The sequence below is a fragment of the Platichthys flesus genome, chromosome 13, assembly GCF_949316205.1.
Source record: "Platichthys flesus chromosome 13, fPlaFle2.1, whole genome shotgun sequence".
NCBI lineage: Eukaryota > Metazoa > Chordata > Actinopteri > Pleuronectiformes > Pleuronectidae > Platichthys > Platichthys flesus.
The window spans coordinates 1,556,844-1,838,184 of NC_084957.1; the positions used below are offsets into that span (position 1 = coordinate 1,556,844).

At 45.7% G+C, this 281,341-nt stretch overlaps 13 protein-coding genes and 1 long non-coding RNA gene across 22 annotated transcripts in view; 7 read left to right on the forward strand and 7 right to left on the reverse strand.

The window, feature by feature from the left end:
• tnfsf11 (TNF superfamily member 11) overlaps nt 1-6,081 on the forward strand; it is an 8,073-nt gene extending 1,992 nt beyond the window's left edge. The window contains exons 3-4 of one of the 2 annotated variants that reach the window (XM_062403292.1): nt 2,287-2,413; nt 3,987-6,081. In XM_062403292.1, the coding sequence (XP_062259276.1) occupies nt 2,287-2,413; nt 3,987-4,429 (570 nt within the window). In that variant the 3' untranslated portion in view covers nt 4,430-6,081. The remainder of the gene's footprint in view (nt 1-2,286; nt 2,414-3,986) is intronic. The other variant, XM_062403293.1, reaches the window with a different exon arrangement.
• A 30,447-nt stretch (nt 6,082-36,528) lies between these two features.
• epsti1 (epithelial stromal interaction 1) lies at nt 36,529-49,957 on the reverse strand. The gene is made up of 10 exons (XM_062403029.1): nt 49,727-49,957; nt 48,493-48,551; nt 48,306-48,389; nt 48,131-48,204; nt 47,897-47,980; nt 45,697-45,770; nt 44,579-44,663; nt 40,480-40,529; nt 39,953-40,137; nt 36,529-37,763 (listed from the first exon to the last, which is right to left on the reverse strand). Exons 1-10 carry the CDS (start codon nt 49,873-49,875, stop codon nt 37,618-37,620), a joined length of 990 nt encoding a protein of 329 aa, XP_062259013.1. The 5' UTR covers nt 49,876-49,957; the 3' UTR covers nt 36,529-37,617.
• A 793-nt stretch (nt 49,958-50,750) lies between these two features.
• Nucleotides 50,751-57,957, reverse strand: idh1 (isocitrate dehydrogenase (NADP(+)) 1). Its single transcript, XM_062403028.1, has 9 exons — nt 57,762-57,957; nt 56,599-56,728; nt 54,241-54,532; nt 53,393-53,495; nt 52,819-52,996; nt 52,570-52,721; nt 52,336-52,476; nt 52,071-52,233; nt 50,751-51,667 (listed from the first exon to the last, which is right to left on the reverse strand). The coding sequence occupies exons 2-9, from the start codon at nt 56,718-56,720 to the stop codon at nt 51,574-51,576; spliced, it is 1,245 nt and encodes a 414-aa protein (XP_062259012.1). The 5' UTR covers nt 56,721-56,728; nt 57,762-57,957; the 3' UTR covers nt 50,751-51,573.
• LOC133967528 (uncharacterized) lies at nt 55,258-57,617 on the forward strand. The gene is made up of 2 exons (XR_009924042.1): nt 55,258-55,358; nt 56,568-57,617. It is a non-coding gene; the product is annotated as an uncharacterized LOC133967528 (long non-coding RNA).
• A 3,011-nt stretch (nt 57,958-60,968) lies between the features above and the next one.
• Nucleotides 60,969-137,199, forward strand: kcnh3 (potassium voltage-gated channel, subfamily H (eag-related), member 3). The gene is made up of 15 exons (XM_062403017.1): nt 60,969-61,337; nt 108,573-108,806; nt 111,683-111,817; nt 114,556-114,695; nt 115,326-115,596; nt 116,915-117,072; nt 117,541-117,742; nt 120,704-121,099; nt 122,867-123,066; nt 123,345-123,594; nt 129,095-129,309; nt 132,175-132,431; nt 133,886-133,986; nt 134,071-134,123; nt 134,676-137,199. The coding sequence occupies exons 1-15, from the start codon at nt 61,262-61,264 to the stop codon at nt 135,627-135,629; spliced, it is 3,642 nt and encodes a 1,213-aa protein (XP_062259001.1). The 5' UTR covers nt 60,969-61,261; the 3' UTR covers nt 135,630-137,199.
• A 215-nt stretch (nt 137,200-137,414) lies between these two features.
• Nucleotides 137,415-146,864, reverse strand: armc8 (armadillo repeat containing 8). Of its 4 annotated transcripts, none has more exons than XM_062403019.1 (23): nt 146,734-146,864; nt 145,137-145,213; nt 143,758-143,829; nt 143,473-143,615; nt 143,288-143,385; nt 142,886-142,978; nt 142,710-142,790; nt 142,544-142,619; nt 142,358-142,448; nt 142,206-142,266; nt 141,919-142,119; nt 141,770-141,811; nt 141,564-141,659; nt 141,388-141,470; nt 141,134-141,215; nt 140,896-140,982; nt 140,541-140,633; nt 140,288-140,437; nt 139,794-139,889; nt 139,575-139,670; nt 139,416-139,488; nt 139,146-139,239; nt 137,415-139,065 (listed from the first exon to the last, which is right to left on the reverse strand). In XM_062403019.1, exons 1-23 carry the CDS (start codon nt 146,776-146,778, stop codon nt 139,032-139,034), a joined length of 2,064 nt encoding a protein of 687 aa, XP_062259003.1. In that variant the 5' UTR covers nt 146,779-146,864; the 3' UTR covers nt 137,415-139,031. The 4 variants fall into 4 exon arrangements, with proteins under 4 accessions (XP_062259003.1, XP_062259002.1, XP_062259005.1 ...); XM_062403018.1 differs by having other exon boundaries at nt 139,395-139,488; XM_062403021.1 differs by lacking the exon at nt 141,770-141,811.
• On the forward strand, nt 146,747-152,266 carry dbr1 (debranching RNA lariats 1). 2 transcript variants are annotated; one of them, XM_062403024.1, is made up of 9 exons: nt 146,747-147,028; nt 148,607-148,821; nt 148,906-149,030; nt 149,107-149,187; nt 149,436-149,521; nt 149,618-149,842; nt 149,933-150,010; nt 150,094-150,239; nt 150,327-152,266. In XM_062403024.1, exons 1-9 carry the CDS (start codon nt 146,747-146,749, stop codon nt 151,078-151,080), a joined length of 1,992 nt encoding a protein of 663 aa, XP_062259008.1. In that variant the 3' UTR covers nt 151,081-152,266. The 2 variants fall into 2 exon arrangements, with proteins under 2 accessions (XP_062259008.1, XP_062259009.1); XM_062403025.1 differs by lacking the exon at nt 146,747-147,028 and adding an exon at nt 147,536-147,718.
• On the reverse strand, nt 151,941-157,938 carry rab5b (RAB5B, member RAS oncogene family). Its single transcript, XM_062403030.1, has 6 exons — nt 157,814-157,938; nt 156,258-156,559; nt 155,742-155,893; nt 155,222-155,344; nt 154,900-154,993; nt 151,941-154,551 (listed from the first exon to the last, which is right to left on the reverse strand). Exons 2-6 carry the CDS (start codon nt 156,421-156,423, stop codon nt 154,436-154,438), a joined length of 651 nt encoding a protein of 216 aa, XP_062259014.1. The 5' UTR covers nt 156,424-156,559; nt 157,814-157,938; the 3' UTR covers nt 151,941-154,435.
• A 490-nt stretch (nt 157,939-158,428) lies between these two features.
• lcmt2 (leucine carboxyl methyltransferase 2) lies at nt 158,429-164,171 on the forward strand. 2 transcript variants are annotated; one of them, XM_062403023.1, is made up of 14 exons: nt 158,429-158,626; nt 159,106-159,230; nt 159,451-159,532; nt 159,950-160,130; nt 160,227-160,383; nt 160,659-160,848; nt 160,916-161,023; nt 161,148-161,235; nt 161,507-161,725; nt 161,889-162,119; nt 162,263-162,360; nt 162,474-162,661; nt 162,748-162,883; nt 163,319-164,171. In XM_062403023.1, exons 1-14 carry the CDS (start codon nt 158,579-158,581, stop codon nt 163,481-163,483), a joined length of 2,016 nt encoding a protein of 671 aa, XP_062259007.1. In that variant the 5' UTR covers nt 158,429-158,578; the 3' UTR covers nt 163,484-164,171. The 2 variants fall into 2 exon arrangements, with proteins under 2 accessions (XP_062259007.1, XP_062259006.1); XM_062403022.1 differs by having other exon boundaries at nt 158,431-158,626; nt 161,498-161,725.
• On the reverse strand, nt 163,807-165,358 carry crygs2 (crystallin, gamma S2). The gene is made up of 3 exons (XM_062403035.1): nt 165,251-165,358; nt 164,810-165,052; nt 163,807-164,161 (listed from the first exon to the last, which is right to left on the reverse strand). Exons 1-3 carry the CDS (start codon nt 165,257-165,259, stop codon nt 163,889-163,891), a joined length of 525 nt encoding a protein of 174 aa, XP_062259019.1. The 5' UTR covers nt 165,260-165,358; the 3' UTR covers nt 163,807-163,888.
• Nucleotides 165,359-166,250: 892 nt separating this feature from the next.
• tbccd1 (TBCC domain containing 1) lies at nt 166,251-172,067 on the reverse strand. Its single transcript, XM_062403027.1, has 9 exons — nt 171,900-172,067; nt 171,197-171,261; nt 170,791-171,057; nt 170,416-170,574; nt 170,186-170,302; nt 169,804-170,053; nt 169,474-169,660; nt 168,859-169,389; nt 166,251-167,937 (listed from the first exon to the last, which is right to left on the reverse strand). The coding sequence occupies exons 2-9, from the start codon at nt 171,257-171,259 to the stop codon at nt 167,730-167,732; spliced, it is 1,782 nt and encodes a 593-aa protein (XP_062259011.1). The 5' UTR covers nt 171,260-171,261; nt 171,900-172,067; the 3' UTR covers nt 166,251-167,729.
• A 284-nt stretch (nt 172,068-172,351) lies between these two features.
• On the forward strand, nt 172,352-177,603 carry dnajb11 (DnaJ heat shock protein family (Hsp40) member B11). The gene is made up of 10 exons (XM_062402918.1): nt 172,352-172,532; nt 173,038-173,194; nt 174,469-174,566; nt 174,841-174,973; nt 175,131-175,273; nt 175,798-175,880; nt 175,956-176,013; nt 176,116-176,227; nt 176,322-176,481; nt 176,628-177,603. Exons 1-10 carry the CDS (start codon nt 172,459-172,461, stop codon nt 176,690-176,692), a joined length of 1,083 nt encoding a protein of 360 aa, XP_062258902.1. The 5' UTR covers nt 172,352-172,458; the 3' UTR covers nt 176,693-177,603.
• An 18,438-nt stretch (nt 177,604-196,041) lies between these two features.
• satb2 (SATB homeobox 2) lies at nt 196,042-233,070 on the forward strand. 3 transcript variants are annotated; one of them, XM_062403300.1, is made up of 14 exons: nt 196,042-196,363; nt 203,629-203,844; nt 207,663-207,848; nt 213,631-213,757; nt 214,991-215,114; nt 215,737-215,839; nt 217,395-217,445; nt 217,554-218,140; nt 219,407-219,619; nt 219,737-219,823; nt 220,502-220,654; nt 222,443-222,637; nt 230,401-230,601; nt 230,696-233,070. In XM_062403300.1, the coding sequence occupies exons 2-14, from the start codon at nt 203,673-203,675 to the stop codon at nt 231,182-231,184; spliced, it is 2,688 nt and encodes an 895-aa protein (XP_062259284.1). In that variant the 5' UTR covers nt 196,042-196,363; nt 203,629-203,672; the 3' UTR covers nt 231,185-233,070. The 3 variants fall into 3 exon arrangements, with proteins under 3 accessions (XP_062259284.1, XP_062259285.1, XP_062259283.1); XM_062403301.1 differs by having other exon boundaries at nt 230,422-230,601; XM_062403299.1 differs by lacking the exon at nt 196,042-196,363 and having other exon boundaries at nt 203,226-203,844; nt 217,554-218,068.
• Nucleotides 233,071-275,314: 42,244 nt separating this feature from the next.
• The window catches only part of plcl1 (phospholipase C like 1), a 60,955-nt gene continuing 54,928 nt past the window's right edge, over nt 275,315-281,341 (reverse strand). The window contains exon 12 of the mRNA XM_062402782.1: nt 275,315-280,732. Within this exon, the coding sequence (XP_062258766.1) occupies nt 280,520-280,732 (213 nt within the window). The 3' untranslated portion in view covers nt 275,315-280,519. The remainder of the gene's footprint in view (nt 280,733-281,341) is intronic.

Sequence of the window (281,341 nt, forward strand, 5' to 3'; positions counted from 1 at the left end):
CAACGCTCTGAGGCGCGGTGTCTGTACCGGAGCAGAAATAAATCAACCACTAGTGTTGCACTGACAGATGTTATGGTTTCCTCACGGGCGTGTTGCGTCAGTGCATTCCACAGCTTCTGTCGAGCAGGCATCGAACCCGCGGTGGTCACACGGGCCGGGAGGAGCTGGGGAAACTTTTCTGTCCTCCATCAAAGATCCAACGTGTTTCTCTCCTCACGGTGGATGAATCTTGACTCGGGGCAGAAAGTAGTTCCCTGTCAGTGATTCACCCGCTGGTGTCAGTGGGTTCCTGAGATGATCCCCAGAAGCTTGAGAACTTTAAACACCAGTTCAGAGTCATTGAAGAAGTTTCCTTTGATCTCGTCCTCTGTTTGATCTGCAGAACAAAAGTGAAATCCATCCAGGAAGTGAAATAAGAGAGAATAAAAGATCTGCTTTGCTCTGCTGGTGTTTGGTTTCTCATTATTCTCTCAGATCCTTCGAAACGCCGTGTTTGTGTTTCCCCCCCGGACTCTGTACACTACCCCCCCGGCCTGCGTGGGACTGAGGAGCTCATGTGGTGTTAGCCCCCGGCTGTTTCCCATGGAGCCCTGGAGACGTGCTGGGAGCTTTATGAGGTGTCAGGGTGACAGGTCCTCTTGGCCCACGTTGTGTTGTGTTAGGGTTCGATCCCGAGCCGCCGCAGCTCAGTGCAGACAGCTCGGGGGATTTACTGGAGAGCAGGCCTCAGTGGACAGCTCTGCAGATCCCAGCTCTCTGTGGCGAGGCAGGATGTGCCGGCACCGGGCCCGGCCTGCGGTCAGAGGGATCATAGGGTGTGGTGAGAGGACCAGGAATCAAACCCCGGCTCCTGATGCAGATGTTTGAAGCCGATCTGACGGATTCATGAAACACAAAGACACACTCTGCTCCGGTGGCCGAGTTGGGAGAGAGAGCAGCTTGTAGAGTCTCCTCTACCAAATGGAGATGAATGTTGAGTGCGGTGCGGAGGTGAGGGGCTGAGGTGCAGCCGGGATCCACTGTGGTGCAGAATCAAACGTGCACGTCAGCCGCAGTCTGGTGCACGGTGCTTTTCCAGGCAGGCACTTCTCCGTGAGCTCCGCCGGGTGCAGGGCGGTTTCACTCTGCCACTTTAACTCCAGATCTCAGTGTAGGTGAGGCGCTGCCAAGCTGCTGCTGCTGTGTTTAAATAATCTCTCCTCTTTCTCGGTTAAAGAGGCATGAGGCGGTCGCACCACTAATCAGGATGGATCCCACAGTGTGGGGCCGGCAGGGAGCGGGTTCATCATCATTCTGTAGCGTTGGCAAAACGGCGTTTACCTCGGCCTCGTTCCAGGACGCTGCGCCATAAACATGTTTGTGCAGCAAATAGCTTCTGGAGCACAGCACTGATCCTTTTGGGTTGGGAATGAAAAAACGAAAGCGACTCCAGGCAACTTACGCTTATTGAGCCGGGAGGGAAATCAGGAAACAAGTTCAAACACCTTCAGGAAGTGAAAAACACTTTCCCTGAAATGTAGATTTACAGGATTCCTTTGAATCTGCGGCTGACGTAACAGATCCACACCGTTGACACAGTGCTGATGATTCTTCTGTTAACGTCTTCCTCTCTGCAGAACACGTTGAACATGTGACTTCACTGGTTCCTGAGATCCCCCGTGTGAGCGTGAGACAGTAATCTGAGGCCCGACACTTACTGATGATTGGATCTTGTGTCAGATTTGGCAGAGAGTGTGCCGCGGGGGTGCAGTCAGTGTTTACTTGCTTGGAAACCATGTTTTTCTTCAGAGTATCTGCTCCGTCTTGCCTGAGGAGCGCGGCTCAGACGGCACATGGCGACATCGTGGGCTCGGAACAGAATTAGACCTCGGAGGCTGAACCCAGTCCAGGTCGTGTTTGTGCCAAATCCACCAGGAGCGTAATGGAGCTGAAAGGTTTCACTCACCAGGAGGCCTCAACCACACTCACCAGAGACCAGGGATGAGACACATAGACAAGCAGCTCATGTGGGCTCACACACTTTGTCATCAGATACACACACAGACACACACAGACACACACAGACCGTTATTGATAGAGACAGAGGAACCAAGCTGTGGTGAAACAAGTCTAAATATAAAATAGTGTTGCTTTAAGAAAAAGTGCCGGATATTTGTTGATGTCTCTAAACTGATGTGGGGGTGAAGTTTCAATCTGTACACACACACACACACACACACAGACACACACAGACCTGCCCTCTGTCAGTCAGTGTGTATTCAATGAGATTCCTGTGTCTTTGTGCAGGAGGTGCAGACGGAGCCGGTGCTGAACGCTCTGAAAGACACGAGGAAAAAAGGACGCTGCAAAACCCCCAAGGAGAGTCTCCCCTCGGCTCACCTGCCCATCAGGACGTACCAGGAGTACTCCAAGAGTGAGTCCACCTCCACCCGGCTCCTCACGAAACAGAGGAGGCTCCGGCTCGTTGTGACATGCACTGCACAGATTAGTTTCTAAGTATTATTCAGACAAAGGTTTGGCAGTTACATTCCTGATGTTGATGGACAGTTTGTTTACTTTAACATCCAGATGTTCCAGAGCAACACGAGTGTAAATCTGACTCGTGTCCAATATTCAAACTCCATTAATGTTCCCACTTTGTTGTTATCATGAAAGTATCACATTGTTATAAATAACATTCCTCATGTTCTGAAGCTGCAGCCGGATTCAGTACATCATGGGTTTGAATAAACTAAAGTTCTAAACCAGTGAAGGAGCAGAATGTTGTGAACCAGTGAAGGAGCAGAATGTTGTAAACCAGTGAAGGAGCAGAATGTTGTAAACCAGTGAAGGAGCAGAATGTTGTAAACCAGTGAAGGAGCAGAATGTTGTAAACCAGTGAAGGAGCTGAATGTTGTAAACCAGTGAAGGAGCAGAATGTTGTAAACCAGTGAAGGAGCTGAATGTTCTAAACCAGTGAAGGAGCTGAATGTTGTAAACCAGTGAAGGAGCTGAATGTTGTGAACCAGTGAAGGAGCTGAATGTTCTAAACCAGTGAAGGAGCTGAATGTTGTAAACCAGTGAAGGAGCAGAATGTTGTAAACCAGTGAAGGAGCTGAATGTTCTAAACCAGTGAAGGAGCAGAATGTTCTAAACCAGTGAAGGAGCAGAATGTTGTAAACCAGTGAAGGAGCAGAATGTTGTAAACCAGTGAAGGAGCAGAATGTTGTAAACCAGTGAAGGAGCTGAATGTTCTAAACCAGTGAAGGAGCTGAATGTTGTAAACCAGTGAAGGAGCAGAATGTTGTAAACCAGTGAAGGAGCAGAATGTTCTAAACCAGTGAAGGAGCTGAATGTTGTTAACCAGTGAAGGAGCTGAATGTTCTAAACCAGTGAATGTTGTAAACCAGTGAAGGAGCTGAATGTTGTAAACCAGTGAAGGAGCTGAATGTTGTAAACCAGTGAAGGAGCTGAATGTTCTAAACCAGTGAAGGAGCTGCATGTTGTAAGCCAGTGAAGGAGCTGAATGTTCTAAACCAGTGAATGAGCTGAATGTTGTAAACCAGTGAAGGAGCTGAATGTTCTAAACCAGTGAATGTTGTAAACCAGTGAAGGAGCTGAAGGTTCTAAACCAGTGAATGTTGTAAACCAGTGAAGGAGCTGAATGTTCTAAACCAGTGAATGTTGTAAACCAGTGAAGGAGCTGAAGGATCTAAACCAGTGAAGGAGCTGAATGTTGTGAACCAGTGAAGGAGCTGAATGTGGTAAACCAGTGAAGGAGCTGCATGTGGTAAACCAGTGAAGGAGCTGAATGTTCTAAACCAGTGAAGGAGCTGCATGTTGTAAACCAGTGAATGTTGTGAACCAGTGAATGTTGTAAACCAGTGAAGGAGCTGAAGGTTCTAAACCAGTGAATGTTGTAAACCAGTGAAGGAGCTGAATGTTGTAAACCAGTGAAGGAGCTGATGTTCTAACTGGGACCTGCTGGTCTTCTTCTTGTTGCCCAGCAGAGAGCGAACAGGCCATCACCATCGACTGGGACGAGGAGCACGGCTACTGCCACAAGATGAGCTACCAGAAGGGCAAGCTGCTGGTGAAGGAGCTGGGCTTCTACTACGTCTACGCCAAGACCTGCTTCCGCTACTACAAGCTGGCGCCCGAGGACAGCGGCGTCCCGCCCGGCGGCCCGGACGTCCGGAACACGCAGCTCATCCAGTACGTGTACCGCGAGAGCATCAAACAGAACAGCAAGGCCATCATGCTGATGAAGACGGGCAGCACGGTGCGCCTGAACAGCACGAGCTACAACATGTACTGCGCCCAGCAGGGCCGCGGCGTGCGGCTGGAGGAGGGCGACACCTTGTTTGTCAACGTGTCCAACGCGTGGATGCTGGACCTGGAGGGGGAGGGGACGTACTTTGGGGCCATCAAGCTGGGAAACTCCAACTGAAGAGGAGACGTGAGGGGCGGACATGCTACTGAACATTCCATATGCCAAAGAACCACTGTTAGTGATTTACAATGTACAAAGAGTGTGTGTGTGTTTTTTATTGTACATGTGTTATTGTTGTTTTACATTTGCTCTTCACCAATCAGCCTTGGACTCCTTCATGAGAACATCTAATGGAAACGTAATCACCTCTTAGAACCCGTCTTACCACCTAGCCCCCCCCACCCCCCCACCCAGCCCCACCCACCCTCCCAGAAACGAAGACCTTCGTCCCAAAATCACAGCACTGGACTTTTCTTTTCTCTTTATTGTTTTGAGAGTTTTTGTTTTTTTACAGTTGTGCGGTTTGTGTTGAGACATCTCAGTGCAGATTACAACATGTTTGTGCGCTAATTAAACAAACCACAGGGGAGCGAGCGAGGAAGTGAAGTGTGTTGGCAGGAGAAGTGCAGTGAGAAAGGATTTATCAGTGTTTATTGTTGGAAGAAGAACATTTGTAGCTGATGGAGCATCTGCTTGTACTTAGCAGATTATCACAGGATAAAAATAACACAAGGTTCTGTAAGTGTGAGCGAGGCAGGGAGGCGTGACTCAGCAGCTGTTAGATTCACCCGACGTCCAGGTGGGGGCGCTATACGCAGCCGGGTTTTAGTCTGGATGAGCAGAAACTGAGACGATGGTTATTTTCTGTCACGCTGAAGCCGTCGCTGATTCGCCAGGCTCCTGTCACATGACCATCACGTGTCCAACACAACATGGAGAATCAATCACAGGCGCTGCTGACCCTGTTGTCGTTGCTTACAGCTGTTGAATAGTGTATTCTACCATGATGCAACAGTTTTCAGGTGTTTCAGTGTGGACGCGGATTCAAACTGATTTAGAGACGAAGCGCTCGGGGAGAGGGAGACGCCGTCGTGTGGATGTAGCCTTCGACTCTGACATTTTTTTTTTTAAAGCAACACAATCAGTTTAACAAGAAGAAAGTTGTGTGTTAGTTTGTCTGTGTGTGTGTTTGTGCGTGTGCTCCGGAGAGTTTTCTGTCTCTAATGAAATCTAACGAGTGGCCTGTTCTTTTCAAGTCATTTTGAACTAAGGAGGAAATGACACGTGTGTGTTTGTGTTGTGTTGTGTTGTGTTTGTGACGATCACCACGCGATGCAGATAGCTGGCCTGTCTGACCACAGCTGACATGAATAGACTCTTCACTAGAGGAACCGAGTTGACTTTGGTTCATCGTTAACTTAAAATTCTGTTTTTCGTTTGGCTCTTCACGGAGGTAAACGGGAATATGCACTAAATATTTATTTATTAGCTCTAGAAGAACAGCGACGGGTCACTGGTACAGTGAGGCCGGGCTGCAGAAAATCATCTATATTTTATGACATCCATTACGCAGCACTTAGAGGAAATAGTAGACACGCTTTTTCTTATTAAAACACAGGGGCTTCATTTTAAATTCCATATTTATGTATCTTGATTTTGACAATTCTGTGTGCACTCGCCTAGCCAAAAGCAATATGTAAGGATATGTTGCTTCTTCTACGAGATTGTAGCAAACCTGTAAGACCTTCATCTGATTATTGTTTTCCATTCAGTGTTCATTTTTATTTATGTGTGTGTACGTTCTAATAAAAACAAAACTACTTTTGTAACGTTGTGTGTTTCCCGTGTGGTGACGTCGTCGGGTTCAGCTGCTGTTTGAGGAACACGACCTCAAACATGAGTCACCGACCTGCCGCCTGGTGGAGCCTCGGCCTCTCAGCCGCTCTGCCCCCCCGCTCAGAGCGAGTCGGGGTGCACCGCAACACACAGCGACCTGCACAACAAACACACAGTGAATGATGAGAACCACTTTCCTGAATCATGTGTGCGTCGTGCTGATCATTGTGGCGGTGGAGGATTCTCCCATGAAGCCCGGTGCCGTGTGAGAGGGAGAAACCATTTTGAACTTCGGACCCAGAACCAAACAACTCCTCTATTGTGTTTAGGTTTCTCAGCTCGCGGCTCGAGAGCGGCGGCGTTCACACGTTTGTTATGCGAGTCGAGACCTCACACGCCTTCCAGCTCATTGTTCAAACACTACTGAGGGTTAGAAATCCAATCTGAGGAGAACAGACTCGGCCGAGGAGCAGGAGGAGCTGATTAGTGTTGGAGTTCTGACGTCAGTGAAGTCGGACGTGACTGCAGAGTTTGAATCATCCCAATGAAACGTCTTTGAAAAGAATGAACTCCTCCGGACCTTCCGAGGTGTTTTTATCAGAACTGTTTTCTGCAAACAACAAACTACTTGAAACTGAAGCAGCTGAAGACTCGAGTGTAAACACCGGACCTCTCTAATGTGGCTCCATTTGAAAGTGACTCTTATTTCTCAATTCTTGGAACCGAGCAGAAACCATCAGAATGTGTTGTGTCAGTAAACAGTATGGAAAGCTTGAGGTCTATTGGACACACACACACACAGACACACACATGTATATAGTACCACTCCACACATGCATACACTCACACTCAGAGGTTTCACTTGCTCGCTGGAGTCATTGGTTCATAAAAAGCCTCATTTGGCAGAAGTAGAGAAGTTCAGCAGCTGGTTTTATTGCTCACATGTGTAAAAACAGGCGGCAGTGAAAGGCACAGGGCCGATCCGTGTCATAGCAGCTCAGGACTCCACTCACACTCCGGGACATTAAACGGTTTGCTGACTGGTGTTTTCACTCCTGCCTACGGCTCGTTAGACGTTCCACTCCGACCGGCTGCAGACCAGCTCCAGTGGAAAGTCGAGTCCTCTCTCTCTCCGTCAGACATGAGTTCAGATCCTCTCCCTGTGGCTCCGAGGTGGAGCTGTTGATTCAGGAAAACAAAGTCATGTGTTGGAAAAGGGATCAGGGTGTTTTTCCCCAGTAAGAAGCAGTGAAGGCTCTGGGAGCTAATGGTCTCACAGTGAGTGTGGGTGCTGGGCTTTATGAGCCTCTGTGGTTTGGAGGAGATGGAGCTCTGAGCAGCTGGAGGTCTTTGTTATTGTGGAGCCAGGTTGCTTAGCGTCCTGCACACTTTGAATGATCCACACTCATGCTGTCGATGTATGAATGTGTGCCCCAAACACACACACACACACCCACTAACACACACCCACACACACACTTACACTCCTCTGCTGAGTCAGCGTGGCCAGTTATTTTCACAAGCGGGGCCCTCGCCCTTTGTCTTCACCCCGATATAGCTCAGATGTTTCTGCTCTTTGATGTCTGACGTTCTTCACCTCTTGGCTAATGCTAACACGAGTGTTATTAAAACAATAACACAGAGAGATTTACAGGCTACGCTGCAGACGCATGGGCGTGAGATAGCAGGAGGCTTATTACTGTAACTGGGCCCTGTCATCTCCTGCATGAGTGTGTGTCTGTGTGTGTGTGTGTGTGTGGGTGTGTGTGCGTTCCAGACAGTTTATGTCTGTGTGAAAGTGTGAAGGTCGTAAGTCATTGCAGGGATCAGCTGACACACCCATTAGCAAAAAATAAAAAAGCTTGGGCGAAGGACTTGATGGTTAATATGTCACCACAACATTTTCAAATCCCTCTTTCTCTCTGTGAGTCTCTTTGTTTCTCTGTGTTCACTCGTTCAAATCTCATGGGTCCATGAAATCTTCAGTTTTTAGTGTAGCTGACCCTTTGACCCTTTGACCCTTTGACACGGCTTCATCACCATGGATAGCACATCCAACATCTGTGTGTCTGTGTTCATTGATTCCAGTAGATTCAGAGGACTGCATCACCACAAACTCTGTTCACATCTTCTTCTTCATGATGCCTCCTGAGATGTTTGTTTTAGAAACGTCCTCAACCCACCGGCTCCCGGTGAATCCACCAGAGAAACTCCTGCTCCTCACATCAGCTCCTCCTGAATCTCAGAGGACTTAATGCTCGTAGGGCCAGAAGGAGAACGTTCTCAGGAACTCTGGAGCCCTCACTTGGATGTCTGCGTTCACACATACAGATGTTGTGGATCAAGTCTGGAGGATCTCAGGTCTGAGTCCAGCTTTAGGGAGACCAGAAAGTGGAAGTTCTGTGACTTAACGTGAAATCTGACGTTTTATTAACATTCCTTCAATTTGAAGCTTTGAATCGTTTCACTGGTTCATTGAAGATTTGAGATTCTTTCCCACCCACGATTGTTTGGGGAACTTTTATTTCTCTGCTCATAATTAGGATCAGGCTATTTCCGCCTGTTCCAACAAGACCCAGTCGTGTGTGAACATTTTTGTTGGTCTTTGTGGACTGGAACGAGCTGAGATGCCCCTTCAGCAAGGAACTGAACCTTCAGCTGCTGGAGCTGCTCAGTGGCAGCGGATCAGTCTGTGGTTATTCTGGACTTCTCCCAATTGTGAATATTTGTAACTGTGTCTCCATGTGCAGCAGCGAACATCTATCAACCCTAAACAGGGAGAAACACATATCATTACACAGCTTGTCATAAACAGACCCATCATCATGTTGAGAAAAACACAGCAGCCGGTTGTTCTTCTGTTGGCGCAGTGGACGAGTGGACGAGCGGACGGAGTCTCAGCCGCGTGGAGCCAGCATCTGGCCGTCGGCGCTGAAACCGAAAACAAGAATGTCTAAATCTGCTGCGCTCTGACGAACTTCCATCGGAAAAGAAGGTTCCCCGCCCTGCTCCGGAGAGACGGCCGTGTCTGGTGACTGAAACAAGAGGCTGGGGAATTTCACTTAAACTCACAACAATCATCAAACTAAGCCGGAGGTTCTGTGAAGCCAAAACATCCACTGGGCTGCCAGCTGGGGACGAGGGAGCCAGAGAGAAGAGCTGCAAGGGTCGACTCCGAGAGTTCAGCTCAACAACCAGGAGAGGGACGGTGGTTTGAGTCCTCCAGACATCCCCCCCCATGTGAGCATCAAACCCCCTTGACCCTCAAAGGAGGAGTGGGATGATGGATGATGGATGATGGACGGATCATGGGATTGATGGATAAGTCTGGTTTTAATTTGTTATTTGAGGATATAAAAACATGCTGAAACAATATGATTGACAGCTGAGACTGACTCCTGATTGGTTGAGGGGGTGTATTAATGAGGCCTCTCTACGCGGCTCCACCCCCTCAATCACTACCACGAAAACAAATTCTGTGATGCAAGAGTTGAATCCTGAACGAGACCGACGGGATCCTGAAGGGTTTCTGTCACACTGAAAACAGAAACCTGTCAGGTTCTGGTCCAGCTTCTCTCGGGCTCGGACAGAAAACTGCGTCCAGAGCCAGAGTCCAACCTCAAAGTGGTGAAACCCCTTCAAGAACTGCAGAATCACCACTAAATGGTAAATAGATTAAACACTTGTAATTATCCATTTTGTTGTTTCTAAGAATCTGAGCTCAGGATCTACATTTTTACCAATGTTCCAGATCTGCTCCAACCCGCCGACTACTGGTTCTCCTTCTCCTGTCATGGGAATCAATACATTTCGGTGTGTTTCAGTGTTTTCCATTTAATTCCCAACACTTTGACCCGAGCCCGGCGGCGTTCAGGGTTCTGATCGCTGGTGAAGCCACAGATTGAATCATGAGACTTCACATTTCACCCAGAGCCACAGGGAGCATCAATAAAGTCAAAGACAGAGACGACTGTGGTGGAACTTCCACTGATGGACACAGAATAACACAGACAGACACACACACTCACACACACAGATGCATGCATCCATGCAACCGCACTGGAGTGTGTGCACGCACTCACACACAGATGTGCACACACAGAGGGAATCCCCGTCCGAGGGAAGCAGCAGCTCGGTGTAATCCCTGGATTAAATGTCTCAGATGATCTGAGGTGGTGACACCTGCTCAGAGACAGAGCCTCACGTCCTGAGGGGCGGATCCTCCTCAGACCACCTGCACCACACGGCCTGATCCTCCTCAGACCACCTGCACCACATGGCCTGATCCTCCTCAGACCACCTGCACCACACGGCCTCGGCCACACAGAACACGCTCTGTGACATGTGTCTGGTCCTTCAGATAATCTGTAGATTAATTGAGTGTATTTTTATCAGCCCAGCGTCGGTGAGTGAGTTCTGAGCGATGACTCAGAGCCGGGGGTTGTGCCAGGACAAATTCAACACATGAGACCGAAATCAGCCGAGGCTCCCAGACTTCCCAAACCACCGGCAACAACAAGCAACACACCCAGAATCCAGACGAGCTGGAATGTCATTCATATGGTCCTGATTTCACCCCCCCCCCCCCCTCTCCCCCCCGACCTCTCGAACATGGTCCGGCCCGTGTGCAGGGGATGACTCGGCTGTTTGGCAGATCTGCTGAACCCAGATTGTGATTTACTGAACGTCACTTTGTATTCTACAGGTTGTTGTTGAAGAGAAGAAGCTTTTTAACACTAAATATGTGAATATTACTTATAAAACAGATATTCTTGAGTATTTGACATGACGTGAGGTCACGTTCTGCCTGTTTGAGGTCAGGTGCGTAGCTGCCCCGCCCCCTTGTCATTCGGACCAATCAGATTTGACGTGATGTTATGACATTTATAAACATTTTGCCAATTACTGGAGGGAAAAATCCAAAAGTGTTTCCAGTAACCGGAATATTGCTTTTCTTTGTTTCCACCTTGGTCCGTGACATTTCTCTGGTTTTGTTTGTGTTGTGGTTTTGGTTCGAACCCGTCGTCCTTTGTTACGTTGACGTCGTCCACTTCGGATTCAAACCTCTTCAAACTGACACGTGACCGGCGTTCACTTCCTGATTGGTTCAGACCTCGGTCGTAGTATCTTCTGTGACTAAGCAACCGATGTTTACACCACATGACCAGTGTGTGTGAATGGTCACATGATGGTGTGTGGAGCTAAAGTGCGTCTTCTAGTTGGAGATTGTTTTTGTTATAAAACCACTTTTTATAACTCAAACTTTGAAAACTAGTTTAGAAGAAGCCTGCGAGTGTTTTCACAGCTGGTTCGGTTCGGACATTTCAACTTTTAAGTTTAGTCCAAATCACAATAGGAAAAGTTCAGACAAATGGAGAAATATATCTATATTTATTTAATTATATATATTATATATATCAGCTCCTGTCGGTAGAAGACTCAGTTTTTGGTTCCATAACGAATCGAAGCTTCCAGTCAGATTCAGAATCACAGGTTTTTATTATTGCTTCTGTTTGTCTTCCTCCTTTATCTGCTGACTCGTCAGTTTCTCAGCCCCTAGTTTGATTGGTCGGCTGCTAATTGGCCCATTAGCTCAGTGAGTGAGTCGTCGGCTGCTCCTTTGTTTGTCTCTGTGTGCGACTGGTTTGCTGATTGTTTGATTGACCTGCGGCTTGTGGTCAAACAGTCATGGCTGCCCCCCCAGCTGGTTGTTTGTGTAGATTCAAAATATTATAATCTTGACAACCAGTGCATTGTGCAACAAATTATGGAGACAGCCTAATTGTTGGTCATAATGTAGATTTCAGTTCTTGTATTTAGAAGAATGAAGAGTTTCTTGGAGCCAAACAAGTGACTGTCGATGGAGGACTGTATATCACACTGTGACCACAGGCCACAGGCACAGCACCAAGACGTCTTACTTTCCATAACTCAAATGACAAAACTTCCCCTTTACACTCAAATGAGAATCAATATCACGGCTGGCGATCTTTCTGACTCATTGTCAAACTAGGTCAGATTTGGCTCCGATGCACCGGATCAGATAAGATCTGCGTCTCAGCATGAGAACCAACAAACCGGGCTGCGATCCGAGCGGCAGGTTTCTACCAGGCTCGCCCTGGTGCCACCACACGGCACAGCCTCACCACAGAGACGTAGCTTTACCAGGAAGGGCCTCAGCCTTCTCTATCTGTCAGATCCACACGGCTCACATCTGAAACCTCATGTCATCAAACCTGCTCCCACTGGTTTTCCCCCAGTGCGCTGAGCGCTGTGAACTGGCAGGGTGTCGGTGGATATTTGAACGTTGGGCTGTCGTTGGCACATCAGGAGATGAAGGCTCGTGTTACACTGCGGACAATGAGGGGAAGGTGTCCTGCCAGAGATCTGTCTGTGGCGTGGTCGCCTCCTCAGAAAGAAGGTGTGATGCTGGAGGAATGTACACAAACTGCTCGACGGAACATTCAGGTTGAACAAAGGGGAAACACAAGTACAGGCAAATTGAAGTTGAGTGTTGGACGCGCGTACTTCTAAGTGAGTCGAGATCTTTGGCACAGATGAGATGTATTTTTTCCAAAGCACATGGATCATAACAGGTTAATCAGGTTTAGAAAAGAGAAAGCTGTGGTTGAAAATGGAACTTGGAACGAGATCAGGAATGATGAGCCATCGGGAAACATTAGGAGGTGAAGACAGAGTTCAGTGCAGGCACCTTCACGACCGACACTATACTGGTTTTGAGACAGTTCAGTTCCTCTGAAGTTGATTTGACCTGAAATAAACCATTAAAAAAATGTCACCACTGCATTATGCAACTGCAGAAATGACCCTGAAGATATTACAGCTGCAGGAAGCTTTTATTCTTTATGTTCCAAAGTGATTGAGTTCAATAAAACCTGTAAAATATTCTGGACAGTGGTGGAAAATGATTGGGTAGATTGAATCAGTCTGTTTCCTTCTCCAGTTTTATGTTGGATAAAGAAACAAGATGATTCTGAGTTGCACTGAATTTAATCTTCATTCAATGCAACAGCGCAATTAAACATTAAATCACATCTGTCAACATTCATTTGTGTTCATACACCAAAGACAATTAAAGTAGGAAATACTTAAATATGCATCATGATTGATTTATTTCCTGCAAGGACCAAATATTTCAAGTTGTTTGAGGTCACGTCACTTCCTGCTCCTCTTGTTTCATGCCCCGCCCCCTAATTACCTGCACATGTCCTAACATGTGAGCAGGAGCCAATCACTGGACACCAGTGCATCACCTGACCAACAAACCACCAATCCTGAGTCTCCAATCAACTGAGTCTGCACGTGGGGATTGGAACCAGGAACCTTCCTGCTGTGAGGCCACAGTGTCCATCACCACCAGTATGTCCCAGTGAGTTTCCCTCTGCTGAGTTTTACCTTCTCTGCTTCCTGTTGGTTTTTACTTTACCATTATTTAGACGTCTTTACTCACTGGACTGTGTGAGTCGTCTCCTCGGCTAGTTTTATTTACAATTCCCATTACGATGTTTAAATGATTTTGACACATGTAAACATTATGTTCACTTTGTCATTTGACCAATGTTTCGAAAAGAATAAAAAAACAACAACCTTGAAATGGTTTCATGATCAATTCTGTCTTTTCTCCTTTTGAGTTTTTCTTTTTAATTAAACTTCACATCCTCGTTATCAGTTTTTTTACACTCACAGTCAGGTCATGTTTCGTCAAACAGCAGGTCACTATGTCATATCTCAATTATTGTATGAATCAGGGTAATATCAGAATATGAATGTCCATATAAACATGTCTATTGATGTAAATGGATCAATGCTGCAAACTGCAGTGCATCAATCTGTATGAGCGTCTCCTGAGGGGACCTGTACCTAATAAACTGAACCTCTGCTGACGGAGGTGACCACGGAACTCAGGGTATGTGCCTCCTCAGATCAGTGAGTCTTCAGGGGGAAGATCTGCTGAGACAGACAGGAAGTGCTCGTCTCTGTTGTCGGTGCAGGTTCCTGGAAACTGGTCCTCAGTGTAAACGACATGAGGCTGGTTTACGTCTGTGGTGAAGTGAGATGACCGACGCATCTTCTTTCTCCTTCGTTTGCAAACAACCGGTGACGACATCACATGAGTCCACGGCGGGACTGCTGACGTGTTTACAATCATAACACAATAGACACATTTTGTGTTGTCGTGTTTGTGTGTCACTGAATCGTGGCTGTAAAGTCACAATGGGAAGCTCGACACAGCTTCCTCTGCACGTGTGTGTGTGTGTGTGTGTGTGTGTGTGTGTGTGTGTGTGTGTGTTGCTTCTCAGTCCTCTAGTTTCCTGCAGATACATTTGAGGAAAATGAAGCTTTGCTCAGTTTCCTGCTCAAACTCTGCAAACTCTCTTTGACTCGTCTCAGGTTTGACTTTCAGAACCTTGAGAGAAACAATAATCTGCACTTGAGTTTCTTTAGCTGAACAAGAATGAACAACCTGGATGTCTGAGGCAAGAAGTCGTCAGGTTCAAGGTGTGGAGCTGAATATTCATAGTGATAAAAGTACGATGAAGAAGAATCAGACAGTTTTTCCTGTTTCACTGTTTCAGACTCTGTGTTTCACTTTTAACTTCTCATGTGAAAACGCCTGTTTCCTGTGTCTCAGGTGTGAACGTCCTGGACTTCATCAGAGAGCAGGACGCTGCTGCTCATCACTCTGGACTTTAAGAATTTATTTGCACAGTGCCTAATCATACACAGAGGTCATATACCCTAACCCTAATCCTAACCCAAGTAAAAGCATAAAAAACAATAATCCTAATGATAAAATAACATATTATTCGAAGGGCGAGGCTCTGGAGTGCAGGATGAAGTGAAGGCAAAGAGTAAATAGATCAGTTTTGAACTTAAGGTTTTGTTTCATGCTGCCAGTCACTTTCCCTCGTCACAGACTTTATGAGTCAATCGGACCAAAGTCCTTCGGCAGAGAAAAGAATGAAGCGTCTGTCCTGTCAGCGTCGCCTGATTCAATCAGACACGATAAGAGACAACAGATAATAAACTGATTTGTTTTCACTTCTGTTGATGCACAGAGGAGACTTTTAGGATTTTGAGGTGTCGCGGTTAAGAGAAGTCTGTTTCCACGACTCAGACCTTCTGAGTTCCCACTTCCAGGTCCCTCCACCTTGGACGTGAGGCTCGTGACTGGAGGTAGAAAGTTGACCAGACAATCATTCTGTTATGACTTTGAGAAAACTCATCGACCAAGATGACCCCTTCACTTCCTGTGACATCTGAAACTTCCTCTTGCTGGAGGCAGCAGAGCAGCCCACACTCGTCCCCGAGCCGGAGATCTTTCCAATATGTCATAAACAATAGAGTAATGCTCCAAGACAAACTGCTGTACATCCACTGGCTTCATTACTTTATGTTTTTCCACTGCCGTGAATCATAGTAATCTGATTTCATCGTCTGTCATGAATCTTCTGGACCTGTGAGCAGATCTGTGGCTGATTGCAGGTGATTATGTGCAGCAGTTAGGAATCATCCTGAATTATGAAGCAGACTTTTGATCAGAGCCGCATGATGTGATTTTTTTCCTCCGAGTGCTCATCGTTCCTGACGCAATCGTTTCTCGTTCTCTTCCTCTCCAGCTTTCATTCACTCGCCCGACTTCCGTTCCTCTTTCCAGACGGCGTCATCTTCTGTCTCTCTCTCTACTACGAGTGTCTGTGAAGCCGAGCAGACGAATGAGAGGCTCTCCCTCGCTGGTGAAAACCCTCTGACATTTGTACAAAAGAGCAAGATGTTCGAAGAAGGAAACACAACCATATGCACACACACACAGAGTTATACAACAGGATGCACACAGAGAGCTAGTAAAAACCTCCACCCACAGAGTTATTGACATGAGTTCGTGCACCTCTGCCAAACATCCTTTTACCAGAATCCAGCCGACTTTGGGTCGAGATCAAACTGAAGTGCCGTCCTGATTCCTGGATTAACCAGCAGCAAAACCACATTTATGAGTTGTAGGCCGTGTGTGTACGTTGCGAGGGATGAGATGCATCACCTGAGAAGGAAGACACTATTTATTCTCAGCTAATCCTCGCGCTGATTGGAAATGAATATGTCATGTGGAGCCACTTCCCTGCAGCCATCCGTCAGCTCGCCGGCTGTAAACCACGGCAGCAGATTAGAGAGAGGAATCCAGGAATCAACAAGCGTCTGTCTGTGTGGTGTGTGGGGTTAACGTCAGTCTGGGAGGGGATGACACACACACAGAGACACACACAGACACACACACTTTGATATACACATAGGATTACATGCATGCATAGACACATTTAAACACACAGGCACTTACTCACACAAACAGCTGTTTAGAATTACATAGCCCGGGTGATGAACCCACTGACAGCACCGCAACTCATGCAACATTCAAAGACACACAAGGACGTGGGAAAACAATATTCATAGATTTCTTGTAATCTCTCTTTTGATGTCTGCATGTGGAGTGTGGACAGTTGGCGCAGCGTTAAGACCATTATCTCACAAACAGGTATCTGATTCCCCTGAACTCGCCCGAGGGTTATTCTTCAAGTTGCAAACTCAACAGAATCTGGGCACCGGGAGAGTTCAGTCCTCGTAGGGATTGTGGTTTCACGTATCATCTCAATCAGGTCTCCATCTACAACCGGAGCTTTCCAACAAAACTCAACACTAATTGCTTTGGTTCTTTTATGCCAAATCGTTATGTTAGACGCACCGAGTCGCTTTGATATGATGATGCAAAATCCTTTACGGAATACATTTGGGACAATGAATAATTGCTCGTAACTTTCTGATGGTGCGTTTTCTCCTGCTCGTCCAAGGTCGGGTTCACGGGGGCGGATTGTTCCAAACTCCTGGTGTTCTCCACGTCGACTCCAGGCCAGATGGATTACAGGATCCCACCTGCGAGTTCTGGGTCTACCCCGGGATCTCCTCCAGGTGGACACGTCCTGAAGGCGCCCAGGAGGGAGAAGAACTGCACCCAGTCAGAAAGACGGAGCCCAGATATCTATCTCGTTCTTGCGATCACTAGCTAGAATCGAGGCTTTGCGTGTCAGCGCAGCTCCTTCTCACCACAACAGTCTGTTCTTCTACTAAATATTTGTAGGACAACCTAGCACTTTCTACTTTTGAGTCTTTTCGGTTCTGCACAGAAGTGAGTTTGTTGATATGCGGTCATTCTTCATTTAATCTGTTTGTTGTGATGAGGTTTAAATCTCCTTTTCATGAGGGGCCTGATAATTAGAAAGATAAGCTAAACTAGAAAGCCTGGTTTGATGTTTCATCGTTGAGTCAACGTTGATTATGCACAACACTGCGGTCGAGCCAAATATTTAAGTGCTAGCGTGATTCAGAGGGAGATAGAGTTCCGGGATGTTCAGCAGCATATCATTTACATAAAAATTGAGGAAGCGCTACTGAATTTGGGTCAGGGTGGAAACTCCAAATGATTCTATCTCTGAGGTGAAGCCCAGGTTCCCCACAGAGGAAACTAGTTCTGTCCATTTGTATCTGCGATCTCATTGTTTCAGTCATTCGCTCGTGGTCGCAGGTGAAAGCTGGGATGTCGATTGACTTTTGAAGCTTTACGTTCTCACTCCTCTCCCTCCTCACCACAACAGTCGGCTCTTCCACTAAATATTTGTAGTACAACTTAGTACTTTCTACTTTGTGCCTTTTGATCATATTTTAAATCCTTGTTTGTTCTGCTCAGAAGTTATGAGCTTTGTTTCTTTCTTTATACGCTTTGTTGTCTTGAGGTCGAGATATCGTTTTGAAGAGAGACCCGATAAGAATATTCATTTCAAAACTAACAAGAAAGTCTAGTTTGATGTTTCATTTTAAATGTCTGCTGTCACAACATATATTAAAGTACTAGCTTGATTCAGATAGCGAGATTTGGTAACATTCACATTTCAATGACTAGATGCACAGTAGCGTATCATCTGCATACGAATGGAGATGGAACTACTGGATTCAGGTCAAGATGGAACAGGAGGGAGAACAGGAGGGAGAACAGGAGGTAGAACAGGAAGGAGAACAGGAAGGAGAATAGGAAGGAGAACAGGAAGGAGAACAGGAAGGAGAACAGGAAGGAGAACAGGAGGGAGAACAGGAAGGAGGACAGGAGGGAGAACAGGAGGGAGAACAGGAGGTAGAACAGGAAGGAGAACAGGAGGGAGAACAGGAAGGAAAACAGGAGGGAGACAAGGAGGTAGAACAGGAGGGAGAAGAGGAGGGAGACAAGGAGGGAGAACAGGAGGGAGAACAGGAGTTAGAACAGGAGGGAGAACAGGAGGTAGAACAGGAAGGAAAACAGGAGGGAGAACAGGAGGGAGAACAGGAGGGAGAACAGGAGGGAGAACAGGAAGGAACACAGGAGGGAGACAAGGAGGGAGAACAGGAGGGAGGACAGGAAGGAGGACAGGAGGGAGGACAGGAAGGAGAACAGGAGGGAGAACAGGAGGGAGAACAGGAGGGAGAACAGGAGGGAGAACAGGAAGGAAAACAGGAGGGAGACAAGGAGGTAGAACAGGAGGGAGAACAGGAAGGAAAACAGGAAGGAAAACAGGAGGGAGACAAGGAGGTAGAACAGGAGGGAGAACAGGAAGGAAAACAGGAAGGAAAACAGGAGGGAGACAAGGAGGTAGAACAGGAGGGAGAACAGGAAGGAGAACAGGAGGGAGAACAGGAGGGAGGACAGGAGGGAGAACAGGAAGGAGAACAGGAAGGAGGACAGGAGGGAGAACAGGAGGGAGGACAGGAGGGAGAACAGGAAGGAGAACAGGAAGGAGAACAGGAGGGAGAACAGGAGGGAGAACAGGAGGGAGAACAGGAAGGAAAACAGGAAGGAAAACAGGAGGGAGACAAGGAGGTAGAACAGGAGGGAGAACAGGAAGGAAAACAGGAAGGAAAACAGGAGGGAGACAAGGAGGTAGAACAGGAGGGAGAACAGGAAGGAGAACAGGAGGGAGAACAGGAGGGAGAACAGGAAGGAAAACAGGAGGGAGACAAGGAGGTAGAACAGGAGGGAGAACAGGAAGGAGGACAGGAGGGAGGACAGGAGGGAGAACAGGAAGGAGAACAGGAAGGAGAACAGGAGGGAGAACAGGAGGGAGAACAGGAGGGAGAACAGGAGGGAGAACAGGAAGGAAAACAGGAAGGAAAACAGGAGGGAGACAAGGAGGTAGAACAGGAGGGAGAACAGGAAGGAAAACAGGAAGGAAAACAGGAGGGAGACAAGGAGGTAGAACAGGAGGGAGAACAGGAAGGAGAACAGGAGGGAGAACAGGAGGGAGAACAGGAAGGAAAACAGGAGGGAGACAAGGAGGTAGAACAGGAGGGAGAACAGGAAGGAAAACAGGAGGGAGAACAGGAGGGAGAACAGGAGGGAGAACAGGAAGGAGAACAAGAGGGAGAACAGGAGGGAGGACAGGAAGGAGAACAGGAGGGAGAACAGGAAGGAGAACAGGAAGGAAAACAGGAGGGAGACAAGGAGGTAGAACAGGAGGGAGAACAGGAAGGAAAACAGGAGGGAGAACAGGAGGGAGAACAGGAGGGAGAACAGGAAGGAGAACAGGAAGGAGAACAGGAGGGAGAACAAGAGGGAGAACAGGAAGGAGAACAGGAAGGAGAACAGGAAGGAGAACAGGAGGGAGAACAGGAAGGAAAACAGGAGGGAGAACAGGAAGGAGAACAGGAGGTAGAACAGGAAGGAGAACAGGAAGGAGAACAGGAGGGAGAACAGGAAGGAGAACAGGAAGGAGAACAGGAGGGAGGACAGGAGGGAGAACAGGAAGGAGAACAGGAAGGAGGACAGGAGGGAGGACAGGAAGGAGAACAGGAGGGAGAACAGGAAGGAGAACAGGAAGGAAAACAGGAGGGAGACAAGGAGGTAGAACAGGAGGGAGAACAGGAAGGAAAACAGGAGGGAGAACAGGAGGGAGAACAGGAGGGAGAACAGGAAGGAGAACAGGAAGGAGAACAGGAGGGAGAACAAGAGGGAGAACAGGAAGGAGAACAGGAAGGAGAACAGGAAGGAGAACAGGAGGGAGAACAGGAAGGAAAACAGGAGGGAGAACAAGAAGGAGAACAGGAAGGAGAACAGGAAGGAGAACAGGAGGGAGAACAGGAGGGAGAACAGGAAGGAGAACAGGAAGGAGAACAGGAAGGAGAACAGGAGGGAGGACAGGAGGGAGAACAGGTTCTCCCCAGAGGAAGCTCATTCCTCTTGTATCTCTACCAACTATGATCTCATTCTGTTGATCAGTTCCTAGAGCCCGGGACCTTCAGTGAAAGTCCTAATGTAGATCGACAGATGAATCTAAAGCATTACGTCACAGCTCAGTTTTCTCTTCACCACAACAGTCTCGTCTTCTTCCAAACACTTGGAGGAGAAGCTGCTTCTTTCAGCCTCGGGCGTTTGGATCAGAGAATCGTGTACGATCTTGTAAAGTCCTTTTGATCTGCACACAAGTGAGTTTGTTGACGTTCTTTCATTCTTTATCTAATCTGTTCGTTGTGTTGAAAGTGAGATTTATTTTGAACCAAATAGGAGAATCACAAAAACTAGAAAGTCCACTTTGATATTTGAGTCTGGAGGAGAAATGGTCAACATACTCACAGCAGCATATCGTCTGCATAGAGACGAATGGGAGTAATTCTATTTAGTTAAATGTAGAAAATGTAAGATATTTGAATTACTCTTCTAATTGTGTATTATTCGTCTATTTTCATTTGGGCAAATGGTTAATAAACCATAAACTCTTCTGGCTCAAGGTGAATCGAAGGCTGGAGGTTTATCAAGATTTGTTAAATCTGAAGAGATTTAACAAATCTTCTGTACTTCTGTGGTTCTTATCTGAATCCACATGAAACTAGTCTGTGATGAAGAAGTGATGCAGAAAGATTCTGAGCAGTATAAACATGGACCGGGGTTTGGATGGTTCCTCGGGGCGTTTGTATCTGTTGAAACATGTCAGTACTAATTATGAATATTTTTGTGAATGTATAATTTGTATAGCAACAGAATGAGATTAAACCTGAGGAGAACTCTGTGTTTTCTCAGAACTCATGACTTTGTGAAGTGGACTCGTTCATGTTCTGCTTGGACACGCCCCCGTTTTTCATTAGGAATCAAATCTGTGTTTTACAGACAATTAGGTTCTTCTTTAAATCCTCGTCCACCTTTTAGAGCCTTTTTTTTAATAAATATTCAAATCTTTGCTCAGATCCGAAGCCAAACTGGAGGAGAGAGGGACACGACCTGTGTGGGCCCGGCGGGGGGGGGGGGGGGGGGGGGGGGGGGCGCTGGGCCTGGATCCTGTGGCGTCGCTCACATTTCAGGAACGAGGGCTCGAATTACTCATCGCAACAAAAAGCTAATTTCAACCTGACAACACGAGACGGTATTGATGTTGACGTTTTTCTCGATACCTGGAACCACACGGGGTTCGAATCCCACACTTCAGCACTTGGCCTCTGGTTTGATTCTGATCCAGTAAGTGTTTGTTCCACAGCCAGTGAAGAAGGAGGCAGTAGCTTTACTGTAAACACAATTATGCTAACTGCGGCAGGACTCAGTGACCACATGAAGGGAGATGGACTCTCACGCAAAACACACACTCGGGCTCTCACACACTATACTTACTCACACACTCGTAAACCAAAGCACGGCATGCATCCGCACCTGCAATCGCACAACACAGACCCACCGGCTGCACACAAGGACACACACCTACACAGAGTAAACAACTTCCTCTGTGGTCGCTCTGATTAGAAAGAGTCCAAGGAGTCCGGCCCCCTCACTGCACACACACAGACACACACACACACAGACACACACACACACACACACAGACACACTCACACAAACACACGCACACACACAGTTTGGAACCACAACAGACGAGGGGGGGTTTGCAGTCCAAACACTCCACAGGGGGCCTCACTGACGCTCTCCAGCACTAAATATCTGCAGAAGACACACAGGCTGTTTATAGACAACTGCTGCATGCAAGGCAATCACACAGAGACACACACATACACACACACACACACACAATGCCCAGTGTCTTACCTCAGACAAGCATTTGTTTGGTCAGTACTGTCATTTACAGAATAACACATCATTCTTTCCAGCGTGGGAGTGGGCGGGGCTCTTTGGTTTCACAGTCACTGTATTCCCTCTAGGCAACACACACACACACACACACAATCAGAGTCCTCGTCGCACACTTTTGCACAACACTAGTTCCCTTCCTCTAAATCGTGAATTCAAGGGAATCCTCAGCTTCATCTCTGTCAGTTTGCACGTGGTGCAGATCGATGCAGTCAGAAGGTGAAGGGTTCAGATCCCTGGCTGTGGGGTGAGTCTCCTCGTCTTGGCCCTTTGACGCTGAGCAGACATGGATCCAGAGCGTCCGGCTGTTTACAGAGCATCGTCTGCAGCCTCTACATGTCCCACAGAGCGGAGAGCGTCTGATTCCTCAGCTCAGAGTCCAGTGAGGCTGCGTTCAGGAACCGAGCCATCGTAGGATGCTCTGTTTGTCACAGAGCAACACTCTGGCTGCTCACGTCTCCGCTCTCCCAGAGGACTTCACTGCTCTTGGTAACTAATCAGGTTTCGTGAAACTCAGATCATTTTCAGTCTTATCGTGATGGATCTGCTGCAGAACCGTAGGCACCTGGTTTATTTGCAGTTTACAGAGCAGCGATGAAACTTCTGTGTGAGCTGATAGAGAGCTGCTGCCTGTTGAAGTGAAAGGTCACATCTGCATCTGCAGCTGAACCCCCCCCCCCCACAGATAACCAAGCAGTGTCCTCACATTTCCTCCCGGGCTTCCTGTGCCCCAACATGTGGTTCTATCGCTGAATGACAACGAGCTTCGCTGAATTTCAGATACTGTGAATTTGAGAGGCTTCAAGCTCTCGTGGAAATTCACCACACGGAACAAACGATTTGATTTGTGGACAAGTTGCAGATTTGGAAACAGTTTTTTTTTTTGTTTTTTTATTAATAAAAGAAACATGGTGCGTGTTTCTCTTTATCTGCTGTTTGGGCCTTTTGTTATAAAATCTAAAGTGAAATGAAGTAACATCTGCATTTCACATGTTCAGATCTTTGGTCTCACGTATGAAGTGATGTGAATGTAGAGGGGAAGATGATTTTCTGAATAAAACAAAAGCCAGAGAGTATAAGTGGCTTCGGTGTCCACTGCCTCCGTTACACACAAATGAATTCCTCCATTATTTTTAAAAGAGGCAAAAAGATAAATCTCATATGGATTAACAGAAACACGAAACCATTCAAAACCAACACACTTCCAGAGTTTCCATCTGTCACACGTGGGGAGCAGAATAAATCTAAAAGCTGAAGAACAAAGGAACATGGTCGTCTGAAAGGAGCGAACTGAAAAGACCTTGAAACCGAATATTCCCTCTGCACCAACGTCACAGCTTTATTGAATCTGGTGTTCACAGAGCGTCCAGGGGTTGATTTCCCTTCAAGCAAAGGTCGACAATTGGAGGAAAGTGTTTTAAGATACTTCTCAAACAAAAACGGTTTTGAAATCTGCCTTTGCACAAATCCTCGCTGTCATTTTCCTGCCGCCGCTCAGCGAGAGCCACCGGGTAATGACCCCGGAAACCCGACGGCAAATCAACCGGCTGAGTCAGAACCCATTTCTCAGCCCAAGTGGTTGTCACAGCGCGGCATGTCAGCAGGCGGCTGACTGGTACCCACACAGCCGGCCTCCCAGGACCAGCGGAGTCCTGGTAATTTGATTTGTCTTCCCAATAATTGCGACAATTACTCAGCATCAGTTGAGCCCGGCGGCCCGGCGGCCCGGCGGCCCGGCGGCCCGGCGGCCCGGCGGCCCGGCGGCCCGGCGGCCCGGCGGCCCGGCGGCCCGGCGGCCCGGCGGCCCGGCGGCCCGGCGGCCCGGCGGCCCGGCCTCGGGTTGATTCCACACGGAGCCGACGGCAGGAAATGACGGAGGAATCGAACTGTGAGACAAGAGTCGGTGGATCTGGGATAGACGTGAGAGACAGGCCAGGAAACACTCACTCATACGGTCATGATGTGTGTCTGTGTGTGTGTGTGTGTGTGTGTCTGTCTGTGCTAGGCTTTGGGAGTGTGGTTGTGGTATAGATCTCATTTCTGAGAACGACACTGGGCATCATCTACTTTTGAGGGTGTCACATTTTTCCCCCTGTGATGCTGCTGCAAACTTTTAGATTTTGAGTCCACACACACACACACACACACACACACACACACACACACACACACACACACACACACACACACACAAATGAGGGGTGTTTAGAGACAGCAGCATCTACTGTACATTCTTCAGCTGTACTTTTCCGAGGTGTGGCCTGTGCAGCAGCTCAGCGTCTGTGATTCATCGACCACACAGACGTCCAATCAGAAATCGGGACAGAAATAGAACGTGTGCAGTTCACGCCTGGTGCGTGGTCTCACTGATGATCGTCCTAATCGCTGCTTCTTAATCCTCACAGTGGGTCATGGTCCCTGTGTGGGCGGGTCCCGCGGCTGTTTGGGTTCTTCTAGGTTCTGTTTCCTTCATGTTCCACCGTGACCTGGTTAGAAGAGACAGAAGTTGGCGTCACGACTGAAGTTTCCTGGAAATCTCTTTTGGCAGTTTTGTCAGATGCGATCAGTTTGTGTGGTGTCGAGAGCAGAGGAGCTGATTCCACACGCCCACTGGGATCGATGGGTGAACTGGTTGTTCCAGAACGAAGCAGAACATCAGGAGGAACGTTTCTCAGACGTTGAGGCTTTAGGTCACAGGTCCTTCAGCCTCCAGGTGATTTCCTCATCATTTCATCTGGAGACGCAGGTATTGAGTTGCTCGGGAGTAACGATGAAGTTAAACTTGTAAAACTTCTTCTCTGAACCGAACTGGGCCTCAGCTCTTGTTCTGGTCCTGTGTGTCTGTCGCTGCGTGTCTGTGGTGAGAGGAGTCCGACCTGAAATGTTGAAAACACAACATTTGTGGCATCTGAGATTTATTGAAACAAATGAAAATGATTGTGCCTTTTTTTTTCGTATTATGATGGTGAAATGTGCATTCATGAGGTTTGGTCATGGTAACACACACACACACAGACACACACACAAAAGTGGGTCAGTAAACACAAGGTTTAACAGCCTCTGCTCGGAACCGACGGTCGTGTTTTGTGTTGATGTGACGGACACGATGTCGATCACTGAGAAAAGTGATTTAAACTGTGTTCAATCATCAGATTTTTTTTTAATTAAATAAAATTTAAATAATAAATGAAATATAAGAAGGTTTGATGTTTAAGATTCTGTGTTGGAGCTTTTAAATGAAACATCTAAACCTATTTATATTTTATAATCCTCCAATTACAAGTCATAAATAATAAGTCTTCATTATGATATTTAAGCTTTTATTTTATGTGTGAATCACTTTTTCACTTTGCTCTATAAAGGTAATAATCAAGTTATTACAATCATTATTTGTTTGTTAAGTTAAAAAGACGGATGCAGCCAAAGTCTACGTCTTCACTTGATGTGACGACAGCTGAGGAAAGCGTTAGGACCACATCAGGCATCGAACAGTGAGATCGAACCAACATTCATTTGCACGTGAACAATCCAATAATGAAACACGTCCTAAAAGTGAGACTTTCGATATAAACAATGTGAACAACTGCATTTAAATGACACTTTATGAAGAGACCATGCCTGTACTGAACTTTACTGACTTTCATTTATAATTAAGACGAGTGTGTCTCATCAGAAATCTCAGACGTCACAATAAAAGACCAAAAAACAAATAAAAACAAAGCAACTGAGGTGAAATTCAGACAAAGAACCAAACAGATCAAATTAGAAATCAGGATTTTCTTAAAGAACAAGAGAAGAAATGAAATCGTCTGCGTCAGTGAAGCACCGAGGGATTTACACAAGACTCTCCCTGTGTTGTTGTGCAGCAAAGTGTTTACACAAAGTGTAACTTAACTTGCTGGATGAACAAACACCAATGAAGACGCAGCGTCCAGACTGTAAACACGCTGTCAAAAGATATATCGTCCGATTTAGAAAATGCATTTAATCATCTTGATTTAAAAGGTTTTCTTGTGAAAGTGGTCGGAGCACGGAAAGTAAATAAAGACTGAGAATACAAAGCATTTATCATTCTTAAGAGTTTCTGAGGATGATTTCTAATGTTTATTCCAAGTTATTTTACAAACTTTGAATATTAATAATGTTCTCTAACCCCCGGAAAGGACATTTACAGTCTGTTCCTCTGACGGGCCGCTCTCCAAACCTCAAGGGGTCAGGGGGGGCGACACTCTGCAAAACACACACACACACACACACACACAGAGAGACAACAGTCTGTTTCCCTAAATGTCAGATTTAGAAAGACAATAACCACAAAGTAAACACAACAAAGACTCAGACGACGAACACACAATCTCAGCGCTCATCAACATTCTGGACAGAAAGGATTTGCATAATGAAACCGATGTAGTTCGGAGGGATGTGACCACGAGAACGTATACATCACCATGACCCTGTGAGAGCTGTGATTTATTGTGCGCGATGGGTCCAGGGGGACGAGCGGCTGGACGGACGCTGTCCTCAGAGACCTGTTTTGGTACCAAGACCATAATTGCCTTGAATTGGCTCTTACGCAAACGCAGCCGGCTCCAGAGCTGAGAAAGCATCGCAGTGTGCAGATGTGTGTGTCCTTCTGCAGCTGGGTGTTTCTGCACAGGCATGAGACGGAGGGTTACTGCGTGTGTGTTACTGTGTGTGTGTTGTTTTTCTGCAGTTCCCCGACTTGATGAAGTGGGGCCACCGAGGCAAAGCGCCGCTGAGAGTTCAGAGTCCTCAGTGAGGAGAGGGAGACAGCGAGCGACCGCGGCTCCGGTCGGGACACGGTGCAGCTCGGGTCAGGGCCGGGGCCGCGGGGAGCGGGCTATATTAAGTCACCGAGTTTGTTTCAGGGAATGTTTTTCAGGAAAGCAGCTGACCCGTGTGTTTGGGTTCATTGTGCTGTAGCTGTTTGTGTGTTTTCTTTGTGCCGCTCCTGAATCCAGAGTTTCCTGCCGTGATCTCGCCCGTCATCTTGATTTCAGCGTGAGCGATGTGGGCGCTGGGAAACGTTGGCGGGCTCCTGTAGGGGAGCGTTCGTGCAGTCCTGAATCTTTCTGAATCATTTACGTTTCACCACAGAGACTGGGCACATTGTTTTCCCACAGAGCGTTTTCATATTCCGTTGATCCCTCAGAATTTGCAGCCTGAATGTTTTTCCTGCGGCTGCACCGGAGACGACAGGAAGCTCGTTTGTCATCTGTGGACGGTGGAGCTGCAGACATGTTTCTGCTGAAGACGTTTTTCACACCTTGTTTCTTTTTCAGCTTCGGACTTTTCAAATCTGTCAGAATCTAATACCAGGTGTGAAAGGATCCGACCCCAAGTGGTGGTCTGGGTCTGGATCAAATATGAACCCTGGTTTGGTTTGGAGAGTTCGGACTGTGGAGCCAATCACAACAAGTGGAGACGTCATTAAACAATAGAAGGATTAAACAACTGAGGACGGCTCCTGTCCAATGGAGCCACAGGTTCTGGTTTCACCAGATTCTTCTGAGATGTTTCAGATTAAAGTTCCTTTTAATCATCTGCTCGCTGGAAGTGTTGAGTTCAGTAGTACTGTGGAGCACTCTGTAGTGGAGTACTCTGGTACTGTAGTACTGTGGAGTACTGTAGTACTGTGGAGCACTCTGTAGTGGAGTACTCTGGTACTGTAGTACTGTGGAGTACTGTAGTACTGTGGAGTACTGTGGAGTACTGTGGAGTACTGTGGAGTACTGTAGTACTGTGGAGCACTCTAGTACTGTAGTACTCTGCAGTGCTGTGGATTAGTATAGTACTGTGGAGTAGTGTAGTACTGTAGTACTGTGGAGTACTGTAGTACTGTGGAGCACTGTAGTACTGTGGCGTACGCTAGTAGTGGAGTAGTCTAGTACTGTAGTACTGTTGAGTACTGTGGACTAGTGTAGTACTGTGGAGTTCTGTAGTACTGTGGAGTACTCTAGTAGTGGAGTACTCTAGTACTGTAGTACTGTGGAGTACTGCGCATGAAGGTGCTGATGCTGCTAGTGATACCATCATGTTGGGCAACCAAATGTTTTATTCATTTTCTACTACCCCCCCCCCCCCCCCCAGGAGCCGTCTACAAACCAATCACAGTCAAGTACAGGTAGACTCCGCCCTCAGACTGTAGTGTAGAGTGAAGTGAAGCCGGCTCCTCGTGCACATCGGCCGGCCCGTGGGATTTTCCCGAAGTTCTTTCCCAGACCCGGCGACAGCTGGTGTGCGTCGCTCCCTCCATTCATGAGCAGGACCTCCAGTGCTGTCCCAACCTCCCAGTGCACACCATCAACCTCCCAGTACACACCATCAATCTGTCAGCGTCACTGTTACTGTAAGGTCTGTTCCACTTGAAACAAGCCTCTAATTACCCCGACAGTCGACTCCCACTGGACCACATACTGTACGCTGCGCCACCATGCCGCTGCACTGTGGGTCTGCATCCACACGGAGCCGTGGCCTCTCGCTGCCGCTCGCTGTGTCGCTGTCGCTCATTCAATTCCCAAACCTGCTCTCAGAATAGCCCGTACAAGAGGCCACAACACCGATTTACACCCGTGTCAACACGCTGCTGACACATGGAGACAAATCCGAGCACCGGTTTCTAAGTTTGGGGTCTGGGGTCTGGGGTCTGGGGCCCGGATATGAAGCTGAAACCTGGTTACACACAGCAAACAACTCTTTCTTTCTTTTTAGCTCTTCGTCAGTGAGTGGAGGGACGAGTGGGAATCGACACAGTGGCCCTGAAATGATTAGTGGTTTTCTTCCCACTGTGTGTGTGTGTGTGTGTGTGTGTGTCTGTGTGTGTGTGTGTTGGTGATGGAGTGTAAGCAGTAAAATAGAAACGGGGCACCGTGTAAACCATCCTGTGGGCGGAGGAAACTTTAGAACCAATCGGATGATGACATTGCCTTTGGTCGCGCTGTTGACAGTTGCTAAGCTGGAAAGCTGCTATTTTGGCTTTTTGCACGAGGGGCAAATTACAGGAACACGTGTTGCTCCTGTATCAGCAGAGTGTGTGTGTGTGTGTTTGTGTGTGTGTGTGAGAGTGTGTGTGTGCGTGAGTGAGTGTGTGTGTGTGTGTGTGTGTGGTGTGTGGTGTGTGTGTGTGTGTGAAACCAGAGACCTTTCACCTCAGTATCTGCATCTGAACTTGTAACCTGCAGACCGGTCCGGAGTCGGCCATGATAAACACGGTGAGTCACTTTCATTAGGAGTGGAATGATGGGTTCAGATCCCACTCCCTCGTCACAGGCCGTCATTTAACTGAGATTTTCTCTGGTTTGGATTAAATTAGATCCAGAGCAGCAGTTCTCCGTTCATTTCCTCCGGTCACATTTTATTTCCTCTGCGTTTTGCAGCGATGGTGTAAGAGGCAGTGGAGCTGCAGCGGAGAGCCAGAGGCGTTCAGCGTGTCTTCACCAGGATCTCACAGAGTTAGGAGTTAGACCATACATCATCATCACAGGGTGATATCCACGCTCCGACCCGCTGTTGTCCGTGTGATGGATGCTTTTAGAAACCGGGCTCGTGAAACAGGAGACGCAGAATGTGGACCACACAGGAAACGACTGAGGAAGAGGAGCCAACAACCTTCCCCTCTTCAGCGTCTCTCCAGACTCCAAACACTTCATTGTATTGTTTCACTTTGTATTTATTACACACACGCAATGAGACAGTGTTTCTGTTGATAATTAATTCATCACAACTCGATCATAAAACCTGATTTATTAAGATGTATAACCGTCCCATCACTGATTCTCTTACCGGGCCTCTGGATTCAGTAAACCAGATTTGGGTTCTTACATTTCTGATACAGGTCATGATGATAAAAGGAAATAAAAGATCCTCGTATATTAATACGATTAAAAAGAAACTGAGTAATAGGTGATTAAGATAAAGATTTTATATTACTTTTGTTATTGGTGCCCATATTTAAAAAAAGCTGTTATATAGTTAAGAGCTTTTTTAATGCTGTCTTAATGAGACAGCATTAAGATAAGAAGAAGCAGTGCAAAGGGAAAACAGGTTCTAAGATAAATAAGATAAAATAGAAAAACTGTGTACAATTTAAAAATAGGCTCTTTTTATATATGTGCAAAATAAAGGTAAAAGTTGTGTAACTGTGCAATTTGTCCAATTTCTTTGCAATATCAGGAAGTCATGAACACAGCAGCTCGTGGTGAATCCTGCAGATGTTTCCTGTCGTGTCTCACATCTGCTCTTCTGGACCTTCTCTGTACTTTCTACTGAGGCTGAAGAGACTCTGTAGAAAGTCCTGAGTGTAGGTTGTGGTCACGTCTCCCCAGGCTGAATGTCCCCTCTGATAACGTATGGACTTTTTGTGATGAGTAGGAAGTGTGTGCCAGCAGAGGGTTGTGAGTCTGTGGGAGTGCTGCACAGGACATGTGCTGCTGTCAGCGCCCTCGGCCACTTGAGGTGTTCCTCCTCTGCCCTTCTTGTGGAGCCAGTTTCCCTCAGGAAGTCCAGTTGTGGTTGGACATTGTTTCTGACTGCATATGGTGTGTGTGTGTGTGTGTGTGTCTGTGTGTGTGTGTGTGTGTGTGTGTGTGTGTGTGTGTGTGGTGGGGGGGGATATAAAGTAAAAGCAGGAATGTCTCTGTATGCACATTGCATGCTTGCATTCATCATGTGCATTTTGAAGTGATTTCCAGGAGCTAGCTGCTTCCCTCTGAGGTTAGCTGGGTTCTACCTCTGGTCCCTCGCTGCAGGACATGTTTTACGACACTCGCTGCCGACGTCTCACCACGACGCCCCGTAGGTAAAGTCTAAGAGGAGCGTGCAGGGTGCTGTCTAAACCCTGAAGCTCCCAGACGGCACAGTGTCCCTCTTGTCTCCTGGATGCAGAAATATCCTGAAGCTGAATGGACGTCAGGTCAAAGGCAGCCGAGCGCTTCACGTGTTGGAGGAAATTTAAAGGACCCGACAAGCGAATCACAGAAAGTCATGTTTCCTTCTCGCTGACCCGGCAGAATAGTTCTGGTTTCATGATGTGTTGAAGTTTGTGTCGTGTTGAACCTCCCCCCCGACGCGATGGAGGTTACTGTGATTCTGCCTGTGGTGTTCAACGGGTTGAAACATTAGAATTGTCAAATTTAAGATGTTCCTAGAAAGAATTTGTGTGAGTGTGTGTGTGTGTGTTTGTGTGTTTGTGTGTGTGGATGATCCATGGACTGGGAACAGTTTGCATTGGAGCTACATTCTAGAAGCTTCCCAGTGAACTCTGTGGTTTCCTCCAAACCAGGACATTGTTTTCTGATCATTTTCTCTTGAAACCAGAATGAAAGTGTGTTCAGGTCTCTGTGTTGTTGCTAATGTCTCCCACAGGGTGTTTGATATATCTACACATAAAACCTAATGACTTCAGCTCATAAAACATGAGGATGTATCTGCAGAGTGAAGCATCAGGTTCTGTTCTCCTCACAGCAGCAACAAACATCTCACCCACATTCCTTATCTACCTATGTGGCCCTGAAGTCTTTTGTTATTTATCTGTGTCGTACACAAAGTCTTCAACACATCTCAAACAACAGACACAGTCACAGACGAATCGATGCTGTAGCTTCACGGCTGATCAGGGGAAACTTGGCCGATCTCCTGAGGAGAAAACTGTGGAAACTTTTCTGCTAAATTCCAACGGATGGAAAGAATGCAGCGTTGTTGTCATTCTTAACATTCAGTGGAAAGCACCTTGAAGTACCCGGACATGAAGCAGAGTCTGGACCTGGTTTGGTTTATAGTGAAGATTAAAAAGGGCTTTAACATCAAACTACTTTCCTTTAACCACCATGTCGGGTGTGAAAGGTTCCTCGGACCTGATCTGGATCAAACTGGTTCGGTTCCTTTGCAGAGTGAACACACGTTCAATTCAGACTTTTGGACCAAACACAGGAAGTTCATATTATTGTTTCTTATCTTTATTTGTTGATAGATGTTTGATTGATCTTCCTTAGAGCTCATCATAAAACATCGATCCTTCTTTCTCCCTCTTCTAGTTCTTTGGATTCATATTCCTCTACAGGTCTTTTTACAGCGTCCGATAAGAATCAGTTGTAAACTGTGAAGCTGCTCAGATGTTATCTCCTGGCTCTGCTGCAGAACGCTGGTCCTCCTGCTCGTGTTACTTCATATCACCTCTCATGCACGAGCTCGCATCAGAACCGAATGCAGAATTCAAATAACTCATCTCCGGAGCTATAAAAAACAAATGGAGGTGATTTCCGACTAATCAAGATTTAGCTTGGTTCTTTTTCAAACCAGTGTTTAATAATCTCCAGAGCTGCGTGAGACAGGCGAGTGTTTCTGAAGCCGAGAAACTTCACTGCAATTTTCACCCAGAAGTTTTGGGGTGTGTGTGTGTATCACTACAGAATGAAGTGACCTCATTCTGACTCTGAACCACCCACTGGGAATCCCCCAACTCAACGCACAACTGTTTGTGGGCCTGTGTATGTCTGTGTCTGTGTGTGTGTCTCTGTGTGTGTCTGTGTGTTTGTGTGTGTGTGTGTCATATGCTGAGGTAATGGCCGTCCTCTAGAGGGACAGCTCATCCTCAGGAAAAAGAACGTTGGGTGGTCCTGTGACTTAAACATCAACAATTACACAAATGAAAGTCTGCAGTTGATGATGTTGCTGTAGTGAGAGTCTGAGGAATCAAACCACGGATTAACAACCAGAACCACGAGGCTCAAGGGCCGTGAGGTCAGGGAAGAGCTGGACCACAGCTTCTGTTTGAACTGAGTTATTATTTCTTGTTTCAAAATCAGAAAAGTCCACAAAAAGAGAACAAATGGACACAAAGCAACTATAAAGTCGCACAAAATGACCATAAGGAGAGACAACATTTAGAGAGACACAAAACAAACCTAAAGACACAAACTGACCACAAATCACCTTCACATTTTTTAAAAGACAAAAAAACACACAGAACCAACACAGACACATAACGTTGCCTTCAAGATGTAAAACAACGCAAAAAATGAACAAAAAACCCAAATGATCGTTAAATACAAACAAATGTAGATCAGAATGATGAAGACACACACAGACACACAATAACCGAAGCACACATGGAGGCACAATTTGATCACAAAGGCACATGAACCAACTACAAACGGACACAAATCAAACTGATGCAGAATCACAAAGAGATGCAGAACAACCCTGAAGAAACACAATGAGTGGACTGGACAGGATTTCCAGTCGTGCCCTGCAGAGCAGCAGACGCTCACCTGCCTGAGGCCCGGAGCCCGGTTTCAGAATCTGTCCGAGACTCAAACAAACTCCGTGAAGTGTGTAAAGTGTTTGTGTAGCCCGGAGGCCCCGAGACGCTGAGCTGTGAGGGTTGTTGCAGCTGTGAGGCCTGGCTGCACCGACTGGAGGTAATGAATACAAGCTCAAGCCTTCCAGTGGATTCAAACAAATCCCACTTTCATTTGATCTCACTGGAGTCCATCTTCCACACACACACACACACACGCACACACACACACACACACACACACACACACACACACACACACACACACACACACACACACACACACACACTCACCTAGTGGCCAGGAGGCGGAAACGGAAGGTCTGCATGGAGAGCATTAGCATGAGAGTGAAAGCGCTGCTCTTCCTGTTCGCTGTGACTCATCTCTGTTCAAGAATAATGTCGGTGAGCAGACAGGAAAAATATCAGTACCCCCCCGGGAGGGAGGTGGGTGTGTGTTTGCCCCTGAGTGTGTGTCAGTGTGGTACTTGTGTGTGTTTGTTTTGTGCAGTTTGGGTGTTAACCTCTCTACTTTGAGGCTCTGGGAAAGAAACGTTCTCCTCCTGCACCTGCCCCCTTCCTCTCCTCCTCCTGCTGGACCGAACCTCCTGGTTCCTCCTGCTGAACCGAACCTCCTGGTTCCCCCTTCCTCCTCTCCTCCTCCTGCTGAACCACACCTCCTGGTTCCTCCTGCTGGACCGAACCTCCTGGTTCCCCCTTCCTCCTCTCCTCCTCCTGCTGAACCACACCTCCTGGTTCCTCCTGCTGGACCGAACCTCCTGGTTCCCCCTTCCTCCTCTCCTCCTCCTGCTGAACCACACCTCCTGGTTCCTCCTGCTGGACCGAACCTCCTGGTTCCCCCTTCCTCCTCTCCTCCTCCTGCTGAACCACACCTCCTGGTTCCTCCTGCTGGACCGAACCTCCTGGTTCCTCCTGCTGGACTGAACCTACTGGTTCCCCCTGGTTCCTCCTGCTGGATCAAACCTCCTGGTTCCTCCTGCTGGACTGAACCTACTGGTTCCCCCTGGTTCCTCCTGCTGGATCAAACCTCCGGGTTCCTCCTGCTGGACTGAACCTCCTGGTTCCTCCTGCTGGACTGAACCTACTGGTTCCTCCTGGTCTTGGGTCCGTGTGCAGAAGCAACGTTAATGAAACAACCTACTGACCAAACAAATGATTCCAAAATGAGTAATACAGGTTTGGGGATTTGTTTTGGTCTGTGATGACTGTGGTTGAGGTATGAGTCGACTAAACCTCCCTCTGGTTAGAGTAAACGTTTGACTGATTGAAGGAGACGCTGTAGGACACGAGTTAGAACTTCAAAAGACACGTATTTTAATTTTAGTTTGAGTTATTATAAAATATTATTATAAAAAATTATTATAAAATATTTACAGTTCAATGTTTGCGGACAGAGTTTAAGAGAAACCAGCGACGAGCTGTAGCTCAGGTTTTATGATTTAACATCTTCTGATTTTAAGTTCTGCTTCATAAGTTTACAGCTGAAGGATGAAACCATTAAATGTTGCTCTGAGTTTGGTCTCCACCACCATGTGCTCCTCACGTAGGTTGTCTCCGGGTCTGGTGCAGGAAGCTGCATCCTGCCTGTGGCGTGGCAGGAAGTTCAATCTGAAGAACCATGTGGATGAGATGAGCAGCCCATGGAGAGGTGGGGGTGAAATACACCAGAGTTCTTCTGCAGGATAATCAGATAACTCTTCACTGTCTTTCTAAAGTTCTGCTTACAGCGAAATGCATTAAGAACAATAATATAAACAAACCAAACAACTTCATTAACTTTTTAATCTAAAATAGCTCTTTACAGACGTGTGCACTGTGTCAGGGAACCAGTTTTCAACCTTCAACCTGCCCGACCCGGCAGCTCTCAGACCAGTTCGGGGCTTTTTCCCAGAAGCAGGTTGACCGAGTTATGTGGTGAAGTAACACGAGTTCAGCCCATGTGAAGCATTCGAGGGGATTTCATGCTTTGGTCCAGATAACTGAGTAAAACCTGCTTCCTGGAACCGACTGCTCTCAGAGCAGTTTCCATCGATGAGGCCGAGCAGCCCTGTAAGAGATCCTCTCGCCCGAGGACAGGTCCAGTGAGGACACGTCCCGTGAGGACACGTCCCGTGAGGACACGTCCTGTGATTCCCACGCCAGCGTCTCGTTGTGTGTTTGTGAAATAGGCGACGGCGGCACGTCCCCACCTCTCAGTGCACCGCTGCCCACACTCATGAAAACACAACCAGGTCAGGTCGGGGTTTTCCTGTTTACTGTGTAGTCACGCACACAAAAGGTGAAAAACACACATTCTTACACAAACCCTGCAGATTAAGGCCTAATCTCAACATTTACTCTCAGCTAATCTTCCTTTTGATTTAGTTTAAGCAATACAATTAAATCTATTCCTCCCAAATCTATTCTTCCACAAACCGCGGCATGATATGACAACATCACATTATCACATTAGAGGTTTTTAAAATGAGTTTGACTGTGGCCACAATGTAATCTGATGTGATGTGGGATTAAGTCCTTTACAAACACAATATAGCAATTGTAGAATGTTTTATCCAAGGAAGGAGCCGGAGCCAGGCGGGGGTTAGCTTAGCATAAACACTGGAAGCAGGGGGAAACTATTAGCTTAGCTCTCTGCAAACTTCAAAAATATCTTTACCAGTAACTGCATCTAATAAATGAAGCCATGAGGGTAAGAACAGATTAATGTTGGTATTTCCAGGTCAAACTCGTAGCTCCTCGGTCTCTCTGAGGGAAAAGTGGGTTCACAAATCTTTCCTTTAATTTTTGAATGTCACGTTTTTCCCTAAAGGCTGTTGATGAGGAAATTACTTTAATGCTTAAATTTACACATCTGTGTTCTTCTGTATAATTTCTCCAGTCAATTCCTCTGGAGTGTCCTGGAAAGAAATCTTTAAAAACCTCAAAAAACCGAGACAAAGGTGCTGCACACAATCCAAAGTTTATTCAAAGAAAATCACAATTAACACGTAGGAGACGTTTTATTATCTAAAGTCCTCGCGTGTGCAGAGCCGAGTTCAGACGCTCTGGATGACATCAGCCCTGCATCGCTCCCTGAATGACTTCATGCTACAGAAGAAAAGGGGATTTTGTCGGTCCCCCGTGTGGAGAGCACCACCCTTTGTTCTCTGCTGCCTCGTCAGGTGATAACATCTCTGCTGCTCCACTCAGCCCAGTTACAAAGCTGCCATTTTTAGCTCTGACCGCAGCTCTGTGTTCCACCTGGAAACCCCACCCGGCTTTTATCAGCGCACCAGAGCGACTGAAACAGCAGGATTTCACAGACGGGTGTTTCGTGGACGTCCTCCGAGGCTTTTTACGACTCGATCTACATCCTCACCGAGACGTTTCCGTTTGGAAACTCATGAACTCAGCTGAGGAGACGTCCGGCGTCCACACGACATCAGAGTACGGAGACGCCGCTGGACCCGGTTCAGCCTGAAAACCCGTTGGCTGTGTTTGAGTCTGAAGGAGCTGAAACTGAGACACAACCTGGGAGATCGTTTTATTTTGAAAAGGTCGTCGTGTGCAGCCTTAACTGACTCTAATCTCTCAAGGTAAAATCTTATTTGACTCTGTGCCGGTCCTGAGAAGCTGGAGACGCTTCACATGTGACTCTGATTATAAAACAAACAAAAGACATCATGTGTTTGGGTCGAGCATTTTTCCATCTGCACACACTGATTTAATTAAGAGCCCAAAATATGATCTGAAGCTGATGAGTCACGGCGATGACCTTCAACTAAACTGGTGCAAACGCTCGTGGGCTCCATGTCAGGGCCGCGTCCCAACATGAGTCACTGGAGCAGACAGATACAACCACTCCGTGATTAATAGCATAATCAAGAACACATTACAGGACGCTCCTCTGTAGGCACACGTCCTCCATCCATCACCCGTTTCTACATTCCCTCTAACGTCACAACGCTGATTACACATTTTATTTACGTGCAACTCCCGAACCACCAAACCCAGTATGAATAGAGTCGTCCCATTGGAGGAGAATGGAACTCAAGACAAGGTGCAGACGAGCATCGTGACGGCCGACTCGAAGTCGCCGTGGCACTGGTGGAGGATGTCAGTCAGGAATTCTTTGGTGTAGTTTGGAAACATGTTCTCCAGCTTCAGCAGGTCCCAGTCGTAGTCTGGATACTGGTCTGGAAAACAAACAGGAAACAAAGCCCCTGTTTTAGAGCTCTGCCATGACTTTGCAATAAATATGACATTCTCTTCCTTTTTAAACTGATGATCAAAATCTCACAAAAGCTCAGTTCTCTTGGTGAAAATGTACGTTTGGATAAATGAACATTTCCCCCCCCCCCCACGTTTCCCCCATCAGAGCACAAACAAGAAACCTAAAGATGAGAAGTTAATAAAGATTGTGGTTTCATCAAAGTGTTTTCATGACCTCCAGCTACTTCTTTTTTGAGAAAGGTTTTACACCCAACAGGAAGTCGGACAGTTTCAAGTTAATGGTCCTTTTTGCTGATTCACAGCCACAGACTGATCTGAGAGCAGTGATCAGGATCTAGAGACGTTCACAATGAAAGGTCATTAAACAATTAAAGGTTTTCGTTGAGGGGCGTGTCCGTAGTGTCGCCTCATAAGGAAACAGGAAGTTCTTATACTTTGAAACTTCACGAGTCCCATCCTGACTCCTGACTATCTGCAGCAGCTGGACACAGGGAACGTTCTGGACCTTCATGATGTGCAGGTCTGATCATCGTCCACTTACAGCTTTAATGCTTCATCGTTCCCACAAGGACTCTGCTGCAGGACGGTTTGTCGTCATAGCACGGTGCACTTTCCTGTGAACTTTGTACAAGTTGTGCAAATAACACAAATTGTGCCGTCACCAGAGGATTAGAGGGAAATCCTCGAAACGCCCTGTCCTCAGCTCTTTGGATGAAAATGCACTAAAAGACGAGAAGGAGAAAAGTGGAAGTCTGCAGTCGTTCACCGCCCGGGATCAGACTCCCTGTCGTCCTCCCTCGTGGTTCACCCGGGTTCACCTCCGTGCACAGAGAGTCCGAGCCGGGCTGTCAGCCGAGCGGACAGGAGATTGGCTCGGACAGGTAATGACAGAACAGGAAGGACCTGATCTACAGACTGGGGCCTGCAGCCCAGCGTGGAGCCAGAGGGTTGTGGGATCCCGACCAGCCGAGCTCAGCCCACAGCGGCCGAGCCAGGACCGGAGTCTCAGGAGTATTTAAGGTCTGACCCTGCTCTGGTGAAATCTGGTGTTCCAGGGCAGTTATTTGATAATGAAAGGCTTCAGGAGAAGTAGGACAAAGGACGTCTCAGAAACTGAACTTCACGCAGGGAATGAAACAACTTTTTGGAATCTGACTCTTTCCTCTTCGACTACTAGTGTTTACTTTTCTTCCACCATTAAAGGAGAAGTGCTGTTTCCTCAGTGCTTCTTTCCTCTGCTGCTCTATCGGTTTCCTGAGAACGAGACGTCTGAGGAGAAGGAAGTATCTCTCCAACAGAGAAACACTGAAGCTCCTCAAACACCTCGTGAGTCGTCCAGTCGCTGCTGCTGCATCAACAGAAACAAGCCACCAGGTAAACAAAAGAGGGTTTCTGACTTTCACTCCTTTGTGTCCCTGTGAACTGGATCTTCTACAGTGAAAGTGATTGTTGGTCGCAGCCCTCCAGGGATTAATTGAAACCTCCTGGTCTGTTGCACAGAACAATGTCTGAGACGAGGGAGGAGTTTCTGAACGTGCACTCACATGCAGCCGCAGGAGAAGCTTCCACTCAGGAGGTCATGACGCTCTGTGTTTGTGTTTTCCCTCTCGCCTGGTGCATGGCAGGTATTCGTAGGTGCCTGGCAGCGGGTCAGGTATCTCACTCGGTGTCGGTGCAGGCCCGTTACATAAGAGGCCACGGTTTGTCAGTCCCAGCTACAGACTCAGAGTCTGTCAGTCGTTTCCTGGGTTCATCGCTGCTGCTGCTGAACTTTCCTCTTTGACCCTCAGGCCACATCGTGAAGCCGAGCTCTGCCTCGTCTTTACAAACTCACACTTCACTGTTTGATTTGTGCTCAGTGCAAAGGAAATGACTTCCTTACTCACGCTGACATTTCCCACAAACTGCAAGCAGCAGCAGGATTTAAACGCCGGCAGCTACAGTGTCACCTCGCACCACACACAACTTCCTGCCTGCACGTAAAGCTTTTGATTTAACACAGACTAAACAACACAATCACAGAGTTGTGAGAAAGGACGAGGCGGGCAGCTCTGTCATGTCTGATTTAAGTTCGGTTAACCAGCGCTTAGACGCACCAAACAGAAAACGGCGTGAGAAACAGGAGAGAGGGCGTTTCACGTTGTGGGCTCACCAGCTTCCTGTGTCCAGCTCTGGTCTGGATCTGGTTTCAGGTGAGCGGGGGGGGCTTGTTGTCCGGTCGGGTGTGTTAGATCGTTAGAGGCCGACCCGCGCCACTCGGCCCCCGGGACACCCCCCCTCTCTCCCTCGCTCCCGACGCCTCGACCCTGGAGATCGTCCAGAAAGGCCGAGTTCACCCTGTCAAAATAAAATGAATAAAAAGAAACAAGGTTCACATAAAAGGAGCTAACGTGGAACTTTAGAACCCGACGTGCTGACAGGCTGCACATGATCGTGAGCAGGATGTTTGAGAACATTCTAAACTTCTATATCCACCACGCCTGTTAAGTGCTCACAGACCTGAATGTTGACTTATTTTAGTTTTATTCCAACAGGATGAACAAAACAAACGATTAATCTCATTGGCTGGAGTTTACAGCTCCCACGTTTCAACGTTTCCATCAAACAGAGTCTCAGTTTCACGTTTGATGCTGAGCTGGAAACAGAACCTGATTTAATATTAAATATCAAAGTTCCTACCTCTTGTGTTCCAGGTGCACGTCTCTCCCACTTTTCACCGCAGCCTCACTCTGACAAAAACAGAACAGGAATCAAACCCACGGTAGAAAAGAAAGGACGTCTAGAATCTTATCAGTATAAACTTTACAGGTCATTATCAGGAGCAGTGTAAATACATAACTGAGAAGCTGTGAGAGCAGCTCTCGGTTTAATGGAGCCGGTCGTCTCTCTGCTCTTTGATGTGTATATTAAATATTAACTGACTTTTATCTGTCAATGAGCCGTGCATTAGTTTCACTGTTCTCATAATCGCTCTGTGTTTTACATGTGATGTTACGTACAGTATAACACAAATTGTGTGACAAGCTGCATTAATTGTGAAGATTAGTTTGTTTGAATCGTTGACTCCTCAGTCACGGAACAATAATGATTTATTTATATTGCTCACTGTGTGTTGAGCTTCCTGTAAAGACGCGCCCGGCACAAAGCGGTCATCTCCGACCCAAACTAAGAAGAACACCTGTTAACCTGTTGTGTTAGTATTTAACATTGTTGGTGCATGAGTTTGTGTCGCGCACGTAAACAAACTGTTCCTCTGGTCTGCAGTGAGCCGACAGAGGAGAGGACTTCAAGCGTATGAATAATCAACCTGATTCAAAAAAGACTTGATTCATCAGGTTGTTTGTCAGGATTCACACGACCTGTTTAAATGAGTAACACCGAACGTAAACAACCTCTGGACTTTGTGATGTGTTAAATTCCAACGTGAAGCTGGAGCGTGGAATTCAGAAAACAAGCATCAGGAGCACGAAGGACAAACAACAGAGCATCTGAGCAGGGAAGTGGAAAATATGATTTTCTCTCTTCCTGTATACAAGTTTGATTAGGTGAAAATAAGCATTTTAATATTTTACAGATCAGCCTGTAGTCACTCGATGAAAATGTTATTTTTTTTTCTCCTTTTCAGAATAAAGGCACTCTCCTGCACCTTCACCTCCACCAGCCTCCATCCTCAGACTGTGGTCCTGCCCTGAGAGAGCTCAACGGTCGGGAAGTGGTTATTTAAGATGGAAGAAGAGGAAGAAGGAACAAATACAACATCTGTACTGCTCCCATCAAAGCTTTAAGTCTCCCACTCACTCACACAAACACACACACACACACACACAGACACACACCACACACGCCCACAAATGGAGGAAATGAAGGAGAGATCAATCTCTCTCATGGAGCCACTGCTGGAAGAACAACAGATCCCAGGGTCCTGCTCTCCACCACATCAAGAAGTTTGACTTCTGCTGCTCTGTGGCCGCAAGCTTTCATCTCCTGATCTGTGACGTGTATCTGAGAGGAGAGGAGGAGGAGAGGAGGAGCAGAGGAGGAGGAGAAGAGGAGGATGAGGAGTGGAGGAAGAGAAGAGGAGAGGAGAGGAGAGGAGGAGGTGAAGAGGAAGAGAGGAGCAGGAGGAGAGGAGGAGGAGAGGAGAGGAGAGAAGAGGAGAGGAGGAGGAGAGGGAGAGAGAAGGAGGAGAGGAGGAGGAGAGGAGGAGCAGAGGAGGAGGAGAGGAGGAGAGAGGAGGAGGATGAGGAGAGAAGGAGCAGAGGAGGAGGAGAGGAGGAGAGACGAGAGGAGGAAGAGGAGGAGGATGAGGAGAGGAGGAAGAGGAGAGGAGAGGAGAGGAGGAGGTGAAGAGGAGAGGAGAGGAGGAGGAAGAGGAGGAGTAGAGACGAGAGGGGGAGAGGAGGAGAGGAGGAGGAGAGGAGAAGAGGAGGAGAGAAGAGGAGAAGAGGAGAGGAGGAGAGGAGAAGAGGAGGAGGGGAGGAGAGGAGAAGAGGAGGAGAGGAGGAGAGGAGGAGAGGAGAAGAGGAGGAGAGGAGGAGAGGAGAGGAGACAGAGGAGAGGAGGAGGAGGAGAGAGGAGGAGAGAGGAGAGGAGATGGAGAGGAGGAGGAGAGGTGGAGGGGAGAGGAGAGAAGAGGAGAGGAGGAGAGGAAGAGGAGAGGAGAGAAGAGGAGAGGAGGAGGAGAGGGAGAGAGAAGGAGGAGAGGAGGAGGAGACAGAGGAGAGGAGACAGAGGAGAGGAGGAGGAGAGGAGGAGGAGACAGAGGAGAGGAGACAGAGGAGAGGAGACAGAGGAGAGGAGACAGAGGAGAGGAGGAGGAGAGGAGGAGGAGACAGAGGAGAGGAGGAGGAGAGGAGGAGGAGACAGAGGAGAGGAGACAGAGGAGAGGAGACAGAGGAGAGGAGACAGAGAGAGGATGAGGAGACAGAGGAGAGGAGGAGGAGAGGAGGAGGAGACAGAGGAGAGGAGACAGAGGAGAGGATGAGGAGACAGAGGAGAGGAGACAGAAGAGAGGAGACAGAGGAGAGGAGACAGAGGAGAGGAGACAGAGGAGAGGATGAGGAGAGGAGGAGAGGAGACAAAAGGAGACGAGAGGAGATGAGAAGAGAAGAAGAAGGAGAGGAGATAAGAGAAGACGAGAGGAAAGGACGAAAAAAAGAGATGAAGCAGGAGAGAAGAAAAGGGGGGAAAGAAGCATAGGAGACAAGAGGAGAGGAAGCATGAGAGGAGATAAATGAGGCGAGATGAAACAAGACAGAACAGGAAAAGGAATTAAAGGAAAGGAAAAGAAAACATGAGACGAAAACAAGGGGAGACGAGTGAGGCCACTCTGGAGACGAGGAGATGAGACGAGGCGAGACGACGTGAAACGAAAAGGCGGCAGCGAGGGAGAGGACAGTCATTCATTTAGTGTGTGTGTGTGTCTGTCTGTAACCCATTCATTTAGTGTGTGTGTGTGTGTGTCTGTGTGTGTGTGTCTGTCTGTAACCCATTCATTTAGTGTGTGTGTGTGTGTGTCTGTGTGTGTGTGTGTGTCCCTCCATAAAACAGAGACTTCTTTATTACTGTAACTGTTTTCTCTTTCTTCCTGCACCACAGCTTGACCCTCGCTCTCTCTCTGTCTCCCCCCCCCCCCCCCACACTCCACTCTCCTGCTGAAAGATTTACATCAGGTCCATGTGAGAAAGAGAGAGAGAGAGAGTGAGGGCGAGAGAGAGAAGAAACGCACAACAATGAGAAAAGCCCCCGAAAGGAAACGTTTCCTCTGTCGGCCGGGGGGAGCTGCGTGTGCACTTTCACCAGCGCTGTCAGTCACCACGCACTGTGCCAGCAGCAGGACGTGATGAAGACCTGATGAAGACGTGATGAAGACCTGATGAAGACCTGATGAAGACCTGATGAAGGCGTGCACGCTCTCTGCTGCTGCACCACTGACAGGTCGGGGAGCAGCACAGACACCATTAGCACCGAGTCGCCGACAGAAGCTGTCAACGCTCTCTAATAAATGTTTTCTCAGCTAAAGATAGACGAGCCCTCTTCCCAGTGAAGAGCTGTCTGTCTCCCAGTTGATCAGGAGGAAGGTGATTTACAAACAGGGTCAGTGGACAGTGGAGTCATGTGACCCAGGAGCTTGGGCGTCCTCCAGGTACTTTTACTGGTAAAGGGTGTTCCACTGGGCTGCGTCCTCGGCCGTGCTGTGTCTCAGAGTGAACTCTGGGAAGTCCCTTGAACTCTGCGAGCCGTCCACTCGCTCCCTCCCAGGAAAGACAAACAGACGGAGAGGAAGAGCGGCTGAGAAAAGAGAAGAAGGAGGCAGAGAAAACAAAGGAGAGCGGGAGACAGACGCATTAAGAGGCAGGGGAGAGGGAAACGCAGAGGTCCACTCCTCTGTGTGTTTGTACTTCCTCTCCCTCCACTGTGAGCCGCCCCCCCGCCCTCGGCTCTGACCAGGGGACGAGGGGGGGGGGGGGTCGAGCTCCTTGCCCCACCCGGGGACCCTAGTCAATAGCAGCACGGCCCTGCATGATGAAAACTCCTCACCCGAGGGTATTTACTCAGAACACAGACGTGTCGGTGTGAAGAGCCACAGAGCTCCGACCACACAGCCACAGATATGAGGCTCGGCATCGAACCCTGGGAACAGTGTGTGTGCACGTGACGTGTCTACATGCAACGCACAGGGCGCAGCGTGTACAAGCAAAACATGTGAGAGCACATACAAGTGCACACAGACACACACAGACACACACAGACAGATATCATGCGGTTGCCGGCTCACCGTGGATGACGTGTGTGTGGCACCACCGGATGCCGGTGGATCCCGGGGTCCCCGTTCAAACCTCTGCAGAAACCTGTCCGTCCTCCTGCAGGAGACACACACAGGCACATTTCAGACATAATGACGGGGGGGGGGGGGTTCATTCACTCCACAGACACTCCGCGGACCCACAAGGTCGACCCAGTTTGTTTGTCCCTCGCTGACACCGCTCTCCCGGCTCCCCAGCGTGTCCCACTCCATCTCCTTTGTCCCGTCTCTAAATGTCTTCATTGTTTTCCTCAGGTTCACAAATTCTTGGGCTGTCTCCTTCTCGTGTTTATCTTGACGGGAAGCCAGGGATGCTACTTGACAAACATTTTCCCCCGGAGCCAGTCGCGCATAATAAAACACTGTTGGAGAATCTGGCATCGATAACTTGTGTAGACAGAAGTTAAAGGCGTTTTTCCACTGATTTGCACGTGAGAGTGAGTTGTGTAACGTTTCCTCTTTAGGAGTCGGGACTGAAGAGAGAAGTGAAATGTCTCCACTTTGACTTTCCAACAAAGTCTGTGTCAGAAGCAAAGATGCCTAATACAGTTTTTAATAAACTTTTGAAACACCCAACTTTCTTCCTTTTTCCATTACCTAATGTGGCGGAGGAGGTAGAGTGGGTTGTCCACTAACCAGAGGGTTGTATGTTTGATCCCAGTCTCACCCCATTCCACATGCTGAAGTGTCTTTGGGCAAGACACTCCACCCCCGGTCCCTGGCATTGTGCAGCAGCGTATGAAGGATGTGTGATTGAGAAAGTGCAGCAGAGTAGGAACGTATGAATCAAGCCTGGAGCAGTGCGGTACAAATATTAAACTATATAAAACTATTCACCATTAACAAACCAGTTAGACTGTTAAACTAAAGGTGAACTGGTTCATGTCACTGGTTGATAAACCCGGCTGGATGAAGTGATAATCACAGGTCGGCCGAGGAGCAGCTTCCTGTGCAAAGCACCAGCGGTGGTGTCACCTGATGCTGCGTCTGTGACTAAGATCCATTGCAGAGCAACAGAGAACAACACAAAAACAACACAATACCACAAAGTGACAGTGATGAGGCCCAGGTGAACCTGATCCCGGTCTGACCTGACGTGATCCTGCTGGAGCTGCTCCCTCCTCCTCTGCTCCTCCTGTCGCTCCTTCTCCTCATGGCGCTCGGCCTGCAAACGCATCACAGCACAGAACACGGGACACGTCACATGCAGCCATCACGCGTGTGCTGCTCCTCCCAACATGCAACATTCATCACGCGTGTCCTGGGAATAATAACGTTTAAAAGTCCACTACTTCACACACATTCATGCTCGTGCACGTCTGATGTGAAAGAACACGACTTATGATAACATGAGCTGAAGTGTATGAGCGTGTGAACAATTCCCACTTCAATAATTATATAATAACCATCTATTAATAAATTATAACAGTCAAACACATACAGACCTGTTCTAATCATCCTCTTTTCCTTTTGTACTGTTCAACATGTTGTTCACTAAATCATCTCCATTCCTCTGTCACTTCAGATATTTGATGAAAACATCTTTATATCTGAATCTAATTTTCATGATGAAGAAGTTTATGTTTCAGTGTTTATGGTTTAAACGTCTCTCTGTAGTGAGTCTATAGACGTGTAGTTGGATCACGTGTAGTTGGATCACGTGTAGTTGGATCACATGTAGTTGGATCACGTCTATAGACATGACCGACTGTCCGCTCCACATGCATCTGTCTACTCGCTGGATCACAGGACATTCCATTGGCTTCACAGAGGTCGTGGTGCAACAGGAGAGAGTCAACCGCTCTGGTCCTCGGCATCAATCACCCCCCCACATTAACAGTAGCAGCCCATTAACCGCTATTAGAGGACAAGCATGGTGGTGGGGGGGTGGGGGGGGGGGGACATGTCTGAGAGCGAAGTGAAGAGCTGAGTTTGGAACCTCAGGAGAACATGAAGCAGGTCGTCACTGTGGTGGGACAGACGCTTGTCTCTACTGACATCTAGAGGACAAACGTGATTCTGTTTGAGGGAATCATGTATTGTTTCTTTGTTTCATGGAGTTTTGTGTTGTTTTGTTTTGTTGCCACTTGCATTGTGCACCTGTTCTTTAACATGAACCAGACTTTGTGTGTTCCTCATGTACGGTGGCCCTGAGGTTCAAAACACAGCAGCATTGACCTGTGAAGGAAAAGGTCTGTGGCTGCGGTCGCACATTCAACAGGAAGGACATCCTGACAAAGAGTTGTCACTTCATGCACAGTCATGGAGTTCATGTGGCACGGTGGAACAGTGGCCTGCCCCCTCTCAGAAGAAGGTTTCCGGTTCGAATCCTACCACGTGAGCCAATGTTTCTCTGTTAGCTTGTGTTTTCTCCCACAGGGAAAAACAAGCAGATTGAGTTCAGGACCCACAGAACCAGTGAGAATTAGCTCCAGCTCACTTTAGATAACAGATGCATGGATCGAGTTCTGGCGGCACGGTGGTCCAGTGGCCGGCCTTCTGGGTTTGAACCTGACGGCTCACTGGGCCTTGTTGTGTGGAGTTTGAATGTATATTATTAGATTATAAACATTATCAGAGTAGTTATTGATTTTAGTCACTACTGAGTCAAATGCAAAATATTGAGACTTTAATTTCTATTTCGTTACCCATTATTTAGCGCGATGCCTTTTCTGACCTCATTGTCTTTGTGCAAACCTTTAACAGTTTCCCAGAATGCACTGCAGCCTCAGTGAGCGGTGCAACTCTTACTCTGTTTCCAGCGCCTCAGCCCTCGGGCCTGAGCGCTGCATTCCTGACGAGGGACTCTGGGCTTCGTCAGAAATCACTTTGGGAAACACAGGAAACTGACAGAAGCTGACAGAACAGGAAGACGCTCGAGGGGCGGCGGCCTAACCGAGCAGATTATCACCTCATCTCAGAGTGAGTCTATATGGAAATATGATTAGTGGGTGATTTTTATACAAGGGTTGAATTCTTTATTTTCATAGATGATAATGATCTTCATGAAACACTGCGTTTCTTTCACTCACATGAGGTCACTGTGACCTTTGACCTTGGACCTCCAGAGAAATGTCACACCTTGTAAATTCAGATTTCTGAATATGGGCTATAACCAAATTGAATTTAATTGATTGATTAACTTTTAAATTCTAATCTGGTCGTCCTAAAGTTCCCTTTGGGTGACATTGACCTTTGACCTCCAAACTCTAATCAGTTCATCTTTGAGTACAAGTCAACTTTCTCTTCAAATTTGAAGAAATTATAAAAATTAAGTTTTTTTTTTCTCACCTTCTTCCTCGCATCATCTTTCATCTTCTGTAGCTCCTCCTCCTCTTCTTGTCTCCTCCTCCTTTCCATCTCTTCCTGTTTCACCTGGAAACAACAACTTGTGTTAAAGTGACGACCTGACAACCTTCCCCCTCAGTTCTTGTTTCAGTGTACTCTATGTTTGTAATATTCTGGATTCATGGAAAATATGTATGCTTGATATATATATTTAAATGTATATAAATCTGATCGTACCCTCTTCTCCACTTTGGAGCGAAGTAGCGCCTCCTGCTGCCTCTGTCGGACCTCATCCAGTGTTGCCCTTCCACCTTTAGGAACAAACAGCAGGTCAGACCACATCAGGGTAAATATGATGCTCTGCTTGTGGTTGGATGCTCGTGTTGCTCGTTGTGTGAATCTGATCTTTTACCGAGCGTCGCTGGCACCTCGGACACATAAGAAACTCTGTGAGCCTCCCTCATCCTCTGAAACGTCTCTTCTCCTCTTTGAGCCACTGAAACAACAAAAAGCTTCATGACCTGAACAAAAGGATCAGAATGATAATGATAATGATCATGATGATAATGATAATCCAGGAGGGGGAGAGTCAGCCCTACCCGTTTCCATCTCGCTCCGCCGGGTTAGATTAGGTGGGATCATGGTGAATCCACTTGAGCTGAGACACACAGAGATTATTAGTGATTAAGAGCGTTTAGCTGATCTGTCAATCATCTTTTTGTTTCAATTAACTAGTCACGTACTAAAAGTTACTCACTCACTTTAAAGAACACATCTGTTTGAACAAGAAATGACCTAAATGGGCATTTTACTGGATCAGGAACTGGCTCCTCTGTTTCACATGGGGCCCCATTTTTGTGTATGTTTAAGTGATTTTTTAAATTTATAAGTATCAACATGAAGTATTTTTACTTTACTCAAGCCTTTTTAATTTACGATCCCACCGGAGCTCAGAGGGAAACATCCAGAGTTTCATGATTAACATGAAAATAACATATGATCAGTTTAAATGGTGCTGTGAGTTGAAATAGCCACCAGGTGTAAATCTGCATGACTGAACTTCACATTAAAATTCTTTCACGTTACATCACATGTAAACTGACAAAAAGGAATCCTTTGATTAATGAATCCTCTGAAATGTTCTTTTATATGTTTGAAATAAATGTGTTTTATTATTTAATATTCTAAGTATTCATTAAAAATCTTGTTTTTGATTAACACAAATCATTATTTTCCTTTCTTACTTTATGAACAAATATAAATGTTGTATATCTACATCACTTTGACACACATGGGTCAAAATGACAAACAGTGTGAATTCACTACAGAATATCTCATATTCATTTCACACATCTGATGCATGTAAGTCTTATTTTACAAACCACTACTAGTGAGAAATAGAAACCGACAGCTGGAGTATTCAATGCTCCATAGATAATATGATGCTGCGTTCAGGTGACATCTGACTCGTGTGATTCAGTTCAATTCAAACCGCAGCAGGAGAGAGAGAGGAGTTCATGGATAGACATGTGACTATCAACCTGTTTATTACTTAAGTGTTTTTCTAAGGGATTTATTTTGGGTTAAACCTCTGAAGACGTCAAGGAGACAAACTTCTAGAATTTACTGGAACCCGTGAAGGCAGCATTTCTCTTTCGAAACGCAGGAAACGAAAGTGAAAGTGAAGAAGAAGAAAAACCACAGAAATCTGTGCGAAATGTCAAATAGAAACAGAACAGTTATAGAATCAAAATATATGATTCAAAACCATCTAAAGCTGTTTCTGTAGCAAACCTCCTGATATTGTTGATTGGATAAAAAGAGCTCACTCACTATTGAGGCTGTCTGTCTGCTGCCGGAGGACCAGCTGCGTTCATCTGTGCGTTTCCAGATGTTTGGCTGTTTGCAGATGTTTCTTCTTCTCTCTCGGTCAGACGGTTGTTTCTGGAGTTCAGCTGAGGAGGACGAGGAGGATCCATCATGAAGACACTGTCAGTCCAGCAGCTGGTTCAGTCTTTGACTCATGACACATACATATTTTGCCACTGCAGCCAATAACAGATCAACGCAGCAGCGCCACCTGCTGGAGTAAAACCGTGGGAGCAGTTTCGTCACGATGGAAATTAAAGGAACAGTCACACAAATATAAAGATAAACCTTAATTTCCTGTAACTATACATGAAATATTAACCATGAAACTCACGTCACCTGTTATATTTATTGTTTTCCCATATTGCAAACTCAAAGCAGGTTGTTTTTGTTGTTGTTTCTGTAGTGGTTGTTGTTGTTGTTGTCATCTGTTGTCATCTCGCTCTGAACTCTCAGGGTTTCAGACTCAGTGTCTCAGGTGAACTGTGAAATTATCTCATGTAAAAACTCTACTTTGGCTTTTAATATTTATATTTGTGTGTTCAAATGATCTTGTGCTCATCATTGAGTCAAGATGTTTTTAGAACATTTTATTTTATTATTTATGTTATAATAATCAATATCCCATCACATGGGATAGATCCTGGTCTCTTTTCAAATACCAGAACTCACAGTTTTTTACATGACTTAAAATAAAAGGTTTTTTGTACTTTCAGCTCCAGGAAAATAAAAGAAGCAGTTTCCACTTAAAACACATTTACAAGTAGCACAGGCTAAGTGTGTTTTTATTGTACAGATTCAAATCGTCTTTGTGTTATTGCCTCCGTCCTCATCTCAGTGTTGTGATGTGTGTATGTGATCGGGCAGCAACTTGATTTGATAAAACTTTATAAAGAGACGTTATAATTTTCAAAAAGTATGTAAGACACTGTCTGGCAATAGTTTAACTAAAAAACCTTTTAAATATAAAAATCTAGGAGTTTAAGTAGGTTATTTAGTTTAAAATTTTAATGGCACGATTATTCCTAATGTTTCATATCTACAGGGAAGAAAGAGAAACACACTTTATTGTGAAATTCATTCATCATCATTTCATCTGACATGGTTTCACACAGGGAACCAACAAGTCAAGTGATGATTACAAACCGACGTGATGACAAAGTGGAGATTAACAGACTCACACACAACAGAAGTACAAAATAAATACACTTCATATACCAACTGTGACTGGTAAAGTTAATGCGAGTCTAAAATCTAAAAGCACGTCACGTGGTCTGAAGGGTCAGAGCCTCTGTGTGATTAGTACAAACCACAGCGTCAGTTCATATCTTATCTGCTTGAAGATGTTTAACAGTAAAGTGTGTTTGTGTGCGAGGACTCTACGCCTGAGGTCTAGATGGAACGTTACAAGACGTAGAGACGGGAATCAAACCTGTGACTCTGACAGGAATGAGGGTCGGACTCGGTCCCGTCTCGCACAGATCAACAGATAGACGCTCGCTGCAGGGACCTCGTGCGATTAGTGTAAACGAGGTCGTGTGTCCAGCTTCATTGGTGGACGGGACTAATGTTTGAGTTGTGGTGTCTTTGTCTACTAGTGTGTCATTAACAGGAAGTCGTCTTGCTTCAGGACGAGGCCCCCGGGTTAATTGGACCCTAAGTTAAGGAATGACTGGATGTCCTGGCGTCCTGCGCTCGCTGCTCCGGTGGTGACTGCAGCGGCTGCGTGTTGGTCTGTGTGCATGAGGATGTGTTTTATTTGATGTGTTTGTGTTTGTGTTTGAGCTGCAGAGTCGCAGGGGGTTGTGAGATCACAGTTTGGGTTGGTTGGTCATCTTCAGCTTCAGGTTTTCTGCCAGTTTGTCCAGGAACTCGAATGTGTTCATGTAGTCAGCGCGTTTCACACTGCAAACAGGAAGAGAGGAAAAACAAATTCATAATTGAATATTATATCATTTTACTTTGAAAAGATACTGAGTTTTACTGCAGGGTTTCCATTTCCTGTCCTCAAGCCGGGATCAGACTGCCGGGGTTTTAAAATCCGGAATGATTTTGAAACCGGACGCCTCAGGAACTAGAAGAGAATCTTTCATCTCTCTGATCTCAAACATTCTGACACAACATCTCACGACTCCTCGGTCGTGACCTCATGAGACAGAAGGTGCAAACAGAAAGACACAATGGACACTCGCTCTAAGCTAGAAGGACGTGTGTGAGAAATCAAATAACCATGATTTGAAATAGATTTAATGAAGAAGGGACAAAACGGAGAAACCTAAACCGAGGGGGAGTTTTCGAGGAGACTCACTTCGGGAGCCCTTTGATGCAGATCGCCAGGTCCTTGGTCATGAAGCCGGCCTCGATGGTCTCGATGCAGACGGCCTCCAGGGCCTCGGAGAACACGCGCAGCTCCGTGTTGTCGTCCAGCTTCGCTCGGTGGAGGAGCCCCCGGGTCCACGCGAAGATGGAGGCTGCAGCAGACACGAGCGTATGGAACATGAATCCAGGTTATCAGTTTAGGGGATTGGTTTGGCTTGCTGCTGAAAGCCCAGGTGTGTGCACCAGTCTCCTACCGATGGGATTGGTGGAGGTCTCTTTCCCCTGCTGGTGCTGCCGGTAGTGGCGGGTCACGGTGCCGTGGGCGGCCTCCGACTCCACCGTGCGTCCGTCGGGACAGATCAGCACGCTGGTCATCATGCCCAGGGAGCCGTAGCCTGGAACAGTCACCGAGAGAATCCACATTAGAGAAACGATTTAAACCGACAAACAAACTCCAGAGTTGTTCTCCAGCTCGGCACACGTCCCACCTTGTGCCACCGAGTCGGACTGCACGTCTCCATCGTAGTTCTTGCAGGCCCAGATGAAGCCTCCGTCGGACTTCATGACCTGAGCCACCATGTCGTCGATCAGACGGTGCTCGTACCAGATGCTCTGTGCCTCAAACTGAGCTCGATACTCCCTGTGACACAAAGAGGCGGGTTGAGCTCGGATCTATGGTGGAGTGTGTGTGTGTGTGTCTTGCAGTTGTGTGTTGAGAGACAGACGTCGGCCCTTACTTCTCGTAGATCTCCTGGAAGATGTCCTTGAAGCGCCCGTCGTACTTCTTCAGGATGGTGTTCTTGGTGCTGAGGTACAGAACCTGGCCTTTGGTCAGAGCCATCTGGAACGAGCTGTGAGCAAAGTCCTTGATGGATTTATCGGTGTTGTACATCGCCAGAGCCACGCCGCCGGTGCCTGGACACACACAAACACACACAAATGAGTTTCTCACAACCAAAGACGCACAAATAATCAATGATAAACTTAGTGTGTTCATTACATGATGTGCAGTCTGATATGTTGAAACTGTATTTCAGCTCAGTGTTTGGTTTCTAGTGATAAAACCAGAACAGGTTATTGGATACAATATTATAGAAACTAAAATAGATAAACTGGATCTTATATTCTCCTGTTTACTATATTTTAGAGAAAATGTTTTTGTAAAAGCTTTATCGATATCTATATCTACATTATGATCGTCTGCATCTTTGCTTTAAGATGATTTTCATTTGAGGCAGAACTAAGATGAATCCTGTCTGACCCACTTTGTAATTGACACGTGCTTGTGAAGAATGACCGAAAGTCTCTTACCCTCAAATTGATTAACCAGATATTTAACCGGCGCTCCGTCTGTGGGGGTGTAGGTGATCTCCACCTTCCCCGGGCTGGGCACCACGAAGTCTGTGGCTTTGTACTGTGGAGGAGCAGAGACAGGATTAATACTAGAAACCACAAGGCTGTTCACACCTCAGAGGAAACAGGAGTGTACCGGTCAACATGGAGCACACTCTTCATCCCACTCATTATAATAATGACACATTTTATTTGTATAGGACTTTAAAGGCTTAAAAGCAAAGTGGATTGACACTTGAATAAGAAAGAGCAGAAACTAAAACCAGAAATCTCAGTTGTTAGGAATAGACACCTTGAAAATTTACAGCACATCAGTAAATAGATGCAAAAGTATTATTTTGTTATAAATACAAATTAAATAAAAAGAGATTAAAATGTGGCTACAAGGAAAACATGCTCCAATCCAACAGATTTCTATTAAATCATAAAATCATAAAATCATAAAAAATGAATAGTGTGCAGCGAGCAGCCTGACGACTCTCCTCTGAGGGGAGGACTGTTGACTTTGGCACAGTGTGATGTCACAGCAGCTCGGACAGGCTGCACACTCTGTTCCACAGGACTCATGAGCAAACACAATTCTTAACGGAGTCTCTCCTGACGAACCCACAATGTGGGACATCAGTGGAAGTGGCTCATGGATGAGTTCACAGAGGTTTGAGGATGGACATCACTGTCCTCAGGGTGTTTCATTGATAACAGACAGAGTTGGTTCTGAGAATCTTCACACAGGAAGTTACTCTCTCATAACTTGTACAGCTATCGTCCTGCTTCCCTTTGGCAGCTCACACAGCAGGAGGACGCACCTGGTCTCCGTGGGCGTGTCTGCCGATGATGATGGGCTTGGTCCAGCCGGGCACCAGGCGGGGGATGTTCTTGCAGATGATGGCCTCTCGGAACACCGTGCCCCCCAGGATGTTACGGATGGTGCCGTTGGGCGAGCGCCACATCTGCTTGAGCTTGAACTCCTCCACCCGGTGCTCGTCTGGCGTGATGGTGGCACACTTGATGCCCACGCTGTAGCGCTGGACCGCCTCGGCAGCGTCCACCGTCACCTTGTCGTCGGTGGCGTCGCGGTTCTCCATGCCGAGGTCATAGCTTTGAAGAGAACACAGAGAGAACCCATTGAACCAGTGGCACCAGAGAGTCAGAGGCAAACAACCTGTTCTATATTCTGCAAACATATTTTGGTCGGTAAAAACAGTTTGATGTGGATGCACAAGTATGAAATATGAGAATAAACACAAAATCTAGTTCTAGTTTTAACAGCAGAGGCAGGAGACGCCATCTTCTACTCTGTAGCTCAGCAGCTCCAGGAGGAACTAACAGAGCTCGGTGGTGAACGTTAGAGCTCCGGCTGTGATCTGAACCATAATCACTTTGTTAAAGCACAGAACCTGCTGTCAGGGCTTTAGTCGTTCCATATCTTTACTAATCATATTCCTCTCAAGACAAGAAACCATGCTCCCATCAAGAACATCCATTAACCCCCTGCACCAGTTCCTCTGCCAGCTCCTGAAACTCAGATTCTTTTAGACCTGACTGCGACTCAGAGATCTGCAAAACACGGGCATTAGAGGAAGGGAAGGGAGACAGGGAATCAGGTGTGTGTGGGGGGGGGGGGGGGGTAGAGATCCACTGTTTCTCTGGAAGGAAGTAGTGAGAGAAGGAAGCACACTTCACCTAGATACTTATTATTCTTATCACGCCCTTCAGAGCCTGTGTGCTTTCTCGTGCACTCGCTGGCTTTGTTTAAGAGCGGCAATGACCTCTTACCCACTTTCTCTCTCTCTCCCCCCCCCCCCCCCCCCTCCCCCACACCCCAGAGGCTGACACCAAACCACAACAACACAACGCTGAATTACTGATGACTGGTGGATGAACCACAGAGGACAGAGAGGCGGACGCACACACAGGGATTAAAGTAAGTAAAGTGCGGGTGTCTCGGGGGGGCAGGGGTTGATCACATGTCCGGCACCCTGCTGTGTTAGTGCACGTTAACTAACTGGTTAAGTTAGTGGGCAACTGGCACAGATCAAGATCATGTGACCTGCAGGCTCTCGTAAGCAGGCTCTCGTAAGCAGGTTCTCAGACGGTCGGACAGGCTGGTAAAAACTTGATGGACTTTTCAACAGCCCTTCAATAAAAACCTGTTTTTTTAACCCAATAAAAAAGGGGTGTGTCTCTGGTCCCATTGCCAGTAGAGAAGATGATTCTCCGTTTTCAGAATGTTTACCTACACGTCACATTTCCCTCGCTGCCCATCAGAGCCGGAGCCTCTTGTTTCACATGCACTTAACAGAAAACCTGCTCGAGGCCTGTGAGACGGACACGCTTCACCCTTTGAGATGCGTGTTCACAAAGTTAATAGTTTTCTATTCTACAATATGTAGACCTGTGAACAGCAGGTGGATCATTGTTTGATTTTCAACCTCCTACTTTATTACGAAATACTCTTTCAACACCACGTGTGATTAAACTTGTTCTTACGAGACCTGTTGCACAATAAATCATCAACTTTGTACGTCAGTGCAAAAAAATACTGACAAAATCTATAAAATCTGACTAAAAGAGGAGGAAACCAAACTCTGAAAGATGACTCCTTGTGATCACTTCACAGGAATGACTGATTCATATAGAGGGATGTAACGTCGGTGAGTTGAACTTCATGTAATGGTTATGAAAGTAAAATACACCAGGCTCCGGACAAAGTCCACACAGGAGATAAGAAGAGACCTGAGGTTAAACGAGGAACTGGACCCTCCTGTCACCCGAGGGCTGTAAACGCACATAATGACAGATGAGCAGATGAGATAGCAACAACCTTAGAGCAAAACAGTCGTTAGAGTCAAGGCTCCAGATAAACCCCACCCGGGTTTCTAACAAACTCACAAACCTCTTCTTCAGGAGCCTATCAGATGTTCTCATTAGCGTCTCTGCCTTTCCTGCTTCCTGAACGAGTCAAACTAGAAATCCCAGCACTGCAGGATATGTCACTTTCAGTCGTCCCTGCTGGGAGCATGATAGTTTGCCCAGTGCACACGTCCCTCAAGCAAAACTTTAATAACACAACGTATATCTACTCAGGTATAATCTGCATAAGGGTCTTTACAAGTTTTGCATGTGTCTGCAGCACCACTGTAAAGACACCGGGGCGTCCTCACCTGTGCAGGTCGAGCTCCAGGTAGGGGAAGATGAGCTTCTCCTTGATGAGCTCCCAGATGACACGAGTCATCTCATCTCCCTGCATCTCCACCACGGAGCCGGACTTGATCTTCTGAGACATCTTAGAGGCTGGAGGGACACACGGGGACAGAAAGAGACGTCAGGAGACAACATGTCAGAGAGAGTGGATGAAGTATTCTATTAGTTTACACTGTGTGAAAATATATTAATCAGCAAATATTCAGATACTAATTAATCGTTTAGCTTGTTATCTCAGTTCCATGAGTTTGTGGAGGACGGTTTTTAGTTTCCCAACAGAACTTGATGAAAAAGTTAAAGTGTCTTTAAGGGACTGATGTTTGTGAGTGTGTGTCTTTCACTGCAGATCCAAATGAAAATCTGGATCTCGTGATTCTCCTGGTTTCATGAGGAGACTGTCTTTTATTGTTTTCAGCATTTCATGAAAAAGACGACTCATTAATTACTTTACAGAGAAAACCACTGGAAAACGAATCCATTATGAAAATAAGCCCAGAAACTGACACCACTGTGAAAAGTGTGACCCTGTGAATGACTCCACAGTTTCCTCAATGAATGAGCTCTTTGAATCTCTGCAGAAACAGTGACTCAGCACGAATTTGCTCCACAATCCTCTTAAGTGGGAGTTCCAGTGTGAAGCCCTGAGGCTCACGTTGCACCAGACATCTGAACGTCCACTGTCTTTTCTACAAGACAAGAACTGGACCCAGTGGGACATGTTGAAGTTACGTAAGTCTGCAGCCTGCAGGTGGTGGCCTGATGGGGAGGAGACACACACACCCAGCCAATCCAGAGCAACACACTCCATGCATCCCCTGTCTCTGCTGTTATCATTGATATTAAAGATGATTAATGTGTCGTTTTAAAGCAGAAACATGAAAACAGGAAGGAAGCTGAGGCCTCAGAGGATCGTCATGTTTCCTTCGGTCATGTCTAACACGTCGTTTTCAATAAAGATCAGTAGTTTGAATATTATTTACTCCAGCAAATAGAGGAATTTATTTGTACTTCCTGTATTTAGCTTGTTTGTGTTGTAGCCTCATTAGCATCACTGGATGGATTAGCCCGATGCTCTGAACGACGCGGTGGTTTCATCCGGAATAAGAAGGTTCGTGGATCTCACCTGGTTCCGGTCAGAGTTCAGCGACACGAGCAGAGACGAGCAGCGGAGGAGGGTGAAGGTCTGAGCGGTGCCAACCGGAGAACTGAGCCCGGAGAGGAGACGCCTTCATCCCTGTCCCACTCACTTCCGCCTCCAGGCTTCACCCACAAGGACACCGGCCAATCAGAGAGGAGGAGGACGTGTCTGCAGCCAATCAGAAAAAACCACGAAGTGGAGAGGGGGAGGAGTTTGGCTGGGCGGGGTCTGTGAAAACTGATCGTTTATTAAACTTTTAACAAATAAATTTTTCTTTTCTTCGTTACACTATTTAAAATCTGTGTTGGTTTTATTTTACACTTCTTTAAATATAATTTTTCCTTGGAGTGGAAATACTTTTTCAAAATGTTCTGTTCTTGTTTCTTTGGGATTTTTTCATAGTTTAAATCATCAAATGAAACTTGAATAAACATAAGAATTGAAAACTAAAATAGAGAGACATGAATGTAGAGTGAAATTAAATAACATGAAATAATAACATAAAAAAAAACTAATAATGGTCCATGATAAAAAAATGTATGAAATGTTAAATAAATAAATGACGGGGGGGGGGATTCAAATCAAATATGGTTATAACATGAAGTTTAATTCCTTTACGAATGACTTAATAAAAGCTCGAACTGTTTGACTGTTTCACATGAATGGTGGTAGTTTCCCTTAGATTACTAAAACAGCGCCCCCTAGAAATGCCTTCTGCAGTAAACTGGCAGCCCGTGTGGAGGAGGACGGTACTGCACTCCGGCAGAAGATAAGATAAGATCAGACTGTATTGATCCGCACACCGCGGAAAGGAAACACGTCAGAGGAAGAGCAGGTGGTGAACCGAGATGACGTCACTGCTGAAGTGAAGCGTCAGTGACGGTGAAGAGAAACAAATGATCATCAAGAGAAGTTTGTCTTCTGATCCGAGACAGAACAGAGTCAGTGTCAGGGTTCTAACTGAGGTGAGCTTCTGTGAGGAGCGAGTTCCTGGATGAGAAGCTTTGAACGAAAATGGAGATAGAACTGGAGAACCTGTGGACAGAAGAACCTATGAGCTGGAGAACATGTGGACAGAAGAACCTATGAGCTGGAGAACATGTGGACAGAAGAACCTATAACTAGAGAACATGTGGACAGAAGAGACTATGAGCTGGAGAACCTGTGGTCTGGAACCTCTTGGCCTCTGAGAAGTTCTGTGTCATGTCTCCATTGAAAAGTTGTGGACCTGACACCAGGTAAGTCAAACACAAAGGTCCTCTCTGCTCTGTGTTGTGTGTTGTTGGTCTTCCTGTCATCTTGTTTGTGGCTCTTGTTGTTGTTGTTGTTTGTGTTCAGATCGTGTGTTTGTTTGATGGTTCTGTTTCTTCTTTGCTCTGAGACTCAATAGCTTTAGCTTCATTTGGATTGCCATGGCACCTGATAGATGAGAGAAAGCACGTGGATCTAAGCTACACATCTGTCAGTTAGTATTGTGTAGTGTGTAATACTCAGCCTGTCACGTTTGGATGAGGTAACAGACTTTGCAGAGCTGCCTTCATAAGCTTTAATATTAAAAACATACACAAGAGGTTTGTCTCTGACACGTGATGTGTTTGATGTGTCGATGTGAAACTGTTGATGTTGTTGACTTCTCGAAGACAAAATGAAACTGCATAAAACCACATGTTTTACTATTTTAAAATATTCTGTTTCAAATCTAAAAGCATGAATATTTAATTATAACCAGAGTTGCATGTCACAGTTTGTGCTTTTTTAAAGGAGGAGGCAATAACCGTTTGTCTAAAGATCAAATTATCTTCTGCATCTTATCAACATGTTGTGACACCAGTTATAAAAATATAATCCTGTGAAGAATCTCTGCAGGGGAACATCAGAGCAGCAGAACTTAAACAAGTAATAAAAGACATAATAATGATGATGATAATGATACACAGCACAATAGAAAATGTATTAACGAAATGAATACAGCACTTAACTGAGATCGGTACAAAGTCATATATTATTAATAGAAGTTTATATATGCATGGTATTTATACAGATTGATGCACTTGAGGTGAAATCTATTTCCTCTCCTGATGGTGTGAGTCCGTTCATTAAATCATTTCATGTCCAAACCTGCTTCTGTTCTCAACCCATTCCCACTTCTTTCTTTTTATTAAAACACTGAATCTGTTTAGTCTTGTTAGACTTATTATTACAATTAGATGTGAGAAAATAAGAAATGATAATTCACTATGATTAGCAGGTCTCTTCTCACAAGCTGTAGATCATCCAGAACTTACTGCTGGACTAAAGCTGCACGGCCCCAGGGTTGTGTCTCTGTGGCCATTAGAAGGTTTTAGTTTATGAATATGATGGAATTGACACATCAAATTAACGACCTTATGTCCGCCCAGTTCAATTCAGTAAGATTATAGATCTTAAAACTAAACATCCTCAGCCCTGCAGCCTTCAGGAAAACATTAAAACAGAGACGATTTTCATATGAGCTCATTCATCTGCATGTGAAATTAAAAATATGCTCTTCATTTCAACCGAGAAGTCTAATATGTTAACAAACATGTACATCATATACTTTATAGTTTTTAACTTGAACTTGCAGTGTAACACCGATAGATGGCAGCATCTAGTTGCAGTGAGAAGCGAGTCTCCTGCTGCACGGAGCCATGTGGCCCCGAGGAAACACGAGAGGCAGCTCAGTGGTTTCCCATTTTATAATTTAACATAAAATAAAATAATTAAAGAAAGAAAAAACCTTCTATTGTTAATATATTGTCAAAATTATACGTTGAAATGGATGCATTGCATTGTAACTTGCAAACTTGCAGGAAAGTGAATTTTCTTTGTCCCCCCCACCCCCCGCCCCGTGTCATCAGGACCATAAACTGTAAACATCGTGTTTATTCTTTATTATCTCAGTGAGCAGCAGACACAGCTTCTCTTTGTCTCACACCTCCACTGTGAAGCAGGACCTCTGCTCGGGGTCATGTGACTGCATCTGCTCTCAGTTGTGGCAAGATAACCACGCAACGAGAGAGAGAGAGGTGGGGGGAGGGAGAGAGAGAGAGGGGTGGGGGGAGTGAGAGAGAGAAAGGGAGAGAGAGAGGGAGCTGAGGAGGAGCTTGCTGCTATAAGATTGACTCCACGCACCATCAGCACCAAACTTGCCTCCATCCATCCTCCCTGGCGCACTCGCTCTTTTCCACCGCGCTCCGTCCTTCTCAACCCCTGCTCTGGTTCTCTCCTCCGCCGGAAGGTGCCCAGGTGCATCCCGCGGGTTCACACGCGCTCTCCGCTGAGTTGATTATGGTCACAACCCCCGCGGTGCCAAGGTGGAGCCACCGCGCGTGTCTCGGATCGGTGCGCTCCTCCAGGGGCTGGGATGCGCACCGGGCACCTCTCGCTTCTTGCCGGGTTTCGGGTCTGACCAGGAGTCTGGCCCGGGGCGTCGCGCCAGGAGGAGCCAGTCCACCCGGAGCAGGATGCCGGTGATGAGAGGGCTGCTGGCCCCGCAGAACACCTTCCTGGACACCATCGCCACCCGCTTCGATGGCACCCGTGAGTACCCAGAGCTTTGTACCTGGTCCAGAACCTGCACCTCATCTGAACTTCAGACGGAGCCTGCACTGTGTTGAACATGTCCACCACATAGATCCATGTGTCAACTTGTGACATGAGGAGTTTTCTCTTGGGTCAAACTTTCAAAGTTGTTACTACTTCCACCTTTCCACTCTGATAGAAGGATTCAGTGATGTGAATCCCAGGCTGTGTTACCTGAGAAGATGTGATCTGCAGGTTTCACACATGCATTAGAACAAAGCACATTTTAATTTCACCAGTGTTCAACCTGAAAGTTTTAGGAATGCACATGGAAGCCTGCAGGTGCACGAACAGCCCTGTGTCAGTGTTGTGTTGTTTTCTTCCAGATGTTTGCAGCTGCATGCATTAAGGTTGTTCCAGCTCGTTGTGGTTCTATGATTCAGGCGACGGTCACTTCCATCATGTCTCTATCGTGTCTGCACGTGTCCAGGCTTCACTGTCCTCCAGCCTCCACGGCTCTGACTCAAACCCTGTTTATTCTGCTCACTATCATCACACAGCAGCTGAGATGACGCTGGACTGAGGGATGCATGTATTGACCCTTTATCTTTTCTTCTTCTTTGGCGAGGGAGTCTTGTGAACAGATGCGATGAGCAGCCCGTGTGTGTTCGGGCCCCTGCTGGTTAGGTGGGCGGGCGAGAAAGGCTTGTGTGGCGTGTTTGTGTTTCCTTCTGCGTGGATCACTCAGGTCGATGGGAGTTTGTGAGTCTGTCTTTGTGTGAGGCCCGAGCCAGTGTCGCCGCGAAACTGGTGACATGTAACAGCAGGATGGAAGAAACGATTATCTGACCACGCAGCAGGCAAGTCGCTCAAAGGCACATCAAGAGCTCCCTCCTCTCTCCTCTCTCCTCCTCCTCTTGTCTCCTCTCCTCTCTCCTCTCTCCTCTCTCCTCTCTCCTCCTCCTCTTGTCTCCTCTCCTCTCTCCTCTCTCCTCTCTCCTCCTCCTCTTGTCTCCTCTCCTCTCTCCTCTCTCCTCTCTCCTCTCTGCAAAGCACAGAAGTGAGTTGTGAGCTTTGTCTCTGAGGCTTCTGGGAATCTGCTGTGAGGATGAGAAGCAAAGAGAAAAGACCAGCGACTCCTCAGTGCTGTGTTGTCCTGAGTCTTCAGCCTCTCTGCTGCTCGGTGGCACATGACAGAGGCGCTGCAGCCACACATACTTCAGGTCTCAATCACTGTAATCATGGATTGTTCTGCATTATTCAGAGGAGACGCTGCGTGCGCACAAACACACACAACCTTCCTATAAGCTGACACACAAGTCAAACAATGAGATGGAGCTGATCCCCTTCTCCTCCACATGTTCTGTAGATTAGCCCTCGCAGCTCCATCACAGGACGAGGTGCAGATAATAACACGTCTCCAGCCGTGCATGTGCAGTCATTGTAATTAACTGGCATGGATGTCAAGAATTCATTGTGGCCTTTCTGCCTGTCAGAGGGGGGCGGGGGTGTTGAGATGAACGGCTGTGGGGGTGGGGAGGCTGGGAGTGCGAGATGCAAGAGTGTGTGTGTCACCGCCCTGGTGGGAGGAAAGGGTATTTCAGGACATCTAAATATAAATGGATTACAGGGCTCGCTCTGACAAACAAACGATGTGACTTCAGTTCCTCGTTTATTCAAAGAGGAGTCAGGAGAAGGACGGTGTCTTTGTGTTTCGTGTCGTGTGTGTCTGAGGTTCTTTGTTGTGTTGAGAATCGAATGGGAATCAGCATCACTTTAAAGAGCCACTCGTCTCTGGCAGGAGTCGACCTGAGAGCTCATTCAGTTTGTGCAGCTGCTCCATTGTTCACTCGTCTCAGCCGTTGGAAACGTCTCAGGTTTTAACTTTTACTAGACGAGGAAAAAAGCTGTTTTTAAAAAAACAACAGATGTTTGGAAACAATGGTGTCGTCTGGACGCCTCTTGCTGATTGGATCTTTTCTGTCCCTTTTCTAATCAGTCCTCTCTGATTCGTCAGCCGTCATTATTCTCAAGTGTTACCGACCCTGTAATTAACAATGATGCAACTGTTAACATGGAGGAGACGAGCTGTTATCTGTGTTATCTGTGAAATGTGTGAATGTGATATGAGCTCTGAGGTGTGTTGGTAGAATCTCTGATGAGAATAGTTGTTGGTTCGAGTCCTTAGCTTCCTTTATTGATTGGAACAGACCCAATCTGAAACATAACAAACACATCAAACGCACATCTGGTGTGACTGTGCAGCACAGTTGTGCGTCATGTGGATAATTTCTCTGCGTTTGACTCACAGGATGTTCTGCTGTCATTCAGACTGATACACATGGCACATGAGCACCAACGTTAAAGCCACAACACTTGACCTTGACCCACACACACACATACACACACACAGTCGCACACACCTTAATAAGTAGCTGAAGTGCTGCAACACACTGCAGTTATACATCGCAGCTTCTGAATCACACACTGGGAGGAAGGTTATTATTTATAGACCCCTCTCATGACGAATATCGTAGCCAACACCTCAGACGCTCATGAGGAAGGAGAACATGCACACGTGTACACACACACACACACACACACACACACACACACACACACACACACACACACACAAACACACACGTGTACCTTTTATAAACATGAGATCTGTCATGACAGAGCACCCTGTGAATTTGCGTTTATTTATTTTCATCCTGCAATCAGCAGGCTCCTGCAGAGTTCTCATTTGAACCATAATTTAGAATTTGTTCATATTTGGAACTGACAGTCTGGAGGAAGCTGTGGAGCGACTGAGTTCTCTGAAGACTCAGCGTCAACCTCCGTTCAATCAACGTTCATCTGCTGCTGCGCTCCCAGAGCAGCAGCAGCTGGGCGGGACAGCACCAGGCAATTGGCCCTATTAATTGAGTGGGTCTTGGCTTGGTCCTAATCAGGTTAGGGCCTGCGCCCTGCTCTTAACGAGGACATGTGCAGACCAGCGCCCTGCATGTGCTTCCACTGACTCTGAATCTGCCCCCCCCCCCCCCCCCCCTGTCCTGCTAACAGCTGAGATTTAGCTGCAACAAAAGGAGAATTAACATTGTTATGTATTTTAGGTGAGGTTGAGTTGTGTCTTTGAATAAAGCAACAAACTATACATGTTTAGATTTTACTTTTGTGTAAAATGCAAATACAATCCAGTTTTGCATGAACCTGGTTGTGTCAAACTATCACATCCTGTTTTCCAAATCAGAATCAAATCATATCTTCTGGGAAACTGATTCATTTGATCCTAATTAAACCACATTTGTTGAAGAATCCTCGTGTGTTGCACTAAATGAATCAGCAGCGAAGCAACAACCGTGTTGTTTGGACCGATAATGATCTTAATTCCATAAAACAAAATACGAAGATACAAGTCAGAGTGATTTTCTCCTTTTCACGATCTTTCATCTCCATCTTCGTCTTATCTCCTGATGCTGACTTCATCTCAAAGCCCATTTGCTCCAGTCGCAGAGAAATAGGCTTTGTGACACTGTGTCTCTCTAACGGTGAAATAACTGTCAAATTATCTGACATGTCTTCTCCTCCCTTCATCTGCCGCTTCCTGTCGTTCATTAGCCGCCTCCCACCTCTCCTCTTGTTATTCGCGTCATTCGCTGGATGTGTGTCGGTGGGAGAATCAGTGGACGTGGCCCCGAGCTGCAGCGAGGACGACTGTCACCACTTTCCTGTGCCCTGTGTTTGTGTGTCTGTGAGCGTGTGTGTATGTTTGACAGCACGGATAAGCGGTGCAGCATTGTGGCGTCTCGGTTGTGTGTGTCTCCAGAGGCGCTTTGTGTTGAAACTCCCTGGTGGCTCCTTGTCAGGCAGCAGCAGATGTAAAGATCGGCCTGATAATGAAGCCGGGCTCCGTCACCACGTTCATCATCCTCACTGAGCATCGAACCAAACACAAAGTGAAGCCGGGACTTTTACTTTCTCACAGTTGTGTCTCTATTGTTTTAGACAAAAGTGATGACACTGGTATCAGGTTGAGGAGCATATGCAAGTTTAAACATTGCATCCCTCACACGTCCATAGAACCAAACCTGAAGAACCTGAGAGTGTAATTCTTCTGTAGCGATTACGGAAAAGTCAGTGAATCATCCAAAAAGCATTTGGATTTATCCTCTGGAAACTATGAATCTATAAATATATGGCATTATTACAATCCATCCCACAGGGGAGATATTCCAGCTTGGACCAAAGTGGTGGACTGACAATAATAAGTTGTGTGAATGATCAGTATGAAACTGTCAACGCAGCTATCTCAAATTGATTTCACAAAAGGAGCAGAAAGTCTTCCACATGTTCTAATGTATAATTTATCATTCTGAGTCTTTTACATTCACGCGTCCTCGAGGAAAGATCAGTGGAGAGCTGCTGAGTTGACGCTGAAGGTCTCTGGTGTGAAGCCTCTGATACACGGAGGCCGAGGGAGGATGAGCTGTAGGAAGCACAAGACACTGGTCATTACAGATGAAGCACCTCGATGGCTCCTGTGAGATGAGCTGCAGGTGACGGAGGCAGAATCAGGAGTCAGCTGATTGAATGGGGACGGGGGGGCAGAGCGACCTGGATACCACAGCGTTGGAAATGAGGAGAAAAGGTAATTTTGAAGAAAGTGTAGGAAGATTCAAGATCTTCATTGTCATCATACCCTGATACAATGAGGCTTGTCTCTCCATCTATTTATAGGTGAAGTAATATATAGAAATAAAGCTTGAAAACAACTGTAGCAGCAGCTTTAGCAAATAAGCATATACAGAAGGTTCATAGTCATATTGATAGCAGGAGAAACTGTTTTATCAAGTGGTGCAAAACCAGAATGAATGATCTTCGTCACACCGGCAACATGTGGCCTCTGATGTAAATATATTCCATTAACGACTGGGATTCTTTCAGTGGAACAAAACAGCCTCTTAAAAATGGAATAATACATTTTGTTTCTAGGTCAACGATGATAAACAATCATGTGAATTTAAACAAAGGGTGAATTACAAAAGTTTGTCGTTAACCAGTGTAAAGTGTGTTATCACCAGTGAGGCAGAGCAGCAGAGAGACGGGGGAGGATTCCATGATGGGAAATGAGGAGGGGAAGGGCGGGTAATGGTTTGGGGGGGGGGGAGTAATGAGGGGGTGTGGTAACAGCAGATGTGATCAAAATGCAAAACCAGGAAGATGAAGAGGACGGATGGGTTTTATTCTTATAGCACAGAGAATTCAGAAAATACTCAGACGATCCCACCGGTTGTGATGCAGGTGTTCGGGCTGGACTCTGTTTTTTAACTTTGCATAACTTTTAACATTCACACAACAACCTTCACAACACACTGGAGGAGAGACAGCACCTCCTGCGTCTCCTGCTCAGCCTCCTCTTTGATGGAGGGAGGTTTCATGTTGGTTTCACTCTGTCTTCTCTGCAGTCGTGACCTTGTGGCCTCGTTCCTCTGCTGCTGGTTCACTCACTCCACTCTTCACCCTCTGTGACTCACACCCCCAGCTGCAGGACTGCACTGGAGACCCGCCCTGCTCGGCCTCGGATACACATCTCCTGCCGCTGATCCTGGTCGATGTGTAATGAGAGCTGGTCCGTTAGGTGTGTGGTGTTGGACCGGGGGGGAGAATCAACCACAGCGTTAATCAGACGAGCTCTGAAGCACATTCATCATCATGAGAGCTCCTGGGACCAGAGAGCTCGGCTTTGTGAAGAGCTCGCTTCATTAATTCTGAATTTCACAGAGTCCATTTTGCACTTACACTTTGCCCACAGTCACATGATGATGAAGATGATAATCAATGATGAGAGAACTCGCTTACTCAATTAGATTTTTAATAGATGGATAATTTCCACTATTCAGTGAAAAGCTCCCGGAACTGAGATCTACACAAAGATTTTACACACACACACACACACACACACACACACACACACACACATAGTCGGCTGCATTTTCTGACAGCAGTGAGTGACTTGAAATCAATATCTCCCCAACAACAGAACCCAACTCATCCATTATTTACAGCTGCTGTTGAAACTGGAAGTTTTCTCCGTCCAGATTCTTGTTGCTGCGGCTGAAGGTGAATCTATGAAACACTTCCTCCTTCAAGCTGTTTATACAAAAACTGAACGTCTACAGCAGATCTGTGATCAGCGGCTCGATCAGGTTCAGATGCAAAGTGATTTTAAATGGAGGAAACGCTGCGTTGGGAGTCTCCGACTGTGGTTCATGGCACAACGGCCCAGTTTGCATAAAGTAATGAGGCAACGTACAGAACTCCCGGTTCAGATCCAGTCAGGGTTTATAGTCTCTGAACAGTATTTGTTTCGGATGCATTATGTCCCAGAAACTTCCCTTACCCCAGAATCGATCTGTAAGTTTGAGTTTCTCTTGTTTTCACCGTCCAAGCAGACGGTGAAACCTCAGACTCTGCAGGAGGCGTCTTTAATTCTTAGTTTCTTCAGAGCACAATCTGAGCTGCTGGGTCGATCAGTACAGATCATTGATCAACTGCCTCCTTTAACAATATATATTCATCATTTATAATGTACATTTTGCATGTGCAGGTTCACGAGGAGGCAAACAGTCAACCTGGTTCAGCTGTCCTCAGCTTTCCTGCATTATCTCTCACAACCTGTTGCAACACATGGGTCAGATGAAGTCAAGATGCTCTGACTGTCGAGGAGCAGCAGAGAGAGGAGGTGGATCCAGATAACGTTTCTGCTGCCGATCAAAAGGACTGAGTGTCCGGGCTCTGCTGGCGAGCCTCTTGAAAAGCTCCAGAGGAGAAGGTGTCAACGTGTCAAGTTGAATCTTGTTCTCTTTTCTCCACCTCATTGAAGTTTGTGTGGTTTCTTCTTTAAGACCCAGAGACGAGTGTTGGAGCAGCCGTTCTTTTTACTTCAGCGATGTCAGAGTGTTATTGGAGCAGGTTTTGCGTTGTAGCCGTGTGGAGGTGAATCAGATCGGCTGAGGGAAGCAGAAAAAGGTTGAGGTGCAGACGGAGATAGAAATAGAATCCAAAGCAGGTGGTCAATGAAGATGTCCCCGTGTGTGAAGGAAATGATGGAGGCATAAGACATGAGTGTGCAGCAGGAGGAGGTGGAGGAGGACGGAGCCGGGGACTGTAATGGCAGTAAATGAAAGTGATGAAGCCAGAGTGACGGGGGGGCACATCAGAGCGCTCGCTCTGAACTAATACGTTCAAATAGGAAGCAGATGAATCCAGGCTGCGGCCTCATTAAGCCTCGGACTCACAGCGCCTCATGGAAAGGGCAGAATCATTTATGTGAACCAGGTCTCGACCGAAAACACAAATGAAAGAAATAGATGCAGAAACCTAAATGTCTTGTTTTGATCGTGGACACTCTGGTGGATTTCATGAAAATGTTTCCACAAGCATTCATTTAGCTAATTAGTAATTCTTATAATTTCATTAGAGTGAATCCGATCTCCCTGATTCTCGTTTCTTCAAACCACAAATTAAAAGCAAACGCTCATCCAGCATCTTCTGAACCTTACAGCGAACACTAAGCTCTGCCTCCAGCGACAGTGACTAATTCCTCCTTCCACCGTTATGTGCTCTTCACTCGACATATTCAGGCTTAAACTCTGGCCTCCATCCATATTGTAATCTCCTCATTTCAACCTCGGAGTCAAAGTGGCAGCATCAGGCGGGGGAGCAGATGCAGGCGGCTGCTTTGAACTCGATGCCAAACGCTGTATGATGTGTGAGTCACCAACCTGGACGGATCAGAGGGCGTCTTCTGATGAGCTGCAAACCCATGGCGTACAGTGGATGTGACGCGTGACACAGTGAGGAAGAGCGAGTCGTAAAGACACCAAAGACCGGAGATCGCTTTAGGTTTGTGAATCGTCTTGTTCGGGATCATTTCACTGGAAAGCACCAAAGTTCATGCTGCTCTGATGGGAGAGGCTGTGGATGTAAAGCAGCCTGAAGTCACCAGATGGAGCCTGATTTCCCCAAGGGCGCCCTCCTGTCGCTGGGTTTAAAGACGTCCTGCAGGCGAACACACAGAACACATATGGATGTACAGCTCTTATGAAGCCACGGGGTATTATTCTGTCAAAGATGCAAAAGAGCAGGGGAAGTCAAGAGGAGGCCGATGAAGGAAGAAGTGAGAGAATCAGGAATCTGACGCTCGCTCCTTCTCCCTCTGTGTGAGAAAACGGATGTTTCCTCCACAGCATCATTCGTCTGATATTATGTCACCAAGTAAATCACTGGTTCTGCAGCTGAGATCTGAAGACGTGGATTCACACGTCGGCTCAAACAGGCGCTTGTCAATGAAACTAGATATCAGATACTGACTCAGCAGAAAACAAACATTATTACGTGATCATCTCAGGATGAAATGTCGTTAAAAGAAAAAGAAAAGATGAGTTAATATAAAGAGAAAAAAATAAAAGAATAAATTAATAAATGCAAATTGAAATATAGTCATACAAAGTTTCTAAAAATGGTTATTTCAGCTATTTTGCATTTATTCATTTATTTCTATGTATAGTTTTAGATTCTCAAATTAAGTATTAACCTTTTCTTTATATTCTTAACTTTTAAAACGTATTCATTATTCATATCCCTGTTGTTTACCATATTGCTTTTGCTTTTCCTAATAAATTCTATTCTACGCACTGTTGAAACATTTAGTCTCGTGCCACCATGAGGTTGACATTTCAGTTTTTACAGTTTGACTGACGGTGAATTGAAACTTCAAGTTGTTCTTTGATTTTGAATATTGTAGATGTTCTATCTTTGCTCCCTCATGCAGTGAGACCTCAACCCTGTCCTCAGGCAGCATGTGTGTTCTGAACTCCTGAATCCAGATCTACATGCACAGACCGAGTCTGTCACTTTGAGATGAGGGGAATTAACGAAGTTTAGCATCTGTCTGTGAGGAGAGTGAAACCTCAGAGCAGCTTTTCACTCCCAGTAGGCTCCTCTCTGCAATATGCTCCTGCTCATTCACATTCATGTCTGTTTGTTTGTTTAGTGATTGGTAGATGACCATTATATTGCATCATAAGCCCGCGCCGCTCCTCGCCAGTTTGCCATCGCTTCCTGCTTTTGTTTAATTCTGGCAAATATTGACTGTGGGCAAAGCGCCGACTCTCGTTTCCAATATCAAAAGGCCAATAAAGAAAACCAGCGAGGTTTTCTAAGGCCGGGCTCCGGGAGAGGCAGCTGGGAGAAAAGCTCTGGATGCACCTGTTACCAGACAGATTGGTTCTACTGCGCTTTACTGGTGTTGGTGTTTATGAGCCCGGTTTAATTTCTTGTTTCATTTCTCTCTCTCTCTCTCTCTCTCTCTGAGGTTTTGTCGCTCAGGCTGCATCACATGTTCCCACGCTGTTCAATTATGAAAGACCAAACAACACGAGCGGCATCGTTAGCCTGCATATGTTCGCTTCCCTCTGAAGACGGAGAGGGATTAAAGCAGCAGATCAATAAACGGCTCTGCTCTGGTCAAACACGTTAATCCCTCAGCTGGGACGGGCTGCAGCCGTGACAGTCAAAGACACATTCACCCACTAACACACACATTCACCCACTAACACACACATTCACCCACTAACACACACATTCACACACTAACACACACATTCACCCACTAACACACACATTCACCCACTAACACACATCCACCCACTAACACACACATTCACCCACTAACACACACAATCACCCACTAACACACACATTCACCCACTAACACAAACATTCACCCACTTACACACACATTCACCCACTAACACACACATTCACCCACTAACACACACATTCACCCACTAACACACACATTCACCCACTAACACACACATTCACCCACTTACACACACATTCACCCACTAACACACACATTCACCCACTAACACACACATTCACCCATTAACACACACATTCACCCACTTACACACACATTCACCCACTAACACACACATTCACCCACTAACACACACATTCACCCACTAACACACACATTCACCCATTAACACACACATTCACCCACTAACACACAAATTCACCCACTAACACACACATTCACCCACTTACACACGCATTCACCCACTAATACACACATTCACCCACTAACACACACATTCACCCACTTACACACACATTCACCCACTTACACACACATTCACCCACTAACACACACACATTCACCCACTAACACACCCACTAACACACAAATTCACCCACTAACACACACATTCACCCACTAACACACACATTCACCCACTAACACACACATTCACCCACTAACACACACATTCACCCACTAACACACACATTCACCCACTTACACACACATTCACCCACTGACACACACATTCACCCACTGACACACACATTCACCCACTTACACACACATTCACCCACTTACACACACATCACCCACTAACACACACATTCACCCACTAACACACACATTCACCCACTAACAAACACATTCACCCACTAACACACACATTCACCCACTTACACACACATTCACCCACTAACACACACATTCATACACTAACACACACATTCACACACTAACACAAACATTCACCCACTTACACACACATTCACCCACTAACACACACATTCACCCACTAACAAACACATTCACCCACTTACACACACATTCACCCACTTACACACACATTCACCCACTGACACACACATTCACCCACTGACACACACATTCACCCACAGACACACACATTCACCCACTAACACACACATTCAGATATTCTAACGCTGTCACTTTAAACCCTGCGCTTGCACTCTAAAGTTCCCTCATTGTGTTTCCTTACCTCCAGCTTCAGCTCTTCTCTCTTTCAAGCTGCTTCTTTGCTTCTGGATTTCTATTGGCTGCAACAGGTTTGCAGCCAATAGAAAGTCAGGTGTTGTGTCCGTCTTCGTTTCCATTACTTTTGCTGTTGGTACTTTTCCATACATGTGCAGAAGCAGAAGAGCTGAAGCTTGAGTGCAAGAGCAAAGACCACGCTCCTGAATAAAATCTGCAAGAAATCCATATGAGTCAAGAATATGATTCCTATGTGTGAGCAGAATACTTTATTTAAATGTGTTTTAGTATGCAGAGCGGTTTGAGGATAGAACTGAGCAGATCTTTATTTCATTCCCTCGTCTGCTGCTCTGTCGGCTGCAGAGGAACCGTGACTGAGTGGCTTCTCAACTCTGCAGCTCTTCACTGTCAAACTAATTGGTTGTACGTGTGAATCCAGCCTCATTTGGGGGCCTTTCTGTGTGTGTGTCTGTGTGTGTGCAGGTGTGTGTATCGGATGTGTGGCTTCCAGCCCTTTGCATTATTACCACCTTTCTTAATATAGCCTGCGAGAGTCATGAGATTATACAATAACGGCAGCGTGTCCAATCGACGAGGGAGAGTGTCGTGCGTGATTCTCCCTCGACCGAATTGTTCGAGTGCCTGAGGCGTTGTGCTGCTTCACTCCATCTGATTATGGCCTGATAATTATTAAAATGCCAAACATGATGGTGTGTGAAGAATGTTGTTTTTCTTGTGGTTGGAAATGAGGAGGAAGAAGATCCCTGGCTCTCAGCGAGCTGGTGATGTCATTTCAGTTTCCTTTGGCCTCTTGTGCTGCGGATCTGAGGGAAACATCGTCATGGACAAATATATATAAATGTGACTGGTGCAGTCAGTGTACGGATCAATCTCTAGTTTCAAATCTCTGTATAAAGTCAATGAGATCATAAAGCACTGTGTACATTAGGGGCGGAGATACTGTGTGATTGATGGAGTCTCAGGAGTTGCCAGGCTTCTGACATGGCGTTGGACAAAATGTCAAACTCGAGGCTTCATAACAATAAAATCTACGTCTAAGAAAATCAGTAACAGCTTAAAATTTGATTACATAATTAGTTAAACTCCAGAAGAAATCACACCTCACTCAATGCCACCAATTCATCTTTAGTTTTCCTGCTGGTGACGACTCCATCAGAGGCGTGGAGTCCATGTTCTGCAGCATCAGTCTCATCCTGGACGCTGAGGACAAACTAACCTGAGGATTAAATGGTTTGAATGTCGTTTGAGGATGTTTCTCTGTGAGGGGGTGGGGGGGGGGGGGATGACTCCACCTGATGGATGTGATTAAAGAATCTGGAGTTCCTCGGAGAAGTGGGTCAGTTTGCTGAGGAGCAGCACAACATGACCTGGATGAGAAGAACGTCTTCATCAGAACATCCAGCTGCTCCTGGACGATAACGTCTGACTGGGAGTCAGACCCCCCCCCCCCCCCGCTGTTTAACAGTGTGTGTGGAGATACTTATCAATAACCAGTTATGATTTATTCTTTTTTCCAATATGAAGTTTACCGATGATAATATCTTGTAATATCAAAACTGTTTTTCAAACATGACTCTGAACTGATTCAGACGAACATGATGTCATCAGGTTAAAATAACCTGATGACATCATGAATCCAACAGTTTAAGGTTTGAATTGATGAATCCATGAACCATAGCTGGATATTATTGATGCCTCAATAACAAACATCTTCTCATTTCTCACACATTCTGCTTGAGAATCATTTTTTTATAGGAAAGTGTTTTATGAAGCAGAAAAACAAGACTCGAAGTTTTCACCTTCAACTAAGATTCACTTGTTACCGGCTGTGGTTCCCTCTTCATCGTGTGTGTGTATGTGTGTGTGTGTGTGTGTGTGCTGACCTGGGTTGTGTGTTACTCTTCAGATGTGAACGTTACGCTTGAGGAGGAGCGAGGTGAGGAGCACATGTTTGTTTGAGCTGCAGCGACTGAACGAAGGAAACGCTTCACGTACATCATGAACACATTCAGACTGCAGCTTCTCTCTTTCATCGCACACATCATATATATCGGCGTAAAGTGTGCATGTGTGTGTGTGTGTGTGTGTGTGTGTGTGTGGGGGGGGTAGGCTTCTTACTTACTGCTGCCTAGCCACAGCGACATATCTGTCAAATCTATCTTTCACTTTCACAGTTGTTTAATGCAAATGAACTATAACTATTAATAAATATCTAAAATTTGCATATTTTTGCAGCAGGAAGCTGGAAAAGTGTGAAATGTCTTTGAAAACATTCAGTTTGTCGCAGTGAGCCTGTGATTGAACTGTTACAGGCGAAATGATCTGTTAACAGAGTTTCTGACACAGAGAAGAAACCAACTGGTTGAAATCAAGCACATCAATTAAAATGGTTATAAAAGAGATAAAAGAACAATAATAACTTTGAAGTGAAAGTAAAATCACCAGCTGCTCAGAGGTGAAGGCTTTGAACAGATCAGAGATGGAGCCTGTGGCCTCAATAGAATATTAAAACTAACTGGGAGCCGATGGAATGTCAGTAAAAGTGAAATACCCCAAAAATATTTTTTTTAAACCCACTGAAATTCACACTATTGTGTTTCGTGCCTCCTCACTCCTCAAGCATCAAAGTCAAACTCTCGACCTGAGCTCTGTCTGAGCACGGCCTTTCTGAAGCTGTGGTTTAAATGTTGTTGTCTGGACTTGAGAGACAAGTTGTGTGAAATATTAAATCTTTCAGTTCTGCTGCTCACATTGATCACATGCGTTTCAACGCAATCAAACTCTCGACCTGCGTCCGAGAAAAACACACAAGTTCTTCAAAGCTCAACCAGTGAGACGGTCAAAGTCAAAATGCTTCAGACATCACACAAGATGGAAGAAGATGAGACGTCATCCGCTGACTTCTGGAAACTTTCTGTGCAGCCTTTGCTCTTTAGCTTCTTTCCTTTGTGGTGGAGAATGGAGAGGAGAGCAGGGGAAGGCTGACGGAGGGAGACGGATGGAGCAGACATCGCTCACCCAGACAAACCAGTGTACGCCGAGATGACAGATGGGTCTGGATGGCACCATGAAATATTTAGCGGAGGTAAATGGAGGAGGAGGCGTCGGTGGTGCTCCGTCAAGTCAGGACGGTCTGTACTGTTTTCATCTGCATGCATTAGCTCCGAGGCCTGATCGGTCACCGGGACACTCGTCTCTTTGTTCCTCTTTTGTCTCCTCCACGTCTCGGCCTTGAGCTTCACCTGTCGGAGCCGCTTTCTACTGGTCAGGGACCAGTGCTTATAGAAGTAAAAACCATTAATCATCCTATTTGTAGGTATGATAATTCCTAAGATGCTGTCATCAAACACTGACAGAGAAAAAATTCAATATTTGGAAAAACTTACTCTGTAAAATAGAAGATATTTTTATCCACAAACATAAACGTAGATGTAGATTCGTGTGTGAAAGGCTCATATCAACCATTCAGCTAATATTGAATCCATTGTCCTGTAATGTATAACTGTGCATGTTGGTTTCTTATACCTTGAGCGTTTATTAGATCTCAAATAAAAACAATAGCACATGAATTAAAAGCCGGCCTCTTGTAGTTCTTCTTCTGAAGTCACTTCCTTCCTCCGCCTTTCAATGTTTACAACCGACAAAGAAACATTTAAGTTCTTCATTTCTTTTTCAGAGGACAGTTTCCTGTGAGCAGAATGAAAAGTCTTCATGGTTTTGTTCAGTTTGTAGATGAGACTCTGATTATTGAACTTTCAGTTTCCCTCCTTCCTCTTCCACAAACCCAGATTCTCACGTGAACATGGTCCGTGAAACAGAGTCATGTGACGCTGAAGCATGATTGACACCTGTGTCCCCAGTGTGTGTTCATGTCTATCTATAGTCATGAGGACAAATACCATCGTTGTGAGGACATTTTGTGTGCGTGTGCTTGTGTGTACTGTTGCTGAGGGCTGCTGAAGCTTAGACAAATGAGCATCAAATAGCAATCTCTCAAGTGTTGGATGGCACTGACACACAAACACACACACACACACACACACACAGGTCTGTCCACTTGTCTATTTATACGTCTGTCTGTCCGTTTCTCCCTTCATGATCAGAGTCTGCCTCTCTGTCCGTCCATCTGTTCATCCATTCATCTGCGTGTCCATCCAAACCGTCTCTCTGTTTAACCACCTGTCTGTCCATCTGTCTGTCTCTAATCATTATATCTGTCAGTGGTTGTGATTGAGGACGTTCCTCAGGATCCTTCCGGGTCCACTTGTCTCAGCAGCAGGTGTGATGTCATGTCCCTGCTCTGTCTCACCTGTCCTCTGTCATCTGATGAGGGGATTTTAAAGCTCTGGGCACAGACAGCGATCATTTAGAAAATCGTTAGAGGACGATCGGCAACATTTAGTCTGATGATCAATGAGCTGATCAGTGAAGAATCAATCAGACGGACAGTTATTGTTTTTAAGATACATTTGTTTTTCATTGTGAGGACAAACTGATGTCTTCAGGTTCTGGGCTGTTGTTCTGTCAGTGTGAAATTATTTCAGTCATCATTTTATGGCATTTTATAGACAAACAGATGAATCCAATAATTAAAAGAACAACAACAACAGATTAGTCAATAATTAAAATGGTGGCAGCTGTAAAACAAATCCTGGGATTAAATAAGGTGTGACTAAAAAAATTAACATGCACGAGAATCTTCTTTTTAACATAAACAACAGTCCGATATTAATTTATTACTCACACCTCAAGCTGTTTATTTAGAGGGAAAATATCTTATGGTTATAATATTATTCTGCTTTGCTGCTTTATCTTTCACACTTAAATCTGCCACATGAAATAAAAGATTAATAATCAAAAAACAAAGACAAACATGATCAGGAAAGAGGTAGTCGAGTTTTGATACCAGAGTATTGTACAATGAGTGTTTGTCTCGTTAAATGAAAGTTTATGAAATATTGTTTACATTAAAAGAAGTTGTACAGTTGATAAATAATCAAAGAGCCTCTTCCTCATGTTTCTGTCGTCTCATGTCTGAAAGGCGACGTGTCGGTCATGAGACACTGTTGACCCGACAATTACACTGCGCCCTCTTCAGCAAGCAGGCAATTCAACACACACACATAGTGACACACACACACACACACACAGTGACACACACACACACAAGGACACAGCTCCATGCATTAGTTAAGCCCGACACTTTCTCCCTCTCCGCACTGGGAACGGTCGGTTGTGGGAATTTTCCCGATCAATGAGCAGAGTACTGAACAAACCTTCTGGAGCTCTAATGATCCAGTGGATCAATACGACACACATCTGGAGTCACTGTGGCCGAGGACGTTCTGAACACGCTGCCAGACGCACACAGTGTTTCAGATCTATGAAAACACACAAACACACAGGAAACATTTCCTCCTCTGGACCGACATCCATCAGAACTCTTGAGTTTATTATGAAGAACATGAAACACATTGATTTCCCTGTGGTGACGGAGTCTCTGAGTTACTGAGGGGGAGACTGGAGAGGAAGGAGGAAGACGAACAAACATCTTCATCTTCTACCACACGAGCAGGAAAGATCAGCAGCTTTCTCTGTGACGCTGTCGGGAAAAGAGCTGAGTCATTCATTTCACCACCTGTCCCTCAAAACTGAAGATAACTGCATGTTCATATATTCCTTTATTTGTCAGTGAGGGAGAAGCACTAGATGCGTTTCTGAGATTTCTAACAAGGTGTCAACCGTTGTGTTGACTATCTACCAGAGTCGTGCAGCAGGTTTGGAACCGAGTCAAATGTCTGACGTGTAAAATGAGCTGTCTCAATCGATATCGAATCGGCCAGTACATCAAAATGGTGAAAATGTTCCCAGTAGCAAGACACGTTGTCGTGGAGGAAACACACCGCACCCTGCAGGAGCACAGGTTTTTAGGATACACAACTCAAACACCAGGATGTCGTGTGTTAACGGCTTCGGTTCAAAACCCACAATCCTCCTCTGCACTAAGATCTCGTCTGCTCATTTGAAGCCAGAGCTCCATCTTCCACTGGAGCGGTTAGTAAAAAGGAACCAGGCCGTTAACCTCTCCAACTTGACCTCATTAAACTCACCATAAAAGCGACTGATGGAGGACGACTATCGCCCCTGCCCCCCCCTGCAGCTCTTGACACTGACCCTCTGGCTCAGGTCTAATTCGTCTTTTCTCCCTGAAGCTGTCAAACACACGAGCTGGTACAGGACACAAAGCTCTGTGTGCAGGGAGATGTTCTCAGTGTGGTTCTCTCATCAATGTGGAGACAGACGGAGCCGAGGCTTTGCTCATGAAATCCTTTAAGAACCTGTATCATAATCAGCTTTTTGTCATGAGCCATATGGACCCGGTGAATTAAATTACCTGCCAACGTCAGAAAAATCACGAGATTCCAGAATCAGACAAGATATGCTGTATTATTTGTTGATCATATTATATATATATATATATATATATATATATATATATATCAAACCTCCTTGGTGGCAGGTAATGAGCACCTGAACAAACATCACCGGGACGAGAGCTAACTAGATTGACTCTTTTACTTTTATTTATATTTATATTTGTGTCCATGTCCCATCAGCTAACATGGAGGAGGTGATGTTAAACACTGCAGCCAGGTACCTGCTGGAAATCATAATGTCAAAAACAGTCTATGGCCTTTTGTACTTGATGTATTTTATATAACATTTTAAAACCATGTTGTTTTTAGTGGTGTTAATATTCAGTGTCCCTCATGATGCGTGATGTGTGAGGAAGAGGACACACTGATCTCCCCCCCCACTCCTATGTAAGAAACCAGTTACTACCTGTTGTGTCAGAGTGAGAAGCTTCAGCTGCTGGATCCTTTCGGCTAAGAAGCACAAACTCTGAGCTCGTATTCATTATTAAAAACGACACCTCAGGGGTCCACAGCTCTGCTGGCTCAGCGCGTGGAGAGAGAGAGAGAGGGAATGAAACGTAAACCAGGTGGAGAGAGAGAGAGAGGGAATGAAACGTAAACCAGGTGGAGAGAGAGAGAGGGAATGAAACCTAAACCAGGTGGAGAGAGAGAGAGAGGGAATGAAACGTAAACCAGGTGGAGAGAGAGGGAGGGAATGAAACGTAAACCAGGTGGAGAGAGAGAGAGGGAATGAAACGTAAACCAGGTGGAGAGAGAGTAAACATCGGGAGGTAAAGAATAGAGAGTGAGAGCGAGACAGAATGGAATGAGGGCTCTGGCTGCAGAGGTGAAATGTTGTATTTCACAGACTTTGCTCTGTGAAATAAAAATTGCATTTCATACTGGAGGCTCCTTGTCCCCCTCTGGACGCTCTGCAGGACGGAGGCTGTGGACGGAGGACATTCTGCTCCACCTGAAACAAAGAGCACCTTCAGTTTGAGTCAATACGACACAGGACCCGAGCTGCAGACAGAAGATCAGAGAGAAGCCACATATTTAATGAATGAGGCTCCGGTTGAAACTTTCATCCAGTTATGATAACATGTGCTGCTTGAGGATCCGACTGACTGACCCCACCGGGTCACTGCACCTTCACTCTCCTCTACGTGATGACTTCAGCGTGTCAGTGAAGGAATAACGTGTAAAAGATTGATGGACACGTGTCGGACCCTTTGATAGATGACGACGGACCTGACACCTTCACACTGCAGAGTTTCACTTTCCTGTGTCAGAGGACACAATCAAACTTTCTGCTGGTATGAAGAGTTGTGTGGTTGAACACGTGGTCCACACACTCCCTCCGGAGCGTTCTGCTGCGACTACCCACGGAACTCCAGCTGCTGGTGGAACGCCGGCTGGAGAAGCTGCTGTGGGAGGAGATGTTCATTCAGCCGTTAAACCAGATCGTCAACAAGTGTGAAGTGAATTCCTCCAGCAGAGAACGGGTCAGGCTAATTAAAGGCCTCGTGTCGGTGATGTTAACGAGGCTGGGAGCTTCCAGGATACTGGCGCTGGGAGATTGAGGCTAATGGGAGACCGACCTGGAGGAGCTTTGGGTGACCAGTAGAGGAAAAGCACCATCTTGGTTTTTTAACTCAGAAGTAACCATATATGGAGGAGCAGGGGGAGGAGCCTGACTGGAGCACACCTGCGCCCATTGAACAGGACTAGCTGTCAATCACACTGTGGTATCCACCCCCCCCCCCCCCCCCCCCGATACATCCAGTGCTTTATGGTCTGTTTGAAGAAGACTTGAAACTAGAGACTGAGACATGAACTCCTGAGTGTTTACTGAGAGCCTCTTCCACGTTTGTTTATATGAACAATAAATATTTTGCAAAACATGACAAACTGCAGCACATCCAGTATCTGACCATGTGGAAGGCTGGAGTGTGGGGCAGCAGGTGCAGCCTGGGAGTTAATCCCGGCTGACGAAGGAAGACGTGCAGAGATAAACATGTGTCACTGCAAATGGGATAATTCTCAGAGAGAAGAGGGGGATGAGGATGATGATGATGATGTAAGGAATGCGAGGGAACGACATAAATGTTAAATATGATGTATATACCTTGGAGCAACAGGAGCCAAGCGGGGGGGACGAACCAAGATAGTCCGTGGTCGTGGGATGGGGGGGGTTTGAAGCTGATCCAAAGTGATGTGATGTGATGTGTGTGTGTGTGTGTGTGTTTGTGTGTGTGTGTGTGTGTGTGTGTGTGTGTGTGTGTGTGTTGCAGAGATGACATTCCCACCGCCTGACAACCACGAGGCTCGTGTGCTGCTGTCGCCCACACACATAATAATTAGAACAGTTGGGGTTCTTCCCCCCCCCCCCCCCCCCCTCTCTCCTTCTTCATGCCACTCCACATCCTCCTCACCCTCCCCTTCACTGCCTCCCCTCCATTATTATCCCTCCTCAGCCTCCTGTTCCTCTTCCTGGCCCGTGTCCCTCCCCTCGGTTCCCTTTGTTTGGAGCAGCGGTGGCGTTTCTCTGAGCTCTCAGGGGACGACCCATGAATCTTCCTCCTAGTGTGTGTCTGTGTGTGTGTGTGTGTGTCTGTGTGTGTGAGTGTGTGTTTGTGTGTCCCTCCTCCTGTTTGCACACAGTTTCAATACATGATCTTTGTAGAGAATGGACACATTGAATAAATGATGGGATGATTGGTTAATAGAAACCTCCATCGAGTCCCAATAAAGTCAATCACCTGCTTCTAGTTCTTTGTGTTTAGATCCAGCAGCTTGGGCCTAGTTCCACCATAAAGATCAGAAGCAACTAACTGCAAACAGTCCAATAGTCTCATTAGAAATATATAGAGCTGCAGCAAATCGCTCAACTCATTAATATCAGTTAATGATTGATTTCCTTCAAGATTCATAGAAATATGTTGAAATGTTGAAAATCGCCTCTTTTGCAATGTTGAAGAAAGTGAAAATAAATTCATGGAAATGGACACACACACACACACACACACACACACACACACACACACACACACACAGTCTGTCATCTGCACCTTTAACACTCACTGTGTTCTCCGGATACAAGAGAAGCAACATCTTCCCTCATTTCCCAAACTGCTGAGCTCCTGTTTCCTTCTGCCTCTGCACACACGTGTGACATGTTTCCTTCATGTATGATGATGTAACAGTCGTGTAGCTAAACCACACGTGTTGTGAGATCCCAGCCTCAGAGGGTCTCTTGGTTCTGTTCACTGTGGTCGAGTGTGGAGATCCAGATCTGGATGTGTGAGGTTGAGAAACTGGGACCTCATGAAGCAGATCCAATATTGATCCTCATCCAAACTGAAATAAATAGTTTCACTGTCATTATGAAAGATTTTAACCGTTTTATCAGGTTATTATATTAATTCTCTTTTGAGTGACACCTTACTTGACGTCATATACAACAAATGCACATTTCATTTACAGGTGTATTCACTGATCTTAAACACAAAGTACAACACAACACAACACAACACACACAACACAACACTGCACCTCCGACCAGAGACTGTGACAGGGGCTGAGCAACAAGGGATAACCATGGGAACAAACCACCAGGGGAATAAATATACTGTGTGTGTGTGTGTAAGTGTGTGTGTGTGTGTAAGTGTGTGTGTAAGTGTAAAGGACGAGTCGTTCCTCACGTGAGGGGAAAAGGAAATTGAGTTTTGAAATGTTTCCAGTGACGCTCACATGTCATAAACATGTTGAGGTCATTGTTCACCTGCTGTGAAGACTTTCATCTCACAGGATGATCCATTAAACTTATATTTTACTTAAAGAATAATTTTCTCACTTCAAGTTCAATATATTTGGTTGTATTTTGGATTTCTTTGTTATTGCTAGTCATCTGTAGAAAAGTCAACTTTATTGTTATTCTGCCACACGTAGAGGACATAGACAGGATGGAAATCCATCTCTCTCTGAGTACACAACATATTAAGTATTCAAACTATACCACATAGTACAACATATTACAGACCAAAAGGCACATGGTGGATATGATGAGACTAGTTTGAACTGGAATAGGCAAACAATGGATTGAGAAGCAGAATATACTAAATATGATATTTTACTCTAATCTCACTTTTTCGTGTTGATAACATTTTTGCGTTTTCTCTTTTATTTCATGATCGAATTTAACTTCAAGTACTTTCTTTATCATAGTTCATAAAACTGAAGTTGAATTATCAGCTGGTTTTACTTCATTTGAAGAGGGAATTTTCTTCTATAACTTTACTCTGATTTCAACAAGAGTCTTTGTTCTGCCTCATGCTCTGTAGAAATCAATATTAATACACGGTAGGTGGAACTGGTGCGTTGATGCTCGGGGTAGAAATGTACAAAGATAATTTTTCTCAACATTCTCTCCTTTGAATTTTTCCTTCACATTGATGTTGTTGAGTGAACGCAGCTTCGTCTCAGCCTCAGATAAAGAACTCCTGCAGAGAAGCTCCAGGTTTCTAACCTGTGATGTTTGTTTGTGGCCGATTCGCTCTGATCCTCGTCTGGAACGTTCACGTCACGTGAACCTGAGACAAACAGGACGTTTGAATTTCTGTGGACGAACCTTTCGTTCTGCTGCTGCTGATATATCTCTCTATTCTCACTTTAAATGTTTCCCCCCCCTTTGCTCATCAGACAAGAAAAACAACACCAGCACATTGTCACATCCAAAGGGAATTTAAACGGTTTAAAACTGTGATGTGTCACTAACAGCAGGAGAGAACAGGGGATGATGAGTGGTTGTGTATATAAGTGTGTGTATGTTTGTGTGTGTGTTTGAACGCCAAAGGAAATACATTATCATGATAATTACAACATGTTGGGGCATTTTACTAGACGGATCAAAATAAAGGACTGTACATGGACAACGTGACGGCTCCCTGAAAGTGAAGCCGGATCATCTCGGTCGCCTCCTGGTGGCTGGTTTCGGTATGGATCGTTAACCCTTCATGATTGGTCCAGCCTGTATATGGGCGGGTCCTTGATGCCCTGGCTCCACACAATGATCACCACCAGACTCTCGCTCCGAATGTGAGTCTCCTGAATACGTCACAGACAGAAACAGAATCACAGACGGAGACGCTGCAGAACTGACATCTGATGAGGATAAATACTAAATTGTGTGTGATTGTCAGTGTGAAGATGTTTTAGTGTTTGTGAGTTCACTGGGTTCATGATCTGATCTGAAGTGGTTTTGTTTAGTGGTTTGAGAAACACTTGAACGTTATGAGACATGTTGAGCTTCTGATTCTACCTGATCCTCTGTTTCCCCTGGTTCAGTTATAACGTGTTACAGATTGTTGTGGGTGGATGGTGTTGCATGGTGTGAAAGTATTTTCAAATAGGCATACATTTGTCTCTGTGTGTAATTGTGTCTGTGTGTGTGTCAGTCCAGAGCTTCTGAAGGGGGTTGTATGGAGACCATCTTCACTGGGAGCAGGTGGATGACACAAGCTGGTTGATAACAAGCTCTTCCCACTGGTGGGAACTTTGCTTTGGAAAATTTTCAGAGCACGAACCTGTTGAAGTCAAACCGACTGTTTATCTATTTGTATTTGTTTTTGACTTGTGTACTTATTTTATCCTGAATATCTCCAACGAGGTTCAAACTCTGTGAAATCCACAGATTCAAGGTAACTGGACTTTTCTTTTAGTCGTCTTTTAATTTCATCATATCCTCTTCAGCTGTGGCTTCTAATTCATTCTTATGATGAATGAGTAGTAAATTATTTAAGAGTCACCTGACTTCATTTTCCTGAATAAGCACAATGACAAGCAAATCATGACATATGCATAATTTATGCAGAAAGTGGATTCGTTGCTTTATAATAGCTTTTGAATTTTTTAATGTATTAACCATTTATTGTTCAGTGAAGAGAAGCTGTGCTGCTCAGACTCCTCTCAGTTACACTGAAGACTCTTCTATATTCAAAACAGCTCCTGTAATCTGAATATTACCAAAACACTTTCATCTGCTCCTCTTCTTCGGGGATTGAGATTTGACCGAAGCGAAGAAAGAGAGAGAGGAGAAATAGCTTTGAGGCATTTTGAAAGACGTGTTTCTGAATCTGAACCTTCTCATGGCCGGACCTCTGAGACACTGATGATGAAGATGAAGGTCGATCGAGGGAAACTGGATTCAGATCATTTAACAGATAATTATCTGCTCTGCTGTGTTTGACACACGAGTCTCATCACATGATGAAAGTGAAAGTAGCTCAAAGGAAGTGAAGCATAAAAAAGATTAGTTGAGATCATTGACTAAAAATGAACGAGCTCCCAAATCCTCTTGATGGCCCCCTGGTGGCTGGCTGCAGTAACGGTCATAAACCCCGCCTCCTCAGTGTTAGTGGATGGAACATGATCCAAACTCAGAAGAACACTTTAATGTGATTCCTTGTGTTTTCTGTCTAATGAATGAATCTTACTTGCATAAAAAAGTTGGTCATGGAGAACCACAAGGTCCTGTACTGGAACCCATACCTTTCACTTTACATTGGCAATATTGATCAAATCTAGTCAATCTTCCTATAACACAACTTTACCTTTTACTACCTCAGTGTCCCTGCAGCCGACCGTCAGACATTCAGACGTCTCTTTAAACGTCTTCACAGAAGCACGAAGGACACGTTTGCCTTCGAGGCTTTTCTGACAGAAATCCTCACGACCCTTGAGTTTACTGTGAAACCGTCAGCGTTGACAGAACATGTATTAAACATGATTCAGCTTCAGCAGCGAACAAAGCTTCTGGTCTGTTTGAGAGTCGGTTCAGCATCGTCTCTCATCTCTCCAAACCCCAAAAAGCAGGTTTCCACAGAAACAAGTGAGAGGAGCAGAAAGGAGGAAGCAGTGCAGAGGGAAGGATTCATCAGTTCAGGACAGATCTGTGACTCTAACAGTGAGTTTCAAGCCTTTACAACACTCAGGGCTCCTTTGCTCTAAATGCAGGTTCTGCCCTTTGCATCCAATTATAATTATATTATCGTCCTGTAAATAAACCTCTGGCTGCTCCAAGGCAAGGTCAACTTCCCTCACTTATTCATTCTGTAGAATAAATACCAACCTGAGAAGCTACAGGCCTTTTCTTGTGTAAATGTAGACTCAGTTTTCTTTATTTATAATAAAACTTAATATTTACTATTAATTTATCCAAAAGGAATGAGGTCTGACTGTCTGCATGGATGGTAAATGCTTTATGGGTGCCACTGAGCTGGTTTAAGGAGCATTTCCTGTCCGTGTCACCGGTGATGAATATCGATCCATGTTTTTCTTTTCAGTTTCCTCCACTGAGGCTCCGTTCATGACAGGTTAATGAAACTCAGAGGTTGCACATGTGCCTGCAGCTCGTTCGACTCCGAGCAGTTTCCAGAATTCAGTCACTTTCATTGATTTACTGTCTTTTCAGAAGCTGCTGGTTTCACACGTTCATCTCGACACGTGGAGAGTAGTACAAAAACACAATGGACCAGAAAAGCCTGTAGAGACACGCGGCGTAAAATCTAAATAAACAAGAGGAAAGAAATCAATGTTGTTTATATTGTGTTGACACGTTGAGCTTCACTGTTGGACGAAAGTCTGATCCATCGATTGAATGTCAGAGTCTCTATTCCCACGTTTATTGGTTAATGAATCAGAGAAGATCACAATACACTTTGTGTTGCTACAGGAATCTTTTTTCACTTTCTTTAATATTGTGTTTTAGGGCGTTTAACATCATTCTCACCATTTTCTCAGAAAATAAATCATGGATCCTGAGCACAAGTAAAACCGGCCACCGTGACAAATGCACGAGTCCCAAAGTGGCTACGGCGCCATTACCAAAATGACACGATAAATGCTCGGCCACTGAAATTGTTTCTCAGGAGATTTGATATTATCCTCTCGTCGTCCAGCCTCAGAGGAAACAAGGAAACATCAGAGTTCTGTTCCTCTCCTCTCACAGAGAAAGTTTAACTCCAGAATCTGAGAAGTGACTCTGAGCTGACTTTTTTAATTCCAGCTGAAAACACAGTTTAACAGATATCTATCACATGACCCTTCTTTATAGAGATGCACCTAATGTGAGTTTCACATTATTACTACATTTATAGGTAAACATGGCTCATTGGGGCCAATTTACGTAGATTTAAACGTATTTATTAATTTTTATACGCCTCAGATAAACTGCATCATGAATGAAGGGCTGAAGTTGTCCTGAGAATCCGAGTGGTACCAAGCTGGACTCATCCGAGAGCCACTGGTCCACTCAGCCTTTCTACACTAGTCCACCATCTTCTCTCTCCTTCTATTGATTTCAACTCTACCTGAAGTAATCAAGTGGAGTGACAGTTTGTGTTGTTGTTCAAAGGTTGAGTCCTCAGCGTGAAGGGGAATCGACCTCACGCTGCAGAGATCCACCTCAAGCCTTCTCCTCACACATGCACGTGGTGGAAGAAGGTTCTGCCTCTTTATGAAGAACATGAGAGAAGCTGCTTCGTTCAATCGGCTCGATGAAGCAAACAGACCTGTTATTATCTCTGGTTTTTAATTTCTCCTCCTAACAGATGTAGTGTTTTAGAAGAATAAGAGTCTGAGGAGCCCTTTAGAGCCCATTTGGCTGAAGGTCCAGTGCAGACAGTTCTGTGGGAACGAATCATCCTGAAGATTAGGGACATTAGATTCTTCCTCCCAGTGCGTACGGTGCATCTCCAGTCAGCTCATGGAAACTGGTTGAGGGGATTGGATGATGGCAACCAGAACATTCTCAGAGTCAGTCAAGTGAGGCCGAGCAAATCCACACGACAGACCACAGAACAGAGAATTCTTCTCTGAGTTTGATTCTGTGTTTCAAACGATATTTCCCCAACTGGAGCTTTATTCTTTTTGATATCAGCAGTTTATCCAGAGGTTCCTCTCGTTGACTCCTCTACAATGAAAGATACCACAGAGTTTTATCTGCTCCCCTCTGATTCGATCAGGTAATTATGAGCTTCAGGAAGCGTTGGATTCACTCCAGGCAGATTGTGAACGTAACCTCAATGTGAATGATTCAAACAATCAACCATGAAACGGCTGAAATTGAATAACGTCCAGCGGCTGTGTCAGGGGGTTGTGTGTTCTCAGCCAGTGAATGTGAGTCAGTAACACAAGTAGCACAACGTATGTCTATAGATGATTGATTTTCATAATTCAGATCAAGATGTTTCTCCCGGTTTAATAGAATCACGTGTATCAGGAGTTATTTTTTTATTTAATAAATTACACTCCAGATGATTCAGCTCCAGGTGATTGATTTGTAGAAGTTTGGTTCCATAGCAGCAGCTGTGACCGCGTTCCCTCCTCATGTCGACTTCTTCTCCACCTCGACCCCCAGTGTTGTTCTTCTGAACCAGGGTTCTTCACGGTGGCCTCCTGAGCTGCTTCCTGTTCTGCAGCTCTGACGAGCCTCTGCTCCTCCACTCCTCACTGCCTCCTGCAGGAGACCAGGTTCTACTGGAGCCGCTCTCAGCAGAATTGAATGTGTCCTGGAAATCAGTCGTTTAGTAGAGTCGCTCCCAGGAGCTAGACACTGCTCGCTCTCTCACTCTTTCTCCGTTTGGTTTAATCTCTCCGTGTCTTCCTCTTCCTCCACGCTTCACATCCTTCTTTTGTGTCCTGATCTCTTTCTTCCTCTGTCCCCCCCCCCCACCCATCCAATTTCTACTGTCCATTTTCTGCATCCTCATTTTGGTGTAAGTGTTCCTCCCTGATTGCTTTCCATCACCTACACCTCTTATTTTCCTCCAGATTCTCCTCCACCCACTCACCACTCAGCATTTATGTGCCTGTGCCTTTTTGTTTTTCCAAGAATCTTCTCCATATTTTCCATCAGACGGATTTCAACTCTCTGCTCCGGCTCTGCTGCTGCTGCCGTCTTTGTTCGGTTCCTATTAGCTGCCTGCAGCTCCATGCAAACGTTCAGAGAGGTCATGAATCAGTATTCATCCCCATGACCAGCTTGTCCATTAGCACAGTGCGCCGACTTCAACACGGCTGTAGGATGCTCTCACTTGCAAATGAGGCCAAACGGTGAAATGTACTGCATATGGTTTGGAGCGTCTTAGACATTGGGTCTGTGCAGTGGCTGGATTTAACCTGCAGGGTGTAAGTAAAGACCTTCAAGCTCTTTATCCAGGAACCATAGGCCAAAATATCTGTGAGTATTTGGAACATTTTGATAAGAATGACCTAAAATGACAGAAAACATCTTGTTTTTTTACTTTTAGTGTGATGCATTAAACTGGAGGAGGAGGAGTTAAAACCTAAGTCAACCTTGGCTTTGTCATGTCGTCCATCTTTATTCAGAGTCTCTGCTTTTACCTGCTGGTCACAGAGTTGATTTTGAGTTTCACTGGACCTTCTGACTTCCTGACATCCTTTGACCGTAACGCTGGTCCCATCACATTCACGTCCGCCGGGTAGGAGCCATGTTTCCCTGCTGTCGACCAGTGGAGCTCCAACGATCTCCTGGTGGTTCCCAGTGGAGCATCTGAGTACGTTGAGTGCAAAACAGGCTCTGAGGCCTAATATCTGAGAGGCTCTCCAAAGGAAAGTGATTGAGCTGTATTGCATCATCACAGTGAGCTCACTCATCGTCTTGACGTCTGTTTTCTCTTTGAGCAACAATGGAGCTTTGGATCCGTCTTCTCTGATTCCTCTGGGACAAGATTTATTTCATCAACAGAAGCAGGAGAACATCAGACCTCTGCTTTCCTCAGCTGCTCCGTCCTGATGTGTCATCAGCTCCATCAGCTCCATCAGTCCACGTTCATTTGTTCCATCGCCTGTCGAGAGGCGACGATTTAAAGTGGAGACAAGTACTCGATTACATGGTGGATTACAGTAATCAGCCTCACGCTGTGTACTTTCCTGCTGATGGTGTCCTGATGGTTTCTGTTCACCTCTTGAATCGCTGCTCGGCCGCTCGACGCATCGATCAGTTTGACTCGGGACCTTTTCACAGACGAGGTCGATTTCAACAGATGATTTGTGCAGTCGCTCACTGGACGTTCAACATGACCTGTTGATGAGAGCACAGCAGGGGTCCACTCGGGGGAATCTACAGGTTCTCTCCCCACTTACCTTCCTCCTCACTTTCAGTAAAGCCAGTAAATATGGTCTCAGGCCTTGAGCTCAGAAAATCCACCTCCTTGTGTCAGACTGTTGCTCTTAAAGGAACATGACCTTCATTAATTAACTTTCAAGTAATCGATTTAAAGAATGTTTGTAATGTATGTTCCATGAGTAACATACATTACTGGACACCCCCCCCCCCCCCCCCCGCCCATAAGTGTTATTTTTGTTTACTGAAAATGTAAGAGTGGAGTTAAAATACCACTTGTTGGAAACCTCAATAGTTTTATATGTAAATCACATAAAGTTTATAACAAATTGTGTAAAAACCGTTGCAATTTATTTAAAAAGCATTAAACTAAAGAGTAAATACACTAAAACCAAATCACTGTTTTCACTGCTGGGAAGATGGACTTTGAGTGAACGTTAAGTATTATGCAGTAGACAGGTTCAAATGTGATTCCACGTGGCCATTCACACATTTACACTCAAACATCTGGAACATCTGGTCACAATTTATCACCTGTGAAAGGGAAACGACCTCTCAGGGTTAACCACCGTTTAAATGTTCGAGGCCAGAGAGTAAAACACACACAGCAGGTCTACAGGTGATGAATCCTCAGTAAACGATGATGAGGACGATGTCCATGATGTCGTGACTGGTGCTTCATCACCGGGACGCACATGTAGGAGGAGGACACGTCCGGGGGGAGGAGCTTCATCTGCAGGAAATTCTTCCAGGTTCATTCTTCTCTGTTTGCGCCGAGGAATTAAGAACAATTAAGATTTAGAGGAGAATTCTGGAAATAGTCCAGATCAAATAATCCTGAGGACACATCGGTTGTGCACCATGTGTTTATGGACACGTGTGTATTTGTGTGTGTCGTTGGAAGCTCTATAGCTCAGTGTTTAGCTCCATCGCCTCATGGCCACAAGGGTCCATGAATATTGTTTTACCTCCGGCTCACTCATGAGTTGTTGATGGATGGGCACTCCAGGGTGCCCCCCCCCCCTCCCCCCCAGCCTCTCAACCAATTTCAGCGACCCTCTGAGGATCAGCAGTGTGGATAATGGATGGGGGGGGGGGTGTTATTAGAAACTCAGCCACTTGTTCCTTATAAATGGCAGCGAGAGTGAGAGAGGAAAGAAGAGTGAGAGGAAAGAGTGAGAGAGGACGAGGAGTGAGAGAGGAAAGAGTGATAGAGGAATGAGGAGTGAGAGAGGAAAGAAGAGTGAGAGAGGAACGAGTACTGAGAGAGGAAAGAAGAGTGAGAGAGGAAAAAAGAGTGATAGAGGAAAGAAGAGTGAGAGAGGAAAGAAGAGTGAGAGAGGAAAGAAGAGTGAGAGGAAAGAGTGAGAGAGGACGAGGAGTGAGAGAGGAAAGAGTGATAGAGGAATGAGGAGTGAGAGAGGAACGAGGACTGAGAGAGGAAAGAAAAGTGAGAGAGGAAAGAAGAGTGAGAGAGGAACAAGGAGTGAGAGAAGAAAGCAGAGTGAGAGAGGAATGAGTGAGAGAGGAATGAGGAGTGAGAGAGGACCTCTGGGATCAGTGAGACGATGAGTCACATTCTGATGATGTCTCTTTTCAAACGATTGCCACTTGGCTCCATTTCCAGTTTCCTTTTATCATTTCTTTATTCCTTTATTCAAAGTCCAGCTCTCGTCTCTTTCTCTTCATTCGTCCTCTTGTAGATTCTCAAAGTGACTCGTCCATATTTCACCATTTCCTTCCTCCTCTAATCTCCTTATGTTCACTGTCTTCCCTTTTTCTTTCCATGCTTCTCCATCTTCCATCCAGGACTTTGTTGGTGTCAGGACTTTGTTGTTAGTTCTTTTCCATTTCTCACTCCTCTCTCTTCTCTAATTGAATTACCCACCGTGCATGGACAGTGCTGATCTGTGCACGGTGGGATGAAACTCTAAACCCGTCACTTCCCTCCCTCAATCTGCCCGGTGCTGCTCCTCACTGGCAGATCCTGGGTCTGTTTTCCTCCACCACACTTTCTCTCTCTGAGTGTTTCTTCTTCACATGAAGCAGGTGATTCTCACACCGAACACTTTCCAGGTTGCTCTTTATTATTATCTGTTGAGAAACTAAATGTGGACAAACCATAATAATAATGAAAGCAAACAGGAGCTAAATCAGATGTGATTCTGGCTCCAACGCCTGTCATTCTATTTTACCTTTACAATAACAAATATCATCGTTTCATCAAGGTCCAGCAGGTTGTGAGAACCTCTTCATGCTGAACATGTGTGTGTTGTATGCTGCTCACGTCACGTCTCCTGTGTTCTGTCCAAACTGAATATTTAATGCCGTGTTGAACGTATGTAGCTCAGCTGCTGCTCGGCCGCGGTTCTCTTTTCCTTACATCAGAAATGCAGACGTGTAAGACGTGCCTGATTCAACTTCAGTGTTTTCATTCAAGCTCCAGCACCAGTTCAGTTTCCTCACATGAGCTGATTAGGAGCTGACCAGTATCGTCCAATCAGATTTGTGGATTTTCCCCTCGTGCACGTTAAGTACCTCCACCAGCTTCAGAAGAAGAAGATCACTCAAACTTCTCAAGTGATCTCCATGAGTTTTTATGGAGACAGAGGTTAGACCCTGGAGGGAAACTCTTTGAAGAAATCTGGATCAATCGGTGGATCCATGATTTTCTTTTTTCTCTTTTTAGGCACTCGACAGAACCAGAAGTAAAGTTCTGTTTAACTCCATTCACCGGTTAGTGCCTGAGGCCTGTGGACCTTCACTCAAATGCACAGACTCAGAACAATACAAGAAAAATTCTTCTTCTCATATTTCATGTTACCTTGTTCCTCCTCTCTGCTGGTCTGACGAGTGCTTGGTGAAGAGTTTCATTTTCAGATAACAAAAGCCATATATCCAGTTATGTATATATATATATAAATATATATAACTGGATATGCACTTGTGAATCACATGTGGCTCCTCATGCATCTCACCAGGCGTCCACTCACTTTAAGAACTGCTGATTAGAAAAGAGGCTCGTTATTTTCTGTACAATCTGAGCCAGAGCGATAATTAGCTCACAATTATAAAATCGACAGACGTTCAGTTTTTCCGTCTCCGCCCCCACAGACTGTGAAAGAACCTGCACCAGAACATCAACTCAGAAGCTTTGCCTGGTCCCAGCTGCAGGTCCTGTCCTGGCTCACATGAAGGTGTTTAGTCTAATGCAGCTTTAAGAACGTGTTCAGGCCGGAGGAGCTGGTGGTTTGTCAGAGGCTGAATATGAAGCTGCTCAGGTGCTCAGGTGTTTTTCAGAGCAACTCCCGTCTGCATCAGGATTTCAGATATCGAAGAACATTTGAATAATTTGCCTTCAGCTATAACGTTACCAACAAGACCTGGACGAGATTAGACTTGTGTATTTTTGTTAGAGATCTCAAATCGGCTTCTCATCCTTTTCCTACAGACTTCTGACTTCTCATCCCCTGTTTGTTTTCATCACTTTAGATGTTATCCCTCCATAAATAATAATCCTCCACCTTTATTAGTCAGCTTGTAGTTAATGTGTGTGATTCTCATTGTACCTGCTGCTCTGTGTTATAGTGTGTCTGTCAGATCAGGCTGCTATTTCCTCTCTCCCTCAGTGGACCACAATCATCTACAGACATTGATGCAAAGGTCACTGTGTTCCACCTCTCCCCCCCCCCCCCCCCCCTTCCATAGTGTGACCTTTCTTTGATTGTCCACCAGAACAAAGCACAGGGCTTTAAGGTTCTCCATCCTGACACTCCTCACTTCAGTCAGCGCAACGCAACACAAACACAAGTTCAAGGTCGGGGCCGACCATTAGAGAACTGCACTAAGTTCAGGGGAGAGACTTCAGAGTCCTGATTTGTTCTCATCATCGAGCCACAGATCACTTTGTCTTTGTTGGAAGGTCACGTGAATCATATGAGTTTTCATACAACTACTGACGACTGACGACTGACAACTGACAATACAAACTGAGTCTGTTGTGGAGATGGAGCCAGACGTCTGTCTCACACTCTTCCTCTAGGACAGTGGCTCATGTGAGGACCAGTATTTGACCTTGTTTGAACTTTCTGCAGACTTTATATGATCATGCACTCAGGCTGCGTTCAGGTGCGTTTTCATTGAGCATGTGGCTTAAATGTGGTCTGTTATTTGTGGCTCTGCTGACTCCAGAGCAGCTTGTGTTCACTTCCTGTTCAGGACACAGAGAAGCCAAGGGCCCGCCTCCTTTTCACGCTCGGAAAGCCTCCTGATGATGTTTAAATAGCCGGGGTGAGGATGTGTGTGTCTGTGTGTGTGTGTGTGTGTTTGTCTGACTCCAGCATGAAAGGGTTCAACTCTATTTAAACATTTGTCATGAGAAAATCTCAAGTCTCCTTCTGTGTCTCTCTCTCTTTTCAGACAGATAGGTTCACGTCACAGTGCTTGTGTATTAGGTGGAGTTATGTGGCTGCAGTGATGAGACGCAACATCAAAGTTACTTAAACTCCCGAACAACACAGATAAATTCAAATAGTGTCTAGTTATGTTTCAGTCTGCAGGATTATTCAAAAACAGCTGAATGTATGAACGTGATGTGTCAATGTGGAATTAACACATTTACAAGTTATTATACATTTTGGTGCTGAACCAATAATTTCTGTGAGTAAAATTTTTCTGCAGACTGATTTTCATGAGCAATTCCTTGGCTGCAGGACCTTTTTTGTCTTTGTTCGTTTTAATTGACGTTATTAGTGATTCTGCTCGTGTTCCATGAAAGTCACAAGAATAGAATTCAATGGAAGAGCAGGTGATGCCACTAATGAGGTGTGATGAGCCGCGGCTCGGCTGGGGACCGGACACGGTCTCTGATGGACGGACGCCGTCCTGCGTGTGGGCGCCTCGTCCATGAACACTCACAAGCATGACACATGTGGACACACTCACACACACACACACACACACACAGACACACACACAGTCTCGACTGACCCTCTCGCTCAGGATTCGTGGAAGTCGATGTCAGGCCTCTTCCTGCCGCTGCACTGATCACGTTTCATTCCAGACACACGCTGACACACAGATTCGCTCCATCTGCTGCTTCTCGCTGCCGCTCCGCTCTCATCGCCTCCTCTGAGCTCCTCTCCGTGGCGCTCCACAAGTGATTTCCCTAATTGTGTTTTTCATCAGAGAATTTCAGCAGGAAAACACAGCACGCTGAGCTCAGTGAGTCTGCCGCCGTCCCCTAGCCGGCCCGCGGCGCTGCTCTGTTTGTCGCTCTGGATGCTCTATCTGTCTTGAGGGAAGTGGCTGATAAGGCTGAGGCTCTCACTGTAATACCACGTCTCTGACAGGACTATCAGTAAGCGCTGCTCGATGCACACGCAGCCAACACATCAATATTTGAGTGCAGATGAATTTAGAGAGAAGCGGCACAATAACTCTGATGTGTTTGTTAGATTGTGACGTGCTCGTGCTTTCTGAGGTGAATGGATCTCGTTATTCGTCTTTTCTCTGCTTCTCCTCGAGGTTCTTTTCATTTTGTTTCCCGTTGATTTTGAAAATAATCTCCTGGTGTTGGTTTAGCTGCTTCCAGGCCTCTCCGGCTGTGTGGAGGATGGATGGTCTATTGGCATCGTAAACTGCCACCGCGGGCGATCGCACCATGAATCGTTTCTAACAGAGTCATAACCAAGAAGCAGCGACCGAGCAAAACCCTAAATCACACACAACTCCTCTCTGTCACACTTTGATTCCACACACACAACTCCTCTCTGTCACACTATGATTCCACACACACAACTCCTCTCTGTCACACTATGATTCCACACACACAACTCTTCTCTCTCACACTATGATTCCACACACACAACCCAAGTCACATTTATTTAAGGCATCGTAAACGTGTCTCAACAGATTTCATGATCTGTGCAAAACATCTTTTATTCTCAATGTGTTTTACTTTATGTTGTATACATAAATTTGATCTCTGTGCTGGTTTGTGTGGTTTCATTTGGCCCCCATTCTGCAGCAGTGGCACGGAGGCTGTTGCTCAGGTGGTTCGTCCGCTGACTTGAAGGTTGGAGGTTCGATCCCTGGCCTCTGCATTCAACTGTGCCGACAGTAGAAGTGTTTACTTGCGTGAACGGGTGAATTTGACTTGTACTGTAAAGTTAGTTGATGGTTGTCAGTGGAGGTGAAGCTGTTGTTATGATGGTGTTTGTGCGTTTATGCAATAATAAGTTTGTGTCAAGGTTTATTTGTGTATGAGAGAGAGTCTGATTTACAGCCTAATTGACCCTTGTGTGGGGGGGGGGGGGGGGGGGGGGTAGGTAATGATCTACTTCCTTTTACAGCTCCACTACTTCCTGATGAGCCATTAATGCTGTGATTGGGTCAAGACCCAAGTGTCCAGAGGAGATACTGGATGTGTTTACTTTTCCTATTCCACTGTTGCCATGTGCTGTGTTTGTGTGTTTCTGCATTCAGACACACACCCTCACACACACACACACATACACACACACACTCTCATGCACGCACACACACACACTCTCATGCACGCACACGTACACACACACACGCACACGTACACACGTACACACACACACACACTAATAGTCAGTGTCTCAGGCCACTGAGGGAAGAGGGCTTGATTGTTAGTTCTATTCAAAGATTCATGATTAAAGAAGTTTGGGATTGACTCACTGATTAGAGAGAGAGAGAGTGAGTGTGTGAGTTTGTGTGTGTGTGTGTGTCTGTGTCTGTGTCTGTGTACTTGTAGTTAAATATTTGTCAAGACATTTTGACCAGTCCTCACTAGCTCTTGTTTTCAGGGTACGTATAATGTGCTTGTTTACAATGAAGATGTGAACGTTCTCATTTTCAGGCCTGAATCTGAAGCTTCTGATGAAAATGAATATTTCTGTTTTCATGCAGCTGTTTACTCTGAACCAAGTGCTGAGATTTGTTGTCAAATTCAGAGACTGTGACTGTTAAACTAAATCCATCGTTGACAAACATTTATTAAAAGTCTATTTAGATCTGTATTTATTTACAGACTTGAGTTAAACATGTTAAATATCTGATGTGTCTTATGACATAACTCTGCTTCGTTGAGAACTGATGAACAAAGATCAACACTTTGATTCTGGACGTAGTTTATAAATCATCACATGACATCAGGCAACATTTGCATTTAAACATCTTTCAACCTCCGGATCTGCTCGTCGTTGAGATGCAGTGACTGTGAACCGAACAGAGGAGATCACACTGACCTCCGAACACAGCCGAGCTCCACTGGTCGATCAGGAGAGGGAGAGAGAGACGGAGGAGAGGCAGGACGAGGCAGCTGTGTGAGGATGAGTCCACTTCTCTGAGAGGAGGAAGAGCAGAGGAGGAAGAGCAGAGTCACACATGACAGTGACGTGTTTCAAACATGTAATTACCAACGTGTTCCTCCAGCGGTGGATATTAATCTGTCGTCCACACGGAACAGAAATTAAAGAACATTCAGGACTCTGCAGATCAGACACAATTCCTGTGGTGGAGTCACAGCATCGAGCTCCGATTACAGAAAAACATTTCCATGAAATATGACCGTGGTTACTCACTTATTGTTAAAATGGCCGAGGCAATTTGCTTTCTGTAATGAACATGAGGAGAAAAGGCACAAGCAGAGTTGAACTCATCTGCTGCCAGTGACATATTCAAATTATTGTAGGAATGAAAATCTAAGTATAAGTCTGTTAAAATCTTGTTGAGCTCACATAGACAAAACACTTGGCTGATTAGTCGACTGGGACAAAATGAATTGCCGCCAATTATTCATAATAAAACTAATTTATTGCATAATGTCAAATAGTTGCCGACCAACTCTGTCTCCTCTGAGAACTTGTTTTTCACTCTTGCTTATTTAAAATGCATAATTTACGAAGCAGCATCGTCCAGTTTCCAGCTCCGGGTTTGTTCTCCACCTCCCGAGGGAAACGTTTGTCTCTTCAGCTGATGAACTCTCCTCATGTTCACCAGCAGCCGCTCGTTGTCCACGGTTTTGGTTTAGCGATATGAAATGACTGAACATATTATTAATATAAACGCTGTTGTTTTTGAAGAGACACGGGGTTGAGTTCTGGATGTTGAGACTGTGGGAGTCACCCCCCCCCCCCCCCCCAAGTCTTTACTACCCTTTGGTTATTTTAGATTTTTGATCGTTTCATGTGAAGTAAAGTCCGACATGTTCTTTAGTGTTCTTCTCTTCTCTGTCCCGACTGTTGGTGTTTTAATAAAACCCCAAAACCTGAGGTCTGAACCGAACCGTGTATCTGGTGTGAGGTGAAATCCATACTTCATGTTTTAGGGTCAAAAGCAGGAATATTAAAACTCGTCTCTTCTTTAATGTGTGAACTCATAAACTGTCACTGACTCACTTCACCTCTGGAAAGAAGACGTGCTCCTCGCTGCTCGGCCGCGTGGACGACCGGGGATTTATGTGATTCATTTGAAATCATGAAGTCGCAGAATTTAATATTTCTTCAGTGTGTGTGTGTGTGTTTTTTGTGTGTGTGTTGTGTGTGCCTCCTAATCGGCTCTCAGCACATATGCAGGAAGGCTTTACATTGTTAGGGAGGACATTGGGCACAATTCGGCTGTAAAGAGTGTGTGTGTGTCTGTGTGTGTGTGTGTGTGTGTGTGTGTGCACGTTTGTGCGAACATGTGAGGGAGTCAGAAACATTGTGTTCTTCTCATCAAAGCCCCACCCTCCCTGCCGTCTCCACGGAAACGGAACACAATTGGTACCTGTCGCCTGGCAACATTGCCCGGTATCTTTGGGACACAGAGCAGCGAGCGCACACACACACACACACACACACACACACACACACACACACACACACACAGACAAGCAAAGTGACATCATGCAGGACTCTGGTATTCGTGGTTTCACCTGTTTTCTGATGATAAACTATCGAGCCCACGACTTCAGAACTCTGCTTTTATACAATTAAACAGATTTTCCACCAGGAGACAACAAACAACACATTTTGTTTTTTGTATGTGAGCTATCATTTTCTAAATGTGAGCAATAAAACTTATTACAGAGATAATCAGGGGTAAACTAACGAGAGCGTTAGAGGGATTGGTTTCCGCCTGAAACAAGTGCTTTTTCCACACAGGCCTCATGGGAGCAGAGGAGATGGTCCTCAGAGCATTAAACACACACACACACACACATAGACACGCAGACGCAGACGCACACACACACACACACACACACACACACACACACACACACACACTCAGTGTTAAACTGAATCATGAGCCATAGGAAGAGTTCAGCTCGAGGTCAAAGGGTTCAACGATGTGTCAGCCACCGTCACATGTGTCCCTGGAGACAGACCACCATCACCCACAGATCCTCCCACACCCCTTCATACACACACACACACACACACAGACCCACACACACACAAACGAACACCCACAGATGGAGCAGTAGATATGTGCACCTCATCACATGGCTGGATGAAGCTGCAGCAGAGCAGGTGATGGATTGATTTGCATCTTTTATCGTTCACACCTTATCTTTGTTTCCCATCGGACAGGTAGAAAAATAAGGTGGGGGGGGGGGTTAGCTGCCAACAGTAAAGACCAGTCCCAAGTTAAAGACATAATAATAAAGAGTGAGTACAGGATTCAGACATCTCTGAAGTATCACTGTACTTCCATCATCGTTCAAATGTATAAAACTGATATATATATATTTATATATTTATATATCAGGTTGTTGTTCTTTTGTAGAAATGATATACGTTGAGGGTTCAGAGTGAGTTTGTAAACTTTAATTCAAAAGAAGAAGATGGAGCGTTTGTTCTTCCAATTAGATCGACTGTCAGTCACATGAGAGAGAACCAGTGGAACAATAGTAGCCAGAGGCCTGTTGACAGCTCCTCCATTCACTTTGGAGTTCAGTTTGTTTGTGTGTGTGTGTGTGTGTGCACGAGTATGTGTGTGCCTTTTAGTCTTTGAAACTGTGGAAAATCAAAAGCTGGATAAATTCCATTGTTCTTGAACCGAGGACCTGGGATCACAGAACCTCCAGGAAGCGTGCACCAACACAGAAGATGGTGGTAATTAACCTTGAGGCCAATAAACTAGAAACAAACAAGAAGAAATCATTATACCACAAAGGAAAGTACAGAACCAGTACAAACCACAGACAGTACAGTACAAGTACATAACACAGAGAGTACAGTACAAGTACAAACCACAGACAGTACAGTTCAAGTACAAACCACAGACAGTACAGTTCAAGTACATAACACAGACCTGCACAGTAAGGGTAGAAATGCCTGGTTGATTTAATTTCTGCTTCAGTGGCATGTGTCCAGATTTTCTATTGTAAATTTGTGACTCATTATTAAGATTAAGAAACAGGAGAAGAAGAAGAATTCATCTGTTCATGGTCATATCCTTTTTATTTTCAACCTTAGAGGCAAAACAAAGGATCACAAAATAATTCTCCTATGTTCCCACCTCTCAATTCGATCTATAACCCGATCGGTTCCTTTTCTAATCTCTCCAAACAATCCACCTCAAATAGACCCGCCTGCTTCTCGTTGCTGCTCATGGGACGTGAAGCAGTCGTCCTCGTGGTGGACTCGTTGTGGACGAGAGGACAGCAGCAGCATGAAGACGTGTCTCCAGCAGAAAGCTTCTCGAGCCTCCTCACTGCCACAGACACGTGGCTCTGTCTCAAACTCCTGTTGCCTCTGAACAACCTGCAGAACACAAACCACTGAGGGCAGTGAAGTAATCTCCCCCCTTCTTCTTCTGCTGCTGCTGCCATCAGCTTCGTGTTTGTTGCCTTTGTCTCTGTTTCCACTGTTTCTCCTCTCATCGTACTCCCAGCATGCAGTTCTCCCACTCAGAATCCGGCCCCACATGTTTTTAATGTCACATCGATCCCACTCGAGGGCCTGTGGATTCAAGAGGCATCTGGAGCACCAGCGTCTGTCCCTCCCTGCTCGGTGTGAGACGTGAACACTTCACAGTTTAGAGGCACGGCAGCGAAGATGCTCATCATTACGTCTTCTTCTTCTGTTTCCTCGAAGGCGCCCAGGAGACACACAACACTCCGCTTCCTAAAGGGCATCAGAGGACGCCCCCCCCCCCCCCCCCCCCCCCCCCCCCCCACCTTTCAAAGCTGCTGCCCAGATCCCTTCAAACGACACTTTGAAGCTGAATTACCAGACGGCCTGCGACTAGCATCCAGTGTCACTGAATTCCCCCCCCCCGAACACGGAAACTCACCACAGAATTTAATCATATGAAAAAATCATATATGTTTCTGCTGACATGTGAAACACATACTATATATAAATAGATGCTATAATGGCTCCAAACAGTGAAGCCAAAACCCCTGGATCGCCCCCATGTGGCCGGTATAGGTCATAAAACCTCCCACCTCCATGTTAACATGTGGGACGTCTCCACTGCTGCTCACTGACAACGAGCAGAGAGACACAGACAAAGAAAAAGAGTGTCAGTGTGTGTGTGTGTGTGTGTGTGTGTGTGAGTGTGTGTGTGTGTGTGTGTGTGTGTGTGTGTGTGTGTGTGTGTGTGTGTGTGTGTGTGTGTGTGTGTGTGTGTGTGTGTGTGTGTGTGTGTGTGTGTGTGTGTGTGTGTGTGTGTGTGTGTGTGAGAGTGTGTGTGAGAGTGTGAGTGTGAGTGTGAGTGTGAGTGTGTGTGTGTGTGTGTGTGTGTGTGTGTGTGTGTGTGTGTGTGTGTGTGTGTGTGTGTGTGTGTGTGTGTGTGTGTGTGTGTGTGTGTGTGTGTGAGTGTGTGAGAGTGTGTGTGTGTGATGCCGGCAGGGTCTGCATCACACCACCTGTTAGTCGTGCGGTGGAGTCGACACCCTTGACACCGGCCCATTCAAACTGAACTCAGGTCAGCAGGTGGCCTGTCAATACATTAGCGCACCCCCCCGAGCCACACGTGCTCTTTGTGTCACCCACAGAAAAGGTCAGAGGTCACCTTCGGAAACTCTCACTGACGGATTCAGCCTCGTGCTCAACGGGAAACTGAGCAAGAGGCTGAATTAAATCGATGTTTCTCTGAGGTGCAGCTTCAGTGTGAGACTCTGCAGCAGGATGATTGTGTCTTTGTGTTGTAATGTTTTACTGCTCGTGTGCAGTGAGAGAACGACACACACCGCACCAAGCCTCTTATTCCACTCAGCCTTTTTATTGTTCCCTCTATTCTCTGCTCTTATCTGTCGGTTCTTCTGTGTATTGCTTCTTTCTCTCGCTGTCCGTCTGTCTTTGTGTGTGTCGCATCAGGCTGTCTCCTGTTGTGCTGCCTGTACACGTCCATTGCCACTAAGCAGTGTGTAATCTTGACACACACAAACATGCAGTACACAACTCCTGATAGGGAGGGAGTATGTCTCTATCTCACACAGACGGTGTTTCTTTCTCAGCTGCTGACAAGAAGAGTCAGAGAAGAACTCATAGATATCGACCATCAGGCAGTTTTCACAACTGCAGATCAGACCAGACCAGATCAGTTTGCAACCTCTGGTAATCCAATGAGAGAGAAGCTCCATCAATACGAGCAGCATCTGTAAACCACTCACACAGACGCACACAGACACACACAGACGCACACAGACACACACAGACGCACGCAGGGTGTCCGATCCTGTAATCATCTCAAACTGTCCGGTGTGTTAGATTATTCCTCAAGGCCGTGCAGCTGCTGTGCCTCCAGGCGTGTTTTCAGGAGAGACCCCCCCGCCTGTCATCTCTGCTTCTGTTTCTACACACACAGCGCTCGCCATCCATCACACATCAAGTAACCTCCGGAGATAAATAATTAGCTTTGCATATCAATAAATTCATTAACATGTACATAACTTACCGGGAGCGCGTTCCTCCGCTTAATGCTCTGGACATTTCAAAAGAAAAATGTCGGACTAGTTCATTTCAGGATTTTTTAAAGAAACTTTTTTGACCCAAAGTGGACAAACCTGGAAAAGTGCTTTCACAGCATCTCTGAAATGCACCGGAGATGAGGAGAGAGAGAGTGTGAGTGACAGGTTGTCAACCTCCTCTGACATGTGGCCAAAGTGTTTCCTCTCAGCTGCAGAGTCATGAAGAAGAAGGGAAACATCTCCCTCTCCCCTGTGAATTCACAGTTTCATGTGAACTCGTCTCAGAGGAAGGATTGAAATGTCCAGACAGGAGACATTCCACTGGACTGGTTTCACTGGGAGGGACGCTGATGGTGGGAGGGACCTTCACTTGATTCGATCACTGCAGAAAACCTAATGAGACCAACAGAGTTTCTGTCTGTAGATCAAAACTAGGATAAAGAAAATAACAAACGCTTCACTGACATTAAAGCAAAGGACAGAATGTCATCAAGAGCAATGATTGACAGTTTAACGAGGGGGGGGGGGGGGGTGCAGTAATGACCACTGTCATGTTGCCAAGGGAAGAGCTCAAAAAAACATCGGGTAATAACAGTCATTACACAGAAGTTACCTCCTCAGGCTTTTATAGCAATTTGCAGGAAGTGGAAATATGTGAAAGGTTAGTTCAGAGGAGGAGGAGGAAGGTGAGGAGGAAGAAAAGGAGGAAGGTGAGGATGAAGAAGAAGAGGAAGGTGAGGAGGAAGGTGAGGAGGAAGAAGAGGAGAAAGAAGAGGAGGAAGGTGAGGAGGAAGAAGAGGAGAAAGAAGAGGAGGAAGGTGAGGAGGAAGAAGAAGAGGAAGGTGAGGAGGAAGAAGAGGAGAAAGGTGAGGAGAAAGATAAGGAGGAAGGTGAGGAGGAAGAAAAGGAGGAAGGTGAGGATGAAGAAGAAGAGGAAGGTGAGGAGGAAGAAGAGGAGAAAGGTGAGGAGGAAGAAAAGGAGGAAGGTGAGGAGGAAGAAAAGGAGGAAGGTGAGGAGGAAGAAGAGGAGAAAGGTGAGGAGAAAGAAAAGGAGGAAGGTGAGGAGGAAGAAGAGGAGAAAGGTGAGGAGAAAGAAGAGGAGGAATGTGAGGAGGAAGAAGAGGAGGAGGAAGGTGAGGAGGAAGAAGAGGAGGAAGGTGAGGAGGAAGAAGAGGAGGAGAAAGGTGAGGAGGAAGAAAAGGAGGAAGGTGAGGAGGAAGAAGAGGAGGAGGAAGGTGAGGAGGAAGAAGAGGAGGTAGAAGAAGAGGAGTAAGCTGAGGAGGAAGCTGAGGAGGAAGAAGAGGAGGAAGAAGAAGAGGAGTAAGCTGAGGAGGAAGAAGAGGAGGAAGGTGAGAGGAGAGTGAATCGGTTGTGAGGCTGAAAGGAGCGAGTTCACACTCTGAGGGAAGAAGCAGCAGAAGAAGAAGCTGAGTGGAACAGGTTCAGGATGAAGTGACTTCTTCTCTTCAGTGGTTCTGATGCTGGAGGACGTGTGTGATGTTCTGGAAGCTTCTGACCAGATGATTTGAATCCTCTGACATTAAAACACATTTTCAGACACAAGTCCGTTTCCACTGCTGCGTCAGAGACATCTCTAAGAACCCGACCTGGGAATCGAGCAGTTTCATTTTCCTGACCTTACCTTTGGGCCCCGGGGATCTAAACTCACGCTGGTTCGATTCTGCAGCTTCATTAACATCTAATTAAAATGAAGGTAGATCTGTGTTCACAGGTCTCGGGTCAGTTTGGGGCTCCAGGAGGAGGAAGTGCGTGAAATGTGATCCGCTGGTTCTGCAGGGTTCAATGTGCTGGAGGGTAACTGCTCGAGGCTTCATCAGTACAACCACCTGACTCTCTGTCCAGTTGCATTGTGGGTAGTGCAGGAAGAAGAACGTGTGGAATATAAAGCTGTGTCTCAACCCGCCCTTACACCCGTCACCTAGCAACAGAGCCTCGGACGACGTATGGTTGATTAAAAACATGGAAGTGATGTGTTTTTTAAAATGTGGGCCGTCAGCTGTTCAGTGGAGTGATCACATTTAAAATGAGAAACGATGAATCCTGGGACCTGTGGGGCCGAGGAGGATCCACGGGTCGGAACACGAACACGCTGGAGGACGGAGCCGGTGGATTGAAAACGTGTGGTCGCTCCGCTGTGATGCAATCAGGGTTCGAACGCAGCCGCAGGAGGAAGCTCAGAGTTTGTCTGATTCAAGGGCGTCAATCAGTTTCCTCCTTTCGCTTCCTCCACGCTCGCTGGAGCTGAGCAACGGGTCGCTGTCAGTGCAGAGTTCGGTTCACATTGGGGGGGGGGGGTAAACACGGTGGAGACGCGGCCTCGGGGGGGTAGAGGCTGCATGAATAAACTCGCCGTAGGGTTAACCTTTAATCTCATCTCACACACACACACAGATAAAGGTGAACACTTGTCTCTGGTCCAGGATCCAGTTTCCTCTGTGACTTTAACTCTGAGCTCGAGATTTCATTAGAAATTCATGTTCTTCCCTGAAAACCTCGTCCACTGGTGCCGCTCGTGTTTCGAATGTGATATTATAAAAATGCGTATTGAAGGTTTTGTTGTTGTGTATTTTCTGGAAATGATGTAGTTTTGCAGGACATCATTTCCATTAGAAGTGATTTGCTAAGTGCTCTGAATGAATTCTGCTATGAGACCATTGAATGTGTTTGAACCCAGTGGGACAGACTGGACCACAGAGCATGAAGACCAAGGTCCCAGCAGATCTGTCCTCCTCTGGTTCTTATTGGGACAATAAAGCAGACAAAAGGACAATCGTCTCAGCAGCTTGATGTGTGTGATGTGCTTTTCTTCCCGTCAGATGTTTCCCAGCGAGCGACCTGCTGACAGGCTGATCTGAGATCTGAGGATCACCTCATTACAGGGGCAGGATCTGGAGCTTCTTTGTGAACCCTGGTTCTCTGTGACTGTTCCTCTCTGGTGTTGAGGGCCATTGATTTAGATTCTGGTGACGTCCACAGGAAGGAGACGGGAGTGAGTCACCGGCCTCCTGCGATCTCACGCTGACATTAACTCAGACTCCTGCTGTTGCTTAGGAGACAAAGTGAAGTTTATCTCAGTGGAACATGTTGAAGTCGCCTTCACATGAGGCACGTGGACCTTTAGGTTCTGACAGGGAGCAGAGAGAGGGGAGGTGACCTCCGACCAAAGGGCTCTGAGGTGTCGATGGGATTCGTTCAGGAATAGTTTGCGTTTCATTCAGGCTGCGGTGAAGTAGCAGGAGCAATGTGTTCGGCCATTTATTCATTCATCTCTTTAAACTGGACAAACTGATGAAACAGTGAGACGTTAACATTTACTAGATTTATGATATCATTTGCTCAAACAGGGTTTTAAGTAGTTATTGGTTATAAAAGGTTTATTGATGGATTTTGGTCAGAATGTCCTGCAGCTCTTGTCCATAAGATATCAGGGCAGACGTTGGATGGGTGACGGCTCCCTGACCAGTTCAAGAGATAAACAGACGCATTAATAACCATTAACAGATAAATAAATTACAGATGTGAAGCCTTTATGAAACACAGAAAGTGATGTTACTGATGGAGACGTTCATGACAAGCAGCTCCTCAGACACTCAGTGGTGATAAATATCAGACCTCGTTGATCTGCTGGAGACCACGAGCTGGAGGAGGAGCCGAGGATCAGAGGAGACGAGGATCAAACCTGATTCCTGGCAACGAAGACAAAAACCGAGAAGATCTGAGTCTTCATCATTCTGCTTCATCATATCAGATTAAGGTCGGACACGTAGTTCATCCTCGACGTCTTCATCTCCATCGCTGCTCTGGATTTTGTTCACATTGAATTAAAAACCAGCGTCGTGTAAGATTCTCTGTCCTGATGCTTCAAATAGAACCGGAGATTAAAATGTCATCTTTTAAAATTAATTTCAATGAAAATACACTATTTACTTTAAATGAATTACCATTTAGAAGGGATATGTTATGATGGTTATTACACAATGATTGTGACAACTAAAATTCTTTTTTTTTATATTTATGTTTTCAAGGATGTTGTAAAACATGCATAAAATTTAGAAACGTTTAAAAGTAGCTTAAATAAATCCCAACATATCTGCTTATATTACAACTTAATATGAGCCTTTCATATAAACATATAAGTATCAGCCTTTATGTCATCAGATTTACACAGATATGAAAACTTTTATTTGTGAGATAATAATAAAAACTCCAATTGTGTATTAGAAATATTTTACTCCATAATATCGGAACCGGCTTTGGCCTCCAGATCTCCAGATCCAGATCGAATCTGCTTGTTATTTTATATTTTAACATTTGTCAGATGAGATAAGTGAGATTTCTGATAAATGTGGATCAATATCAAACTTCATCATGTGGAAACCAATCAGATCCATATACCGGGTTATTGGTTCTATTTGAATTTGTCCTGAACCCAGAAGAACTTGTTCAGGGAGCTGCAGCAGAATTTCGTGTTCTCCTCCCAGCAGCACTGGGTCCCAGCGACCCGGCGTCTCCAGGGTTCTGCAGAACCACTGGTCCACGCTCGTGTTCACTGTTCAGCTGCTCGTTCAAAATTCTAAATGTCTTCATTAACTGTTGAGCAGCGTCTTCATCTCGTTGGTTCATCTCTGCTCTGGTGTCTGGAAGCTTCGGCCTGGCAGCGTCTGGAGCCGCTGGGACCTTCAGGGAGCTGCTCGGTCCTCAGCCCTCTGTGAGGCGGGGGGGTCATTAGCTTCACCGGAGACAGGAAGTGTGTAAATGTGTCAGACAAGGGAGTAATTAGCTAATGAGGATCTGTGTGTGTGTGTGTGTGTGAGTGACAGACTCGACTGGTCGCTCACAGAAACACGGATCCTAATCGCTGCTGCTCCTTCCTCTCGGATTGAGAAGGTTCCTTGTTTTAACGTTTTGAATGAGCTCAAAGCAACAGAGACTTTCAAACAACAAACCCACACACACTCACACACACATTACACACACACACGTACACACACACTTCACGCATCCTTATTAGGCCATGAATTATTTAATGCAGGGGCCTCGCAGGCTCCAGGAACTGATGAATCAATGAGAACGTCTGAGCACAAAGTAATAAATAGTCCATTTTAGCTGCTTCACCCATCACAGGCCCATTAACTGAACATGCACCGGCAGTACTTTCCACTTGTTATTTATGCACACACACACACACACACACACACACTGATGCACAGCCTGAGAGTGTGTGTCTGTGTTTGTGAAGCAGGTAAACAGAGGATCATGTTGCTGCCATTACACAACACAGTAGCTGAAGCGGGAGGGGCCTGAGGGCGACAATTAACCAAACCTCAGAAGCTCCTGACTGTGTTTACCTCACCTGTTCGATTCCTGTTACCGATCCTCCGCTCTCCCCCTTCCCCCCCCCCCTCTCTCACTCTCACACACACACAAACAGACACACAATCAGGCACTTTCATGAGCAACAGTTTGATTGTTTCTGAAATAAATGAACATAGAATCCAGAAAAACACGTTGTGACTCTCTCTCTCTCTCTCTCTCTCTCTCTCTCTCTCTCTCTCTCTCTCTCTCTCTCTCTCTCTCTCTCTCTCTCGCTCTCTCTCTCTCTCTCTATGGGTCACATGTTGACGTTGGATTACTCTCGGGATCCGAGCTGCAGACGTGAGACGTGTCGTACAAATACTCATCAGTGTATTAAATTGAAAATGTCTTTGAAGCTTCTCAGATTTGTCCTCGGAGGTTTACTCTCTTCTGGACGATAAAAGAGAAAAGAGCCGAAATCACAAGTGAATCTGAAACTCACAAACAATCAGAGTATATTATTAATCCGTCTCTCCTCTCTCCTCTCTCCTCGCAGACAGTAACTTTGTTCTGGGGAACGCTCAGGTCCAGTCCCTCTACCCCATCGTCTACTGCTCGGACGGGTTCTGCGAGCTCACTGGCTACGCCCGCGCCGAGCTCATGCAGAAGAGCTGCGCGTGTCACTTCCTGTACGGCCAGGAAACCAGCGACCGCTCCACGGCTCAGATCCAAGGAGCCCTGGACGAGAGGAAGGAGTTCAAGACCGAGCTGGTGTTCTACAAGAAGGAAGGTGAGACCAGAAGAAGTCTAAGTGCTCGTTTGTGGATCTGCTGTTAATTTATGTTTTGCAGCAGAAACAGAAATGTGTTCATTAAGTGTGGTTGTAGAATGTATATTGTGTAACCGTGTGCAACAACATTTCCAGCTCACACACTCATGCTGAGACCCACAATGTATTTACCGTCCATGCAGACAGTCAAACCTCTTGGTTCCAGCGGACCTGTTGTGTTATTCTCTCTCATGTGAGAACTTATCTTTCCCTCTTGTGTGTGTTTTATTTATAAAGCACATTTGATACACTAATAGATTCATGGTGCACAGGGACATTAAAAACAACACAGAGGTCAAATTATAAATCCATAATCCATCTTTAATCAAGAGAGAAGAGAAGAGAAGTGAAAACACGGAGAAAGAGAAATCCTGAAGGAGGAGAGTGAATAAAGAGCTGAAAGAAGAAGAAGAAGCTCTCATTCATCCGCTCTTTATTAATTATTGATAAGTGAAAGCTGTGGTGAATGATGTGTGTGGAGAGGAGTCACATGTGACGTGAGTTAGAATCCCGTTCTGCAGACGGACAGAAAACAAACACACACATCACAAAGGAGAAGGTTCGAATCTGCATTAGAGCTTTTTCCTCCAGGGAACAAGAGGGAAGAATAAACACATTCATATCCAGTTCTCCCTCTGACGCCTCGGGCTCACTTTTAAAATTGCATTTAGAGTAGACGCTCATATTCATATCAACAGGATTTACTGTACAACACGAGACATTTGGCTTCAGCTGCTCTTTGCATAACGAGGCCGATAAATACACACGACAAACACACACTCTGAAAAGCACTGGATCAAGTACTGATGGTGTTTAGGTCGTTAAAGTCGATTGAGCTGCATTGTTTAAGTACTTTTTTAGCTAATATTATGATAAACTGCATTGGTTTTGAACGTTTATTAAGATTTATATGATCTATTAAGGAGAGCGTGTATCAAGAGTATTAAATAAAACGTATTGTCTTAATTTAAAATTTTGTCTTGTTAAGGAATAAGCGTCTTGTTGTTCTTCTCACGTTCTCATCACACCACACAGATTTGGGTACTTTTAAACTTTCAGACGTGTACAAATACACAGAAAGTAAACACACAACACAGACAGGGGGCTCTAATGTTGTACTTCTACCCTCTGAGCTGCATCTTCTGAAAGGAAACCTGTTCTGCTCATACTCAGGATGTGTTTCAGCGAGATTACACAGAATCCACTTCACAGATTATTAAAGAACTTGTTGGAAAGTTTATTTTCGGTTAATTTAACGTTGTGAGATCAGACGTTTTTCAACATCTTCCATGACTTATCATAAAATAATTTGTGGATCTAAATATTATTTGGTGCAGATCCAAATAGAAATGTGGATCTAGTGAATTTAAATGTGTTTTTTTTAGAGGAACTTTGAGTCTTGATGGAAACATGAACTCGACTGAGTGACTTTCTAGTTTCCAGCTTTTCTCTTCTTTTCTTTTCTCCGTCCACGTGTTCCTGTTCAGAGTCTGTTCGGTTACTGGTGAAATTAAATCTCCCTATTACATTAATAACAATATGCTCCAATGAATGAATATTAATCCACATATATCACCGACAGGTTTTCCTCCTTTATTAGTTATTCATGTGGAGGCCGAACAGACGTGTAACTGTCTCTGTTTCCCACCGGGTTCCATTTAAAAGGACAAATCCTCCATATGAGGATGTTTGTGTGGAGCTAATCCTCCGCCCGCTTCCTGAGACGCATCGTGAACACACATGATCCGCCGCCGGCTCGAGTCCCAGGAAACCGCCGGCCGTGTACGAAGCGCAGCTCATGGTGTCACGGGTCGGAGATTAAAGCTGAGTAACACGAAACCAAAGCAGCTGGTTTCACTGGGATTTCCTGTGTTTATGCAGCAGCCAGCAGGGGTCACTGGTTCTGACTCATCGTCATATTTATGAGTCCCAGTTTGTATTTGTACCGGCAGCGGAGAAAAGATCAAAATAAGAAGGAATCAGTTCAACACGTTTATTCAGGTGTTTCACTGAGAGACTTGATCCCTGGTCCCAGTGCACATGGACACGTGAGTCAGGCCCACACACACTGACCTCACTGACCCCAGTCAGATACACACACCGCAGGAAACAGTTCAAAACATCTGGACACATCTGCTCCAGGAAGTCGCTCACTATGTTCAGGAATAGGAAAATATTGAGAGGAATAGTTAGTTTGGTTTTTTCATGAGATTTGCTGGCAGGTTCCACGTCAGGTTCCACGTCAGGTTCCACGTCAGGTTCCACGTCAGGTTCCACGTCAGGTTCCACGTCAGGTTCCACGTCAGGTTCCACGTCAGGTTCCACGTCAGGTTCCAGGAGACAGAAAACAGTCGAGAAGAACGTCCACTGTTTGTCCACATCTCTGATCCACAATGAAAAACCTTTGTTTAGATGTTTGTATTATTGGATGTTTGGATGTTTGGATGAACTTCCATGAAACGTGTTCAGACTCAGATCATGAACCTCATCCATGGAACCACCTTCTCCTCTGGCTCCACGCTGACGTTCACATTTCTGGTTTTGAGTGAAATGTCTCAAAACCTAATGAAACAGATTCTCATGGAACTGGTGAGGTCGTTAGAGTCGAGGTGTCTCGTTCTCTTTCCTCTGTCACTGAAGGACAATCAACAGTTTCTAATTATGAGTCAATCACTGGCACATTGTGTTGGTCTGTAAGAATCCATTAGGACTGAACACATCTGATCTAATTATGAACACGTATGATGTTTCCTTGGCTGGTCGTTAGTTACAGTGGATTCATTCATCAGTGAAACCAGAGGGACAGAGACCATGTCTGTCTGTGTGTGTCTCTGCAGGTTCACAGTTCTGGTGTCTCCTGGACATCGTGCCCATCAAGAACGAGAAGGGTGAAGTGGTTCTGTACCTCGTGTCCCACAAAGACATCTCGGACAAGAAGAAGGACCATGATCCAGAACACGGACCCGACACCGGTGAGTTTAAAGACATCGTCCTGATCACAGCTCCGCTGGTGGAACATGAGACAAATGTCTTCGGGCTCATTGTCCTTAACGTCCTGTGCTCGCTGCCTGAGGTTTGTCCAAACTCACCAAGTCACCACCGAGCCTCAGGGAACTTCTAGAAACTTAAACCATAAATCATATCCATGGATGAGGTATAAATAACCTACCATATTTATTTAGAGGGCCAGTTCTTTAGATTACCTATGATTAATATCGTTAGAACGTGAAATCAAACAAACACATTAACACGTCGAGGTCACAGCTCGATTTCTGAAGAAGTCGAGAGCTGATTTCAGAGACTGAGGTTGTTGTTATATATAATAAGTAATAACTAAAATGTTAAAAGGAGGAAAGATGAAATACCTGATTCTAAACTGTCAAATATTTAATATGAAAAGCTCCTTGAACAAAGGCACAATTTCCTCTAATAGCTGCCGACCACAGTTTATTATGTCTAATGGGAGCTGCTGTAGTTTCCATGTTTAACATTCTCAGATTCAAATAAATCATCTTCTGTCTCATGACTCATCTTCGCTGAGGAGCTGGAACCTGATTATTATCAGTGAAGAATTCCACGTGCACGGTTTTGTCTTCAGCTGTGAAGAGTCACAACAGCTTTCTGTGTTTCTGGCAAACGACGATTAAGCGTCTATTAATAATTTGAATGGCTCTTATCTTTTCCATCTGTCATCCTGCGTCTTCTCCCCGGTGTGCATCTCAGCCTGATTAAATAAATGCCTGTTTGAAAATTACATTGATATGAATGAGTGCCTCTAATAAAGTGCACGTGGCGACACATAACGAGTCTGTCGGAGATAAACACACGTTTCATCATCGGCTGTGAAAAGTGCAGATACTCGAGGGAAGACGTCTCTGTTGAAATGATCAGTCGATTAGAGGCAGAGAGGAATTAACTGATGCTGGAGATATGCAGATAAACAGATGTTGGCTCTGAGACCAAAAAATACATCTGGTGAAACGATAAATGAAAACATCAGTTCGATCGAAGCAAACAAACTTCTGGATTCATGAGCTCAGAGCCAATCAGCTCGAGGCGTCTCAGTCGATTCTGAAACGACTGAGACGAATTCTCACTGTTCACATTTAACATTCACTGTTTTTCTGCCTGTTGCCGGAAATTAATTTTTAATAGAATCTGACCAACAGACACAAATTTAACTTGTGAATCTGTTGTTGCATTTTTTCTTTGCTCTGCACAAATTATTGATTTGATTCTCCATCAGGAACGTTTCACCTCGAGTTGATTTTTAATTTCTGCCTCGTGTCACTGAAGGTTTGTGTTTAACTTCACTTCCTGTTGTTAAACCTCACGATCCTGAAGCAGCACAACACATCTGACCTCCAGGGGGCGACGCGGAGTAATCAAGCCTCTTTAGATCAAGCCTCTTTGATTTGCTGTCACCTGCTGGAAATCACGTATCCGATTCCCCCCCCCCACTTGCCCCTCAGGTCTCTTATCACTTTGCTGTGGAAATGAGTTCAAACCAAACGAGTTATTACATTTCACTTTACATCAGGTTCTGTGCACAGCGGAGACGAACAATGAAAGAAAGAAAGAAGGTTCCAGATGTTTCTGTTTCCAGATCGTCACCGTGACTCGACGATAACTGTTCATGTTCACGTTTCACCGAAGAAACCGTGAGAGGAAACTGAAAGAGGGAGAAAGTGACAGGAGGAGAATGAGGGGAAGGAAAGACTTTGACTTTTCTAGTGAGACGAGTTCGACTCAAACAAACTCATTGAGCTGTCGAGCGGCTCCACTTCTCACCTCTGGTACTTCGCTCGTCGGGACGTGAGTTATTTTATCTAAACACAGAACAGTTTGGTGAGAGCGACTCGGAGTGAAGAGGCTGACGACTCGTTCAGGATCCGGATCAGTGAAGATCTGACGGATCAATTCTGTTCAAACACAGAAACTGTCGAGATAAACAATCCTTCAGAATCAGACTGAGATTCACCACAACTCACACACACTGGGTTTTAAAAGTGCAGATTTGAAACTCCATAACTTGAGTCTTACTTCACACATGCTCACTGTTGATTTGTGTAGTGAACTTGCACCAGAAAAAACAACAACATCAACAACAACATATATCTCTGGTGTTTGACAGATGGTTAAATGTTTGAAGTCCTTTTTGTGACATCATGTTACTGACAGCGACAGAATGAAATGTAAAGTGGAATAAACGAGAAGAAGGAAGAAGATTTTCACGACTTCTGGAATCTACCTTCTGTCTTTCTTTAACTGCAGAGATTTCAGTTTTGTGTCTCACCTGCATGTTGATGACTTAACTTCATTAATTAAGATATTTAGTCTTCGTTACAGGAGAGGAGTGAGATGTCACAGCGTAGATCCTACAGAAACACCAAGGCAGATCAGAGTCAAATATGTAAACATAAACTTGGATCAACATGTGCACGTGAGAATATCACAGAGAGAAACAGTCCAGCATGTTAACAAACAGCTGAGTCATCATCACGTGTGTCTTCTCACTGAGACACTTGATGCTCAGACTTGATTTTAATGATGTGGAACAAGTCACATGTTTTCTCTGCTCGACCTTCAACGCTCACCTGTCAACGTCTCCAGCTTGAGAGAAGCTGCTGTTTGATGAGGACTCTGGTTTCTAACCCTGTGATGTTGTAGTTTGAATTGTGTCTGAGCTCAGTCTCCCCCCCCCCCACAGACGAGGAGACGGGGCTGGAGGTGCACCAGGTGACTCGCCCTCCGAGCTTCAACAGCCACCGGCGCCGCAGCCGAGCCGTCCTGTACCACCTGTCAGGACACCTGCAGAAACAAGACAAGAGCAAACTGAAGATCAACAACGTGAGTGTCTGCATCTTCAAGTGTTTCTTAAGCTTAAGTTCATTAGTGTATGACTGATGAGGATATTAAATATAAGATAATGAGTTTTCTGCTGTTTATTTGTTCCACTCAGATAAAACTCTGGAGTGAATCATGGAGGTCGTAACGTTCAGCGTTGATTCGATGTCACGGTCGTTCTGAAGTGTCGGATCATTTTTGTGATGATGTTAAATGACAGTTTTTGACTGATTGAGTCGACTCACTGATATAAACAGTGTGAAAAAATAAGTAATAGTGAAAAGTAACAACAAGAAACTGAGCTTTATTATTCTCATCAAAGGATTTACTGCACAGCTGAGGAGTTCGACTGCAATAATGTTGAGCTGCGTGCAAACAGGAACCGAATTATCCATTTAAACTATTTCCCCAGATTGACTCGTTAAATCTCTCCTGAGTTATAAAAACATATTCTCACATCATTCTCTGCTTCTGCTGCTATTTCATTTAAACTGTGCAATATAAAGAAGTTCAAATGTGTGAGACCCAGTTTAGATGGGTGCTTCATTAAACTAAATGAAAAACTGAATATCCAGTGAATAGTTCTTTATTAATGTAGATTTTCTTCGCCCTGTGATCTCGTCCCTGTCTCAGAACATGTTCGGGGACAAGCCTCCGATCCCGGAGTACAAAGTAGCAGCCATTCAGAAGTCCCGCTTCATCCTCCTGCACTACGGAACCTTCAAGGCCGGCTGGGACTGGTTGATCCTGCTGGCGACCTTCTACGTGGCCGTCACCGTGCCCTACAACGTGTGCTTCACCGTGGTGGGGGGGCGGGAGGACGGCGGCAGCACCGGCAGCAGCAGCTTCCCCCGGAGCCCCCCCAGCGTGAGCGACATCCTCGTGGAGATCCTGTTTATTCTAGGTGAGAGTTTCATCTACAGCTGAACCCGAAGGTCCCATCATGAGGTTCACACATGAGCTACAGATGTGTAAGAGCACAGAACATCTGGAGGGGGGGGGGGGGTTCTTTATCTGTCACGTGTGAGAATCATCATCGATGTGATGAATCCTCCAGATGATCTCCTGCTGGTTCTCACATGATCTCAATCAGACATGAAGGTCTCACTCAGCTCCTCAGAAGAAGGTCCGGAGATCCTTCAGTCCAGTTCAGGTCTGAAGCAGCTTTAAAATCACTACATCCGGATTTTTCTCTCTTCACCAAATTGCACAAACTCATAATTGTCTCTTAAACATGTCTGATTATCTTTATTAGGAACTTTGAACTAATCTCTCCATGAAATCACAATGTTAAAGGAAGTGATTCTGGATTCACAGCAAACATTTAAAGAGTTCTTTCCCGACACGTCCTCATTTTATCTCGAGGTTTAAAATCCTCTCGTGTTCAAACACATGTTCAAGCTTCTGTTTGATGAGTTTTCCTTTTTTCCAACGTCAGTAATTAACACAACTTAGTGACCGAGACATTCGCCCGTTTGTTCCTCGTCCACCTTCCCTGACGGAAACTCAATAAAAAGCTTTTATCTGAGCGGCTCATCGCTCGTAATGAAGTTTTTAATGAGGCGTCCGCAGCAGATCTGAGTCGTTTGAGAACAACAGGTCTCTTTGTTCCCGTCTGCAGGAAACAGTGAACACAAGCTCGCCATCAATAAACCTTCTGCCATGAAATGATATGAGCCACGCGCAGTCAATAGGCCGACGCCCGCCCCCCCCCCCCCCCCCCCCCCTCACTCGATATTTCATTTGTTAGAAGTAAACAGGCCGGTGGGTTCATCATTACGTTCGATGGTGGATTGAAAACCTGGTGTCAGGTCCGATCCTTCATTAACTTCTGTTGAGTCGCTGCTTTTAATGAATTAATTAAAACCTTAAGACTTTTACTAAGACCTGGGCAATTTAATTTTCACATAATCCTGCTGACAAACAAACCAACCAACCAACAGACTTCTGAGAGTTCTGGAGAAGCAGGAGAAGAGGGCGTGAGGAGCTCAGAGATGTGTTGGGACCATTAAACAAATGAGACATAAAACCAGCCTGAGATCATTTATTGACTTTTCAAATCAGGCCTGAACCTTCATCTGTATATTCTGAGACTTGACGGTTTAGAATCCATTGTGTCCGTGTTCTTCGTCGCTGTGTGATGATCATGTGACAGTACTCACTTCCTGTCGTGGTGCTAACCCCTGCTGTCGCCCCCTGCTGTTTGTTGTCGCCCCCTGCAGACATTGTGCTGAACTTTCGAACCACTTTTGTGAGCACGTCGGGTCAGGTAGTGTACGACGCCCGCTCCATCTGCGTCCACTACGTCACCACCTGGCTCTTTGTCGATCTCATTGCCGCCCTGCCCTTTGACCTGCTGTATGCTTTCAACGTCAGCGTGGTGAGTCTCCTCTGTGTGTGTGTGTGTGTGTGTGTGTGTGTGCACATCTGTTTGCATGATCACAGACAAACAACGTGTGACAGATTGAAGAGCTTGTGACTAATCAAGCTTCTGAATTCACCTCCTGTGTGAGTGTTTGTTCAGAGAGAGAGAGAAACACTCTGTCTCCTGCTGCTCCTCATGAACAGGAATTCCAAGGAGGAGAAATCTATGTTTCAACGTCTCTGATTCTCGTGTGGATTCATTTCATCAACTGTTGCTCCTCAGACAAACAAGCGATGCTCAGCTAATCTGGTGTCAGTGCTCATGCTGCTGCAGGTCTTTGTGTTCCTCAGGATCCTGCTGCGTAAAATCACTCCTCATGCAAAGAGAATCACACGACTGCTTTCTAAATTCTAGCTCAGAGCCTGCATGTGTGTGTGTGTGTGTGTGACCAGATGTGTTGTGTCTCTCCACCTGTCCCTGCAGTACTTCGGCGTCCACCTGCTGAAGACGGTGCGGCTGCTGCGGCTGCTGCGGCTGCTGCAGAAGCTGGAGCGCTACTCCCAGTACAGCGCCGTGGTGCTGACGCTGCTCATGTCCATGTTCGCGCTGCTCGCTCACTGGATGGCCTGCGTCTGGTACTTCATCGGCCGCAAGGAGATCGAGAGCCCGGGCTCCTGGGATATCGGTCAGTAAGATTCAAGATTTATATATTCAAATGCACAACAATAACATCAAGCAGTCGCTGGCAATGAAATGCTCGAGTCACAGTCTCTCTTCTAGCAATGCTCAAGTAATTACAACCTCAAAAATAACATAGAAATAGTATAAAATAGAATAAAATAGAATATCAATATTTAAATTAGAAATTAAATATATATATCTAAATATATACATATATATAAACAGATGAAGAAAGAAATAAGATAAAACAACAATAGTACAAATGTGCAAATAGACCACGGTGCTGGTTTGGTGGAGTTACTGCAGTTCAGAGGAGTTTAGAGTAAGTAAGAAAGAACCTTCCACCAGGCACAGTGTGAGAAGTACTTGTACTCAGCTGCTGAAGTAACTGTACTTGTGTACTACACAACTGTACTCAGGCTGTGTACCTTTCCTTTTAATATCTTTAAGTGCTTTTCGTTTTGTTATACTTTTACATTCCATTCCCATTCCTCTGGGTGAAGAGCTTTTATTGTCCCGTTTTGTTTTCTAGTAACTGTCCAGCTCACACGTTGGGATTCACTGTTACTTCTCTCTTTCCATATGTTCCCTCTTTGTTTCCTCTCACTCGCTGAGTCGTCCTCCGTCCGTCTCCCTCATCGATCCGTCCAGAGCGGCCCATCGTTGTCCTTTCAGCAAACCACATAACGACAGGAGTCAATTCACGTCCCTCAAGTTAACATTTAGAGAGATGAGAGGAATCCAGGGGACGACGAGACAGTCTGACCTTAACTGACCTTTACGGCTGTGATTAACCACACAGCTCTGATATCGGCATCTCCATACGTTTGACTGCTCTGTCTGCCACTTGGCTCCTTACTGCCCCCGATGGAGCTGTGGTTGTTATACGAGCCACGGTGGACAGAGGAGGACAGAGGAGGACAGAGGAGGACAGAGGAGGACAGAGGAGGACAGAGGAGGACAGAGGAGGACAGAGACGTGGATATTACATGTTGTTGTTGGACAGACTTCAGGTTTCCACCAGAAGCTTTTGACCCTTAGAGGCCTTCAACCTTTAGATGGTGTTACAGGATCCGGCTGCAGAGCCAAAATAAACACACAGTCCACATCTTCAATTCTTTATATCCAGACTTTTGAAATCTAACACAGGGGCAGAAAAATATCTCACACTCCTCAGAGCAGAGAAGCATCTGAACCTTCAAAGTAAAATTAAAACTTCTGGAGTAAGTTATTTGATGTAACAACAAAGTAAACTATGTTCATGTTTAATCTGTAGTGGGTTTGACTTCTGAGAACTCCAACACAAACTGGTTTTGTGTGTAACTCCTGGTGTGATGCTGATGTGAGGTTGTAGAAAGCAGATGATCAGGACCATGGAGAGCTCCTACTAATTCAGTCAGTTCTGCTCCACTGAGACATCAGCACCTTGGACAGAGACAATAATCATAAAGTCTTTATTGATGAAGCTTTTCTAAATAAAAGACACCCAAGTAAGATTTAAACATAACGATAAAAGAAAGAGTAAAAACATTTAACAAAGACAAACCTTTAAAAGGTCAAATCAACACAAGACTAGAAGTAGATCAGAAGCTTTGAATTAAAGGAAGCTACTGGAAAATCATTCCCAGTGTTACACAGTTTCAATACCCAGGATTTACATGTGATGTAAACTTACTTTACAAACTCATGTGACTTTACAGTAAAGTTAGTCTGACACTCTTTAGTGACGCAGGATGAGCTGCAGCAACACGACATTTAAAATCGACTATAAACTCACTTTTTGTGAAGGTGATTTCCAGAGAACAGCTTCTTTAGAAAATGTATTGTTGTTGTAGGTAAATAAAAAATTATACATATTATAAAATATTCTGGGTAAACACTCTAAATTCCCAGTTGAAAGCCCCCCCCCTCCTCAGTGATTCCCTCCACGTCCCCTCTTGTGTGTTTCATGTTGTGTTGGGAAGTCGGCTCCTGTGGGTGACGGAGGTTAAGTTGTGCTAATGACGAAGTAATTAGGAAACTACTCAGGTGTTAAATCCTCTCATGTTGTTGGTTTAGCTGCTGGAGTGGGACTCTGCTCCCAGCTCCACCTTCACTTCTGCTTATTGATGCTGGCAGGCCGGTCTGTACTGAGAACACACACACAGACACACACACAGACACACACACAGAGACACACCCAAGGTCAGAGCTGGAATGTTTTATACCCGGGATCAATGAGCAGATTCATCCTTATTGTATTATTCATACTCCCCAGTCCTGCCGTCTTTCTTTTCCTGACTCGGCCTCCGGCGGCTCGTCTGGGCTTCACTTCTCCACTCGTCTACTCACAAACACTGTTTCTCATTTCATCCCTCGCTTCCTCCTCTCCACCCTGCCTCCTTATGTCCTCCCTCCTCGGTCCCTTCTCTTGTTTTCCTTCCTCCCTTCCTCTAAAGCTGAGCTGCTGTCTTGGTACTTGTAAGATTATCTTGAATCCTCCGTCTCTTCGGTGCAGCTCAGTGAGATCAAGTCATCGGATGATTGTAAAAGAAAATGTGGATTTTTATTTTATCTCTTAATCTGGATGCACGGACTCGTTCACACCTTCAGAGTCGAGGTTTCTCCGGCTGAGGGAACATCAGGAATCTTTGGTTAAGATGAGAATGTTCCAGGGAAATTATTATCTGGTTTGTTTAACTGACATTATGGATCAGCAGAATGAGTAAAGTCTAAAAACTCGGATCTTAGTACCTCCAGAACTTTTAATCTTCGTATATAATAGAATCTATAGCTGCTGTAGAAATGAAGAGGAATAAACCCCCTGGATATTTCACCAGGAGGTGAACGGAGCAGAACGTATTCAGCTATAAACGGTCTCCAGGAGAAGTTCTGTGCTCAGGTGATAACATGCCTCAGTGCAGGGGAAATGAAAAAAGGATTTTCTATATTAACGTCTCCCACTGTTTATCTCCCTCTCCCTCAGGCTGGCTCCACGAGCTGGCCAAGCGTCTGGGTACCCCTTACTTCCTGTCCCCGCTGGCGGCGCTGGTCCCCTCTGCCGGCGGCGGCCTCCCGGCCAACAGCAGCAACAGCAGCGGCAGCGGCAGCCACTGGAGCGTGTCGGGGTCAGAGGTCGGCGGCCCGGCCTCCTGGAACTCCAGCCAGTATTATGGAAACGTGTCGGGGGGCGAGGCGGTGTCGGGGACGGCGGGCGGCGCTGCGGGGGTGGCGCTGCTGGGCGGCGGCCCGACGATGAGGAGCAGCTACGTGACGTCTCTGTACTTCGCTCTGAGCAGTTTGACCAGCGTGGGGTTCGGAAACGTGTCGGCCAACACGGACTCGGAGAAGATCTTCTCCATCTGCACGATGCTCATCGGAGGTAACACAGAGTCGTCCTCTCTGCATCGGGTGCATCGACACAGCTGAGAACATTCCCTTCTGTCTCCGTCTTTAAAATTCCTCCTTTTCATATTTGGGACAAACAATAGATGCAAACACACACATTCAGATCTCATCAGTCTCACTGCGGTGACACGGAGGTTCACGAACATGTTCGGCTTCATCTGCTTTGTTTTTATCAGGTTATTTAAAACTTTGGACTCAAGTCAAAAAACAAGAGCTTAGTTTCCTGATCATAAAATAAAATATTTCTTCAATTTGCAGGATGATACAAACATGTCTGCTGGGAGAACAGAACCTGTTCTCAACTTCTCCTTATTATTTTTTTATAATAATATAGTTTTATGATATTAACTCCTCCAGTGAAGTAAACCGTGTGTTAATGAGGAGTCATGTTTGCAGGAGTCAACAACAGTGACATCTTAGCCTCTTACATTATTATTATTAATTCTTTCATGTGATATTTCCTCCCAGGAACCAGGTTTTTCCGAGCTGTGATATGAAATGTGGCTGTTCTCTCCTTCTTACTTATTGATTTGCACAGTAAAAGGTTTTGAAAGCTGTTTCCTGTGCTGTGCTCAGTGTCTCTGAAAACAACACCAGAGTAAATTATTTCCTGTTTCCCGTAAAGTTGTTACTTCCTCGTTCGTTGTGGTTTCGTCTAAAGTAAAGTGATAAATGAAGAAAACGTAAAATGGAGGAACTGTGAAAGTTGAGATTTATGATCAGACAACAAACATCAGGCTTCATCAACTTTGTCCACATCAGAAGATGATTCAGCCACAATAGTTTCTCTCAGTAAAATCCAAACTCCTCATGTTCTCATGTTTCCGTCTTCAGGCAAGAAACTAAATCCCAGGAGAGTTAGAATTTGACATGATGTGGAATGTTATGTAACATTATTTATAATGTATATAAATAACCTATTGGACCTTTTATGCTTATATAGAACTTTAATTACACATTGCATAGATTGTCGCAGTTCCCTCATAACTTTACATTACACTAGATTAACTATGCCCACATTTTAAAACACAGGATCCAGGGTTATGATTTATCTGAAATATGTGTTGTGTCCTCTTGAATTTTAATTTCACGACATTAATACTCTGTATGTTGTGTTTCTGTTACTGGTTCAGTCTCACGTCCACGAGCTGTAAATACTTTATTTATATTGAATTGAAGTGAGAGAGAGAGACGAGGAGGATCGAGAGCAGCTTCAGGACTTCCTCTGACTCCAGGTCTGTTTCCTGGTGCTCTGCCCTTCAGCTGCACCTGAAAGACATTGAGACGTTTCTACACCAGAGGTTTTTAGTGTTATATTCCTCAGAATGTGTGGCGGGTCACTGTGCACATTCTGAGTCCACTGACACACAGACTAATGACTTTGTCCTGTGGACGTGTCCTGAGGTCTGAAGCCGGTTTCAGCAGCTTCTCTGTTCAGGCATGAATCAGAGTTAGAGACAGAATCTGCTGTGAAATCCACTCAGGACAGAAAATCATAAAACAAACACTTCTGCTTCTCTGTGTTTCCACTCACACCAGGCAGGTGACGGCTGAAGTATTTAGAAAGTATTAATACTACACAGTTCTCATACTGGGGCTGTTTTTGAATTTTAATTTTTTTATTTCTTAATTTAAATCTTCCTGATTTAAGTGTCACTCTCGATGGAAACCAATCAGATCACTCGGTCACTAACTATGATTCATATCAACAGAGTGAATGAACCTTCCTTCTGTCTTCCAGCCCTGATGCATGCTGTGGTGTTCGGTAACGTGACGGCCATCATCCAGAGGATGTACTCACGCCGCTCGCTCTACCACACGCGCACCAAGGACCTGAAGGACTTCATCAGGGTCCATCGACTGCCCAAAGCCCTTGAGCAGCGCATGCTGGAGTGTTTCCAGACCACGTGGTCGGTCAACAACGGGATAGACGTCAATGAGGTAAGGGAAGAGAAGCTTCATGTTAAAGAGCTGTTTCAAAATGTGAAAACATCTTTACCCCTCATGGAGTTTCAGTTTCATCTGATCAGATTCTGAGAGTTCGACTCCAACACCAACAGAGTGGGGGTGAAATGCTGGTCGTGCTTCTTGTTGATGGACGTTTGAAAGATTCAGCAGAACGACACAAAGTAGAAGAAGAGAATCCAGAGACTTTCTGGTTTTATTGTTCTAGTTAACTAGAAACCAGTTCCCAGTGAAACCTCTGTCTTGCTCCCCAGCTGCTGAAGGACTTCCCAGACGAGCTGCGGGCCGACATCGCCATGCACCTGAACAAGGAGCTGCTGCAGCTGCCGCTGTTCGAGTCGGCCAGCAGGGGCTGCCTGCGCTCGCTGTCCCTCATCATCAAGACGTCCTTCTGCGCGCCGGGCGAGTTCCTCATCCGACAGGGAGACGCCCTGCAGGCCATCTACTTCGTGTGCTCGGGCTCCATGGAGGTCCTGAAGGACAACACCGTGCTGGCCATCCTGGGTGAGTCGGGGGAGCAGGAGGTCCACAGAGGAGTCAACTGAGTAACCATGTTCCCTCTTCAGTGTCCTATAGAGATAAAACACAGCAGCTCTTTGGTAAAACAGGGAGATTTAGCATATTATACTTATTATTCTATTTATTCATCTATTTATCATATAATAATTTTAATATTCAGGTTATTTTCCTATTCGTTTCACCCCAATAACCAAAAAAGGACTAAATCATTCCCTGAGTCTTTTTTCTCATTATTGAAGAAACCGGAACAAACGTTAATGAAAAATCTTCAGCTGGATATGAAGTGTGAGATTTGATACGTTCCGGTTCACTAATGAGACTCAAACACAACAAGGGCGGTTTGTCATGCGATGGAAATGATGAATTTGTGACACAGACGTGGATGAAGAGTTCACATTAGAGCAGCAGCAGAGAGAATCACCTGTGGGCTTCAGAGAGAGGATCCTGATCTGCAGGACTCCAGCTGCATCGTCCTGAAGGAGGGAACCGTTCCCTCACAGTAGAGAGGAGAACGGCTCTGTTTGATAATAACTGCTGCTAATGAAGTACGGCCCTTTAGAACAGAGAGATCATCTTTCAGCTCAGTGATCACTGCTCAGATGATTCCACAGTGGTGGGTTGGATGAGATGAAGAGGAGGAAGAGGAGGAAGAGGAGGAAGAGGAGGAAGTGGAGGAAGTGGAGGAGGACACATGTGTGTTTATCAATCAGACAACAAGGACGGCCGGGCTGAAGGAGCATTGATAAAAGAGCTGCTGTTTGTGCCCTGCTGCTTTAAAGAGTTATCAACAAACACATTCCAATTTTGTGAGCCAAAGACAGAAATGAATGCGGGCATATATAAATGTGTGTGTGTGTCTGTGTGTCTGTGTGTGTGAGTGTGAGTGTGTGTGTGTGTAGGTAGGTTGACAGTTGTGAGACGGTGCGATCATGTCCCTGCTCTCCTCGTCTCTGGGGACATGAAGGTGGAGCCGAGTTCAGATCTAATATTAGACCGAACTTCAGACGGTGTGGGAGTGAAGATCCACAGAGCGAAGATCCACAGAGTGAAGATCCACAGAGTGAAGATCTACAGAGTGAAGATCCACAGTGTGAAGATCCAAAGTGTGAAGATCTACAGAGTGAAGATCCACAGAGTGAAGATCCACAGAGTGAAGATCTACAGAGTGAAGATCCACAGAGTGAAGATCTACAGAGTGAAGATCCACAGTGTGAAGATCCAAAGTGTGAAGATCTACAGAGTGAAGATCCACAGTGTGAAGATCCACAGTGTGAAGATCTACAGAGTGAAGATCCACAGAGTGAAGATCCACAGAGTGAAGATCAAGAGAGTGAAGATCCACAGAGCGAAGATCCACAGAGTGAAGATCTACAGAGTGAAGATCCACAGAGTGAAGATCTACAGAGTGAAGATCCACAGTGTGAAGATCCACAGTGTGAAGATCTACAGAGTGAAGATCCACAGAGTGAAGATCCACAGAGTGAAGATCCACAGAGTGAAGATCCACAGAGTGAAGATCCACAGAGTGAAGATCTACAGAGTGAAGATCAAGAGAGTGATGATCTACAGAGTGAAGATCCACAGAGTGAAGATCCACAGAGTGAAGATCCACAGAGTGAAGATCAAGAGAGTGAAGATCAAGAGAGTGAAGATCCACAGAGTGAAGATCCACAGAGTGAAGATCCACAGAGTGAAGATCCACAGAGTGAAGATCCACAGAGTGAAGATCTACAGAGTGAAACAGAGTGAAGATCCACAGTGTGAAGATCCACAGTGTGAAGATCCACAGTGTGAAGATCCACAGTGTGAAGATCCACAGTGTGAAGATCTACAGAGTGAAGATCCACAGAGTGAAGATCCACAGAGTGAAGATCCACAGAGTGAAGATCCACAGAGTGAAGATCCACAGAGTGAAGATCAAGAGAGTGAAGATCAAGAGAGTGAAGATCCACAGAGTGAAGATCCACAGAGTGAAGATCCACAGAGTGAAGATCCACAGAGTGAAGATCCACAGAGTGAAGATCTACAGAGTGAAACAGAGTGAAGATCCACAGTGTGAAGATCCACAGTGTGAAGATCTACAGAGTGAAGATCCACAGAGTGAAGATCTACAGAGTGAAGATCAAGAGAGTGATGATCTACAGAGTGAAGATCCACAGAGTGAAGATCCACAGAGTGAAGATCCACAGAGTGAAGATCAAGAGAGTGAAGATCAAGAGAGTGAAGATCCACAGAGTGAAGATCCACAGAGTGAAGATCCACAGAGTGAAGATCCACAGAGTGAAGATCCACAGAGTGAAGATCTACAGAGTGAAACAGAGTGAAGATCCACAGTGTGAAGATCCACAGTGTGAAGATCCACAGTGTGAAGATCTACAGAGTGAAGATCCACAGAGTGAAGATCAAGAGAGTGAAGATCCACAGAGTGAAGATCCACAGAGTGAAGATCTACAGAGTGAAGATCCACAGTGTGAAGATCCACAGAGTGAAGATCCACAGAGTGAAGATCTACAGAGTGAAGATCTACATCTGTTGGTTTGTTTATTAACTCAGAACACTCTTCACCATTCTCAGATTGTTCCCAGAGAATAATTCATGAATCTTGATGAAAGGAATCACTTTGAGGGAGATGATGAGTGTTTGTGGTTTGGTGAAGCCTGATTGGATTGAAGGGATCTTGGTTGATAGGTCGTCAGCAGGGTCAACCTCAAAGTACCACACTCAGTGAGAGGTCATAGGTCAGGACTTCAATTCTTGGTTTGGATCATTTTCACTGATTTCCCAGGAAGTGATTCATGGATCTTGATGAAACTAATCAGACGTGTTGAGTGGACTTGATCTCTGAGTGGAACTGGGAGCAGCCTGATTGAGTTTCAGGGAACTGGTGGGTGTTGACTGTGGTTTGAACTCTACTGGGAGCTGCTGGATTTCTCTACGTGTACCTAATAAACTGGCCTCTCGGTAGAAACTGACTGTTCTGACATTGACAGATGTGAGTTTTTAATAAAGATCTGACTCTGCTGATCTCAGAGTTCTGTGTAAATGTTTGAGTCTGAACTCAAACCCTCCTGCTGCTCGGCCCTGGTTCTTCAGAGCCGGTCGAGTCCACATCCCTCTGGTTCCGTCAGAAAGTTCAGTCCTGAGTCACTTCAGTTCTTTGATTTGTCTAAACACGACATCAATTTCAGTAAGAACACACGTTGACCCTGTAGTGGTGAGCGTTGTCATTCAAATTCAAATAGGAAACTGAGCAGTCGGACAAATCGCTGCAGCTGTGACAACAGCAGGACGAAATCTAATTTCCTCTGGATGTGCTTCAGAGCCTCTTCAACAACTAATCCTGTACGAGCGGGTCCAGCTCCTCTGAGCTGTGAACGGATAATAGACGAGGTGATGGGGGGGGGGGATTCCTCTGGTTTGTTTGACAAGAGCAGATGCACCCGTCTCAAAAGTCACTTTCTGCAAAGGTCACGTATTGTATTAATGAGTTTGTGCTTGTGCACCTGTATCAATGTATCGTGTGTGTCTGTGTGTGTGTGTGGAACGCGGTGCTGTGCTGGTATCAATAATAAATGTATTGTACATTATTAAAGCAGTTTGATTATTAATGCTTTAGATGGAGCCTGCAGAGCTCAGGAAGCTCCGCCCCTCGTGGCCTTTACCCTGCAGCTCCTCCATGTTGGATTTAACCACCGGAGGAGAGACGTGGATTTACAACAGGATGTGAGGACCTGTCTGTATTTGTGATAATCACAGTAATGTTACAACAGATTGTATAAAGGGAATATTATGGATTTTTTTCTCTGAAATCTAGTTTAAAATGATATCTAGACAGTGTCTGTCTCCTCCATGTTAGCAGAGAGAACATGGGCCAAAGATGGTTTCTGTCCTTTCAGGTCGTTAGTGTCACACTGACGTACGTTCAAGTCTCAATCAGTTATTTGATGGACGATATGAAAAAGGGGTAAAACATCTTGATTGACAGCTGTGTCTGGCTGCTGATTTGTTCTGATTGGTCCATTGAAGCCTGATTGAGCGAATCACTGGGAGCATGTGATGACTTCCTGTGAGCGACTGGAGTTGATGGAATCACTCGGAGCTAAGTTTCTGTTTTTCGTTTTTTAGAATGAAATTTCATGAGTGAGTGAAAACAGAGAAACAAATGTACAAAAGTTTCAGACCACGATGAAAACCAAGTTTAAACCAAACTCTGGGACTCGTGCTGCTCGGGGGAAACGACGAAGATTGTTCCAGTTTGTGTAGAAGTTGCTGTGATTGAGCAGAATCAGATTGTGTGTCTTTGTGTTAACTGCTGTGATCGTCCTGAAGCAACTGAGACACTCTTGAAAAGTTCAAGAACAGATGTCATTGATTAAACAAGCTGCTTTCAGGAGCTTTCGTTCTCGTCTTCGTCATCTTGACACAAACACACACACACTCACACACACACACACACTCACACACACACACTCGACAGATACACACTCCTAAATGTCACTTCCAAGTGCTCATCTCGTGCTCAGTTAAACATTCCGCGGTGATTACGATGAAGACGTCTCTCTCGGCTCCGGTGTCGACTCTGGTGAGAAGCGACTGGAATTCAATGAAGTGAAGAAGACGAGGAACATGGGGGGGGGGGGGGGGGGGGGATTTTTTCCTCAATCAACCGATGCCAATCTGCAGCCTCTCTCTCTCTCTCTCTCTCTCTCTCTCTCTCTCTCTCTCTCTCTCTCTCTCTCTCTCTCTCTCTTCCATCTTCACGTCCTCCACACTCCCTTCACCCATCTTAGTTTCCCCGCTCGTCTCACCCTCCCTCACCCCTTCCTCCCTCCATCTTGCCTCTGCTCCCCTTTGTCGTGTTTTTCTCCTCCATCCCCCCCCCCCCCGCCTCCGTCGGCCTTTCTTCTCCTCCCCGCTCTGTTCTCAGCCCTGAAACAGTCTTTGTGTGACTCTCTCTCTCTTCTTACCGAGCTCTGCAGGGGGCTGCGTCAGTCACAAGCCTCTTGAATGAAAGTCTGATTCACTGTGGAACGTTTCCATCGCTCTGCGTCAGCGGGGACGAGATGTGATGATGAGAAATCTGCTCAAAAGAAACTTAAATAACACTCAGATTAAAATCTCCTTGAAACCAATCCACTCAAATGTGATTATCTCAGAACACTGACTCTGCTGAGGGAAAGAGAGACAACTGGAATTCATGAAAAACATGCAACACGCTAATTCTGAGATTCAGATAAATGACATGGTAGTGTGTCTGTTCAGTGCTGCTTTGTGCAGGTTGTGTGTTTTTCTCAAGATGAGTTCTACATTAAACTCTCTCTCCTCCTGCTCCTGCTGCTGAAGTGACTCTGCAGGTTCAAACCTTTCACCGTCTGCAGCTCAGATTGTTTCCTAACTTTAAAAACAGATCGTGAAAATACTCTCACTGGAAACCATGGTTTCTGAGATATAAACAACGTGTTTGTGTGTCTGTGTGTGTCTCCAGGTAAAGGAGATCTGATTGGCTCGGACTCCCTCACCAAGGAGCAGGTGATCAAGACCAACGCCAACGTGAAGGCGCTGACGTACTGCGACCTGCAGTACATCAGCCTGAAGGGCCTGCGCGAGGTCCTGAGGCTCTACCCCGAGTACGCCCAGAAGTTCATCAGCGAGATCCAACACGACCTCACGTACAACCTGCGAGACGGACACGGGGCCGACGTGAGTTGTGTTACCACTCAAATCTCCTCAGAATTCACAATTCAAATGTTAGAATCGAAACTAAAATGCCCCAAATTCCACTGAAATTCATCGAGCTGCTCCGAAGTGTGTTGTTATGAACATATTGTGTAATTTTGCGGACAAACAAACGTAAAGGGGTGAAGACAAAAACTCCTCGGGTGCAGTGGTTCATTTGGAACAGACTGCACCGCCCCCTTGTGACCACCAGACAGTTTGCCAGTGGTTCACGAGTTTGTTGTTATCGAAAGTTTGTGTCAGAGCAACTGAAGTAGAACTTTAAAGGCAGAAGAAACAAACTGTCCTGACGAGAAGATGAGAAGATGAGTCTGCAGGCAGAGGAGAGATCTGGAGGCCGAGGCGACGGCTCAGTAAGTCTGCAGGAATAACGACTCTCTCTACATTGTGTATTTATAACTACACACAGTCTTCATCGTACAACACCAGATCACACACACTCCTCTGTGTGCGTCCTTGGAACGATCGATACTCGATAACGTGCAGTCTGAGGAGACGCTCACATTAAGAAGACTCTCATGCATGACCTCGCTGACACCACTTCAAACGTGCACTCACACAGAGCCGTGCACGTGTCGCAGCTTCTCCAGCCTCGAGCCTTGAAGTGCTTTTTCTGAACCGAGCACACAAACACGAACCCTGCACTTTCATCTGGAGCAGCAGTGGGAGCAAAACACTGGGACCAGAATAGATCTGTGCTGTTTGAAGCTGCTCCACAAAGCTAAAAATAGAGCACGGGGGGGAAGCACGGGCTCTCCCTGACTGGCTGCTCCCCCGAAGCTGCTGCTAAGATTGGATCCTGCTCGATATAAATAGCCCAGTCTGAGATGAGGAGGAGGAGGAGGAGGAGGAGGAGGAGGAGAAGAGACGAAGGGGAGGGGGGAACCTCGGCTATCTCACATTCATATCTGCTCTTCCTCACAAACCTCCTCTCGCACTGCAGTGGTGTTTGTTTCTGCAGGGAGCAGCACGTTTACTGCAGAGTGTGTCCTCATGTCAGTGTGTGTGAGTCTGCAGCAGTGTGTGGAGGACGCACAACCTGCTGCCCCTGTCTGGATGCACATGTCCACCCTGGTTGTGAATGCAAAGCCCTCGTGGTACCAGCAGCTCCGGTGTGTGTGTGTGTGTGTGTGAATATGAATGTGAGACTCCAGCGCCGTAGTAAACAAACACTGGAGCCTGAAGAGGATGAGTGATGGAGTTCAACACAACAGAGACGTGTGGGAGCTTCATCAAATACACAACAAATGAAGAAGGAGCTGAAACACTGGAGGGGGGGGGGGCTCATACTGGCCTTTCAGTCTCTGCAGCAGAAACATGACAGGAGAAAAACATACAACCCTCACGTACTGTACACACACACACACACACACATGCACAAACACACGTACACACTCATGCACAGACACACATACACACTCATGCCACGCTCATACTGCTGCAGCATCAATAAGAGAAGAAGCACTTTGTTCATTCTCGTTCTTGCAGACGCACACACATCTTACACACATCCTCATACTGAACATGTGCACATACAGCCCAGCCCAGCCTCTCACACACACACATACACACACACATGATGTGAGGTGAATGCAGACCCCCCCCCCCCCCCACCACGCACACAGACACGTGCACGCCGACACGCGGCAAGCACACACTTATCACACCCCCGCATCACAGAGCGTTCCTTGGCTTCCTCGGGCGCTGGGAGCTAAGATTAGAACAAGACGGCTATAAATACATTACGGTGGCACAGAAGGGGGGGGGGGGGGGGGGAAGGGGAGGAGGAGGAGGAGGAGGAGGAGGGGGGGGGTGGATGAGGGGAGGAGGAGAAAAGGGCAGAATGCTGAGCAGGCACGGAGGGAGAGGAGAAGAGGAAGACTTGATTAAAGGGAGAGAGCAGAGGGGCGTCGGCTTGTCTGATGAGAGATGACATGTTGTCATTTCAAAACTGATCATTTATTATATTTCTATTATAAATAGAATATTACAAAATATAAATATCACAATGACAGGCTGTTGTTTTTAAAGCACGTATTAAATCCTGTTTTGTTGAGCTCGACACTTTCAGCGAGAGGCTGATGGGACCTGAGTGTGTGGGTGTGTGTGTGTGAGAGAGAGAGTGTGTGTGTATGTGTGTGAGTGTGTGTTTAATGTTGCACCACAAGACGGAGCTAAAAAGATATTCACATAGAAAAGTACATGATTAGAATTTGACTGTGAATCTCTTCATTTCATTTTCCTCCTCGAGTCTTTTTCTGAACCTTCTGTCGTCTTCACTTCTTCACACATTAAGACAATATTTCATTTTTATTTAGGATACAGTATTTTCTGAAGATCTGAACGTTAATATTGATGAAGAAGAGGAGGAGAAATGTTTAGTGTCTTTGATACGTCTGTTAGTGAAGGATGAAGGATGAGATGCAGCTCAACACCATGTTTTCACTTTCTCTTACATGGTAAGATATGATGTTATTTGACATCCAGATGATTTAATTGTGAGTACAGTTTGGTTTGGATCCAAATTAAAACCTAAATGATGTTTCATGTGGAGACAGTTGCTTCTCGGTGGAGATGATTTGATTCGAACAACACTGGAGTAAAAAGTGTGAAAGAGAACTTCTTCTAAAAATAAACAAGATGAGAATCTGGACGTTTCTCCTTAAACGCTCTGAGTGGGAGGTGGAAGTGAGATCTGATGTGTGTCTGCCCCCTACTGGCACAGCCTCGCCACTGCGCTCGTTTACCAACTGACTCTCTATTCGCTCACTTCACTGTCGACTCATTCCCACTGTGATGCCCCCCCCCCCCCTCCTCCCCCCCTCTCAGGTGGACTGGGAGAGCAACGGCGGCCTGGTGAAGAAGCTGCCGTCGATCCGTGAGGATGAGGAGGGCGACGAAGAGCAGAGCTCTGTGTCCCGAGCCCCCCGCTCCCCGCTGCGCCTCAGCAGGGGGCTCAGCTCGCCCCTGCGCTCCCCGCTGCTGCCCCCCCGGCCCTTCAGGGCGCCCTCCGATCACACTCGGCCCTCCACCCTGCAGATCCCCGTGGTCAGCTTCTGCAGCGCACCGCCGGAACTCAGCCCCCGGTAACACACACACACACACACACACACACACACACACACATACATACATACATACGAACATAAAAATATGCACAGGAAGACACATACATGCATGTACTCACACATATATACACACACATGCATACACACATACAGTCTCAAAAATCTGCACAAACATATGCAAAATGTCAACACACAGATGCATGCACACACACGTGCACAAACACACTTGCCACAATCAAAAAAAATGACACAGATAAGCACAAATGCATTGAATCACACATGCACAAAAACAAACACACGTGCACACAAGCAAAACATTAACAACTGCAGATAAACACAAACACACGCACACAGGCATACACACATGCACTCACCACACGTATATTCACACACACGTCCACAAATGTATGTATAGCCTACACACACAAAAATATGCACACACCAAGAAAAACACATACATGCACAAACATATGCACACATGTACACAGACAGATTCATGCACACACACGTGCAGAAACACACGTGAAAATACACACACACACACATTAACAAACGCACACATGGACACATAAAAATGATACAGATAAGAAAACATGCATTGAAACACACATGCACACAAGCAAATACACAAACCTAAACACCTGCAGATACACACACACACACACACACACACATACACACACACACTCTGAAGTCTTGCTGCAGCAAAGTGTCGGGCTGCCATGGCAACCAGCAGATCACATGGGACCTGGCTGATGTTTGAAGGTGTAAAGATTCTACACAGTGAAGATGAGGTGTGTGTGTCTGTGTGTGTGTGTGTGTGTGTGTGTGTATGCGTGTGTGTGTCTGTGCAGTGGTGTGTGAACACAAGCGGGTGATGGACAATTTGGCAACACACTGTGATCACTGCTCTGTTTCTCCTTTCATCTCTCTCTCTCTCATCCTCCCCTTCTCATCTCTGTCTCTCTCTCTCTCTCTCATCCCTATCTCTCTCTCCCTCTCTCTCTCATCCCTCCCTCTCTCTCTCTCTCTCTCTCACTCATCTCGCCCTTGCCCCCTCTCTCTCTCTCTATCTCTCATCCGACTATCTTTAATCCCTCTCTCTCTCTCTCATCCATCCCTCTCTCTCTCATCCCTCCCTCTCTCTCGCTCTCTCTCTATCTCTCATCCGACTATCTTTACTCTCTCTCACTCTCTCTCATCCCTCTCTCATCTCTCTCTCTCTCTCTCTCTCTCTCTCATCCCTCTCACTCTCATCCCTCCCTCTCTCTCTCTCTCTCCCTCTCTCTCGCTCTCTCTCTCTCTCTCTCTCTCATCCCTCTCATCCGTCTCTCTTTCATCCCTCTCTCATCCCTCTCTCTCTCACTCTCTCTCATCCCTCCCTCTCTCTCTCTCTCTCTCTCTCACTCTCTCTCATCCCTCCCTCTCTCTCTCATCCCTCCCTCTCTCTCTCTCTCTCTCTCTCTGCACAGGTTCGTGGATGGAATCGAAGCAGAGACGAGCTCCACCTCGTCCCAGAGGTTCGAGTTCAGCCCCGGTCTCTCTCCTGTAGCGTCTCCCTCCCCGTTCCCAGGTAACCCGCTGGACCACAGTGTCGCACCCACTGGTGTTTGTGTAGGCGCCTCGTTCACGTGTGTGTGTGTTTGTGTTGCTGCAGGAATCCGGGAGCAGACTGAGATCAAGCAGAGTGTTTCCAAACTGACGGAGGAGGTGAGTGAGGATGAGGATGAGGATGAAGATGTTTACACATCCACAACAAAGCTTTAATTATTAATTATTAGTTTGTTAATCAGCAGAATGTTTAACAAACTACACAACACATTTCACTGCAACGTTTCCATTAACAAAGGTATCAGGTTGAGGAAATGACTTCATACTGCTGTGCACAGCGCCACCATGTGGTCACTCATGAAGCACTTTTCATTTGGCTCATAAATCCTCAACTCAACAATGATACTTATAGTTTAATAAAGTTTTAATTCACTTTTGTCCAGTTTCAGCCAAAAAATTTCACCAATTGTCACTTTATTTAATCCTGAACATTAAATATTTAGGCAGTGATGGAAATATAAAGACTTTTATTCAGTACAATTTACAGTTCCAATCCTGTCACATTAAAATATATGATCAGCTCATCAATTCCTGACCTTTTTATCTTGTAGCCAATTATCTCATTTCAGATTTACTGTGTTTACGAGTCTGATGACCCCCCCCCCCCCCCCGGTTTCCTGTGTGCTGACGCTGTCTCTCGTCCTCTCACAGATGAACAGTCTCTCCAAACAAGTGTCCCAGCTCAGTCAGGAGCTGCAGGAGATGACGCTCCTCCTCAGGCCCCTCCTCCAAACGGCCGTGCAGCCCATCCTGATGTCCATGGTGTCCAATTTGACCCCGCCCCCTAGCAGCGCCAGCCAGCTGTCGACGAGCGCCTCCCTCGTGGCTCCGCCCACCGTCACGCCTTGCTCCCTGCAGAGACCGGACAGTCGCTCCCTGTTGGACAGTGGAGACATGGACGGGGTGGACTTGCCGGGATGTCTTCTCCCGACTCCTCACGCACTGAGAAGGCCTCGTTCTTCTCCGTCAGGGTCTCCGCAGCTTCTGTCCAGGTCCCCGGGGGCCACGAGCCCGGTGACCTCCGACCTCCTCTCACCTGAGGACGGTTTCCCTGATGGCCCCCCGTCCCCCAGGAGCCGCCACGCCTCCTCCAGTAACGGCATCTTAGTGCCGGCGCTGCAGGACCAGCCTCCCCCGACCTCTCACACGCCCTCGCCCTCTCTCTCCTTCTCCATGTCTCTCTCGTCCTCGCCGTCCCTGTCCCCCTGTCAAGACCCTCCCCCGTCCCGACCTATCAGCTGTGCCAGCAGAGGTCTGCTGCCCCCGCCTCCCTCCCCAGACACCGCCCCTCCCCTGTCCTCCCACTGCTCTGCTCCACCATCACTGACGTCCTCTCCTGGAGACCAGCGGTTGGGGCCCCCCCCCCCGGTCCCCCTCGTGTCCCCGGCCGTCCCCCTGCACCCCTCCACCCTCTCCCTGCCCTTGTCCCTGGACCTTGCCAGTGCGTGGAGGAGGCAGGGAGGAGACCTCCAGACTCCAGCTTGGTGTAAACCCGTCCCTCACCCCCAGGAGCTGGAGATGCAGGAGTGGGGACGACAGGCGGAGGAGGGGAGGTCCTCCGCAGAGCACATCAGCTTCATCGATGAAGAGGAGCCAGCGTTATGAAGGAGCTGGAACTGAGCTACCGTGAGAGGTGACGTAGCAGATCAGGGACAGAGAGGACAGGCCGACGGAGTGAGAACCATCAGGAAGCAGACGGCTGCGCTGGGAGGACGGACAGGTGGACAGACACCTGACGTGATGTCAGCTGATCAGAGTGACAGCAGCACGTCTCACAGCATCAACACTCCAGTAGCTTCAGTCCATCCACGCAGCGTCCGGGACTCACAGGACCAGAGCACATCTTTTTAAACCACTTCCATCGATCTGAGGAGCCTCCGGTGAAACTAACCCAGTTACTGCTCTTTAATCCCAGTATGGATTTCTCCTCCTCTTTAAAAGAGCAGGTCTCTCAGCTGGATGACCGGGAAAGGAAATCTCCATTCCGTCTCCGCGACGTCAGATCTGCTGTTGAGCCTCTTTTGCAGTCTTCTGCTCATCCACGTGGAATCATCTGTTCACACACACACACCTCACAACATTAGAAGATGTTAGAGTTGGGTCATTTCCCTGTGAAGAAGTTGGAAGTCCGCAGTCGAGCGGCTCGGTTCGTGTGCCAAAGACAAAGAGCTTAATATCTGGAAGAAGAACAGCACCGAAACCAATACTCCACTGTGTGTGTCACCACCATGACTGTTTACAACCAGCCTGCCAGATTGTACAGCAACTCCCACTTCACTCCTGAGCTTTAGCCATCCAGCCATTCGTGCCTTCTCCATTGAAACACACTCCTCTAAAGTCCCTCAGCTGCTGACTGCAGGCAGCATTCGGATCCAAATTTACACCAGGAAGCCACAGACGACACAGGATTAATAAAGCACCCATCCATCTATCTATCAGAGATCTAACATCTCACAGCCATTCATTACTTTTCTTTTGGTTGAGGAGGAAACATGTTGCACTTCTGGGAGATGCAAGGCCGAAGAGGAAGGTTTATGATTTAAGGTTTCACTCTAGTCTGAGTGTCACCCTCCCGATCCTTATGTAGCACACACGCACACAGACACACACACAGAGCATATCTTGGAATACGCACACGTCATCATGGACATCCTCTCTCCCCCCCGGTACGAGGCACAAGCCTACAGCTCAAAAGCTACAATTCCCAGGCTGCATCACTCTGGAGGTCTCAGGACTTCAGTGCATTTCTGTCTTTGCTTTGCCGAGGTGCTCCGTGCACGGCGTTATATACAATGTGTAATATAGAGAGTCAGATTTCTGGTTTCTATTTTCAGTAACGGGGGCAGGGAGGGACGAGCCGGACTCTGAAACACAGGTTCACTGAGCAGAACTCACGTCTGAGGAGCTCGGATCCCGCAGGTGTTCTCTGAGGCTGGGGGGGGGGGGGGTTAAAAGGTTTTAAATCAAATGCATGTCACAGCTTCTTGTTGCATGAGGAACGTGCCTGCCGTTGAGCTGTCGAGGGCCGAGGGCGGATGGGAGTCAACGGACGGCCGGCCCGATGGAGGCTGCTGGGTTTCAGATGTATTTTATTAATGACTACTGTTACATTTAAAAAAGAAACTTTACCAGGATGACAAACTGTACGACAATAAAGAAGTGTTGTTTTGTAAGAGCTCCGCCTGTGACTCCACTCGTGTGTCAGCATTTCATGAGTCTGTTTGAATAAAATCACATTTAAATTAGATCTGAAGTGGAGATTGACCCCAGCCCCCCCCCCATGACCCTCAAATAACAAGTGGTAAAGATATTGAAATTCTTTAAGCACCTTATAATAATTTGGAGGAAAAAAATCATTTGATTACTGAAGCAAAAAATACAATTGTGTCATTTTCTTTTAACCAAGAGTCAAATATTATTTATTTCTACATCTGTAAGTGTGCAAATTAGGCTTTTTTCTCAGTCACATGATCAATAATGATGTAAAATCATTATCATTTGAAATATTGGTCGGACAAAGACGTGAGAAAACGTTCACTGTCATTTGAAAAGAAAGCGTTTCATTGATCAGCACTGAACTGAATCCTCTTTAAGACCCTTTGAATACGTGAGTTTGAATCAGAAAACAATCGAATCTCCATCTGAACGACAGGTTCCACAGAAATAAGACGCGTCCCAGAGGAGAGCCTTCTTCAGGTCTGCATATGTTTTTAATGGTAACATTCATTCTATCAGAGCTTCAGTAAGGTTTGAAATGTCAGGGAACAACACTCGAGAAAGATCCTGGTGGGAAAAGAAAGAATATGAGAGAGGCAACGAAACAGTGTCGCACAGGATTCTGCTCTTGTGGCTGCACTTGGTGCTTCTACCCTCCAGGGGTCAGTCTCAAAATGTTCTTCCATTATTCCTCATGTCCTCTCTTCCCTTCCTGAAACACAGAGGAAGGAAAAGAAAAAACTCAGAGCTCAGGAATCCAACTTATCCCTGAAGACGAACACGTGAATGAGGCGGCTGCAGAGGACAGGTTCAACAGAGGCGTGAGGACACTCGTCCTCTAACCTCCGCTGCTCTGTCCTCTGAACTCGTAGCTGGGCGGGTCAGAGCGAGCGCCCTCCACTCTGGAACTACATCTCCCATTGGGATCATAAGGATGTTGGACAAACGTGACGGCTCCAGTGCACACAGAACCACAACCGTGAAAAAGAAAACTAGGGGGGGGAACACACACATCTCCTTTCACCTCCATCCACCATGATCAAGTTCAGACTCATGAATCCGGCCTCAGTGATTCACAGAGAACCTGGGTTCAGGGGGCGAATGAGAAAGAGACAGGGCAGGGGAAATAAAAATCCAAAAATATATATTTATGTTTATATATATATATATATTTACGAGGTATGTATCCACAAAAAAACACCCAAAATTTCAAAATAGGCAGTCTGTGTTTTTCCAAATGTGTCCTTAATTGTGACGCCTTAAGGAAACATTAATATTATTAGTTTAAAATTAAAAAAAAATAAAACTGGGAAGCTTTGCTGTCCAACAGCCGTGTGTCAAAACTCTTGTAGTCCGGTTTCTCTGGGACCCGCGTCTCCAGGACCAGGAGTCCACAAGCACCGGGCGGCGCCGGTGAGCGGCTGCTGCTCTCCAACCGAAGAAGAAGAAGAAGAAAACAAAAAAAGAAAAAAGGCAATTCTTAAATCGCAAAGTCTCAAAAGGAAAAATGTCACTTCCTCCCTGCAGGAAGGAGAAAAAGGGAAAAACACGTGAAACCCTCCAAAACCGTTGATTTCCCAACAACCACGTTCTCAGATCCTCCCAGCGAGAGGTCTGGAGAGAGCCGAGCGTTCGAGGTGGTGCTGCCGGACGCCGGGCGGGGGGGTGAACGCTCGCCAGCCACAGGTCCAAGAAAAGGTGTCTTTGTGCATCAGAACAAAAAGAACCAACGCCGTCCCGTCCAGACGCTGGTTAGTGAGGCTGGCAGGAGAGGACCTCCCCCCTCTGTAGTCATGCCAGGTACTGCTGCATCGCCGTCTTCGCCCTGAGAGACACACACACAGTCAGTCTACCTGCTTCATTACCAGTGTCCAGAAGGTTGTGTGTTTTCATGTAGAGGCCCACCTGTCACTGAGGTTGGAGTCGGGGGCCTGGGTGAGTTTGTGCAGGATGTCCACGAAGCCCATCTCCCTCAGCTTGTCCTGACGCTCCTGAGAACCTGGAACACAGAATCCACAGAGCGACACTGAGTCATCCCATCGTCCAGGATCTCATTTCATCTGCGTGCTAATACAACTTCACAGTTTACAAACATTCTCACTCTGGAGGAATCTCTGTGTGTATATTATCTAATAAAAACAAAAGTGAATAAACCTTGAGACCCCGAACCCTTACCGTCCTCCTCATTCCAGATCAGGTTCGAGATGCAGAAGGTGGCGGCGAGCTGCAGCTTCACATTCGAATGCCCCTGAGGAAAAAGATGAATACGTCTTAAACATTAGAAGAAGTCTTTAAGGTGAAGAAGAGTGAGCTACAGGTTGCTCTGCTCATTACCATGTAGTATTTGATTTTCTGGAGCGTGTCGTCGTTGGTCATGATGAGATCCTTGGCTGTGTTGCCGTCGCCGATGTTGGCCAAGATACACAACGTCTGCCGGATGAGAAAAGTTGTGTTTCATCAGTGCTGCCATTGGATTCTTTATTTTGTTTAATGTTAATGAGAGACGTTCAAACGTGTCTGCAGCTGAAGGTTGTTTCCTGATGAGGAGCTCACCTGTTCTTTCACCTCTATGCTGTGCTCTGCTTCCAGGATGAGGGTCACTGCCTGCATGATCTGCTTCCCGTGAGAACTCATGATCTGGTCAATGTGCTGACGACAGCAGAGGAGAGAGTCAATCAGTGTGCAAGCTGCTGGGTTCTCACTCATTTCTAAAGAATTCATGCAGATTCAGCACATTCATGAATATTCAAATCGACAGAGCAGCTGAGAAAGTGTGAAGCTTGAAGGTTGGAGCGGAGGTGAGTTAAAGCATCTTAATTGAGACATCAGGGGAATCTGTATATTAATGAACAAAACAACACAACCTCCTTTTGAAACATGCATCAGTGCAACAAGTGCTTCTTAGCTCCTGCAGGTCTGTTCTTTGAAAACACTAGACCCTGGACCAGTCACTGATTCACTCTGTCCAGTCCTCACTGTCGGTGCAGATGTTTGAGGCTGAAGGTAAACTGGCTTTTACTTGCTCTCAGCCTCTGATCAAGTCTCACCGGGCGCGTTGACAGCAGGTTGCGCAGCAGGCCGAGGGTCTTCATCAGCACGTTGGTGTCGGGGTCGGACAGCAGGCGGAACAACTGCTCGGTCCCCAGACACCGGACGATCTCCACCTTCACCTTCTGATCGGCCTGAAACGCCATGTTCTGAACACACACACGTTTCCTTAGGACATAATCAGGCTGCAAAAACTCATTTTACCGTTCTCAACGTGTAAAAGGCTGAGGAGAAATAACCTCCTCTTCTTACCATCAGGGCCCAGATCCCATTGACTCTCAGCGCAGGACTGTCACTCTGGGTCAGACTGCATAGTAACTCAATTACCCCCGACTCCAGGATCGGCTGCAGGTGAACAGAAACAAACGGTCTCAATATCAAACCTGGAATAACTGATCTGTTGTGGCCACACGGGGGCAGTGGAAACACATTATTTACACATCACGTTCTGAGTTGATGTGGTGAACTTGTTGCTTCAGCTTTTTTTACAGCTGAGAAAAACACACAAGTGGGAGGGAAGTTGTGACGCACACAGATGCACGATGAGCTGAAAGTCACAATAAAGATTGGTATGCGTGTGTGTGTGTGTGTGTGTGTGTGTGTGCACCTCTTTGCTGGGTGAGAACTCCAACAGCAGATTGCATAGTGTTGAGGAGGCCATGACCAGGACTTCATCTGGGGCGTTCTGGAGCAGCTACAAAACAAAAACTTGATATGTTGATTATGTTCACAGCCCAGGTTACATCCAGCCGGAGAACTGGGGCTTCAATGAGTCTTCAAATCTGCATAGAGCTTTTTCTTTAACCCTTAATAGAAGTGTGTGTTTACTGGACTTCTCCACTGACCTTCATGAGGGGTTTCCACACCGCGTGGTCGTGGAAGCTGGTCCTCAGCTGCTGCACTGATCGTGAGAGACTGTGAAGACACCTGTAGAAAATAAAACAATTAATAAAACTGGTCTAAGAAGCAGCCCTTGAATATCCTTTTCACCAAAAGTTTGTTCACTTTATTCCCTTCATTGAGTTTCATGAGTATTTGTTTCAGGATCTTTGGGAAATGTCGTGTAATCGTCGGGTGTGAAGACGAGCGGCTCGTGTACCTGACGGCCGCCAATCGGACCTTGATGCTGGATTCTGAAAGGCCACTGACTATCCGGTCCATCATGTTCTCCGTCTCTGTGATCTGGATGAAAAGAGAAGGGGATGGGTTGGTTAACATGTACGCATGAAATGATACTGTTGATGCATAAACACAATGCTTCCAGAGAAAGGTCACCTTCTTACGGATGTCCTCGTCGTTGGAGCCCAGCGAGGCGTAGAGTTTGAAAGCAGCTTGTCTCAGCTCGTGAGCGTGTTTCAGGTCATGATCCAGCTGCAGAGGACAGAGTGGACAGAAAGTCAGTTTATCATTTAGCTGTTGCAGGAAAACATCTGAAGCAAAGAATTACACCAAGCAGTGAAGCTAAATCGGGTTGTAATCACTTGTGGATTGTCTTGGCTTCGAGCCTCGGGTGCTTGTCCGATCTGTTTAGGACCAAATACTTGAAAATCAAATGACTTCTCAGCCTCAGTTTGTGTTTACTGCTCATTAGCTAACGCTAGCATGCTAACAAACTCAGACAGTGACTGACCCTCTTGATGTCCGTGATGGCCGACACGGAGCTGGGGTATTTAAAGTAGTCGGCCAACATGGCCACCAAGTGGTCGGTGGTGCTGGCGATCCTCTGCAGCTCCACGTCGGGCTCCATCAGGTAGGCCAGCGTCTCTGCACCCTCCACCCTCTCCTCCAGCAAATGCTCTTTACTGCACATCCGCACCAAGCACGGCAGAGTCTGGGTGAGAGACAGTCATATTTACAGTAACTTCAAAAAGTGTTATTATATAAGTATCATGATTAATAGGTGTCAGGAAATCCAACCTTTAGGACGATGCAGCTGTCATCTGTCTTTATTGCACCCGCTCGACACATGTACGTTAAACTGAGACAAAGGAAGATTTCACATTTAAGTTTATACATTAAATGAACTTATTATTCATGGATAATAATTCATATGGGTTTAAGTCACTTACCATTTGGCCGCTGTGAGCTGCATTTCAATGGGTTGATCCCTTTGCATCATTCTGACAAATACCTGAGAGAGCAGCTCCCCATCCACCAGCACTGAGGGACAGACAGATTCATGGGTTGAAACGTGAAGTCCATGAGAACAGACAGGAATAGAAGAGAAGAGACGAGAAGAGAAGACACGTCCTCACCATTCACGAGTGTCATAGAGACCTGAGTGTTCTCATAGGCCAGGACTGAGAAACACTTTAACGCCTGCATCCGGACCTGGAGAGACACAAAGAGGAATCTCAGTATGTACAAGGTTTTATCATAGACTCTCTAATACTGTTGACATACTCAGGGGCGGCCATGTACCTTGTAAGAGGGTGAGATCAGGAGAGGGGCGATGTTCTGGATGGCACCATGGTTGAAAAGAACCGTCTGGTGCTCCGGGGTCTGCAGACACACAAACATATGAACAACTACAACAATCGTAGTCTGGCTTCATGTGTGCAGGACTCCACAGTGTTTGACCAAATACCAACAAATACCTTACAACAGTGGGAGAAGATCTGTGTGATGTACTCCTGGGTTCTCTGTGAGCGGCTCAGGAGAGACATTAGATGGGGAATCACAGTGGGGTCCTAGAAAGACAGAATTCATCATAACATGTGGCTGTAAGCTGTAAAAGTTACATGGGCTGGTTTTAAATCTACATTAAATCAGTATTAGTGATATTATCATTGAAATGTGTGTATATATTAAACTAAACAAAATACTATATATATATTATTTCAGCCTTTTCTGCACAAGGTCAAATAAATGTGAGACGTCTGTTAAGTGTACAAACTGGCAACTGTATGAGTGAAGCTTTTGCTAATCAGAAAAGTTCTGCACACAATCACATTGTTGCTCGTGTGTTCAGCAGGTGAAACTCTGTCCAGACAACCTACAGTGTAGAGCAGCTGCACAGGAGTGACCGGACTGATGAAGACCGTTCTCAGGCATCGAAGACACGCTTCAATGAAGATCAGGTCTGGACACAAGAGACCTGTGAGCACAAAACACACAGGATCGTTTAGACCTGGGTCACCGAGGCTGTGGCCTCCTGTAGATGTGAAGGAGCGTCCGCCCGAACCTTGGAGAAGGGCGGGGATGATGTGACAGTCCACCAGGGACTTGATGTTGTTCTCGGTGCCCATGGCCAAGCTGCCCAGCACCACGGCGCACTCGGTCCGCAGCTCCAGACTGGACGAGCTCTGCTGGAGAAGGTATAGTAACCTGGAGACAATGAAGAAACACAATTATAAACACCTGATAGTAAATTACATTGTGTACTTTTGATAGTTCTGATTTGTATGTCTTTGTCTCATAAGGTCAGAAAGGGTGGAGCAGAAAGACAGATGGTAGGAACTGGACGAACCTGGGCACAGCTCCGAGGACGATCAGATTGGCTTTCTGCTTGTTGTTTCCAATCACAGCATTCTTCATGTCACTGTGAAGCCAGACACACACATGAAAGCTCTCTTCTCCGTAATGTCTTTGAAGCAACTGTGACAAATGTGCGTCACTAGCATAACACAACTTTAAGGGTGGATATGGTAACGCTGCAGTTCACAGCCTTCAAGATACGGTATATTTACTTTCGAATTACAGTGTAGCAGCATCTCAGTACAAGTACAACACATACTGATAAAAACACAAGCACACAACTTCACACTTGTAGTAGGAACAATCCTGATGGAGGCTGTGACGTACAAACCAGGATTGACTGGTATTAGGAGGTCAAAGTGTTTAAAGAAAACATCACCACACCAGCAGCTCTGACTGTTGATACAAGGCAGGTTAGCGCCACACATTCATGCTGCTGCTACCAAATTCTGACCCCAGCAGCTTTAGCCTTAGAACAAATAGGCCTTGTTCTGAAGTCTTCAAAATACCAGTTTTGTCTGCAGTCCTAGATTTATCTGTCCATCTCAAGGTGCAATCTGCAAAACTGCTGCTCACTGGAAGGTTGATGCAAACATTACCTGAAGCTTAAGTGAAAATGTTGCAGTATTAAGTGCATTGTAATGTGGCCACATGCTTGTTAAACGGGATAACTGCATGGAAAAGCCGGTGTAAAGGTGTTCCTAATAAAGTGCTAGAGGGAGAATATGTATTGGTAAATAAGAATGAGTCTGTTCATTTGTGTTCACTGCATTTTTCCACCCAGCCGTTCTCCTGCACTGCGAGAGCCCGAGATGATATCAAATAGCAGGTGAGTGGGGCTAGTGGAAAAGTACAGCTGTAGCAGGCAGGCGAGCCAGTCAGGTGTTCAGCTGGTGGAGTGGTGCAAGTCGTAACCTAAGCTAGTCTCCTTAGAAGTTAAAAATAACGATGTTATAGTCAGAGTCTAGGTCAGTGCAATCGAGACAGAGAGTGAAAGTGAATGAGGGGGGGGGGGGGGGGGGGCGAGATAAAAATGCATTTTGAAATAGGCCGTCACATGAAAGAAGTAAACACAGAGGTCATGACCCTGCAGCAACAACACCACCAGTAATGTCGTCCACAGAACAACTTCAATGTGCGACATTCAAAGAGGTTATTTTAAATCCACCACCTACAGCAGCACCAGCGGAATTCATGAAGATAAATAAATAAATCTGGCTGTGGTGAAATGCATCGGCCGATTAAAGTCCACAGTCCTCCAGTAAACCAGATGGGGACATAGCTAAAGGACAGACCAGTCTTTGAATATCATATCCCTGCATGCACCAGGGAGGACAATGTTTGAGTAGGTATTGAATCAGCAGGACTTACATGACTCCCTGCAGCACTTTCTGTGGGTCGGGGTCGAACAGCCGGTCAACATAATGGCGACTAGTGGCCGTGACTTCCTGCACGAGGGCAAATGAAACACACAAGGGACAAAATGACACAAACCATCTGTACGCTGCTCTGTTTCTTTGTGCAGTGCACATGTTTGAGTGGTTTCACATTTCAAAAGGGTTCGGGTTTGAGTCCACAGATCACTTGTGGAGTTTCAGGGGTAAACAGTGGTGCAGCCAAACCAAAAAGTAAAAGGTCTTCAAACATACAATATAATTAAAAGGCCTCCATACTGCACTTGGTTATAAAAACCACAGGAGCAGCATGGGGGCGTTTTAACATGTTTCACGTTTGAAGAATCAAATCAGAATTGACATGGTGGTGAGTAGGTAATGGCGTAGTGTTCATTTTGGAGTGATCTATCCCTTTAAGTTATCCAAAAACAAATGCTCCATTCATTGATTCGTGATTATTTAACTCAGGTATAATGGAAAGTTGCCGATAGACCGTCACGCAGCGTGCACGGCCCCGGGACGTGTTGCATGTGGCCCCCGGTGGCTGCACATGACGACACCAGACAACTTTGTTTATCACTGGGAGCTTGGACCAGAACTTTCCACACGACCCCCGGAGGAGTGACCCTCACCCGGCGGACACCACGCTGATGCTCCTGGTGCCAACACGGTGCTCAGCATATTCTGTCCCTGCCTTTATCCACAAACCTCCATGTGCACGGATCAGCTTCACAGACACAATGATACACAACACAAGGGAGCTGGTAAATGCACAAATAAAAGATGAGACATTTTAAACAGTTTCCTTTCTGCATGTGGGGATGTTTTACTGTTGGAATCCTAACTGCGATCAGTTTCAAATCAATTGTCCTGCTAACTTCAGCCAAGTTGCACCTGACGACCACCGCCAGCTGCGGGAATAACGAGCACAAACACGGGGACTAGAAGCGAGACTTCCGGCTGCGGACAAGAGCTTTGAGCCGTGAGAACTCCCGGAGGAAACCAGTGAGTGGTTAGCTTGGCTAGCTTAACCACAGGCTGGCGGTTGGGCTAACGGTAGCTAGCTAAACTACGCTAAGTTTGCTGTGTAATTCACAAGCCACAGCGACGCGAGTGGAATAATAAGATAAGTGGGAGGTTGTAATAAAAAGATCACATCTGCAACTTATCTTCTACTAATGCATTGTGCACTCGGGGTGTGTGTTTGGATGATAGCAGCGGCAGCGCTGTCACTTAGCAATTAGCTGCTAACTCATTCCGAGTGACACTTGACAGCTACTTCTTTCGCTCGATTTGTGTTACCCTACACACCGGCGGGGTGGGCGGACATTAACCACATGCATCCCTGGCTTTATCTGGAGCGTTCCCGCCCGCCCGGGTGAGGTCGGAGTAGAAAACAGGTCAACGCACGCTACGTAGGCGCGCCGCTCTACAGTGCTACATGTTGCAAAGCCTCTGAGTTAGCTCGATGCTAACAGAGGACACACACCTCCGCGGTGTGACCGATGGGATTAAACGAACCCCCGCTGCTGCGGTTAGCATGATGCTAACGCGGCCGCGGCGGTGACACTCACAGACAGCACGCTGATGCGGAGAGGGGCCTCCAGCAGACACGCCATCTCTCTTCCCCCGATCGAGCGCCCCAGTCGGCGCAGCACCGTGCAGACACTCCGCCCCCCAGAGCAGCTGTGGAGCGGCTCCTCAAAAAGTGAGTGTGACTCGGCCCCGGAGCTCCGGGGTCAGGCTGGGCTGAGAACCGGGGGTCGAGCTCCGGTGCGAGCGGAGCTGGGGCTTCCAGCTGCGGAAAAACAAGAAGAAAACACGGGAGCTAATTCAGAGAGCTGCTCACACACTGGGTTTATCCACCAGGTAAATGTTGTTTATAGCTGTGACGTCTCCTGGATTCACTTTCGACACAATAACTCGACCCACACAGAAATAAAAATACAAACATACATCTGGTGATGGATGGTAACAGACTTCCTATTAATACACAATAATAAAAATAATGATCATGTTTTATCTGTGGAAACTTGTGTCCTTCGACCTTTAAGTCGTGAAAATATGGATTTCATAGCTTAATTTTTCTAATTCCACAATAAATTCAACACGAGAGAGTGTTGTTGTTTAAAACAAGTTGATTATAAAGTCATGGAGACTAAACAACACAAACATAATTAATAAAATAACATAATAAACAAGATCTATTAAAACCAGATAAAATTAGGTTTTCAAATGCTTCCGTGTATAATAAGATTTATTCAATGATTTAAAAACAAGTGAAGTGACGTCACTGTATTTATTTACTATACAACATGTTAATATAAATCAAAATCAATTTGATATATTTTATTTTCTTTGGTCGAATCTGCTGCCGAGTATCACTTCCTAATATTTACTTAAGCCAGTGACGTTTTGCGCATGCGCATAAGGCGACAGACGCGAGGTGGGAAAATTCATGTTTGTGAAATCAGCGGAATCATGATTTTTAGATCCAGCCTGTGAGTTACCGGCTCGTTAGAGTAGAAACACACGTTCCTCAGCTCTTCACCCGTCACTGTAAGTGTCCGCCGTGTGTGTGTCTGTTGTGTTGTGCTCTGACTGGGAGACGTGACGTTGTTGTGCCTTCTGTTAGCCTAGCTTGCTGCTGCATGTTGTGTTGAGATGTATAAGTCACTCACAATAAGATTTGAACACACGTGAGGATGCGGAGATGATTAAATACGAACTAATGCTCTTGTTGACACACATGCTAATGCTAGGTGGATTTAGCATTAACTCCATGTGTCCCAGTGTAACGTGGACACAACACGAGCTGTGTCTCTGCTAATCCATGTGTCTGAAGTGTGTGTGTTGTTTCAGGATCTTTGGGTTCTCAGTGTGTCACAGGGGCGTTCACTCATTCATTATGAGACAACAAATAAGACAATGTAAAATAAAAAAGTTTCAGTTTCTTTCTTCATACACAATATTCAGTTTTTGCTCTTCTACATTTCACCAGATGCTGTGTTGAGACAAATTATCTCTACCTACAGCTTTACATTTTAATAATATCATAATTTCCAATAATATATTAACTTCCATAAACTTAACTTTTTATCCAATTTTACTTAATTAAATATCAGAGGAGCATAAAATATTCAGATTTAAGCTGTTAGAACAGAAACCAGTTATTTGTTCCTAAATAAATAACCACAATAAGTATTTGATTATAAAGTTAGTTGCTGAGAAACTTGACGTTCGACTAATAGATTTGTTTTTGCAGCTCCGTCATTACTTTTAGTTTTTAGTGAAAACATCATCATCAGTGTTTCATACTTGTTCCCTGACTCATCATTAAAAGAACCTGTAAACAGCAGGTCTCTGTGTGTGTCTGTGTGTGTGTGTCTGTGTGGAGCAGAGAATACAAGCCTCACTGTGACTGTGACTTTCTCTGTGAACCTGCAGCTCACCCGTCTGTTCAGCATGAAGATCGCAGTAGAAGGCTGTTGCCACGGGGAGCTCGACAAGATCTATGAGACCATCGCCTTCCTGGAGAAGAAGGAAGGGGTGAAGGTGGACCTGCTGCTCTGCTGCGGCGACTTCCAGGCCGTGCGAAACGAGGGAGACATGAAGTGCATGGCGGTGCCGGCCAAGTACCGAACGATGCAAACCTTCTACAAGTCAGTTCTTTGGTTCTTTAACTTTCTAAAAGTGAAAGATATGAGTGAGAGCGTTTGAATCTGGAGGGTCACTGTCTGTTGCAGATACTACTCTGGAGAGAAGAAGGCTCCGGTTCTCACCATCTTCATCGGAGGGAACCACGAGGCGTCCAACCACATGCAGGAGCTTTCCTACGGGGGCTGGGTGGCACCAAACATTTATTATCTGGGTAGGAACCGGTAGATTAAACTCGGTGTCTGCACATCGGTGGATTCCCAGGTGTTGATTTGACCGTGTGTTGTTAGGTTACGCCGGTGTGATTCGCTACAAAGGGATTCGAATCGGTGGCTTATCTGGAATCTTCAAATCACGTGACTACAGAAAAGGTGGGTTTCGTGTGACCGTCTGAAGGATTACAGTCACAACTCCACTGTGCCTCCTGGTGGCTGGTCATAAACTCTGCCTCCTCTCTGTTAGTGGAGGGGATATGGACCAAACTTAAAGAGTAAAAGTAACTTCTTCCTCAACTTGGTTTCTGTCATTTTAGGTTATCACATTGATGTATGGTCAGGTTGGGTTTTAATGATATAAAAACACTGTGTAGTACATTAACGAGGACTGCCTGCTCTTTCAGGTCATCATGAATTCCCTCCGTACAACCCTGACACTCTACGAAGTGTGTATCACATCCGAAACATCGAGGTGTTCAGATTAAAACAGGTAGATAGAGTTTCATCTTCTCCTCATGTACAGTGCTCACACACATTATCCCTGTGTTTATCTAAACGCTGTGTTTTTGTTTCCTTTGCCCCTAAGATCCAGATGCCCATGGACATTTTCATGAGCCACGACTGGCCCAGAGGAATCTACTACTACGGCAGCGTGGGGGAGCTGCTGCGCAAGAAGAAGTTTCTGCGACAGGAGGTGGAGTCCAACACGCTGGGAAGTCCTGCGGCCGAGGAGCTCATGTCTCACCTCCAGCCCAACTACTGGTTCTCCGCTCATCTCCATGTGAAGTTTGCTGCCGTTATGCAACATCCGGTGAGAGACACACTCTTTCTGCAGCTCGTGGAAAAACAAGTCTAATTCCTTCCTGTATTTCATCAGCTGAGTGAATTCTCCTCTCTTCAGCCTAAAGGTAACGCTGCTCCACGTGTGACCAAGTTCCTGTCTCTGGATAAATGTCTGCCCCATAGGGAGTTCCTCCAGGTGAGAGTCCTGTTTGAATTTACAGAGATCAAGTCGATTTGAAATGAAGGGACGATAGTTTGAAGCAATGCCTTTGGTTGCAGATAGTGGATGTTCCAGAGAGACCGGGTTCCTCAGAGGGTCTCGAGTATGATCCAGAGTGGCTCGCTATTCTGAAGGCCACCAACAGTCTACAGAGGACCACCCTTCACAACTGGAACCCCCCTGAGAATAATGGCCTGCATGAACGGTTCGCAGATAATCAAGAGATGGAGGAGTTGTGCTACAGTTTTGATTCGTGCTGTGTTTTACGACGTGGACCTTCTCTCTCCACCAGGTGGGACTTCAGAGCTTCAGAAGCAGCTATGATGAAGGTGATGGAGGATCTCAGCGGTGACCTCTCCATTCCAGACAACTTTAGCCGGACTGTGCCGGCCTACGACCCCAACAGGCCCCAGCACCACGCCGCCCCCAGCTACAACACCAACCCCCAGACGACGGAGCTCTGTGCCACGCTGGGTCTCACGGACCTCTACGCCCAGGACGGGCAGCTGGGGGAGGTGGGGAAGTTCCAGGGCAGCACTGGAGGGGAGGAGGATGATGAAGACGGGAATAGTGTGGGAAGCGCAGACGAGCCGAGCGAGTATCCAACCGACACCTCGGGATTGTCCAGCTCCTGTAATCCTGATGAGATCACCATAGAGGATGAATGGGATGAAGAGGAGAAGGAGGAGGAGGAGGAGGAGAACGGGTCAAAAGCAGCAGCAAAGGGAGACGAGCTCCCTGACCCCCACACCCCCGCCCGTATGGTTCTTCCTGAGCCAAAATCCAAAGGTTCACCCAATAACCTGTCCGACTTAATGAAGCTGCCTCCTCCCTCCCACTCCACCCCGGCTGCAGCTCGCTCTCTCTCTGGATCAGAGAGCGAAGGAGTGGGTGAGGGGGGGGAAGAGGACGACTCCGCTTCTCGAATCTTAAAACGTACGAGTGACGAAGCTGTGAATCCTGGCAGCCGCGGCACGACCCCCATGATCAAACGCAGGAACCAGGTGATCTACGCTGCCGTGGAGGACGAGGAGTGTGAGGATTAGTGAGTCAGGGTGAGACGAGGCCGAAGGTGAGGACTCCTCCCACAACACATCTGTCCCACAACGAACAATTCTCCGTTAGTTTGTATTGATTTGTAAAAGTGACATGTATTTACTGCTTGTTTTTTATACAGCTTCCAACATGAACTGTACAAAGTAGAGTTATGGAAGCACAATAATCAATTGGGACAAAAGTTTCCTCAGCAGCCACAAAGCAGCTGCTAAGTGTTTTCTACAGATTCTTTTTAAAAGAGTAAGCTCCTTTTTGTTTAACCACAAACAGCCGCTAATCGCTCAGTGTAAAATCTGGAACAGACGATGAAGCAGCTTTTTCTGTAGAATCCTTTACGTAATGTCGTCAGATACTTTGAACAATTCGAATTTGTCAGTTGCAAAAATTGGAACTGCCTCATTTTATTAATTTGCATCAGCTGTTCCGTGGTTGTCAGGATTCACAATCTTGCTCAATCTTTAAGATTTTTGTCCTTTTCAATCATCTACACCCAAAAACATGAGAAAACTAATCTCAGGTTCAAATTTCAATGGTTTATCCTTTGAAATTCCGTTGAAATGTAATTTGTAAATGACCAAGTTAGTTTCTGCACGTAGTTTCCACAGAAGGGCAGTTACAGCTATGACTTTCTTTATTGGTTCAAATACTTTTTATACATTTTAATCAGACCAAGAAAATTTTAGAGAACAGATTTTTGATTTTCTGTGTTAAATTGTTTTATATTTTGTAACTTTCCAAGTCAACAGCAATGATTAAAGAGGCTGTGAAATTAAAATATTTCTTTTAAAGTGAATAAATGCCAGCGTACAGTCTTTAAAATCATTTCACATATCTGAAGAGAAGCATCGTGCACAGTGCCGTTCACAGCTTTATTGAACACGTATCATACTGAAGGTGCAGATGAGAAATCAAGTCCTGTTTTTAACGACTTGTCATAATTGCACAGAACACTGAACGTACTTGTGATCGCTGAAGAATGAACAGATGTATTTATTGTGTGTGATGAGCTGATGAGCACTTAGTGTCTTTCGAGGGACGAACTAATTATGATATCTTTTGAATAATATTTGTTTCCTTCAATTTTGAGACTTTTAATTAGTTTGCAACATTTTTTAAGTTTTAGAATTTGCATGACTTTGACAATAAAGCGGAACAAAACCATTTTCCTGAACACCAGTATTTGTTTGAATCAGATTCCTTACATCTATTAGTCCTTCAGACGATACACTCCAGGTTCACAAGTGTGCTCGAAAGCCAACGTACACTTCCATTAAAGTTAAGACAATAATATACAACATACAGTGTATTCAACAAGATCTTTACATCCATACAAAAAGCCGTGACAGTAGAGCCTGATGACAGGGGGCCGGGTTACTGGTTTATGATGCGAGCCGATGGTGGAGATGGTTTTTCCTGCACTTTGCCTACAAAGCTCCACACGTAAAGAAACAGGATTCACAGAGAAAGAAAACTGGGAATAGGCACTTCTGTTTTTTGTTTTTCTTGTGTATGTGCGTTTTAATCTTCTACGTCTTTCTTCATTTTCTTCATCCACGCTTTAAGACGGCCACCGAGCACACACACTCTGTTTTAAGAGCATTGTATTAAGTTAAGTGAATCAGTTAAACCATGGAGGAAAAGAGACGGATGAAGAACAACGTAAACTAGATGTGCAGATACATGTGATATTTGATTTAGTCTCAGCTGGACTTTCACTAACTGTCATAATTGAGATTTAATACTTTATTCAGACCAGGAGCTTTAAGCGTTTGATGGATTCTCTCTCTGCTACAGACACATGATTAGTCACAGCTTTCGGTTTCCTGCTTGTACTTAACAAAAGTCCTGTGACTTCCTACACTCACTCAAGTTTATATTGTTTCTAAGAGCTGCAGCCTGCGATGATCACATCTTTCCTCATCAGCACTCGAGCAACTGAATTAGTTTATTCATGAAACATGTGTCGTTGGCTCTGTTCAGACCTGGTATTAAGGTGACCACTGGTGATCGGGTCTCACTGCCCCGCTCTACGTGCACGTACGTCACTCGTGTTCACAAAGGATGTAGTCTGAGTTTACAGGTGTGTGTGTGTGTCGGGGAGAGAGGAGTCAGGAGCAGCTTAATGAATCTCATTTTATCAATTTAATAAAAAACAGAAGTTCTGTTCAGTTGATACGTGGTGGTGATCAGGATCTAATTTAAGCATTGTCACTGAAAAGCGTAATAATTAGTTTAGTTCATTGTGAAACATGTGGGTCAGAGGACGTCCTTCAGTGTGCGTGTGTGTGTGTGCATGCACTCTGAGAAGAATGTGGCCACATGCACAACACAACTCAGGACACGTCTCAGTGCTGAACTGAGCGCTGACCCCTTGTGATCGGATGTTAATACCAGGTTTGAACGGCCGCACATTTTCCTGAAATAATCCAGAGGGCCTGAATGTGAGAAATAAAAATGTCTGGTCATTTGCTCCGGACATTTTTCTGGATCTTTTCCTGCAGTAAAATGTCAGGAGAATAGGGTCTCCTGCTGCTCTACAGGCTCCGCCCCTCGCCTGAATGCTCCCCACATGTTCCTGTTGTTGTGAACGAGTCGGACCCGACAACTTGCTGCTGCTTCTCCAGATGTAAAACACAAACTCCAGAAAAAAAAACTTGTAACCATTTGCTTCACATGGACTAAAGGAGTGTGAGTGGACCGGGAGCGTCACTACAAGTCGTCAAGTCAAAACACCGGACAACAAATACACACAAATGAACTTCTGTTGGATAAACTGTGCCATAGGTCTGATCTGACGAGGCCCTGGGTGGTACCACTGACACCAGGGGGCGCCAGACAGGACACGGAGGGTTTAGGAGTCATGGGCTCATTCATATACAACATGTGGAGTTATTCACAGGGGGATCTGATTGGTTCAGGAGGAGCAGACGCTTGCGCCTTTTTTTTCTGTCTTAGCCACTCGCTGGCGTGTGCTGCTCAGTTTGTGCATTTTCACACAATCAAACAAGGCTGAAACAAAAAGGAAACTCACGGTTATTGGTGCTAAATACTACAACAGGCTTTGCCCCCGTCTTCCACATTCTTTATTTTGCACTTCTCTGTCTCAGTCGTCTCTAAACCTGCCCTCGTCGGTACCAGATGATCTGAGTCGCTCAGGAGAGGCGGATGTGAACCACCGCGCCTCATTCTCTCATTTTTAAACTATCTGTCTGCTCGGACAGGAGGATGAATGGAGGGGGAGTGGGTGTGTAGATACTGGGTTACCCCGCCGCGGGCCCGGGGCCAGGAGGGTTGACGGGCTGTGGTGGTGAGGATGGTGGGAGTACTGGTGGGAGTCGAGGAGGTCTAGTTCCCACCGCAGCAGGCCCGGGTGGAGTGAGCGTCGGGGTCCTGGAGGTTGACGCCGCGGTGCCGCGCTGCGTGGGTCGGGTTCTGGGTGTCGGTCTTTGGCATCTTCTTTGCTGCAGTGACAAGAAAACGTGAAATATTTAGAATAAATTCAAACTAACAGAGAATTCATGTATAAAACAAAACATTTATAAGGATTAATTTGGAATAAAATGTCAGTTTCCTTAATATCAAAGGCCTTAGAAGGTATAAATCTATTGCACTTAATATTTGATTTTAGATTTCGAGCCCCATGTGTCGTCCTCCAGGTTGATTGACACGTTTCAGATCCGCCCACTGGTGCTTGTCCCACCCACTGGTTCCTGAGTAAATCTACGGAGCAGCCCTGAAGTTTCCTTGAATCCAAAGGGACTCATTCCTAAGTTCCTGATCCCTCTGAGTATTCTCCTGCCGCCTCTCACCGATGGCCAGGAAGAGCTCGTTGACGTTCATGGCCGTCTTGGCCGAGGTCTCCATGAAGAGCAGGCCGGTGTCGTCAGCATACGTCTGAGCCTCCTGCCACAAACAGGAACAGATCAGCAGTGGTTTGAAAAACTGCCAACCAGCAGGTGAACTGGTTATTATTAGAGATACTATTCAGCTGTATCAAGGTTGGTTGCGTCCTGCTGTTAGATGTAATGTATAATAACTTTAACCCTTTCCTAACAGACAGTGTGTAGCCTGTCCATTGTGAGTTGGTTCAGGCTGTAGCTCGTGAAGAGGGTTTGAACTCCAGTGTGTTACCTCGTACTCCACCAGTCTCTTCTCTGCCAGGTCCGCCTTGTTCCCAGCCAGAGCGATAACGATGTTGGGACTGGCCTGGCGCTGCAGCTCCTTCACCCAGGCCTTGGCTCTCTCAAACGTATCCTGCACAAGCCCACAACTGAGGTCAGATAACACAACACACGTGGGAACATCAGGCAGTAACAGTTGGTCGCCTGCTGAGCTTCTGTAGAGCTGTGAAGTTAACTGGTGTTATATTAATATTAATGTATAACTGCTGGTTATACATTAATACCTGCTGGTTATATATTAATCCAAGGAGGTCATGTGGGTGTGAATTTAAATGTGGCTTCATGAAAGGGACGGTTGGTCCTCGGTGGAGGTTTGAACTGGTTTGAGTCGTAATGTAGCTGCTGTGAGATTTAGCTGCTTGAAATAAACCATGAAGATGTAATAACACATGTAAAGCAGCTGTGCTTCTTATCCAGAGTAAAATCCAGAACTCCACAAACAGGTCGCTGAAGAATCCTCTACTCCGTACCGGCTTGGTGATGTCAAAGACGACGATGGCGGCCTGAGCTCCGCGGTAATACATGGGCGCCAGGCTGTGGTATCGCTCCTGCCCCGCGGTGTCCCAGATCTCGAACTTCACCGTGGTGTCATCGAGACACACCGACTGGGCCAGGAAAGCAGCTGGACGCACAGACAGACAGAGGACAGGGGGTCAGCTGGACGCTCATTATACTTCTAGTTCCTCTGAATGTTGACTCTACCATGAGAGGATACAGATGGAGCTCCCTGGTCAGTTATGTAGTAGATTAATGTTGCTCTTGCACCTAATATCTATATCTTATTCTCTTAATATCCACAAAAGAAGCTAAAATATTCCAGTTTTGATAATTTAGTACTTTTACACTAGTGAACCTTTGAATGCAGGACTTGAAACATGTCTCTTCTCTGTTGAGTTGCTAGAAGAGTTCCCTCAGAACCACAAACCAGATAAACTACCTTCTTCCCCTTTTGTCCCCCCCGTCCCCGTCCCCCCCCCCGTCCTCACCTCCGATGGTCGTCTCCTGGAACTCGTCAAACTGTCCCTTGACGAAGCGCAGCACCAGGCTGGACTTGCCCACGGCCATGTCCCCCAGCAGCACCAGCTTGAACTGGCAGATCTTGGTCTGGGGCAGTGAGCCGTTGGTGCGGCCACCGCTCCCTCTGGAGCTCATAGCGGGGGGTGGGGGTGGGGGGGGGGGGCTCCTCCCTGGACCGGAGACGGATGGGTCTGGGAAGTCGCTCACGTCGCTTCAAGAGAGCGTCTGTGGTCGGGTCTCGCTGGGGACGTCTCTGCTCTCCGTGCTCTACCTGTGTGAAGAAGAGGACGAGTCAGTCCACGACTCCGGGACTCACCTTCGACCTCCAGAGGACACACAGGTTTGAATGAGCAGATCTACTGTAGTTTACAATATAAATAACAAATACACAACTAATGATTGATTAATTCTAACCCACAAACAGGCAGCAGGCTTATGGGCATCGGGACATTTTACATACATGTAATGTTTCTGGTTTATTATTTATCGATCGGTGTCTGAAGCTTATATTGAGTCTGTATTTATTTTATAACTTTAAGTCCTTGTCTTTATCTTTCTCACAGTTCTCCCTCTAATGGCTCTTTACTTTGTGTTGTGTGTCTCTTCACCCTCTGCTCTCTGTGTTCATGTGTTCACGCACCAGAACAAATACTCGTTCTGTTCCAAACCCCTCGGGGACGAATCAACACAGACATTACTGACAGGTTTTATTTGCTAGCACACTAGAAACCTGTAGAACGTAAAGCTCTCATATTAAGCTTGTCCACATTGATCCAGGAAGGTTCTGGGTTCTAATCCCACACAGTTTTCCTTTTCTCCCTGAGTCAGTGAGGGTTTCCCCCGGCTTCCTCCCTCCGTCCACTCGCATGCAGACGGGGGTTTGGTTCATTAGAGGCTCTTAAGTGACTGAAGGTGCTAGTGTGAAAGGTTGTGTGTCTGTGTTGTGTGTCTGTGACACCAAGGCACAACGTCATCTGACCCTCAGGAGGATGAGTGTTATAGATAATGGCTGAATGGATCTAGTCTGTGTCTCTGGGTCATCATCACATGAAGTATCGGTCTCTGTAATATCACCCCTGGGTTTTATCAGAGACAAAAATCGAGCCAATCGCATCACATGACAGAGGAAGAAGAAGAAGAAGAAGAAGAAGAAGAAGAAGAAGAAGAAGAAGAAGAAGAGGACACCATCGTCCTGAGCTGCTGCTGATGATGGACAGTGAGACATGATGAGTTCCACAGGGAGGAGGAGGAGGATGAGGATGATGATGCAGCAGCTCTGCTCTCAGGCTGTAACACACCATCACTGCAGCACATGTTTGTGTGTCTGTGTGTGCCTGTGTGTGCCTGTGTGTGTCCATCCTGCACCATCACACACCATTAAAACCCGTTATCTCTCCCGTGCTAACGGCGGCTCTCAGCTCGGATCAGACCGAACCGGATAGGAGCGTTCACATGTCGACACCTGATTTAAACCCGGGTTACTGCGTGTTGACCGGACGCACGTGCACGACGGGCTCATAGTCACCTGGGTTGCGGGTTCGGAGCCGCGGCGGTCGCAGGCTCCTCTGTTGACAAGTCGCTCTCAGCTGGTGGAGGAACCGTTCACACTTCCTGTTCAGATGCGCATGCGCACTGAGTGACGCATTGTGGCGCTGGAGGAGAGGATCCGCATTATTTCACTGAGACGTCATTTAAAGCGGCTCACAGGTTTTATACAAGTAATACATATTTTTATATGTTATAATTTTATATTTAAGAAATTCAAGAAGGGTGTCGATGTGATTTGTTCTTTTGTGGAGAATTTATAGAAACATTTTTCTATGGAGTATATTATCACGTGTTGTTGCTCACTTCACGTTCCTGTTGGAAACTGTAAGAGTGATATTGAATATGATTATTATCTTTATAAAATGTAATATCAAGATATCTAAATTCCAACCTAGAAAACCACATTTTACAGACCTGGCCATTTATATCAAGCAATACAAATGAAATAAAGCTGTTAAAAATTATAAGCTTTATAGAATTGTTATTGAAATTCTTTTTATTTTTGACGATTTTGGAGAATTTATAACGGCCGTGGCAGAGGGGTTTTCTGCTGTGGCCTCCAGGCCGCTGGGGCCGCTGGGGGCGCTGGAGAGCAGAGAGGCCGGTGTGCAGTCGGAAGTGCTGATCATGTGGCGGATGTTTGAATAATCAGGATGCGACTGAAACGCGTCTGTATCTGTTCTATTAAAAATCTCTGATCTGTAATAATAATTAATCTGTAATATTGAACATTGAACTCGTCATGCCAACGAGCAGCAGACAGAAGAAGAAGAAAGGGGGGGACGTGGCGGTGAGATCAAGCTACAGTAATCCTACTGGTGTAATGTAACTAAGTACTTTCACTCAAGTACTTCAGAGTATTTCCTTCACACTGTGTACTTTTATTACAATCCAGCTTTTACTTTCTTAATGAACCAAATAGGTTTTCAAACTAGGAAACACTGAAAGTAAACAAGGAAACGATAAAAGAATAAGAGATGACAAAGAATATATTAATAAATATAAAATCATAAAATTAAGCAGAGATCAAAAGAACAAATATAAACTAAATATGAAATTGATTTTGTACGACAGCAGTGAAGTTCTACATTATTAATCAATGATCGAACTACATTTATAACAATATAATATAACATTTCTCTGCATACACTAACCTTTACATGTAATAGATTACTTTTGCAGTGTGGTATTACTACTTTAACTCGTATAATAAGTACTTTCCGGAGTTGGGTGTTTACACTTGTGATGTTTATCTGCGGGTGGATCCAGGTGCAGGGAACCAACGACAGCAGCGTGGTGAGCAAGGTGTCGGCTGCAGCTCGGGGCTTCTTCCACGACGACCTCCTCCAGCACTTTGTGTGCAAGGAGGCCAGAAGGTCCCCGCTCATCAACAGGTCAATCAAAGTTTAAAAGTGTAATTATTTAAATAATATTTGTCTTTCTGTGATTTCTCTCCTATATGAATGTTTTTGTCCAGCATGTTGTAAAAAGTGTCAAATGAGAAATTGTATTAAACGTTGCTTTTTGGATTAAACTGTTGATTTTGTGGATTAGAAACATATTTTCTGTTGTTTAGAATTTAAATGTCACACATTATTTGTTTATTTCCTTCAGGGGCTACTATGTGCGCTGGAGAGCTGTGGACCACTGCGTGAGGAGGTTTCTACACGTTACTGAAAACTGCCCTAAGAGACAGGTCAGGTCAGAGAGTGCTGGGGTTTATTTCTCTGTCCATACGACTATGAAAACATGGTCCTGTATCAGTTTTAATCTCTGTCTGTACTTAGCCTGGAAACACGTATCACCATCTGAGGCTGATGCTGTAGTTTTCCTCCATAACGGGGTCATGTGATCGGAGCCTGACGAATTGGGGAAGGATACGTTGAGCAAGCAGCTGTTACCAAACATATCAATTTCTACCCGTCAAGACTATAATTCATCCCTGGAGTTTTCAAAATAAAAGTCAGCAGCGTTTCCTGGCTCTAAAACACCAGGCTTATCTGTAGCAGAACTAAAAATGTAGAAATGTGGATGAAGCCGTGTGGTCATTGGAGTTTTCCTCATTCTGAAAAGTGATGAATTTCCTCTCTCATCATCTTTTCCCTTCCTCTAGATTCTGTCGCTGGGCGCAGGTTTCGACTCGTTGTATTTTCGCCTGCGGGCGGATGAGGCTCTCACCGGGGTCGTGGTGTTCGAGGTGGATTTCCCTGATGTGGCTCGACGTAAGACTGCTCTCATCTCCTCTAATATCACACTGAGGGGGATGTTAGACCCACATTTACCTGCACCTACAGGTTTGTCATTTCACTTTGCTTTAAATAAATGTGTTTGTCATATAGTTGATGTTAGATTTCAGAAGCGTGTGTGTGTGTGTGTGTGTGTGTGTTCAGGAGCTGTGCACATGTGGAGTGGTCAGTACCGTCTGTTGGGGTTGGATGTCAGAGAGGAGTCCCGGGTGAAGGAGGCTCTGGAGGCAGCTGGGTTGGACTGGGCTGCTCCCACTCTGATTCTGTCTGAAGTGGTTCTCACCTACATAGAAACCCAATGGTAACCACTAAGAGAGTGTTGGGTCTAAACCTGTTTGTGATGTTCTCTTCTCTCGTCCTGTGTTGATGCTTCAGTGTTGTTCCTCCTCATTACTCTGTGTTCATCCTACCTGGTTTATCTGCTCTGTAATTCAGCTCGATATGAAGCACAAAAGCACAAATCCCTGAAAGAGGAAGTGATTCTTATATATCTGTTGCTGTTATGACAGAGATCAGCACCTGTGAATGTCTAGGAAGTCACTAATGTGTTCTCATGTGTTATTGCGTGTCTTCCAGGTCGGATGTCGTCATCAGTTGGGCGGCTAAGCTCCTGCCTCAGTCCCTCTTTGTGATGTATGAGCAGATCCGTCCTCATGATCCCTTTGGTTCAATCATGCAAGATCATTTCCACAAACTGAATTCAACGCTGCACGCCCTTCGGCAGTACCCAGACGCCGCCGCTCAGAGACGCCGGTTCCTGGACAAGGTCAGTGTGCAGACTTATCACTGGGTCGTGTGACTGTTGAAGTGGTAAACCTGTGATGTGTGTCCAGGGCTGGGATCAGTGTGTGTGTCTGGATATGAACGACTTCTACCTGGGGCTGGTTCCTGAGGACGAGAGGCGCAGGGTGGAGGTCCTGGAGCCTTTTGATGAATATGAGGTTAGCTGTTGAAATGTGGTGGACGTTTCACTGTGAACCAAGTTGGTAGGGTAGCGCTGACTTAGTCTGCAAAGCACTGTAGGTCCAACATGAAGTGTGAGAGTGTGTGTGTGTCTGTCCTCAGGAGTGGCACCAGAAATGTTCCCACTACTTCATCCTCACTGCCTCTCGGGGCTCTGGTACGACTCAGGCTTTACTCACACATCCTCCAGGTAACGTTCACCTTGTCTATCCTCTCTAAGTCATTTGACATCTGTAGGACAGTTTATTTCCAAGCAGGGGTCACTGAGTCCGGCCCTGGACCTATAACACACAAATCATTGAGAATTGTTTTACCCAGCACAGCTTTTCTAGCCTTTATGGAACTTGGGTAACAGGAAACTCACAGACCAGTTGTGTAAACGCACACTGGTCTGTGATATGTGTTGTAAACTTGTGTTTTCTAAGCTGTGACTTGGCTTTTCTTCCCCTCAGTGTCTCCAGTGTCGTCTGTAAACCCATCTTTGAGCCCTGTGGCCCTGAGTGTGAAGCCTGATCCTGCTTGTGTGGAGGGTTTGGGGATGGCCTCCACCTCGGTGAGCCCAGGACGCCTCCTGCTGACAGGAGGCTCCAGCCGGGGGGGCAGGGGGGCAGTGAGTCGAGTCCTCCTCCGAGGGCAGGAAGGGTGGAGGTCCGTCACCGTGGAGCCGTCACTAGACTTGGGTGAGAGGACCTGCTGCAACTAAAAGTATTTGCTCTTCACACGCCAAAGTTGAACTTTTTTAATCAATCATATATTTTTTGGTGTAAGACTTATACTTGTTTAGGTATAATGAGAACTTTTAAACTTCCAGTGTGAACAGCTTGATGTGTTTCCCTCTCGCAGGCGTCCGACTGTACCACACGGTGACGTCCTGTCCCGGAGGAGCTGCGGTGGTGTACGGAGGTCGCTCCTCTCCTCTCAGTCCAGCCAGGGGCCTTTTTAAAGTAGTGCTGGACCCTGCTGGACCCCCTGCCCCTCTGGACAGAGTTAAACTCTGTGTAGAGGAGATGCTCTGTACGGGGGATCCACCTCCACCAAGATGGAGGCACACTGCTGCCATCGTCAGTCACAAAGGTTCGGTTAGAATGAAGTCTTTTACTCTTCGTCTGAACCTGCTCTGAACTCCGGATAATCTCCTAAAATGATTATATAATAAAGTGAGAAGAAAGTTTGAAAATGACTTTATTCAATAAGAGCTTCTCTTTTCTTCTCTGCAGGCAGAGACTTTCTGTTTGTTTATGGAGGAAAGAATGAATCTGAGGCTGTTCTGGGTGACGCCCACTTCCTGTGTCTGGACCAGCAGCTTTGGACTGAGGTTCTCTCGCATTTCATTGGTTCTCTTCCACCAATCACGTGTCATTCCATAGTCGTTCCAACATGTCTGAGTGTCAATGTTCTTACACAACGTCCCCTGTGTGTGATTTACAGGTCCCAGTGGAGGGGGCGGCACCAGAGCCACACCACTCCCACTCCGCATGCTCATATCAGGGAGGTGTGGTGATGTTCGGAGGTCTGGACCGGAGGGGGGTTCCTCTGGGGGACACGGTCGTGCTCAGGCCCACTGACAGAGGCTTCTCCTGGGAGAGAATAGAGCTGCAGCCCCCCCCGGTCCCCAGGTCTGAAGATGTGACAGAAACACTCTGATGCTTCCACTTTAAAACACTGAATACAGTTTGATCTTATGTGGTGTGCTTTGTTTTAGATACTCTCATTCTGCCCACGTGATTGGACAGAAGCTAGTTGTGGTGGGCGGGGTCTGGATGCATTCCGATGGCGTACCGGGTGTTGTCATGATCGACCTCGCCACACGGAGCAGCGTGGAGTTCAGCCTGGACACGGTCAGTTCTCAGTTATTTGACTCGATCACAGACGGTAAATAAAGACAGACGACATGAAGTCACCGGAAAGAGAAGGAGAAGAGTCTGGATCACCCCCTGGTGGCTGGCTGCAGTATAGGTCATAAACCGTGCCTCCTCCATGTTAGCAGACGGGACACAAACCAAACAAACAGTGAAAGTAGACGTTAAATAAAAGTTTCTCTAAGGTAGAAAGTGGAGACGCATCGTGCATCTATATCTACAGTGTATGGATCTAATAGAGATGTGTCTCAATTTGCGCTCTTATATTCGCACAATAAATGTTTTGCGAGTAGTAATACTATTTTATATATTATTATTAGTATATACATTTTTATATTATATTTTAAGCAATACTATTTCTTGCTCATGAGCTTCATAAATCAGTAAGATGAGTGAATCCCTGTTCCCCTGTAGAGCCGGGTGCCGTGGCCTCTGATGCTTCACTCCTTCTGCTGCGAGCTGACGGACTCACGAGAACCACAGCTGCTCCTGATTGGTGGAGGAGGAAACTGCTTCTCCTTCGGGACTCATTTCAACCCCCAGCCGGTCACTGTGAACCTCAGGCCCGTCCTGGGATGAAGCTTTTCTAGAATCAGTTTAAAAACTCTGGACCGAGCACTCAAGTCCACTCATTTGGTCCGAACACTTTGTGTAAATGAGGTCGTTTGGAGCTGAATTTGAACATCGGGGCTAACAGACACTTTGATGACATCACAGTTTGAAGACGTGCTCATCATTTACTTCAGTTGTCTTCTATTTGGCTGCAAACGCTGTTTACCCCTGAAACTCAAACACTTCACCCCCCCACCCCCCACCACAGTGGTTAGTAGATAATGAGTTTTCAGTGAACGATCACTTTCAGGACACATCATGTCTAAAAGATATCACTCCACAGAAATGTCTCCAGAGGTTTAGCTGGACAGGTTTTTATTTGCGAGACCTCAGAATGGATACATGAGATTGGTGTTTTCGATGGAGGGTAAATCATTCAGTGAAGCGCCTGAAGGACAGGACTGTGGGGCTGCTGGCCCCCCAGTCGCCAGGTTTGCAGTACTCTCCCTTCTCCAGGAAGTACTGGCGTCCACGGTAGTTGGGATGCTCGTAGAAAACCCACCAGCCGTCGAAGACCTTGCAGGAGTTGACCTCCCTCCAGCGGAACTTCTCCAGGAGGGAGGGACAGTCCTCTGTGGCCTCGAAGGCCTGGCCCCCGAAGTCTGCCCTCTCATAGAGCTGCATCTTGTACAGGGTCCCACTGGTCTGGAGGGGGGGGGGGGGTTGTTAGTGCATGGGGTTGGTGGGATAGAATGGGAACGGAATGGGGGGTGAGAGAAAAGGGGAAGGGGGGATATATAGGGAGATGAGATATTCCATCTAACAAAAAGGAATTATGTGCAGCACTTTATTTTAACCTCCTGCAGATTAGACATTTACAAACTTAATGAAAAGTTTCTAACACACAAATTAAAGCTGCAAGACGAATCCTCGCCACTAGAGGTCACTAAATGCATCACAGTGAACCTTTAGCGCTACACCTCAAAACCTTGACTGGTCTTTACACAGGTGTTACAGTCTGTGCATCAATTAGACTCCATCCCTCAGTGTTTACTTCTTTTTATACGCACATCATTGTATAAACGACACAACACTGCACATGGACTCAGCTCGTACTCACTACATTGATTGTTTTGTGTGAACGTAGCGTGAATCTGCCTCGGGCTGTGGGTCGGTTGGACCGACGCCTGAACGTACCAACGGGCTGACCCGTGTATCGGTCTCCATTGACCGATACACAGCCACTGCAAGCATCATAGCCTCATGCTCATCTGCTGGTTTTCACTTTGCCCCTGAGACTCAGTGAAGTTCACTACCCGCTCAGCTGAGAGTTAGAGCAGGTGTCTGACTTACAAAGTGGATCATCTTGCAGGAGCTGAGTCGGTCGTTGAGTCCCGTCCAGCGCTGGTACTCCGGGTACTCCCCCCTGGTCAGAACGTACTGGTAGCCCATATAGTTGGGCCTCTCGTACACCACCCAGGCCCCAGTCTCCACCCGGATGGAGTTACAGCGGCTCAGGTAGGCGTGGAAGTCTGAGCAGTCGCTGTCGCACTCATAGCGTCGGCCCTGGAAGTTCTTGTCCTCGTAGAAGATGATCTGTGGAACAACAACTCAGGTTTGAGACCCTGCAGCTTTAAAACCCATCGACAGCGACCTCCTGCAGAAACTGGACAAACCAGTCGACAGCAGTTTAGACATGTACACGACTTCAACGTAAACCCACTCTCCTATCTAACCCAATCGCCTCAGCGTGAACCTGACTGTGGAGGCTGCTCCCGCTCTGTCTCCACTCACCCTGCCCATCTTGGATGTGCTGCGTGGGGAAGCCTCGGTGATGTCCTGTGGTGGTGGTGGTGGTGGTGGTGGTGGTGGTTCCCCTGCGGCCTCGATGTGGCTCTGGCCCCTCGCCGCTCCCTTTTATACGCCCCGCTTTCCCCTCGTTTATAAACAGCAGCAGTGGAGGCAAGAGAGGAACAATCGCTTTGTCATGAAAATGAGATCCAAAAATTGAGTCAGTGATTCTAGTGCTATTCAGTTTTTCCAGAAAAGCGAGGAAGGATTACGGTATAATGCCCGGGCCTGGTAAGCATCCATTGACCCCACTTCTGTACTGGCTGCATCCAGTGCCCCCACCCCGTCCCACCACACCCCCGCCGTGTCAACACATGCCAGCTCCACCAGCTTGCCCCCACCTGGTGATGACCTGCCAACTCATGACTTACTGCTGCCTTATGAAAGGCTGCGGTCAGATTCTGTGCAGGAAGACGTGCTCAGATGCTTTAAGGAGAAACTAGAGTACTACTCTAGATAATACTCCAATTAATAAAAGTATTGAAGTACTCTTGCAGAAAAATGCCACTATATGTGGTTGATTCTTGTAAATTTATGTATTTTATTGTAAATTGCACAATTATTGCAAATAAATGAAGTTATAAGCAGAATTCTACAATAACTAAATTACTCTGTATTTGTTAATTACTATATATATTTGTATTATTTATTTGTTCATTGTGCAACTAATTTCTATTATTTTATGCATAATATTCATCAAAGGGGTTGTTTATAATGATGCAAAATAGTTTATAAATGATTATACACTTAGTGGCCACATTATTAGGTACACCTAACCCTAACCCTAATGCTAGAAGCTCAAGTGCTTTGTTCATGTGTGGCAGTTAAAGTTCTAGTAACTATATGTTCTATACCAGGGTTATGGTTACTTCAATTCATTTCTCATTATATAAAATCTAATGTAAAAGACAGAATGAAATTAATAAGCAGGAAGTCACCAGGATTCAGTCAAAATCTTTATTTGTAATTTAGTAAACTGCGTTGTGCTCTCAGTACAGTGACGGGGAAGCACTCAGTTATTCTATGTAAGGCATTTTACAGTGTTACCACTTTCATCTTGAAAATGACGACACGTCCCAGCAATTTGAATTTTACAGTAGTTCAATATTTTATAGTGCATATTTTTATACCAAGTCCACCTTCATCCACCGGTCACGTGTCCCATTGTGTAATAACTAGGTTGAGCATGATGATGAGCGAGGCAGGTTTTGTAATGCGAAGAAAGGAGGATAGATTTATGAAAAATAATCTTATTCTGATGCCAAAATATACACAACAATACCGGTGAATTCATCCAAAAATAAACATACATTTAGGATTAGTGGCACATCTGGTGACTGTTGACTTTCGCTTCACTTGGCAAACAGGAGCCAACTCTTCTATTTGTGTTTAGACAAAGAACTGAGAGGAAAAGTCACCGAGCAGAACCCAGCTGTCAGGAAGCTGCACGTTCTTATCGTGCACAAATCACAGCCATTGACGTTAATGACTGGGGTGTGGCCCAAAAATAATAAAAACCTAAACACAAAATGCTAGAGACACTGTTGAGCTACCCTCTACTGTCCGGACGGTTCAGCTACACAAAATAAATTATGTTAATATTCCTTCGTTAATCCTCTTTTCTAACAACACAGAATAATACTCTGTCCTGAGTTAAGAACTCAAGGTTCACTAACGTCCTCGACCCCAAAGTGCTGAGTTTACTTAGCATCTACCTGCTCCAGCTTTAAATGCACATGTTAATGGAAAAATATATATTTTAAAGAAAATAGCGAGTAGTTTACATAAGTGGGCAAAGTTTGGGAAGAACAGTCACTTCAGACAGAACTCGTGGTTCTTCAGGATCATCGACACGGCTTCGAGACGTTTCTGTCAGTTAATATAAACACGTGACGATACTGAGTTCACACAGAAACCAAGGGGGGGGCGAGTGGATTTCAGTTGTCAAAGTATTACTATTACACTGAAGGAGAATTCAGGAGAACATGTTCGACTCCTCCTCCTCGCTCACACTAATTTGACCAAATTTAGATTTTCTGTCTCTAAAACGTCAAAGCAAACATTTCCAAACTGTCCCTTTAGAAGCCGGTGGTTTTTTACCTCCACACCTGCTCTTTAAAAGACGCGTGCTCCTCATGTTGTTTAACCACATGCCACTTCACGCCCTCCTCGACAAACGTCTAACTCACAGCAGCTGCCTTTTCTTGAAAAGCAGCATTCACCAGCTTCACACTCCACACTGAGTGCGATGCAAGTTGCTGTAGGAGCCAAGGAGCTGCCTGAGTAATAATCACAAAGTCCCTGGACAGTAATACTTGATTCAAACAGATGCTCCTCACGTCACTAACGCTGCACAGGGCCTCTGTGTGTTGCCCTCATGAACAGGTACCATTCTCCTGCTGGATGAGAGAAGCCCAGCAACTCAACAGGCCATAGGCGACTGTCCCACTGTCGGTCCATTTCTAATGTGTGTGTTGTTGTTGACTTGGAGCGTGTCGGACCCGTTGGAGTCGTGTGGCGAGGCGAGCGTAGGAGGGATGAGGCTGTCCAGCTCCTGCCTGTTCCCCGTTTCCAGGAGCCACTCGTGGAACTTGACTTCCACCAACTCCTGGAACTGCCGCTTCTGCTCCCTTGAGGATAAACATGAGAAATGAGTTACTACACAGATGAAGGGACACAGCAGGGATGAGGAGCGCTGTGGGGGAGAGCAGTGTAAAAATACGGTCACATAAAAATCAATGCCTGTTGTTTCCTGTGCTGTCGAGTGTAAAACCCCCGAAGCAAGTTCTCTGACACTAATGACTCACTGAGCTCCACAATATCTGAGCTGAGTGGACAACTCACTTTCTTATTGATTCCTGGGCCGGTTGCTCTGTTGGAACTTTCCACTGAGTCGAGGAGACACTCTGCTCATATCCAGGTTCATCATTTAATTGGTGTTATTAAGGTTTTTATGCCTTGATGTTCAGAAAATACTGGTTTCAGCTCACTATACCGTAGACCTGTTTTTTTTTATTTAGTTCTGCAAAGGCTTAGCAGCCCCTCTCTTCTTATTGAAGAAAGTGAAGACATTTCTATGGATGCTTCTTTGGGTCTGGCCCAACCCCTCCACAAGATCTAATGGAAATCAGTTCGGCAGTTTTTGCATAATCCTCCAGACCAGCAATCTTACAAACTGACAAACGCAGACGGAAACTAAACTCTTCTGGGCAAAGCTAAGTAACTCTGATGAATCTAGAAAGGCACTCGGACACTTATTTCTCCCACAGATAACATAACTCGCCAAGTAAGGGAAAGTAAAATACATCTTTAATCTGCACGTTTGTCCACATCCACATCTAACCCTAACCCACATCTAAGATTTAATGGTCTCATCCTTGGGTCATTACAAAACCCTCTACACATTACCATTTATCAGACACAGTAGTTTTTGTATAATCCTGCTAATGCCAATGAAAATATCAATGATAAGCTGGATAATGGATTAATATATGACTCATGAATGATTGAGCGTTATATTCTACTTCATCATGTTGGGACTTGTCACTCACTTGTTCAGCCGAGCCTCCATCACAGTCTTCTGCCAGTTCTGTATTCTCTTCTGCTTTTCCTCGACAGCTGCCTGATACGGAGCCGGCAAACCGCCGGGCACCTCACATGTGTCACCCTCCATCTGGAACGGCACAACCAGCGCGTGGAACTCAGCCGGGGGCAGCAGCCGGTAGCAGCCGGGGTCCGGGTTGGATGAGGTGTTGAGCGCAGGGTTGACGAGGCCCTCGGTGCCCAGGAGCAGGGGTTGGTCCCAGATGTTGGGGACCACGGCCAGTCCCACACTGGCCATGTGATCCTCCAGGGACGGGTAGAAGGTGTGGAAGGGTCCCAGGGTAATGTCTGTGTTTCCAGGCAGGAGCAGAGGGCGGTTGGGCGTCAAGGCGTAGATAGTACAACGTGAGGAGGCTCCGACAGCGACTCTACCCGCCACGCACACCAGCCGCACGTTGTGGCAGCTGTGGATGTGGACGCTGGTCTCCACGGGACCCAGGACCACTAAGCTGTCTCTGCATTTGTCCAAACTGACTGATCTGAAGGACAGAACCAAGGATAGATGAACCGTGTCCCCCCAGACAGTCCAAGACGCATCACGGTTCCACAGAAGCTATTTTTACCTGAGAGGCGAGAGGAGGTAGATGAAGGCGTCGGAGCATCTGTGGATTTTGATGTTGGCTCCCGTCAGCTTGTCGGAGGTTTTAGCGAGAGTCTGTTTGAAGACCTGGGACATCAGCACCATCTTACTGCCCGGAGGAGCCGTGTGGGTGTTCCTGGCTATTTTGGCTCTCTTCATGGCCCCCTCCACTAGAACAAACAGAGACTGTCAAAGAAATGCACTGAAAAACTGAAACATACAAAAAACACATTTCTGATTTCGAATACTTTCTTTATAGACAAGTTTTCTCTCTAACTGCAATAAAACAACCTAAGTGCAGAGGACAGGATACCTTGTTGAGCCCAGGCCAGCTTCTTGCCAGAGCGCAGGCAGGCGGTGATTCCAAACGGGTTGAGAGTGAGGCTGTGGTGGAGGCAGGAGAGCAGCGTGTGCAGGGAGAAGGATCGGCTGAGGCTGGAGTAGCCAGCTTGTGTCTGGGCTGGACCTTTGGTCAGGAGCCGGTGGACGGGCTGGACGGTTTTGCAGCAGGAAACCGAGCCCTCCAGCAGCAGACCCAGGCTCCGCACGGCCTCCAGGGAGATCTGGCAAAAGATCATTTGAAATAAATCAACCACAATTCAAGAAAATGTTCAACAGTTTGTTTAAAGCCAAACTTGTTAGTTCATGTCCCAGCTGCTAACATGGAGAAATCAATGACAGGTGTGTGCACAGACCTGACAGTCTCTTAGCGCCTGTCCAGATTGTGACAGTTGTCCTGGTTCAACCAGCAGCTCCAGAATCTCACCAAGGTGACTTTGCACAAACGACAGGTGAGCCTGGTCGTCCCAGTTCTGCAAAACCAAACGTAAAAACAACAGAACCATGAGAGGAAGATCTGAAAGAACCGAGACAGGACGATGACATTTGAGCTTGAGACTTGATAATGTTCACACTTTGCAGGGACCTTGTTCTGGGAGCTGGTCTTGGCCTCTCGGTCGGAGGGAGAGGGGGAGCGGGTGCGGTGACTGGGCCACTCTTCACCGATCAGGGAGGTGCGCAGAGAAACACGGTTCAGCTGCTGGATGTAGAGGAAGAGGAGGAACTGCAGCGTGTCCACAGTAAACTGCAGTAAAACAGGGGTCGGATATCAATATGTGACTCCTGCTCAACATGAGACCATGGTTACAACCTCAGCCTGAGGCGGACAACACACCCTCATGAAAGACACAATTCAAACAGGTAACTGGGGCGAGGAGATAGGATCACATTCTTGGGTAAACTGAGACATATCAGACGTGTTCATGAAGTCAGCTGCTCTCAACCCCCGTCGTCCCTTCACCTTGTTCCTTTGTTGGTCCAGCTCACTTTTGGAGGAGCACTGGGAAAGACACTCGGCCCGCTCCAGCCTCTCCTCCGCTGTGTGGCCTGAGAGAAGGTCAAAGGTCTCAAAGTAGAGCCAGGCCAGGTCTTCTGGAAGCTGGAGCTTTCCACAGGCGATGTGCCTCCACATGGGCCAGCCCAGAACCGGGAAGCAGCCGTCCCGCGCTCGCACATAGGTCGCCATCTTGCGCAGATAGTGCAGGCTGAGTTTGGAGGAGGGAGCCACCTACAAAATGAATCCACCCTGTTTACTTTCAAGACATTTACACCAACTGAACAACAGCACATCTTTCCTCTGGAGGTCATGGATAGAATATGAGCTGAATATGTCTCATGTGCAGATGGTATTAGTTGGTAGTATTCACCTGCAGGGCGCCCAGTAAGAAGGGCTCCATGCGCGGCCATATGCTCACACTGTCTTCCTCCATGTCTGCAGAGAGAGGAAACAGACATTGAAGTTAAAAGGACAGAAGGATAACTGGAAGCACACCTCAATCACCTTATGTACCGCAGCTGTTATTTATGTCTAATCCCTTTTATTAATGATTAAAACTTAAGTTTCCAGTATATATATATAAATAGCAGCAGCACTTAACCTAGCCTAAGTTAAGGTTTGTAATAAAGAGCAGGGATTAGCTTTGGCAGTGATGCTCTCACATCAGTTGAAAACATTTTATTTTTCTTATGTTTCTTACTGTGCTGCTTTATTCACATGCATTTCGTGGAGTTCTTCTTCAGATGAGTGATTCATTATTTTACTGTTATTCCACCTGAACTGGCTGAAAACCACTGAGCTGTGATGACCCAGTTCAGTTTCACATCCCTGACGCTCCCATGACAACAGGCTGCACATGTCATCACCTGCTGACCTCCATCATGTCAGTAACATGCTAACCGAGCTCACACAGAACATACAACCATCACAGACCTGCTTCGTGTCGGTGTAACATGTTTGTTTTCTGTCTGTCGCAGTTTAACCTCTGCAGCCTGAGTTTAGCTGTTAGCTGCTGCTAGCTGCTGCTAGCTGTTGTTAGCACCTGATGCTAATAGAGGCTGCTTCTCTCTTACTCTCAGCCTCGGTTCTGGTCCCGGCGGCGGGCAGCTCCGTGTCGGTGACCCGGGAGGGAGCGGCTCCGGTGGAACATAGGGAGGGTCGTTGCGGTTCTTTGCGGTTCTGTTGCGGTTCAACTTGATCCGGACTCACATCTGCTTCGCTTCCTATTTACCGCCGCTACTCCCGCATCTGTTGCGCGCAGCTCGCGGGCACGCGCTTCATGCTCGACCGAGAAGAATCATCTATTTTCATATTTTCATATTATACTTTATTTATTTGAATTACTACGAACTGGTGAGACAGTGTCGTCAGACCGGATGAGCAACATTATTTGATTTTACAGATTTTTTGGAAATGCAAAACAATTATTTAAATATAATCATCTTCTTCTTCCTCTTCCGTGATTTGTAACATCGATGTAACTGTCTGTTTAAAAGTGGGCGGGCTTTCGCAGCGAGAGGCGTGTCTGCGGGGCGTGGTTTCAGTGACAGCAGGAAGAAGGCTGGTGTGGCCGCGGACTCGAACCTTCAGCAGCCGCTGACTCTCTTCTCCCTTTAGAAAGACGTGGATGTGATGGCGCCCAGAGGGATGAACCTGTGGAGCGTGTGCGGGCTGCTGCTCTATGTGACCACGGCGGTGTTCGCGGGGTAAGAGCTCGGGGCTCGAACACGGTGCAGCTGGTACACATGTTCCACTGTGATTGGTCCACACCGGGGCTACACATGAGGACTGGACGGAAGCAGACTCACACACTGAAGCTAACTCGGCTAACAACAAGCTAACAACAAGCTAATAACTGCTAACAACTCTTTCTTTGCGAGACGTTCAGCACAGGTTTATAGTGACATGTTAGCTTAGCATGCTAGAAGCTAGTTTCCATCGCTAAACCGGTCGTAGCTAGCTCTGCTCTTCACATCCCCCGGAACCTGCTTGAAAACAAGCACATATTTAGGTTATCATCAACATCACAGGCTTCCTCTGATAACTGGCTGTTATTTAAGGGATGCACTGCAAACACGAACTACTCATTGTGAATTCGGCTCACTCCATTTACCAAAATGTCAACATATCCGGGCTCCACGGGGTTCGAACCTCGCGGGGCTGCCTGTGTCCCCCCCGGTCTGATCCCTGTCCTCTGCCTCCTCCATGCAGGAGGGATTTCTACCAGATCCTGGGGGTGACCAAGAGCGCCACGGTCCGGGACGTCAAGAAGGCCTACAGAAAGCTGGCCATGCAGCTGCACCCGGACCGGAACCAGGACGACCCCAAAGCCCAGGACAAGTTCGCGGACCTGGGGGCAGCGTATGAGGTGAGTCCGCCGGTTGTCATGTCGCGGATGAGGGGATGGATTTATGGAACCACATGTTTTCACTGTAACTGAGGAACCTCATTCACGAGGAAACAGATCAAAGGATAAAACACGAAAGTCTTTTGTACCGGCTTCTCGGTTGTTGTTGGAAACGGTTCGGCCACTGTGATTGGTCCACTAGACCGTGTGGCTGCTTCTGATTGGCTGTTGCGTGTGCACCGCTGGCCTTACCTAAAGCCAGACGTGGATCTATGGGAGTGGATTCACATCAGCTGTCTAACGTGACGTGATTTATTATGTTAACTTTATAACACACTTCGATATGTTTTCCAGTTGTTATAATAATATACATATTTAAAATGTACTACAAAACAGTATTGTTGTACTGTTACCACCATTGTACAGGGATGTGTTCAAACCAAAGTTAGGACGCTGCGTAAAACATGAATAAACACAAACAAATAATTGTTTAACCTTACTTAAGTTTGAATTTAAATTTAAATAGTCACATTCTGTTCTTATTCGTGTTTTACTTTGTTGTTTATACAACACTTATCAGTGTAAACTTTAGAATTGGACTGTCTTAAAGTTTGTAATTTATTTATGTGAAGCCCCTGCTGCAATTTTTACAGTTTCCATCAGGAATGAAAGTACTGTAAGTGCTGCTATATAAATGCATAATGAAAGATGATGTGGTAAAACACAGTTGCACTAGTGGAAATATGTTTTCATGTGAGAAGTTCAGCAAAAGGTCCAAAGTTTATGCCCTGATACTCTAAATGTCTTCAGATGATTAAAGTTGAATTTGAAGTTTAATCATTAAAGACGTGGACTTGGTTATAAATTCTTGAAGAAGTTTTAAAGTTTTTTTATCTCCGACTTCTTCAGTTTCAAGTTGTAGAAAATTTGTAATAACCTTTTCCAATAGTTCCCTGTGCCCCACCAGTAGAGAATTCCCCTTCATTCCAGTGACCATTACATTACATTGAGTCCAGGATAGACAGAGAGAAGATGAAGGGACAGACAGGCGTCCAAATGGAGGCCGGCTGAGGTTAATGAAGGACGTTCACATGCAAATCCAGAGGTTGATATTCAGGCAGCCAGGCAACAGATAACAGAAATGATGAGGCCAAATCCTCACAACAATATTATTGTGTACACGGCTGTATTTCCATGGGAATATACAAATGTTCTTGATTTCACAAGCGGCTTCTGTAGCTTGAGTTGAAAACCCTGTAGAGTTGTGTTTAGTGACTGGTTGTGTGTGTGTGTAGGTGCTCTCAGACGAGGAGAAGAGGAAACAGTACGACGCGTATGGAGAAGACGGACTGAAAGAAGGTCACCACGGTTCACACAACGACATCTTCTCCAGGTTGGTTTCATGGACACTGTGTTTTCTACAGTTCTAACATCAGGGTAGTTTACTGTACCAGCTAAACGTTGAGATAAACGTCCACATTCGAGATAAGGAAGTAAAAAACCTAACATCAACTCATGCAGATGCTTTGATCATTTTTAAATAAATGAATGTAAACTGTCTTTATGAAAATGTGTAGAAACTGAATGTTGTTAATCAAACCACAGATTAAACTTTTTACTGTGTGTATTTAAAGAAAAGTCTAAACCTGTAACTCTTCCCTCTGCAGCTTCTTCGGTGACTTCGGTTTCATGTTCGGAGGAAACCGGCAGCAACAGGACAGAAACATCCCCAGAGGAAATGACATCATACTCGACCTGGAGGTCACGCTTGAAGAGGTGTACTCTGGGAATTTTGTGGAGGTAAGAAGAGAATCCCGCAATTTAATATCTGAACAATGTCCAGGTATTTGAAGTTTGTAACAGAAACTGTGATAATTACACTTGTTATAGTTTGTTTAAATGATTTGTGATGATTTAAACTAAGTGTTTAATATTTAAAGTGCCTCTTGTCTCGTAGGTTGTACGAAACAAACCTGTAGCTAAAGAAGCTCCTGGCAAGAGGAAGTGTAACTGCAGACAGGAGATGAGGACGACGCAGCTCGGACCCGGACGCTTCCAGATGACCCAGGAGATGGTGTGTGACGAGTGTCCCAATGTAAAGTGAGTCTGGGAAAACACAACACAACACTACACAACACGACACACCATTACATTTACATTCTAAGCACAGAAGCTAGTGAAGAAGTGTCTGATACCTTTATTCTCTCAAGTGACCAGCAGGGGGCGACTTTATAACGTCAGTAAACATTTAGGAGTTTATGTCTCAATCTCTAGTTTCTAGTCTTCTAACCCTGCTGATGTACATTTAGTCAATTATGATAATTTAGAGTCAAATAGAGCATAAAGCACTGGATGAGGGGGGGTAGGGGTGGATACCACAGAGTGATTGACAGCTTGTAAAGTGCCCCGGGTGCAGGTGGGCGTGTGCAGTGTCCTCAAGCTGTCTGTCAGGCTCCACCCCCTGATATCGTAGATAAAATCTGAGTGGTTGTTTTGGACGTTTTGTTTGTGTTACTGCTGCTGTGCCTAATAAACCGGCCGCTGAGTGCATATCACAGTTGTATCAACCTTTAAGAAATAACTTTTATAAACTTATAACACATCTTTTTCTTTGCTTTCCACAGGCTGGTGAATGAAGAGCGAACCCTGGAGGTAGAAATCGAACAGGGAGTTAGGGATGAAATGGAATATCCTTTCATTGGAGAAGGTACATAGATTTTAATATCAATGATTTTATTTGTTGTTTTTTCATCTGGTCTTAACGTCTCACGTGTGATAACAGGGGAACCTCACATTGACGGCGAACCTGGAGATCTACGATTCCGCATCAAAGTTTTAAAGTATGAACAAGTCTTTACTTTCTATTGTTTCAAAACAAAATACTCAGTGGGATACTAACGCGTGTGCTCGTGTGTGTGTGTGTTTGTGTTACTTCTCTGTAGACATCCTGTGTTTGAGCGCAGAGGAGACGACCTGTACACCAACGTCACCATCTCCCTGGTGGAGGCTCTGGTCGGCTTTGAGATGGACATTAAACATTTGGACGGACACAAGGTTCTGCGCAGAACCAAACAATATTTAAAGTTTCATATTATTAAAAGTAAAAGGAGTGTGTGGTTGAACGTTCCTGTTCCTCTCTGATCTACAGGTCCACATAGTGAGAGACAAAATCACGAAACCCGGCGCTCGGATGTGGAAGAAAGGAGAAGGTCTTCCCAACTTCGACAACATCAACATCCGAGGTTCCCTCATCATCTCCTTCGATGTGGAGTTCCCTCAGACGCAGCTCGACGAGCAGCAGAAGGACGGTGAGAGGAACTTAAAGATCCTAGTGGGAAAAGAAGTTCTTCTTATGCTTCTTCAACAAAAGTTGAATCAATACTTATCCAGTCACTTGATGAACATGATGTTTGTGTATGTATGTATTAATGTTAATGTCATTGTGTTGTTGCAGGAATACGCGGTCTTCTGAAGCAGGGCTCTGTACAGAAGGTTTACAATGGACTACAAGGATACTAACCACACACACAGCCTGGACTGCCACACACAAACACACACACACACACACACACAACAAACACACATCGTCAATCAACCGGAGCACGCTCCATAGTTCTGGCCAGGGTGTATTTATTTTTTTTCCTATTTTTCTCAGGATGGATTGAACCCAATTTAGTTTTGACTTTTTAATCTCGTCCTCGGTGGCACGATTACAGGCGCTTCATTTGTGTGTAGACGGGAACCGATGCCACGCCTCTCTTGTACCTTGTCATAAGGCCTTTCTGTTTATTTGAACAATCCAATTATCCTGTTTGTGTCCGAGTGACGTGTGGAAGTCAAACGATGCCGTCTTCATGGAGGCGACAGTCAGACTCTCACTCGTCTCCCCGGACGTCTGCTGCTGCAGGAACTCGACTCCTCAAGAAGAAGAAGAAGAAGCTCGATCCTTGTTTATGTTATAAATTAATTTTATGAATGTTAAAGTAATGGAACCGTCTTGTTGCTCTGGTCAGAGTCCTGTTCAAAGCTCCTCTGTGAAAAGGGAAGAACAAAACTCACCTGTTGTGTTTAAGTTTACTAATTTAAGCATTTGGAACCACACACACACACACACACACACACACTTCTTACATTAGACAGCGTGACTTTTTCCATCGAGTCTCTCTCTCCCTGTATGGCCGGACTCTCACTCAAAGGGACTTCTGACGATGAGGCGTCACCCCCCAACCCCACCCCCTGGGTTCAGGAACCCCCCCCCCCCCCCCCCCCCTTCTCTCTCTGTTCTGACCATCGTCTGCATCGCTGCCTCCCGATTGGACGAGTGCGTCACAGCCTTCAATGTGAATCATTCGGCCGTTTCTACTGGGTGTTTTAGGGGATGATGTACTTTTGACTGACTAAATAAATAAAAAAAGGATTTGTACAAGTTGCGATCACATGTCATGAAGTGTGTCCACCAGTTTACGGCACCAGAGCTCTGATGATGGGATTCATGAGGAAACCACGAGTGACTGGATCTGTACGAGGGAGTTTCTATCACAGAGTCTAAACCTCCTGCTGCTGAAGAAACTAATGAATCCACATGTACATAGATATCACACTGGTTATGGATTTATAGAAATAAAATAAATTATAGTTTGTTTTTCATCATTAATAGAATCAGGTTTCTTTATTCATGAAGCACATTTAAAACAACTTGTGCTTTACAAGGTAAAATGTACAACAAGAAATCAGCAACACTTATATATCAATATATCAAAAATAATAATGATGGGTTTAAATTCACCCAATCCAGATTTTTATTTGGATGTGCACCACATTGTTCACTATTAAAAACACTGTGCGTGTGTGACAATATCTCACAGTAGAAATAGCATGTGTGCTTCCTCACTATATGTGTGTGTGTGTTGATGTGTGTGTGTGTGCATAATGAACTCCCACAGAGATAGCAGGCCTGTGGTGAAGGGAGTTTCCCCCCCGGCCCACCACACGTCCCTCAGTCGAGACTATGGAGACGAGAAGAGAAGCTTTGTGTCACAGGCGAGTTAACGGGACCACTGAGACTCAGACTGTTAACGGCCACCGCAACACACACACACACACACACACACACACACACACACACACACACACACAAAACTGTCACTGAGCTGCATCCCTGAGTCGTCCTCAGGGACCTGACCAGTCTTAGACTTTCTCACTAATGGACGGACGAGTTCAAGATTGTTTATAAAGACCACGTCTGACATATGAGAGACCCGGCTCTTTGTGGTCATTTTTGTCTCTGCAGGTTTTTTTTGCATCCTTTGTGTTGTTTTGTGTCTTTTTGTGGTTGTTTCGTATCTAAATGGTTGTTTTGCATGGGGTCATATTGTGTCTCTAATGTGTTTGTGAGTCTTTGTAGTCACTGTGTGTCTCTCTTTGGTCAGCTTGTTTGTTTCTGTTGTTATTATTTGTATCTTCATCGCTGTTTAACATCATCCTCACGTTATTGTGCGTTTGGTCGTTCTTGGGTCATTTTTTGTGCTCATGGTCATTTTGTGTATTTTTGTTTAAATTTATTATGTCCTGGTTGTTGTTATGTCCACCAAGGAGATGATGTCGTCATTTCCTGTCTGTCACCAGGACTAATCCAAAAAGTTCTGAATTGATTTCCATGAATCTCGTTTAATGGGAGGGGCATGATCCCAGGGAGAACCTCTTTCAAATTATTATAGATTTGTATAAAAGGGTGGATCCAGGTTTTTTAAATCCTCTTTAACATGGTGACTTTTAGTTTTGGTCTCGGTGGAGATTTGGAGCCATTTTGTGTCTGTGGTCGTTTTATTGACTTGATGTTCAGATTTGGGGGCCGACTGGTCCTGTGTCTATTTAAAGATTATACTCAAAGACATTTGGCCCACATCTCCAATATGATATATTTAAAATAAACACGTGCAGAGAGGTCATGAGGATCTACAGGTCGGATCAGGATCCACACTCATCCTCAGGACTTCATGATCCTGAGGTTCAGAGAAGTGAGGACTGTGTGAGCGTCTCCTCTAACCTCCTGTAATTACAAGTCGAGCGGCACACGAGGGCAGCATTGCCTCTTCCATCACATCCCTCCCTAAATCACATCCCTTTATTACCCAGAAGCCTCAGTGGGGATCCACGTGCACGAGCCTGAACGCCTGCACTTGCCAGTTGTTGATGCAGATAAGCACAGGGATCACACTTGACCCTGAGTGTAATGACTGTAAGTGGAGCTGCAGGGTGAAGAGAGGCGCAGGCTGGAGGAGGGCTAATTGAGCAATCTGTGTGTGTGTGTGTGCGTGTGTGTGTGTGTGTGTGCGTGTGTGTGTTGGCGCCATCGGCTGCTCGGCCCTGCTCTGGCTCGGCTCTGTGCTCGGTTAATGGAGCCTGACCTGAGAACAGCTCGGCTCCAGATCGACACCAGGTCGTCTCTCGCTGCCGGAACATAAATCTGTTGCAGGCGTTTCCCACAAGTGACTCAACTTCTGACGTCTCCAATAAATAAACAGTAATTCCTGATGTCTTCTGGGAATCAGGAACTCGAGGCCAAGTATTAATGCCTCGGTTATGATTATTATATTAAGTCGTTACAGTTTTATTGGACCGTTTCTAATAAGGAAATTAAAATACAAAACGGCATTGAACATCATCTTTAAACCTTAGAAATTAAATATAATATTGACAATATTTTCATTGGTGTACAATCACCTGAAACTAATCTCTCTGAGAATGAGTCATTTATATCTTAAACCTCCTCATCATGGAGCTGCCAAGTGGCTCCATGAGTTTCTACAGTCAAATAAATGTATTAATATACATATAAAGCTGTTCAGTTGATTGGACATTTAATAACTAAGTCTCTTAATCCTACATATTGAATATTTAAGTAATAAATCACATCTTCCATCATGTACATTACAAATCTCAAAATGTTGTTCCAAAGATTTATTATTGTTCTTCAAGAGGAAATAATTAGTATTTATGTGAACTTGTGTTTACAGCTGGTTACAGCTATATTTATTTATGATTTTGCAAAAATAAATTCTTACACAGAACTAACAGAAGATGAACCTGATGAGTCATCTGTCCGTCACAGCTGCTGAAGCCACCGATCATTCTTCAGTTCTGTTCTCCTGTTCTTATTTAACTGATGTTTCTACGACGCAGGACGCTGATTGGTTCAATATCAAGCAAAAAGTTATGAGACGGGAAAGATGGATTCTCAATCTAGTTTCCTCACAAGGTGAAATCAAATCAAAGACGTACAAATACAATTCAGATCTTCTAGCATCTTTAAAATATATAGTCTAATTAAGATGGTTAATCCAGAGACAGGAAACTGGAAATGTCACCATCGTGAATTCCTCAAAGAATCTGGGTTGAATTTGAACCGAGCGGAGCAGAGATCGGCGAGTTGCCTCCTTCCGCTCGAGTCCCTGCAGAGAAGCTTCAGGACCAAGTCAACACACAACAAATGTGTGCGTGGTTATCAACGCTGCTAAGCACCAACACATGCCCAGGCCAGGAAGGACAGCGGGGGGAGGCGGGTGAGGAGCGGGGGGGGAGAAAGGACTCTGCCCGAAATAAGAAAAGTTGACGGACAAAGCCTACAATTTGTGGGATCTGAGCATAAAGCAAACAAAGGGCAGCTTTTGTAAGGAATAATGCATGTCAGCCGTGTCCTTGTCCCGCCGCGGCTTTGAACCCTGCTGGGGACGTCCACTGCTCCGCTGTGGATGTCGTGTTGCTATATTAAAGCCAGTCACCTCAAAGGGAAAAGCCTCAACTATTCAACAATTGAATGGCGGGGCTCTCATTATGGCCGGTGTGGGCAGGATAGAGTGGCTTTGGGGGTTTTCAGCTCAGCGACTTGAAGCCCTCCTGTTAGCTGGGACGAGCTGCTGTTTATCCCGATGCCTCTCGGGGGCTAAACATAGTCAACTGTCATTACGGGTCGCTCTCTCTCTCCCACCCTGTCTCTCGCTCGCTCGCCCTGGCCTCCCTCTCGCTAGCATTTATTTATTTCTTCATCTAATGACCCGTGTTGTGTTGTTGTTTGAATGGACGGCTCCCACATCCTGAGGAAGAGGAGGGGTGTCTGGAGGCCGAGCGCCGGACCAGCGCGGCTGCAGACCACCTAACGGGATGAAAGCCTCGATGTCGGTGGGCCGAGTCCCAACGTAAAGCTGATGAGGCTGGATGTAGCCTGAACATGTATGTGCCTGAACATGTATGTGCCCTGACCCACGCACACAGTTGTCCTGTACGGGTGCTCTTTAACCCTGACCCTGACCCTGACCTTGACCCTGACCCTAACCCATCAGGGTCTGGACAGTTGGCCGAGCAGATCCCTGCAGTTCCAGCTCCACATGAATGGAGCCATATTAGACCAACTGTATGCCCGGTATTTGAAAGGATGTAAATATGTATTAGTGGGTGGGGGGGGGGGGGGGGGGGGGGGGGATCAGGGAGGTGCATGGCGCAGGAGCCCGGGGGGCGAGGTGAAAGCCGTCTTTGTGTTTGGAGCAGAGCCCCCTGCTGGACCCTCCCCTCGGCGCGGCGCTGCCCGGCCCTGTGGTGGCGGATCACAGTTAATAACTGTGCAGCGGCTGTCAGAGGCACTTAGGCTGACGCTGGGCAGGCCGGGCCCAGCTGAGCCTGGACCACAGCACTCAGCCATGACGGAGGAGAGACAGAGAGACACAGGAGACGTGGGGACACTAATGAGACAAAACTATTAGGGATATTAAAGAAAGACGCTCACTGTGTGTGGATTCTTATATTTAAAACAACTTTTCCAGACTGAGCTCTTCAAGAAAACTGTGACACAGGAGGAGTTCAGCCCAAAATCCAGATTCAAAGATAACGTCACATCTTTCGAAAAGTTAGAATAATTCTGAGGTTCCTGTGATTGTTGTGACACGTGTTAATCCACGTTGTGTGTTTGATGGAAAAACTTTATGAAAACAAATTAATATCTTCAAAGTTAACATTTATTTCTTGTTTGTCGTGTTTTAAGCAGAATTACACAAAAACTACAGGACAGATTTCCATGGAACATGTTGGTGGGATGTGACATGTGATAGATTTCACATTGTGAGAGACTTTTTTCATGGATCTTGATAAGAAGTCCGACATGTCTGAAGGACCGATGTGAGTGTGTGAAATTTGCTGCAGCTTGATTGAATTTATTTAATGTTTAGTCTTGGAGGAGGTATCTGAGCTGCAGAGTGACGTTCCTGTTTGGATTAGATTCAGTTATTATAACACAAAGCATCGTGTAATCTCTGGGATCTCTCAGTAAAATGCATTCAGCTTCAATAACCTCTCTATGGTTACAGATGTAAATGGAAGCAGTGTGGCCGCTGCACTCAAAACTACTGTCATCCCAGAGTCGGGGACGAAGGAAGAACTTCAGTTCATAAACACGACAATATCTGAAGTGTGTAACCTCACAGGAACGAGAGAACCTTTAATTAAAGAGGAAGTGAAGCTCCTCTTCGTGATATTTACCTTCGCCGAGGTCTTCGGCGTTTGTTTGTTAGTTTTCATGATTGCTCAAAAAACTCCTCATGTGATTTCCATGAAGCTTTGAGGAGAGTGGGAGCACGACCCAAGGAGCTAAGAAAATATGAAGCTGATCTGTAGATGTGGACAGATCCAGCAATTTGTTTTCACTTTCATTGACATGGCGTTAACGTGTGCTTCTAGCTTTTAGTGTAAAACTCTCTCGTTGTTCTTCGATCTGTCCGCTGAGGTTCAATAAGCTCGTCTCTGGAAACACGAGCTGATCATTTTTAAGTTTTCTTTAATATTTTACAGCTTTGGTTGGATTGCATGGATTTCTCTCCTCGTTACGTAATAACCTCTGCGTGGATATTTCAAACAATATTCAAATAAATATTTAAACGCTCATATAAACATGTGAAAAATAGGAAAGTGCTTTTTACCAAATGAGGAGGGAACATGTGGCCCTAAAGTTTCAAAGAAGCCTCCAGAGAGTCCGATGTGTTCCAGGGGGACGTCTCTGGTCATCAGCTCCTCACAGACCTTCTCTGACCTCTGACTCTTATCTGGTCCACGCTCGTAAAAAGCTCGTCCTCCAAACGGGGACCGTCCCGGAGGAGCCGACCAATGGAGCCTCGTCTGGTCCGGACTGAGGTTTTATTCCCGTGCCAAACAATGCTCTGTCTGCCGGTGAACTCCAAAGTCCAGCTCATCCCCGAGGAGGAGATTAGATAACCTGGTTTTAGAGGCAGGACAGTGTTTGCTCAGTGACTCGTCCCAGCACTAATAGCTTCTGATCTAATGTGAGATTGCAGTGCAGCTTGTTGACAGTGCAGACAGACGCAGTGTCATGGAGATGGACACACAACACAGGGAAACAGAGCAGCGCTGAGTTTTAATATCTGTGTTTACTGGAGGAATATCAGCGGCTCTGCCTCGAACCGGCAGCAATAAATATCACACGCTGCCTGAGCTGCAGTCGCTGTATTGACCGTGTCTCCTCAAATACGAGAGGCTCGCAGAGACGAGACTAATGTGAGCAGCTCCTAATCTGCTCGGGTTCATTCATTCATCCATCGCACACAGAGTTCCTAATTACAACCAAGATAATTACACACGGCCATGAAGCTTCTGCACAATTAATTCTGACATTTAAACAAAATAAAAACTGACCTGACACCAGCAGATCAATGTTTGAATGAGTCTGTGGAAATCAGTCCAAGGTGAAAACATTAAAATCACAACATTCTGTGTTTTTGCAGCAGAAAGTCGAGGCCTCCGTCTTCCACCTCATCATCAGCTGCTTCCTGACCACGTCTTTAGTGTGTTGTTAGTTTGTGTTGATAATTAAGTTTGTGTTGATAATGTGTTGGTAACGTGCAGAGAAAAATTAGCTCAATTACTATTATACTCACTAATTATTCTAATCACTTGTGAATCAAGAGAAATGGTTTGTTTGTGTTTTATGTGTTTAATCTGTAAAAGTATGATTTAAGAACATGTCGGATATTTGTATTTTTTATTGATAACACAGTAAAAAGCACTTTTATAATTTATTGTTAATCCTTTGATGAACTTCTCCTGCCCTGACGACTGGAGCTGGACCTCAGACCTCAGAAGTCTGGACGACATGTAAGCTCCCAAAAGTGAAACAATGATTGACAGCTGTCTCTGGATCAGTTGCATTTTGGTTTAGTTTCAGGCTTGTGGGGACGTGTGGTTCTTCTTTGTTTACCGTCTACCGGCTGCTGGAGGTAGCTTCATATCTACATCACCAACAGGAGAATCAGTCTCACGAGTCTCAGGTGTTTTCTTTACAGAGCGTTATATAAATGTAACTGGAATATCCTCCATTATCTAAACAGGTTAAAGCAGCTCGTGGGTTCAGAGACGCTTTGAAACCTTCCTGGTGCAAAGAGCCGTCGTCTGTGGGTGAAAACAAGATTGATGACAGCAGCGAGAGCAAAACCAAAACCCAGACTGGTGAAGTTGTGGTGAGTAAAACCAAAATACTGAGCTGAACGACGCCTTGAAAAGAAAGAATCCTCGGAGCCGAGAGGAAATGCAGAGTCGGGCGATAATTCTCTGTAGGCCGGTCGCTGCTAGCGAAGCCTCTCACACACGAGCGGTTACGTGATCCACTGTTGATCCGATGGAATATTGATTGCAGCCGCTTCGAGTTAAACGACTTTTCGCCGGCGACGTGAGTTTGAAACATGACTCATCGTTTACCTGCTCGCTGCAGCGTGGGCGAGGGAGGGAGAGAGAGAGAGAGAGAGGCTCTGCTGCCGGGCGTCTGGCGCTCTGTTTAAATCATCACTTCCTGTTCTCAAGCCCCATGTCTGCTTATCCATCATTTCATAAGTGTGTGTGTGCGTGTGTGTGTGTGTGTGTGTGTGTGTGTTTGCTCGGGGTCCTATTGCACCCCCACCAGCCTCCCTTGGGTGGTGGCGGCGGCGGTGAAAACAGGGGCTGCTCCTTCAAGACACCCCTCAAATTATGGCCTAATCAGTTAGCAGGAGCAGACAGACAGAGGGAGGGACGGACCACCAGGCCTCACCAGCCTCATAACACCCCCCCCCCCCCCCCCCCCTCCTCCCTCAGTCCACACAGCTCTGACCTTGTCCCTGTGAAGACCCCCGCTCCCTCCTCTCACTGAGATAAAACAGGTCCGGCTTCGGTTTGAGAAAAGTGTCGGCTGGTCCCGTCCCTCACTTCTCCTCTTGTCTAGTCTACTCGACCTTTTCACCTCTGTTACACACAGACAGACACATGTACAGGACTGTGAGTGTAGTAGTACTACAATACGGTGACGTGTGTCTGTGGTCCAGCCTCGCCCCCCCCCCCCCCCCCCCCCTCCCTCCCAGCACTGGTCTTAATGGGTTCAGTATTTTTTTATGTAATCCTGCTGACAAATAATCAACCAGACGCAGGTGAGGGAAACAACAGCCAATCAGCAGCCGTCATGTTTGTCTCTTTTGAATATTTACTGGCTCTGGTTTTTAATTTGCTGTGTGAGTCATTTTACCAACAACTCGAGAAGTATTAAAATTCAAACTCAACAAACTCTCGGTAATAAAATGGGAAAATATCACCGTGAGAAATAAGACAATGCAGTGATATCACTTTGGCACCTCAGCAAGTATCTGGCTTTTCCCTGTGTCTCACACACACACACACACACACACACACACACACACACACGCACACACACACACACACACACACACACACACACACACACACACACACACACACACACACACACACACACACACACACACACACACACACACTTGGATCTGCTGCACTAATGTGATGCTTTGTCAACTAAATCTTTGCAGCTCTACCCGGTTAATCAACGACACATGGCAGGTTCTGGCAATGTCAGACCTTCACTGACTCCATCCCACCATCCCCTCATCTGCCATGTCTTTCTCATTCCTCTGTTACACACACACACACACACACACACAGACACACACACAATGTGCTAAACCAGACCACTCGCCATACACACTAATGCTTCTGTTCCCTCTGAGCAGCTCCATCAGTCATGTTCACCTCGCTTCGGGTTCCCATTTGTTTTCATTTCAAAGCAACACACACACAAACACACACAAACACACAAACAGTAACGCACACGCTCAAGTAGCTGCATGTGCATGTGTGCACTTAGTTTTGCCAAGATGCAGATATAACCTCATGCTTTCACCAGGATAGAGACGGAGAAGAGTGTTTTATAATTAATGTTATTTATACAACACTTTTACTTAAAGGTTCAGTGTGTAGAATGTAGTGACCTCTAGTGGTGAAGTGCCCCCCCCCCCCCCCCCTTCCAAACATGACAGAGAACCTGTGGTAGCTCCAGTCGTCAGAAAAAACACAAAAGGTTTAGTTTGTCCAGTTTGGGCTACTGTAAGAAACATGGCTGCCTCCGTAGAGAGGAGCCGATCCGGACGTTAGTATAAAGTATTAGAATATAAAGTATTAGAATATTAAGTATTAGAATATTAAGTATTAGAATATAAAGGGCAAATTCTAGGGTAAATAATTATTTAAGCACTAGTTATGAGGCTCTGCTTCCTGGACATGTTGCTTTTAAAACTCTAGACTTTAACTATTGACTGATGAAGAGGATGTGCCCTCTTCTTCTTCTTCTTCTTCTTCTTCTTCTTCTTCTTCTTCTTCTCTCCCTCCCTCTCTTGTCTCTCCATCCTGTCCGGCGCCCTGGCCCTCCGTCCCTCCAACATGTTGTGTGTTAGTGGGTCTTCGTGGAGTGTTTGAAGTAGGAGACTCACGGAGGTGGGTGGGCAGCCGACCGCCGTCCTCAGAGGAGACCTGTGACGCACACAGACCGATCCTCTGACTCCATTAGCATACCTCCGCTGGCCCCGACCCACCCGGCCTCCGCAGGCCTCTTCTGTGGCTGCTATTATATCTGTGAGGAGGCTGCACCACAGGATCTGGAGGGGTGAAGGCCTGTCCGTTAAAATATATCCTCCTGCTGAGTGACAGCTGGACGCAACCACTCAAGTTCATTACCTCCGCTGGGGGGGGGGGGGGGGGGGGGCCGTGTTCTCGTTCAGTATGTTTTTATGCTTTTACTCTCTAATATCAGTAATAGCCCAAGGAAAACACATATTGTTCAAGCTGTAGTTGTTAATCAATTACTTAGTATGATCCTACATTTAAAGGTTTTGTATTTCTTTCTATCTCCAGCCTCAGGTTTGAAAAGCAGCTTTTTATTTGGAATGAGACATTTTCTCCACGACGGGTCAACTGAACTTCATCTGTAAAGTTGTCTGTCCTTCGCCAAAGGGAATCGTCTGCGTTTGTTTGTTTGTTATCGATCTCAGGAATGTTTCCCTCCCGCTAGTGGACAAACAAAGGTGGATGTGAGGATGATGTGATATCCTCATTTTAATCCTCATAGATCAGGTCCAAGAAATGTTGGATCCTTCTCACTTGCCTCATTCTTTTTTCCTTAATGTTTGAATTAAAGCAGTTTTTCTGCCAAGGAGATGATGTTTCCCCCCCGTCAGTTTGTGTGTTTGATTTTAAGAAGGATTATGTAAAAGCTCTCGGATTAGAATGATCCTTGATGGATGGTGTGTGGATCAGTGAAGAGCTCATTGAGTTTAGTTGTGTTTCACTTCATGTAACTTTGTGAACTTTGGACATTTCCCACCTTTTCCTTGATTTATCGTCCTGATGAATCCGTGCTTTTCTCCTCTCTAATGTTTTGTAGAATAAAATCAAACCTTTCAGTTTGTTCAAACCTACGATGAACTGACTCATCAGGTACGCTGAAGTTCTTCTTGGCTTCCTTCTCCTCATGAACGTCCTAAACTCTCTGCAGCAGCCGACACGAGCCCAACTCGGAGAAGACGTCCACTTGGCAACACGAGGAGATCCCAGATCTTCTGGTGATGAGGACCGACGCCGGTGTGGATGGGCTGTAAACAACAACACTGATCCCTCCACAGCAGAAGGAATACGTCATGTCCCGCCTCCTGCTGCTCATGAGGCTCCGCCCCTCGCCTGGATGTTCCCCACATGTTCCTGTCCGGGCAAAACTCTCTGGACACGTCCACGTCTGAAAACAGTCCCTTGGGATTCCTCCTCTGACACAAATAAAGATGAACGGTGGACAGTTCATCTTTATTTACAGCAGCAGAACCAGAGATATCATCTTTCTATATTCCACACATTCTGCCCCCCCCCAGAATTTAAGTTATACATCTAAAGTTTTCTGCCAAATATTAAAAGACGTCAAAAAGGAATATGCAACCCCCAACATAAACCCTTAAAGCTCCAACAGTCAATGTCGGTTTGAATCCCTGAAGTAGTCAACGCTCCACAGTAACACGCGTGTCCACGTCTCTGCACGCTTGTCCCCCTGCACATTACAGGATGAAGCGGGCCGCGGTGGCGTGGGGGGGGCGCTCGGCTTCTGTCCTCCCCGCAGTGAGGATATAACATTTCACCAGTTTAGATTAGTTCACTCAGATCCCATCAACACATGTGGAAGTGACCCTCAGACGGTGGCCGAGCCCCGTCTACCAGAGTGTGTGTGTGTGTGTGTGTGTGTGTGTGTGTGTGTGTGTGTGTCTGTGTCAGAGGAAGTGCACGGACCAGCTGATGCAGTGTGTGCTGTGTTAACCCGTCCAAGGGCAGCAAAGCAATAACAAACACAAGATCACAGCAGTGCGGTGACCTCTGACCCCGCAGCCTCCACACGGCCCGGCCAGATCGTTAGTGCTCTGACAGCGACACACAAAGACACACACACACAGACACACACACACACACACACACTGAGTGCTCGGGCCAACATGGGTGTCCCTCAATGCATGTTTTCAATCATTGACTCTCTTTGGACCAATCAAAGGGATTTACTCTGGGAGACAAAAGCTTCCTCATTGGTGTCCGACAGTAAATGATTGACATCTAGACTGAATGCATAAGACTCCGCCCACCTAGGGTGAAGGGAAGTGGGGTGGGGGGGGCTACAAAGTGAAACCGTGCACTATATCCCTGCACCCTTGTTTACCCACAAGGCCGCTGGCTCGTCCGTGTCCTGGTCAGGAGGAGATGTGTCCAGAGAACCTCCCGGGACCTTCAGGCTTCACGGTAGGGTCTGTGTGAATGTGTGTGTCCGTCCTGGTTCTGGTTCTGGTGCACCGGTACTTTACCGTTTCCTCAGCATCACCTGTGACCTTCATGACAACACAGAGGCTCTCTCTCTTTCTCTCTCTCTCCCCCCGTCCACCTCCTTCTCGCTCCACTTTCAAACCGTATCAGTTTCCATCTCCTCCAAACATCAGCTGGCTCCTGACAGGAGCAGCGAGCGGCTCAGCTTATTAGAGCCGACAGCCTGACGTGGGGAGGCTTTGCCAAGGTGACTGTGTCAGGGGGGTGAGCGGGAGTGGAACCGGGTTGATTCCTGGAGACGTTGGGATGTGTCACTGCAGAGCGACCTGAGAGGCTGCGAGGAGAGCGTCCTGCCCGAGAGGCGACTGGAGAGGAAAGAGTTCCTGCTCCAAACAGTCAGCTGGCAGGGAGAGAGAGAGGGAGTGAGCGTCAGGAGGAACTGACCCCATTAGAACCACACAGGTTCTCCACGGGTTCCACGGGTTCCACAGGTTCTCCACAGGTTCCACAGGTTCCACAGGTTCCTCAGGTAGTGGGTCGTGAGGCCCTGCAGCTCGGCTCAGCGTCTGGCACCGGGTCCCTGTTGGAAGACAAACCCTCTGGCAGGTCAAATAAACCCTGGCCCCCGAACGCTGAGCACACTTTCCAAACCTCATTACCCAGACCTCCGCTGGTTTGTTGCTCCCCCATCACCCCCCCCCCTCCCCCCGTCTCTCTCCAATTCTTCTCCAATGAGAATTGAATTTCTCCTTCTTGTTTTTTTCCCAAAGTGTTTACGTAATCGTTTGTAGATCTTGCCGGGGCCGGGGCGGTGAGCACAAGAGGAGAACTCATACACAGTGTAATGAAGTATTTACAGATAATTCCAACTGTCAAATACTTGAGCCCGATGACATAGTGCAGAGAGCCGCCGCCCCCCTGCGCCTCAGCCCCTCGTTAGGCAGGAGGATTTGATTTCAGGTAAGAACTCGTTGAGGGAGAAGGAGGAAAGCGAGCGAGCGGGGGGCCGAGGGCCACGGGTTTCACCAGGAGGGGAAACAAAGGAGAGGGGTGGACGTCAGGGTTCAGACGTGGACGAGCTGAGAGACACAGGAGGACGTTTCAGCTGCTGAGACACAGTCACCTCACAGAACGACACACAGTTGGTTTTAGACTTCGGTTCACATTCCTGAACATTCGTGTCACAGTCAGATTCCAGTGTGATTCTCCTCTGCTCAGTGAATCCATCACAACGAGCAGGAAAACAGGATTAAATGTGACAAAGTGGAACAACTTTCCACTGATCAAGTGTTTTCTATCAGTTCTAATCCAATCAGAACACACGTGTGGTTGCCAGGTTGTGGAAAACTCCTCTGGGTCAGTGTTTTATTCTCTCAACTCTGAACTAATGGAATAAACATGTTTTTAATAGTCAATATAAGTTGATATGAGTTTTACATGTTTTTAAATTGATGGGTTTTGTTCCACATCTCTTTTCCTCAAGATCCAATTAGTCAGAGATGATTGACAACCTGGCAACCAATAACTTCTCCTACCAGTACGACTCCAACAGCAACTCCTACTACTGCTATACTACAAATACTACTATTATAGTACCTCTAATAATAATAAATTCTGAATAAATTGAAGTGAATAATTTATTAAATCATAATAAAAACTTATGGTACAAAATGTAGGGAACTTTAAAATAGGGTCATTTTGTATAACAGTAAATGGAAAAAATTGAAACATTTGACTCGGGATATATATATATATACATTTGGTTGATGAATAACCTTGAGACTTTAATATATATTAATAAATTGATATTTTCAATCATAATATATAAAAGGCTTTTGATTTAATTATGTATTGATAGAAAGCAATTCCTGCTCATAATAAATAAAATAAGACCGGTTTAAATTGGCACAAATACCAATTAAACATACATTATTATAAAATGATTATGTGTATTATTACATATAATCTTTATTTAATCTGTGGCACCGAGGCCTGACCACGTGAGAGCGTTTCCTCGGCGGTTTCAGGGTGAGAAGTGAATCGTGGTGAGAAATGGTGAGAAGCAGAAATAATGGATCCGAGTCGTGACCTCTGCATGGAAGCAATTTGGAACAAGTCCCGAACGAGCGGCGCGAAAAGTCAAATGAATCCTGCAGGGAAACGAGATACATCCTTCAAAACAAGCCATTTGCTCTTTAGCGTTAGGGACGTTATCAGAGCCGCACAACTCACATCATATTCATATTCATAAGATCAGAGCAGAAGTCACATCAGAATAAAAACCGCTGCTGAAAGAAAGAAACTTCTCAACGTCCACGTTTTCATTTTTCATATTTTTTTTCTTCTCACCGCAATCAGGCGAACGACAAACACTGTGGACAGAGGTGTTCTGCTGAAATATGTATTTATTTTGACTCTAGTTCTGTGGACTCGTCTGTTTCGTGTCACGCGCCCGTTGTGCGTTTCCCGTTCGTTACTTTCGATTCCAATTAGAACTGATTCTGAACATGGCGCGTTAATTTAGCGGAAAAACGCAGGAATTAAAAAACGTTTGTCCCAGTCAGGAGCGAGTACCCCGGAATAATAATAATAATATTAATAATAATATAAATAATAGTAATAATGTGGGTAATATAAACAAAAGTGCATTTTTATTTTTAAGATTATCTTTAGCCTATTCCTATTAAGATCATTACTGCTATTACTATTATTGCTATTATTATTTATCTTGTTTTAACTTTGTAACTTTGTTTTGAAAGGTGCTGTAGAAACAAAGTTTAAGAAATGACTATTCTATTTATATTGGTTGGAGAATCAAATTATTCGGTGGGATATTATTGATTTTAATAAGGCTAATAATTCTACAATAGGCAACTATTATAATTATTTCTCAGTTTCGAGACATTTCTATTATTTATGACAAATGTTACGTTGATTGTTAATCTGAGTTTCCAGGTTTTTGTGATTTCAAGTTTTGATCTCGACTCACTTTATATTTTGACCTTTCAGGTAATTTCCAGTTCAAACTCAGTCACATGAATAAATGATTGTTTGTGTGTGAGAGGAAAGTGAAACCCAAACTCAATCAATAAGTTCCTTTCTTACTGTGCATCATGTTTATAAAACAAAACATGATAGAGAATATAGATTATAAATCATATTAAAACATTAATAATTCACTTTAAAACACTTTTTCACATGGCAATATCAGAAAATAGTGTTTTTCTGTATTTGAGCTGCACATATTATGTGTATTTATATTTTTAAAAGATATAAATGAGTTTTATTCGTATAAACTTGCAGCTTAAGTTCAGCCTCAGGACCATTTTACATCAGATCCACTCTGCAGGAGAAACATTGAAATAAAACTGAATCTAATCCACTGAGTTTATTAATACAACTTTGACAAAACTCTGTATGTGTTTAAATGAAAAGAGTTGGTTTCTTGGCCTCGTCTTTTCTGTGTGCCGCGCTGTTTGCACACACACACACACACACACACACACACACACACCATTAGACAACCATCCAAACACCAACACGATCCATAGAATCCGAGCTATATAAATTAAATTATTTTCTTCTATTGAGAAGTGAGCACATTGCGTTGAGTTCTCTTTCACTTCGTGTCTCAAACAAACCCACTCTTGTTATTTACTCGTGTTTCCTGTGTTCCTGCTGATCCAGGCCAGACGCGTGTGATTCTGCTGACTGGTTGAATATGAAATGAGTTTTGTGCCGGAGGTCTGTTCTGTTTAAAATCACAACATCACTCTCTATAAATGACTCTGCTCCCTGGATGTGAGATAAATAAAAGCACGTTATTCTTTCCCTTTCTTTCTTTCTCTGGAAAGGTGGGGGGGGGGGGGGGGGTGGGAGGTATGGTGCTCAGAGGGGGTGATCAGGAACACACACACAAACACACACACACACACACAACATTTTCTACACGGGCTTTGAGGGCACCGTCCTCTGAATTTGTTTTCCATCGGGGTTATTCCAGGGATCAATATTTCATCCTGCCGGCTGCGTCTCGGAGACTTTTGCGCATGTTTGGTCTCGTTCCAAGATTCCCAGTTCCCCAAGAAATGGAAACTCGACGCAGGGAGCGAGCTGTGTGTGAGTGATGCAGCGGAGAGGATCCGCGGGCTCACGCCTCCCTGCCAGGCTTCAATAATTCACGACGCCCGCGTAAAGACGTTTCTGTGGATAAACGCAACATCACTTCCCGAATAAATAAGAATTAAACTCCACAAAACGAGACTAGAGTTTATTTATCTATCTCCTAATGTGAGAGAAACGTTTTAAATATTTAAACATGAATTTATTATTCATATTTATTTATTTTCTTGATGATTCTAGTTGTTGGGTTGTGCGCAGACCTCAGATCTGCAGCCACGGCTCTTCTCCGCCATTACAACCAAAGCGATTAAATATTAAATCCAAAATAACATTTCCTTCACTTCACATGGATTCAGCAGAAATACATTAAAATGTGAGCTCACGCATGATCCTCCTCTCATTTAAACATCAAGGCAACTTGACTGCAAAACGAAATGTGTGTGTCCCAAAGAGTCCAGCTAATTTACAGATAATTGTTTATAATGCATGAAATGAATTTAAAGGAAGTCTGGAGCTGGACGCTGTGAGTTTAAGAGGCTGAGAAATAAAAAGTTGAAATGGATTTGAACGAGTCTGTCACGATGGAATGAAAATAAAGTGCAGCAGAGACGTGAAACCTCAGAGTTCAATTTAACACATTCAGCGTCTTTAGAAAATCTCCAACGATCCCTGTCTGTTCAACTCATCACGAAGAAGACATCACAACAGCCTCATCTTCATCATCTTCATCATCACCTTTAATCAGCTCTGGTGATATTAACGCACTGACTCCCACTGGAGCTTCAGGTCAGAAACCAGTGAGTGAAACACGTGTTTGTTCCACAGTGATATTTAATTCCAGTGTCAGTGACGAAGATGAGAATAACGTTGTGAATGTGGAGAGGTGATGAAGAGTGAGTCCTCGTGAATCCGCAGCGCGTCTCTCTCCAAACTGGTTTCTGTTCCTGCCTCAGCTGAACGTTCACGTCTCGGTGAAGTTTAATTTATCTTTGACTTTAATTCTCACAGATAATTTAAAAATAAATCTATCGCTCAAAAATACCAAACTCCCAGAAAGCACTATCATCGGGCCTCGCGTCTCTTTCCTGGAAAGCCTTTACGCGCACGGCTCCATCCGTGGCGCGGGTCACGGTGGCGCCTCATCCAGAGGCCACGGGAGCGAGCAGTAATCCATCCGGTTCCTCTCACACAAACCAGTACGAGGCTCCGGGAACACTGCGCACTCACGAACACTTGGACGCACTTTACGCACGATGACAGTGTCGCACATGTTGCAAACCTGTGGCTTCGTGTTGCTCAATTCAGCGGCAGGGTTGCGCATGCTCGTGTTAAAATGTGGATGAAGTAAGACTCGTGCCACAGCTGCATCAGTGGGAAGCTCAGCCTCTGGAATTCAGAGATTTCATAAGGTTCATTATAACTGTTCCTAGTTTGGTCTGGACTCTGTTTCTAATATTAACAACCAGCAGAACCCACTTTTTAAAAGATAATAAACATTTAACAACCAGAGAGGAAGAAAATGACGAAGGAAAAATAACCACATTCGTGCACTTGACATTTTCGATTCAAATGTTTATCGTGCGTCCAGAAATCACTTCGCATTTGAGCCTCGGTGGCTTCCATACCCCGCAGCCACCACGCGGTGACATCTGTCGATCAAGTGGCGGGTTTATCATTAACTGGGATCCTACAGCGACGCGGGGCATCTCGGGAGAGGAACACACGCACGGGGACTTATTATTAGGCTACTTATTAACACGCACCAGCGCGTGGACTTCAACTTGTGCGCATTATCTGTGGGATGGTTCTGACATGTCCGAGGATTAGAGGGAAGCTGCGGCGCTGATAGCGCAGCGATAACTTGTAGAATTATCTATTAACAGAAGAGAATCTCTTCTATGTCAAAGTCTCCTGAAGACGAGGAGAAGATTCCCTCAGAGATCATCTCGATATTTATCACGCAGCAGCTCGTGCTGCAGAGGAAACCTCGTGTCATCGGAACCGAGTCATCCACGGTTCGTGCGTAAAAGGGATTATTTGGGTATAGAAATGAGAAATAAAGTTCCCTCGGACGATTTAATATCATTTCTATTTGTCCTATAAGTGAAATCCGTCCCACAGGAGGCTTTCAGATGAGTTTACAGACGCCCCCTCTCCCTCCTCTCCTCCCTCCCTCCCTCTCTTTGTCTCTCCTCCCTTCTCTCCTCCCTCTATCAGTCAGTGCGCCCGTTGGCACAGGAGAGATTGAAAGTGACACACGCACACTGGTGATTAGAAGCTGCTCCTCTGCACCGATCACATCCCGCTGGTACCGTGACTCGGACGCCGGTGTTCTTTAGCTTTGTGTTTGTTAGTGTTCGCGTCTCCTTCTGCTGCGTCGCGTCGTTCTTTGCGCAGTTTTCTCTGTCGGGCGATGAGTTGCGAGGAGCGAGGACCTCAGAGCTGCGAGCGGCGGACGGATGCGTGAAGAGAAGAAGAGAGAACGAGTCCAGGTCGCGTTAAATTATCAAGTTTGACTCGTGCGTCACAAGAACCAGGACAAGCTGCTGCTGTAGTCCAGGTCTCTCTCTCTCTCTCTCTCTCTCTCCCTCTGTGCCACCACTTCCCCTCAGACGCGCGCATCCTGCGTCCTGTGTCCGAGCATTTCGCCTCATCCTCTCTGCAGCTTCACGCGCACTCAGACACCCACCAACACAAACTTTACCTCGTCGCGTCTCCGTGGATCTCGGGTCCGACTCGGAGTCCAGACTCGAACGCGGTCAGAACCCGCGTCAACCCGCCGCCGTGTGTCCGGGAGCCGCAGCTCAGCTCCAGCCCTGGATTCAATACTGCTGATCAATGGACAGAGCCTCCTCAGCGGCCAGCAGCGCTACAGACACGCCGTAAACAGTGAGTGTACACACACACACACACACACACACACACACACACACACACACACACACACACACACACGCCATTATCAAGTTCATACAAATTCTAATTAATCAATTAATAAAGAAACAGTTATCAACTACCTACCTAATGAATATATTATTTTCAATTGAACTAATTTAATTAATTACCTATTCGCTACATAGTTATTATTATTATTTGTATCAATGAAGAGTCTGATAAAATATAAACGACTATTTACTACTGTAATTATTTCTATAGAATTAAATTAAAATTAATAGATGTCTGCAACAAAACCTGAAGTTAAAGATGTGAACGTTTTTAACAACACACACACATTTTTACCTGTAATATTCACAGAACCCAGATCCGTGATTAGATTCACTTTCTTGACGCAGTTATTTGTCCTGAACAATATCATTTATTACCTTCACTAATATTATTATTTACGAGATATCAGCTGCATTTTAAATATTGCACAAAGTGAATATACGTAAATAAAGTCGTTAGTAAGCTACTTTAAATTATGAAGTCCGTAAAAGCCTCAAAGGGAAACATTGTTTTTGATATATTTATTTTTATCATTGGCAAATCAGAAAACGTGCACGTTTTCTGTAAATGTGCGTTTGTATTAAATCATATTTTTATAGAACGAGTCTTAAAACGCGTCATAACATCACCTCAGTGTTTCTGCCTCCGGTGCATCTTCATAATTTAGTTTAAATAATAATATCACTAATAATAATGAGTAGCAGTTACCAGCACATGCAGAAGTGAATTAACTTCATCTTCTCCTCAAACTGCTCGTTCTCCAGGAGACGATGAATAAAACATGGCGGGGAGCAGAAAGCTGCAGAACACGGTGCGAGTGTGTTCGGCTGCTACACGGGCCTTTAACCTCTGAGACACTCCGAGGAGCTGCACTGCACAGATACCTGCACCGTGCACGGACACACACTCACACACACGTGCACACGCAGAGACACGGAGCGGGGACAGAGCTGCAGGTCGGATCAGGGACTTTCGGAGACGGGGCCTCTGCTCCTGATGTGCAACCTCAAGAAACTGAAGCCAAATGCGTTTGGCAGCAAATGGGAACCAGTCCGTGCGCGGAGCCTCGTGTCCGGAGGAGCCACCGAGCACTGGGGATTTGATTTTAAGAAATCAAACCTTTACCACCAATTTATTTTAGAATTCACAGTGAATTTAAATGGAACAAATCCTAACAAATAATAGGATTTAATTGATCTAGTGCTCAGATCAGAATCTGGATTTTAACACGTTTAAAAGTCTGATTCTTTAAATGAGATCCAGACGCTGACCTTTAATAAAAACTCACTTCACTCGCTCAGCCTCATCGAACCCACAGGAAAACCAGTGGATCCAGTTTCCTTCTCCTCACAGAACATGTGAGACGGAGCCGGCTCCGTCGTGTGACCTGCGGGTTTCTCACCTGAGCAGGTGGACGCGAGGATCCGGATTCAGACTCACTGCGACGCTCGAGGACGTTTATTCACACGCGTCGGCGGGAGAATGAGAACTGGGCCTAATGGATAACAATTAATTAAAAAGTAATGACGGCATCAGACAAAATTATAATACACCTTTTCACACATAGAGTCAACATAACAAAATAAATAATAAAACTTTATATATAAATGAAAATATAAATATACATGAGAGGAAAAACGAGCTGGTTTCACTTGATGCTTTTCTGGCCTGTTTGTCCTTTTCACGTTTGCTCAGATGTTGACAAAAAAAATTGGCCGCGCAAAGTCTGACGGGACGTGAAAGGGGGTGAGGTGTGTGTATGTGTGTGTGTGTGTGTGTGTGTGTGTGTGAGTGAGTGTGTGTGTGTGTGTGTGTGTGTGTTTTCGGTTTAAAAATAGTGGGAAACCTCAGATTTTCTTTGGCTTCCACTGAGTTTTCTCTTTATTCTGCAGCAGATTTGAAGCAGTGATGTTGATGCGCCACAAATTATTCATGGTTTTCAAAGTCATGCACATTATGATCTCCTGTATTCTTTAAGCTTCACTCTCTGCAGCACACAAACTATTAGTTCGAGTCCTCGTTCCTGCAGCTTTGTATTCTATTAATAATCTGAACGTTCCATCTGAACGTAAACCGTCCATATCTCAGAGAGCCTCCTCGCTCCACGCTTCCTGTGTGAACCCAGTTATCTGTTCCTCTGTGACGTGGGTGTGTCGGCACGATTAAAGAGCAGATAAGATAGTGGCTCAGTGGGCAGAGAGAGGAGCTGATGAGGCTGCACATCCCCAGTGTCCACTCACTTCTGGATGAATCCATGAACCCCCCCACCCCAAACACACACACACACACACCCCTAAGAACCAGAGTTTATTCCCACTGTGGTGAGGCCGCCGAGCTGTGATGCACTGGTTTGGACTGGGCGAGGACTCGAACCTCACGCCGCTCTGTGCAGGTCGGTGCCGGGGTGGACACGATAACCGAAACACTTCATGACACAACGCAGCTGAACAAACAGCTTCTTCACAGCTGCATCAGGGTTGTGTGCTCGTGTGTTACCCGTCCCTGCTGTGTGCGACCGAGGGAGTCAGTGTGTGGTCCCTGGAAGTGTTAAAGCTGAGAGTCTTGTGTAGCGAGCTGGCTGTGGTTTGTGTGGCTTAGTGTCTTTCTGTGTGCGACTGTGCGAGTGTGTTTAAGCACGCCGAGTGCGTCCTCTGGCTGGAAGGGCGAGGCCATAAACGCCTGACTCTCCTCATCCCGTATCATCAAGTGAGATGTTTGCGAGGAGCCAAACATGTTTGCCAGAGGCCTCAGGCTCGCCCCCTCACCCCTGGTGATTTTCCTCCCTCTCCCTCTGAGAGTGTGTGTGTGTGTGTGTGTCCGTCTCCAGAGCTCCAACAAAACAAGTTGTGTGTTTGCTCTGAAGGTCTCTCCTCCCCTCACACCAACGCTCACCACATCACAGTCACACATCTGAGGGCCATCAGCGGCAAATTCCACAATAATGTAACCTTCCCCGACTGCAATCATTTCTCATAAACAGCCACATAAAGACGTGTTGTTCCCCTTCTTGTTTTCAGACTTTAAAAAAAAGAACTAATTGTGTGAAACTTTTCATTCTTCCTCCCAGAGTGTTGGTTTCTGCTCGTTTGTGTGTTTGTGGGGAACATCCCTCCTGCGTTGCTGTCACACGTCTTGTGTACGTTGTGTGTTTATTTGACAACAGAGCTTCTAATGCCCTCCTCCCTGTTTTATCTGGTGCTGCAGAGCCAAGTATTAACCAACAGCTTGATAACCCGCCTATAAAAGTGGATCTGGAACGAGAAGAACATCCGTATCTCTGGATCCTTTCTGCCTCTCACATTCCACCCTGCTATCAGTGCTAATAATGCCCTTATAGGTCCCCCCCCCCCGTGTGTGTGTGTGTGTGTTTGTGGTTTCCATGTTGAACACCCAACCCTTCATTAGCAGTTGTGTATCAGAACGGTAGAAGCTACCAGAGCCTCAGGAGACGAGTTCTTCCTCTAAAAGGGTTTGTCGTGTTTCCTACTAAAGACTCAGGCGGTTAACGTTTCACCCACAGTTACACTCCTCTCCTGTGTGAGTCTGTGTGAGTGTGTGTGAGTGTGTGTGAGCTCCAGAGCTGCACAACTTACACAGTGAGATGTGTGTGTGTGTGTTTGTGTGTGTGAGGAGGAAAACCCGGTTTCCTCTTCTTCTTCTTCTTCTTCTTTACCCAACGTGGACCTGCTGCTCTCTCACATCTCAAACAGCTCAGAGTGTTTTTCCAGAGCCGGTGCAGGTGAGATGAGAATCCAGGCGACAGGGAGCGAGTGAGGTAAAGTAAACTAAAGAAGCTGCAGCCGTCACGTTCCCAGTCATTACCCTGGATGTGCTTCAGATGGACGGGACTACCAATCAGTGTGAGGCGTCTGATTTGTAGAGTTTGGCTTTGAATTACATGTTTGTGTGTGTTTACGTCTTTGCGCTGGACGCGTTGTTTATAGGTGTGTTTGTTGTCGTGTCCCACTCGCCTATTTCTTTGGGTGTGCCTGCTTTTTTTTTCCTGCTCTGCAATCTTGTCCTTGGCCCTCGGTGTGTATTTGTTATGTCTAGAACATGTAATAATGTGGAATTTGATAGTGGCTTATCATCAAAACACAACGGTTGTCCCAGAATCAAACATTATGCGGGAATAACATTCAGCAGCTTTCATTTCACCAGCTGCTATCCCAGCTTCAGACTGGGCTGTTAAGGTTTTACTGAAAAACTCAGAATATTTGAAGTTTATTGATGATTTCTTTTCGGTCTTTAATAATTCAGTTTACGTTTCCTGTGACATTTGCTCAGAGAAGCAATAAATTGGGAAATGTATCATGAGCCGTTTCCTTATCAGAAACACATTACATCTGGAGCCCGTCTCCACAACAGATCGTCTTATCACGGCTTCATTAACTGCTCTGACTATCACACGTCTTATCACACATGCAGCCGATAATCATCTCATTGTTTAGAGGATGATCTGGTGAACCTGTGACCTCAGAGCCGGGCGGAGCCATTAACCAGCGATGTGCCGAGCACCGTCAGTCACTTCTCGTGACTTCGTCTTTCAGGTCGTTGCTCAACACGCCCGTTAGAATTACATAAACCAGATTATCATTTATCTGTGGACGTTCATGAGATCTTGTGATAATCCCGTCAATATTTACATGTGTGGAAATAACGACATGTGTGTTTGTAGAAAAATAAAACACAAAATGGAAGAAACAGGGAAAAAGAAGGGATGAGAGAGAGAGAGAGAGAGAACAGGTTTCAATGAGTTAATCAATCACAATCTCGTCTTTTAACCAGTTGTTAGAATTATTAAAAAATCATTTAACATTTTTTTATTTTACCTTCTTACTTCAACTGAATTATAGTTTAATTTAACAACTTTAAATTATTTTCTTTCCTTTTCGTCGTCCTCCTCTTTCTCCTCCACTGAAGTTAAAAGAGTCTGTTCTCAAAGTGTCTAAACTAAAAGTTCTCGTTCCACAGAAACTTCTCTGATATGTGATTATAGTCGCGCTGCAGGGGGGATTATTGTCATTATTCATTATTTTGAGAGTTATTTTATTTATTAATTGACTTTAAAATCTTCGAATAGTCGCATCATAATTTTCTTGAACCCAAAGAGAATCTTAAAAAAGCCTCAGTCTGTCCAAGTGATGCAAAAATACAAAAACGACAGGTTCTCTATCACGTTCGATATTATTGATCAAACTGATGCATCGATGCATTCAGCAGCTGATCCGACACACGTGTCATGTGACCCCCCATGACTTGACGTGGTAACATCTGCTGTTGGTGAGGAGGAGCTGGAGGAGGTGATGGAGGATGTGGAGGAGCTGGAGGAGGTGATGGAGGATGTGGAGGAGGTGGAGGAGGAGGTGGAGGAGGTAGTGGAGGTGATGGAGGACGGCCTATCTAAGACCGTGTGAGCGAGGGTTCACAAATAAACAACAACGATCTCCTTCTTTATCTGCTGCGTTAAAACCCAGATGAGATGTAATTGCTGTGCGATGCTGCTGGAAGCTGGAGGAGGTGGAGGAGGTGATGGAGGATCTGGTGTGTGTGTCCCAGGTGAGATGCTGAGATGTCGGCAGCGCCTGATAGGGATCGTCAGCAGCGTGGGGGGGTGGAGCTGTGAGTGGGAGGAGCTCTGAAGCAGGATGGGACTTGTTGCTGATAACCACAGATTCTCTGCAGGATTATTTTACTTAAACTTAAAAAACAAACTAGTCTCAGGTTTGACTTCTCGTCTCCTGGCTGTAAAGAGCAGCAGCCAGTGAGCTTCCTTCATTGTTCCATTATAACCAGTTGCTCTGTGCTGTAGCGACAACAACACACTTAGTGGTGTGATTTATTTGTGAAGCCTCGTTCATGCCTCACATTGTGAATTATGACGAGCACTGTACTCTGTGTAACTCTCTGAACTTTCCTCTCTTTAATAAACTCGGCCTCCCACAGGGTTTAATCAAGCCAGAGCTAATGTTCCTAATTTATTATTATTCATTTTAAACCTTCTGCCCATGAGCTCTTAATACTTCTCAGATTAGTTATACCTGGTTGTGGTGGACGGTGTTGTTCAGCTGCGTGGTTGTGTAAGAATGAGATGGTCGGTATAGAAGGTGAAGAATGAGGCGGGAAGGAAAGAGAGGAAGAGGAGGAGGAGGAGGAGGAGGAGGAGGAGGAGGAGGAGGAGGAGGAGGAGGAGGAGGAGGAGGAAGACTGAGAGACACAACCACACAAAACAACGTCTTTTGTGCAGAGTTACAAGCTGCAGCAGTAAAAGCTGTGGAAATAATACACAGTGAGGACGGTCGGTGGTAACTGGTGCAGTCACTAAAGGTTAAGCTCTACAACTCAGTAACTTCACCACAGAACATCCCTCTGGTCCCAAACTGTAGAAGAGAAACCTCTTGTGCTCCTCTGCATGTTTTAGTTTCTAATCTCTCTCTCCGCAGTGGGGGATGGGGGGGGGGTGGGGGGGGCAGATATTGTCCAGGGGCTCGTGGGTAAATGAAAGCGTCCATGTGTCCTGAGCGGGCCGGCTGCTCTCGGAGACTTTGGCGTGTGTCGGGCCTGGCAGCGTTTCTAATGGCAATACCCGATATTAGACGTTTGGCTGATGCTTCCTCATCAGGGTCATGAACAGACACACACACACACACACACTCACACATACACACACACACACACACACAAACACACACACACTCTCTCTCTCTCTCTTCTCCTCTTGCATCTCACACACTCTACATTTATTCCATTTAAAGGGAGGAGCTGTTTTATATTTTTCCTTTCTGTCAACAAACTCCATGAAAAGACTCAAACCAACAACCCGTCCCCCGGCCTCTCTCTCTCTCTCTCTCGTTTACCACTTTACGTGTCTGTGGCTCTCTGCTCCGAACCCGTTCATTACTGACGACCTTTTCAATCCAGTCACAAATATATAGTTTCACTCTTAAAGGGCAGAATTACCTCTGTGAACAACTCGGCTCTGTAGCTTCTGGCCAACTGGAGGAAACAGGGAAGTTTTTTCCAGGGACTATTTTCAGTCATGGATTAATACACAAGTGATGCTGCGTCGTGAGGATCTACAGCGGCTGGAGGTTTAATTCTGAATTCTAAATAAACTGTAGTATCCATGTTTTAATGTTACCGAGGCTCAATGATGTGTTTTTGATAGTTGTGGTGCAGAGTGATAAGTTCCTGTTTGCTGTCCCCAGACTCCTTCTCTCTGGCCGGAGCTCCTCTGGGGATCTGGAGGAGGATGGAGCGAGGAGGGGAGAGTCCCATCACCCAGGACAGCCCTGAGCGGAGGGGGGGCAGCCCCGACCTCAGCGGCCTCCCACCTCCAGGGAAGAAGGGGCGCTTCGAGCTCAACGGGAGCCCCCCCGGACCCCGCCTGCGCCACAACGGAGCGCCGCTGAGGCCCCTGGGAGGTGAGCACCGTCCTGGAGACACCGGAGGAGAGGTTGATGTGGAGAACATCAGATTGTGAAATTCATTAAGTTCAAATATTGTAAAACATTCTCACATTTTGGCCGAGATGTAAAAACAGTCTCATTGAATAAATAAGCATACAGATCATCATCCAGAGCTCCACAGAATTGAATCAATACAAAGATATGACCACTCTACACATTCCTGATTTCTTTCTTAAAATCTCTGCATTATTTCTTGAGACATTAACACATATGTGAATCTCTGGATCATTAGCTCATTAGCTCTAAAAGCTAACGAGTCCTTCCTTCCACCAAGTTTCAATCAAATCTGTTCCTCAACAAATTAAGACACAAATTTAGTATTTTGGTTCTAGTGTGATGTCAGTGGTTCTAACCTCAGTCACGGAGGATTAAGTTGGTTTGTTTCATGGCAGAATTATCTTCTGGACGGATGTTGTGTGTGTAGGAAAATAATCTAATCTAAATTAATCCATGGATCTTCATGAAAAGAAATCCAACATGTTTAGTTATTGATATTTACAAGTGAGTGTAGTTTGGTTCAGATCCAAATTAAAAAGTGGTGAATTCAGATGTGCCCTCAGAAGGAGACTGTGAACTCCACTGAGTCACATTCTAGTATTTTCTTTTGGCTCCTCTGCTCGGAGCCCGGAGTCAACGGCGTCTGGCTGAGCTCGGAGTCGGGTCGCGTGTCGCTCTGTGGAGTGTCGCTCTGTGGAGTGTCGCTCTGCAGTGTGTCGCTCTGTGGAGTGTCGCTCTGCAGCGTGTCGCTCTGTGGAGTGTCGCTCTGTGGAGTGTCGCTCTGTGGAGTGTCGCTCTGCGGCGTGTCGCTCTGTGGAGTGTCGCTCTGCGGCGTGTCGCTCTGTGGAGTGTCGCTCTGCGGCGTGTCGCTCTGTTGCGGCTCCGCAGGAGAAGCTGCTTCCAAACTGTTAATACGTCTGGAGGGAACTGTATAATACAGGCTCACCAAATAAAGGAGATTGCTCCATATAAATAAGATTTATACAACTCACTCGGGGCTATCGATCCCTGCATTCATTGTGAAAGTTGCTTCTTGTTTATGTGCATGTGTGTTATGCACTTATCTGCGGCTGGTTGTGTTACATTGTGTTGGCAGAAACGTCAAACTCTTGATTTTAGCTTGTTTTCCTTCAATATTTCTTAAATTTTGGGGGCGAAATCTAAATTTTCTGTAGAAATCCTTTATAAATGTTCTGCCCAACGTGGTCTTGAACTAAATGATTTGAACTGGAGGAAAACTTTATTATTTTATGGCATAAACCTGAAATATTAAAAACAAAATTGTATGCAAACATGTGGGAGTTTTTTTCTAGAGTAATAAAAACACATTTCTGTGGGTTTGGCTGCACAGTTTGTAACGATGGAGTCAAAGAGGTGGGAGGAGGAACCTGTGTTTCTGAAGTGAGAGAATGAAACGATAAAAGAAAAGAAACAGTTCAGTGTGAGAAGAGATGACGAGTGAAAGAGGGAGGAGCCGAGGGAGGACGGTCAAAATGACGGGTTGTGTGTGAAGACAGGAAACTCGACGTGTCTCCTCCAAACCACACAGCCGCCACGAGGAGGGGGCCACACACACACACACACACACACACACACACACACAGAGCAGCATGCAAACACAACCGTACAGATTTACATACACACACCATATGTCCACATTCACAAATCTCTTCGCTGAGTCACTCACACCCAAGAAATGCTGCCAAAACACACACCCACTTACACACAACACCCACACACACCCACACACATCTCTTATTTTAATATCCCCGTTCACTCATCCCCATACATATTAGAGGGATTAGAGGTTTGAGGCAACATCACATCATCCAAACCAGATCACACAGTCAGCGGCCAAATCACAGGACACTGGATATGAGAGAAGACAGACGGAGGTGGAGACGGAGGGGCGAGCGAGATAGAGGCGGAGAGAGGGAGAGAGAGAGAGGAGCGCTGGTCGGAGGGAGCTGCTCTGTGTTGACAGTTATATTTCCCTGTTGGGGGAAATTCACTTACTTGAATTGGCACGGGGCTCCAGTGTGTAATTCACTCCATGAGAGCCTGGAGGACTGGGAGCAGGGTGATTAATGAGGAGGAAATAGAAATATAGGAATTGACTGATTAAAACAACGGGTGGGATGGATCTGTGTGTGTGTGTGTGTGTGTGTGTGTGTGTGCGTGCTGGGGAAAGGTGGCATATGTAAGTGTGTGTGTGCCCAGCATTGTGTGCTATCCATGCGGTAAAACACATGGCTGTGTGTGTGCTCTGTATTATTAGTGCTGGGACGCTGCCTAATGCTCCCAGTCCATCATTTCTTCAGGGAGCTCTAATTAATTGCCAGTTGACAGGTGGCCCAAAACCAAAAGCCTTTTAGGAAAAAGGTCTGATATTGGAGAGGAGGGATTGATATTGGTGCACGGAGCCAAAGGGAAGGAACAATCGGAATGACTGTGACCAGACACTGAGATGGAACAAGTGGCTTGTCTCCATTTAAAGGTTTTATCACCTTGTGTATGACCCCGAGCTGACGAGCGTCCTGATACACAAACGAGCAGCAGAGCACATGAAGGTGTCTTAGTGTGAGAAGGTGGGAACCTGAGCTGTGAAGTGGTGAAGCAGCATTTCATACACAAAGTGCTTTATTAATCTGTAACGTTCCAGAACCAACAAGCTGTGACTGAACTCCTTTCCCCTTTGTTACCAAACCCTGTCCGTCACGTTTCATGTGAGCAGACGGATCACAACAGCTACAGCTGCTGTCAGACATGTTCCTGCAGACCTTCTCCACCTGGCTCCCTCGTATGAATACATTTACTATTATATTATTACAGTATACAGTCAGAAGAAGTCAATGTGAGAACACAGCAGGGGAAGATCTCCGCGTGACAAAGAACAGGTAGTTCCCCAAACCTGAGTAGATAAAAGAAAAACCAGCAGAGGAATATTTTTGTGTGAGATGAGGAAGATGAAGAAGAGGAAGACGCTGATGTGAGTTGTTGTGAAGGTCGTGTGTTGGAGGACAACTGGAGAAGAGTCCACAGAGTAATGAGCCACATGTCTGCTCAGCTTCACATGTTCTCTGTTAATAGTTAATATAACTATTCACAACTTCCACGTGTGGTTCAGAGAATTGAACAAAGCCTTTGAGAGTACGCCAAGGTTTTCGCCTTTATGTGTGCGTGTGTGTGTGCGTGTGTGTGTGTGTGATGGGAATTCATGCGCAATATCAAAGTGGGTTGATTTTCACCTGGCCTGAATTTACATATCCAAGGACGTCATATATCATGAATATTGAATCATTATTTTCCTCTGTATATATTTCTCAGCAGCATTCACTTGAATATTTATTAATGTTCTTGTTTTAAATCCCACATTTATGATTTTGTTGGATGTTCTTTTCTTTTTAAACTGATACCCTGATGAAAGTAACACTAATGAATATGTATATTTGTATAAAGACTTTCCATATCTCTTAGAGGAGCCTTTATTATGACAGCTCGTCTAATATGATGTGCAGTGAACACTCTCACAGTCCAGTGAGGAATGCATATGATTTGTTTTACATCCTTTGTTTGATTGCAGCTCATTGAGAAGTTCAGGTGTTGTTATAACAGTTTTAAACACAAAGGATAAAGTGATCACAGGCCCGACCCGGTGGAAACACAATCCACATGCTGTCTGCCACGGGGAAACCGGGTCGTGATCACCAACAATAGAAGCCAGACACTAAGAGATTCTCCATCTTCTCCCTTTCCCCTCCGGTCTCTCTCCACAGGTCTGATGATCCCGGTGTTCTGCGTGGTGGAGCAGGCGGACGGAGGGATTCAGGCGGACGGGTGCGAGGGGAGGGATGAGCACGCCGAGTTCGTGCTGGTCAGGCGGGACATTCTCTTCTCCCAGCTGGTGGAGACGGCTCTGCTCGCACTGGGCTACTCCCACAGCTCCGCGGCACAAGCCCACGGTCAGTCACAGACACTTCTGCTGTTTTACTTGTGTGGAAAGAATCTTTGATATGTCCGTCAGGTCTTTAAAATAAGGTACGAATATGGCTGGTGTGTGCCAAAAACTAAAAAGTAAAGTAATATATAAAACGTTATGTCAGAGCGTTGGAGCTTTGGAGGAATCATCAGGCCTCAAGCTGCACGTTGTGTGATGATTATACAAATATCCCCTGAAGGACAAGTTCAAATATTTGCTTCCTGTTGACTGGACAGTAGATATGAAACAACAGCTTGTTAGCATAGCTTAGCATAACGATTGGAAACAGAAGAAAACAACCAAGTTCATAATCCAATTCTGTAACTCGCCGTCAGAAGGGAAGTGAACTCTACGAAGACGGGACTCGAGGGTCTCTCTGTCACTTCACCGCCTCACACTGTTTTTCTAGAAGCTCAAACAAATGACATCAAGTTTGAGCCGACCTCGTGGACACACACAAGAGAGAGAGAAGAAGACAGAACCAGAGGCAGATAAACAAAGAAAACCTCCCACACTAACTGCAAAGTCAAACTTCAGACAGAGTCCGAGTCCCAGCAGTTTGTGACGCCACAGTAGAAACGAGCACTTAGCGACGGTGAAGCTGCCAAAATCCATAAAACAGACTCGTACAGTTTGAAACTTCTCAGACTCGGGGGAGAAACTCAGAACAGCAGCTTCTTCAAACCCTGTGACCAGGCCACTGTTCAAAAAGCCAAAGATCTGAGTCCCAGACGCCTCCTTTTGTTGGAATAACAACGAGTCTCATGAAGGCCATTATTAATAGTCATGACTTTCCAACCACCAAGTGTCTCTCTCTGTGTAAACCATGGCAGGACTGAGTCAGAATGAACTATCCTGCAGCTGAGGGGTCAAGACCAGACCGGTCCTGGGACTCTCCCTCTAATCAGTGGCCTGGATGTGAGGTGGTCTATTCAGAGCATGTTTGAAAAACACAACTAAGACACAGACACAGGCTGTAAAACTCATTAAAGACACAACAAAGAGACGGACAGGAACGTCTCCGCAGGACTGAAATACATTTTGTGTGTGTGCATGTATGAGTGAGCAGTAAGTGTGAGAATGTTTATGAAGCAGACGAAAAGAAAGACAGTGTAATTCATTGCCGCACACATGGAACTCATCTGCCGCAGGACAGTGTCATTTATTGCTGTTATTTCTCAAGCGTGCAGAATATTCCATGTGTCACGTCGATATAAAACTGGAAAACACAGAGCGACAGTGAGCGACACACAACGACTGCAGAGCCACGAGTGTTAGAGGAGACATGTTCAGGTTGATAGCTTTAAGTTGTGTTACTTTATTATTCTATATTTATGACTAAAACAGGTTTAAATGCTCTAATGCTCAGAAAACAGCACTTTCTTCAAACTGCTGCAGCTCCTCTGTTCAGCCTCTGGTTTTCAGCTCCTGTCTCTTTAAGTCCCTCCCCTCCTGATGAAGCCCAGTCTGCTGTGATTGGCCAGGCAGTCCACTTCTGTTGTGATTGGTCAACCAGTAAAGGTCAACCAGTAAAGGTCAACCAGGAAAGGTCAACCAGCAGAGGTCAACCGTTAAAGGTCAACCAGGAAAGGTCAACCAGGAAAGGTCAACCAGTAAAGGTCAATGGTTTGCAGATGAACGCCATTAGCAACACACTTTTAGCTTCAAATACTTTTGCCAAGTATCAGGGGAGGTCTCTCTCTCTCTCTCTCTCTCTCTCTCTCGCTCGCTCGCTCTCTCTCTCTTTCTGTCTGGAAAACAGCCAGACTCACTGGTCCCCCGTCCACATCAATGCACTCCTCCAGAAGAACACCACACCAGGGGCTTCAAAGAGACGACATCACAACTCCACACAAACAGAACTCCGAGAATTGTCTCGAGCAGACACACACACACACACACACACACACACACACACACACTTGTAAACTCCACTTAACCCATGCAGGGTTGCATTTGCACGCGCTACAATTGACATACACTTTGTGAAGTATACCGTGCAGCATCGCAGACAAAACACTCTCACACAAACACACACACACATGTCACCCCCCCCCCCCCCCCCCCCCAGCTTCTCTCAAATGAATACTTTTTGTTTTTTAAAACAAGCGTTTATGTTAAATAATTTCTGGCTTAAATTATACATTTTTCCCCCTGCGGTCCACAACCAAAATTACACAGAGTCCCGTCTATTTTCTAACTGTTTGAATTGTGTCCTGCATTCTTGTGTCCCAGCGGTGTATTTAAAGCGCCCGCCGAGGACCAGGGCCTTTCTTTAATTAGCTCAGCCCAGTAATTAGATGGGAGATATTGTTTATTTCAATTATAAGGGTCTGAAGGCTTTTATAGAATGGATGGGAGCGGACCTGTAGTTTTCTGGCTTCGGTCAGTGAACAGTTAACGGTGGTCAGTCGGAGAACGAGAGAGAAGGGGGGGGGGAGAGAGGGAGAGAGAGAGAGAGCATTGTTGCAGTGCCACGTCTGACAGGCCACAGAGGGTCACTGCAGCAGAACATGTCGGTGATTCACTGGACACCTGAGGTCGGGCCACTTTCCTCTGGAGCATCACTGTCTCCTACAGGCGTCAATAGTTAATAAAGGAATCATCAATGCTTCTTTATGAAAACATATTCTGGGTGTGGGTGGGCTGGGGTGTGTATACTGTGACTTATGAAGCATTCAAAATGGCCACAAACTTCTTCAGCTTCAGGAGCAAATCCTTGATGTCGGCCACAGGATTATATATTTGTGTGTGTATTTATTTTTGTTCCTTTTTTTAGGACTGATTGCTCTGACTGGGTTTCTTATATTCATACTCCCACCTGACAGAAGAGACTCTTTACAGTGAGGGACCTTCTAATGTCCGGAGCTGTTTCAGCTTGAGGCTCATTTTATATTGTGAACCCTGTAAATCAGACCGAACCACGTGGGGGGTCTCTCTGTGGCCGTGGGTCCTGGCTCGGGTCATAATCATTTTGGAAAATCACACAACTCACCAGACAATTAGAAAGGTTTGAACTATGGAGCCTGACCCATTCATTTATTGGCCGAGTCACTTCTGCTCTTGGCTCAACACCGACTCTCTTTACCTCACTAGAGTTATAGATCATGTGGAGGCGTGTGTACGAACCCGACTCTCTGACGTCATGTGTCGTCTTCCTCTTCACGCTTTGCTGCAGTGATGTCTCCGTGTTACCTGCTTCCACCTGATGATTTATCACGAGTTCCCTATTTTAAAATAAACACACAGTTGTGGATCCGTATATGACAGGAAGTCACCGATAAAAACCCAAATAAATCATCAAGTCGGGACGTGTAGCTGTTGAGTTGTTAAATATCTGCTGGTTCTAGAGCTGAGCAGCTTTATTGCACCCGATGGTGGTGGTGGTGGGATTGGGGGGTTGGGGGGGGGGGGGTCTAATAAATGACACAAAGCTAATTATACATATTATTTCACAAAGCCGAAACTCAAAATATGAATATATAAAGTACTTGAACATATAAGGGTTGCTTTTAATGTTTATTTATGTTCAGCCATTATAATATCTTATATAAAGACATTTTAGTATTTATATGTTTTTTATTTATCATCACCTTGAAACAGAAACCGAAACTCACGGCTGCTGACGAGTTGAACATTAATGATAAAACTGAAATCTGGTGACAAACACATTACAGTGATATAATCCATGTATAAACATGAATGTGCTTTACAGCTGAAGCAAAGTGTTTCTCTCTGAATTTGTTCTTATGTAAGTTTTAATTAACCGTTAAATTAAAAGAGTTAAGCTGCAAATGTGTTTCAAGTACTTTGGAGTTGAACCATTACTTTAAAAACCTAAAATTATTTTTAAAACATTATTTCAGAGAAGATGGAAACTCAGAGAAACGACAGCAGATATTTATCCTGTGTTCCTGATGATAGGGAGCAGATTTCCGGGATGAGCGTGAAGGCTGCTGCGACTACAAAGACTTATTGTGGGAATATTGTGCGTACACGTGTATTAGTGTGAGTGTGTGTGTGCGAGGGTGGATGGAGTCTGAGACATTAGTGGGTGTTTGTGTACGGATTTGCGTTTGTGCGGATGGGTGCACTCAGACATGAGCCAAGCCACGAGCCGGCCACATGAGAGCCTGTCCCTGGGAGGTGGAATTTTATTGTGGAAATGGGAACAATGATTTCTACTTTTAAATGTGGACGAGAAGCAGAGCCCATTGAAGAGCCGAGGCAAGAAAATGATGCCTCAATTATTAATTCATCTGCCGTCACACTGTGAGTGTGTGTGTGTGTGTGCGCTTGCGTGCGAGCCGGTGCATGTCCACGTCTCAGTGTGCTGTCATGTGTCCTGTGTGAGTTCATGTTTGTCTGCTTATTCACGCGTTTGCTTCCACCCAACTGGGCATTAGTGAAATGCTTACGACTGGTTTTCAGATGTTGTGGAAGCTGCACGCTGACGATAACCAGCAGCATTCCTGAGTCTGTGTGTGAGAACAACAGAGAGGAGGAGGAGGAGGACGGGCTCCTGGTTTCCCTTCTGTCAGAAAGTCGTCTTTTAATAGTATTTTATTCACGTCTCTTAAAACGTTCTTCATTAAATCGTCCCTTTCACGAAAAATATCAAACAAAATAAACATGTTTTGTGTGTAAAATTCATGTTATTACAAATATTCCCTCTCGTATAAAACTACACATATTGATAGAAAACAAATCGTTCCATGTGTTCCACTACCGTCGCTGAAATGAAGAGGGTTCTGGTTCTGTTTGGTTCTGAAAAGGCCTCTATGGCGGTCTCTGGTTCCTCTGGTTTCCTCGGGGGTTCCCCCTGACCTGAGGGGCCCGGTCCCTTCATACAGGAGGACTAAGTGATGCCCCCCCGATGACCAGATAATCAACAACACAGCCCGACGGGAATCAAAGATACAACTGAGCTTTGAAGGAAGAAAGAAATAAGGAATAAAAGAGAAATAGAAAGAGAAAGATCAGGACGGAGAGAGGAGGGTAAGGGGGGAGGGGAGTGGGGGGGAGAGGGGGACAGAAAGAGAGAGGGGGGGGGGGTCTCTGCAGGACCCGTCTGGATCTCATTTAGAGGATAGTAATGCGATTAGCTTTGTTTAGTTTTCACAGCTCCAGCCAGTCCCCATGAAGAACCCTATGTGTGTGTGTCTGTGTGTGTGTGTGTGTCTGAATGTGTGTGTGCAGGGGTAGTGAACATGTAGCTTTGTATTGTCATGTGTTTGTGAGCTTTCTCTTGCTCTTGAACCAGAATTGACTCGAATCAACAGGGAGAGATTTACCCGTGAAGTGAAAACACACTCATCTCTCTTCAGATGATCCTTCGAGCCGGTCCCAGTGTGCCTTTGATCTCCTCTCAGGTTAACTGGTTAATGGCCTGATCGTCTGTGGCACCTTTTCACCGTCGTGGTCAGAAGTCGCTCCTCGTTCCCCCGGTCATGGTCGAGCTGCAGGAGCTCTCTCAGACTGTGGGCGCTCAGTTTTCCACCATCACTGTTTAAATGGTTCCACTAATCTCACCACTTAGCTTCTCCTCTGAATGACCCGGGCCTCTTGACCCGGCTCAGCTAATAAAGCAACTCGGTGTCAGAATGAATTTGTGTGAGCGTGCAGGTTCCGCCGGGTGACCAGGTGTGAGAAAGAAGCCAACCCCACGTCCAACATCACGTCGGCCTGTTTTCTGTCTGTCACTTTGAAACGAGTGTAAACGAATGAAGAGTTGAATGTGTGAAACCTTCCCCTCGTGTGTCCAGGCATCATCAAGGTGGGAAGGTGGAACCCTCTGCCCATCCACTTCCTGTCCGACGCTCCGGAGGCGACCGTGGCCGACATGCTGATGGAGGTTTACCACATGGTCACGCTGCGTATTCAGCTACAAAGGTCAGAGCAGTTCACAACAAACCTCTTTCTACATCCATTTGTTGATGACAGTAAAAGTATAACCTTCTAAATCTGAGGCTTTTAGAACTTGAACATGAAAACAACACTTGGAAAAACTGAACGTCCAGATTTTATAGAGTCAGAAATAAACCATGAGTTCATCTATCATCTGTCTCCGTGTGTCGGGAACTCTTAGTCCCTCAGAGTCAGTGGAGCAGAGACGTGATGACGGGATAAAAACAGATAAACTCCACATTATTATTGTTATTGTCTCTGCAAATACCGGCCAGGTTTGTTTACATGTGTCTGTGAACGTCGGTGGCAAACGGCGGAGCTTTGGCAAACGTCAGTGTCGGGATGACGCAGACAAAGTTCCTCCAGAACGTCTGTGACAGATTCTCGGGCTTAATCTGGGGTTTGAGGAAGAGTTCAACGTTTCAGTAAAACACGATAAAGTCACTTTCTTGCTGAGAGTTGGAGGAGAAACCAGATATGAGTGATGTGAGCATGAAGCTGCAGAAAGCAGCTGATTGGCTCGGCTACATGCGCAGCCGCCAGCAGACAGTTTAGTTTAACAAGACGAGAACCAGGACAGAGCAATTAATCAAATTCAATCAATCACATCTGAAAAGGCCATATTCTCAGATCACAGTTTGTCTCATAGGGCTCAACAAGATGTAGCCTGACTTTGTCCACATGTAATAAAAGTCATTTAGAAGCTTATTAACAGATGTGCAACAACTTGTGCAACAAGTTTTGGTAAATTGTGTTTCCTTTGTACGGAGCCAGGTTCACACTTTCCTCCATTTCCTGTAATAAGTTGAATTTATTAGTTGATTAATCGATCAGTCGATTGAAACAAAACTGATTTACAATAATTAAGATAAGTGATTAAATTATTTTTAAGGAAAAACATAAAAAAGCTTTTCAGTGACGGGTAACTCACGATTTTTGACTTAAAACAAAAGTCTGAATATTTATGACTCATGAGCTTCTTGGATAGATGATGTCAACAATAAACATAAATGAAGGTAGAAAACAACACACAATGTGCTGTTAATGATAATTATTGTTTGCAGCTGCAGTTTCAATGAACTATAATGCAAAATATAAATTAGATTTAGACACATCATAGTTTTCATTCAATAGAAACTGCAGATATGATTTGTGTTGACCCCGGAGCTCCTGGGGGCTTCAGCCTCGACTCACTGTGTGTGTGTGTGTGTGTTGTAGCTTCTCGAAGCTGGAGGACCTTCCCTGTGAGCAGTGGAACCACGCCACCGTCAGGAACGCTCTCAAAGAGCTGCTGAAGGAAATGAACCAGAGCACTCTGGCCAAAGAGTGTCCTCTATCACAGGTGACAACAGCAAACACACAATTACACACAATGCACAACTACTTACACCCACTTATCCACACAGTGATTGTTTGTGACGTCCGTTCGTTAGAATGATGAATCGTTCTGTACAACACGAGTCTCTTTAACTGAAACATCACATGTTCTGGAGAAAACTGGGCATGAGCTTTATTTTTCAAATAAAAAAAACGATCCTACAGACACTCTATTGATTATTGGTATTGTATTTTAATCAAGTTCCACTCAGCACTAAATTAATCACCGTCTCCTTGATCGTGTAGAAACTCCCCAGCTGCATGTTTGGCCCTCCTCTCCTCATAATCATTTGTGTGTGTCAGATCTGTGTGTGTGTGTGTGTGTGTACGTGCACACTGAGTTTAAATGGAGCTCTGGTGGGGGTGTTGATCACAGCATCAATTGCAAGCATATGTGTGTGTGGCTGGAGATTCCCCTTCTGCACTGTACTGGCTCGAGTTTCCATGGGTGGCTTCCAATCATGATTAATGTTTGTCTATTTCTATTATGTGTGTGTGTGAGTGTCATGTGGTTGTTGCGTGAGTGTAAGCATTTCATATTATGCTGGTTGTTAATTATCCCCCCCCCCCCCCTCTCTCTGCCTCAGAGTATGATCTCCTCCATCGTGAACAGTTCTTACTATGCCAACGTCTCCACGGCCAAGTGTCAGGAGTTTGGACGCTGGTACAAGAAGTATAAGAAGATGAAAGGTGAGCGGAGCTGTGGTCCTCAGTGTCTCCTGATCGCTCCCAGAGTTCATCTGAGGGTCAACGATCACTGAGCTGCAACACAATATCAAACTCAACATTCAAATCTGAGGAGGGAACCTTTATATGACTCACGATGGAATGTGAGATATGATAAAGAGGAGATATCATCTTTTACAGCTCCACACATTCTTCCTGCTTGTGATAACTTGGTGTCTGAATTACCCACAATGCACTGAACCACTGACATGTCAGATAGAGATTCGGGGCCAACGGTCAATATATACAACCAGCGCTCAAACCTGATTGGTCAAACTAGAAACCAAAAGCATCCAGCCTGTAGAATCCGTTCACACTGACACTGTGGATGGATTAACAGATACAGACTCGGGGCCCAGAGGGGCAGGGGGCCCCCCGGGTTAGAGGCCCTGTTTGAAGTAACCATTTCTGTTTGGGAAATGAGTCAAAGTGAAAACAAAGAGACACAAACCACCGCAGAGACAAAAGAAGAAACAACTACAAAAAGATGCAAAGCAACCACAGAGATGTGTCTTTGAGTCTGTGGCTCCTGCTGCTCTGGAGGAGGGATGTGGGCGCTTCCACAAGTCTGTGCCCACGGGACTGTTGTCTCATAATTCATCGAGGAAAACACTGAGCTGCAAACTGAACTGCTGTGTGTGTTCTCCCTCAAGTCCTGGTCAATATAATATTTTAATATCAGAGGCCAGGTCAGGAACAACCCTGGAAACACCACGATATCTCTCATCATGATAATATCTGTATGACTGAGAGAGAACCACAACACACAGAGACAGTGTGAGGGACCAACCAGGATGTGTTTAAGACCCAGTTCATCATAGTTTACGACTTTTTAAGGCCTAAGGCTTCAGATTATTGAATTTACGACTTCATGAAGTTCATGATAGAATGTAAACAAAGTTAAATGGATGTCTTGATCACGTATGAGCCAAACGCTTCAGCTGCTGTGGTGCATTTAATGGTGAAAACCTATGCTGTCTCTAATTAGCTGCCATTAATCTCTCCTGTCAAATATAAATCCAGCTTCAGACATAAAAACTGCGATGACGAGTCGAAGTGAACGTGGTTTTTGTGTTAAAGCTGTAACTCCACAATCCAGCGCAGCAGCAAGTTTAACGAGGATTACATTAAAATGAAATATTCAACAACAAGTCGTGAGTAAAGTGTCACGAGCTCCACGTCACCTCCCAGGAAGCTGCCCTCTGCCCTTCACATTAAAGGGCTGAGGCTGGAGAGGAGGTGAGAGAAGAGGAGGTGATGATGGAGTCTGACGGACGGAGGTCAGCTCGACTCCGCTCCACATGTCAACACACTCATGAGGCTCACAGAAGATGTGCTGCTCCACATGTCAGTCTGAACCCTGAAGCTCAGGATACAGAAACACAGAGGGACTAATGGACGACTTCATAGACGTCTGAGCATCTTAAGTGAATCTGTTAATGTATTGATGTTTTGATCGTGTCTGTAAATCGTCCGACGTCTGGTTCTGATCTGTGGTTCTGTTTGTTTCGTTGAGCAGTCGATTATCTGGAGAAGATGTGGTCAGGACGAGACGCTGCTGACATCAAAAGTAAGAAATCAAATCACACTTTTATTTATTTCCCCAAAAAACTAAAGACTTGATCAGTAACATTAGAATCCTTACTTTAACGTAACGCCTCTTTCTTCTCCCCTGCAGTCGAGCGAGACAACATGGCCGACTTCTGTGTGCTGGGTCAGAGACCCCCTCCTCACCTGGCCGGCCTGGCCCAGCTCAGTCACCTGGGAGCGGGCAGCCCACTCCTCAAAGCTGTGCCCGGAGACCTGAGCTCGCAGCCCCTGCAGCAGCCTCCGCCCCCCCAGCAGCAGCCCTCGCCACACGGCCCCCATCATCACAGCCCTCCTCTGCGCACGGGCCAGGTGCCTCCTCCGCCCCCGCCGCCCCCGCCCGGCGCCATGCAGCCCCTGCTGGGGCCAGGTGGGCTGCTGTCGCCTCAACTGTCCCCGCAGCTGGTACGTCAACAGCTCGCCATGGCCCACCTCATCAACCAGCAGCTAGCCGTGAGCCGCCTGCTGGCCCACCAGCACCCGCAGGCCCTCAACCAGCAGTTCCTCAACCACCCGCCCATCCCTCGGGGCTTGTCCAAAGTCGGCGGCGACCATCCAGGGAGCAACCCCTCAGCCGCCGAAGTCTCCTCTGAAATCTACCAGCAGGTCAGAGACGAGCTGAAGAGAGCTAGTGTCTCCCAGGCCGTGTTCGCCCGTGTGGCTTTCAACCGCACACAGGTAGGAAAACAGAGCAGACTGTGGTCAAGACGTTAGGAGAGCGCAGGGACAGAGGGGCAGAGGGAGAAGAGTGGCGGCCAGGATAGAAAGCTAGAGACAGAATAGATTCATAGATGGAAAACATGAAGATAGAAAACACATCACACCCTGTGCCAGGCAGGAATCCAACTACCCACTCACTGATTGATCATAGATCCCGTTCACTGCAACGCGTCAGGTGAGGGTTCGCTCTCTCTCACTTGATCGACACCAGTAACCATCGGTGTCCCCGATAGGCTGTAATCTCTCTCACCCGGGGTTTGGCTAATTTAGTGGTCACCCACCTCCTGGTATTTCCAGTGGGATTAGTGGGAACATGGCAGGGTGGCGTGCTGGGTCATTGAGTCTCCATCGCCGCCCTCACAGCCGCACAATTACCTGATGCATTCATGCTGTGCTAAACTTTTTACCATACGCCCCATTAGATCAATGTAATGGCAGTTGGCTCAAAGACGTACTACAGAGGCCAGGTGTGTGTGTGTGTCTGTCTGTGAGTGTGAGAGTGTGGTGAATGTATACATGTGTGTGTGCCAGCGTTCAGCCCACACGTTTACATTCTTTATCAGAACTCATTTTCTGTTTATAACAAACTTTAAGTAAACAATACGAGGGTTTCTCATACAAGTACTGGGCTAAGGTACAATAGTGAAGTACTGGAACTAGTTACTTCACAGGATATCAAAGCTGAAAAGTAACTAGCAGGTTGTAGACTGATAATAAATGATGTATTCTGTAAAAAGAAACAATTATTGGATTTATTGACGAGTTGATTGACGTTTGGAAACTATTCAAGATTTTCATCTGATTCCTTTTCCTCCAAAAAATACCCCCAAGTAGTTCCAGTTCTTTAAATGTGAATATTTCCTGCTTCTTGCTTTTAATAATGATTTTAATGTTTATAAAAGATGTTATTTCAATAACGGATCAAATTGTGGGAAATTAAGTGAAATAGTGGATCAGTGGATTTGAATATGACGGAGTACAGGGCTAAAGTGACGGAAAGAATTCAGAGAAGATGTAATGTAATGAGAAAATAATTCTCAGATTTCTTTCCTCCATGTGGCCCCAACACTCCTTATTAATATAATCATTTGATGTAGTTTGTGATTTAATCTCATTAATTGTGACGATTCATCAAGAAGAAAAGGTGAAACCATGCATTGAGATCTGTGACTGACAGGAGCCAGACGTTCACGTTGTGTAACTGTGTGTGTTTGTGTTGCTCAGGGTTTGCTGTCAGAGATCCTGAGGAAGGAGGAGGACCCTCGCACGGCCTCCCAGTCGCTGCTGGTCAATCTCAAAGCCATGCAGAACTTCCTCAACCTGCAAGAGGCCGAGCGAGACCGGATCTACCAGGAGGAGAGGGAGCGCACCATGAACCCCACGGTCGGCCTCCCTGCCTCCAACTCCTCCAACCCCGGACCTCCACGCCTCTCACAGGTTCGAGAGCCTCGTGGCCGGCGCCGCCTGCAGCGCCACCTCCCACAGTGTTATCAGAAGTAACCCTGGTGATTCCAGCATGTGATGGTAACAAGCCACGTGTCCTGTGTGTCATAGAAAGTGTGGGAGAGAAGCCTGGACGACCAGATAACCCCTGATACCTGGGCCTCCATCTGGAAGAACAAGACTAAGATCTCCAACTCGGTGAGTTATCTCCGATCTTCACCTCGCGAGCCGACAGCAGCACGCGATGCACTTTGTCTTGAAGGCTTTCTTCAGCCGCTGGTAATGGGACAACAGCTTCAAAGCTATCACAGGAGCATGTTGTAAACACTAAGGACATTACACAGTATTTGGAAGTTTTCTTTCCATGTGCACAAAGTGATTTAGCAATGTCAGTGATAAGAAGCTCTGTCTGATGTCAGGGCAAATGCCCATTCATGGCTCTGGGCGAATGTGCTGCTCGCGAATCTTATTATGTCTCTGTAAAATTATCTCAGCATCGTTTACACTGAGGGAATGTAAGCTAGCTGGTCTGTACATGTCTTGTGGACGACTTCAAACACTGTGTATACAAGTCGCCTGAGAGCCAATACATGTTCGCTCAAACAGAAACAACAGAGAACGACAAAAGAGACGGACTTAATGACTTTGATCTGTAAACAAAAGTCATGTGGAGACGTGCAGTGCAGATGTGCAGCTCCGGCTCGGAGGGCCAACACGGCATGTCTGTGCTCGGAGCCCGATCAGCAGCCGATAACCTTTACTCACATGAACACACAGGATTCGTCTCTGAGATGTTTTGCTAAAACAAATCGCAGCAGAAGCCCTAAGTGGCTTTGTGATGGTTGCATTGAGTCACAGCGTGCTCGTCTCTTCCAGCCCAAACCGTCCTGTCCGGCCGCCGAGCTCCCGCTGAAGCTGGAGTCGCTGGTCAACATCACGTCGGGCGTCTACGATGAAATCCAGCAGGAGATGAAGAGAGCCAAGGTTTCCCAGGCTCTGTTCGCCAAAGTGGCCGCCAACAAGAGTCAGGTGAGTGAGTCACTGTGAGAACAGGAAGGTGTCATGACCTCAGCCTTCACTCCCGTTTGGATCAAACCAGAAACCAGTCGAGTATCAGACCTGATTCTCAGATCGACACTGAATCTAAAATCCCAGAAGTCTCTGTTTGCCTGTGTCTCTCATATCTCAACAAGCATTTCAATATTAATACACTTTGAATAAACACGTGACCAGCAGCTGCATCTCTGACTCATCATCACGACGAGAACTGATTCTTCAGTTCGGGGGTTCTGCTTCCACCGACCTTTGAATAAACATGTGAACAAGTCTTTGTGAAGCAGATGTGGAACAGCTGCAGGGTCTTTATCTGCTGCAGGTCACTTAGATAGTTTCAGAAATAAAGCTGCAGCTTCACCACAGGCCAAACAAACAAAAAGACAATAAGATTAACATCCCTGTGCATAGAACTGCTTCTCTGGTGCAGGAGCGATAACCATATGTAAATAAAATGATAATTAAAAAACTCTAATGTGCTCCTACAGGCCGGAGAACTGGCTGCAGGTTTAACCACGTGAACAAGTCTTGTGTAAAATCACCTAAATAAATAAACACGTTCATATTTTGTATTATTTTCACTTGGTTTGGGTTTTAGCAGCTTAAGACTCCTCCTCCTCTCTCTCTCTCTTTCTCTCTCTCTCTCTCTCTCTCTCTCTCTCTCTCTCTCTCTCTCTCTCTCTCTTTCTAAACCTGATACAGGTTTGTTTTCCTCCTCAGGCAGAAATCAAGAGCTGAATTAAAAATGAAAATGTGGAAAAACCAAACACGAAACAACTCTTCACAGATTAAATGTATTTTGAACAAGAAACAATTCTCAGGAGGCGACGGCAGCGAAACCAAATCCCTTCTTTCACCAATCGAATTCAGTCTCTCACGGTCGAGTGTGTCAGGACAGTAGCATGTGGCCGGCCGTGCCAGGTGTGTGTTAAATATGTGCATCCTGTGTGTACAGTATGTGCGTGCGGGCTGCGTGGTCTCCCAGGTCGGTGGGTCCGGGGGTGGCTCGGGTCGCGGCTCACTGCACCCATCTGCTGCAGCTGGCCACAAGGAGGGCGAGCGGCGGAGAGGGAGCGATGATCAGGCTATTAGCGGTGCACGCTGCCCGAGGTGGCTGGTTGAACACAACAGCTGGTGTCACAAACCGAACCAGTCTAGCAGATATAATCAAATCTTCTCCATCTCTCCCCCCAATCAGCCACAACCCCCAACCCCCATCTTCCTCCGCCACAGTCACCTCACGCAGCTCCAACTTGCTCATTTCAATTCTGCTCTCGGTTGTTCTACTAGTTCTGCTGCGACTGCTCCTTCTTTAAACTTTCTTTATTCTGCCAGGGTTCATGTTCTTCTTCTTCTGCTTCACCCAGTGTCATATCTGGTCTGTTCTTAGACTTCCTGAAAGAGGAAATACAAAGACGGCCCACAGGGATGTTCTCTTAGTAGATCCTCATTTTGAGATGATTGATGCTCTCACGTCTGGAGAGATCAGACAGAATCCTGCTCAGACCTTCATGGATTATGTGGATTTTCTAACCTTTGGACAGAACAAGTCGAGCACGAGAGGGAATCAAACTCTCAACAAGAAAGCAAAATAAAAACAAACAAAAATGAGACTCAGTAAAGGCCATTAAATATAGAAAAATATTGTATTATTGAACATTATTGGGTTCTTTCTGGGGTCAGACTCTTCTAACTAACAAACAGACCTGTCAGAGGTGATTGTTCCTGTTTTTTAAACCCAGCTTCTCTCCGTCTCTCTTGCAGGGCTGGCTGTGCGAGCTGCTGCGGTGGAAGGAGAACCCCAGCCCGGAGAACCGCACGCTGTGGGAGAACCTGTGCACCATCCGCAGGTTCCTGGCGCTGCCGCAGGCCGACAGAGACCTGGCGTACGAGGAGGAGTCCAGACACCATCACTCCGAGAGGCTGCACACCGTCCTCCACCTGCCGCAGGAGACACAGGTAGAAACCAGAGACTCTGTACATGGACCTCACACGTCCAGAGGTGACCTGAGGGAACAACCTGGGATTCAAATGTGTTTCTGGGGAAATCTGATTCATCGCACACATAATCTCATTTTATATTTATCTACAATTTCCTTTAAACACTTAATTACACACACAAGTGTTTGTACTTCACGTTTCCTGAACTACTTGAAAACTTTATTCAGATCTGAACTAAACATTTCTAAAATATGATTTAAAAAACAAAACCTATATCTACAATAATTATTCAATTGATTGATTGACAGGCGATTGATTAGAAACTGCTTTCAAAGTTATCTGACCCATTTTTATTCCTTCTCTTCATAATTGTAAAGATTTCCTGCTTTTCCTTCCAATAACTTTCATGAGGTTTTGACAATTGGTTGCGAAGTTTGCATTTCTAACTTTATTCAAATTTTTACAGACCAAACAATAATCACTAAATTTGTATCAAATATTTATATTATTTACATATAAAAACAAGCTGTACTTCAATCAACTATAATGGTTAAATGCTGTTTCACAGATTAATTTCATAATCAAAAATCTGTTTATAATATCACCAGTAACATTTACATTTGCGTAATTTACGATCTACTTTAAGTGGGAATAAAGTATATTTACAGTTTAATATTAGTACATTAACTGAAGCGAAATCTAAATACAAAAAACTATATCACCAGTTCATCACGATTTCTGTTTTGATCTTTGCTCCAGATAAAAAGTCGTTTCCTCAACTGATAAAAGCCACAAAGTGTGTGTCTGTTGTCTAATACACAGGTTCCACACAGGTCAGAGTGTTCACCCCCCACATGTACACACACACACACACTCAGTCGTACATCCACTGAGTGAAGAGTGGAACTCGTTCTCCTCCCTCGCAGACCACACCTGTCATTACTGTTTACTTATTATATTCATTTCGTGTCCAGCGGCGTTTGATCTCGTTGTGTGTGCACATGTGTTTGTGTGTCTGTGCCCCAGTGGAGCGCAGAGTAAACACAGTTGCTGGGTGGTGTGGCACAGGAGGAAATGCCCCATTAGTTTTTGAGGACGGAGGCGGAGGGAGACAGGAGATCGATGCAGGAAACCCACTGATGTGTTGGCCTCTTTCATTAACCGTCTGTAATGAAGCCGGCCTGTCTGTCGCTCTGTGACGCTTCCTGTCTGTCGCTCTGTGACGCTTCCTGTCTGTCGCTCTGTGATGCTTCCTGTCTGTCGCTCTGTGACGCTTCCTGTCTGTCGCTCTGTGACGCTTCCTGTCTGTCGCTCTGTGACGCTTCCTGTCTGTCGCTCTATGACGCTTCCTGTCTGTCGCTCTATGACGCTTCCTGTCTGTCGCTCTGTGACGCTGCACGGCCCCGGAGCCGTAAAGATAAAACCTTATCTCCCGATCAGAAGCTGCAGATACAGCAGAAATATCCATGTGAGAAACTTTGAGGAGGTTAACATGTTTATAGACAGTCTCACAGAAACGATCAGATTAAGATACATGAACAAAATGAATATTATCTATAGATACAATAGTAACTGTGACTAGATGTTGCACTTGCATCACATCTCAGACCAAAACTATACTGGGAAGCATCGGCCTTTTAATGTGTTGAGATTAAACACATCTGGATCATCACCATCACACATTAAGATTTATCTGTTATTCACAAAAAACACCACATTTCATAATGTTATATAAAGTGAAAAGAGATTCCTGGATTTGCAACAAATGAAATGAGTTCTTTCCTGAGTCGCTCCAGAACCTCCACCAGGTTCGTGGTTCTCTGTCCTGCAGGTTTAGTGTTTTATTATTTAACCAAAGGACTTCTATAACTTTATGATCAAATCTTCAGTTCGACCATTTCCCCTAAACGACCCGTTGTTACTCGACTTCCAGAGAGAAGCAGAAAGAAGAGATGGAAAATTACACGGAGGTTATTTTTTGATTAGGTATCTTTCAAACTCGGCCAGTTTACCCCCTGTTCCCAGTCTCTATGCTAAGCTAAGCTAACTGGCTGAGGTCAAACTGATGTTTTCATCATTTCAAAAGTGGTAAATCTCAAAGAATTATTCCTTTAAATCCAACGAGCCCGAGTCCAGATCAACTCCTGATTGACGGCTCTGAGCAGAGGTCAAAGGTCAGAGTGACGTTGACGCCTGGCGGGTTTGAGCCGATGGAGGCGGCCTTTCTCAGCCACCAGCCCCCCCGCCCTTCAATGCAAACCTATTATATACCACATATACTTTATTCCATATGTCATAAATCAAAACCAGGCAAAAGCTGAAATTTCCCATTTTTGCAACTCGACTCGGATCGTAGAGGTTGTTTTGCGGCTCCGCCCACCTCACCCCCACCCCCCCCACCGCCAAGTCATTTCCCTCCTTTTGAAAGCGTTCAGTCCGGAGCCGGGTATTTAAAGGCTGATGGGAAGGAAGGGGAGGAAGCTGTGGTGGCACCATTAACACATTCCTCTGCTCCTCTGTCACCAAAAGACTTAAAATAAAGTTTAACCTCACCACGCCCATGTTGTAACCCCCCCCCCCCCCCCCAGCCCCCCCACCCACCTCGAGAGACACAGGGAGAGGAACTGTGGCGAAACGCTGGTGATTTATTAATGGGAAATGAGGTGTGTGTGTGTGTGTGTGTGTGTGTGTGTGTGTGTGTGTGTGTGTGTGTGTTACTGTCTTCACGACCACCACCCCCCCCCGTCTCAGATGAAGCCCCCCCCCAACCTCAGGCTCCAGTCGGCCTGCCACCGCAGACCACACATGTGTCCCATCTGCCGCACACACACACAAACACACACTCTCACACTGATAGTCAGAAATCTGAGCGCTCCTTTGTGTTTGGACAATAAGAGGCTTTCTGAAACTATAACAACTGACCACATGAAACATGAATGTGTCGGTCTGTGTGTGTGTGTGTGTGTATGTGTGTGTGTGTCTGTGTGTGTGTGTGTTGGACTGGACACTATGTGATGTACAGTAGCGTGAGACATTTCTACATGCTGGGGCATCTGGGAGAACTCTGACTGTGTCTATTAAATCTGCAGGTGCTGTGTATGTGTTTGTGTGTGTGTGTGTGTGTTGTGTGTGTGTGTGTGTTCATGTCAGCAGCATCACATTTCTTCATGACTGACACGGTCCTGGTTCTCGCTCCACAGCTCTCATTCATACGGCTTTAGCAGTTAAGTGCGCCCCACAGCTAATTTGGCAGAGTCTGCCCTTATAAATTATTTCTTTATTGTTTTTGCTAAATTGATTTCTGCTGCAAGTCGAGTGTGTGTGTGTGTGTGTGTGTGTGTGACCGCTTGCCGGGGCTGAGACCCCAGGAGTGGTGGACTAGAACAAGTAGTAACAGCCCTCGTCCTCTCGTCCTCTGTCGTTGTGTCTCACCTCAGTTAGAAGTCGTCTCCGGCCTCACACACAAAAGGTGCAGCGACAAAACACACAATGATGATTTAAACCATCAGACATCACAGTGACGTCAGCTGTTATATGAGGTTACGCTGTGACCATCGTCTGTATATAAAAATACACGTAGAGAGTCCGGGTCTGACGAGTGAAGCCAGTTCTTAAGTACCTGTCTTCTCCTCGATGACCAGCAGGGGGCGACTCCACTGGTTATTTCTATCGTCTATTAGCATTGACTTTACTTCTCACTGGATTTATAACATCGGTGAACAATTTATGTCTCAGTCTTCTTCAACACAACTGTTCACCACAAAGCTCTGTATGCACGGGGGGGGGGGGGGGGATACCACAGTGTGATTGACAGCTATCACGCACTCTTCTCAGAGAACCACTGTGTTAAACCAGATCAGCAGAACGTCCCATGATCAGGTCCAACACTGATTATCCATCATTTGTTTGTTGTCTTCATTCACATGGAGAGGAAGAGTCTCTCTCCCCCTCTGTCTCTCTCTCTCTCCCCCTCTGTCCCCCTCTCTCTCTCTCTCTCTCTCCCCCCCGGTGGCCTCTTCCTCCCTGTAGCAGGGTGGAGTTTGGGCTTTTTGGCAAACCACAATTAAGTTAATTGTTTAATTGCAGATAAATGGAATGAGTACCACACACACAGTTCGAATGAAAAAAACATGCGACAGCTCTAGTGTACAACTGCACACACACACACACACACACACACACCCACACCCAGAATGTGCTGCACCCCAGCTCGCCTCAACAACATTACATTACACTGAGTTTGTCGTCAAAGACGCGTTATTATATATGAAAAATATAAATATAAATCAGTGAATGTGCAGTGACTCAGTTTCTCCCTCCGCCCGGATCCTCGAGAGTCTCCACCACACACACACTGGTTCAGATGAGTGAACGAGGGACGGGGCGAGCGAGGAAATAAAAACATAACTCTCTGATTAACAGAAAGGTGAAGTCATGCACAAAACTAAGAGAAAAGGGTTTTTTCTTCTTCATTACATATTTATCTCTGTGTTAATGGTGTCTCCGGGGGTCACACACACACACACACACACACCACAACACACACAGAAAGAAAGAGGGAGAGAGAGAGAGAGAGTCAGGGGCCCAGGAGGACCAGAGCTCATTAAGGAGAAGATGAATATTTCATGTTCTATAATTCTTTCATAGTTCTGCGTCGTAATTTGCCTTGATTTACGTTTAAAAGAAAACTTTTTCATTTTACTGCAGTGCACTCACAGCACTGCCAGGAGAGAGAGGGGGGGGGGGGGTGGGAGAGAGAGAGGAAAGGGTAAGATGGAAAGAAGGGAGCAGAAGTTTTTCAGGAATATTGAATCATGCCATGAGAAGAGCCGGCCGCAGGGCTCCGGTCCTCGTGGCTTTGGGAGAGCGAGGCTGTTTTGTGTTGTATTGTGTTGTATTGTGTCGTATTGTGTTGCTCTGAAGTGACGGTCAGGGTCGAGGAGGAGTCAGAGGCGGTGAAGGTGAAAAGAGCCAAAACCACCGAGGTTCTTCTGACATCAGATCCCCTGAATTAAATCTCCTTGAACTCAGTGAGAACTTAGATTTGATGTGAAATAAATAGAAAATAAATAATAGCATAGAATCAATCTGAAGTCTTTGAAGCAAATATTCACTTTCATTACTTTGTAAAAGTATCAGAGAGATTTTTAACATCCTACTTCAAGGGAAACATATTTATATTCAGGTTGATTATTACAGTTTTTACTGTAAAATGCTGTAATGCTGAGAAAACACATCACTGTCCTCAGGCTGTCCATCGCTGCAGCTCCTCTCTTCAGCCTCTGTCTCAAACACTGTCCTTCATAACACATTGGAGGACAGAAAACACACAAAAATATCATATGTCTCATTTAAAGCTAAATAGACAAAGTTCTCACCACTTAGTCGAGTGCGTCCTCACAGTGAGGCTGAACATTCAAACTCATGATTGTCTTGTTAGTCCCAAAATGTCACTTTTGTTTATTCCACATGATCTAAGCTCCACATTAGTGGAAGTTGAAGGTTTCTAGCTCCATGTTTAACTCACAAAAAAATGTCTACCCTCTTTAAAAATATAAAAAATCTGCTGGTTTCAGATTTTTCTCTTCTAGATCTTACATTTTGGGTGAAATTAGGGATCGTTTGAACATTTAAAGGGGAAGTGACAGCAGCTCATAAGTATCTGAGAGGTGTTAAAAGGGGCACAGGCTGGGGGGAGGAGGAGCTGAGGGAAGGAAGGTGGAGGACGCAGGGAGGTGGGGGGGGGGGGTGGGTTGGCTACTGGCATCCATCCTTCTCTTGGCTGATTTGGATGTGGAGCCATGTTGGCAGAGGCCCACTTCATTAGTGTCCTGATGCATTAGACCTGACTGGAGGAAAGAGAAAGAAGGGAAAGACAATAAAAACAGGGGGAAACTTGTATTGAAGAAGAGGAGGGAGGGGAGGGAGGGAGGGAGGGAGAGGGAGAGAGAGAGAGATAAAGTCGGAGTCGAGCTCTGTGTGTTTGGCTCTGCTCTCTAACATCATCATTAGTACATGAGGGAGACCAGGCCCCCGCCGCCCATGTGTGCATGTGTGTGTGCCGATTGATCCTAGAGTCCTCGCTGTCGGCCCGGATAACAGAAGAAATGATGAAGCTCTGTGAATGGAGAGAGACGGGGGGGGGGGGGGGGGTGGAGACGAGAGGTTTTGCAATCCCCTCCACGATTTACCCACAATTTAGTTATTAAGTGTCTCAGTGAGTTTGTGTGCGGGATGTTTGTGGCTGTGTGGTCCTCGTCAGCTCGGGGATCGGTTCCCTCCGCCGCTCGGCTTCCGACCGGCTTCTCTCCACATCGAGCAACCGTCACGTGGAAGAAACAGAAGATTCAGAGGAGAGGGAGAGAGAGAGAGAGAGAGAGAAACACGACACACACACACAAACTGGGAAAAACCTTCTGGATTCCTGTAAATTGGTTTCTCTCCCCCGCGCCTCACCCAGGAAAATAAAGACCCTGCAAATAAAATCGCAGCAATTTCATGGTCTGGCCTGCCCTCGGTATTATTTAAGTAATACCCTGTTATTATTGAAGAGAGGGAGAGAAAAGCGAATGACTATTATCTTTATGTGGGTCCTTTAATTTTAATGCGCCACAGATTTATAGCTGGGCATTCCAGTGGGGAGGCCCCTCCCTGCTCTTAAAGCGAGCGGGCGGGACACGACCACAACGCTCTCACAACAGCCACTACCTCCTGACAAACAACCAGCGTCCCCACGTTCCCTCCCAACACGCCAGCCTCCTCGCTGCTGTCACACGGGCCCGCCGCCGCTAGCTCCGCCCATCACAACAACACATCAGTTCTCCACCTTCGCTCAACGTCGGGATTTCAAATCTCATGTTCCCTCCTCTGGCCTCTTCTCACACCTTCATGAGACGTCCAGAGAGCGAATAACTGAAAAACGCCCTGTTTCACAACATCCTGTGTCCACACCGAGGTTTAATGAGTTCTTCCTTCAGGTTTGGTGATAACTAATCCAGTAGTTTCTGCTTAATCCGGCTAAATAACAGACAGACGAAGACCAAATCTCCTCCTCCTCCAGATTCCTGGTTCTCGTACCACCACTTCACAAAATGTCCTGGAAAACAAAAACCTTTCTACTACAATTTCTGTGCAATAACTTGTTTTGCATTTTCTAATTATTTCAATTTAATCTCTCCTCGATGGCCGACATATAAACATAACCTAGAACTTCTCAGGCAGTTTTATCAGTTCTGTTTGAATCCCTCTCTTCCACCATTAGAGCCTCGGCCTGTCTGAGGTATTTAATGAGCTGGTTAAATAGTGACGAGGTGTCAGACGTGGGTAAACAAGCCACTTCCTGGCAGACAGGTGGTTGGTGTTTCAATCCTACACACACCAGGTCAAAGGTAGAGTGGACACACACAGTTTGATGCCCTGCAGCCTTGAGCAGGTTAATAGACTGTGACTGTGCCGCCGGTGAAACACTTGTTCTCACCCTGGGTTGACCTGCAGCCCTGGCTACTGTGTGCTGGGAGGTGCAATGGGTTACTGGTTGTTTTATTAGGTCTGTTGAATCATACAAGGTCAGTGTCAGCCACAGATGATACTCAGGACTTAATATCTGATTCTGGGTGGAAGATTAAAGAATCACAAAACACACTGAACTGACTAGAATCCACACATGTTGAAATTTAAAGGACTTTAGGTCAAAGACTTGGTCGTTATGTATTTCATAATGTGATATAAGATGAATGCCTGTCTGCAGTCTTGATCAGGGGTCACTGTGCCCCATTAATCAGCTGTTCTGTCTTTCTCGTCAGGCACTTCACAGGCCGCCCCCGGTGCCGATGAAGGAGCACCGCCTGTCTCCGATGCGGGAGGAACCATTGTCTGCCGCGGGGAACGAGGACTGCTCACAGAATGTGGGGTCAGGGCCGGGCGGATGTCCCGGCTCTGTCGGCAGCGCCGGGAGCAACAAGAAGCCACGATCACGCACTAAGGTAGAGTTCGATTCCCCTCTGGTCAGGACCCATGAAGAGAAAGTGTTTCAACGAGGTGTTAATGAACCTGTCGACCTCCCCTGAATCCTGTTAGATCTCCCTGGAGGCCCTGGGTATGCTGCAGAGCTTCATCCAAGATGTCGGCCTGTATCCGGACCAGGAGGCCATCCACACCCTGTCGGCCCAGCTGGACCTGCCCAAACACACCATCATCAAGTTCTTCCAGAACCAGCGCTACCACGTCAAGCACCACGGCCGCCTGAAGGAGCTGTGTGAGGGGGCCGCCGCCAGCGGGGGGGTGGACGTCAGCGAGTACAGAGAAGAAGAGTTGCTGTCGGGCTCCGAGGACCCAGAGTCCAGTGAGGATGGAGCTGAGGACCTCTACCAGTCCACAGAGGGTAACGGTGGGAGCACAGGAGGCCTGAACCAGCCTTCAGCAGCCTCCGGCTCCAGCCAGTCATCCTCAGGGGCCGCCGGGGCTCAGGAGGAGGGAAAGGACAAAGGTCACAGCCGGCCAGGGGCCCACATGGCCCCCGGGAGCTCCTCCTCCAGTCCTAGAGAGCCGGCTGACTACCAGAGGTAGAGACTGACAAACAGAGAGGACAGGAGACGGGAGAGAGGGAGGAGAGTCTACGATGAATACGGCTGCACAGAAACTGAATGAGACAGAAACGTCTCTGTAGGTTCACATCAAACAAGGAAACCATTCGACTGAAGACTGAGACAGACTCGTTATCGTGACAATCCCAGTGTCACACCTGTGAAAACCTGAGATGTGGAGTGACAGTACCTCAGCCAAAGACAGCAGGTTCACCACGTAACTGTGAAACAGCTTTTACACAAATGTTTAACGCTTCACTCCAGACTTCTATCAGCAGGTGAGGCTCCTGCAGTTCAGGCCTCGGACCGGCAGACAGGCACAAACACCGAACCAACCACAGACCGTTCAGTCATCAGTCATCAGAGGAGCCGTGGTCCCTGCTCCTCCTCTCTGACGTCCCAGCACTGTCCCACAGGACGTGCTGATTGACCTTTGACTGACTGGATCCCGGGTCCCCTCCGACCTGTGAGATCCTGTGAATCCTCAGGACACACACTGATGTTGCTAACGCTGGCGCCTGCTGCGGACTCGCTCTTCATCTTGTAGCTTCGCTGCATAGTGGAGGAAAAAAAAAAAAGTGTAGGAAGAAGAAGAAGGGGAAACGCCCACCTGCCGCCCCGCCCCGCCCTCTTCTCACCGTCTCACCCCAGAGTCACTACCAGTCCTATCAAGCACTTACTGTTCACAGAGACACTGACGTATTGTGGATGTGATGACCCCTGTCCTCCCTCGGCCTGGCAGGAGGACGGTGGACGGGAGGATGTGGCGCGTGGGGACACTCGGGGCTCTGAACCCTCGCCTGGCACCGCCCGCACACGTGTGGCGAGGAGAAAATGTCCAGAACGCGAGGACAGAGCTGAGATTCACTAACCGAACAATCAGCCACTTTATGTGCGGTCGTCCACCCCTTCCACTCGTCCTCTCTCGCTCTCCTCCTTTCCCTCTCTCTAATTGGTGCCCACGGTCTTGTGTTCACCACACCTACCCGCACTTAAACTTCACCAACCCTATTTATTGCTATCTTTATCCATGATTATTATTATCATTATTGTTATTATTGTTGTTATTATGGTTAGAATTGCTGTCATCCTGTGCTATTTTTAGGTTTTATTTCCATGGTTTTTTAAATATTGGTTTTCAGAACTGGGCGGTTGTTTGGGTAACAAGAGACACTGAGAGGACGCTGCCCTAAAAGACGAAGACAAGAAGACAAAGAGAAGAGTGGAAGAAAATAGTAAAGAAGCAGTTACTGAGTGTTACTGGGTAAAAAAAAGAATAAAGTCAAGTGAGCGTCATGCTGTATTCTGCCAGTTTTTTGTATGGTTCATTTCCCAAAAACTAGTAAATAACTTGTTGAAAAGAGAAAAAGTTGAATTAAAACTGTATTTTTTGTTTTTGCTGCAGTTGATGACAATCTGATTCTTTGAGCCATGAGAGAGAAGTGGCAGGTTTGACTCTGCTCCTCACTTCTAAATGTCTGTAAATACCCAACATGGGATTAATTATTTTATTATTATTGGTATACTTTCATTTCTTATTTTGCAGGAGTAAAGTCTTTTGAGCCACTTTGGAGAAGGGTGATGTTTCAGGAAATTTAAATCAAAAAAAAAAAAAGCAAAAGGAATTGAAACGTCTTAATTTGTGTGTCCGGTGCAGTTGTGTGTAAGTTTGTGTATCGATGTGTGACGGATGGACGGCGGGGTCGGACTCTCCTGATTGGCTGCTACGCTCCAAACAGATAACTCCTCCGATCACTTGATGATAACTGTGCTTCTTCTGTGTGACAGGAATCAGGGTTTGACTCAGACGCAGTTCCTACGAAAACTTCATTCATCCAGTGTTGAAGTGAATTAAAATTTGTGAATTCAAAAAAACAAGAAAAGAAAGAAATCTCCTGCTTTTTTTCATTTCACTTTATTACACACACACACACACACACAAACACACACACACACTTGTACCCGGGCCAAGTCCTCGTCCAAGCCAATCAATTACAGGTCTGTGCAAAGGGGCTGAGGTTTCTAATAAATGTGTGAGAGTGACAGTAATTCTCACAGGAATGCAGACTACGTCCACACCGACACATTTCAGTTTTACAACTCGTCTGTTTCTACATTTACGTTTTGGCTGCCACTCGCCTCCTGAGGTTTTAATCCTCTGAACTCAGGATTGTGAAGAAACTCCACGTTCAGCCGTGGCGTTGCAGAAATCCCGGCTCTCGCTTTTCACCATCGTCGTTTCTCCTTTGGCGTATTTTCTGTAACTCAGAAACCGCAGAGTAGATGATCTACTTTCCCGTTTACACCATGTGACCACTGCACAGTCATGTGATATATGTTGGTACACGGGTGGAGATGATTTCTGTCAAAGTGCTCGTCTGGACAGAGATCGCTTCAGTTAATCATCCACCTCCACTTCTCCACTTCTTCTTGAGAGTCATTTCTGCAGCTGTGCTCTGAAAAGTACTCAAGATACTTTACTCAAGTGAAAGAAGCCTCGATCAAAGTAAAACTACTTTATTACAGTTAAAGTCCTCATGTTTTTAGATTCAAGATTCAAGATTCAAGATTCAAGATTCAAGATTTTTATTATCAAATGCACAACAATACCATTAAGCAGTCGCTGGCAGTGAAATGCTTGAGTCTCAGGCTCTCTTCTAACACTGCTCAAGTAATTACAACCTATACAATAACATAGAAATAGTATCAAATAGAATAAAATAGAACATCAAAATTTAAAATAGAAAATAAAGTATATATATCTAAATACATATATAAACAGCTGAAGAGAAAATAAAACAACAATAGTGCAATTATGTGCAATGGTGCAATATGCAAATATGTCCCGGTGCCAGTTTGGTGGAGTTATTGCAGTTCAGAGGATTAAAAAGGTTAATCTGCAAAGTAACTCGTAGGAAAGGTGTTAATATTTCCATTTGTAATATAATGAAGTATAAGGTATCCTAAAATTTAAAGTACAAGCATCTTAAAGAGTAAATGTACAGATTATGAGCAGTGGACATGTATCTGTCTGGCGTATTCTGGTCAAATCCTTTTAAGCAGTAATTCTAAAAATATTCTATATATTTTTCTTACCGTCAACAAATCCTGTGAAAAGACAAACAGCTGCAGTTTGTGGTAAACGTTTCTCAAACAGGAAGAAGTCGTACAGTTGTTCAATAACAGATTTGATATATTTAAAGCAGCAGGGCAGCGTGGACTCGGTTTAAAATAAACTAAATATGTGTTTTCAACCGAACACAATGGAGCTCTCTGTGGCTTTGGTTTCACAATAATAACAACTATAGGACTAATTTATCAGTTTCTGTCTTTTTTATTGTATTTGAAGACAATAAGAAAAATAAACAATATAGTACTGTAAAGTAAAAACAACGTGACCAATGAGCTTTGACTTCAAGCAGCCCAACAAATAAGAACAATAAAACCGTCTCTTTCTCTGAGGAGTGAAGAATTAGCAGAAGAGAATCTTTAAGTGGTTCCTCAAGTTGTGGCTCGACTCTTTGTCTGTGTGTGTTTTTTCCTTTTGTCATCATTAGTCATCGATTAATGAAACACAGCTATTAGTTCAAAGAGCGGCCCGAGTCGTGACTCACTGGTTGAGAGAACTGGTCTCAGATCAGGCAGAACCAAAGGACCTGAGATCACACAACTCTAATTTCCTGAAACTGTCGCGACACTGTGGTTCCATAAAAGCTCGACACTAATTTGTTGTGTATTCGGGGTAAATAAGAATTCGGCCTTAGACTGATGCAGAGTTCTTGTTTCTCACTCCACCACAACATCCTCGGCTGGCAGCAACTTTTATTCATTTTTATGACACAACGCTCAGTTTCAGAAACGCCCTGAAATAATATTCAGCTTAAAATCCAAAGACAGTAAATGTTAAAGTTCCTGTCTGACCCCGGCCTGAACCAACTGGAGCCCAGCGGGGGGGGGGGGGGGGGGGGGGGGGAACCAGCCCTGTTCGCCAAAAGGGTTGTTCGCCAGAAAAAAGTGAGTCTGGCTCGACTTTGTGCGGCAACGCAACACAATGTCGTCCCTCAAGACTCAATACACAAGCTCACATTCCTGATGCATTACACTTTGAGCTCCGTCCATCAGCTTCACTTGTATTTGAAGGTCTCTGGAGCTGGTCCCAGTGGACACTGGGCAGGAGGTGGGTTCGCTCTGGACGGGTCACCGGCGTCGTGAAGGGCCAACGTGTGAAGACAAACCTCCATTCAGGCAATTTAGAGCCTCCAGTGAACTCATCCTGCAAGATGGAGAGTGTTCAAGAGTGTTTCCCGAGAGGCCCCCCCGTTGAATCAAGCCAAAACCAAACCACTTCAATCTTCAGATGATTATTTTAGGATCTAAATTATTAGCAAGATTCATACTATGTGAACACATGAGTAAAATAAACCTCCATATATGTAGATGTTCTGGTTTTGAACTTCTAAAACTTGTATGGTTGGGCCTCTGTGAGGGTTTGAGGTGTCCACATCTTCTGCACAGACAATCATCAATTTAACTTTCAAAAATGTGTTGTAGCTGTGGACTAACGCAGAAGCTGATCTTGGGTCTGCCTGCTCTTCCTGCCCTGCTGCAACACCTCTGGTCTGTGGAAGACGCCGGAGCTGAAGGAGGAAACTCACAGAGGCACGAGGAGAACTCACAGAGAGACTGTAGCCGGCCTTCAGGGTCCAACACAGAACCTTTCCCCTGTGAGCTGATAGTTCCACAGTGTTCTGCCCCCCCACTGATGGGAACTGTGTTCTCTGACTCGTCTGTGAGGATCTGTCAGGATCTGTGCAAATAGGAAACCAGACTTGTTTCAGTTTCTTCAAGACGTTTCATCTCATCCTGGAGAAGTGAAGAAGCTTGAATGAGACGTGGACGTGTCCAGTTGCATATGAACACTTGAACAAGCCCTGAAGATCTCTGCTGACCTTTGACCTTCATTCCCAAGTGGACTATGGAGCCATCGTCACACCCATCACACTGTCGATGACATCACTGACATGTTGCAGCTCTGAAGTTAAAAAACTAAAAGACTTTCAGAATCTACAGAGACAAACTGAATCAAGACGGGTCACATCTCACATTTCAAAGAGACGGGTCAATCAGGAGTATCCATAAAATCAGCTGATCTCACCGGGCACACACACAGACACACACACTCACACACACACTCACACACACTTCTGCCTCCGTAATGAGTCTCAGCTCTGATGGGATGTGGCGGTGCAGAACCATCTCTGTGTTTAACCTGCCACCAGGAGGTGGGTCAAGTATTTTGTGTGTGTCAGTGTGTGTCAGTGTGTGGGTGTGTGTGAGTGTGTGTGAGTGTGTGCGCGCGGGGCCTCCTTCACTAAACAATAGAGCCTAAGTGTGATGAGCTGGAGGCTGGAGCTTGTCCTGCAGAAGCGTTTACTACTCGTCTGAAGACAATCAGCTCGTGCTGCGACTCTTTCACTGGGAGATAATTACCCCCCCCCCCCCCCCCCGAGCTGCCCGGGCTGCAAGAAGAATGAAAAAGAATCTATCTGCACTTCTTGAAATGGAGCAGATGTCAAACTTCTCTTTATTTCACTTGTATTTGCATGTCTCTCTCTCTCTCTTGTGTGCGTCCTGGGAGCGGACCCCTGTCATGTGACTCGGGCTCTTTCCTGTTAACAGTGTTTATTTGTTGGTTCTCGTCCCGTCGAGGCTTCAGGACAGAGGCTGTCGCACCTTCTCAAGATCCACGAGACAAACTGTGATTTGTGAATCTGGGCTAAACAAACACAACTTTATAGATTGATTGGTGCTGGTGGATATTATTGTCGTCTTCTCCGCATGAATCACTCCCCTCAGAGTGTGTGTTTGTGCTCGGAGACGCTTGTTTAATGCTGTTCAAAGGCTTCCAGACGGTTTCTGAGCCCCCCCGTCTCTAGAACAATGTTGTGCATTGTGTATAAACTTGAACAGGGCTCGGTCTGAGGGAGGCAGGCTGGGCCCAGTCAACCCAGTGGCCACAGGAACCAAATATTGCTTAATTTGTACATGAGCGCAATCAAAGGAAAACCAGGAACGGAAAAAAATACGACCCGAGAGACTGTTTGGGAAAATTTACTGGAAACTGAGGATGACAATGCAGCTTCCTGTGTTTACATAGGAGAAGAATATGATTTTAAATGCACTATTACTAAAGACGGGTGCGATGGATGTTCCAGGAAATAAAACAAGCAACTGCTGGGTTTTCATTTGAACGTCCCAAACCAATCAGCCTCAAACTCAGTGCAGAAGAACATTATGCAGCATGAAGATAATAAGTGGCACAACAACTCGATCTGAGCAGTGATGATATTCAAACCTGCAAATTCTTCTCTGAGCAAACTGCACCTGAAACGTTATTAGTAAAATAAACTTCATCAGCCCGTCGCTCGTCTTCCTCAAAGCTGATCAGCATTTTCCTTTCAATGGTCCAAACTCATCAGCCGGACATATTATGCGACAACAACTGAATCTGAATGGAAATGTTTCCCTCGCCCACGTGAACAGAACTGAATTGATTGAGAAGTTATTTTCTCACAGTGAAGACATCGGCTCCAGTAATAATATTCTCTGCTCCTTCACGGAAACGCACATTACGTCTATAAACGTGTTTGTGAGAACACGACAGGAATATCTGAGCGTTGCCTCCCGTGGCACCACTTTCACCAGGGCTCCCCCCCCCCCCCCATCACACTCCAACACACAGGCTCCCTGCGCCGCAGCTCTGTGGTGAGCACCTCTGGTTTTCATTCGGCACCACCCATCCCCATTGCCTTCCACCTCATCCCTAAATCTCCTAATTCAACTCATTATTCGCTCAATTGGTGGGCTTTACCCCCCCCTGCCTCGGGTGCTATAGAGCTGGTACTCATTAGCAGACAGGATTTGTGACAGAGCGGAGCGGGGGGGGGGGGGGGGTAGCAGGCCCGGACGCTCCCCCTCTCGCTCACACACACAGGCAGTGTCGCGATGCGCCCGAGGAGCCTGCAGGGTGTCGCTGCAGTCAAACACCTCCCAGTATGAACCAGTGGCTCCGTCAGAACTTGGATGGGAGTCAGTGGTGCCTGGTTAGGACAGACACGCAGACAGACAGTAAAACTCGAGCAGAGACCACCCAGAGGTCTGCTGTGGTTCTCAGAGATGCGAGCGCAGTGAGGCATTCTGGGAAGTCTCAGAGGAAACCAGGGACACTAATTTTAACCCGTATTGAAAGGATTTTATTTTGAAGCCAAATTAAGCTTTTATTTATAGTTTTATCTCTGGATCTGTGAAAAGACACTAAAACCAAAGTAAGGATGCGTTCAGAAAACAGTTTATAATGAAAGTTAACTTCATACAAAGTGCAGGAGAGGGGAATAAAACCCAAAGTTAAATAAATAAATCTTGTGTGTTAAAGCATTTACCTTTTAAGAGAATAATATTTGAGATGTACAGTAATCTACAGCATTTTTATATGAACCAGTCAATTATCATCAGATGATAGAAAATTCAAGGGTGCATCATTACAATATAAAAACGTTTGTGCAGGGTTTGCATCGCCCCTGGGAGGAGCTGTGGTTTGACCTTGAGGACGTGAGAGTCTGAAGCGTCTTTTCACTCTGAATAAAAGAAACTTTCAGATTTGTGTTGCCTTCGCTTCTGTGCGTTTGTGTGTGTGTGTGTGTGTGTGTGTGTGTGTGTCTCTGTGTCTGAGGGCGAGAGAGATTGACAGGTGTCTTGGTACCCAGGGCCCCTCAAACAGCTGTGAGGGCACCACTGCAGGGTATTAGGCCTGATAGAGGGATGATTAGAGAACATTAGAGGTGACGGAGGGGAGTGGGGGGGGGGGGCACAGCTGTTGCAGCTAACTATTATTACCCACAATGCAGCATCCGAGGGGAGGCTCTCTGCGGAGGGGGCTCACACACCTGTGGCCTCCTGCTGGATTCACATGTGCAGATGTGAGTCACACATTACCTGATGTTCACCAGTGAGAGAAGCTGGTTTGTTCATGTGAAGACAGAACCACAGACAGAACCACAGACAGAACCACAGACAGAACCACAGACCAGGCCTCTCTCCTGCATTAATCTTCTTCTTCTTTTGGCTGTTAAGTGTTTTGTAATCACCGGTTTAATCAGAGTTCACCACACGTAACCCAATAATGTCCTGTTAGCTGGAACAAGTGATGGAGGCAGGACGGGACTGAGAGGGAGAGACGTGTCCCAGAGGGGACGAGCACAGAGCGGCCGGCAGCTGCTCGGCGCTCTGGAGAGGAAACTCGAGGGGCGACGTGGAAACACACAACTGAACAACAGACGACATTCAATTAGACAAATGTCACCGTGGAAATAACGAGCGCCTGTCAGGACGCAGCGCTTCATGGAGTCCTCGGCGACCGGGACTCGGGACATCTCGAGTTGACACTTTCAGACGTGCCTGTTTGTTTGTCTGTTTGATTGGACATGTGTGTTTGAGAGACTGAATTCATTTGGAAGGAGTCTCAGTTGTTGTCTGTGAGACGCTGGGCGGCGTGTGAATTAGAAATGTCCCGGGCCGCACCGGGTCAGATCCGTCTCTTTCGATCTGGCTCTTTGTCGGGAGAGGTTCTTCAATACGAGAAGGCAAACAGCTGCTGTGATTAAAAATAAATCACACTCAGCATTTCTCTAAACCCTGGAATAACTAATCTGGACTGGGACATGAAATATACATGAGGGCAAATGTAATGATTTCATCCATCAAAGGATTTACTTAAACACTTTAAAGCAGAGTCGTGTGCTCGATGCTCACAGAGCGAGAGGATTGCTCCACGAGCGTCGAGGCAATGATGGAGATAATATTAGTTTAAAGGGTCAACGGGGGGGGTGGGGGGGGGTTGGTGGTGGAGCCGCTCAGTGTTTATCTGTGGTTGTTTAATATCTTCCATAAACGAATCGGGATGAAATATGCTGATTGTTAAACTTCATTTTCATTCATTAAACCAAACCTGAATGAACAAAATCTGAATGAAGGTGGAATTGTGTGGTTATTGTGTTGTTGTTAAAACTGTTGAAATGTGACTGAGACAATAATCAGTTCTCAGCAGTGTTGATGTTCAATCTCCAGTAGATTGATCACTGCAGCTCTGATTGGTCACATAGATCTCGAGGGAACAGATGATTTCAATAAAGTTCAAATCTGATGATCTATGAATTCATGAAGGCTGCAGCACTAATCTGGTTCTGATGAAAGTTCTGATTGGTCCTAGCAGCGAGCATCAGGCCCCCCCCCCCCCACCCCCCCCGGGTGGTGGACGTGGGGTCCGAGCGGACGCAGGGCAGGTGTGTGTTGGGCAGAGCAGCCCGAGGCCGTCCCTGGGCGCCGGCCTCCGGCTCGCCCGGCGCTGATGCTTCCTGACAGAGTCGGGTCGACTGCTGGAAAGAGGCAGCGATGAGAACAGCAGAGCAGAGCTGGTGGGCGGAGACAAACCTCAGTCACAGTCATTGTCGTGCAAACACAAAGTTAATAACACAACACGACAACAGGAGCGCGAACGGGTGTGAACGTTCAATCCTGACGCAAAACAAGATAAACCGAGTTCCATCTATTAAACCAGCTGACAGGTACACAAGTGGGTTGTGCTCCTACATCACTACAGACTTGTACTGCTTGTGAAATGTGGCACTCCCAGTAATGAGAAATATCACCGGCCTCACAGGCAGGGCTCGCCGTTCGGCCGCCATCTTGGCAAAGTCTGAGGAAGAAGACCCAGCTCCTATCAAACTGAATGGGGACAGAGTCACAGCTGCTCTTCAGGGCAAGTCCAATCTGACCATAACAGATTTAAGAGTTCATTGTCTTTGTCCGAACAAATAAAACTTATACTACACAGCTAAAAGAGTTTGCTGATGTCACGACAAACACGTGATTGGCTGGATTTCCTCCCATCCTGCTGCTACTAAGCAGATGATTGGTCGATGAACAGTTGACAGATGAACTTGGTCTTCTGGACTTTTCATTTGTTTCATCTGTATTTAAACGTCCTCTGAAAACTTCTGGGTATGGATGGAGTGGAGCAGTACCACAGAACATAGCAGGGGGCAGTGTAGAGAATCGATCAAGAGAAACGACGCTAGGACACGAGGAAGTAATTTCAACAATGATGGAACTTTTATTTATAGGCTTTGCAGGCTGGTGACAAACACCAATAAGATGCTACTTGGTCCGAGCCTCGGAGCAAACGACTGCTTTGCTCTTTTTCAGCTGAGTCAGGAACAGTTGGAGGATTTTGTTCACCGACCTCTTTCGATGTGTAAATTAACCCCTTGTTATCAGGAGCTTGTGTTTTCCTCTCTTTGACTTGTTAGACAGTGACGAGCACAAGACGATAACTAAACCCCTCCCGACTCTAAATGCTTGTTGAGCCCCTGACTCAGATTTACAGTTTGTACCTTTAATCGTCTACAAGTCGACTCTTCTCCTTCCAGCTCTTCTGATTCCACATCTTCACGTTGGAGACGGGGCAGCAGCCCTTCGGGTCAGTCAGTAACTCTCCTCTTCATCGTGACTGAGTGAAGGTGGTGGACTCTCATTAGGCATTAACTGCATCAGTGGCCTATTGAGCAGCGTGTTCTGGTTGAATGGACGTCTGTCACTTATTCTCCGTGTGTCTGTTTATCTTCATACGTCCAAACGATCTCTCTCCGGATCGGCCGAGCATCTCTGTGCCTTCACCTCTGGTTCACAGCTATTCATTCAGAGCTAAGACAAACAGGAAGCATTCAAATATTTACCACTGTGAAAATAAGTAATGAGCACGGTGTGGCCATTAATGTGAGTGTGTGCGTGAGTTTGCTCGAGTTTGTGCTTGTTAATAAACTAAAATCCGGATGAGCTTCTACACTGCATGAATCCTCCTCCCTGAGAAATTAGCATTCACATCTTATCACGTACTTCTACTGAAGCAACACACTCGCACACACTCGCACACACTCACACACACTTGCAGACAGTGGCGTGGGCACACAGTGTATTCAATATTCATCACCACAAGCTGTCACATAATGGGGCTCTGTCCGTTGCAATCGGTAAACAGCTGACGGAGCAGTATTTCTCTCACACACACTGACACACACACACACACAGACACACACAGATAAACAACTCCTCTGCACTGGGGTTAGTCACCAGATGAGGAGAGAGGAACACACAGGAGAGAAGCTGCATGTCGTGATAAAACAGGACGAAGAGTCTGCAGCTGCTTTTCTTTCTGCTCGTCTTCTTCAACGTGTTCATCTGCTTCAGTTTCTTTGTACTTCTACACACATTATATCTTCTCAAGTAGGTTGTGTAGTTTCAAGTTACTGATTAAAACACAAGTTATAGTCAACAGGATTAAATTCTTACCTGGACAATGTGTGTGAATTTCAAATTAAAACTAGAAGTGATGTTGTTTTGGGCCTTTTCAACAAAATACAGCTTCACAATTAAAGGAAGTGTTTTTCTTTCTATAACCAAACTTTCTAACAAAGTGAGACCACATCACTTTGTGGGGATTATCACTGAATGAATGTGTGTGAATGGGTGAACGGCAAAACTGAACTGGAAACCAATGGAGTGGGCGGCAAGACTGGGAAAGTTCTATTTAATAACAGAGCATTCACTGCTGCAGTAGATATTATTATTATTATTAATTTCCCTTGGAAGCAAAGAGATGAATCACACAATTAATAAACGTCAGTACTCATCCCAGTTCAACCAGTAGGATTTAAACCATCACACCCTCGTTCAGCTGATTCCTTGTCTCTCTGTCCAGCAGCAGGGAACATGTTTGACTCTGTGTACGTGTTCAACCTCAGATCTCACCTCCCTGTATGAAAGGTGTATTAGTTCACCTGCCCAGCAACAATACCAGCCGTCTCTGCTGTCACGCTAAATTAGCAATCATTGGGCATGTGCACACACACACACACAGACACACAGACACACACAGACACACACAGAGAGACGGCACTGGTGATTGGGTGATGACGGCGGCGATACGCCTGCCCTCCTGTCTGCCAGGTAGCGATGCCAGCGTGGATAACATTCACAGCTCCGCTCACAAGTCTTTCATCCACCCCCCCACCCCCCCCAGTCTGGAAAAAGGACACACACACAGAAAGAGAACAAAAAAATCTACATATTTCCTCTCATTTTGTTTGTTGTCTGGTTTTTTATCTGAGCTGATACCAAATGAAAACCCCGACATGCGAGAGCGAAGCCGAGGAGGAGCATTTGGAATCAAGCCTCTGTTTTTGTGTTTCTTTTTCTACTTGTTAGCAGCGTGAGTATGTGAGTGAGTCATCGTGTCACAGTGGGCTGGTTTGAGTGGGCTGCTCCACTGCAGAACTGGGAACCAGTGCAGCCAGCCGATGATATCATGGGCTGGAGCGACGTGTTGTGATTGGTGACGGCTGGAACTCGGCCACATGTGACATGGGATCTGAACCGAAGGTGAGAAGGCAAAGAGGGAAACAAGATGACGTCTGACAAACTGGGGCGGGACCAGTCTGGGTTAGTGCCCAGTTCTTCTTCTGGCCTCATTTTATGTTAACAACAGCACTGGTGGAATATAAGACAACATTTACTCTATTACTGTAGAGGCACGTCATTAACCTCTATTACAATTCAACAATACAATTAAAACATTTGAATATTGAGTCTGTTGGATCTATAAGAAAGTTGTAGATACTTTTAAGACTTTATATTAAACAGCACTTGCCATGTTTCAGATTTTTTGGAGTTGGTAGCAGTTCCAGCAAAACTTCTCTTATTCTCTAGCTTCTTATGTCTCTTATATTTTCATTTCTTTATTTTCTGTCAAAGCACTTTGTCATCTCTGTTTTTTAAAAGTGCTAAATAAAGTGTAAATTTGTGTTATTATTATATTATTAACCACCATAATTACAGAACAGTTCAAAATAGAAAAATAATGTAAATTCTTGGATAAACCTTTGTTGTTCCCTTTCTTACTGCTGCACTGTGTGTAAAGATGTTAAATCAGCTAATATTAATAATTTAACAAAGTGACGGAGGTGAATCTATGAGAAATATTAGCTGAACTCATATCTGCATCTGTCCACAACTTCCTGACAACCAGCTCCAACTGACTGATGAAACAAGTTCGCTGTATTAATGAAATGCTGATGATCAGATGACAGATCACCACGAGGCCCCCAAGCCTCAGTCAGTTCCACCGGCTCCTCGTCTGTGGAGATGAATATTAACAGCCTAATAAAGTGATGTTGTTTTAATGGTTTTTCCAGAATGTGTAGTTTCACGCCCCCCCCCCGTCCCAGCTCAGACGTTCTGGTCTCTAATGTGTGTGTTTGAAGCCAAGTGTGGAAATCCTAACTGGAGCGCCTCTCTTCCTCGTTCCTTTTCCGTCTCCGCTCTACCTGCCTCCGTCTCCTCGCCTCCTCGCTCTGTTCCTCTCTTTCCTCCCTCCTTCCCTCCCTCCCTCCCTCCCTTCTTCTCTTTCCTCTAACTAGGCCGTGCCAGTCAGTGGGATCAGGCCCGGGCCTCATAGCCTCCCCTCCCAGACAACTGCAAACAATTAGGGAAATTAGTGGCTCCAGCATCACCATCAGGAGGCCTGCTTGTTTATAATTTAATCGGGGCGCATGTCAAAACAGTCAGAGCTTGAGAGAAACAAGATGCGTCGGCGAGATGAAATTCAAACTGCCAGCCAGCTCAAAATATTAGGACTGTTTGTTTAATAGCGTGCGACCGACTGGGTAAGAGCAGGAGGGGGGGGGGGGGGGGACACACAGAGCATGGAAGGAAAATAATAATAATGAAGAAACGAGGAAAGAAAACAGCATGAGGAAAAAATGAAGATGTATTAATTTTGATTTTCCATTTTTTTGTCAAATCCATTCCACATTGTGGGAGTTAATGCATTTGATTTTTTTCTTCTTTCTGTTTCTCTCTTCCTCTCTCTCTCTTGCCCCCCCCCCCCCCTTCTCCCCTTCTTTCACTTAGCAGTGCTCTGGGAATTTCAAACGCTTGGATCTGTGCCGCCTTTCAAATTCATTATAAAAGCTTTTTGCTAACTAAATAGAGAGAGAGAGAGAGAGAGAGAGAGAGAGAGGGAGAGCGAAAAAAAAAAACTGCCACATTCATCTCTTAGCCCCTTGTGCTGCCCCCCCCTTCCCCCCCTTCCCCCCCTGCCCCCTGACAATATATAAATAAACTAGAGTGACCTGATTGAGATGTAAAAGGCAGGGAGTTAGCACTGGGACCCATACATTACTTCCCAACATTAACAGTAGTCTACTCAGCCGACACATGGTGGTGGGAGTATGGCCCCTGGGCAAATGGAGAGGTTAGAACTAATGCCCCCCCCTCCCTGGTTTAACCGCCCCGTGCCCACACCCTTGGAAAGTACGGCCTTACGTTGGCAGCGCAACGCCTCAGAACTGACATATTTCACATAGGCCCTCCCGGATTGTGGTGTCCATTAATGTAAAGAGTTATCATATTCCGACCCCCCCCCCCCCCCCCCAAACCAGTCAAGAGTTCCTGCTTCTGCCCCAAAAAAAGAAAAACTCTGAGGCGATGGTTTGAAAAAGTCTCTTGAATCGAATCCAGAGTGAGAACTTCACAGTGAAGGCTTGTTGAATGAGAACATGTTATCTGCTGGCAGACGTGAACTCACTCCAGTGGAACAATGGAAACTCGAGGCCTCGTGTTTCTGACAGGGAACTGGGAACATTGGGGCTGCTATAATCAGGGTGGACAACTGTGGATTTCTACTGGTACTGACACCACTTGGCTGATTAGCTGCCACTTTCCAACCAGCCACTGTCACTTGTCAATTGTTTAATGTAAATTCTTGATAAATCCTCAAGGTGAAGCCAATAAGCACTGTGATCGCCCCCTGGTGGCTGGCTGCAGTACAGGTCATAAACCCTGTCGTCTCCATGTCAGCAGATGGGACATGGACAAAACTAAAATAATTAAAACTTCACGTCAATTTAATTCCTCCAAAGATTTTAGGGAGTTTTAATCACAACGTGTTTGATAAGATTGCTTTTAAATAAACAATAGAAATCAAACAACAACAAAAGGCCTTGAGAAGCAGCGTGGGATCATGGGAGTTGTTGTCTTTCACAACCCTCATCGATAAACATCAACCTCACGTGACTCACACGTTCACAGAAGAGGGAATAAATCAAAGTTTTATTAACACAGCAACCGACGATGAATAATTGTGATTTATTACGAGCGACCAAAACAAAGAGCTGAAGGAAAACAAACCCAACCGGCTCAAAATGACATCATTGACGCCCTGGATAATATTTTAGCTTAATCGTTTTATAGGAAAAACCGACAGATCCATCTCCATGTACCATAACTCTTGCTGATATGAAGTCAGATGTATTCACTTGTATGAGCAGAAGGGCCGAAGAGCTTTAACAACTATTTGAAAGAGAGTTTGAGTTGAATAAACATTTAGCTGATTCTTTATTTAACCAAAGATCAGATCAGACAAAACAACGTTTACGATAATTGGAAAGATGATGAAAATCAGATCTCTACTCTCAAACAATGCTTCTTAAAGCCAGAACATATTAAATCATGTTGTGCAGCGTGTAGAAGAACAGACAGAGGCAGCCGAGTGGAGATGGGGGGTGAGGGGTGAGGCTGATAGAGCCCTGGTCTCAGTGGAGCATCATTAAGCTGATGAGAATCACAACAAGGCAGTAATTGGTGATAAGCTGATGCATGGTGAAAGTGATCCAGAGCCAGGGATCCAGATAGCAGGAGCACAGACACATGCACGGTGCACCTCGGTGCGGCTGGCAGACGTGCAGGGTCCTGGTCAAAGAGCATCATTTAGAGAACATGACTGCATGCAGCGCGGCACCGAGCGGCTTCCATTACGTCTGCTGGCCCGCTAATGCTCGCTGCGCCAGTTAGCTCCAGCAGCCAGACAGACACACAGGCCCTGACCATCAGCCGCCAGTCCACGCAATCAGCCGCCTGCTATCAGCTCTCTAATTGGATCAGTGGCACGAATGTGATTACAGCAGGCGTATTTATTTACATAATAATTATTACCGCCCTCCCCAGAGGAGCCACGGGAGAACGCCAGGGTCTGGGGAGAGATGAAGGGTGGGATAGAGGGGGGGGGGGTTGCAGCAGGAAGCGTGAAGGGTCTTCCTGTTGAGAAAAAGAGCGATGAACAAACAGAAGGAGAAGAAAAGTCCAGATTCATCACAGACACTAAAACGTGTTTAACATCACAACAGCTAAAAGGGTCAGTGTGCTTTTATTTTCTTAACCCGATCTAACAGAAACTTTAAAGTGTTTGTTTCCTCCTGGATATGAATTCACTTTATGATGCTAGTTTACAGGGAGTTTTGAAAGAGATAAGATCAAGTCACTCTGCTCCAGCAACTTGATCAACAAAAAGATTATATTCAAACACACTGATTACTCTTCATCTGGAAACAAGTGACACATCAAGTTTACAAATATTAAATAAAAGGTTTATAAGAGAATAAAACAAGAGTCTGTTGATTCATTTCTTCTTCATGGATCACTTCAGGACGATTCAGATGTTTTGCCTCACAAAGCTTTGGCACATTCAAATATACATTATGCATAACTGTTTCCATTTCCTCTCAAAATGTGGAGATTGTTCATTAAATCTTGATGCACAGGAAAAGCCTGTTCATCTCCACTTCCTGTCACCATTTAGAAGTGTAGCCAAAACATCCCAGATTCAATCGCTGCCATCTTGTGCCAATTAGAGCTGCCGGATAAAAGTCCTGACCAATCAGGAGTCAGCTGTCAATCACAACGTTTCCCCCAGTTTTTATATCATGAAATGATCAATTCAAACCAAACTTTATAGAAACATTAACTTGTTCATGTCGTCAATGTCCCATCCACTAACACGGAGGCAGAGCGGTTCATGACCTGTGGGCTCCAGCCACCAGGGAGCAATCAAGGTGTTTGGCTTCACATCGTGGGAGACGTCATGTCGTCCATCTTTAAATGAGGCCTGAGTTCTGGAGCTGTTCAGATCGGCCACTGACAGATGAACCTGGTCTCAAACCGAGGACTTGTTGTTTCGAGTGTAACAAGGAGGGTTCGGAGGTAAATCTGATTCTGAGTCAGTTTCCTCTGTCGTATCTGACTCCTCTAGCATCTGTGTGGTCTGAACTCAGACTAACCAGATTATGCAGGTAAGGAGAAACTGGAAGCAGCTGATCCGCCTGAGCTCTCAGATGTCCTCTGTGGTCTCTGTCCTGGAGACACACTCGCTCCTCGTGTCCCTTCTGTCCTCTCGTCCTCTGCACAAACTCAGAGATGCAGATTAATTCAGTGTCATGACGTTCCACAGCCGGCTCCCTCCTCGGCGTGGAGTTCCCATTTTGCCAATGGCTAGTGACGCGATACGTCTCCACTGTTTGAACAAAATTTGCCCCCCCGAGAATCTCTCCCCCAACCCAATATAAATACAGCGCTCTGTTTCAATAACAGAGGCGGACAGACAGAGGGAGAGACGGAGTGAGACAGACAGAGAGGGATGGAGGGACTCTGGGGACACGGTTGCGTTTACGTTTGCTGCCATTGAAGTTGTCCAAAGCCTGGCTTTGCTCGCCGCTTAATGGCGCTTAATCACGGAGCTCCTAAAACGAGGCCATTATATCAGCGCCGGGCTCTAGAATTACAAAGAGCCCTCAGGGCCCGAACAACAGAGCTTTTGTTAATAAGCTGCCATTAATCAGATCGGTAACGGAAGCCACTGGTTCACCGGGCGGCACCGCGGCTGATAAATACCTCAGGAATAAAACACAATTTACTCACCTTGTCTAAACCGCAGTTGAGATGTGTGTACGTGTGTGTGTGTGTGTGTGTGTGTGTCAGAGTGTGTGTGTTAGCACTGAGGCTGGGTGGGACAGGAACCACGCAGGATGACTAAAGACACCCAGAGGACTAGTAGCAGGGCCGGTGTAAATATTCCTCCGCGTGTTGAAGATAGAGATTAATACCTCGCACTGATTATTGCAGAGCTGAATCTGATTTCACAGCTTTTCAGGTGCGACTGAGCAGAGACGAAGCTTCTCTCTGAGACCGACACCCAAAAGACACACAAACTGTCATCACAATCACAGAGGGGACACACACTGCACATGCTAATGGGGGGAAATCAAATATCTGGCAACCCTGGCCTCACTCAGCCACTGAGGCTGTGTGCACTCTCATCTCCAGCAGAAGTCTAAACAGCTGATGATTGTGTACTGCAGCATTTTGTGTTCATGTTCACAAAGTTTTCAGTTTCCTCGTCGCTCGGTTGTAGCGTTGCATGTTTGCGTGTCTCTACTCATAACTGCCACTCCTGTTAATCAGTTGTGTCTTTCTCATCAATCTCTACCTCCTTCACCCCCCCCTCATCTGTCTCTCTCCACTCAGCCAGAGACACAAGCAGGGCTCTTCATAGCAGATAAAGCAGCTAATTTCATTAATTATGTACCAATATGTTGCCCTGGATGTGTGCGTGTGTGCGTCTGGAGCGATGGGGAGGCGGGGAGGGGGGGGAATTGTGGGTCCCCTGAACTGGCATCTGGTCCACTCCGGCATCCAGGGAACAAGGGAATAGGAATGGAAGAAGGAAGAGACAGCAGAAGGAGAAAATTGAAAGGGGGCTGAGGGACGAAAGAGAGGGATGATGAGAACAATTCTAGAAAAGACAGAAAACACGAGCCGATAGAAAGACAGGAGGGAGAGAGAGTGAAGGACAAGAGGAGGGAGAGAGAGTGAAGGACAAGAGCAGGGAGACAGAGTGAAGGACAAGAGCAGGGACACTCACATGTGGTCAGACGAGAGGAAGTGAATGATTACTGAACACTCAGGTATTTACAGGATTGTGTATTTGACCATGAGGTGTGACTTTTACAATCTGACTCTGAGCATTAGTTTTTTTTTATGAGGTTTCATTGCTGCACAGGAGCTGAAACACCTGCTGCATCACACTGCTACAGACACAACTGACCTGCTGCATCACTCTGCTACAGACACAACTGACCTGCTGCATCACACTGCTACAGACACAACTGACCTGCTGCATCACACTGCTGCAGACGCCTCTCACACACCACTGACCTGCTGCATCACTCTGCTACAGACACCTCTCATACACCACTGACCTGCTGAATCACACTGCTACAGACACCTCTCATACACCACTGACCTGCTGCATCACTCTGCTACAGACAACTCTCATACACCACTGACCTGCTGCATCACACTGCTACAGACAACTCTCACACACCACTGACCTGCTGCATCACACTGCTACAGACGCCTCTCATACACTACTGACCTGCTGCATCACTCTGCTACAGACACCTCTCATACACCACTGACCTGCTGCATCACTCTGCTACAGACGCCTCTCATACACCACTGACCTGCTGCATTACTCTGCTACAGACACCTCTCATACACCACTGACCTGGGTCACCACTCTGCTACAGACAACTCTCACACACCACTGACCTGCTGCATCACTCTGCTACAGACACCTCTCATACACCACTGACCTGCTGCATCACTCTGCTACAGACACCTCTCATACACCACTGACCTGCTGCATCACTCTGCTACAGACACCTCTCACACACCACTGACCTGCTGCATCACTCTGATACAGACACCTCTCACACACCACTGACCTGGGTCACCACTCTGCTACAGACAACTCTCATACACCACTGACCTGCTGCATCACTCTGCTACAGACACCTCTCATACACCACTGACCTGCTGCATCACTCTGCTACAGACACCTCTCATACACCACTGACCTGCTGCATCACTCTGCTACAGACACCTCTCACACACCACTGACCTGCTGCATCACTCTGCTACAGACACCTCTCACACACCACTGACCTGCTGCATCACTCTGCTACAGACACCTCTCACACACCACTGACCTGCTGCATCACTCTGCTACTCGGCTCAAACTCTTCTTCTCCTCGTTGTGTAGCTTGTGTTCTTGTTGTTGTTTGTGTGTCTTGCAGGTTCAGAACAGACACTGCACTAGTTACATTTAAAAAACTAATATGTTAAACATTTAAAAAACATTTCTGGTAAAATATTTCAGTCGTTAAAATGCAAACACTACATTTTCCAACCTATGGCCAGCAACATATCACAATTAATAATTTATCCACATCAGACCAAAACAACCAAAACAACCCGGCCCCTGGAACCAGCTCTTCACCCTCACTCTCGTCTTGCAGGATCACTGCAGGCTGAGTGGGAAGCTGCCTCTGGGACGACTGGGTTCTGTGGATGAGTCTGAGGCCTGCTCCTCCGTGAGTCCCTGACAGGTGCGTCCCTCACGCTACGCTGCCTCCTGCCTCTTAGCTCCGTCTTTCTGCCTCCAACAGACACACACACACACACACACACACAGACACACACACAGACACACACACACAGCAGCCTAATCAGTCGCGCTTCACGTCCAAACGATGGCATACAGGGCGAGCTGGGTAAATAGTGGAGGCACATGTGTCTTTGGTATTAATAGTAATTGTGTGTGTAAACTGTTTCACATCAACCCACTCTATTACAACAGCTGCCCTGCAAATCACCACAGGCTGAGGCAGCTGATGACTTCTGGGTGTGTGTGTGTGTGTGTGTCTGTGTGTGTCTGCTTGTGCGTTTGAGAAGAAAAGCGCCTCCATAAGCACATCCCCGTTTCAACAAAGGCCTATGGACTCATGTGCATTTTATTGACCGAGGAGGACAAGTGCACTTTTATCAGATGATTATTGCCATTTCAATGGTTGATAAATAGAGGGTTTAACAGGCCGGATATTGGAGGGAAGCGACGCTGGTGGATGGGTGTGTTGTGTGACTTCTACACAACAGGACGGCCCAGGTTGTTAAATTGTACTCATAAGCCAGCAGTTAAATGTTGGTTAATGATGCGCCCAGAAACACGGAGAGACAGCGAGGCGACCTTTGGACTCTGCAGAGTGTCCTCAGGATAATCCCTGGTCGTAAATATCACCCGATTCACTCTGCACGTACACACATCCATGCACCCGCACACTATAAAGTGGCTCTACACACACACACACACACACAAACGCACACACAGACACAGAATCATTGGTTTTTTGTCCCACTGTGCAGAGGTCCTGTGGTCCATAAGGGTCAATGGTGGTTGTTGCAGTCATTGCTAAGCACAAACACACACACACACACACACACACACACAAACACACACACACACAGACACACACAGACACACACCATGTCCACTGGCCCGGCCACAGACGCCTAGCCATGCCTCATGATTAGCATTGCCTGTCCCACGCTTTTGTTTTTGCTTTGTTTGTTTGCCGCTGTGCAGAAATGTTCCGGTGGAATCCGGCGTGATTGCACCACCGGTTAGCGACACCCATCTATTAGAGCCGAGTGGAGCCTTGTATTTAGACTTGCCTCAGCGGCAGCTATATTTATCGGGGCACGCCGGCCTGCCCGGGCCAGACGAGGCCCGAGCTCTTTACAGCCGAGCCTTCGCCGCACATTCCAACAGCCGTCACGACACACGTCTAAAAACGTCCCGGAATCGAACACGCTCACAGATCCGCACGTCCCGGCTGTGAGTCACTGTGCATGTGGAAAGTAACATTTATATTTATAGATTTGTTTAAGTACCGTTCTGAGGAATTCTCATTTTCACTAATGTTTAAATAAGCAACAACTTCACTGAGGATTAGAACAAACTGTGGTGATGGAATGATCGAGGGCCCCTGAGCCACCACAGGTCTACGGCCCCCGGCCCCGTTAGCTGTTACATTCTTAGTCGTGTTGTGTCTTTAATCATTGACTGTGTGTGTGTTTTTATTGGTTTTGTGTCTCAGTTGTCATTGTGCATGTTTTCAGTTGTTTTGTGTGTTCAGTAGTCGAGTTTCACTTTAAATCATTTTAAACCTCTTTCTTCTTGTTTAGATATTTTAATTTTCTATTTTTTGTCGATGTGGTAAATCTGCATTTCATTTTGTGTCTAGTCGTCCCTTCTTTGTGTGTGTTGAGGTTGTTCATCTCCGCGCAGTCGTTTTTTTTGTGTGTCTTTGTGGCTGGTGGGTCTAGTTTTGCATGTCTTTTGTAGTTTTGTGTATTTTTGGTTGTTTGTGCCACATTAAGTTGTTTTGTGTCACTTAAGGGTCATTATACGTCTTTTGTGGTATTTGAATTCACTTCACAGATGTTCAGGTGCAGGATCTCTGACCCCCTCATCTCCTGGATCTCATAATCTGAATACTTCTTCCACCCTCGTTTGACTTTTGTCATGTTTTTATGAACAGAAAGTAAACGTCAGCAGGTGTGTAGAGTTCTGAAGGTTGATCTCATGACGGTTGAGGAAACAGACCTGGGAGCAGTTTTTGTTGCTAAAGAGCGATTTGTGTTCCTGCACGGCTCCATAGCTCTGCCCCATTATCGCCTCACACAACTCAACACAACCCAACACAAACCAACACAACCCAACACACTCTTGTTTACCATGTTTGCAGGCGCTGATTCTCTGAATAATGCAGCATGAGGGGGAAGTTATGGAATGACTGGGCCGGGGACTGAGACTGGGACAGGGACTGGGACTGGGCCAGCATATTCTGTACTTTACAGTTTGTGTAGGTGTTCACATGTATGTATATTTGCATGTGTGTTTCTATGTGTGTGTGTGTGTGTGTGAATCCAGGTTTAAATGATGAAGATAAATAACTGAGCGAATAGAAGAAGAAACTCGGGGGGGGGGGGGGGGGGGGGTTGAGAGCAGAGGTGAACCGAGCAAATCATCACTTTGACTTAAAAACGCACTCAATATGTTCAGTCATGAATAATTTTGCACCAAAACACTAATTTTGCATTAGACTTACAGTACACTGATTCGGGAGCTCAGGAATATTCCTGCACTCGTGGGGATGGTTCCTCAGACACACTTTGTTTTCTCCCAGTTAGTGAAGCGCTCCCAGCACCGGAGCGGTGAATATAGGTCAGATACCAGTGGGCTCGCGGGCGGCACTAAGGATGGAGCCGCGGGTCTCCAGGCGACAGCGACAGCAACCAGGGAGTCCCCACTGCATCGCCTCGGCTTTTGGCTGTGTACACACACACACAAACACACACACACATACACACACACACACACACACACAAAGTGACTAGCACACCACGTTGCTATTAATACAGCCACAGCCATTTTAATATTTAATTGCGTTGATGGACTGCATCTGTGCTGCTCCGTGATGCAAACATTATTATACATACTAAGTGGCTTAATTGTAATTAGAGCTGAAAATTTAATTAAACCCAACAATAAAGGAGATCGCAGCTTTTCTTCCCCCCCGCTGCCTTTTAACTCCTCGTGTGCTGCGGCGCTGGTCCAGACGCTCGTCCCAGTCGCCCGGCTGCAGACCAGTGACGGGTTGAAGATATGAACACTAAGATTTAATAAAGCAGGACTTACTAAACTAAATGTTTAGTGTCTGCACCTTGTTTTATACTTTATGTAGAAGATTTTCCACATGACCTTTCAAAGGAAGAGGTCAATCTTTGGGATGTATGTTTCTTTGCTTTGCAGAGGGTTGTCTATTAAATAAAAAAACAATTTAAACAAACAATACGTTTTCTTTAGTGAGTCTTAGAGGTGCTGCTCGTGGATGTTTGGTTGTAAAGAACCAGGTTAGCCGTGGTCCCTCTGTGTCCTGTCTTTAATGCTAAGCTGGTTTCATATTTAATAAACAGATATTAGCGATGTATCAATATTCTCATCAAACTCGCAGCAAGAAATTAAACATTATTAAAATGTCAAAGTTATCACCCCTGCATTCCCTCATCACTGGTTCCATCACTGAACTGTGTAGAGATTCATTTTCCAGATTTGGAATTTTAATATAAAAATATAAAAAACAATGAAAACAAAAACTTCCAAAACCTAAATCTTATCAAGAAGCAGAAAAACGGTTTTAAATCCTGTTCCATCTCAAGACCACTCAGGTTCGTTCTGGACCCTGTGAGGGTCCTGGCTCCTCGTGTTGGGAACCAGTAATCTTCAATGAATCTCCTTCTCAATACATAGAACACGTCAGATCTGAAACTACAACATATCATATAAAGACTAGAAAGGTCTCATCAAAACTGCCATTATAAAATAACACACACACACAGAGACACACACACAGAGATGCATGCAGCAGGGGCCGTCTGGTGGTGTGTGTATTATTCATTAGGAGCGAGGCGTGTCGCTGTGGAGTGTTTGCGGCCTGGTGTGTAAACAGCTGTGTGTTGCCTGACATGCTTTTGCACTCTCGGCTCAGCGCTAACCGGGTCTGTTGGTTCTGATCAGACCCGAGCTGAGGCGACAGGACAGGCTGCCAGACACACAACCAACCACCGGCCTGGCCCTGGCCCACACACACACACACACACACAAACACACACGGCAACAGGCACTTAAATTGTCACATAAATTGACAGACCCTCACATAAGGATAAATATGAAACGCACACACACAAACACACACAGGCCCTTCTAACAAATCAACATAGCTTTACAGTAATACATAAATAAATGAACAGACCTCCAGTCTGTCATGGTTGCACAAAATTACACGACTCTTCTCGGGCGGCCGGCTCCGTGGCTGCACTGAGAAGTCGGGCGGCGACCAGATCAGATTCTTCTTCTGTAAACTACGAACAAAAGACGCTTCATATTCCCCGAGAAACAAATAATGTGGTTCCTCAAGAGCATCAGAAACCGGATCCACCGCAGGGAGCTTCAGACTGCTGAGTTCTGTTTGGTCCAGTTCTGCTTCCTTCACTGTGTCTTTATTCAGTTTTGGTCAGAGACGACAAAAGAAGAGAGAAGAGGCAAAAGACAAATTATCCTTAGATCTATCGTCACCAGATTGTAAGAGGAATAAATTCACTTATTATTTCTTTACAGCTGATCCACAGCGGCCTCGGCCCTCATCACCTTCATCTTCTACGTGCACGGCTCCTCTTCTTCATCCTGAGATATTTAGATTGTTCCAGTTTCACAAAGATCATCAACACAACCACTCACTCACTGGGAAGATGACTCCCACAAACTGGGAAGCTGTAATTCTTCCTGCATTTTACAGAAAGAATTCCAGAAAACGTCCAGAGCAACATTCTCACATGCAGAATATTAAAGGAATATCTCCGGACATCAGTGCAGATCTATGAAAGCAGATCTATGAACGCAGCTCATGAGTGCGTGTGCATATTCAGCCCATCTGCACTAACGATACAAAGATTACAGTAATTAGTCTGAGCAGGCAGTCAGCAAGGACACCATCAAGCAGCGAGGACCCCCCAGGTGGCAGCGCCTCCTTACATGAAGGTCAGCTCGTTCCTCTCACCTTCTTCTGATTCAACTTACGGGCGCTTACATCCCACAACGTGCAGTTTAGGTCACGTAGCAAAGCCGCTGCATGTATTTCTAATATTTCAAATCCTGGAGGAGCAGGAGTGAAAAGCAGAGCGGGTGATTGACAGCGAGAGAAAAACAGGAGAAGATGAAAAGGAGAGAGAGGGGGAAGTCAAATCCAGGAACAGAATGAAGGCGGGGAGGCAGTGTTTGGAAGGAAAGGTTCAAATCGATGCAGGGACTAATGTATTCAATGCCCGCTCTGTTTACAGAGCACGGAGCAGCCTTGATGATATCCAGACTTCTGGCCACATTCAAATGAAAACCTTCCACCGACTGCTTCTACCGCTGAGAGGCTGGAGAGAGGAGCCGGCTTCAGGGAATTACACCCAGTGAGCTGGAGAAGATGATCTGCTGCTCTGTGTGAGGAGCTAGAAGCTTTTCTTTAATAGACTCTAATGCTCGGCAGCTTTGACTCTGTGGTGTAAAATCATTAAGACCTTCGTCACAGGGATTTCCTGATTGGCTGGAAGGTCTGGAGCGACTGAGCAGAGCAACGAGACCCAAGTGTCCAGTGGAATAAACATGGTTTCAATGTAGAATGTAAATAAACACGCTATTCTGTACAATCTGCAAACATAACCACTGATACCAGTTTGTGCTTCAATCGATTTCACCCTCAAAATAAAATGGTGACGCACAAATATCATTAAATCAAATATTAATCACAAGAAGAAAACAAATAGAATAAAAATAAACATTGAATCAAACCTGCGTCGACCACCGAGCTCTGTAATCCGAATGGATCCAGGAAGTAGCTTTCAGCATCATTAGCTAATTGAATCCAGTATCGATTCCAGATCAGTAATAAGTGATATATGGGGCTCATATTAGTTATATTAGGTTAAATAGGCAGCCATAAGGTCATGTGTGTGGGACATTTCATATTCAGCCGTAAATTGATCTGCCATGTTTTATTAGACTGGTGTGTTGCTGTGTGTGTGTGTGTGTGTGTGTGTGTGTGTGTGTGTGTGTGTGTGTGTGTGTGTGTTGATGCACTGCAGGTAAAAGAGAGTGGAGGCATTTTGCAATAAATAAACTTTCACTTATGTAAATACAAAGCCAAAGCCATTTACTTATATATACACACACATGCACATAAACACACATAGTACTTCATGTTTTGCACAGTCATAAAATAACTAAAATACTTGATAATAAATATATATATAAGTACTAGTGCAAAAAAAAAGAAAGAAGCCGTCGGGCTTGTTAAGAAACATTTTCACATTTTAAGGACAAAACAAAAGCAAAATCTGTCAGGGTTCCACATTTTGTAGATTTATTGATTGACAATTTTAAACTCCAATTGTTATAATAATGTCTAATTTTCAGTCATTTTCCAATAAAAAATGCAGAACGTTCTTTAGTTTTCAGCTTCTCAGTCGTGAAGAGCCACAGTTTCTTCGTCAGATTAATAATCTCTCAGTTATCTTCATGTTTCTGACAGTTTGTATTTGAAGACATCGCCCGGGACATTAACAGTTTGTTTCCTCACAAACTTTCCCGTATATTAAATGAACAGACAGTAAAAGCAGCTGAAGCACCTGACCCAGCTCCTCACCAGCACCTGACCCAGCTCCTCACCAGCACCTGACTGGAAGCAAATCTGAAGAACAGCTGATGTTTCTCGGTTTTATTAGTGAAGGCCTGTTACATATACACATATATATATATATATATATATATATATATATATATACTTATACTAGTCTGATGCCGTTCTCGTGATTTCATCCATTTTTATAAGCGGGTCAAGGTTACAGTGAGTAATCAGCAGCGTGTTCTCCATGTTTTTACGAGAGTAGAGTTGATGAATTGGTCGAACGGCGTCGTGGTTAATGACGGCGCTGTTTTACGAGCGGTGTCACTGGTCGATGCCGAGTGTAACCGAAGCCACACTTTGACCCCACAGGGTGTGACACAAAATGTTGGTGACTTTGTGTGTGTGTGTGTGTGTGTGTGTGAGCATGCATTGCTGTGCATGTGTGTCCCATAATGTTCAACTCTGCAGCTCAATCAACGCTGCTCGATGTAATTTGACCATTTGTAAGCGTTAGCGGATTAGCGGCTCCAATTAGCTGCCAACCTCAGCGCTGATATGAACAAATGCTGGATCCACGCTGCAGACCTAATACACGCGTGTGCGGTTGATGCATCACGCGGCTGATTTGGTGATTACATTTTCAGTGACCAGACCTTTTCCTGTCCGCTAATTGCAGCAGGTTAAACAGCAAGCAAGGCAATAGCGATCAGTGGGGTCATGTTCCAAACACAGAGGTCTGTTCTTTGTGTGCACTGGCTCCCATCAATCCTCAATGATGGGCATCGTGTGTGTGTTTGTGTGTGTGTGTGTTTGCACATCCATTCCCTGTGAACTCTCGCCTTGTCCTATTGATGGCTCTCATATGACCCCCCCCCCCCCCCCCTCTATAAAGCAGCATCTCCATTAAAATGAAATGTTCAGCAGGTACTTTTTTTTTTTTTACAACTCCAGTAAAAATAAAAGTGTTTTACAGCGTTATTGTTTTCAGGCAGCGGGTAATGATCGCGATGAGGAGGTATTTTATGGGTATTTTATGGGGGTCATCTTTATGGAGAATTTGGTGGTTATAGATATAATAAAGGGACAGATTCTCACGCGATGTTATGACCTGATCCGACCTGGGGCTCAGTTAAGGAAAGTTCGATTATCTATTTTCATTTGAGTGGAAATCAGCATGAACTCAAAACCTGAATCTTCTTGTGTCCTGATAACATCTGAAGTAGAGAAGCTGCAGTAGTTACACATGTGTTGAGATACAATATGTACACAGATATTTATAGTACACAAAGAATGTCATCAAGAAAAACATAAAGATTAGAGTAATTGGTTTGTTTCTCTCAAAACGACAAATAACGAACTTGTAAATCAGAAGGTGAAAATCAATATGAGCCACTTGAAAACTGGAATTCAAAGATCAAACCAGTAAAACACAGATTTTTACCTTGGTCGATGTTGATGTGTTTTCATCTGCGACCTCTTGTTTGTTAGTTATAATGAAAACGCCAAAGAAACCCGAGACTGATTAGAACTTGGTGGAAGGACGTGTTATGAGTCAGGATCTGTTACATCCGGATGAGAGGGCGGATCCAGGAAATCTCGTTCTTTTACCCTTTTATTAAATATTCAGGCTTATTAAGGAAACAGAAACATTTCAATTTAAGGAGACTGGGTGACATTCCAGTTGTTAAAACTTATTGTATTACATTTATTATATATCATCAGTTTCCTCACTAAATCTCACCTGTTCACAGATGTTAGCGCTCCACATAGGCCTGATGTTTTTGATTATGATCTTTACACGATGAAACATCTTGCAACATTAAGAATAAATTCCAAGTTAATCAAATCCAAAGGGTAACGAGGTCTGCCCCCCCCCCCCCCCCCCTCCACCAAGTTTCAAAAGAATCAGTTCCGTTGTTTTTATGAAATCTTGATAAAAAAGAGAAATTAAATCATGAGCTCTTTGGTAATTTATCTAACTTCCCTATTTGGGCTTTATGACCTGGTTTGTGTTCTTGAACCTGTTCAGTCACATGAGCACGATCAGGTTCATCCACCAGCTTCCTTCTGATCTCTGCTATTGAACATGTCAATAACTCCCGCAATTTCAAAAGGAACCTTTAATGCTTCTATTCGGGTCTGAATGTATATTTAAAAAAAGAACATACACTATTTAAATAACTGTGGTAAATAAATGGCTCGGAATCTGCATGAATTAATGACAAGCATCAGTCATCAAAAGTCAAATTCAGAGGGAATGCATTAATCACTATTATTTAATTCATATTCATTTAAAATGGAGGAAACCAATAGATGATTATGAACGTCCATCATTAGCTGCTTCGTGCTGATCAACAGTCGCTGGGCGGGGGGGGGGGGGGGGGGGGAATCTGATTCAGTTAAATCCAGGAACTAAACATAACATACCTTTAAAGCCAATTATTTTCTGTGGATATATGAATTATCTATCTTGTGCCTGTTGATGTCAGGAAGATAATTATTCATCTTCAAAAGACTTTACCTTCCTATACCTCAATTTACAGAAACCACAATTATGATAACTCCTCTTCACAATTTAAAATGTTGAGTGAAAACGAAACAAAGGAAAAGGGAAAATTATAAATGAATTAACACATATGTTAATTCATACACTTATTATAATAAAAGGTGTATGACTGCCGGTGTCTGGACTCCATCAGGACATTAAAGTTCAGGATTTTCAGATTTTTTATTCTTCTGTGAAAGTGAATCCTTTCATCCTTCTTCTCCGGTGCCATGAACAATAATTCAGGCAGATTAAATCATTGATTTATTAAAAGTGCATCTTCAGTATTGATCAGATCAGAGTTGCAGGATCTGGTAACTTGTTGCACGATGATTGAATGAAAGTAAAGTTTGTTGAGTTCCAGTGAAGTTGGTGTAGTGAGAGGATCCAGGTTGTGATGTTCCTCTCCTGGTGGAAGCTCCAGCTCGCTCCTGTCTGGATGTGAGCAGATGCCCTGCAGCGCTGTGGTTACCCCCCCCCCCCCTTCTTGTCCAGTGTGTTTATGACCTGTGGGCTGCATGGGGCCACAGAGGGCCTTCGATTGGCCCGGACTGAAGGCGCCTGTGTGGGTCAGCTCTGGTTCCTGCACCCCCCCGTCATCATCTTGACCACAGTCTCTCGTTCTGCCCAGACCAGTGTGGTGTGAGCTGCAGGACCAGTGACCAGAGCCGGACAGACTGAAGCCTGGGAACAGAACTGGTCACTGGGTAAACACAGCGGAGGGACAGGAGCCTGCAAGACGAGCCGCAGGGTCGACTGGAAACTGAGGGGTCAAATCCAAAACCTTGTTTTCAGGCAACTTGCAGGTCGATCAGCAATTTGTCTCTCTGGAGAATAAACCCCCCCCACACACACACACACACACACACACACACACTCACACACACACACAGTCTGAACGTGGGTCACTCACAAGCTGCGGCCGGGCAGCACGATGAAGGGCAGGAAACCAAAAGGAATTAATCAGTGATATCAATGGAGAATGTGTCAAAAGGTTATTAAAAAGTGATTAAATTAGAGTTTATCACTAAAACTATTAATTTTTACTTCAGTACAGAAAATCATTTCAACACCAGACACACGAGGAGCACTTTAAGGTATCACAATTCAATGACTGATAAATTTATAGACATTTTACGGAATTAACATTTTGACTGTTAAATAAATAAATCGCAGCCGAATTTTTTTATATTGTATTAAAATACAATAAACAGATAAAGAAGCAAATCTTTTTCTACTGATTGAATTAATGATTAGTTAAATAATATTTTGAACACTGATAAACAAACAACACTGTTTCTCTCAAGGTTTCTACATGATAAGAGCAAATCATGTTTTAGGGTTTTTAAATTCTAATATAAGTCACTTATTAGTGGATAAACTGTGTTCTGCAGACACCGTTAAATAAATCCTAAATATGGAAAATAAAAGAGTCTGGATAGTGAAAGCATCAGACCACCGTGACGTTCCCTCAGCAGATAAATTCCCACAGGACACAGATCTGAACACACACTGGTTATCATAAAACATTCTGTGGTGCAGAAGCTAAACTCAGCAGAGTAATGACTGGAGGCGTCTCACGTGGACATGTGTCCTCTGCAGGGACGGCTGCGGCGGCCTCGAGGACACCAGACTCACATGCATGGGAGGAAAAGAGAAAACACACATGCACGGATCTGGACGTGCTCCCTGTCACTTTCTCTCACACGCACACGCACACGCATCAGCTCCACTCGTTTCAGGCGGGATTCGAACCGGCAGCCTGGAGGAGGGAGAGCTCCCAGAGGCCGAGGGAGGTGAGGAGCCAGCTTCCTGTGGAGAGCTGGGTCAGTATTAATCCCATCAGCTGGACTGTGTCCTCCTGCAGCTTCACCAGGTCTCTACTACACCCTGTTGGCCACAGAGGAAACCTGCCTCCAGCAGCCTCTGGTGCTTCTCAGTGTTTACACTGTGAGCTGCAGGCCTCGTGTGGAACCCTGCTCAGATGCCTCCTGACTGCAGACCTGCGGCCGCCGCTCTTCAAAGAACCCCCCCCCCCCCCAGAACCCAACACTCAGTTTATTTGATTGCTGGTCAAAAATATGTGGTGTCACTGCAGGATAACAAAGCCTGTAACCCTCGTGCATTACCGAGCGACGCACAACACTCCCAGTGCATCCACACAAGCAGCTAGAGTTACAGCCACCGACCACCGCAACCTGGAACTCAAGTCTCTCTCCTGTAAACACGCCGCGTCTCTCTGGCCTCCACCTCTTTCATCTCGTCCTCTCTCTGATTGTTGTGGAGAGACGCTTCTGAGACTTCTATGCCCCCCACTGACACACACACACACACACACACACACCCACACACACAAACACTGTGAGAATCAGTTACACAAAATGCACGATTCCAACACGCAAACATGGTCCAGCACAGATATAAGCACGAGACCTGAGGATCCACTTTAAAAGGTTGAGGGTGATGTGTGTGTGTGTGTGTGTGTGTGTGTGTGTGTGTGTGTGTGTGTGTGAGTGTGTGTGTGTTTGTTCACAGCATCTCTGCATCTTACTGTTTTTTTTTTTTAAGTCTCAAGTAAAATATAATTTTCTGTCTGGAAAGTGGAACCAGAGAAAATGTGGTTTCTTGAGTTTCCTGAAAACAAGAGAAACTTTCTGGAGGTGACACGAGACTCAAGAACAAGGTCACATTTAAAGACTGCACAGAAATATAAAACCCTTCAGGAAGAAAAGTTATCATGTACATTTACTCAAGCACTGTAATAACATACAATTTAAAGTACTTCTTATTGTTTCAATTTACAGTATTTGAGTAAGAGTATGTATTGCATATATAACTTTGCACAATATTTTGAATATAAAACATATAATCCTCTTCTTATCATAAATGCATGAAGTACTTTTGTACTTATAGGAGTTTTATTTGTAAATTTAGTATTTTTACATATTATGGTACTGCTGCATTTACTCAATATTTCCCCCCACTGTTTAATACAGTCACAAGGTACTTCTTCTTTGTTTTATTCTACTTATACTTAAAGTCTGCGTCTTGAGGAGAAGTGAAGGAGACACTTAAAATAAACTCCACCTCAATGACAATAATTTGTCTCACAATTCAAACTTTACCTCCAGTCGTGACTTTGACTTTGTAACGTGGAACAAAGGACTTAGTATATTAATTATTAATCAGAGTATTTTTATGTTTTAAATATCTCCAAAGAGGATCTTTATATCCATATATCTATATCCCACAAGAAGCCTTTGTCTTTATTCTCCATGAACATTTGACTGTTAAAGAGATTTATACAATTTGTCTTTCAACGTTCAACATGTGGTTTTGTTCTCGTGTCGCTTCATTCGAGTGAGAATCAACTTGTGAGCGTTATTTGCTCCTGCCTGTTGTTTGCATGGAGCTCCTGTCTTATCAGGGAGGCTATCTGGAGGGGGGGGGGGGGGGGCTGGGGCGGGGGGGGGGGGGGGGGACTGGAAGGTATGACACACTGCCTGGTCTGAAGCCCAGACACACAGCTCCTGTTACCAGTGAGAGAGGCAGGGAGAGAGAAGCACAATGGTGGTGGCAGGAGGGAGCGAATAGTGTGTGTGTGTGTGTGTGTGTGTGTGTGTGTGTGTGTGTGGATTGTGGTGGATCTCCTGCACAGTTGGGATTTGAATACTTCTCCCAGCACTCCTGGTCTGAGTCTCTCTTTGGTTTGTGGTTGACACTGAGAGTGCCTGTTTGTATGTATCATATGTGCATTTATATATGACATGTGTGTGTTTGTGTGTGTGTGTGTGTGAGACTGTCTGATTGATATAGTGTAGCCTCTGGCCGTCCTGATGTGCGTCCCTTGTTTGTGTGTCACTTGCTTTCTGTGTCTTTGTTTACAAAACGCTGAGACTGAGCTGCGATGTGCGTCTGAAGTCGAAGACACACTAACGACAGGAAGTTGTGAGAAAACCATAAAAGTGGAAGAAAGGGAGACGCACATGAAATTGACAGTTTTGCAAAAAAAATGATAAAAAAGGAGGAGGAGAGTGCAGAGGGAGAAACGAGCGAGAAGTGAGAAGGAAAGAGAGAGAAGTGAAGAGACAGAGCTGCAGGAGAAAGAAGATGTCGAGTCAGAGCGAGGCGGTGACATGTGTTATTTATTTCCCTCGTGTAAACAGTGAGAGAAGGCAGACATAATCAATAGGAAACTCCAGATTGTAAATAGACGGCTCTAATAGCCTAAACACGGGCCGCTATAGTTACACACAGATATATATATATGACTCCACACTCAGAGAGCAGGGGGGGAGGCACTGCGGGGGGGTGGTAGATGGAGTGAAAGAGAGATGTAGGAGGAGAAGGAGAGAAAGAAGGGGGCCAGACTGGGAGGGCCACCCTTATTTACCAATAAAGAGCCCTGATGAGAAGATAAACACACAGGAGACAGTCTGGGCAGAACGGGGGGGTGGAGGGAAAGAGGGAGAGAGAAGGAGGAAAAGAGGGAGAGAGGGGGGGGGGGATCTGAGCTTTTATCATCCACTTCAGTAATAAAAAAGCTTTAGTGAGGAGCTGAGAGAGAAAAGGTGTGGAGGGTCTTATTGAAGATACTTTAATCCTTTCTTCAGGAAACATTCTGGATTGGATCCAGATAAAAATCACATTTTCACATTTGATCCAATCTAATAACTGGTTTTAATGAGATTGCTTCTGAACTAAACTGGACCCTGTTCAAGTTTTCAATTATCATATTAATTGATCAGTAAATGTTCACTGCCAAACATATTTTAATTTGTTTTTCTGCTCAAATATGAATATAAATATCTTTGAACCCAAACCACAATCTTCCACTGGGTCCAGTCTGAGCTTCACCCTGAACAGTGACATTTGATGGACTGTTTGAATATTTCCCTGAACATGGAACAAGCTGATAGTTTGAAGATAATTCACAGAAGACCAAAGATCTGAGGAGTAAAGATGGATTTAGTTATTTGTGGCTGCAAATACAACTTTACATCTACAGGAGACTCTTTTATCCAAACTCTACGTTTCTTAACCTTTAAGAGGAATTCAGCTCAAGTAGCCGACAGGTCTGATTTCATCCACAGAAATCCCTCAGTACACTTCACTTATGTTGTTTGCCACTCAGAAAGTCTGGAGCACTGTTACAAACACGAATTATACATGATTACATTTCATTTTTAATTACAACTGGTCTGAGCCTGGTGCGTTGAGACAGAACCAGTGAGTAAAACGAGACCAGTCCTCCCCAGAACCCAAATCACTGCTAATCTGACGACATGATTAGAGAGCGACCTTCCCGTAAACATCCACCAGAGCCTGATGGTGCCCCCCCCCCCCCTCATTAATCGCCGACTCCCCAGCAGCCTCCGAACCAGTTCACGGGTTCCAGCTCCTGATGTGAGACCATTACAATCCAGATCCTCTCTTACTCTGAAGAGGTACTCGGAGGATCCCGGTGCAGGAGCAGCTGCACTCGAGTTAATTGTATCAGCCATCGCTTAGGATGTGGCTTTTTGTGTTCTTAGATCCAAAGTGTGTGTGTGAGTTTGTGTGTGTGAGTTTGTGTGTGTGAGTTTGTGTGTGTGAGTGTGTGTGTGTGTACGCGTGTGGTTTCAGTCGCTCATGCGGTGTCAGAAGTCATCAGGGTGAGGCTGAGCGGCGACCTCATGACCCCCATCAGAGATCAGAAGTGAAGCACTTAGCGGTCGCTGCTGCCCCCCCCCCCCCCCCCCCGCCCCCCCTTTCCTTCCTCCACACAGACAGGCCTCTCTGATTCCACCGCTGCTGCTAATAAAGGCAGCAGGAGACTAATTCATCTCAACAGTTGAGGGCGAGTCGCTGGGAGGAGGAGGAGAGGAGTCGGAGGCCGGGCCGTCACTCAGCAGCTGAGAGACACTGAGGGACACTGAGAGACACTGAGGGACACTGAGAGACACTGAGAGACACTGAGAGACACTGAGACGCACTGAGAGACACTGAGAGACACTGAGAGAAACTGAGACGCACTGAGAGACACTGAGAGACACTGAGTCACACTGAGAGACACTGAGAGACACTGAGGGACACTGAGAGACACTGAGAGACACTGAGAGACACTGAGACGCACTGAGAGACACTGAGAGACACTGAGAGAAACTGAGACGCACTGAGAGACACTGAGAGACACTGAGTCACACTGAGAGACACTGAGAGACACTGAGGGACACTGAGAGACACTGAGAGACACTGAGAGACACTGAGAGACACTGAGGGACACTGAGGGACACTGAGAGACACTGAGAGACACTGAGAGACACTGAGACACATTGAGAGAAAGAGATCCTGAATCAGTTTGTATTTGAGTGAAGAGCTTTTCTAGACTTGATGACCACTCACAGCTCTTCACAGTAAAGTTCTCCACTCACACATTCACCCCCCCACTGATCCCTCAGTGTGAGTTTCAAACGACACAATCCAACACAACTTGGCTCAAATTGACTTTGACAGGTAAATAAATAATTCACCATAAATATGTGATGTGTGAAATTATTAGACATTTACTTTTAGCTCTGTATTAGCAGGTGTGGGGCAGATTCCCACTGACCCAGAGTCTCAGGGACACGTTGACAGTTCCCAGTCTGTAGCTGAACTGTGATTCCACCTTTAACAGCAGCTCCGCTCTGCAGGTGAGTTCAGAGGCAGTGATCACACACACACACGCACACACACACACAGACACACACACACACACACACACACACACACACACACACACACACACACACACACGCACAGACACACACACGCACAGCGAGCAGCAGGTTCAGCAGAAACCTGTCGGCCGGACGAGACCCGCTCCCTCCTTCCCAGTGGCTGCTGAGAGGAACCATTAAGTTCTGGAGCTGCTGTGGGAGTCGTTGGAATGCCTGCTTCATTAAATCCAGCGAGCGGGCCGGGCTGGAGAGAAGAGGGAGATGGTTTCTCAGGGTAATAATAGGCCTCAGGAGAAGCTATGTTTAAGAGGCCACCGCAATGGCTGCCCTGTCCTGCACCGCAGCATCTCATGACCCTGGTGCTGGGGACGCCACCGGCCAGACACAATTAGTGGTCGCAGATACCTAGGTGTGTGTGTGTGTGTGTGTTTGTGTGTTTGCATGTGTGGGCGGGTGGATGCGTGCATGCTTGAATGGATGGGCGGGTACGTGTGCATGTGCATTCACATACACAAGTGCATAGCGTGTACATTTATACACAAAACACAGATTCCACATTGGGTATCAGTGTCAGTGGGCGTGCGCTGCCCATTTGTCTGTTGTTTAGGTCTGTGAACTGTCAACGTGTCTCTCAGACTGTGGGTCAGTGGAAGTCTGTCCAACACACACAGAGCTGAAACTCAGTGTTGTAGGATAATTTCACACATCACGTGTTTGTGGTAAAATACGTCTTTACCTCTCAAACTCCATTTGAGCCGCGTTGTGATGGATTGTGTTATTTGAAACTCACTTTTAAAGGGAGAAGAAGAAAAAGCTTCTTATTCCTCACGATTACTCGTCATCATCATTTCCTCTGAATATATATTTGTGTGTCTCTTTGTTTCCAGCAGCTTCGTCTTCTGAGGCTTTGAAGTCGTTTCTTTTCTGTCTCGTGTGACAAAGAAGAACAATTCACTTTATCACAAAAGAAGAAAAGGACATGGAGCTAAAATGTGTGTGTAACGGGGGTCTGAACAATTTGTCCCTGCAGGAGACTAGAAGAGGTGTGTGTGTGTGTGTGTGTGTGTGTGTGTGTGTGTGTGTGTGTGTGTGTATTAGTCTTGATTTACAGCAACACTTCCTCTTTGTCATGATCGTCCGTCAGAACATACAAAACCTACAGAACGGAGCCAGTTCGCTGTATAAATTTGCATTAATCCTATTTTATTTATTCAACTGAAACATTTCAAACCATTAATAATTTTTCAATCATCTTAATATTATATATAAATTACATACTGTATTTTTTTTGTGCTTTAACAGGTTATTGTCGCCTTGTTATTATGATCACGTTACAAAGGATCCCTGTTTAAAATCTGAATATTATTTTTGGATTAAAGTCAGTCTCGTATACATTTATTATATATATTTTAATTATAGCTGATTCCTCATATGTCTCTATCAAACCCTTAGGCTTGATATTTTACAGTTTAAACAGAAAACTCATTTTAAATAACTATAAATTACAAAAAAAATCATTAATATAGAAATAGATCAAGTCAATGTTTCGGTGTAAAATATAAACATAAATGTAAATCTTTTCTGCACCGATTATTCTGTCAAATAAATTCATATTGACAAACGCAAACATATATTCTGATTTGTCTGTGAATCGACCAATAAATCTAATACTTGATCTCCCTGCTGCTGCTTTAACGCTTTGTATTGATGTTCACACTTTCTCTACTTGACTTCATATCAATATTTAATAAAAACTTTATTCACATTTCTTTCCACTGTTCTGCGGCCATATTGTAATATATCTATACCTGCTTGTGTGTTATAATAAAATGTAGTTCCTCCCTCTCACCAGCTGGAGAGTTGCAGGTTGATGTTTGAAAACACAACTTCTGACTGTCTTTCTTCCTTTAGTGTAAAATACAAACCACAGAATCTGACTGGTTTTGCATTTATGGGGAATTTAAGAAAAATATAAAAAAAAATTCTGCATTTCAGCTGCTTAGTGAACCGAGTCGATGGTGAAGAAAACCTCTGGTTATCCTCACTGTACACACACACACACACACACACACACACACACACACACACACACACACACACAGTGCATGGCAGTTCTATTGGGGCTCTTCACATTGTCCAGACGGCCCAGTGTCAGCCAGTGAAATGAATGGCTGTTTATATTAGAAGGCTGGTTTAATGAATTAGAGCCACAGCTTCTCTGTGTCAGCACCAGGCCGGTACAGACCAGACCCTCTCCTCTTCCTCACCCTTCCTCACCTCTCACACGAGTCGGAGGGGGGACACCCTGATTGCGTCCTCCGGGACGGGTGAGGCAGAACACCCGACGGCAACCCTCTGAGGACTCGCTGCTTATTTACAAAGGGCATCTGGCTGAGGCTGTGCAATGCAGCCCTGCCTCATTAAGCCCTCCTCCTCCTCCTCCTCCTCCTCCTCCTCCTCCTCCTCACAAACCTCACCCATCACATCTCTCCCATGGTCGCTGAGATGGGCACAGATCTGCCTGTTTATACGTGAGTGGGAGGGGGGGGGGGGGAGTCGGGAGGATTACTGAGCAACTTGAACATGTTTGAACAAATATGTATACAACATGAGGTTTGCCACCCAGCCGTACATGTATACAGGCCTCGGACTCGAGCCCCCTCTGGTTCTACTCAGTCTGTGTGAAGGAAACAACAGAGAGGTGGCTGTCATCTCACATCAGCAGACAGCTGAGAGCACGAGCTGCTGACGCTGCGCCCCGGGACAGACACGGTCCAACAGATGGACGAGAGGAGACGAGACGGGAGGACATTAAAGAAAGGAACATGAAATGAGAGTAATAGGACGAGGGAAACAAAAGAGAGGAGGAGGGAGGAAAGCGAAAGAGAGGAAGGGAGTAAATGTGGGACAGAAAAAGTAGAAGGAAGTAAAAAAGAGGAAACAGAAAAGAAAGGAGACAAAAAACAGACGAAGTAAAAAAGTAAAATGAGTGAAAGAGGAAACAAGAGAAGTTTGGATCAGAAAGAAAAGAGAAAAGTGTTGGAATGTAAAACTTTGTCTTACGAGGGACTTGCAATGGAAAGTCAAGATATGACACATACATACATTTTATAATCAGCAAAACGTCGTCTCTGCAAACACACACACTCACACACACACACACACACACTCACACACACATGCTTGCACAGGAGCCAATCACCCACTGTTCACACACGTCCAGGAGCTAAGAAATGATTCCCCCTCTTCTTCCCGTCATAAACCAGTAATCATTTTTCCCGCTCATCTCGCATCATCTTCTTTTGTTGTCTCGCTCTCTCTCTCGTCCTCCTCTCTCATCCACCCAGCGTCCTGCAGAGCACAGGAGCCTCTCAAATTGCTTTTGTCCATTTGTGTACACGGCTGGGGACGGTGTGTGTGTGTGTGTGTCGTCTGCCTCACTTACATGTGTGTGTGTGTGTGTGTGTGTGTGGCGGGGGCCTGTGCAGCAGCGGGGCGGTGGGTTGAGATTGCTGTAATCATGGAGTGCTACCTGTTCATTAAACACACAGTGGGAACCCTGCTTACAGCGTTTAGGAACCAATTAAAGCAGCACAGGCTATTAACATTAGCAACATTAGCTAGAGGAGTGTGTGTGTGTGTGCGTGTGTGTGTGTGTGTGTGTGTGTGTGTGTGTGTGTGTACCAGGGCCTTTGCAGAAGGAGGAGGAACTGCAAAGTGTTGAGCTCCTGAGTGAAAGTGACTGTGTGTCCACGACCAGGAGCCTGATTGAGGAGGACAGAGGGACGACAGAGGGACGACAGAGGGACGACAGAGGGGCAAACTTTAAGAACATTATGAATGGCTGTGATTATAATACAATGTCTACAAAGATGGCGTTTGATTGCTCAGGTAAAGGCGGGGGGGGGGGGGGGGGGGGTAATTATCCTGGTGTGTTGCTCTCTAACTCCTCAACACAATAGAGTGTGATTTAATTCTGACGCCTCTACGGGACCTGGCTCCTCACGTCCCCGGTTGATGAAACTGATTTCTGGGGATCTGAAGCACTTTCCTCCGTCTGCTTGAGAAAAAGAGAACGAGTTGACTTGAGATCTTCATGAGTGTTTATATAATAAGTCTTTGTGCCGTGGTTCTGATGGCAGTTATGCATTCATATTTTAAAAGTGGAGGAAAGAACTGAGCCGACCGGAGGAAGTCGAACTGAAGAAAGACGAGTCCACCCTCCAGTCGATGGTTTGAAGCTCCATTATATTCAGAATGCAAATCACAACGTCTCACTTGAGGAAACGTCTGCAGATCACCAAAGTCATCGGAATTCAAAAATATGAATAATAGCAGATGTTGAAATACAAGAAAGACAAAGGAGAAGTGAGAGGATTGTAAAAGTCACCAGGATTCATTCTGTACCTTGAGAGACATGAAATAAATGTTATAGCTCACTTATATAACTGGAAATAACCATTGGAGGAAAAGCCTGAATTGGATATAAAGTATAAAAAGAGGCATGAAAATTAAAGCAAATTACTTCCGTTTATGAACAAAAATCAAGATTCTACTAAATTCTTGTTTCTTTCATAGAAACTTTTCCATCTCAGCTCCTCTCTGTGTCATCTCCTGAGTGCCCCATTTAATAAGCATGTACCGACGGCCCAGATAATGTCCTGAGTGTAATTGTTCACGGGGAGAGGTGGGAACACGCGGCGCCATTGTCTGTCTGCCTTTTGTCGTTAGTTAAAAGATGGATAAATAAGATGCAATTTAGAGACTTTTAAGAGATGATTTTTTTTTTTTCCCCTCCTGCTTTAATCACTGTGAAATTACCTCTGGATGAGGGCTGTCATTAAAATAGAAGAGGCACTTGCTTCTTGGAGTCTGGATGTGAGCGTGAAGCGCTAATAGCACAGCGCCTCGATGGCACTAACAGTTTTCACAGGCCCCGTGTTATCCTGCTGGGTTTCACCGAGGACGTCTCGCTCTCGTCTATTTGTAGTTTGTTGCAGATGTTTACTGTGATGAACACAGGAAGGAAGATGCAGCCTGACGTCTTCCACGGCTGCAGAGACACGCAGTTATTTTCCAACTGGATTTATTTACCTGCCGGTGTTTGAGTTCTGAGCCGGATCCTCGGTGATGACCCACTTAGACCGGTTTCTGTTCCTGTCAGTGTCACCCCAACGAAACCGGCGAAGTGACGCCTGCCGTACGTGCACCATTACTGCTCGACTGTCACAGAGGCCCGGCTCCGGCCCGGGGTCCGTGTCCCCCAGGGCGGCTCGTGGCCCCGGGCTACAGGGCCCTGCCAGGAGGCATGGAGTGACGTGGCCAACAACCTCCAGATGTTGGGCTGCATTAGGGCCCGACAGGCTGTCATGTCACCGCCTACACTACCACACAGTTCCATCACCTCCCATCTGCTGCCCGACACCTCCTGAGGGGCTGGGGGGGGGGGGGGGGGGGTACAGCCACCATGACACTCCACTGCACTTCATCTCAGATTATTTACGTAAGTCAAAGTTTGAGCTTCAAGTGAACTCACGATGCAGAATCATCTCGTTCAGAACAATTACATTATTGGATCATTATTGATTTTAAGATTAAATAAAGTGTAACTGTTGTTTTATTTCATAAATGTACATAAAAGTAAAATATGTCCCTTTGTATTGTATTAGATAAAGGTTTAGTATTTATGAGATAATGAAACATCTTCATCTACAGAGACAGTCCTGAAACGTGTGGATCTAAATCCAGTGTTAGAAGATAGAGCAGTGATTCTGAAGAAAACATAGAGATCATATGTGTATAAATTAATGTTAATGTTCTGCAAACATAAAGCCATTAAATAATTTAGAGTTTAAATGAATTTATCAATTAAATGATTGAAAAACGGTCATCAGCAGCAAATAAATCATTCACGACTTATATTTTAGAATTACCCTCCATTTTACGAGACTTTAAAAGTTTTATATTTGGGTCTGACGACCTGATCAAAAAGTTTGGATCTCATCTTTTTACACTTTACATAATTTAATAGTTTGGTAAATGAACGTGCAGCAGCATCTTGAAAATTAACAGTTACGATTTGAAACTTTCTGCACATATGAAAGTTGTCATATTTAAAATATACATTGATGAATCAACACGTCAGTTTTACGACTTCATAGATCACTGTAAATTAATAACTGAGGGAAACAATTACACAATAACTTTAAATATGTTTTTAAATATTACTGGAGTTTGTAAATAATAAATAACAATGTAATTATATTATCCAATGTAAACTGGGTAAAGTCTCATAGGATTTAAATTATTCAAGCACTTAGTGTTAAACTTAGTTAGAACACGTTAGTTGCGCTGGACGACCTGAATGAGATATTGATCCAAAAGATAATAGCTTGATGTCTGGCTCCCCCTAGTGGCACAAATGTAAAGTATATGAACCTCAGGAGATCAGAGGTTCAACTCGTATTCCAAAATAAGAGCTCACTGTTATTGAGTTTAAATTCATCCAGGATCACCCAATCAATACTCAAACTTTAGGCAAATAAATATCACAATAAATGTCACATATTACTTTAGGGTTAGCTTGAATTAGTTAAGACACAATAGAGGAGCTGTTTACAGTGAGTCAAGGGAAGCGACCCCAAAAATATTGACAACAACCTCCACCCAACAAATACGAGTATCATTCCTTATAATACACAAACCTGAAAGATTAATCTCGCCACAACAGGAGAGTCATTTAAAATGTATAGAAATAGATGGAAACAGCCGAGGAGGCGGAGTTAACAACCAACATGACCAAGAAAGATCACAACTGCTAAACTCTGGTGTTGAGTCTTGAAGCAGAACAAACCAAACTATTACCTGAACTCAACAGAGTATTATAGCTTCATAATACACAAACCAAACCACAACCACTAGAAACTAAACTCAGGAACAAGAAAAATAACCAATTTTCTATTTATATGAAAGTAATATGTAGATGTAACAACAGTAAGTGAGGCAGAGTTAGCAACACGAGCATATCACAGGGGAAATGAGCAGATCTGCTGATGAACCCAACGCAGACATTCGTTTATAAACACCACAATGTATAAATCAGACGGTTAAAAAGCTATTTGTAATTTAAATATGTGATATTAAGAAGTCAACAGTGACACAAGCAAACATGAGCAGCTCAACTTTAGATAATTATTGTCAAAGTTTGACAAAAGTTCACCGGAAGCTTGAAATCTGTCGAACAGTTAATCAAATCATTTAACTTTCAACCAAACAATGTGTTAACTCACCTGGTTTAAAAAAAAAGCAGATCTTCTTCTCATGTGTGAGGGTGGCTGTAAAACAACTCATCAGTCCATTAGCGCCACCTGCTGGTCTGTAACGTGCAGTGGCCGAGCGAGCTCAACGCACTGTAAATTAATAAAACCCATTTTATCAGAGTATAGAAATAGTAAACCTTTAGGAGATAAATAAGAATGACCCATTCATGAATTTTATATATCCTACATGTATTTTGTTCAATGACATATTAAGCATCTCTAATTTGTACATTAGTGGAAATTTAAAGCACCAAATGTCTTCACCTATTATGAGTTATCCTGTCAACTATTTTAATACTCACATTATTATTATTTAGAATATATATTTTTCTATTGGAAAAACAGTGACAGTAGGGAACAGAATTGATTAATCAGGAGATGACAAATAATATATATAAACAAATAATATATGTATAAACATGTATTTATAAGTGTGTGAGTGTAAGATAAAGAAAAGACAGCGAGAGGATCTGGTCAGGAAAAGAGAACTTTATTTATTCTGGGATACAGACTCTTGTTATATTTGATTACTTGTAAGATAGAAAACACAGTAGCTTTTCAAAATAAAAGCGAGGTCTATTAATTCATTATGTTTATTTATGTTTTTCTTTTAAAACACACTTCAATAAATATTTTACTTCATCTGGAGTTTTTTTTCTTCTTCTCTTTTCTCTTTTACAAAAACATACAGTGGAGGAACCAACACGGGGTTAAAGGTCAGCGCTGGAGTCACAAGCCAACACGCACACTGCAGATGCCACGTTAATACACAACCTAAGTTACACACCGCCAAGATACAACTGTGTCCACATCACGATGGCAAGTATTACACAACTCTCCGATTATTCAAACGTCTATCACGATTTGATCTGAGAAGCAGCATCACACACTGAGGAGCACGGAGAGGTGAAGCTCCAGGTTAAGACGTGTGGGTTTGACACGACGCACCCTGAACGCAGCACCCTGCTCACAGGCATCCGCCCCCGCCACCCCACCCCACCCTCACCCCACCAGCTCCAAACCGAGTGGGAGACGGAGCCGAGCCTCGACCGGGGTCCAGGTGTCAGGGCTCAGGGTGCGACAGATACTGAACATCACGCTGGTGACAGAGGTAAACACTCGATTTTCAATACTGCAAAGGAACTCGTGGTGGGGTAGAGTGTCTGGAAGGAAGCAAAGTGCAGAGACGAGAGGAGGACGAGGGTGAGAGGATGAAGAGCAGAGTGTGAGAGGATGAAGAGTGTGAGAGGATGAAGTGCAGAGTGTGAGAGGATGAAGAGTGTGAGAGGATGAAGAGCAGAGTGTGAGAGGATGAAGAGTGTGAGAGGATGAAGAGCAGAGTGTGAGAGAATGAAGAGCAGAGTGTGAGAGGATGAAGAGTTTGAGAGGATGAAGAGCAGAGTGTGAGAGGATGAAGAGTGTGAGAGGATGAAGATTGTGAGAAGATGAAGAGCAGAGTGTGAGAGGATGAAGAGTGTGAGAGGATGAAGTGCAGAGTGTGAGAGGATGAAGAGTGTGAGAGGATGAAGAGCAGAGTGTGAGAGGATGAAGAGTGTGAGAGGATGAAGATTGTGAGAAGATGAAGAGCAGAGTGTGAGAGGATGAAGATTGTGAGAAGATGAAGAGCAGAGTGTGAGAGGATGAAGAGTGTGAGAGGATGAAGAGCAGAGTGTGAGAGGATGAAGCGTGTGAGAGGATGAAGAGCAGAGTGTGAGAGGATGAAGAGCAGATTGTGAGAGGATGAAGAGCAGAGTGTGAGAGGATGAAGAGTGTGAGAGGATGAAGAGCAGAGTGTGAGAGAATGAAGAGCAGAGTGTGAGAGGATGAAGAGTGTGAGAGGATGAAGAGCGTTGTTCCTGAAACACACTTTTAAAGGATCATACTTTAGTTTCTGCAAGATTACTTCAAATTTCCATCTCTTCAAACACAAAGGACCTGAAATCCATCCCCCTGAACATCATGTTTGTTTTGTTTATTAAAAAACTTTTATTATCTTTGTTCAATAACACAAATGAAAACAGGGACTCAATTGAAATGCAGTTGTTCTTCCGGCTGAGTCGTCATCTGCATCAGAACAATATGATATCCTAACTTCCTGAGCAGGAACCAAACCCAACAGGAAGTCGACTGAAACAGATTCAGACCTCGGGCGAGTCTCAGTGAGATGATTCAACGCTGTGCTGACATGCACTGGGACCAGCAGCTGACCTGAACTGGGACCAGCAGCTGCCTGGAAGATGCAAAGAGACACTCCATCCAAACAGTTCGAACACAAGGGTGAGTCTGTGTTAAATCATGGAGGACACACAGGTGAGGTCCTGTTTGGATCCTCCAGCTCCGATCCAGCAGCTTCCTGACAAACGTCCACTTGCATCACTGTCTACAGATCCTCTTTGTTATTATAGACTGTAAATATAATATAGAATGTATTTTCAGTCTAAAGTTAACGCCTTATGAATTATTACCAACACCAAGGACGTTATGTTTCTGTCTCTTCTAAAGATTCTGACAAAGGGCAGATCCAGGATTCTTTTCTTTCTCTGTCTCTAACGTCCTCGGGCGTTTGGAGACATTTCCACTTCAGCTCAGGGAAGAGTTCAGGGATCTTGATGGGAAAAGCAAAGTGCCACTGTTTCTAATGAGCTTTAACTTAACTAGAAAGGAGCTAATTACTGACACCTGAGCCCCCCCACTGTCCACCATCACCACCAAACCCTGTGACCTACATGTCCTGAGGTGAAGTGAATCCTGCTCTTTGACCCAGATCTATGTTCATGTCAGGAGACGTGTAAACCGGAACACAGGAACCTAATACTGTGGTTTGTTTTACTGGAGCTGATGCATCATTAATGCACCTGCAGGTAAACAGACCTGAGAGAGGAAGCTTCTTATGATCCTCACAAATCCTGATCCTCCACCTCAGTGCCGCTCTGCCTCAGTGCCGCTCGGCCTCAGTGCGTTCAGGAGGAAACGTGGCGTGGTCGTTTGGCCGTGACTGTGAAAGCAGGAGAGCCAGTTTGCATCACGGGCCAGGAACCAGGGCACCGCGGTATCATGACAGACACGAGCACACGGCACACACACACATCCCGAAGCCTCCAGTGAGTCACGGTGATATTAATAGAGCAACACAGCAGGTGCTGTCGCTCTGTCTGTTGCTCACGGCCAATTATGAGGCTCTGCAGGTGTGCAGCCATGCAACCTAACGTTAATCCAACAACAGCCCCTTCCTCCTCCTCCTCCTCTTCCTCTGTCACCCTTCAACCTTTGCTCTCTCCACAATGTCTTCTACTTTTAGAAGTGTCTCAGTCTTTCTCTCTCTCTCTCTCTCTTTTTATCTCTCTCTCTCTCTCACACACACACACAGGGAATCGCTGGCCTGGAAATGTTATCAGGTCAACTTCCTCCTCTGGCTGTGAGTGACTCAGTGCGTCGGCTCAGTCGCTCCCCACCTGGAGCCTCGGGAGGAGCAGCAGGAACCACAGGATGCAGAGCGGTGGAGGCATGACGGAGGTTAATGGTTTTACAGGAGGAGATGGAGGAGCACACGGATGAGTGAAGGCAACAGAACACCGGATGAGAAGATGGGTTAGTCCCTCAGAACAGTTCTGAATAAGCCCTTCAGTTAGACCTCAGTGTCTCGACCACGTCTCTGATAAACGTTCAACACGTCTTCTTCTTCTCCTCCTCCTCCTCCGCTGCTGCTGCACTTTGCTTTCTTCAAACGCTCGAAGCTGTTTTCAGACATGAACTCACAGAAAGCTCCAGATCCAGTTTGAGTTTCACATGTGAAGAACGCAGCAGGAGATTGTTCGGGTCCGACTCGTTCACAACAACAGGAAATGGAGGGGAACATTCATGCGAGGGGTGGAGTGGTTTTGTTTACAGCTCATCCACACCGGCGTCGGCCTCTTCACCAAAAAGCTCTGGAGTCTCCTGGTCTTAGTTTGTGTCCTCTACATGTTCGGCTGCTCTATCATCCCGCAAAAACACAAAATGTTTCTTTCTGATTTCAAAACCTTATATTTTAAAGATAATTTAGCTTTTCCGAGACATTGACTCTAAAGAACTGAGGCATGGAAATCACTGGAGAGGTGAGGACATGGACGTGGGACAGCATTGAAGGAGGTCTAGCTAGTCCCGTTAGCTTAGTCCTGTGTGTTAGCATCACTTGAGTCAAGTTTGGTTCAAACGCAGCATCACAAGAAACAAGAGAACGTACAAAAGCTCGGTTAAGAGAACGAGAACCAGGTGTTTGTTCTAAGAGAAACACAGTTACACTCAAAAGGCTTCGAGGAACGCCAACGTCACCGACAGGTACGCACAACCACGAGACCAGTAGCACCTGCTGACACCAGTTAGTTGTGTTGTTTTCAATCATTCATGAGTTAAACACAACGTTTCATAACTCACAACTATTATTATTGCTACATCTTAAACTTCATCAACGCTGCGGGGAATCTGTGGCTTGTACACACAAACACACACAGACCCACACGTGGACGAGGAGGTTGTGTGATCCCCACATGTACTTCTACACATACACACATGTAGTACTACAGTAAACACACAAGGACTTCTCCAGTTACCGTACAGGTCGGATCCACTACACCTCCTCACGTTACAGCCGGGCCCTCGACCAGTGTGAACAGAGGGGAGAGACCAGTGACCTGTGTGTGTGTCTGTGTGTGTGTCCACTGCTTAGTCAACACACTACACAATTCATCTGTATCAGAGCAACCGGCCTCAGACAGAAAACGGCTCAGGAGCTCAGTTTTTAGTTATGAAAATGAAATATTTACCAAGAGAAGAGACGGAATTAATTAGAAAAATCAGACAAATAACTTGATTAATTTGACTTTACGTCTGCAAACTCTCAGATCTCATTTATAACTGTTGGTATTTAGGATGTTTTTTGTTTTTTTCAGTAACAGACAAAGTGTTTGGAGACCAGGAGGCGTGTCCAGCCAATCCAGTTGCTGTTAATAACTGTCAATCATCTTGAGCAGAGTCAATCACGTTAAGCTCACGTTAGTTTAAAGCTTCTTCTTTATCACTTTAGCTGTAGAAGGACATTTTCTTTACATGAAGCTTCGTCTAAAGTTCAGTTGCATCGACTGCAGTTACATCTCAAAATAAAAAACTTTTGAAAGTATTATTATACTACAAATCTTCATCTTTACTTCTATCCCTCAATTCAACCCGTTCTGTAATGGCCCCACACAGAGGTTCCCCCAGGACTGATCTGCTGAGGCTGGATCTCAATCCGTCAGCTCCACATTCTCTACGTCTAAAACACCATCAGGTCTGTAAACACCCGCTCTACCACAGCGCCATGGTCACTATCCAGGTGTCTATGATTTCTACGGGTCTCTCAGAAAGTGGAGCAGGAGCCGTCGGAGGGTGGAGGAGCCACGTCTGCTTCTCCACCTCTGATTCAGGACATTCAGGAGAAGCTTCTCCTCGGGCGGGAGCGTCAGTGATAAATGGATGAACTCACGTTAAGGCTTTAACAGATAAACTGTTCTAGGCAAGTCTACACACTGGGGACAGAGATTCCTCCTCTGGGGCCTCCACCTCCTCCGCCCTGCTGTTCTCTGTCTCTCTCACATCCTCTGTATTTACTCTCTCTCTCCGTCTTTGGCAGCGTGCTGGACCCGGGGGCAGCCAGCCGGGTCAAATGCGTCCGTTTCCGTGCGTGCTGCTGCGGCGGCCCGACAGCGAGTGGGAGGAGTAGTGCAGCTCGGCAGCGGAGAAGGACGAGGAGTTGGCGGAGGAGGAGGAGGAGGAGGAGGAGGAGGTGAGTCCGCAGGCTTCACAGGCCAGAGCCAGCTGCCGCAGAGCGTCCAGGGAATCCACCTTGGCTCCTCGTAACAGATCGCTCTGACCCTGCAGCACAGAAACACATGTTATATGCAGCAGGATGTTCAGCACTTATTATTATTATTATTATTATTATTATTATTATGACTCCTGGAATGTGGCAGACGCCCTGAACTGAGGCAAAAAGATTCAGCCGCTGATTTAAAGCTGCTTCACTCATTTCATTTCATACTTCTGTCCAATATTCCCTCGTGTTTAAACTCTGTTTTATAAACATAGTTTTTATGATGATTTTTATATGTTTTAGTGTAAAGAACTTGTTACTTGTATTAAAGTGTAAAGTTCTATAAAAAAATAAAATAATTATGATCAATATTATCACGGTTGTGAATCGTTGTTTTTGCTCTGATGAGGAATTCAAAGAGTTTCAAACAGGTTTAACTTTATCTGAACCACACAACAGTTTGTTTTGTCTCTGTTTTATTTTGTAATGAAAGCTGCAGATTAACATGAACAATAAAAAAGAGAATAAACTTTTCTTTTTAATGGAAAACACAGAGGAAACCATCTTCCAACATGAATTTAATTATTAGTTTTTTATGAATCCTGATGAAGCTTCATTCCGGAGTGAGTCTCCGATGTCTCTGAATTACCAGAACACCCCACCACCACCAC

Bases quoted from the DNA above. Each gene is read 5' to 3' on its own strand.
- armc8 (XM_062403018.1), bottom strand. From the start codon at position 146,778: ATGGCGTGTCTGCTGGAGGCCCCTCTCCGCATCAGCGTGCTGTCT. The intron at 142,120-142,205 runs GTTGGATTTCCT...TCTCTCACCCAG, and splicing joins ACAGCTGCATCGTCCTAAAG to ACTCTGCCGTGCTTGGTGCG. The intron at 141,812-141,918 runs GTCAGTCACTGT...GGTCCTAAACAG, and splicing joins CCATCACGGACATCAAGAGG to ATCGGACAAGCACCCGAGGC.
- dbr1 (XM_062403024.1), top strand. From the start codon at position 146,747: ATGCGGAGAGGGGCCTCCAGCAGACACGCCATCTCTCTTCCCCCGATC. The intron at 148,822-148,905 runs GTCAGTTCTTTG...TGTCTGTTGCAG, and splicing joins ACGATGCAAACCTTCTACAA to ATACTACTCTGGAGAGAAGA. The intron at 149,031-149,106 runs GTAGGAACCGGT...GTGTGTTGTTAG, and splicing joins ACCAAACATTTATTATCTGG to GTTACGCCGGTGTGATTCGC.
- dnajb11 (XM_062402918.1), top strand. From the start codon at position 172,459: ATGGCGCCCAGAGGGATGAACCTGTGGAGCGTGTGCGGGCTGCTGCTC. The intron at 173,195-174,468 runs GTGAGTCCGCCG...GTGTGTGTGTAG, and splicing joins ACCTGGGGGCAGCGTATGAG to GTGCTCTCAGACGAGGAGAA. The intron at 176,014-176,115 runs GTATGAACAAGT...ACTTCTCTGTAG, and splicing joins TTCCGCATCAAAGTTTTAAA to ACATCCTGTGTTTGAGCGCA.
- lcmt2 (XM_062403022.1), top strand. From the start codon at position 158,579: ATGCCAACGAGCAGCAGACAGAAGAAGAAGAAAGGGGGGGACGTGGCG. The intron at 160,849-160,915 runs GTCAGTGTGCAG...ATGTGTGTCCAG, and splicing joins GACGCCGGTTCCTGGACAAG to GGCTGGGATCAGTGTGTGTG. The intron at 161,726-161,888 runs GTGAGAGGACCT...TCCCTCTCGCAG, and splicing joins GGAGCCGTCACTAGACTTGG to GCGTCCGACTGTACCACACG.
- tbccd1 (XM_062403027.1), bottom strand. From the start codon at position 171,259: ATGGAGGAAGACAGTGTGAGCATATGGCCGCGCATGGAGCCCTTCTTA. The intron at 171,058-171,196 runs GTGAATACTACC...TTCATTTTGTAG, and splicing joins TCTTACTGGGCGCCCTGCAG to GTGGCTCCCTCCTCCAAACT. The intron at 169,661-169,803 runs GTATCCTGTCCT...TGTTTGTTCTAG, and splicing joins GCTGGCCTGGGCTCAACAAG to TGGAGGGGGCCATGAAGAGA.
- crygs2 (XM_062403035.1), bottom strand. The intron at 164,162-164,809 runs GTAAGTCAGACA...CCCCCCCTCCAG, and splicing joins CCTGCAAGATGATCCACTTT to ACCAGTGGGACCCTGTACAA.
- idh1 (XM_062403028.1), bottom strand. From the start codon at position 56,720: ATGTCTCAGAAGATCAAGTCCGGCTCCGTGGTGGAGATGCAGGGAGAT. The intron at 53,496-54,240 runs GTGCGTCCTCCT...GCTCCTCCACAG, and splicing joins GACACGCCCACGGAGACCAG to TACAAAGCCACAGACTTCGT. The intron at 51,668-52,070 runs GTGAGTCTCCTC...TCCTGTTTGCAG, and splicing joins TGCATCAAAGGGCTCCCGAA to TGTGAAACGCGCTGACTACA.
- kcnh3 (XM_062403017.1), top strand. From the start codon at position 61,262: ATGCCGGTGATGAGAGGGCTGCTGGCCCCGCAGAACACCTTCCTGGAC. The intron at 117,073-117,540 runs GTGAGTCTCCTC...CTGTCCCTGCAG, and splicing joins ATGCTTTCAACGTCAGCGTG to TACTTCGGCGTCCACCTGCT. The intron at 121,100-122,866 runs GTAACACAGAGT...TCTGTCTTCCAG, and splicing joins CTGCACGATGCTCATCGGAG to CCCTGATGCATGCTGTGGTG.
- epsti1 (XM_062403029.1), bottom strand. From the start codon at position 49,875: ATGATGGATCCTCCTCGTCCTCCTCAGCTGAACTCCAGAAACAACCGT. The intron at 45,771-47,896 runs GTGAGAAAAAAA...ATGCGTTTGCAG, and splicing joins AAGATGATGCGAGGAAGAAG to GCCGAGCGCCATGAGGAGAA. The intron at 37,764-39,952 runs GTGAGCCCACAA...TTTGTTTTCCAG, and splicing joins GAGCTGGACACAGGAAGCTG to ACCAGTATCCAGACTACGAC.
- satb2 (XM_062403300.1), top strand. From the start codon at position 203,673: ATGGAGCGAGGAGGGGAGAGTCCCATCACCCAGGACAGCCCTGAGCGG. The intron at 207,849-213,630 runs GTCAGTCACAGA...TCGTGTGTCCAG, and splicing joins CTCCGCGGCACAAGCCCACG to GCATCATCAAGGTGGGAAGG. The intron at 215,840-217,394 runs GTGAGCGGAGCT...TTCGTTGAGCAG, and splicing joins GAAGTATAAGAAGATGAAAG to TCGATTATCTGGAGAAGATG.
- rab5b (XM_062403030.1), bottom strand. From the start codon at position 156,423: ATGAGCTCCAGAGGGAGCGGTGGCCGCACCAACGGCTCACTGCCCCAG. The intron at 155,894-156,257 runs GTGAGGACGGGG...CTGTGCGTCCAG, and splicing joins CCAGGAGACGACCATCGGAG to CTGCTTTCCTGGCCCAGTCG. The intron at 155,345-155,741 runs GTACGGAGTAGA...GGGCTTGTGCAG, and splicing joins TCTTTGACATCACCAAGCCG to GATACGTTTGAGAGAGCCAA.